Below are 214,624 nucleotides of genomic sequence, written 5' to 3'. Positions count from 1 at the left end.
TGGAAAAAAAAATTATTGCAATAAGTGGATTATTGAACACAGCATGAACCTTGTATGAATAGGTCATGAGAGACTGCAGATGCTGGAATCTGGAACAGCATCAATTGCCCCTTTTCTACTGGCACCTTGTCCCAGAAATTAATGGGGAATTAGTTGGTTAAGGGTCCAATGGAAAAGGAAAACAATTAGCACACCAGCATCAAATGACATCAAATCACGCCGGGAATTGGTGCCCTCCACCCCATCTCATATCCCCGATGTCGGCTGATGCAGGCGTGCCGATTAAACCAGTGAGAAAGGACAATTTCCACCCATTCCTTTTGAAGGTAGACACTCCGATCCCTGGGGATGAGCGTGTTCAGTGGAAAAGCAGTCAGTGTCTGGTTCAAGTGGAGACACCACAAAGGGTTTCCTATCCCGGGACACTGCACAGTCAATTAACTGGGATGCCAGTGGAAAAAAGGACTATTGGGAGAAAATTAATTTGAGTTTTGTTGAGGGTTCTGACCAGAAACCGTTCTTTTCCTTCCATTGATCCCACTGATTTTCTTGAGCAGATTGTGTTTTGAACTTGAAGGAACAGCACGGTTCTCAACCTTTTGTTTACCACTCACATACCACTTTAAGTAATCCCTTACCACCGAGCACCTACGGCATAGGATGGTTGGTAAGGGATTACCACATAAGGAGGTATGTGAGTGGAAAGAGAAAGTTTGAGAGCCACTGATGTGGCGGTTATTACAACACCATTACAGCACCCGCAACCCGGGTTCGAATCCGCCGCTGTCTGTAAGGAATTTGTACGTTCTCTCTGTGTCTGCGTGGGTTTCCTCCAGGTGCTCCTGTTTCCTCCCACCCTTCAAAACGTACGGGGGCTTTGGCGGCTCGGGCTTGTGTGCTGGAAGGGCTTAGTTTTTAAAATTTAAATTAACTCAATAAGTGAGCAAATTTGCATTGATATTTATGCTGTGAATTTTTAAAAGGGCTATTTCAGAATTAAGGGACAGAGTTGGGAGAAGATTTGGTGAATGAACTAAAAAAAAAATCAAGGATTGTCCTCATACAGCATGGAAACAGGCCCTTCAAACCAAATTGCCTATACCCTCCAAATGTCCCACCTGGCTGTGTTTGGCCACGTTCCTCCAAATCAGTGATTCTCAACCTTTTTCTTTCCACTCACATGCCACCTTAAATAATCCCTCACTAACCCGGTGAAGTGGTGAGTAAAGCATTACTTAAGGTGGTGTGAGGGTGGGGGGAAAAAAACCACTGCTCCAAACGCATCCTATCCATATTTGCATCCAGCTTTTTTTAAATCAAACGTGGCAATAGTACCTGCCTCAATCACCTCCTCTGGCAGCCCATTCCACACACCAACTATCTTCTGTCTGAAAACGTTACCCTTCTGGTTCCTACTCTGGTGAAGGAAAACTTGTTTTCCTAGCTCGAAGTCACCTGAATCGTACATTACAGATTTAATTGTACAGGCAATCCCTCAGGTAATGACGGTGTTTCACTCCTGCAAACTGTTTGTAAATTGAAAAAGAACAAAACCGGTGCGTCGGAGAGGATCACAGAACCAGCCTCTCTGACTCAGTGAGTGAGCCTGCTCAGTGCACCAGGTTACGCTCAGCTCGACCCAGCCCCCGAATATTGCTGTTTAGAGACAGGCATCAATGACGACCACCCTACGGTACTGACCTCCATCACTAGGAAATGCTTCAAGTGTCTGGAGATGGAATGCATCAAAACCACCTCCCAGAGATGCTGGATCCATTTCAATTCACCAGAGAAGAAACCATTCCACAGACGATGCTATAGCCTTGTTGCTTCACTCCATCGGGGAAGAGATCCAGGAGGATCAGAGCCAACACCGATAGGCTGAGGAACAGCTTCTTCCCACAGGCAGTGAGAATGCTGATCGTCGAAAGGAACTGCTCACACTGACCCTCCGAGGCTCTCATATGTACAAAACGTATTTATTTGGTCCTGCAAATGCATTATTTGCCTGTATGTGTGTTATGTCTGGTTGTGTATCTGCGTGTTTTTCCACTGAGGACAGGAGAATGCTGTTTTGTCAGATTATACTTATACAATCAGATGACAATAAACTTAAGTTGAAGGGGAATTAATTGGCATTATCCAGAGTTTGTCTGGTGTATGGTCTTTGTACAGAGGAGATGTGTACCTTGGTTTACCTGGAGGCAAAGACAGTAAAATCCCTGGCATCCGGCACCTATGGGGATTGGTAGATGCTGGATAAGAGAATTTTCCAGTTGCTTGAGATTGCATGTTGCGTGATTGGTGAACTAACAGTGAGGTGGGCAAATTTTAAACTTCTGTGTTTTTTGCTGATTTATTTTCTGTAGTTTATTTTGTCAGTTGCATGAGGCTGCCAGTTATTTGAATTCTGAATAACAGGGGTTATTAAGGTGTCTGGTGTTAAATATTGCTTTTCATTTTATTGAAAGTCATTTTTTTTTTAAATGTTTTTATTGAGTTTAACATATAAACTTGCCTACAAAATTTTTAAAGAAAACGCTCAACAAGTCATCTCATATACATACAAGTAAAAAAATAATAGATGAAACCACATTAGACAGCTCCTTAATCCACATGAGAAACAAGTTATTGAATTAATCGATGATAACTGTGTTGAACCCCGTATTTACCAAATTAATCCAAATTTAAAAAATTGATAAAAAGAAAAAAAAGGAAAACATACAAAAAAAACCTTAAAATTAATTCTAATTGTCCCCCTACTCTAATCAAGGTTACCTTTGTAAAAGAAAAGGGAAATTGTGGAAGTCATTTCTTTCCATGTTTTCCAATGATCCTTTAGATCACACATGTCAAACTCAGGCCCGCGGGCCAAATTTGGCCCGCGATATAATTCTATTTGGCCCGCAAAATCATATCAAATATGTATTAGAGCTGGCCCGCTAGCCGCCGCGCCAGTATAGCGCATGCACAGCTAAAACTACAAATCCCAGAATGCTTTGCAAATGCATTGGCGCCGGCCCGTCAGCCCGCTAATCGCCCCCCACCTCCTCTGTTTCGTTTCATTACCATCTGCGACCTGTCGCCCAACTCACACGTAATAAACGGGGGGGGGGGGGGGGGCAAACTCTGACCCCAGAGTTTGATGAACTTGTATCTAAGAAGAGATGCAAGTATCTGGTTTAGACCCAGGTGCGTCAGAGTAAATCACAGTGGAGCAAGCTAAGCTTGGATTCATATTTTCTTTGCTTAACTTGGACTGTTCATTGGAATGCCAATTAATTCCCCTTCAACTTAACTTTGGATTTTCATTGAAGCAAGTTGTTATTTTTTTGACTTGTTGGCTTGTGAAAAAAAATACATTTAAAAGGAGCTTAAAGGCTATAGAGAAATATTATTTATTGAATATTTTATTTCTCATTTGTTAATGCTGGAAAGAATTTAACCAAAACTATTATTAAACATTAATTTTAATAAGAAAATGTTTAACATTACATATGTTGAAAGAAGAGAAAACATGCAGATGTTGTTGAAAATTTTCAATAAATATTTAGTTTGGCCCACGACTTAGTCCAAGTTTTTAATTTTGGCCCTGTGTGAATTTGAGTTTGACCCCCCTGCTTTAGATGCTTGAATGGTGTGATTCAGCACATTGATTTTTGATAATTTATTCAAATATTAATTCAAAGTATGTTAATAATGAGGCTTGTTATTATTTCCAGAAACTATGTTATGTAATTTCAAGTGCATGTAATTACATACTTTGGGAAATATGCCACTCATTTATTGCAATAAAAACAGGAGATTCAGCAAACCCAGCAGCTCTGGGCAGTGACTATGGAAGGAGAAATCGAGTTAATGTTTCAGGGGCAGAGGATCCTTGACAGAACTGGGAAAGAAAATAAGTTTGAAATTGCAGTGAGGGTAGTGGAGGGACCGAGGGAGACAGAGGGAACAGCTCTGATGGGATGAGGGCAGGTTTCCATGAGAATAAGTGGCAGAAGTCATCTGGTTGATAGATTAATGAGGGCAGATCCAGGGAATGTACATGGACAGTGGAATGGAAAAGTGATCAAATACAGTTTGGTACGGCATGGTTAACATAGGGCGGCATGGTTAATGTAGCGGTTAGCAAAGCGCTGATGCAGCGCCAGCAAGCGGGACCGGCTTTTGAATCCCTCGCTCTGTGTAAGGAGTTTGCTCATTTCCCAGTGTTTGCATGGGTTTCCTCCAGGGGCTCTGATTTCCTTCCACACTTCAAATCATACGGGGCTTGCAGGTCAATTGGGTACAATTGGGCGGCATGGGCTCATGGGCCGAAATGGCCTGTTGTATGTATGTCTGTATGTGCTGTATGTCTACATTTAAATTTTAAATTAAAAATAGTTGGTTGGAGAGAAATGAAACAAAGGAATGTAAAAGCTGCAAAATGCAGAGTTGTAGGAAATGCCCAGCAGATCAGAGGTTTGCTGATAATGAGAAAAAAAGTGCCACCATGTTTTACTGATGAATGATTTAGCACAATCCTACTGTACCTAGTTGTGTCTGGTGTTGGATAATTAAAAAGGAGGCTCGGAGATCATGCCCATCCTCACTGAGAGGGGGAGGCTAGTGCCAAAGACAAAGATGAAATATTTGCAACGGTGTGCAGCCTGAAAAACTAAATTGGATGATTCATTTAATCTTCTTCCTATCCCCTCCATCAGAGAAGTGAATATTCAACCAAACTGGCTCATTCTACTGAATCAGTCAACCCTCAATAATCAGGAAATAGTTAAAATGTGAATTCAACAGTGCCCCAGAGCAGCAGTTATTTACCAGTAATCTGCTCGCGCAAACTGAACTTGGGTTTTACCTCAGCACTAACTTGGCCGAATTGTGGACTGGAGTGCTCATTACCGAAGAGAATACTCAAGCATAGGCTGCTGACAACCATTGCCTGGCACTCGCCTGTACACAATAGTATCTTGATTCGAAGAAATTCAAACCACCTTTCCTTGCCATTCACTGGCAGTGCTGTCACCATGTCCTCTGGCATTAACACCTTTGGAGTGACTGGTGAACAGAAATTCAGTTGGATTAGCCTCATTCTGAGATGACAAGCAGGCCAGGAGTTGATACTCTGAGGAGTAACTTCCCTACTGACTCACCGAAGACCTTCCACTACCTACAATGAACAAGTCATGAGTGTTTGGAATATACTCCTCTTGTTTTCCTTGGTTCACTATGTGGCAAACTTGTTACCCATGGTCGGGGTGTCTAGGACAAAAGGGCACAACTTCAGGATTGAAGGGCATCCATTTAGAACAGAGACGGAGAGGAATTTCTTTAGCCAGAGTGGTGAACCTGCTACCACGATCGGCTGTGGAGACCAGATTGTTGGGCGTATTTAAGGCAGGCATCTGAATAGTCACGGTATCAAAGGTTATGGGGAGAAGTCTGGGGAGTGGACTAAGTGGAAGAATCGATCAGCTTATGATGGAATGGAGGAGCAGATTTGATGGGTCAAATGGCACACTTCAGTTCCTATATCTCATGGAAGGAAGAATAAAAGTAGAAATTGAATTGACGGGGCCTTGTTGCTATAATTTGCGTTTGACACTGGTGAATAAAAATGTTTGTCATGGCGAGCCTGTGGTTTAGTGAGGGGAGATTTCTGCTGGAGGCAGCTTCGTCTGAAGTGAGCAGATCATTGCTGCAAACCATAGACTTTGCTGGAGAATGGAAGAGAATTCATTCTGTGGGGGTGTAGAATCATCCCTGCCTCACCAGCTCACTGAGCCATCTTCCACTGTGGCTCATGTGCACACAAATTTGATGATGACCTGTTTTGTATCATACTACTTGCATATTAGGGCTTGGAAGTCCTAAGTTGTGGAATAAAATGAAGCTAATGCATGAGGACAGTTAAGCGAACTTGCTTTTCTGTGACCTGATCTGCAGTATAAAGGCAGCCATTGAAATGGAATCTGGGTGATTTTACTGTTGGCTGCTTTTCAATCTCACAAACCTAATGAAAGAAAGAATTGTAAAATGTTTCATTATTTGTCCAAATGCCTCCAAGCATCTCACATACGCTGAATTTCTATGAGAAGGAGAGGAGACGACTCCAGGGACGGTGACCACGGTGGCGAACCAGTGAGGGTTTCTGCTGCTGAAGAACACACAGGCGGCGGGCTATTGGCGACTTGAGGCGAGGAACTCACACAGGCTGGGGGCTTCTGGTTACTGCGGGCAAAGTATTCGCATCAGGCTGCATACTGTGGAGACTGTTTCGTGACATGGTGAAGGGGTACCAGGTATCGGAACTGGGAAAAGAGAGGGTGCTGAGGGCATTAAAGACATACTAATCATGTCAGATCTTCGGATCTGGAGCTTGGGTTGCAGATGGTTTGAAAAGGAGTCTGTGCGGCTGCAGAAGCTGGGAGGGCTGGTGAATCCACGAACACTTGGTGACTCTGGGGTGGACCCTTTCTTCTCTTTCTCTTAATGTAATAGGTGCCTGGCAATTTCTTCTAATTGTGAATCAACTGCCTTACAGCAGACTATCAGAAATTTTGTGTAATATTACACTGTTTTTATTGCACGGCAGAGCTACAAGAAAGGTGACATGGTGAGGTGGGGGGGGGTGGGGTGGGTGGTGGCTAACAGAAATGGCGGTTATATATCTTCCTATGGATGCTGCGAGACCTGCTGAGTTCCTCCAGTATTTCTGCATTTGCATCCTGTGTACAAGCAAAAAGTGATGAAATTTTGTTATTTCAAATTCTGTTTAATGTTTTTAACTTCAGCAGAGAAGATATACAAAAGCCCATGAAGTTCAAGTGTAGTGAAAGAAGAAAGTCGGCAGATGCTGGGATCAAGTGCTAAAGAAACTCTGCAGGTCATGCAGCAATAAATAGGAAATAAGGGGTAGCCAATGCTTTGGCCCTGAGGATATAAGGAAAAACAGGTGGACGTCTGAATAAAAAGATGTGGGGAGGGTGGGGGGAAAGGAGGGAGGGAGAGGGAGGAGCATAGGCTAACAGGTCATAAGTGAATGCAGGTGGGAGGGTAGAAGAAAGAAGCCGAGGTGATAGTGGGTGAGAGGACTGAGGACTAAGAAAGGTAGCTGTCTCGTAGGAGAAGGAAGGGAAAGGGTGGGAAGCTGGAGGAAAGGAGGCAAAGAGATAGCGAAAGAGAGAGGGGCTTAACTGAAATTGGAGAAGTCAATAATTCTGCCTTCTGGTTGGAGACTGCCTGGAAGGAATATAAAGGTTTGTTGCTCCAATTTACAGGTGACCTCGATTTAGCAGTACGTGGCATGTCGGCATAGGAGGGGGGAGTGGAATTAAACGTGGGTACTTATGGCTGAGAAACAGGCTATTCAGCCTAACCAGCGCTGATTTCTGTTCTCCACAATGGCCCCTCTTCACAAACTTCACCAACAATGTTTTCTTTAATACAGATACCAGAATTGTTTAAATTGGGAAATATAGCAGATGTAAGACCTAAAATGAGGCTGTCGAAACACCAATTAGAATTTGTAAAGATCACATTGGCATTGGCCAGCAAGTGTATCGCGGTTACCTGTAAATCTGATTCCCATCTCGATATGACTCACTGGAAAGCGGAAATATATGCTTGTATTCCCCTAGAGGAAATTACTTATAACCTTAGGAAAAAATGCAATGTTTTTCTAAAAATCCATATCTTCAACATATAGGTGCAGATCCTTAATATTGCCCCCCCCCCCCAACTCCGTCCTCAGCCCCCTGCATCCGGGAACCAGTTGGGATTCCTGGTAAGTCAGGATATTTGTCCCTTGGCAGGAGGTTGATGAACCCAATGAAACATTTTTCTTCTTTTTTAATCTATTTTTTCCTCTCTTCAATTCTATGGACTATTTATCTCCTTTTTTCCCATGGGAGGGGGGAGGGTTAGGGCTTATTCTTTTTTTTTCATACTCAAAATCATCATCGAATGATAAGATTATCTTCTTTTATGTAACTGATGAATTTCACATTGATTTGAAAATACAAATAAAACAATAAAATAAACCTATGTTTTCTTTGGTTCCTTTCACCTTTCAGGATTATTTAGCTTTGTTTTAAATGTATCTTTATTAGTATCTCAACTTTTCACTTTGGCACCCAGTTCCACATTCCAAATCGGGGGTGTAGGTTAATGGGGTGTAAATTGGGTGGCACGGGCTTGTGAGCTGAAAGCGCCTGTTACGGTGCTGTATGTCTAAATTTTTAAAAATCTCAACGTTAAAGTGTTCAAGTTAAGGAAGTTGGATTCGTGCACAGCATTATTAAACTTTTGTTTGTAAATGAGTAGGAAACATCCCCATGTTCACCCTATCATACCCATTGTATTCTAAAAAGCCTTTTATTGTTCACCATTAGTAGTGGGCAAAATGATGGAATCCATTATTAAGGATGTAATAGCGGAGCATATGACTAGCAGAGAAGGGATCGGACAGAGTCAACATGGATTTACAAAAGGTAAATCGTGCTTGACAAATCTATTGGAATTCTTTGAGATGGTGACAGGTAAAATAGATGGGGGAGTGTGGTGTACCTGGACTTCCAAAAGGCCTTCGATAAGGTCCCGCATAAACGACTGGCTTCCAAAATCAAGGCTCATGGGATTGGGGGCAAAGTATTTTTTTTTTAAATTTTTTATTTTTCACACTATAAACCACATTGATCAAGATACATACATTTTCCCTCTTGAACATATACAGTGTCGTTTTCTCCCCCCGCTCCCTCCCTCCCTACCTCCCCTCCCATTCATTTAAAGTTCAGACAATAGGATACATTAAACCCGTCAAACAATGTTGTCACTCAATAAAAATAAACAAGAAATTCCACTGAGTCAATTCTTTTCATTCTCTTCTCCTTCTGTCATTTTAAGTGGTAGATGTCCCCGGTAGGTTTTCTCTATTATGTTTCATGTATGGCTCCCATATTTGTTCAAATATTGTAATGTTATTTCTTAAATTATATGTTATTTTTTCTAATGGAATACATTTATTCATTTCTATATACCATTGTTGTATTCTCAAGTTATCTTCTAATTTCCAGGCTGACATAATACATTTTTTTGCTACGGCTAGGGCTATCCTAACAAATCTTTTTTGTGCACCATCCAAACCGAGTCCAAATTCTTTGTTTGTTATGTTACTTAGGAGGAAGATCTCTGGGTTTTTTGGTATATTGCTTTTTGTGATTTTATTTAATATCTGGTTTAGATCTTCCCAAAATTTTTTCACTTTCTCACATGTCCATATTGGATGAATTGTTGATCCCATTTCCTTTTTACAGCAAAAACATCTGTCAGATACTGTTGGGTCCCATTTATTTAACTTTTGAGGTGTAATGTATAGCCTGTTTATCCAGTTATATTGAATCATACATAACCTCGTATTTATTGTATTTCTCATAGTTCCTGAGCGTAACTTCTCCCATGTTTCCTTCTTTATCTTTATGTTTAGATCTTGTTCCCATTTTTGTTTAGTTTTACCATTTGTTTCCTCATTCTCCTTTTCTTGTAGTTTAATATACATGTTTGTTACAAATTTTTTTGATTATCATTGTGTCTGTAATCACATATTCAAAATTACTTCCCTCTGGCAACCTCAGACTGTTTCCCAATTTGTCCTTCAAGTAGGATTTCAGTTGGTAATATGCCAACACTGTATCGTGAGTTATATTATATTTATCCTTCATTTGTTCAAAGGATAATAATTTATTTCCCGAAAAGCAATTTTCTATTCTTTTAATCCCTTTTTTCTCCAATTCTCTAAAGGAAAGGTTATCTATTGTAAAAGGGATTAGCTGATTTTGCGTCAGTATTAGTTTTGGTAATTGGTAATTTGTTTTATTCCTTTCTACATGAATCTTCTTCCAAATATTGAGCAGATGATGTAATACTGGAGAATTCCTACGTTGTACCAATTTTTCATCCCATTTATATAATATATGTTCAGGTATCTTCTCCCCTATTTTATCTAGTTCTAATCTAGTCCAATCTGGCTTTTCCCTTGTTTGATAAAAATCTGATAGTTATCTTAATTGTGCAGCTCTATAATAATTTGGGGGTAAAGTATTGATGTGGATTGAGAACTGGCTGGCAGGTAGAAGACAGAGAGTTGGGATAAATGGCTCGTTTTCTGAGTGGCAGGCGGTGACCAGTGGGGTGCCACAGGGATCTGTACTGGGACCCCAGCTGTTCACAATTTACATCAATGATCTGGATGAGGGGATTGGATGGAATATCTCCAAATTTGCAGATGACACTAAGCTAGGAGGGGTTGTGTGCACGGAAGAGGGGGTCAGGAAGCTCCAGTGTGATTTGGATAAATTGAGGGACTGGGCAGATCCATGGCAAATGCACTACAATGTGGATAAATGTGAGGTTATCCACTTTGGTAATACAAACCGGAGGGCAGATTACTATTTGAATGGCAATAGATTAAGAGATGGGGAAGTGCAGAGAGACCTAGGGGTACTTGTACACCAGTCTCTGAAGGCGAGCATGCAGGTACAGCAGACGGTTAAAAAGGCAAATGGTATGTTGGCCTTCATATCAAGAGGGTTTGAGTCTAGGAACAAGGATACCTTACTGCAGCTGTACAGGGCCTTGGTGAGACCCCACCTGGAGTATTGTGTGCAGTTTTGGTCACCTTATCTAAGAAAGGATGTTCTTGCAATGGAGGGAGTGCAGAGGCGATTCACCAGGTTGATACCTGGAATGGCAGGAATGACTTATGAGGAAAGATTGCGCAAATTGGGATTGTACTCGCTGGAGTTTAGAAGATTGAGAGGGGATCTCATAGAGACCTATAAAATTCTGGCAGGACTGGACAGAATGGATGCAGATGGGATGTTTCCAAGGATGGGAAAATCCAGAACCCGGGGCCATGGTTTGAGGATAATAGGCAAACCATTTAGGACCGAGATGAGGAGGAATTCCTTGACCCAGAGGGTGGTGAATCTGTGGAATTCATTGCCACAGAGGGCAGTAGAGGCAGGTTCATTAAATCTATTTAAGAGGGAATTAGATCTATTTCTTCAGTATAAGGGTATTAAAGGTTACGGAGAGAAGGCGGGGACGGGGTACTGAACTTTAAGATCAGCCATGATCTCGTTGAATGGCGGAGCAGGCTCGAAGGGTCGAATGACCTACTCCTGCTCCTATCTTCTATGTTTCTATGTTTCACCATTTTATTTCTGATGTACTCCAGGCTGTTCATCTTCCTCCACAACCATGCTTTTAAATTCAGTATCCTCGTTGAACGTGTTTGTACTTCTTCCAAAGTTTCTGTATTTGTTTTATTGTAGGGAGCCTTCTCAAGAATATCCACAGTGTTACATGTGGAGAAGTTGGTCAGAAAGTTTTGTTATTGAAATGTTTAAGATTAATTTAAACTTTAAAAAAATTTAAAACATGGTTGTTCTCACATCATGAACAGACCATAGGCTTAAAACAAGAACTCGATTTGTATGGGGAGAGGGCAATGACAAGAGAAGTGAAGAGACCAGGAGTTATTGTTGCCCAGATACCTCAGATCATTGTAGGGACCTAGAAACCCCATACATAAATGTAGATAATGCACCATGATAATGGGCCATTTCAGTCTATGAGTCCATGCCTTCCAATTTACACCCAATTAACCTACACCCCTGATACGTTCCGAACGGTGGGAGGAAACCGGAGCCCCTGGGGAAAACCCACGCAGACGCGGGTAGTATGTACAAACTCCATACAGTCGGCGTGGAATTTGAATCTTGATCCTTATCACTGGCGCTGTAAAGGTGTCACATTAACCATTATATCACTCCTCATACCTTACATCTTGTATAGCTTCACCTTCTATGGACACTGTGAGACCTGCTGAGTTCCTTCAGCACTTCTGTGTTTTCACAACTTAATATGTACAGTTGAGATGTTGGATAGAGTATCTTCAAATGAGTAAAGTTGTGTCAAACTTGAGTACAAATGTCTCTCTTTTTTTTTCACACCATAAACCACATTGATCAAGATACATACATTTTCCTTTTCAAATATATACAGTGTCATTTTCTCCTCCCTCCTTCCTCCCTCCCTACCTCCCCTCCCATTCATTTAAAGTACAGAATCTAAGATGCATTAAACCCGTCAAACAATGTTGTCACTCAATAAAAATAAACAAGAAATTCCACTAAGTCAATTCTTTTCATTCCCTTCTCCTTCTGTCATTTTAGGTGGTAGATGTCCCCGGTAGGTTTTCTCTATTGTGTTTCATGTATGGCTCCCATATTTGTTCAAATATTGCAATATTATTTCTTAAATTATATGTTATTTTTTCTAATGGAATACATTTATTAATTTCTATATACCATTGTTGTATTCTCAAGTTATCTTCTAATTTCCAGGCTGACATAATACATTTTTTTGCTACGGCTAGGGCTATCCTAACAAATCTTTTTTGTGCACCATCCAAATCGAGTCCAAATTCTTTGTTTTTTATGTTACTTAGGAGGAAGATCTCTGGGTTTTTTGGTATATTGCCTTCTGTAATTTTATTTAATATCTGGTTACAAATGTCTCTCTCCAAGTTGTACGTTATCTGCGTTTGTTCCTATTTCAGATGTTAATCATCAGCTTAGGGAATGCAGAAAAGAGCCTGTGTGCAGTGAAGCTGCTCATCGCTGCCATTTCATTCTGACCTTTGGTGCAGAATTTGAACATTCTCCCTGTGACCATGTGGGGTTTCTCTTGTCCTCCAACTTCATCCCAAAGATATACTCTGAGTTGAAAATTGCCCCTTCCATAAGTGACTGAGGGAGAATCAGAGAAGAGTTCATGGTGAGTGAGAATAGGGGAATTGGATGAAAAGGATTTACATTCAAATTTCAGCATACAGTCCAGTTGGTAACAGGCCCTTCTGGCACACAAGCCCATGCAGTCCCAATACCTCTATTAACCTACAGCTCCAAAATGTTTTGAAGGGTAGGTGGAAACCCACGCAGGCATAGGGTGAGCATCCAAACTCTTTGCAGACAGCGAGAAATTTAAACTGGATCTCTGGCACTGTAATAGCATTGCACTAACCACTACGCTAACATGCCACTCGATTGTTCTGAAAACTGGCATAGATTTGATGGGCTGAATGGATTCCTTCCAGGTCATAAAGTAATGTAGTATGAAAGCCATTTCGTCTTCCTCCCCTGCCCAAAATGCCATGGTTCTCACCCACCTTCAAGGAACATACATCTCTCAAAAACTTGGGAGATGCTGCTGAGGAAGAGAAGGGCGATAGATATCCAGAGTCTTCAACCCCTTGTGACCGCTGCCAATTATCTTGGCCGTAGACACCACAGTGCGGAACTTTTAAATAAAACCACCGTCGCCTCCATTTACAGTCTGTTAAAAGCCTGCATGGAGCTGATGGCAGTTGGACTGGGCGGTTGGATCCCGTGGGAGCGCTGTGACTCCACTCTCTGCTCTCCACAGCGCTGCCATCTTCTACTGAATATTATATGTTCATGATTGTCCACAAATGCTAAAAGTCCATAGCTAACAGCACTGCAGGAGCATCTTCACTAGACAGAATGCTGCAGTTCAAACAGACAGCACCCCGGCATCTTATCAAGGGCGATTAAACTGACATTCACTGCATCGTAGGAATGAACCATGTATAAAAACCACATAGAGCAGTGGGATGATGCCACAAATGACCCTGTCTGCTGTGGGAAGAAATTGTGAGATATTAAGATAAAAGGTGGCTGAGAAGCTGAGGGAACTATAAAAAAGAAAATAGTACAATAATTAGCAATCATTTTTCATTCCACAAAAATTGAATTTGCATTTGGAAATGTTTTATTGGAGGTTGAGAATAATGAGTATATTAAAAGGGCAACTTTCCCTAAATAGCTGATTAGAACTGATCGTTTAAACTTTGAGTAATTTTTTGTAGTATGGTATTTAACCAGTCATCATTTCAACCATGATTTGTGAATTGAGATGCCAGTGACTTAAAATGAGTACACAGTGTATGTTGAGTCTTTCACATCCTTGGGAAATATCCAAGCAATTTTTAATACACGGAAACAGCATTGAAAATCTCGAATTTTTTTTCCCTCATACTCCACGAGCAACATAGAACTCTTAACATTTCCCTCTCCACAAAAGATAAGTTGCAATAGGGGAAAATTCTTCAAAAACCATAATTAATGAAGTTCCTTCCCCTATTATCCCATCATTAGATGTGTGGAGATTCCTCCCCAAAGTCAATGTACTTGAGTCATTCAGCACAGAAAAGATTGTTTGGGTCAACTTATCAATGCTATCTATTCTGAGCTCGTCCCATTTGCCTGCATTGGTCCATATTCTTCTGAGCCCTTCCAATCCATAATCTATCCAAATACCATTTAAATGTGGCAATTGCTTCTTATGGGATCTCACTTCAGAGTAAAAATGTTGCCCCTCTGTAATCTCTCCCTTCAAACTTTGAACCTGCACCCCCTCATTCTAGAATCACCCACCTTGAAATAGACTGTTTCTACTTTATTTATGTCCCTCGTGAGTTTATAAGCCTCGACGAGGTCACCCCTTAGCCTTCTACTATCCGGGGAATAAAGGCCGAGCCTCTCCAACCTCTCCCTCATACGATACTTGGATTGTTCTCCTTGATGGACAGTGATCAGTTTTTGTTCCACAAGCTTTCAAAAATGTTATTGTGGCAAATGCACAGAGTATACAACAGAGATGAATGCTGTTTTACCCACTCAGTCCAATGCTATCTATGAGCCTGTTATAATCTTTCCTAAAAATAAGCCAGACACAATTCATCGTCTGTTCTCCCTCAAGTGCTTTTGCAACTTCCCTTCAATGACTAATGGGCGACTTCCTGGGGTTAACTGTTTGGGGTGAAGATTTTTTTTAACCTGAACGCCCCTGTTTGGTGATTTACATAGTTTGAGTTGAACACTTCCTCTTAAATGGAAACACTGAATTGAAATCTTGAATAATTTTTAAGACCTCTCATCAGTCACTGCTCAGCTTTCAGATGTGTCAACTGGACCATTTTATCGCTCTATGTAAATCCTCACAATTCTGATGAGAACCTGAGTTTCTGACCCAAACTTGATGGGTCCCTCACAGTGTGTCAGGTTGTGTTAATCTGCCTATTTCACTGAAACACTTGAGTCAGACCATATTGTGCTTTGCGAGCCAAGCTTGGTGCTTTATCCAGGCAAGCTTGTGACGATGCAGTACTTTTTCAGTTCCGGTCTTGGAATGTCGACCTGCATTTTGTTCTCCTCTGTGGTGGCTGCAGAGATTGGGCAAGAATCTAAATTCTACCTCTGGTGGTTAACAAATCTTGTAAGGAAGTTTGCTCTCACCATCATTTTCATCAAACAAATTTCCACGTTGATTTATAAACCAATTTGAAATGTTTGTCCTGAAGAGAAGGGTGAAAGTTTTGAAAAGTTACCAAGCTGCTTGCTAGATGTTCAAAGCTAGAAGTATTAAATAGACATTTGTTCAAAAGCATTTTGCATTGGGCAGGTTTTTGCATTTGTGACCAGTGATGTCATGGTTTTAATTTGGATACTTTACTGCATGCAGGTGAGGGTGGGTTAACTTGTTGAGAAGCTGCGTACACCTTGCAGTGTTATCAGCAGACATCTTTCTGAGTTGATGTTATTGAGTGAATCCTGCAGAGAGATCCTGGGGCTCAGATGATAAGTATTCTGCAGAGAAATTATTGTAAAAATTCTTCATGTATAATGTTTACTCCTTCCAATTTTTTTTTCATTTTTTTTCCTGCAGGGACTGAATAATTCCATGGATGTCGGTCATCCTACGGTAGTTCATCCAAGTGGCCATTCGTCATGTGTAAGCCTGGATGGTGAGTTTTGGGAGATGATTTCCTGGGTTTAATCTCATGCTGTTTTTAATTCAGAAGGAATGGCATATCCAACAATATGAGGCAAATGAGATTAACCCTGATCTCCAATGTGGAGTGAATCCCAGCTTACGAATGATGTTGGGCCCAAATGCTGCCTCTCTCCTGAAATTTTGATTTGCAGAGTTTTGGGTCAAACATTGTTTTATTGAATGAACACAAGGTTTGATTTTTCCCAACATGTAGTTTAATTTTTTTTAAAAGTTTGCCAAGATGACAAGAGCTAAAGAAGAAAGTCTGCAGTCGCTGGGCTGAGTGCAATACACAAACATGCTGGAGAAACTCGGCAGGTCACTCAACATCCACAGGAAATGTCGAAGGTCCAAGCCCGAAACGGTTGGTTACCCTTTACTTCCGATGGATGCTGTGTGACCTGCTGACTTTCTCCAGCATATTTGTGTGTGACAAGGTGTGCTTTGCTCACATTCCTTTATTTCACTTTTGGGACCTGGTGTTGCTCATAAGACCAACATTTATTACCCATCTCTTATTCCCCTTGAGAGCGCATTGTTGAGCTGCTTTCCTCTACAGCTGCGGTACTTCTGGTGAAGGGACATCTAACAGTGCTGTTGCAGAGGAAGTTCCAGGATTTATATCCAGCGCTGAAGAAGGTTTACCAAGTACTTCCATGCCAAGATGTTGTGCAGCTTGGAGGAGCACTTGCAGTTGATGGCATTCCCGAGTACTTGCTGCTCTGGTCCATCTTGGTGGTCGAGGTGACTGTTTTGGAGATGCTGTCAGAGTAGCCTGGGCAGAGAACGGAACCATGCTTTGTCGATGGCACACACTGCGGCCACCAAGGTGAAGGAAATTAATATTTCAGGAAGTTGAGCAGGCTGCTTTGTTCTTGTTATCAGCTTTTTGAAAGTTTTTTTAAGCTGCAACTTGGAGAACAGTGGAGACTGTTCCATTCTGATCTGTGCCATGTTGATGGTGAATAAGTCAAGTTCAAGTTTATTATCATCTGACTATAGAGATACAACCTGATGAAATAGCATTTCTCTAGCTATGGTGCACACACAAAGCACAGTACAAATAACGCTTCCACCAGCGTTGTCTCCGCTCCATCCTCAACATCCATTGGAGCGCTTACACCCCTAACGTCGAAGTACTCGAGATGGCAGAGGTCGACAGCATCGAGTCCACGCTGCTGAAGATCCAGCTGCGCTGGATGGGTCACGTCTCCAGAATGGAGGACCATCGCCTTCCCAAGATCGTGTTATATGGCGAGCTCTCCACTGGCCACCGTGACAGAGGTGCACCAAAGAAAAGGTACAAGGACTGCCTAAAGAAATCTCTTGGTGCCTGCCACATTGACCACCGCCAGTGGGCTGATAACGCCTCAAACCGTGCATCTTGGCGCCTCACAGTTTGGCGGGCAGCAACCTCCTTTGAAGAAGACCGCAGAGCCCACCTCACTGACAAAAGGCAAAGGAGGAAAAACCCAACACCCAACCCCAGCCAACCAATTTTCCCTTGCAACCGCTGCAATCGTGTCTGCCTGTCCCGCATCGGACTTGTCAGCCACAAACGAGCCTGCAGCTGACGTGGACTTTTTACCCCCTCCATAAATCTTCGTCCGCGAAGCCAAGCCAAAGACATACAGATATAATTTCAAATAAATATATATGCTTATTTTGGGATGATTTACTTAGTCACAATCTTTGATCAATCTTTCATCAATCTCACAGCCTGCAGGATGATGCTATTTCCTATTTTGATGCCCCTGTGGCACCTCCTGGTGGGAGAGGGTCAGAAATGCCATGTGATGGATGGTAGGGATCCTCAATAATTCTCTGAGTTCTATTTAATCAACACTCCCAGTGAATGTCATCAATAGAGGGAAGGGAGACACAGCTGTTTTGATGATCCTCTGCAATAACTTCCAGTCCGATGCTTTGCAGCTACCATCCCACACAACGCAACTGTGCTCCTAGAGAAGGTTGTGAGGATGGGGGGGGCCAATAACCTTGCTCCTCAAACTCCTGAGGAAGTGTAGGCGCTGCTGTGCCTACCTGATGAATGAGGAAATGACATGGGTCCAGGATACATGTACACCAAGGAACTTTATGTTCTACACTCTCTCCACGGCGAATCATTGATGTATAGAAGAAAATGGTTAGCCTTCATCCTCTTGATGTCCACCATCTTCTTTGTCTTGTCCATGTGTTGCAGGTGTCATGCAAGTATCTGTGGATTCTCTGTGGTTACTCACACTTTTTCTTCCTCATTGCATGGAAGAGTTCAGCCCTTGCTGATCTTAATGCCATCTTGTCACCAGACCTGAAGGCAGCATCATGAGCTCTGAGCATTGCCCGAACCTCTGTGTTTAGGCATGGTTCCAGATTTTCCCTGGCTGTGTCACATTTGATCACCATAACATCCTCAATGCTTTTGCCTATATAGCTGGTCACTGAGCTCATGTTGATGAGGTGCTCATAGTCAGCTGACTCCCTGAATCCACTGGAGTCCATGCTTTTGGAACAGTATGACAAAGTTGCTGAGGCTTCCTCTGGCCAGGTCCTGCTCTCCCTGTGAACTGGTTTCACTCATTTTTTCAGTGGTCTGTGTGCAGGGATTAGCAAAACACTGTAGATGTATGGTCAGAGTATTCAAGGTGGAGGTGAGGAAAGGGGGGGGGGGGGTGGTGGTGGAGGTGGGGCAGCCTTTTACATTCCAGGGATATTTGTGTGAACCAGATCTAAGATATTTTTTCCCTTGATTGCAAAGTTGACAGGTTGTTGGAATTTCGGCAGGACTGTTTTTAAGTTGATGAGATTGAAGTCACCAAGATCAATCATGCAACTATTAGGGTGAGTTGCCTGAACTTCCTAGAAAGGTCTCTCAGTGCTTCTCCAGCATTCGCAGAAGAAGGAATATAAACTGCTGTGAATTCCCTAGGTAAGTCGAAAGGCCGGCACTTCACCATTAAAATTCTATCTCTGGTGAGCAGTGGGCCTTTACTGCAGAGACGCATGTTGATGTAGAAGCACAGTCCCCCTCCATGAGTCTTAACAGAGGCAGCCACATTTCTGTCTGCACGAAAGGAGGTAAGTCCTCCTATGCTGGATGGCTGAATCCGGAGTGTAGTCCTGGATCCATGTTTCTATAATTACCAGAGTGCAACAGTCCTTCATTTCCCTCTGGCTCAGATGCAGCTGTGTTGAGGAATATAGCACAGAAACAGTCCCTTTTCAAGATTCAGTTCGTTCTTGTGTAATAAAAGCAGTATTATATTACACAAAATTGCTTTGTGTGCTGTGAGGCAGACAGATTTGCCATCGGCAGAAATTGCCTGAAGTGCCTCTTACAGAGAATGAGAAGCAAGAGAGAGTTCCCCCCAGAGACACCAAGTGTAGCGCCCTTGCAGCCTCTGCAGGCACACAGAAACCATTGGGATAACCTGAGCTCAAAATCTGAACTACCGATACAATTAGGAACCCTCCTCATGGCACCCTTGGCACCCTCTCGCATCCCAGTTCCGATACATGATAGCCCATTAGCCAGTTTCAAGCCCGTCTCTAGCAGTCCACAGCCCAGTATGCCACCAAGTCCATACTGACCGTCAATGACTCCATTTACGTTAATTTCATTTTATTCTCATCAGCTCTCCCCAGATTCCACCACTAACATATATACTGAGGCAAATTTACAGCAGGCAATTAATCGACCAACCATATGTTTTTGGGATATAGGAGGAACCCAGATTTCCTGGGGAAAACCCATGTGGGTATGAGAAGAATGGGCAGACCCCACAATGGCACAGGCACCTAGGGTGTGAAACATGAAAGTCTGCAGACGCTGTGATTGTAGTAAAAACACAGGAACACAGCAGGTCCCACAGTGTCCATGGGAGGTAAAACTAGATTATCAACATTTCAGCATGATCCCAACATCAAGGTTCAAGTAAAAAAAGCTGGCAGGCACCTGAATTAAAAGAAATGGCAGGGGGATGAGTGCAGGTATTAATTGGATATGGAGAGAAGGCCAGGAGAGAGCAAAGGAGAGAATTGGTGGTGGGGGGGTGGGGGGGGTTCGTGGTTTGGCTCTGTGAATGCAGAGCTGGGATAAAGGGGAAGAGAAAAGAGTGAGGGGAATTTGGTCATTGGGAAAGACGTGGTGGATTCGGAAGGGGGGCAATGGCTAACGGAAGAGGGGGGGCAGTGGCTAACGGAAGGGGGGGCAGTGGCTAATGGAAGCCAGCGAAGTTGATGCCATCTGGTTGGAGGGTGCCCAGATGGAGTGAGTTGTTCCTCCAATTTGCAAGTGCCACTTTGCCATCCTTAGCCAAACCGAGAGGTCTTGGGGAGTCACTGACCACAAAGTATTGTACAGCCACCTGAGTTTTTGGTTAGTGATGTGCCTGAGAATATTGATGTTCAGGGTAGTCGCTAGACTTTCCCTTGTGGGCAGTAGTTGGTGGCATGAATATTACTTGGCACATATCCGTCCATGCCTGAATGACAACTTGTTGCATGCTGGGAAGGACCAGTTGATTTGCAGAGTTACTGTGAACATGTTGCAATCACTAGCAGACATCCTCTTCTCTGACCTTAAGAAGAATGTTACTGATAAGGCAGCTGAAGAAGGTGGGACTGAGTACATTGTTCTCAGGAATTCCTGGAGGCATGTCCTAGGGCTGGGGTGATTGACCAACCACCACTGTCATCCTTCCTTAATGGAACGTTTACCTTTGATGCCTACTGACATCAGCTTTACCAGCGCTGCTTGATGTCATGTTCAGCTAAATCCTACTTTGATAACGAGGGCAGTCATTCTCAGCTCTTTGGCACACTCGTCGCTCTACAGTGTTCGACCTGCTGTGACCAGTGTTGTGTTTTTACTGCAATAACAGTGTCTGCAGACTTTCGTGTTTTATTCCTCTCACCTCTGGTCCTTGTTTGGACTAAACTTAACTGGATAAAATACAAAGTCAGTCAGAATTTGTGAAAAGAGAAACAATTAACATTTCAGGTTGAAGGCATGATTTTAATTTATGAAATAAAGTTCTTGGAGTTCAGATTGAGAACCTGCAAAATATTTATTTTTGCCCATTATATATTTTAGGCACTTACATTAAATGTTTAATACATTTCAAAAACAATTTTAGCCGGTTTTTCCTCCTTCCTCCAGTTGAAAAATTTCCCATTTTTTCCAGCCCAAACCAGTGTTCAAACCTGACTTGTGTGTAAACTGGATGTGAAAAGCGAGTTGACCATAGAAGCTACGTCAACTTGCTGGTTCTCATGGTGTTCCTTGTATGGTTTTTCACTGCTGGAAGAAGTTTGAATTCCCTTTTCACCAGCTCCTTTTCTGGGAGTATCGAGAATAGTTATTGACTTTCCCAGATTTATCCTGTGGTTAGATTAGTTAATTTCATATTCATGCAGCCTGCTCATCAAGTGACCTGTTTCCCAGGGCAAGGGCGTTTAGAGGCACAGACTTAAGGTGAGGGGTAAGTTTTTCCACATACCAGGTAATAAATATTTGGAATGAGCTGCCAGAGGGGTCATGGAAGCGGATACAATCAGAATCAGATTTATTGTTTTGAATGTGTGTCACAAAATTTGTCGTTTTGCGGCAGCAGTATTAAATTTTAAATTTCGACACACAGCACAATAATGGGCCCTTTAGGCCCATGAGCCCAGGCCACTCAATTACACCCATTTGACTTACAACCCCCATCCCCCGGTATGGGATGAAATTGGAGCACCCAGAGGAAACTCCCACAGACACAAGGAAAATGTACAAACTCCTTTCATCAGTGTGGGATTCAAGCCCCGGTCGCTGGCGCTGTAATAGCATTATCACTAACCGCTCTGGTAACTGTGTCACCTTTTGACAGTTGACAATTATAAAGGTGTTTGGAAGTGTTCTTGGATAGGAAAGTAGAGAGATTTAGGCTTAACATAGGCAAATGGAATGATGGGCATCTAATCATCATGTCAGAAGTGGATTAAATGTTTCAGTGTTGTATTTTTCTATTATATTGGGGTCAGATGCCAAGGGATATCAAAGTGTATTTTTTCATCTCTTATGAACTCAGTAAACGGATTGTACTGACAATCAATTGTACAGAAAATAGAGGTGTATTTGGTGTGCTTTGGAGGTGGTTACACTGGACTTATTGGATGAAATGCACTTGATACAAAGGCAATTGTTTTCACCTCACCTCTGGAATAAGACTTCATTCCGTATTTTAAAAGCAATTCCATAGCACCATGAAGACTGAGTAATTTAGCGACTAAATTCTTTTTTTAATATTTTATTTACAATTTTAAATGATAACATATTGATACAAGCATTATGCCTCATCCACCCCATTAACACCCTCCCTCCTCCCCTACCCACCTACAAAGAAAGAAGTAAGAACAACACTAATCAGCTGTTCAGCTGCAGAGACCGAGACGTCCACCTGGACAGACCAGAAGATTACATTTTAATACCAAGAGTTTTTAAATATGGGCTCCATATTTTACAAAAATATGATATTTATCCCTCAAATTGGACATTAGCTTTTCTAAAGGAATACAGAGTTTCATTTCAGTATGCCATCTTTGCATTCCTAAAACTAAATGAAGTAATAGCCAAACATTTTTTAGAAATAGCCAAAGCGAAACGTAAAAATTCAATTTGGTACATAGTCAATCTCAATCCTAAAGCAATCGACTTAATGTCCCCTAATAAAAATAACATTGGTTCAAACGGTAAACCTTGATCCAATTCTGAATCCAATTTCATAAAGTCAGGGTGGTCCATTTTTTAAAATTAGATTGTTCCTCTCTGCCATTCCGGCAGTACAGGATTCAGAAAAAGTTGAATGCATCAAGTTCATCATGAGTTTCTGTACAACCTGCCAAACTTTACTTGACTATAGTAGATCTGGTATCTGGCTTCCAGGGATCCACAACTTTTTAGACCATCGACCCCTTCATGGAATACTTGATCCCTCATGGACCCCCAGGGATAGAATTCTGAGGAGGGGGTGTGGTGGCCATGGTGGGGGTGGTGGCACTACCAAAGGTACAAAGAAGACATACATCTTTCTTCTACATTCTGTTTATCCTCCTGTTCTCTCTCAACTTATTCAAAGGCTGAAGCCGAATACAACACAGTGGCTAACAAGGCCCACTATCACACGAGGTTGGCCACCATTGCCATTGGCATTATTTTCTATTGATATGCCCCTGCTTTTCACTGCAAAAGTTCAATTGACCCCCCCCCCCGGAGTTTATCGACCCCCTGGTCCCATCAACCACTTTGGGGACCTCTGACATAGACCGATGAATTAAATGTTTTGTCAGCCACAATTGTTTCATCATTCCTTAGTACAAGAAAGTACACTAAGGTTCAAAGTTATTTATAACTACATCTCTAAAATATCTACATCTAATAGCCAAAGGAAAATTAGGCTTACTTTGGTCATTAACAATGATTTATTGTAAAAAATCCCTTCTTAAGTATCTTTTTAAATAAAAGAATCTACCTTGGCCTTATTTAAATTGTATCTTTTCCCCATTATTTTCAATTCTGTTAATTCTGGATAGTTTTTAGAGAAGCTGTTGCCTTGGTTTTACTTCCAATCCTTCTTTGAAAACCTTTATTTTACCTAGGATATTTTAAACATTTTATCTCTACAGTCATTTCAGTGTTTCTATTGAAAGATGTATCTATATCTTTGCTTGTAGACCATCTTCAAGTGGAAACTGGAGATGCAATTATGATGAAAGGTATAAACATTGTGAAAATGGGGAGGAATTCCTTTTCGAAATAGCCTTGTAACTTTTATGAAGGAAAATGGACTTGCAACATTCTACTGTACGTGCCGTGGAGAGCATTCTGACCGGTTGCATCACTATCTGGTACAAAGGATCCAATTCACAGGAGAGGAAAAGGCCACAGAGAGTTGTCAACTTAGCCAATACCATTATGGGCATCAATCTTCACTCTATTAAGGACATCTTTAAAAGGTAGTCACAAGAAAGCAGCCTTTAGCATGGGGATAAAAAGTAAAAACAATGCTGGAAAAACTCAGTAGGTCAAACAGTTTTGTCAGTGGGCATCCGAACTAAAAGGTAAGGAGGGGGAGATCTTTTGGCAGCCGTCCAAACTAAAAGGTAAGGGGGGGAGGGGGGGTGGGGAAGGTATTGTTGGCAGGTGTCCAAGTACTGGGAAATCGCTTTACTAAACACCTTCACTCTGTCTGCACCAGTGACAGGGATCTCCCAGTGTCCATCTACTTCAATCTGTGTCCTACTTCCATACTCACATGTCTGTCCATGGCCTCATGTACTATCCCACCAAGACCACATGTAAATTAGAGGAGGAACACTTAATTTTTCATCTGGGCACTCTCCAACCTGATGGCATTAACACTGACTTTTCCAGTTTCTGCTAAATTGCTCTCCTTTCTCTCTCCCTTCCCTTCCCCTTGTCTTCTTTCCCTCAGCTCCTTCACCCCAGCCATCCTTCCTCTCCTGCTTGGCACAAGCTCTTCCTCCATTCTGCACCTATTACCTCCTGCCTTTGGGACCATGCTCCCCCCCCCCCCCCCACCCACCGCACCCACCTCCCCCCTTTTTGTTCAGATGCCTACCAACATTTTTCCTTGATGAAGGGCTCAATCCCAAAACATAAGTTATGTATCTTTATCTTTGCTATTTCAAAGACACTGACCTGCTGAGTGACTCCAGCAATGGTGTTTGAACTATAGACTTTTGTGATTGACTTTACCTCTATCATCAAGGATCTTCACCACGTCGGCCATGCCTTTTTCTCACTGCTGCAGGTACAGGAGCTTGAGGACAAATACCTAATGTTTCAAGAACAGCGTCTTCCCCTCCACCATCAGATTTCTGAACAGACAATGATCTGTAGATGCAACCTAACTTTTTTTTTTCATCTTTGCACGCTATTCATCCATCTATCTATTTATTTATTTATTTATTTTTAAAATTCAGACATACAGCACGGTAACAGGCCATTTCGGCCCACGAGTCCGTACCGCTACAACCCCTGATTTCAAATGGTGAGAGGAAACCAGAACACCCGGAGGAAACCCACGCAGAGATGGGGAGAACATACAAACTCCTTACAGACAGTGCCGGATTCGAACCCTGGTTCTGATCGCTGGTGCTTTAAAGGCATTGCACTAACCTCTAAGCCAATCGTGCCAGGCATTTATGGAACTGTAACTTATAGCTATTTGCACCTGTAATGCACCATACTGCCACTGCAAAACAAATTTTGTGACATGTTCATGACAATAACCTGATTCTGGCCCCACTAAAGTGGCCAACCATTTCAATTCAATGCCCCACTCCCACACCAACATGTCTGTCTAAGGCCTCATGCACTTTCAAACCAAGGCCACCTTTAAATTGGAGGAGCAACACCTAATTTTCTGTCTGGACACTCTCCAACTGGATGGCATTGACATCGACTTCTCTGGTTTCTGCTAGACCACTCCCCATTCTTCTCTTCCCCATACTTCTGTCTCCTTTCCTCCAACTCTCCATCCCCATCTCACTCCATTCACAGAGCCATCCCCCTTCTCCCTGCTTGCTGTTATGCCCTCCCTCCCTTATCCATTTATTACCTCTTGCCTGTGAGCCTGTCTTCTCTTCCTCCCTTCCCCACTATTTTGTTCAGGCGTCTGCCTACATTTTGTTCATACCTCGATGAAGGGCTCAAGCCCGATATATTGGTTGTGTATCTTCTCTTTGCTATATAAAGTACACGGTTTGATCTGCTGAATTTCTCCAGTGTTGTTTTTTGACTTCAATCACGGTGTCTACAGGCTTTCGTGTTTTACTCTGACCTGATCCAAAATGTTGTCTGACCATTTCTACTCATGTTTGCAACCTGAGAGTTCCCCCAGCAGTTCATTGTTTGTTTCATATTAACACTGTTGGATTCCTCTTTAAAAGATCCCTGATTTACTTCTCTCAGGATAATTAAAATGACTGAATCTTAGCTGCTAATCTGCTTTATCTTTTCAATAATTCCATGTTAATTTCCTGTTTTCCTGGTTCTGCATGCTGACTCCTTGCATTTAATTTCCTTCCTGGTGCAAAGGATTTCTATCTAAATTGTCTTTCCTCATGCCAAATAAGATTTACTTTGGATAATCTTCTGATACCACTGAGCCTTTGTCTTTTCTACAAAACTAACATTCTTTTTCTAAATGGTTTAAATGCAACTTTGCCCAAGACAAATACTTTGCTTCTCATTTTGCCCAAAGTTCTGTGGCACATTATTGTAGTTTTAAACTGGAGCGCTGCGCCTTCCCGAATAGTCAGTGCCCCTTAACATACTTAACACTAGCCCTATTCACACTGGCACTTTAACCCAGTAATTAACCGCCAATCTACTGGCTAACGAGCCATTGTGAATGCACGTGAACCGGTACGCAGGCATCAGATTGCCCCAGGGATAAACCGCCTCGGGAGGGTGTATCATCACCGATTTGTTTTGAATCGGCGTGCCAGTTAGCCCAGTGTGAATGGGATGGGGGTATGCAGGGCATCACCGCTGAGGACAGGCACCCCTTTGCTCTGGGATGCCGGGTGGTGAGTGTGAAAGGAGGCAGGGAACCGGTTAACATTGGTCTAGTGTGAATGACAAAAACGCTATTTTGAAGCAGTTCATTGAACCGCCAATGTAAAAAGGGCTATTGATGGAGATGATGTCCAGGGTGGGCACACAGAGACTTGGCCATGATGTGTCCCTGAGCAATCCAAGCATTACTGGTGGCACATTATATCAATGTCCTTGAATGGATTGTATTGCTAATTCTTTTTAAATTTATATATTTTTTAAAATTTACATTTTATTTATAGCACGGTAGAAGCCAATTCCAGCCATGCTGCCCAATTACTCCCAAATTAACCTACAACCCCCGTATGTTTTGAAGGGTGGGGAGAACCCGGGGAAAACCCACGCAGACATGGGGAGAACGTACTAACTCATTACAGACAGTGCTCTGAGTTCATACACTCATTTCCCTGAATAATTTGGGTGTTGGTATGATGAACCCGTGTTTCAAACAATTGCCAGGTATTTTGTTGGAATTGGGATTCCCTTCTCTCTTTTTTTGCCAATCATACCCACCTCTGACATTGAAGTTGCCCAGAATGAAAAGTTTCTCATTGGTCGTCTGGCTATTGAATGCTTCAGGTTGGAGTAGAGCTCATTTGTTTTGCCCAACGTATATGGTGATGATCTCGGCCAGCTGGTTCCATTTCAGAGTATGCCAGAAGGCCAGGAAGTGATTGATTATCCTATCGAGGAGTCGATAAAATGCCAGACCAGCTCCTTGATGGTGAAAAACATTTCCTGGAGATGATGTTTCATTTTTATCCTCCAGAAGAAGTGCACCAGCCTTTCGTTCTTTGATTTGCTGGTCATCTGCCTGTTATCTATTTCGGGGCAAGTTTTCAGGCAATGATAGCAAGAAAATGTGTCATGTTTGGGGTTTTTCTTGAGGCCCCTTAATGCTTACTGCCACAGGAAAATCAACATTGGAGACCCCACAAAGAAAGATTTACGCAGTCAACACCCTAAAGCCATCCTGATGACTCCTGGCAAACAGGTGAATTACAGTTACCACAGTAGCTTGTCTGTCTTGTGACAGATTATAGATATGTTTTAAAGGAGATAAATTGGGGCAGGTTTTTTAGTGTAGGTCACATTATAAACACTTCAAAACAGATCTCATTGAAAATACTTGAGCTCTGCTCAGGCTAGACAGGCCGGCTCCAAGACCCTTTGCAAAAGCTTTGGAGAGTGCCCAAGAGACTTCACTAATGGATTGTTGTTTTGAAAAGCAACAGATGAAAGAACTTGGAGGAGTAGGTTTGAACCCGCAGGCTGTCAGGAGTGCTGCTTGCTGTTCTAAGAAGGTCATGTGGTTTTTGCAAGCAGAGAGGGAGTCAAACAGAGAGAGAGAGAGAGAGAGAGAAAGAAAGATCAGTTCTTCAGTTTTACAGTCAGCAGCAACAGCTGGGACTGGAACAGGACAAGCTGGCAAGCTTGTGGAAAAACCCCATTTTGAAGATGGGTTGTGAGTGCTTAGTTCAGCCTGGTCAAAGCCCTTGTGGTCCATACAAGAGAAGAGGACTGGCTGCTAATGTTTCACTTGAAATGAGAGAAACAAAAAGGAACTCTGTGGTGACCTGAAAGAAAGAGGTTATCATCTGAGGGGGCAAGTTTCTTCAGCAAGACACTGAAGTGGCTGATTAAAAGGGATTCAGTTGTGAGTGTCCAGTGTACAACAAATCTCTCTCTGAAAATCGACAAGAACCTTCCTGAGTGGTAACCATGTACCTTTCAAGCACCAAAGCCTGGTGAACTTCATAAATGTTAAATACTGTGTACAGTATGAGAATTGCCTGCAATCAGTAAACTTGAAGGAATGAGAAGTGAGATTGGACTGTGAATCAAAGAACTTTTCTGAACTTACACACACATTACATAAATGTGCGCTTAGAATGAGAAGGGGGTTAAGTTAGGTTAGTTAATAGTAATAAGTTAAAGTTTGATTCTGTTTTCATGTTTAAAGATAATTAAAAGCAACTTTTGTTTAAGTAACCATTTGTCTTGGTGAATATCTATTGCTGCTGGGTTTTGAGGTCCTCTGGGCTCGTAACAGTCTAAACTCTGCCTTAATTATCACCATTGAAAATGACCAAGATATCTAAGAGCAAGTGAATTATTAATTCACTATGTTCTTGAATGACAAATGTGAACAGATAAGCAGGCATCTGATGGCTGAGTTTCATCACAGGACTGCAAGTTGCAGAGGAGATCCACCAACTTGCTATTAACCATGTTTTGCTTGGGGATCTTTCAAAATCAGCTCATGTCTGAGAATCACAAATGGAAGAGAATGCCATTTTGGTCCGCATGGGTGAGTTGGCCCAAAGAGCCTGATTCCTGCAGTATGACACCGAGAGCTTACTAATGCGCATTGGAAGGACTTTGATCACCTCGTCAGGATTGTCTTTGATTCTTGACTCTCCCCCAAACACACTGTCTGCCATAATCTCAGTGCAGCCCCAACCTTCCAGGAAGTTAAATTGAAAGGCAGCAAGGGCTCTAAATCAAGCAACGAACCCATTGAACAACTAATACATGCCATAGAAGTACTTTTGGTGCTAAATCACAATTTCATGTTCCTCATTTCAGAGAGGAGGAACAATAGATGCCCTAGAGTTTAAAAAGCCAAATGGACGCGCTTTTTCCCAGGGATGCATCCAAAATGTCAGCATGGTTAGTGTAGTGGTTGGCACACAATTGTAGCACCAGCAACCTCACTGCTGTACGGAAGGAATTTTTATGTCTATGTCGGTTTCCTTGGGTGCTAATATTGAAAGTATAGAGAAGATCTACAAGGATGTGGCCAGGACTTCAGGAACTGAGGGTAGGGGAGTTGCAAACCAGAGGACATGGGTTAAGAGTGAAAGGGGAAAAGTTTAGGGGAACATGAAGGAAAACTTCTATACAAACTAAATTATCAGCCATTAATGAAGAAATTACAAGACGACATAGAACATTGGAAAGACTTATAACTAACACTGACAGGAAGGGTAAATTGCATTAAAATGAATATCTTACCAAGGATACAATACCTATTTCAATTGTTACCAATTCACCTAACAGAGAAATTCTTTGCTTAATCATTGGGTTGCAGAAGGAGTCAGAGCCGAGTGTCATCAGCATAGCAGTGGAAGGAGATGCTGTGTTTTTGGGTGATAAGGCCGAGGGGAAACATGTATAAGAAGAGAATGGGGCCCAGAACTGACCCTTGTGGGACCCTGCAGGAAAGGGTAGTAGACGAGGATGAAAATTTGCCCATATTGATTGAGAAAGTCCTATCACTGAGATAAGATTTAAACCAGTTCAGGGCTGTGCCGTCAACAATAACCCTCTGCCGGAGGCGATCTATTTTAAATAAATGTGATCCGCAGTATCGAAAGCTGCACTAAGGTCCAGGAGGATTAGAATGGTGGAGCTTCCTAAGTCAATGGCAAGGATCAGGTCATTGTATACTCTTAGTGAAGGCCGTCTCTTTGCTGTGTTGGCCTTCATAACCTGACTGGAATTTTTTGGATGTGATGTTTTGATGTAGGTAGGGCAACAATGTAAGTTGGACTAAGAACAACTTTTTCGAGGACCTTTGACAGGAATGGAAATTTAGAAATAGGTCTGTAATTTTTGGGTGTGAAGGGGTCTAGTTTGGGTTTTTTCAGGAGGGGCTGGACCACAGTGCACTTGAAGCAAATTGGAACTGACCCAGTGGCTAAGGAACTGTTAATAATGCAGAGGATGCCAGGATCAGCTGCTTTGAAAACATCCCTCAAGAGAGGAGTGGGGATAATATCGAGGGGGAAGGTTGTTGGCTTCATGGTGAACACATCCTTTCTAAGGGTGGGCAGTGTGATTGGGCTGAAACAGTCCAGGTCGGATAAACAGAGCTGTGCTACAGATAGATTGCCGGGGGAGGTGGGAATGATGGTCCTGATGTTCTCGACTTTATTTATGAAGAATTTTTTAAATTCTTTTATAAAGTTATAAGTAATCTTCAATTGTAATTGTACAGTTAAATTTTATGATGAACCCGTGATATCATAGTCAATGCTGAATTTATAAGTGCCATAAAAAATAAATGTTCGCTGGAATAGTTCATTTATAGTTAAGTGATTACAAGATAGAAGTGTACAATGTGCAATGGTGTGGAGCAAAAAAGATAATTGCCCGGACCTCAAGTTAATTAAAGTAGCACTAATAGAGATAAAGCAGATAAAGTATAGAGATTGACTGGGTTTTATTCATTCGTGGTGTGCCAAACTCCAGCCTGTGGAGTGGAGAACTGTTTGAAATAGTCTGGAGAACACTATCTCCCTCACTGTTCGCGTTAGCTATAGAACCCTTGGCAGAACTGATAAGAACAGAAAATAAAAGGGATAAAAATAAAAGAGAAGGAATATAAAATCAGTCTATTTTCAGATGACATCACAGTATACTTAACAGAACCAGAATTATCAATAAAAGAATTACATAAGAAATTTAAGGAATATGGAGAAGTATCGGGGTACAAGATCAACGCAAATAAAAGTGAATCGATGCCAATGAATAATGTGGATTACACAGAGTTTAAGAAAGAATCACCATTTAAATAGCAAACACAAGCAATCTGATACCTAGGTATTCAACTAGATAATAATCTAGGCCATCTATACAAATTAAATTATCAGCCATTAAGGAAGAAATTACTTAGAAAATCAGAGTGAAAAACTGTGTGTGGAACCTAGAGAAATGGGGGAGATATTGAACAGTTTCTTTTCTTCGGTATTCACTAAGGAGAAGGATATTGGGAGATGTGGGATAAAAAAAGCAAATTGGGTAAATATGGGGAATATAGAGATTACAAAAGGTGTAGTTTTAAGGCTTTTGAAGAATATAAAGGTGGATAAGTCTCCAGGACCAGACGGGATCTTCCCCAGGACATTGAGAGAAGTGAAGGAGGAAATAGCAGAGGCTCTGGCGGTAATTTTTCAAATGTCATTAGATATGGGGATAGTGCCGGAGGATTGGCGCATTGCGCATGTGGTTCCGTTATTTAAAAAGGGTTCAAGGAGGAAGCCTGGCAACTATCGGCCTGTAAGTTTGACGTCTGTGGTAGGTAAATTAATGGAGAAAATTCTTAGAGATAGTACTTATAAACATCTGGATAGACAGGGTCTGATCAGGAGCACTCAACATGGATTTGTGGGAGGAAGGTCATGTTTGACCAATCTGATTGAATTTTTTGAAGAGGTGACTAGGAATGTGGATGAGGGTAGCGCAGTGGATGTTGTATATATGGACTTCAGTAAGGCCTTCAATAAGGTACCACATGGAAGGTTAGTTAGGAAGGTGCAGTCTTTAGGTATAAATTTTGAGATAGTCAAATGGATTGAACATTGGCTGAAAGGGAGAGGCCAGAGAGTGGTAGTGGATAATTGTCTGTCAGGTTGGAGGCCGGTGACCAGTGGTGTGCCTCAAGGATCTGTATTGGGCCCATTGTTGTTCGTTATATACATTAATGATCTAGATGATGGGGTGGTGAATTGGATTAGTAAATATGCAGACGATACTAAGATAGGTGGAATAGTGGATAATGAAGAAGGTTTTCAAGGATTGCAGAGGGATTTGGGCTGCTTAGAAAAGTGGGCTGAAAAATGGCAGATGGAATTTAATGCTGATAAGTGTGAGGTGCTTCATTTTGGTAAGAAGAATCAGAATAGGACATATGTGGTAAATGGGAGAGCATTGAGGAATACAGAAGAGCAGAAAGATTTAGGAGTAACGGTACATCGTTCCCTGAAGGTAGAAACTCACGTGAATAGGGTGGTGAAGAAGGCTTTTAGTATGCTGGCCTTTATCAATCATTGCATGGAATATAGGAGTTGGGAGGTGATGTTGAGATTGTATAAGACGTTGGTGCGGCCTAATTTGGAGTTCTGTGTGCAGTTCTGGTCGCCTAATTATAGGAAGGATATAAACAGAGTGGAGAGAGTGCAGAGAAGGTTTACCAGAATGTTGCCTGGGTTTAAGCATCTGGAGTATGGGGAGAGATTGGACAGATTGGGTCTTTATTCTTTGGAGCGTAGAAGGTTGAGAGGGGATTTGATAGAAGTATTTAAGATTATGAAAGGGATAGACAGAATGGATGTGGATAGACTATTTCCGTTAAGAGGAGGAAAGTTTAAAACAAGAGGACATGAGTTAAGAATTAAGGGGCAGAGGTTTAGAGGTAACATGAGGGGGAACTTCTTTACTCAGAGAGTGGTAGCTGTGTGGAATGATCTTCTGGGAGAAATAGTGGCGGCGGAGTCAATTGTATTATTTAAGAAAAGGTTGGACAGGTATATGGATGAGAAGAGGATGGAGGGTTATGGGCATTGTGCAGGGAGGTGGGATTAGAAGGGGGTGTTTGGTTCGGTGCGGACTAGAAGGGCCTAATGGCCTGTTTCCGTGCTGTAATTGTTATGTTATGTTATGTTAAGACAACTTAGAACATTAGAAAGATTTACCACTAACACTGATAGGAAGGGTAAACTGCATTAAAATGATTTATCTTCCCAATACCTATTTCAATCGTTACCAGTTCACCTAACAGAGAAATTACTGATATGTTTCCTGTAGTTAGGTGACCAGATATGCACACAATTCTCCAAATTTAGCCTCACCAATGTCTTATACAATTTTGCTATAATATTCCAACTCCTCTACTCAATACTTTGATTTATGAAGGCCAATATGCCAAAAGCTCTCTTTACAATCCTATCAATGTTTATCATTGTTTATTTTGATTTCAATCATGGACTTCCTGTATTTTATCAGATTTTCCAGTGAGCATGATCGCGCACATTGCCTTTAAACATTCTACAATGAAATACAAAGATTGCTGGAAATGAGAGGGAAAAAAAGAAAAATGCTGGAAAAACTCATCAGGTCAGGCAGAAGGTGAAGGAAAAAGGGCATTAATGTTTCAATGAAGGATCTTTCATCTGAACTAAAGTGAGAAATGAATCAGGGTGTGCAAAAGGGAGAGAGGGAAGAAAATAACATAGGGCCAGGTTGGTGTGAGTTTGGAAGGTTGATTGATGAAATTGCATGATGAAATAGGTGGTAGAGAGAGAAGCAGATGGCATTGAGAAAGTCTGCATGGGAAAAGCAGAACTTGCAATTTCAAAAGAACAATCCTGTGGATGCAGGAAATCTGAAATGAAATGAAAACACTAAAAATGATCATTAACTGAATTTGTCAAACTCCCTGGAGCGTCTTGGGCATATTGTTCCTCAACTTTACCCAACGTAAGGTGGGGAGGAGGCGGGTGGCAGTGGGACCAATGCACCCTTTGGCATGCACTTATGTCAGCTGTGGTGGAGAGAGATACTCAGTTTAGGAAATGGAAGGCAGGGATCTAATAGCATAATTGGAATAGAGACAGATAATTGGAAGAAAGAATGGAGTGCTTCCAGGGTAGAAGGGTTTTCAAAGTATTCAATTGTACCTCACTTGCCATGGATTTAGCTGAATTTTCAACTCTCTGTATTCGAAATTGTTGTAGATTTTTTTTCAGTTTCAAAAAGATGCAAACTTCTTTCCAGTATAAATAACCAATGAATTTTCCAAGCTGATCTTTATTCTCTATTCCAGTTTTTAAAAGCAAATGCCAGGTTTGCAGGCTTAGCTGTACATGTGTGGTTGATAGATTAATTGCGACCTTCCCTGTGAAATAAAACTGTGACATTTCATGCTCCAGCAAATCCACCAGGAAAGCAAAGAAATCTGCACATCAAATTATGTCGCTGCATGCTTGGAAATTCTGCAAAGCACAGAGAAGATCTGATTGCCAGTCGGTGAGGTCTTTAAGGGAAGGAGAAATCTTGAGGTGCTACTTAAGAGGCACTGAGATGGACACTTAAAAAAGAACAGCATCGAAGAGTATGGTCCTCATATGGGAAAATAATATTCTTGTAGATGGAAAAAAGGATTGGGATTGGCGTGGTGGGCGAAAGAACCCACTTCTGTGCTGTACAACTCCATGACTTTGATGAAAAAGCAACTTAGAAAATGTCTCCAGTTGCTTTTGAGGTACAAAGTGCTCCCCTACTTACAATGGTCCGACATGATTTTTCAAAGTTACGATGTTACAATAACATGACTGTCATTCATTATTTACTTTCATGTAATACGTTAAGTTTAGGTCATCACAAGTATCGTTGATTTTTCCAATAAATGTTGATAATTCCTCTAAGGTGAATTCTTTGTAGCCTCCTTGGTCAATCACTTCTTTTAATTCAGTTGGAAAGCTTGCCGGGACTGGTACAGCATTGTCGGAAGAGAGCAGGGCAGTGGGATTAGAGTGGGGACTGGTGTTTTTCAAGGTACACCTGTTTTTTTTTTGACTTACAATGGGTTTGCCGGAATGTCACCCTATTGTAAGTTGAGGAGCACCTCTATACTGAGGCTAAAACACTGTATGTAGGTAAACGAGAAAATCTGCAGACACTGGGGTCTAGCGCAGGACATAAAAGTACTGGAGAAACTCACCAGGTCACGCAGAATCCATAGGAAGTAAAAGCCCATTGACGTTTCGGACCTGAGCCCTTCGTCAGGAATGTGGAAAGACGGAGATAACAATAAAAATATGGGGATGGTGGGGAATGGAGAGGAAAGAGGGAGGAAGGAAAGGCAAGGATCGCAGGCTTACAGGTAAGCAGTAATAGGTCAGTACAGGTGGGAGAGTAGAAGAGAAAGATGCTGAAGTGATGGGGAGAGGGGAAATTAGTATGTAGAAGAGCATCGAAAAAGAAATGGTTTCAAGAAAGTATTTTTCAGAAAAATGATGTGGAAACAATAGCATTTGGGAATAGAATTCCAAAGCTTGTGAGCTAGATACCCGAGAAAGTGCAGTAAACTCCCCATTAACCAAAATTCAGACAACCAGCAGCCTCAAGCAACCAGCAAAAAAAATCACAGAAAATAAATAGGTAAAAAATACAAAAGTTTAAAATTGGCGCCCCCTAGCAGTTAGTTTGCCAACACACAATCTCAGGCAACCAGCAAATTCACTTATCCAATCCTCATAGGTCCTGGATACTGTTTTTTTTTCACATACAAAAAACAATTAGAGTAAGCTTCTTTGACCCTTAAGCCTGGCCTGCTAGTCAACATGATAGTGGTTGATCTGCTCCAGTCTCAACGCCCCAGTCCTTAATTCTGCATTTTTTCCAAACATTTATCAATTTGCTTTTGAAATATCCTCCCCCCTCCTCCCCTAATGATCCAGCTTCATAACCCTCTGGGATTGAGAGCTGGAGATTTGGCGCCCTCTGCAGGAAAGGAAATTGGGGTCAAACATTATCCTGTAGCAGTAAATCATCCCAAAATATTTATATTTTTTAATTACTGTAAATATGTGTGTATAATGTGTTTCAAGTATAATGCGACCCCCCCCCCCCATTTTTATGGGGAAAAAAGAGAGAAAAATTTTACCCCGGTGTATAATATGACCCCCCTCCCCTCACCCGCCCAATTCGCGCTGCCGTCTCACCCCCTCGCCCGCCTGATATGTGCTGCTGTCTCTCTTTCCCCCTCGCCCGCCCGATCGCGCTGCCATAAATATGCATGTATAATGCGACCCCCCCCCCCTACTTTGAGCTTGAATTTTGCATTATATTCACATATTTACAGTAATCATTATGTATATATGCAGTTATTATGTCCTGTACGTCGTGCATGAATGTGTGTGCACGCTGGTCTGGAGAAACATGGGCTATATATGAGCAACTAAGATAGATAATAAACAAACGTGAAAGTATGATTGAGCAAGCTAAAGATGTAGAAGTTATGGATGGATTTAAACATCAATGAAAATTTTAAAATGAGTCCACTTCCTGATTAAGAGCCCTTGTTTATGAAACACACACGTGATGTGTAAAAGGGGCCTTGATATGGGTTAGAATGCAGTCAGGAGGTCCCTGTCTAAGATGAAGTTTGGAAGTGTGAAAGCAGAAAGCTGAACAGAAGCATACTAAAATCCTCAACTCTTAAAATAATTAAATGCTGAGTGCAATATTTTGGTGGCAGATGATTTAAGTAGGTGGGGACTGACTGAGATTGAATAATGATTTTAGAGAAGAAAAGCATATCAAACCATTTTGGAGAAAATCTGAATGTAAGACCAGCAATATCATAAAAATCATTTTATTCAGCTGCCTTCCCGTTTTGTGCTCATGCCTTAATGAAGGGCTCAAACCCGAAATATTGGTTATATATTTTTACCTTGGCTATGTAAAGTTATTGAAGCAACCGTGTCGCAGTGTAAAGTGAAGAGCGAGAAAATGATCAGACGTAGTCGAGTCGAAGTTCAGTAAAGTTGTTTACTCAAACAGTCACCTACAGCTTTTAAAACCCCGTGCGTTCCAAATGGCGCCATCGCATTGTGACGTTGTGATGTCCCTTGGAACCTCCCGAGCCGGTTCTATTAAGCCTCTGGTAAGCCACTACAGTGTGCTGTTTGCCCAGCTGAGTTACTGCAGCATTGTGTTTTTACTTCCGAAAAATCCATGACGATTAATGTATCGCATTTGAAGGAGGGTCTATTTCGGAGCCAGACCCTAGAAAAGGCAGGTGTTTGAAAGGGAATGAAAGTACAGTTGAAAAACGACTATGAATTATGCATAACAGGATCTGGCAAGAAAATACAGAGGTACTCATTTCCTCAGTGGGCCTTCTGAAGGGTATCCAAGGGGCCACAGATGTGATCTAAATGAGAGTTAAACCTTCGACAGTGGTGGGAGGATAAGATATGGCAGCAAATACTGGAGGATTTGGGTTTGAGATTTGTGGAGGTGCAAAGCCAGCAAAAATAAAACAAGCTAATGATGGAGGAGTGAAAGGAACAGTTTCTGGATGTATATCTGTAAATGGAAGCCGTGAAGTGTCGGTTATAGCTTGAAGTATGCAGGAAGCAGAGAGGGCATAGTATTTTGAAAGAAATTTAGATATAAATTCAAAAGATTCAAACTGATAGAAGTTGCTTGTTTGACTGATGAATGGAAGTCAAGATGCTGAGGGAAGGAGATGGATTCCCTTCATGGATCATTGCTGATCAATCTGCTCGTTTCAATAATAAAACACCACTGACTGGGCAAGATTCAAACATCATGTGCAGTATGTGCTTCCCCAAGGCGATGGAGATCTGGGAGCGGTTTGCTGATATTCTTTTCAAGATGAAGAAGAGGAGGTGTTGGGTGTGCTAGCAAACATTGAAGTGGTAAGTCCCCAGGGTCTGATGGAATCTATCTCAGATATTGAGGGAGGCAAAGAAAGAGCTTGCTGAAAGGGGTCTTTAAGTTCGTTTATTATTAGACAATTGTACAAGTACAACTGGATGAAAGAGTGTTCTTTGGTTCTCAGTGTAAAAACATGCAAAACATATATGTAGACATAGTATATATATTTACAAGCGATTTAATGCAGCACTTATATAGAAATAAAGAGATATTGTTAAATAGTAGAGTTTTGGAGGGTTTGTATGAGCAGTGACCCTTTCTCAGCCTGGTTCTGCTGGCTCAGATACTCCTGGACCTCTTTCCCGACGGGAGTAGCCACAGGTAAGGTCCCAGAATGCGGTAGAATCTGTTGTTGTTTCTTTGCTAAGCAAAGAAACCTGGATAATCCAGTAAATTATAAACTGGTGAGCCATGCATCAATGGTAAGGTGGTGAGCCATGCATCAACGGTCAGGAAACTACTGGAGAAGATTCTTAGGGACATGATTGACTTGGACTTGCAAAAGCAGGGACTTCCTGAGGACAGTCAATGTGGCTTTGTTCGAGGAGGCCCAATCTCGTAAATTTGAGTGAGTTTTTTTGAAGAAATTACAAAGATAATTGGTGATAGGACAATTTATGATGACTTTATGGAGTTCAGTAAAACATTTTATGAGGTCTCTCATTGTAGGAAGGTACAGAAGATTTAAGAAATATAGAATCCACAAAAAGTAGGTAAGTCGGATGGAAATTGGCTTGGTCATAGGAGCAGAGGGTAGAGGTGGAGAGATGGACTTGGTGGAGGGTTGGACGTCCAGAGGTATTTTGCAGAGATGAGTCCTGGGTCCTCTGGTTTGTGATGTAAGTAAATGATTTGGTTGAAAACGTATGTGGTCTAATTAACAAGTAAGCAGACAACAGGAATTAGTGGAGTTGTGAATAGTGAGGAATGTTGTCAAACGAAATATCAGTTAGATATTTGGATGGGGTAATGACAGATGGAGCTTAATCTGGCAAGTTAGGAGGTCATATACAAAAGAAAGGTATGTAGTAAGTGGCAGGACCCTTTGAGCATTGTTGTACAGACATAAGGAGGGCATATCATGCTTGCCTTCATTGGTCAGGGGAGTGAATATAAAAAAGAATAAATCATGAAAATTGGCAGACATTGTGGTTGAAGTAAAAGAAACACAATGCTGGAGAAGCTCAGCAGGTCATACAATATCCTTTATGTAGTTCGGGTAGAAGGCTTGAGCCCTTCATCAAGGTATGAGAAAATGAAAAATTCAGGAAAACACTTCGTTTTGCTTGCTATCCAGGCAAGTCATCTCATCCAGCAGCAGGCTTAAACAACAGTGCAGGGAGTACTGTTGCAATAGCAAATAGTGCAGGAAATGGAGAAAAGTACAACACATAGTGCAGGGTTCAGAGAAAATGTACAAGCACAAGGCATCATCATTTTGTTTGTGAGCAATCCCTTTTTTTTTAAATTTTTTATTTTTCACACCATAAATCACAATAGCCATGATATACACTTTTTCTTTTCCACACATTTACAGTGACTTTTTCTCCCTCCCCCCTCCCTCCTCCCAAGCCACCCCCCCACCCCCCCCCCCCCTCTCATCCATTTTAGGTATACAATCTAGGTTGCATTAATTCAGTTAGACAATGTTGTCATTCAACAAAAATACACCAGAAATTCTACTGAGTCCATTCTTTTCTTTTCTTCTCCTTCCATCAACTTAGGTAATGTTTGTTCCCGGTAGGTTTTCGCTATTGTATTTAATGTAAGGCTCCCATACTTGTTCGAATATTTCAATATTATTTCTTAAACTATATGTTATTTTTTCTAATGGAATACATTTATTCATTTCTATATACCATTGTTGTATTTTCAAATTATCTTCCATTTTCCAGGTTGACATAATACATTTTTTTGCTACGGCTAGGGCTATCTTGACAAATCTTTTTTGTGCATCTTCCAAGTCAATTCCAAATTCTTTATTTTTTATGTTACTTAGGAGAAAGATCTCTGGATTCTTTGGTATATTGTTTTCTGTTATTTTATTTAATATCTGATTGAGATCATCCCAAAATTTTTCTACTCTCTCACATGTCCAGATTGCATGAATTGTTGTTAGCAATCCCTTTTAGAGTCTAAACAGACTATCACTCTCTATATATTTACACACACAGTGATCGGTGTCTGGAATGAGCTGTCAGGGGAGATGGTGGAAGCAGATACATTAGCAATGTTTAAACATGAACAGGCAGGGCATAGAAGGAAAAGGGACCATTTTAGGGCTGAGGGGATTGATTTGGATTGACATCATGGTCGGTGCAGACACGGAGAGTTGAAGGGCCTGTTCCTGTGCTGGACGGTTCATGTACTATGTTCTAGGTGCAGCATGTTTTTTTTAATTGTTAATTATAAATTCTTATGAATTATAAATTGAGTGATGTAACAAAAGGATAATTTCCTGAGCCTGTCACTGACAGTGGATCAAATGATGCCATTTCAAGGCGCTGTTTTATTAAGACAGAGTCTCCAAACTGACCATTTGTTAAAGCAGTTGAAAGATTTGATAGTGAATTTATTTTCATTTAAATTGTACAATCTACATATACACCAAAATTTTTACTGCAGGTGAACAGGTACATAATAAAATGTATAAATTTAAATACATGTTTTATACATTTAGAATTACAGCACGGTAACAGGCATTTCGGCCCATGAGTCTGTGCCACCCAATTTATACCCAATTAACCTCCATCCTTGATACATTTTGAACGATGGGAGGAAACCGTAGCCATCGGGGAAAATCCATACGGACACGGGGAGGACATACAAACTCTTTACAGACAGTCGTGGCACTAACCGCCACATCATCTGTGCCACCCCTAGAATAATAAACAATTGAATTTTAAAAAGACAATAAATACATAAAATAGTATCTGTGGATGCTGGAAATCTGAAATAAAAAGGGCAAATTCTTGTCTTCATTGAGCCAAGTAGCCTTAGAACAGAAGAAAACAGTTATCATTTTGAGTCAATGAGCTCTGATGAACGTTAACTGTCTTTCTCTCTCCACAGATGCTTTCAGTCCTTCTGAGTAAATTCAGGGTTTTCTATTTGTTCTTGCCATTAATTAACCATGATTTGATAATGAATCAGAACGTGACAGATATGCTTTGTGATCCCCTGACTCCTCAGCTCTGCAACATCCCAGGTCTGCTCTAAGTGGAACCCAAACCCGGATGAAAGTCATGAAAATCAGCGGCATAGTTTAGCAAAGTGGTTAGTGCAACGCTGTCATGGTGCCAGCAACCCGGGTTCAAATCCCGCGCTGTCTGTAAGGAGTTTCTGCATGGGTTTCCTCCAGCTTCCTCCCATTCTTCAAAATGTACAGGGGCTGTAGTTCCATTGGGTGTAATTGGGCAGCGCGGGTTCAAGGGCCTGTTACTGTGCTGTACGTCTACATTTTAAAAAAAATAATTGGATGCAGGAGCAACTGTAAAGGTCAATGCCACATGATCCAGAATACCTTGATGACTGCAGTTGTCCAAGTAGAATTAAAAGGAGTGAGACACAAAAGTCTGCAGTCACTGTAATGGTGGTTAAAACACAGAAATGCTGGAAGAACTCAGCAGGTTACACATGTATCTTGAAGAAGGGCTCAGGCCCAAAACATCAGTTATACATCTTTACCTCTTATTGACGCTGTGAGACCTGCTGAGTTCCTCCAGCATTTTTGTGGTTTTACTTGTCTGACTTAAAAGTTGTTTCGTGTCATTTCTGCAACTCTCTTGCAACGTCTAGATTTTAGTAAACACTTTCACGAGCCACAAGCTTCTTGCGCACTAATGCACAGTGGATAGGACCTTAAACCAAATTTGGAGGTTCTGGATTGACTTTCAACAAACTGTACAAATGAGCAGAGACAGGATTTCTGGTTGGATATCTAATGGGGTGTTCAAATTGTTGAGAATGAGGAAATTTCCTCATCGATGGTGCAGTGGAAACTTGTTGAAGTGTCCTGCATGACAATGGAGTACAGAAGGAGGTCAGAACTCCATTGTGCATTTCAGAAAGCTATTCCGTTTAACACCATTCACCTTTACTTTCCCCACTTTGTCATGTCTTCTATGATGCTCCACTGGAACTGTGCACCAATTGGAGCAAGGACAAAATGAACATGGCAACGGGATTCCCCATGTTGAACAAGCAGCCAATCCCTGCAGAGCTCATTTGTCTGAGATTTGGCTTGATTCCAAACATCATTTTAATGGTTTTTATTTTGAGTGTTCCCCTTTCCTTTCTCCTTGATTTGATGGGTAGAGACAAAGTTGTCTCATTTTTCAGAAGTGAAAATGAGGAATTAAGTTGTGTTTTGTGGAGCAAGTGCAGTTAGAAAGGGAATTGTACCTGTTGATTCATCGGGTATTGCAACACTTTGAGTGTACTTACTGTGCAAGTCATCCAAGTTCAGGCATGGAACTCTCAAACGATTTTTGGATATTGAACAATGCATTGTGAGCACCGAGAAGGAAAAGAATAATTCAACGGTACAAAACCAGCTTCTTCCCCTTCTGCACCTGATTTCTGAATGGACCATCAACCATTAGTCACAGCCTCACTTTTTTTCTCTTCTTTTGAACTAATTTATTTTTAAAAATTGTGTATTTATGTAAATGTAATTTATAGCAATTTTTGCACCTGTAATGCTGTGTAAAACGACAAATGTTGTGATAGGTTTACGACGATGAATTCTGATTCACCAGCCTAATGGTTTTTTTGAATATTTTATCAACAAACAATACCAAATTATCATCGCAGATAAATAATTAAATGTGACTCATTAATACATGTTCCAAATATGACCCCTATCCCCCTCCCCCAAACAAAACCCCTAATGAAGAAGGAAACAGAAAAAAGAGGAGTGATCTAGATCTGAAATCCAATTCAACGAAGAGGCCCAATTATTTTTATCTAAATTTCAATAAAAGGAAGAAAATTAGAGGGAAGAAAAATAAACAGAATAAGTATCTTATTTATTAAGTATTCAACCCTACATTTTGTAAGTAAGGTTAAGTTGTATTTATTCCTTAAGTTGTAAGTCATTTTTTCCAGGGGAACAATCATTTCAATCTTTTGTTACTTTCAATTAAGAGCTTTTCTTAGGTCCAACTATGACATTACCAGAGTGCAGTGAAATTGAGATTCTAATTCAAAAGAAGTTCATATCAGTGATGTATTCTTTAATCCAATGGGGTACTCCTAAACGGGAGTTACATAGATCAAAACAAAGATGGGAATCAGACTTGACTATTAGTATTGGTGATGAGTCCTGGTCAAACTTATGCTATGACTGTATGACCAACACAATTAATGCAAGATTTTGACGGGTGCAATATAATTTTTCATCAGCTATATCTTTTACCCCACAAAAAATACATAAATTAAATCCTAATTTTTCTGATAGGTTTTAGATGTGGGGAAGAAACAGGTACTTTTTTACATTCCACCTGGTCATGTTCCAAATTGAAACTTTTTGGGGGAAACTTTAGAGCTTTATTAAATCAAATTATTGGGAAACGATTGCCTCTAAGTCCAGAATTGTTTCTTTAAGGAAATATTACTGATGTAAGACCAAAAATGAGGCTGTTCAAATATCAATTAGGGTTTCTTAAAATTGCATTGGAAATGTATTGCAGTTACCGGGATGTTTGATTCTCTCTTGGAAATAGCCCGTTGGAATATTGAAATTCATAGTTGTGTTCATCAACCTAATGGTTGTCTGCTCCAACTGTACGCACTTCACACCACCATTCTCCTGTTTGTCCATCCCTCCCTGCTCTGCTTTACATAAGAATTAAATCAGCATGCCAACCCTGGAACAGTATCCTATAAGATGTGTGTGGCCTTTTCTTAACCTGCTGCAATCTACCTGAGTTTGATGTACCTTTGGAGTAGTCGTTTTCCTTCTCGGTGTCCATAATGCATTAGACTGAGACTTCAAATGCAATTAAGGCAGCAGATGGAAGAACTGCATCCCATTAATCAAGGTTTGATTGTTTTCCAATTGAGAAACGAAAATGTCAGAGAAACACATTTCACCAGACTCTTCCTTGTTTTTCTTCACTGAATCACTCTGTCTCATTCCCTTGCTCTTTTATATTGTGCTGCTATGTTGAACTGGTGTTGCTGAGAGGGATATCCTCCACAATCAGAAGTGAGGCCTCACAGAGGATTTTGGAACCTAGTCAGAAGACAATCAAGGTCAAGCCCTGCCCACAGGTCAGTGACCCCTTTCATCACCTATCGAGAGCTGGCCCAGATTCTCCAGCTGATGGCACTATAATGCCCACCACGTGTGAGCCATATAACCATATAACCAGCACAGAACAGGCCAGTTCGGCCCTACTAGTCCATGCCGTAACAAATCCCCACCCTCCTAGTCCCACTGACCAGCACCCGGTCCATACCCCTCCAGTCCTCTCTTATCCGTGTAATTATCCAGTCTTTCCTTAAATGTAACCAATGATCCCGCCTCGACCACGTCTGCCGGAAGCTCATTCCACATCCCTACCACCCTTTGCGTAAAGAAATTTCCCCTCATGTTCCCCTTATAATTTTCCCCCTTCAATCTTAAACCATGTCCTCTAGTTTGAATCTCCCCCACTCTTAATTGAAAAAGCCTATCCACGTTAACTCTGTCTGTCCCTTTTAAAATCTTAAACACCTCTATCAAGTCTCCTCTCAATCTTCTACACTCCAGAGTAAAAAGCCCCAGTCTGCACAACCTTTCCCTGGAACTCAAACCTTAAAATCCTGTCAACATTTGTCTCTTTCCATTCTGGGATGAACCCTAACTCTACTCCAGGTTGGGGACCATGGGTGATGCTGGAGGGTCATTGGTAAGGTGTACGCAGGCAAAGAGTTTGGAGCAGTAGTATTGGGTGTCTAGAAATTACTGACCCTAGTTTAGTTTAGATAAGAGCCGTACCTGCTAGAGACATCAAGGGGTGGCGTGTATCACGTGTTGTAACTTGATTTTATAGCTTTCTACTCGCAAGTGGTTGCGAGTGTTGTTTAATCCAGAGAATGTGTGTATGTGTGTGTGTCTTTTACCCCTGTGGCAACTCCCCTACGTGCGTAAATAAAAACTACTGTTCAACTTCCCCGTGTTCAGATTCGTTGCCCTCGGGACCCGGTTTGGAACCAGTTTTGCACACACAACAGGGTGCCAATGCGATCTCCTTTGGCATGACTAATGATTGTTCTATGGGAAGGGTCACTGAAAGTGTGACCAGAAGTGATGAGGAGGAGGAAGACTGAGGCTGAGCAGCTATTTGAGGAAGAAGCTGAACAGAGAGTTGGAAAGGAAGCATTTGGTGGATGTCAGGAATGGACACTGGCCAAAAAATGTGCAAAATCTTCAAGTCTTCCAAATCCTGACACAGAAGGCACTAGAGAATGTCAACATTTTGAAGTTTCTCTCTACATCAGGCACCATCTTTATTTGGAAGTACTTTGATGTTCTTTCATAGAAATTGGTTGTAAATTCTAGTTCTCCCCACCTAATGCTTCAGTGGAGGTATCTTCACCACACAGACTTCAGTGGAGGTACCTTCACCACACAGACTTCAGTGGAGGTACCTTCACCACACAGACTTCAGTGGAGGTACCTTCACCACACAGCCTTCAGTGGAGGTACCTTCGCCGCACAGACTTCAATGGAGGTACCTTCACCACACAGACTTCAGTGGAGGTACCTTCACCACACAGACTTCAGTGGAGATACCTTCACCACACAGACTTAAGCAGTCCATTTTCTCAAGGGCACTTAGGAACACGCAAATGATTTCAGATTTATTGTCAGAGTACATACATGATATCACATACAATCCTAAGATTCTTTTACTTGTAGGCAAGGCAGAATCACGACTAATCGGTAGCAAATAAAACTGTGCACAATGTGCAAATATAAACAACTGTGTAAAACAGAGAGGGGGGAAAAAATCAATAATATGTCCAAGTGAGAGTCCTTAAATAAGTCCCTGATTGAGTTTGTTGTTGAGGAGTCTGATGGTGGAGGGGGAGCAGCTGTTCCTGAACCTGGGGGGAGCAATAAATGCTAGCTTTGCCAATAATGGAACTGTAGGGACACCCTGCACTGACTATATAGAAACCTGTTGAAAATATTACATACAAATATGTTTTCCCTATGTACATCCTTTATTCTGAGGCTGAATCTCTGGTTCTAGACATCTCAGCCAGACGAAATGCCATTCCTCTCTCTACCTACTGTGTTCAACCCCAAAAGAATTTTGAATTTTCAGTGAGGTTTATTCTTGTTCTTTTAAACTGAAGAGCATAGTCACTCCACACTGGTCAACCTCACTTGTCCATCTCAGGACTGCTTTATTAGAAATCTACCCTTCCTTGGGTAAGGAGACCAGACCAGTGCACCTTATTCCATGTGTAGTCTTATTTATATTACAGTAAAAGCCCTGGTATTCAGCATCCATGGGGATTGGTAGATGCTGGATAAGTGAATTTTCCGGTTGCTTGAGATTGCATTTTGTGTGGTTTGGCGAACTAACGGTGAGGCACACCAATTTTAAACTTAAGTATTTTTTACCTATTTATTTTTCACTATTTTTTTTGCCAGTGCTTGAGGATGCCAGTTGCTTGAATTCCAGGTTACTGTGATTGCATTAAGATGTTTTATTCTTGAACACAAATCCATTTGTGATAAATCTCAGTGTATTGTTAGTCTTTCTCATTGTTAGCTGTTTCTGCATGTTAACATCTCATGATTTGCGTACAAGAAGTTCCAAGTACCTATGAGCATCAAGAGGCCTTCTTAGACTGCAAAGCCACAGTATCTCCATAGACATGACCTGACCACAAAAAGCCGGCTCCATGAGATATTTCACACTGCAAGCCAGCTTCCCGAAGCAAAGGAGGTGGGGTGTTTATCGCATCAACGTCGGCGACAACTGTGACGTAAAACATATGGGCCCAGAAGTGTCACTGCTTTGCACTCAAAATGAATTTGAATTTACCACACTTTTGTCGCGGGCTGAAGACGTCATCACGACATCATCGGCCCTTCCCGGTTCGACCCGGCAAGACGGGTGTACAATTTTAAATTGGCCGCAGAGCACTACGCTCCACGGGTGAGTTTGGATCCCCATTCCACCTTTGATTTTGTTTTTTTTTACACAGAGCTCGAAGGCAGAGAAAATCCGGCTTTCAATCTCTGTGTAAAAGGCCTTTCAATCAAAATGCTCGATTCTTCTATTTATCAAGGATGACCACTCATTTATCCCACATTATATTTCTTTTTTCACGCCCTTACCAATTTCCTAAACAGTCCACACCTCCTTGACGAATCCCCACAGTTCAACAGGACATAACATCTGCCAAACAGTTATATGGTTATGGTTAAGTCCTTGCGCATTCCCCATACCTGTCCATATTGCCTTTAAAGCCTCTTTGCATCTGCAAGCCCACACTGCCACCTAGCTTTGCATCATTGATATCCTCAGTCTTAACTCACCCTGCCACCTAGAGGAAAATAAAAAGTGCATTACTTACATTGCTCCCTTGCTATTTTTCTTGATATTGTCTCTGTCCTGGTTGCCTCAGTCTTTATTTTGCTCCTATTTCCATATTCTGTATTAAACACTTCTTTGAAATTTGTATTGTAACTTCCATTATATTCATCCTCCCTTTGATGTCCCCTATTTGTTACAAAATTTAATTGAAATGTGTATAATTTATTTCACTGAGAACTGGAACAAGCTTTTTGCACAGAATGAAGGAGAAGCAGAAGGAATGACACCACAGGACAGTGATCTTGGGAGTGGAGGGGTTCAGCGGCTGAGGGATTCACACAGGCTGCGGGCTGCTGGAGACCAGCTCACGGGAACCGAGTATTGGAGCCAGAATTCGAGTGGGTGCTGAGGGCAAGAAAGTCTCCTGAAAGGCCTCAGGTGCTGAAGGCTTCGTGATCATGTCAGAGGTTTTGATTTGGAGCTGCGGTGGCTGATGGATCGAACAGGAGTCTGTGCGGCTGCAGAGGCTGTGCAAGCACTGGAGGCGAATCCTCACGGCAGACAAAAGAGAATTTTGTGTATTTTACTATTACATGACAATAAAAGAATCTTGAATTTTGTTAATTAATGAACACAATAACATTGTATCGCAATCCCCAAGTCTGGATGTTTTGCAGCGGTTCACTTAGAAAATGTTTGTACGTTGACCAAAAATGTATTGTCAACTAAGAGGTGTCAACATATAACCAAATTCTTGAGTTCACTGCTGCAGTGTTTGTCATAGATTTTAGAAATTTGGGAATTGTGACAAAGTTATCTTGTTTATCCTGTAAACCGAGTGTCTGGATTTGTCAATGAAAAGGGGAGAAAAATCACAAATTGGCAATTGAATAGGAGCAGCAAGCATTTTCTCTTTTGCTCGCACTTTCATTTCATCCAATGTATTTTGTTATACTATAACTTGAATTTGCTTCTTGATAATGAGTTTGTCATATACATTCTACATGTGCACCAAAATTCTTGCATGCTGCAAGCCAAATAGCCAATTTAACCAACTACAATGGGACTGAATTAAAAAGAGATAAAAAGTAGGTAATAACTATTGGTAGTAATCCATGTGCCAAAAGATGTCTTTGCCATCGTGCAGACTGTCCTTTTGTGGTGTCGGAGCAGTCCATGGTTAGTGTAACAAAAGGCAGTTCAGGAGCCTGATAGCTGTTGGAATGAGTCTGTTCTTGAACCTGGAGATGCTGGTCCTCAGGCTTCTGTACCTTCTGCCTTCTGCAGTCAGAAGAGGTTATGATCAGGGGCGATGGGGCTCTTTGATAATGTTAGCTGTCTTCTTGAGGCCTCACATAGATGTCTTCAATGAAAGGGAGTTCAGAACCTGTGTCAGACCTGGCCTCCTGTGTTACTGGATATTCGAATTGCCAAACAGGCTGTGATGCAACCAGCCAGTGTACTTTCCCAGAGTACCTGAGAATTTTGACAAATCTCCTCAGACTCCTTTGGAAGTAGACATTTGTATGACTTCTTCACAGTTTCCTTCATATGCTCACCCCAGGAGAGGCCTTAAAGAAATGTGAACTTGAAGGTTCGAAACCTCTCCAACTCAGTCCCATCAATGAAAACATGTTCTTTGTATGAAAATGTACCGTAGTTGTTTTGAGTGTCCACATATACATTGCCATCACCTTTTAGTTGTACAATTTAATCTGCTGGTAAATTTTAAGTAAAAAGAAAATAATGAATCTTTTGCTTTACTGGCATTAATATGAATTCACGTCTGTGGCATTTTCTGATGATGCCATTCATTTTTATTGGCAGTGTTTTAAACAAAACTGACCAGAATTGCTTTTCTGTAATAAATGGACTCAGCTGGAGACACAGCAGACGCCTACATTTACCTTTGGTTGTTGTTAACGTAAGATGCATGCTGTCAGGTATATACCCCGCCTTTTTGAGGGAGCAAACGCTGAAGCAATTCTAATGATTCTGTCTGATTATTTCCTTGTTCCACTTCATTGTTGGCTCCCGCCAGGACAGGAGAGATTGAGAAAGCGTTATGAATGTAGCAGATGGCAGTCGGCCACTTAACGTAATTTCTTATTTCTGTAAACAAGCACTGAAATCCTGCGTGAGTATTGATTTTCTTTGTGTACTAAAAATTAGGTGATTATCTCTGACTTCCTCAAACTTCAGCATCAGCTGTGGAATATAAATAGAATTCCTGAATAACAAGTTTACTGTTAATTTCATGGGTAGTATTGGAATTGGTTCTAAATTACATATAATGAGAAACACACCTATTTTTTTTTCTTTCAACTGAAGTTGGAATCCCAGTGTAATTGTCAACATTTTCTGTGTGTTACTGTCGTTTAATTCTTTTAAAAAGTCTTGTTATAATTTGTATTTAATGTTTACATGAAGGCTGTCAATTAATTGCATTTTAAATGAGTGATAAATAGAAGACAAATTAAGACTTGAATTTTGACAAAAAACAAGTGAGAACTTTTGGTGTGGTTGCAATGAGCGACCTGTGCTCACCAATGTGCTGTGTATAATATCATGTGAATCCCCTGGCAGAAATCTCCCCCCCCCCCCCCCCCCCCACCACCCCAACCACAATGCCCCCACTGCCATTCCCCATACAAGATACTAACAGCAATGTTCTATTGACGTCACTCCCATTGAGGGGTGGTGTTAGGTGGTAAGAAGAGGGTTGTGACCAACCATACCTGAAAACTGTTCCAAAATCTGTGAAAGTCAAATAGGCCTACCTGCTGCTAGAGGTTCTTTCAAACTTGTAAATACCAATGTTTCAGAATGATTGAGAAGCAATCAAAAACTATCAAATGAGAACAAGTCATTGAAAATACAGAAACAGTAAATTAAGGTACAACTTTTAATCAATTACTTATTTTTAAAAATTACTTTATGCTTGAAACTACTGACTTTGTTCCATTGGAGACAATGAACCAACTTCTTAAATTAGCTCAGGAAGGCTAAAGAAGCAAGCTCACTCAACATTCAGTGGTTTTTAATAACCAAATCATGGCTAAAGCATCGGTTTCAATACTACTTTAATGCCATCTAAACTTACTTGTATTTAATTGTAAGATTTATTTAAAAATTAACCACATCAACACAGCATTGAAATTCAAAAATATTGATAGTGTAAACTCGATGTGTTATGGTTTTGAAATTAAAAGACCACGTTTTAAACAACATTCAGTTTTTAATCTATTTAGTGCTGCAATGTTCTCTTGCCTTGAGGTAGAAGGATGTACGTCATTATTAAACTGTGACTTTGGTCACTAGCCAGATGGTTAAATGACTCATGTTGAGCACAAAATGTTCACAGCAAGTTTGAAGTATACTGGTTTTGGAATTAAAACTACTAAGTTGCCACATTCTTGGCATAAAACAAACTGGCAAAAGCTGAGCCCTCATTTGTGTATCGGGCAGCATGGAGTCCTCAGGATAGCTTGTATCTAAACTTTTTGTTTGGGCACCTGCCCACATTTATTCCTACCCTTGGTGATGTACTTTTATCTTTGCTACATAAAGTCCACTGTTTGGCCTGCTGAGTTTCTCCAGCATTGTGTTTTTACTTCAATCGCAGCATCTGTAGATTTTTGTGTTTTAAACAAATGTACAAAGTTATTTTTTTGTGGCATATAGTCTGATTGACAGTGAAACTCTCCTCACATGACCTGCATCTTATCCAGGGATTGGCCGTATCAGCCTCTTTGGGCATGTATCCTCTTTAGATGACTGACAAAATTATGAATGCTCTTCATTTTTCTCCCTTGTGTTTCCCACAGCCAGGAGAAATCTAATGAACATTTAAAGCACACTTCATTTTTATCACAAATTGAAATACATAAACTACAGTCAGAGAAGTTTATAATGATTATGATCTAGATGAGGTGAAATATTAAAGACTGCTATTCATCTTATAGCCTTTCCCCCATCTCTGTCTGTCTGTCTCTCTCTCTTCCCTTTGTCTCCTTTCCCAGAGCCAAAATCAATTCTCACCTTTCCTCTTACCATATCCAATTAACACCTTTTGTCTGTGGATCTGGACTCCTCCCCCTCCCATTATTCCCCTTGCCTTTAATTCAGACCCTTGACTTTTTTCACTCACAGCTTGAGGAAGGGCTCAGGCCCGAAATGTCAGTGACATATATTTACCTCCTCTGAACACTGCGAGGCCGGCTGAGTCCTCCAGCGTTTCTGTGTTTATATATATCTGCCATGTGAAAGAAATTTCTTGTTTTGCTATTCACAGTTTTGAGAAGTATTTGAATCCGTTTCCTTGGTTTGTTGTCAGGTGGATCCATATTTCCATCATCCTCAGTTTTCAGTTGACTCCCAGTGGTTGTAATTTTTACCTCAGCCATCACTGATAATTCTGAGGCTTCATTAAAGTTTAACAAAAAGTGTACATTTGTTATCAGTTGACATGAACCATAAAAAAATTACAAAAATATCCTTTACTGGTATTTGATGACAAGGATAATTTTTCTTCTCAACAGGTTTGCAGGGCCACAGGTTTGGAAAATACGAGGAGGAAGTAAGAGGACTGTTTTGCAACATGGAAGGTCTTGGGCCTGAAGGAGAAAATGAAAAAGCTCTGGTAACTTTGTTTTCAGAGGTTTAACTGAATGGAGTATTACTGTGGAAATAAGCAACTTTCAGAGATCTTTTCAATGTCTTGCAGATGTAATATTGAAATCAATTTGTATTGAATTGACAAATACAAGATATCTGTTCATCATATTTTTCAAGTACCGTATATACTCGTTTAATTGTTGGAATGGTCCCCTTCCCCCTTCATGGCCCAAAAATCAGGTGTTTTTGGAGGACCTGTGTAAAAGTGGATCCCCCCTTCTTTTGGCCCTGACCGTCCGCCCATCCAAGCCCCTGACTCCCACCCATCTGAGCTCCCAACTGCGGAACCTGACGCCGGCTGCCCGCCCTTTCCAAATCCTGACCACCCACCCATCCGAACTCCCGAGGCCCTGGCTGCCTACCTATCTGTACTCCCAGCGCCCCGAATGCAGAATTACCACCAGTCCCATCCATCTGAGCTCCTGACGCCTTGAACAGGCATTTACCGAGGTCAAAAGTTTGACCCATGTAAAAGTAAAACCCCCCACCCCCCCACACTTTTTTTGGCTTGAAGAATTGGTCCAAAAAATTTGACAATTACACAGGTATATATGGTAATTTTGTTGGCAGTATCCAAGATTGGATAAAATAATTGTATTCAATCAGGGCAGATCAATGATTTCGGTGTTTTGATGGAGTTACACATCTGAAAACTTATTATACTTGCTCCATTGAGTTCAGCTCAACAACGTCATAAAGATGTTTCATTTCACAAGAGTTTATGGACTAGTTCGCTTTTCCCCATGTTGCACTACTTGGCGACAAAGTATAAATTGCTGTTTTTTTAATATATTTAAAGCTACCCCTGTATGCACGCGCGCACACACATACTTGAAAGCAGCAGCTGGTCTCATTGCATTGAATATCTACAATGTAATTTGTAAGTGGTGCACACTACGACTGATGTGTGCTGATTGGAAATTGATTGGGTGCCAGTGCAGAAGGTTACTTTTTCCTGGATGTTGATTTTCTTGAGAGTTTCTGGCACAGCACTGATCTGGGGAAGTGGAGAGTATTCCAACGCACTTCTAACTTGTGCTTTGCAGACGCTGCAAAGACATTTTGGGGAGTTTAAGGGGGAGATTGATAGGTAGCTAATTAGGTTATAAAGGGATATGGGGAAAAGGCTGGAATTTGGAACTAGATGTGAGAACAGTTTAGCTCAGGGTGGAGTTGTGGACTAGACTTGATCTTGTGATCTCGTATCAGTAGATGAGTCACTTGTCACAGGATACCCAATCTCTGAACAGCTCTTGTAGCAAAAGTATTTATGTGCTTGGTCTAGTTTAAATTTTGGTCATTGCAACCCCCATGTTCCCTAAACGTATTGATGCTGGTAGACCTGCTAGTGGTAATGGCATTGAATGTCATGAGTAAGTGATTCTGTTATGCCTCCACACGTTGCTCTTGCCATCACTCTGATACAGGTCAATTTTATTCTCATCTGCCCACACGCATATTTTGCAGAATTCTGCAGGCTCTTTCAAATACTTCTTGGCAAACTGTAATCATGCCATCCTGTTTCAGTTGCTAACTCATGGTTTGCATCTTGCAGTGCAGCTTCTGTATTTCTGTTCATGTCTTCTGCAGACAGTAGTCATGGACACATTCACACCTGCCTCCTGAAGAGTGTTTGGGGATTGTTCTTCATTATGCTGAGAATACTTCTGTCATCTGCAATGGGGGTCTTCCTTGGCCTATCATTCCCATCACGATTACTGAGCTCACCAGTATATTCTTTCTCCTTAATGCTATTCCAAACTGTTGATTTTGATAATCCTAAGGTTTGAGCAATGTCTCTTACTGTTTTATTCTTGTTTGTCAGCCTCAAAATTGCTTCTTTGACTTCCATTGGCACTTTATATTTGGTCCTACAGACTCCAAAGATGTCAAAAGCTTAGAAGCAAGCTCACCTCTCTTATGCCAGCACCAATAAAGCAATTAAACATACCTGAGTACTCACAAACACCTTTGAAGCCAAATTTCCCAAACATGGTGGCCTGAAATAGGGGAACGATGTACAGGTAGTCCCCAGATCAAAAATGAACGATTTACAAACAGCCCATTGTTACGAACCACCAGCTGGCCAGAAGGAGAATGACGTCTACTTCTGGTTCAAGCGGAGATAGCTTTCCATTGGTTCACTGCCCCGTTGATCATCAAGTGGCCAGTGATGCATATCCGCTGTCAGGCTATGCTACACATGGCCTGGGCAAAGCAGTGGGGCGGGGGGGGGTGGGGAGGGGGTGGGGGGGGGGAGGGGGTGCAGGTAAGGGACTGGAGGCTCCAGGACAGATTCTCGGAGATGTTGACACCCAGGAATTTGAAGTTCTTGACCCTCTCCACTGCTAAGCCTTCTGTGAAAACTGGGTTGTGTTCCCTTGACTTCCTCCTGAAGTCCACAATCATTTCCTTGATTTTGCTGACATTGAGCACAAGGTTGTTGTTGTTGTTACAATATTCAACGAACTGATTTATCTCTCTCCTGTATGCTTCCTCATGGCCATTTGTGATTCTGCCGACAACTGTGGTATCATCGGCAGACTGGTAGAGGGCATTGGAATTGTGCCTGGCCACACAGTCGTGGGTGTATAAAGAGTAGAGCAGTGGTGTCCTGTCATCCACTAACTCATCCTTGGGGTGCGCCTGTGTTGATGATCAGTGAGGAGATGTTGTTTCCAATTCGTACTGACTATAGTCTTCCGATGAGAAAGTCAAGGATTCAATTGCAGAGGGTGGTACAGAGACCTAGTGTTTATTGCTTCTTGACCAGCACTGAGGGAATAACGGTGTTGAAGGCTGAGCTGCAGTTGATGAAGGGCAGCCATATGTATGAATTGCAGTTTTCGAGCTGGTCAAGAGCTGAGTGGAGAACCAGCGATAATTGTATCTACTGTGGAGGATTGTGACGATAGGCAAATTGCTGTGGGTCTAGATCTTTACTTAGGAATGTATTCATTCTGGCCATGACCTGCCTCTCAAAGCATTTCATCACAGTCGAAGTTCGTGCTACTGGGCGGCAGTCTCATGGTCTTATTTATTCTTGTGCTATCTCTGTGTTGTTTTTAAAACAAGCTATCTCTTCATTGGTCAAGAAACATGACAAGTAAAAGCAAATGATTGGCGGCTACAAGACGATAGTTAAACTTCAGGAATGACAGTGGCATGTAAATTCTCTCTTCTAATTTTTCTGAAGTCATCAGAAGGAGTTGATTGAACAGTGGCCATAATTGTTCCAAGATCTTTCCTGTCCATTCACAGATTTTACAGTAAATAGAACAGTTTGAAGCTTTCCCACAGGAGAACAGTTACTTCACTTCAAAGACGGTTGTGAAAATTTCTTTAGAAATGTAAATCTTCTGTATGTTGTGTAGTTGTCGAAAGAGAGAACGGGTAACATTTAACAGCAGTGGCACTACGCTAGGAATCTGACTTTGTGGCTCACTTTTAATGAATCTGGCTGTCAGATCAGAAAGAGTAATTGTAGATTCTGTTTTCCTTTACCTTGGAACAATTTGATCAAATTGCCAAGACCAAGGTGCTAAAAACCATCTGCAGTGAAAAGTCTAATTTGTTTGTAATTACGCTCCTCTGATTAATCCATTTTAGAGCATTTGATTTGATGTCTAATTTTAAAAGATTGAATCTATTGCCATTAGACCACATAGGGGCAGAAGTTCAATCCTGAAGTTGTGCCCTCTTGTCCTAGACTTCCCTACTATTTGTGTTCTAACAGGTCATTTTCCCTGTTGGTCGTTCATTGTAAACAGTTTCCGACATCCATGAAACACAGTCCTTTGCTGATGAAGTTTCACACAAAAATCAGGCATTAGTTCGTGGTGGATCCTTCACAATTCAGGAAACGTGAGCAGACAATATCGGAAAAAAGCTTGAAATCCCAAAGAAGTGAGAGATGAGTTCTAAATATGTACAAGAATGGCCATCAAGCCCCCACACCACAACAATTGCTTAAATCGAAACCAGAAATTCAGAAAAATGCTTTGGGTGTGGTGTGGAGATTGGAACCTTTATCCACTCCTCCTGGCCGTGGACGAAGGTCAGATCCTTCTTGTGGGACCTGGGGATAATCTGGAAAAAAAATTACAAAAGTGGATTTTCCACAGGACCCAGAGTTGTACCTTTTGGGGAAACATTATGGACGTGAGTTTTAAACTGTCCAGATACCAAATTCAGTGTGTGAAGGTTGCCTTGTCGGTAGCCAGAAAGTGTACAACAGCCCCAACTACACAATAGAATTTGGAACTGCAGAGTTGTACTGCCCTGGAGAAAATCACGTACAATTTAAGGTGGAAATATGACACATTGTCTAGGGTGTGGCCACCTTTTATCTGCCACACATTGGTGTGCATTCCACCTCTTCTGAATAAAGGAAATGCAACAACCCGTGTCAGTAGTGAAACGATCGAGATCAGTGAAGTGGGTCCTGGCGCAGAGGATGGGCTCTTGTATTTTGTTCCTTATCTTTTTTATTTTAGGTTTCTTTGGGTTTTAGCGATATTTGATTCTTTGTATTTGCTTGACTTGTATAATCTTTTCTTTGCTGTATTTGGGTTTGGGAGGGAGGAGAGAGGGGTGGGGAAAAGTAGACTCTGTATGTTATAGACTATTGTTGAAAGAGATTGGGTTGTTTGGATTTGTGTGAGTCTTAGAAAATCAAAAAATTAAATATTAAAAAAAGAATGGCTATCAAGCTAAAAAGAAATATCACGAGCATGTTATTTAAAAATCCACTTTTTAAATGTTAGTTACACTCTACACGTTGTGAGAGTAAGATACCAAATGTTAAGCAAAGATTTCTGTAACAAATCCCCACTTTTAGACATGTCTATCAATTCAGATTTCAGATTTATTATCAGAAATCACATACAACCCTAATCTTCTTTTTCCTGCAGGCACGGCAGAATTACCACTTACTGGTCGTGCAAAAAAAACTGTGCACAATGTACACATGTAAACAAATAAAGAACTGTAAACAGGTAACAAATGTAAACAAACTGACTGTGCAATATAGAGAGAATTTTTAAAAAATCAATAAAGTGTTCAAGTAAGAGTCCTTAAATGATTCCCTGATTGAGTTTGTTGTTGAGAACTTGGGGGTGCGAGTTTTGTGGCACCGATACCTCTTTCCTGATGGCAGCAGTGAGAATAGAGCGTGTGCTGGGTGGTGTGGATCCTTGATGATCGCTGCTGCTCTCTGACCCCAGTGTTCCCTGTTGATGTTCTCGATGGTGGAGAGGATTTTTCCTGTGATGTCCTGGGCTGTGCCCACTATCTTTTGGAGAGCATTGGTGTCCCCATACCAGACTGTGATCCAGGCGGTTAGCACACTTTCCACCACACATTTGCAGAAATTTCCCAGGGTTTCCGATGTTATACCAAACCTCCACAGGCTCCTGAGGAAGTAGAGGTGGTGACGTGCTTTCTTCATGATGCCATTTGTGTGTTGGGTCCAGGAAAGATCCTGCAAGATCCCAAGAACTTAAATTTGCTTACTCTCTCCACTTCTGATTCCCCCAGTGATCACTGGATCCTACACCTGTGGCTTCACAACAGCAAAGCTGTCATGCCAAATGTATTTGAAGCAAACGATGTTCACATTAATCTCATAATGGAAAGCCTATCGTTCCCAAAAATTGTGCACACAGTAAATTTATTTTATTTTAGGGATTCAAAATTTGTTCTATACTTCCTGATTGTAGCAATGAGAAGAGGGCATGGCCTGGGTGGGGGGGGGGGGGGGGGGGGAGGGGGGGGGTGGGGGGTCCTTGAGGACAGAGGCTGATTTCTTGAGCCACCACCTCTTGTAGATCTCCATGATGGACTGAAGACTGATGCCTGTGATGGAGTTGGCCAAGTTCACAACTCTTCATATCCTTTTTCTGTGCTGTGCTTTGGCACCTCCATGCCAGACGGTGATGCAACCAGTCAGAATGCTCTCCACGGTGCGCCTGTAGAAACTTGCAAGAGTCTTTACTAATATACCAAATCTCCTCAAACTCTTCACAAAGTATAGCCACTGGCGACCCTTCTTCACGATGGCATCGACACAGAGGCCCCAGGATAGATTTTCGGAGATGTTGACACCCAGGAATTTGAAGATGATTGCCAAGGTCATCATGATGATGACCAAAAATGCTGAGTTTTGCACTGATTTTGAGATTTTTCAAACCCTTGCTGCTTGTTAAATGCTCTGCTCAGTATGTACTCTTGTCTATGGAGTTCAGAGACTTAATAGCTTCAGGAATCAAATTGACAGATGAGTTTGAATATCTCTTTTGACATTTTAAAGAAGTTGAAATATTATCTTCTAAATTAAAGGAATATGACACAAAAGGGCTGTGAGGAAAAAGTTAAGTTATAATCTCTTCATAGTTTATTAAAGTCACAGCGCATCTTGGAATTTAAGGCAAAAAAATTTAATTGTATAAAATAGATTTGGCTTTACAAATCTAACGATGCTGAGATGACAATGAATGTAAGCAGAATTCTTATGGCGTAGACATTTTGCCATTCTAGGTATTGTCCTTGAGAGTTGTTTATCAATGTTTCTCTCTTTCTATTTTCTTGTCTTTCTGGTTTGTCAGTTTGTGAACAGACATATACTGATTATCATCTTAATGCTGTTGTACCTACGTTAAATTGTTGGTATGCCATTATAAACATTCAATCTTGGAAAGTCATTTCAGATGGACGATTTTTTTCTTTCAGATGAAATAATGTGGGAATTTGCGATGTTTTTCTGTTGTCAGCAGTGCTTCTTGCAATTAAACCCATTAATTGCAAGAGGCACTTTGCTACTTCATTTCCTCTCAAGTTCAGCCAGCAGTGAGTACGTTCTACGAAGGGGTGTGCATTTTTTTGGAGGAAGTGCATATCAGACAAGTCAGCTGCATGTGCTCTCATTGACCTTGTGACCGCTGTTTATCAGTAGAACCTTGAAATTCGGGGTTGGAAGAGAGGATTGGAATAAGGAGAAAAATAAGTTAGAGAGCTAAAGCAGATTTTCTTGTTGGAGATCAAAAGAAGATCATTTATTTTCTTTCCTGACAGAAGAAAATGGCTTCACACTTTGCTGTGGAAAGTATGTGTTATCACTTCACTTCTAAATCATTTGTATAATTGTAAAACAGGCTTGTGGTTTGATGTGCAAATATGGTTTGACTTTGAGTTGACATGCGTTGTTTATTTCTGAGGATTGGAACTGAGCAATGTTATAGCACTAGGGTGTAAGCAATATAACTGTTGTCTATGTTTTGAGTCGTGAACATGAGGGCTTTGAATTGAGAATGCAATTTTGTTTTTTTAGCAATTTCAAATTACAAGAGATAAAAGAGAAAGTGGGGTGATTTTTAAAAATTTCCTGCTTACATTCTTTGTCATCTTAGCATCGTTAGATTTGTAAAGCCAAATCTATTTTATACAATTAATTTTTTTTGCCTTAAATTCCAAGATGTGCTGTGACTTTAATAAACTATGAAGAGATTATAAATTAACTTTTTCCTCACAGCCCTTTTGTGTCATATTCCTTTTAATTTAAAAGATAATATTTCAACTTCTTTAAAATGTCAAAAGAGATGATTGGAAAATATATCTTATGAGGCAATAGAGGTCGACAAAATTAAGAGAGGCGTAGATAAGGTGACATTCCCAGGCCAGGAGTAGCAAACATGTGCAAAATGAAGGGAGGAAGGTTTAGAGGAGACATCAGGGGTAAGTTTATTTTACACAGAGAATTGTAGGTGTCTGGAACAGATTGCCTAGGGGAGAGGTGGTGGAGGCTGGAACAATAGGAGCACTTAGACAGGTACATGGATGAAAGAAAACTGGATGGTTATGAGGTAGGGAGGGTTTAGATTTTTTGGGATAGGTACAACATTAAGGGCCAAAAGGCCTTTACTGTGCTGTAATATTATACTGTATGATCTACGATCATAAATATCCTGCAATTTGCTGATTTTGTGGCACAGTTTTCTCAGATTTCACACATCGAGGGAGTGGGTTTTTTTTTCCTCAATCACATTTATTCCCTTTATTGTGACTATTTTAAAGTGCTGAAGGTGAGAAACGTTTATTGGGTATATACACAGTTATTGAAGGAGGCAAGTGAAGAGATTGCTGGGGCTTTGACAAAGATCTGTGCATCCTCACGAGTGTCAGGGGAGGCCGTCATGACGAGAGTCCCCAGTCTTGTACCCCATGTTCAAAAAGGGACAGAAGGATAATCCAGGAAATTGTAGGCCAGTCAGCCTCACATCAGTGGTAGGAAAACTATTGGAAAGGATCCTGAGAGAAAAGTGATAGTCAGATTAGGGAATAGTCAGATTATGTCTTACCACTTTGAGCTTTTTAAAGATGTGATGAAGGTGCTTTTGTGTGTCAGGCAGTGGATGTCGTATGCATAGACTTTAGTAAAGTGTGGACAATATCCTACATGGCAGGTGGATTCAGATGGTGCAGATGCATGGGATCCATCGTGAGTCATAATTTGGATATAGAATTGGCTGACAGAGGGTAGTGCAATACCCAAACATGCTGGACATTCTGAGCAGATCATCCAGCATCCATAGGGCGACCACCAGTTCGGCCTTTCAACAAGGTATGGGTTACCCTTTACTTCCTACGGATGCTGTATGACTTGCTGAGTTTCTCCAGCATGTTTGTGTATTTCACTCGACTCCAGCATTTGCAAACTTTCTTGTTTAACTCCATGCAGAGGAGAGTGGTAGAAGGCTCCAGGCCCGTGACCAGTGGTGTTGTGCAGGGAAAAGTAAAAACATGACACTGGAGAAACTCAGCAGGTCAAACTGCACTTTATGGAGCAAAGATAAAGGTACAGAACCAACGTTTCGGGCTTGAGGTCTTCATCAAGGTATGCAAAAATGTTGGCAGACACCTGAACAAAAGGGTGGTGGGGGAACACAGTCCCAAATGCAGGTAATAGGTGGATAAGGGAGGGAGGGAACACCAGCAAGTCGGGGAGAAGGATGGCTCTGTTCTGCAGAGATCAGTATTGGGAGCCTGTTGTTTGTGATCTACATAAATTACTTGAATGCAGATTAGTCAATTTGTAGACGATACAAAGATTGGCAAAGTTTTGTATCGTGCAGAGGCTGTCAAAGAATACATCAGGTTTAACTTGGAAAAATGTGAGGAGTTGCACTTTGGGAGGACATATGTAAGGGGAATGTATTCCATTAATAATGGGGTTCTTAAAAGTATTGATGTGCAGGGGATCTGGGGGACGAGGTCAATAACTCATTGCAAGTGGCCACACAAATAGATCGTCTTTTTTCCCAGGAGTTGTAGGAGACTAAGGGGAGAGAGGTGTATAAAATCCTAAGGGGCAGAGATATGGTAAACAGTTGACAGATTTTTTTCCCAGAGCAGGGAAATCTAAAACTAGAGGTCATAGATTTAAACTGAGAGGGAAAAGATTTAAAAAGGACCTGATGGGCACCTTTTGAGCACAGGGTGGAACAAGCTGCCAGAGGTAGTGGTAGAAACAGGCAGAATTGTAACATTCAAAAGACATTTTAATGGGGTTGTGGTGAGAAAAGATTTAGAGGGATATGGGCTGAATACTAGGACTAGTTTGGTTGGCATGGAGAATTTGAGCCGATTGTCCTGTTTCTGTTTTGTCGAACTCTAACTACTCCTTGATAAACTGAAATTATAAAAACACAGCAGGAAAGGGAAATTGTTTTTGTGGTATCTTCATGCGGTCTTTTCAGTTAAGTTGTTGATCATACAACATGGGGCTGGAAGAAACCAGTGGTTAATCTGTTTCTATGTAGTGAGGTGTTATACATCAGAACTGATGGTATAAATGGAAAACAATGTCGACAATAAATGTGAGAACAGGAAAAGACAATTGGGTGCTTGACTGAGGGCAGGAACCAAAACGTAAGGAGATAATAAAAGTTTGTACTTCAATTACATGAGCTGAAAATGTCCAAATAATATTTTATGTCAGAATGAAAACTGATAAGATGTTGTGCAAAGTTTAATAATTGGAAATATAATTATCTAACAAATTGCAAAGCTTAGACAAAGGTTAAAGTGGAACATAACAGGAACGTGTAACAGGCATTGAGTTTGAGAGAAATATATAGCAGCAAAGTTTAAATTGCATTTCTGAAGAGAGTAATGTAATATAATGGATATAAATTAGAAGTGTTGTGTCGAGCTTTTATTTAGACATACAGCACAGTAACAGGCCCTTTTGGCCCACAAGCCCATGCCACCCAATTAAACCCAATTAACCTACAGCCCCCGTATGTTTTGAAGGGTGGGAGGAAACCGGTCCCCAAAAAAAACCCATGCAGACACGGGGGGAGCATACAGACAACGCGGGATTCGAACCGCATCCCAATCACTGGTGCTGTCACAATGTTGCACAAACCATGCTGCCCTGTGGATTTTAAAGAAAATTTATGTTTAAAGTTTAGATTTATTGTCAGAGTACATATTTGACATCACATACAACCCTGACATTCTTTTTCTTGTAGGCCAGGCAAAATTTCTACTCAAAACTATTCAGAATTTCTGCTGAAAATTCGAGACAAGAAAAGATATCTTATGCAAAACAGAGTCCTTAAGTGAGTCTCTCTAAATAACACTGGCAAACCAGTAGATTGGCTGTCCTCTGAACTGGTTAAGGAAGCTGTTTTTGCCTTTTGCACTGGACCACTGTTCACTGCTTCTCTGTGATCCTTCACACTCACCGCTAAGCTTCCCAGATAGGGGATTCTATCCTCCACCATTAATATCTGAGTGATGCATCAAGTGATGGTGGACCTGCCCTAAATCCTGATCAGTATTATGATCTTGTATTTAAATAAAATTAATCATGCCTAATTATAACATAATTAAGCATAATATACAGCACAGTATGAGCCCTTCAGTCCCTGTTGTTGTGCCGACCTATATAAACCTTTATCATTTTATAAAATACTGTGGGAAAGCATAGGCACACAATTTATAAACACCGTGGGAAAGTCCTAGCAGCGATCATGAGATCATGGCAATAGCACACAATTTAAAAATACCTTGGGAAAGAGTGATGGCGGACCTGCCCTCTCAGAATTCCGTGCAGCAGGGAAAGGGCTGTAGAGCACTCATGGAGGGGTTTCTCTGTTGCACGGAATTCGAGGAGGGTAGGTCCACCATCTCTCTCTCTCCTGCTGTGACTTTCCCACGATCCTTTAGACATTTATAACGGTTTATATAAGTCAGTAAAGTTTACACCTTTTTTTAAATCTTTTGTTTTCTTCACGTTCCTGCACACGCAAAAACATAATCAACATGTCACTACTTTATCCCAGAATACTCTATGTCCTATTCACACTAGGAAAGGGGCTTCTGCTTCTGATTGAGTTTGTTGTTGAGGAGTCTGATGGTGGGGCGGGGGGGGGGCAGTTGTTCCTGAACCTGGTGATAAGAGTGTTGTGGCACCTTGACCTCTTTCATAAGAAACAGGAGCAAAAGTCAGCTATCCAGCCATTCAATAAGATCATGGCTGATCAGATCATTGACTGAACTCCATCTCCCTGCCTTTTCCCCATATCCCTTAATTCCTTTTCTATGTAAAAATCTATCTAACCGAACCTTAAATATGTTTAATGAAGTCACCTCAACCGCTTCCCTGGGCAGAGAATTCCACAGATTCACGACTCTGGGAAAAACAGTTTTTCCTCATCTCTGTCTTAAATCTACTCCCCTGAATCTTGAGTCTGTGTCCCCTAGTTCTGGTCTCACCTCCCAGTAAAAACAATTTTCGTGCCTCTATCTCTCCTGATGACACCAGCAAGAACAGAGCACGTATTGGGAGGTGTGGATCTTCGATGATTGGCAGAGTTTTGCCTGTGATGTACTAGGCTATGGCCACTTCCTTTACCTTAACTGGTGTCGAAAACTTAATGTTGAGCTTGTATAAGAGATTACTCATTGTTTCTTGAAACCATTTGGGAAGTTTGGCATTTTTGAGATGGTGGAGAAGTGGCAGATGGAGTTCAATCCAGAAAAATGTGTACTTTTGAATATCAAACTTGAAGGTGGAGTACAAGGTTACAGCACAAATTCTTCCCAATGTGGAGGAACTTGGGGTCCAAGTCCATAGATCCATCAAAGATGCTGCACAAGTTGATAGATAGGGTGGTTAAGAGAAAGGGTGGGATGTGCTGGGTTTCATTCATCAAGGGGTTGAGCCAAAGTGCCATGAGGTAATGTTGCAGCTCAATAAAACTCTGGCTAGACGACCCTTAGAGTGTTGCATTCTGTTGTGGTCACCTCATTATAGGAAGGATGTGGAAGCTTTAAAAAGCGTACAGTGAAAATTTACCAGAATGCTGCCCTGACTAAAGAGCATGTCATATGAGGAAAGGTTGAGCGAGTTGGGGCTTCTCTCTTTGTAGCGATGGAGGATGAGAGGCAACTTAGAAGATTATGAGAGGCAGAAATAGGATGGACAGCCAGGATCCTTTCTGAAGGCAGCAATGGCAAATGCCAGAGGACATCCGTTAAGACCATAAGAGTTATGAGCAGAATTAGGCCATTAGGCTCATCAAGCCTGCTCCATCATTCAAATCAATCCTTTTAACCCCATTCTCCTGCCTTTTCCCAATAACTTCGACACCCTGACTAATCAAGGTCTTACTGATTAAAACTACCCAATGACTAGGCCTCCACAGCCATCTGTGGCAACGAATTCCACAGATTCACCACCTGCTCACTGAAGAAATCGCTCCTCATCTCTGTTCTGTAGGGACATCCTTTTATTCTGAGGCTGTGCCATCTGGTCCCAGACTCTCCCACAATTGGAAACTTATTCTCCACATCCACTCTATGCAACTCTTTCAATATTTGGTATGTTCCAATGAGACCTTCCCACCACCCCATCCTTCTAAATTCTAGCAAATTTTTCTTTCTTTGGCTTGGCTTCGCGGACGAAGATTTATGGAAGGATAATGTCCACGTCAGCTGCAGGCTCGTTGGTGACTGACAAGTCCGATGCGGGACAGGCAGACACGGTTGCAGCGATTGCAGGGGAAAATTGGTGGGTTGGGGTTGGGTATTGGGTTTTTCCTCCTTTATCTTTTGTCAGTGAGGTGGGCTCTGCGGTCTTCTTCAAAGGAGGTTGCTGCCCGCCGAACTGTGAGGCGCCAAGAAGCACGGTTTGAGGCGATATCAGCCCACTGGCGGTGGTCAATATGGCAGGCACCAAGAGATTTCTTTAGGCAGTCCTTGTACCTCTTCTTTGGTGCACCTCTGTCTCAGTGGCCAGTGGAGAGCTCTCCATATAACACGATCTTGGGAAGACGATGGTCCTCCATTCTGGAGACGTGACCTACCCAGCGTAGTTGGATCTTCAGCAGCGTGGATTCGATGCTGTCGGCCTCTGAATACTGGCCACATAAAACCCCTTGTCCGCATAATCATTCCCATTAAAGGTGAATGGAGGAAAGTTTAAAGGAGATGTTGAGGTGGGTATTCTACACAGAATGGTGGGTCCCTGGAGCGGTCTGCCAGAGTAGAGGTAGTGGCTGATATATTAGGGACATTGAAAAGACTCTTAGATAAGTATATGCTTTGAAGAAAAATGGAGGATTATGAGTTTGAGTGAGGGAAGGATTAGACTGATGCGAAGTAGGTTTACATAGGTCAGCACAATATCGTGGGCTGAAGGGCCCATTTTGTGCTGTATTTTATGCTTTTAAGTTTGAAAGACATTGGGGAAGGTAAAGCACTTATTTGGTAGAACACAAATGTATTTGTGTAGATACTGAAAATCTTAAATAAATATGGAAAATTCAAAAATAATCATTGGGAAATGACTTGTGTTTCTAAAAACTGAAGGACTGGAGGAAATTGATCTTGTTTATTCAAAGCAAATTATGCAAGAATAGAGATCAGATTTCAGTTGAAAAGCACTGTGAGAGATGATAAGGAAGGGTGAGAAATGTCAGACAGAGGGGGAGATCATTTGGCGCCATTGTTTGCATCAGTCAATAGGCCATTTTATGACAGGCTTCCGCCTGGAGATCGGCTACATGAGCGGATCGAAAACTTAAAACTTACCTTTCAGGTAGGAGCCCTAAAAGGCTGCTCCAGCGTCTCATTTATGTCGAGAGGCGCCTCGTAGCACCCTCCAGAGCCGATGCAGGGGGGGCAACTGGTGCCGTATTGTCATCTGTCATAAATATGTGGCTGAGCAATGGGTGTCTTCCCTACCCATAATCCCCCACGCAAATGGAACCGCTCTGTGGTTTCCAGAACAGTTCCAGCTGTGTGAGGAATTATGGGTAGGGAAGACGGCCATTGCTCTGCCACGTTTTGAGCTGCAGAGAGCAGGCTGGTGAGGCTGTCACAGCCTGCACCAGCTGCCCCCTAATGGCTCCGGCTGTCTCCCGCTGCCCCGACAGCCCCCACCGGCCCGAAGGCTTCCGCTGCCTCTCACTGCTCTGAGAGCCCCTGCTGATGGCCCCCACTGCCTAGCCACCCCCCACTGTCCTGCTGGCTCCCGCTGACCTGCCGACCTCCGCTGCCCCGATGGCTCCCGCCCACCTCTCCTGCTTTGAGAGGGTCATGGAGGGAGAGGGGTGAGTGGGAAGATGAGTCGCGGGCTGAAGGCATCATCAGCCAGCCCCTAACCAGTCGCTTGCAGCAACTGTAAATTCAGGTCAGGCAGTGGAGCGTTGTGCTCCGCCGATTATCCTTCCCCGAGAAGGGTTGGAATCAGCACCTTGGAGCTGGCCATGGCGCATTCAGAAAGTATGTCCTTAGCCGCAAAGGCGAAGAACTTCTGCCTTGACAGACGGGTGTTTTCCCTGCTTGAACGTGGCTAAAAATGAACCTATTTTGGATCACATAAGACAAAGAGGCAGAAATATACTATTCAGCCCATCTGTCTGCACCGCCATTCAATCATGAGCTGATCCATTTTCCCACTCAGCCCCTCCTCCCCATAACCTTTGAGGCCCTAGCTAATTAAGAATCAATGTTCTCAGGCAAATGGGGCTAGCTCATATAGGCAACTTCATCAGCATGAACAAATTGAGGTGAAGGATTGTTTCCATGCTGAATGGATTTGTGATTCTACAGTAAAGCCGCTGGTGTCTGGAATTCAAGCAATCAGCTGCTTCAAACAACCAGCAAAAGCAAATTGAAGAAAATAAATAAAAATTAAAATATATAAGAATGAAATAACAGGTAAAAAGTACACAAATTTAAAATTGGTGCATCTCGTTGTTAGTTTGCCCATCCACCACTCGAATGCCAGACAACTCTTCCCCAGTTCCTGGATATTTGACTTGTCTGATGAACAGAAATCACCAGATCATGGACAGCGAATACTTTTTAGTTAGACATTATAAGAATAAATATCAAGCAGTCGAAAAATACACTTATCTGTCATCTACCGATCCCCGTAGGGGCTGTATACCAGGGGTTTTACCGTATATCTCTGTTCAGTCCTCTTATTTCTTGTTGTTTTTCTTTTCACCCTTTTGATAGAGTTTATTATTTTCCTCCTGCTACTTACAGACAGGTCTATATGAGGATCTTTTGTCTCACTCTTCTTAAGTATAATTAATTGGTGCTACAACTTTTGCCATTGAACTATTTATTATTTATTGTGATACCTCAGCTATCTCTTCCATATATTCTTTTATGGATGCATTCCATCTGGATAGGGGGGGTGGTGGGACAAGGGAACCCCCTGTTCTGCTCACTTTATACCTACAACTGAGTGGCTTGGTACGACAGCAATACCATTTACAAATTTGCTGACGATACAATGGTTATACAAAAAAAGGGGCGATGAATCAGATTGAAAACTTGGGTATACTAACAACAACCTCACACTTAATATCATCAAAATTAAGGAGCTGAATTTAGACTTTAGGAAGGGAAAATCAGAAATGTACGATCCAGTGATCATTGGGAAATCAGAGGTTGAGAGGGTGAGGAAATTTAAATTCCTGGGAGTCACCATCTTGGAGGACATTTCCTGAACCCAACATACTAAGGTCATCGTGAAGAAAAATGTTCGCCCCTCTACTTCCTCAGGAGTTTTCAGAGATCTGGTATGATTTTGGAAACTTTGGCAAACTTCTGCAGATGTGTGGTGAAAAGTTGTTAATCGGCCGGTATGGCCTCTGACCTGAAAGTGCTACGAAGGCTAGTGGACATAGCCTAGTGGATCACAGGCAAATTTCTCTCCACCATCATGAAAATCTACAGGGAATGCTGCCGTCAGAGAGCAGCAGCCATCATCAAAGAGCCACACCACCCAGCACACGCTCTGTCCTCGCTGCTGCCATCAGGAAAGAGGTCTGGGTGCCACCAGGTTCAGGAACAGCTGCTCCCCCTCCACCATCAGACTCCTCAACAACAAACTCAATCAGGGTCTCACTTAAGGACTCTGACTTGTGCACATTATTGACAACTGAATTTTTTTCTGTGCATTGCACAGTTTGATGACTTTTCTTTCTTAGTTTACATTTTTTTTCTTTTGTGGTAATTCTGCCTGGCCCACAGGAAAAAAAATCTCAGGATTGTATGGTATGTCATGTATATGTAGTCTGACAATAAATTTAAACTTTGAACTTTTAATGAATTTAAATCTGTTTTCTAGTTATCAAACTCCTTGTCCAGAATTCTCATAAATTTAATCTGATGGGGGTTTTCAGTTTTTGTGACATTCCTGTCCTTACACTTCTTGCTTCAGAATATGAAAGATTATTAATTGTTCCTTTATAATCACCTTATCCACTTGACCGTGAAGGATTCATAGCCATGCACTTCAAAACCCATCTGCACATCTGCTCTTCTTAGCGTTATGGCATTTATTATTATTCCCATGGCTCATTATATCGTCTCCAAATTCATGACATCACATTTGCCCAAAGTGAACTCTCTTTTCAATTTCGTGCTCATCTTATAAGTGCAATGGAATTTCCCCACACTCTCTTTCTTTTTCAATATTTTTATTGAAACATGGAAATTTCACATCCAAAAATACAATGTACCTACAAATTCAAAAAGATACAACACACAGAAATCATATAATTTACCCACATTTTAATCAAACAGATTATATTGTTAAAGTCTTCATTTTTATGATGACCAAATATTACAGTTATGAGAAAAAGCACCTCTGATTTTGTTTTTATTAAATACAGAATTCCCTCGCTAAAACCCGTTAGGAAAAACCACATGCTCACTGAGCTTTTTCTCCAGCCAAGCTGAATTTACATTTTAATTAACTATTCAAAGCCACTTCCTAAATGAATTGTTCAACAAGCTCACAAGAGTTTAGAGCGATCTGACAGAACCTGTTTCATTTTGATTAATGGCATAACGATCTATTAAGATTACTGATAAACTATATCCTTATCTGAAATTGAGCAAATGTTTCCTTTCTATTGAGTTTGATTCAATAATTTCCTCAGACTGATAAATTTACATGTTAATTAAAGTTTAAATCTAAGGTATATAAAATGTGGATGTTCCCAGACAGCAGCTCATTTGTATATAAGAAATGAAATCTTGAGTTGACTTGTTCATGTGAATACTTGTTTGCTGTCAATCATTTCCATTTCTAAAGAAAGTACACCCTGAGATATGTTAAGCTCAAACAAGTTCAAAGGGATATGCTTATCAATTTGTAAGCAATTGACTGTTAAAAATTGCCTTAAATATTGTATCTTCCCTGTAAAATTCAAATGAGGTTCTTGCATTAGCCAAGTGATACTGCCTACCCGACATTAATGCTACTCATTCCCGCTGGCGTGCCTTGAATAAAATCTGTGTTTTGAATAATGTGGTTCTGGTGTGTATTTCAGTTCCCTCACAAGCGGCATGTTTATTACAATATTGTGTCAGTATTTTATTTTTAAAAAAGGAAAATCTAAACCAGTGGTTCTCAACCTTTTTCTTTCCACTCACATACCACTTTAAGTAATCCCTATAGCCCCTTTCAGGTGGCCACAATCCCCGACTGTAAAGCCACCTATTGTACTCCAATGTAGCTGTCAGGTGGCCACCTGAAAGTGGAGAACCCGGCCAGGGAGAGCACTTACCTAACCCTCCTCCTGTAGGTATAATATCCAGCTCCGAGATCCCCCGTTGCACCTAAAAGCAGCAGTGGGACTGTGGCCACAGTCCACAGGAGCCGGCGTTCGCTCGGACACAGCTTATGAACTATTTTAAATTATAGGAGAGAGTAAAGAAGAGGTAAAGAAGAGGTATTAACCAATTTGACAATTACATTCCAAGTTTCTTCAGGAATTAAAAGCTGTAAGTCAGTGGTTCTCAACCTTTTTCTTTTCTCTCACATGCCACCTTAAGTAATCCCGATGCCATCGGTGCTCTGTGATTAGTAAGGGATTGCTTAAGGTGGGATGTGAGTGGGAAGGGAAGGTTGAGAACCACTATTTTAAAGGATGGTATAGATTGGGCATTAAATGTTTTAAAGATTTATTTCTTGAAGAGAGTATTGCTTCCTTTGAACAACTTTCAGTTAAATTCAGTCTACCAAATGCTCATTTTTTTCGTTAAATACAGATTAGAGATTTTTTACGATCTCAATTGCATACATTTCCTAAGAGGACTGATAAGAATTTAATTGATGTGATTCAATTTCTAACATTTATGATATGTTGTTGGGAATAACAGAGACTTCCTCAAATAAAATTAATAAAGCCTGGGAACAGGACATACAGGAGTTGGTTCTCAACCGTTTTCTTTCTACTCACATCCCACTTTAGGTATTCCCTATGCTGTAGGTGCTCTGTGATTAGTAAGGGATTGCTTAAAGTGGTCTGTGGGTGGAAAGAAAAAGTTTGAAAACCATTGTTTTAATCGTCCCTAATTGACTCATTATGTGCACGGTTTCAGAACTCCAAAGGAAATGGGCCAATGACCATTTTTCTCAAGCAAATTATTTCAGTAACAATTGGGTCTCGAGCAATGATTCTCAATCTTCCCTTCCCACTCACATCCCACCTTAAGCAATCCCTTACTAATCACAGAGCACCGATGGCATCGGGATTACTTAAGGTGGCATGAGAGAGAAAAGAAAAAGGCTGAGAACCACTGACTTACAGCTTTTAATTCCTGAAGAAACTTGGAATGTAATTTTCAAATTGGTTAATACCTCTTCTTTATGTGCCACCACTCTCTCCTATAATTTAAAATAGTTCATAAGGTTCACGTGTACAAACTGTTTTGTTTTTATGTGGATGTATCTCCTCGTTGTGTTAAATGCAACAAAGGAAGATGCTTCATTTATTCAAATGTTTTGGACATGTCAGAGTCGAGAAATATTGGAATGAAGTATTTCAAACTTTCTCTGCACTTTTTAAAGTTAATTTTAAATCAAATCCCCTATCTGCTTTATTTGGTATCGGAGAGAGTGACATAACTTTAATGACATCTGAGCTGCAGTAATTAGTTTTTATTTCTCCTATGGCTAACCATCCCTTCCCACTCAAATGCCTCTTTAAACAATCCCTTACCAATCACAGAGCAGGGATGGCATAGGGATTACTTAAAGTGGTCTGTGAGTGGAAAGAAAAAGGTTGAGAACCACTGCTCTAGGAAGATCCAAGAAGAGAGATGAGAGAAAATTTTGTAACTAAATTAGATTCCAGTGAGATCCATATTGGACAGTCTTTACGGTTGTTATAATATAACCAAAGCAAATATTGTCTGCCCAATAATAAAACCTAAAGTTTAGTAAGGCTAAACATTCATTCTTTTTAAGTTTTTGTAGATAGACTTTATTCTCTTGATCTTAAATTTAAATTTTTAAAATTTAAATTATTTTTAAAAAAAATTAACTTTCGACATAACAGGCCATTTCTGCCCACGAGTCCGAGCCACCCAATACACTGACAACCCCCGGTGCGTTTTGAAGGGTGGGAGGAAACTGGAGCCCCCAGAGGAAACCCACACAGACATGGGGAGAATGTACAAACTCCTTACAGACAGCACGAGACTCGAACCTATGTCGCTGCCCTTTGTCTTTCTCACTATCCACGTAGTTGCTCATTGTAGTACAGGTACACAATCCTTTATCCAGACATCAAAAATCCAGAAAGCTCCAAAATTCGGCGAGTGGGGAGAGAGACGGCAGTACGAGTTTGGCGGGTATGGGGAAGAGACCAGCAGTGCAAGTCGGGCGGGCGAGAGACCGGTAGTGCAAGTCGGGCGGGCGAAAGATTGGCAGCACGAGTTGGGTGGGTGAGGGAGGGTGGGAGACGGCAGCGTGACTGGAAGGAAGTGGGGGAGGATACAGCAGCACAATTCAGGTGGGTTTAAATCTGGCTTTCCGATATCCGGAAAAATCCGAAATTCAGAAGACTTTGTCCCCCAAGGGTTCCAGTTAAAGGATTGTGTACCTGTATCATAAATTGTAGAATCACAAATCCTACGGGCCTCATGAAAAGCAGATAAATTAGCACTGAGAATAAAAAAATTCTGAAGATGCTGGAAATCTGAAAGCCTTTTGGCAGAAGGTACAGAAGCCTGAAGACCAGATTCAAGAACGGTTTGTTTCCAACATCCATCAGATCTTGAACCTCCCCTTGTTACATTGATTGGGGACTGCTCTGACCCCACAGAAAGACCTTCTGCACTATTGCAAATCATTCGGTTTGCACTTGGATAAATGTGAATATTTATTATCTATCTATCTTTTGTATTTTTGTCTCCTTTTAATGCAATGATGTATACTATTGTCGTTGTTTTCTTTTACAGTTCAGCTGCAGCATGCAAGATAATTCAGTGCAGATGTACATTTTACATTGTGTATGACAATAAACCTATTCTCAAAAATGAAAAATTCTGAAGACACTCAGAGATGGAAATATTTCTGGTCAAAGACCTTTAGTCAGCCCTACAAAACCCCATTCAACACTGGTCTGTTGTTTTTTTTTTAATTTTTTTATTTTTCACACTATAAACCATATAGATCAAGATACATACATTTTCCTTTTCAAATATATACAGTGTCATTTTCTCCCCCCCTTCCCTCCTCCCCTACCTCCCTTCCCATCTATTTAAAGTTCAGAAAATAAGATACATTAAACCCGTCAAACAATGTTGTCACTCAATAAAAATAAACAAGAAATTCCACTGAGTTAGTTCTTTTCATTCTCTTCTCCTTCTGTCATTTTAGGTGGTAGATGTCCACGGTAGGTTTTCTCTATTATGTTTCATGTATGACTCCCATATTTGTTCAAATATTGTAATGTTATTTCTTAAATTATAGGTTATTTTTTCTAATGGAATACATTTATTCATTTCTATATACCATTGTTGTATTCTCAAGTTATCTTCTAATTTCCAGGCTGACATAATACATTTTTTTGCTACGGCTAGGGCTATCCTAACAAATCTTTTTTGTGCACCATCCAAATCGAGTCCAAATTCTTTGTTTTTTATGTTACTTAGGAGGAAGATCTCTGGGTTTTTTGGTATATTGCTTTTTGTGATTTTATTTAATATCTGGTTTAGATCTTCCCAAAATTTTTTCACTTTCTCACATGTCCAAATTGCATGAATTGTTGTTCCCATTTCCTTTTTACAGCGAAAACATCTGTCAGATACTATTGGGTCCCATTTATTTAACTTTTGAGGTGTAATGTATAGCCTGTGTATCCAGTTATGTTGTATCATACATAACCTCGTATTTATTGTATTTCTCATAGTTCCTGAGCGTAACTTCTCCCATGTTTCCTTCTTTATCTTTATGTTTAGATCTTGTTCCCATTTTTGTTTAGTTTTACCATTTGTTTCCTCATTCTCCTTTTCTTGTAGTTTAATATACATGTTTGTTACAAATTTTTTGATTATCATTGTGTCTGTAATCACATATTCAAAATTACTTCCCTCTGGCAACCTCAGACTGCTTCCCAATTTGTCCTTCAAGTAGGATTTCAGTTGGTAGTATGCCAACACTGTATCGTGAGTTATATTATATTTATCCTTCATTTGTTCAAAGGATAGTAATTTATTTCCTGAAAAACAAGTTTCTATTCTTTTGATCCCTTTTTTCTCCATTCTCTAAAGGAAAGGTTATCGATTATAAAAGGGATTAGCTGATTTTGCATCAGTATTAGTTTTGGTAGTTGGTAATTTGTTTTATTCCTTTCTACATGAATCTTCTTCCAAATTTTGAGCAGATGATGTAATACTGGAGAATTCCTACGTTGTACCAATTTTTCATCCCATTTATATAATATATGTTCAGGTATCTTCTCCCCTATTTTATCTAGTTCTAATCTAGTCCAATCTGGCTTTTCCCTTGTTTGATAAAAATCTGATAGGTATCTTAATTGTGCGGCTCTATAATAATTTTTAAAGTTTGGCAGTTGTAAGCCTCCTTGTTTATACCATTCTGTTAATTTATCTAGTGCTAACCTCGGTTTCCCCCCTTTCCATAAAAATTTCCTTATTATTTTCTTTAACTCCTTGAAGAATTTCTCTGTCAAGTGTATTGGCAATGCCTGAAATAGGTATTGTATCCTTGGGAAAATGTTCATTTTAATACAGTTTATCCTTCCTATTAGTGTTAGTGGTAAGTCTTTCCAATGCTCTAAGTTGTCTTGTAATTTTTTCATTAGTGGATAATAATTGAGTTTATATAGATGGCCGAGGTTTTTATTTATTTGTATACCTAGGTATCGCATTGCTTGCATTTGCCATCTGAATGGTGATTCTTTCTTAAATTTTGAGAAATCCGCATTATTCATTGGCATTGCTTCACTTTTATTTGCGTTAATCTTGTACCCCGACACTTCTCCATATTCCTTCAATTTCTTATGTAATTTTTTTATTGATATTTCTGGTTCTGCTAAGTATACTATAACGTCATCTGCAAATAAACTGATTTTATATTCCTTTTATTTTTATCTCTTTTATTTTATTTTCTGTTCTTATCAGTTCTGCTAGTGGTTCTATGGCTAACGCGAACAATAAGGGCGATAGTGGGCATCCCTGCCTTGTTGATCTGCTTAAGTTAAATTGTTTTGATATATATCCATTTTCAGTCACTTTCGCCAATGGCCCCTTATATAATGCTTTAATCCAATTAATATATTTCTCTGGTAAGCTGAATTTTTGTGGTACTTTGAATAAATAATTCCATTCTACTCTTTCAAAGGCCTTCTCTACGTCTAAAGCAACCGCTACTGTTGGAGCTTTATTTCCTTCTACTGCATGAATTAAGTTAATAAATTTACAAATATTGTCTGTTGTTCGTCTTTTTTTAATAAATCCAGTTTGGTCTAGATTTACTATTTTTGGTACATAGTCGGCTAATCTGTTTGCTAATAGTTTAGCTATTATCTTATAATCTGTGTTAAGTAAAGATATTGGTCTATATGACGCTGGTGCGAGTGGATCTTTCCCTGTCTTTGGTATTACTGTAATTATTGCTGTTTTGCATGAATCTGGTAAGCTTTGTGTTTTATCAATCTGGTTGGTTACTTCCAGGAGGGGAGGAATTAATAAATCTTTAAATGTTTTATAGAATTCTATTGGGAATCCATCCTCTCCTGGTGTTTTATTATTCGGTAGTTTTTTTATTATCTCTTCTATTTCTACTATTTCAAATGGTTCTGTTAATTTATTTTGTTCCTCTGTTTGTAATTTTGTTAGTTCAATTTTAGTTAAAAATTCATCTATTTTGTCTTCTTTCCCTTCGTTTTCAGTTTGATATAATTGTTCGTAGAATTCTCTGAAGTTTTCATTAATCTCCATTGGATTGTTTGTGATTTGTTTGTCTTTTTTCCTTGATGCCAATACCATTCTCTTAGTTTGTTCTGTCTTAAGCTGCCATGCTAGAATTTTGTGCGTTTTTTCTCCTAGTTCATAATATTTCTGTTTTGTCTTCATTATGTTCTTCTCCACCTTATATGTTTGTAGTGTTTCATATTTAATTTTTTTATCTGCCAATTCTCTTCTTTTAGTTGTGTCTTCCTTCATTGCTAATTCTTTTTCTATATTTGCTATTTCCCTTTCCAACTGCTCTGTTTCCTGATTGTAGTCCTTCTTCATCTTGGTTACATAACTTATTATTTGCCCTCTGATGAACACTTCCATTGCGTCCCATAGTATAAACTTACCTTTCACTGATTCCGTATTTATTTCAAAGTACATTTTAATTTGTCGTTCAATTAATTCTCTAAAATCCTGCCTTTTAAGTAGCATGGATTTAATCTCCATCTATACATTCTTGGAGGGATGTCCTCTAACTCTATTGTCAATATCAGGGGTGAGTGGTCCGATAATATTCTAGCTTTATATTCTGTTTTTCTAACTCTGTCTTGCATGCGAGCTGATAACAGGAATAGGTCTATTCTTGAGTATGTTTTATGTCTACCCGAATAATATGAATATTCCTCTTCCTTTGGGTGTTGTTTCCTCCATATATCCAAAAGTTGCATTTCTTGCATCGATTTAATTATAAATTTGGTTACTTTCTTCTTTCTGTTAATTTTTTTCCCAGTTTTATCCATGTTTGAATCCAAATTAAGGTTGAAATCCCCTCCTATTAGTATGTTCCCTTGCATGTCTGCTATCTTCAAAAAAATATCTTGCATAAATTTTTTGATCTTCTTCGTTAGGTGAATATACATTGAGTAAATTCCAAAACTCTGAATATATCTGACATTTTATCATTAACACTGGCCTGTTGTTAAAGCACAGAGGCCTTCCTTTGCTGTCTTACTCCGCGCTCATTTTTAATCCAGTCTTAGATTCGAAGAGAATCAACAGATATGGAGTTAGTTCAGGAAAGTGGCGTTGAGATGACTAGCCACGATTTTATTGAATTTTAGATCTGACATGGGGACCAAATTGCCTACTCTTCTGACCATTCTTTTGTTCAAGTTTCCATATCACTTAATCTTGTATTCTGCGGGAATTTAATTTCCTGTTTGATCTGTTATTTACAATGTTCGATCTTCAGAGTAAATTGTGCTCTGAGTGTTCATTTCATAACTTGGCGGATACTGCACCATTAGAAAATTGCTCGGGCAGCTTTATACCAAATTTAAAAAAGCTTAGCATTCCATCTTTAGTAAGTGCTAAATTGATTGAACCTTGTCCGGTCATGATGTTCAATTTGTTTTGAATAATTTATTCCTGTTATGAAGAAGTTCACTCACAATTCTGGAACCGTGGGATCAGCAAGGTAATGAGAGGGAGCTGTGGAGTTCCACTTCATCCCTGGATTTATTCTTCATAGGCTCTTTGCAAAAGAAGTGGGAATCAGTCCAATCATAGGACATGATTTAGGATCCATGGGGCTAACTCCTCCTCTTCCTCTTTCTTTTGCTTCTGTCAAACAATATAAAATATTTTGCAATAATTTTAATATTGTTTTCCATCAGGACCATGATAAGTGATAAACATTGTTAATTCAATGAAAACTAATTGCTCAAACCTCCTACTTGATTAAAAATCGTGCTTAATTTAACCTCGTTTAAAAACGGTTAGGTAGCAGTCAGTGCGACGCTGTTACAGCGTCACGACCCAGGTTCGAATCTGACGCTGTCTGTCAGGAGTTGTGCATTCTCCCCATGTCTGTGTGGGTTTCCTGGTTTCCTCCCACCCTTCAAAATGTTCCGTAGGTTAATTGGAGTATTTGGGCGGCATGGGATCGTGGGGAGGAAGGGAGCATTACCAGCCTGTATGTTCAATTTTTTTAAAATCTAATTTTAAAATATTTATTACATAAGAATAAGGAAATGCTGGTCAATTGAGTGTTTCCATGTCTCCTTTAATTGATAACTAATTATTTTTAACCCATCAAAGAATATTCTGAAATTGCTTGCTTTGAAAGATAATTCCTTTATTATGATTGCTCCCCCAATTCTGCGTTTTGCTGACCTTTTAGATGAGGCTAAAAAAGCAAGTGACAGATTTCCAGTGCAATAAACCAAGTGCTGAGGTGAGGAGATTGATGATGTTGAATGGTACTTAGTCTCTGTATTGCTATTGATCAGGTCTGGAAATTGTAAGATGACGGTTCCTTGTAACCTGATGTAAACCGAGGTCAGTTGACGAGCTGGTGAAGCATCTGAGGGCTGAAGAGGAAGCTTTAGCCTTTTGAATAGTTGCTACTGACATTGCAAATAATACTTCAAAAATAGTTGTAAATGGGCCAAATAATGTTAATGCAGAGCTCATTTTGAAGGAGTAATGGAACATAACACTGGTAAGCAGAAGTTATTGAAAATTGTAGTAATTCTTAGCTTGCCATTAATGTGCAACGATAAAGCTCTTTTTTTATGGTATTGTTGATCATTGCACATCTTGCGGGTCAATGAGTTTACAACCTCAGAAATGTGTTTAATTTTAGTTTTGTACATGTTAGCTATCTCACCTCACTGGCAACTAATCAATTAGTGCTGTCAGGACCTTTGTCTCCCTCTCTCTCTCTGTACACTTAATTCGTCTTCTCAGACCCTGTCCACAATAATTTCCTTCACTGCTTTCTCTGTCCTCAATCCAAGGTAACTCGAAGAAGGCTGTAATTTTGCTCTTCCTCCACGCCAGCTCCGATAAGTCAGCAGAACAGAAATAAATAATTGTACCTGGGGTAATATTAAGACAATGAAATAAACCTTATGAATCCTGGTGATGTCCTGAGATTTGATATTTTAGAATCGGAGTGCATGACATTATTAAAATCAGGTTTGTTGTCATGAACGTGTCATGCTATTTGGCAGCAGAATCATGCATTGTAGTTGCAAAATTGATCTAAATTAGGGTTCTGTAATCACAATATTTAAAAATAAATAATTAATGCAGGAAAAAGAAGAAAGTGAGGTATTGTCTATGGGTTCATTGTCCGTTCAGGAATCTGATGGCGGAGGGGAAGAAGCTGCTTTTGTGCCATCTTCAGCTCCTGTACCTCCTTCCTTATGGTAGCAGTGAGAAGAGGGCATGGCCTGGGTGGTGGGGGTTCTTGCCTCTTATAGATGTCCTCAGTTGAATGGAGGCTTATTGCCAACGATGGTGCTGGTTGAGTTTCCAACTCTCTGTCACCTTTTCCAGGCTTGTGAATTGGCACCTCTATTCCAGACAGTGATGCAATCAGTTGGAGGCTCTCCACGAAATTTCTAAGAGTCTTTGGTGACGTACTGAATCGCCTCAAACTCCTCATGAAATATAGCCAATGGCAAGCCTTCTCCATTTTTGCATCAACATGGTGGCCCCAGGAAAGATCTTTGAACATCTGGGAATTTGAAATTCATTATCCTTTCCACTGCTAACCCTTCAATGAGAACTGGTTTATGTTCTCTTAGTTTCCCCTTCCCAAAGTCCAGAATCAGTTCCTTGGTTTTGCTAACGTTGAGTGCAAGGTTGTTGTGGTGGCAACATTCAACTAGCTGATGGAACTCGTTCCTGCACGTTACCTCATTGCTGCCTGTGATTCTGCCAGCGACTGTGGTGTCATCGGCAAATGGTAGATGGCATTTGATTTGTTCCTAGCCACACAGTCATGGGTGTAGAGAGAGTAGAGCAATGGACTAAGCACACATCCTTGAGGTGTGCCTACGTTGATTGTCAGCGAGGAGGAGATGTTACTGTAAGTTACTAACCCCATGTAACTGAAGGGCAATATTAGGCAGAGGGATGGAGTCAGAAGAAGAAAAGGCAGTCAAATGCTTGCAGGGAGGATGGAAACGCTCAGGACAGGAAAATACTCCAGAAGGTTGTTAACTCACCTACAGCATCATGGGCACATCTTCACTCCATCGAGGACATCTACATGAGGCGGTGTCTTAAGAAAGCAGCCTCTATCCTCAATGACCCCCACCAATCAGGCCATGCCCTCTTCACTCTGCTGCCATCGGGAAAAAGGTACAGGAGCCTGAAGATGAGCACTTGGCGGCACAAGGACAGCTTCTTCCCCTCCGCCATCAGACTCCTGAATGATCAATGAACGACGGAGACTGCCTTACTGTGACTTTTTCAAAACAAAATTTGTAAGGTGTGAAGGTGACTGCGCAACATTCATGACAATAAATTCTGATTCCCATTCATGTATTGAAAAAGGGGGTTTTTGGTATGAGAGGGAGAGGTTGAAAGAATAGGAATTTGGTGAATTGGTAAAGAATTACCATTGGGGCTTAGGGTGGATCCAAGGCACAAGCCGGAGGAATGCATGCAGAGTGATGGATGAAGCTCTTCGTACAGAGGACAAAAATTTTGAAATCCACTTGCTCAGGTGCATTAAGCCATTGTTTGGAGCAATATGACATCTGCATGTCTTTTGATTTATAGTTTACTGAGGCGCAGAAAACTCCGTTTGAAAACTTTGAAAAAGTGATTTTAGATTTGATGTTGGTAGGGGCAAAGTAAAGGGCCTATCTTTTTCAGGGTAAATGAAGAAGGAGTTGAGATCACTGTGGTTAGCTGTGTCTAGAGGTGCCACACTCGGGCATCACTGCTGGAAAAATACATGCTCTTGACAATGACGAGTACCTCTTTAGAACTCCCAGCCAGCTGGAACGAGTCGGTCGTCCTTTTGATCAAGTGCAGGAACTGGTGTTCAGTGCCACCTGACAACAGAAGAGAAGAAGCTGGCTTTCATTTGTGTGAGGTTCCATTCTGCCCTTAGCCCTTGCGCCCTTCCAAGACTACATCAAGTCCAAGTGATCCAGATCTCCTTCTAACTTGTCCATCTCCTCGATTCCAGCATTTAGACCAATTTCTACATTGTACTGAGATGGAAGTTTAGATTAAATCCCACCCCTGCCCCCAAACAATTAAATGTATTTGTATCATTCAGCCCTTCGAGCCTGAATCACCATTCAGTTCGATCATGGCTGATCATATGACCTCAGTACCCTATTCCTGCTTTCCCTCCATATGTTTTGATCCCTCAGCCAATAGTGCCATATCCATCTCCTTTTTGAATCTATCTAATGAACTGGCCTCAATAATTTACTGTTCCAGGGAATTCCACAAGTTAACTCTGAGTTAAGAGGTTTTTCCTAATTTCAGTCCGAAATGGCTTTCCCCTTCTCCCTCTCCTTAGACTCCTGCCCTAAAATTGATCAACATTGCAGTTCTCCATGAGATCCTCTCTCATTCTTCTGAATTCCAATGAGTATAACCTTAGTCTATCCAGTCTTCCTTCATCCATCAGTACTGCCATCCCAGGAATCAGTCTAGTGAACCTTCAGTGTACCCCCTCAATACCCAGAATGTCCTTCCTCAGATTGGGAGACCAAAACTGTACACAGTACTCAAGGTGTGACTGCTCCAAGGCCCTGTATGACAGCAGTAACACCTCCATGCTTCTTCATTGTAAACCTGTTGTGATAAAGCCCTACATTCCATTTTCTTCTCCACCTGTGGTACCTGCATTCTGTCCTTCAATGGCTGATGCACCATCACCCCCAGGTCTTGGGCACCTCCCCTTTTCCTCATTCCTCACCATTCTGCCCTTTTAAAGTACACCTGGAACTGACAGGAAGCCAGTTATCTGGTATTATCAAATATGGAGAAATAGCAGGTCAAACAGTGTCCTTTATATAGCAGAGATAAAGGACCAATGTTTCAGGCTTGAGCACATCTTCAAGGCATGAGCAAAAAGTAGCAAAAAGGTGCATGAATAAAATGATGGGGGGAGGAGCAGGGACAAGAGCACAGGTGGGAGGTAATAGGGGAATAAGGGAGGGAGGACACTCCAGCAAGCAGGGGGAGGGGGTGGAGAGCTGGAGGAAAGAAGACAGAGTTTTTATTGCAGTTGTTCAACAAACTGGTTAGAGATCTGGGGAAATCCCTCTCCCCCCGTTTGTTGGTGTGCCCTCCCTCCCTTATCCACCTATTACCTCCTGCCTGTGGAGCTCTGCTCTTACCCCGCCCCTCCCCCCCCCCACCATTTTATTTAGGAGCCTGCCTACATTTTGCTTATACCTTGGTGACGGGCTCAAGCCCGAAAGATTGGTTCTGTATCTTTATCTTGCTCCATAAAGGACACTGTTTTGACCTGCTGAGTTTCTCCAGCGTCATGTTTTTACATCAATCATGGGGTCTGCAGACGCTCGTGCTTTTACTTCTATTTTTAATGGCTATTGTGACTTCCACTAAATACGTTTTGATTTTCAAGACATCTAGTTCTCTCAGATATGCCAACTTTATTCTTCAAAGCTTGATGAGGTTTTGTGCACCTCCATATTATTGGAACTTCTTCAAGGCCTGAGTTAAGGCCTTTGTGTTTTCTTATTCCAATCTGGTCCAGTGTAGCTTTATTTCTCACTTCTCTATTCTATTAGCAATATAGCCTTAAAAGATCTTTCAGTCTTCCTGTAGAACTCAATACTTTAGAACCAAGAGTCATACAACAAGGAATTAGCCTCGTCTCCACCAAATCTGATTGAACCTATATTGATCCCACTTTACTTTTCCCACTTCACTTTTTCCACATTCCCTTAAATTCTAATCCTCTCCCACCACCCTCCCCTCCCCACTAAGGTTCTGCCACACCTGGGCCAATTAACCTCCCAATGCAGGATATAGATGCCACAAGACTCGCACCCCCAGGTTCAGGAACAGCTGTTACCCCTCCACCATCAGACTCCTCAACAACAAAGGATTCTTACATTACACATTATTTATTATAGAATATTTATTTTCTGATGAGCGCAGTTTGTTTGCACTCCCTTTTTGTTTACATGTATCTCCTTTGTCTGAGATTCTTTTCTGGAGTACAGATTTTTTTTGCTCTACCGATCAGTAGAAATTCTGTCTGGCCCACAGACAAAAAATCTCAGGGTTGTATGTGATGTCAGGTATGTCCTTTAACAATAAATCTGAACTTTGAATCTGAAGGTCAGGATCGAATCTGAGTACTATGCCTTTGTGTGACTAATGCGTTTTGCTGTTCTTCCAAATCATTTGAAAAGATGCCCATTTTTTAGTGCCCCTCCAATATCTGGTTAGCAGTGACTGTCAAAATTCAATCATGTTAAATTTCCCTTTTGTTCCTTTAAATTTAGTTTCTTCTGCAGTCGACTTTTTACAAAGATTGTTGCAAGTTTAAGATCCTGTGCACTGTATTAGTTTAATGGAGGAATTATTTTTCACATTATATATGCACCTGTGATGCTGCCTCAGTGCAACAAATTACGTGACACGTTCATGACAATAAATTCTGATTCTGACCGATGATACAAAATAATTTATTGTCCTGGCTTAAAAATTCCCTACCTATAAAAACATGGATTTTAAAAGGCTGTATGCTCGATTTTTGTCTAATTTCAGTGTAGCTTTTGTGTGCTCACCAAATTAGATTCTCAGTGGTACTTACCACATGAATGCTGCGGTATTTTAGACTGCAGTTAAGGGAAGGGAGCAGTTTTATTCTTGTCACCTCGTGGTTTGCTAGTGACTCAGTCTGGATCTGGGGCTCCATTATGCAGCCCAGGTTTAATTTTAGAAGAAACATTCGTATTTAATTCATTATCTGTCTCATGCATTTGGCGCAGATTTACTGGCAGCTGCACTGAGGTTTTGATATGTGGAATGAACTTGATGTGATCCTGATTCTACAGCGGGTTATAGAAAACCGATCATGGTTATCGATGCATTTACTTTCTCACACTGTAGAAGCGCTTTTGTAGAAATGTAACTGTTTCACTTTGGTGCTTGTGGAGGAGATGATACCCAAAATGCAATTGAAGACCAACAGTTGTGGGGAGTGTTGTGCAAATTAAAATTCTATCTGCATTTGAATATTCTCCTTAATTATATAAAATGAGGTTCTACTTTCAAGAATTTTGCTTTCCTTCCAAACAACTAATTTTGTGCAGTTACTGAAATAAAGAAAACATTATCAAACTACCACGTTTCAGGTGCAAGTGATCATTAGTCATGGCCCAGAAAAGTCTCCCCTGGATGATGGATTTGAACCCCTCCTTGAGAGACTCATTTTGTACCCAGCTGCTTCCAGCTTTAGGGATTAATGAGGGTGGGTGAGCAATGATTACCTCTCGTCGGGGTTTCTGCAATTATCCCCTGCAGGTACAAACTCTGAATTTAAGTTCGGTCTTCCAATCCGCAGGGTAAAATGCACATGAAGAATTTTTATTTCTGTGTTCACTTCAGCTATCTGAAAGACTGCAGTTTTTGGGTCAGACCTTTCATAAGCTGCTGCTACAGATTTCCTGTGGCTTTTTTTTTCTTCTTCTCCTGCTTTGATCGTCAGCCACTGTTTGCAACTGTTTGAAAGGAGAGGCTGGGATCTGCACTGTATGGAAGAATAAACCAAAATGGTCAGCGAACAACTGAATCCTGCACAGCGCATCAAACTTAATAGGATAAGTTGAAGGGGCAAAGGGTAAATGTAAATGGAGATATTGAAGTAATTCAACAAGAATAATTGATGGAGGGGTGTGCTTTAATTGCATGGGTTTCAACAAGAAAATCTGTAGATGCTGGGATCGAGTGCAATGCACAAATGTTATGCAGAAACTCAGCAGGTCACGCAACATCCAGAGGACATTAAGGGTAATGAGACATCGGTCCAGTAGGTGACAATGTGTGGAGAATTCTGGTAAGCCAACAAATTTATCCCCTGTAAAGAAGTTCTATGGTATTTGTACAGGGTTGAAATGCAAAGAGAAAGATAATAAATGCTATTTTAATTCAGATACACGAGACTGATGACGCAGTAGCAGAACACACACTGCTGGAAGAACCCAGTGAGTCGAGCAGCATCTGTAGAGGGAAAGGGATAGTTGATGGTTTGCGTTGAGACCCTGCGTCGGGACAATTTTAATTCACTTTGAGTTCACATGTAAATTATCGTTTTGCAAAAGCAAAAATGTGGTTGGTGTTGAGAATCTGAAAAAAAAAATCTGAAAATGCATGAAATGTACAGCAGGCCAGGCAGCATCTGTGGAAATGTTTTTGCCTCAGTCAGTTGTATCAGCCAGCATGTCCCAACCGTGGCTTTATGCCTGATAAATGTCTCAATTCAGCTATGGCTCATGCAGTTGATTTTAAATCTCCTGTCTCTACATCTGTCTTGTCGAGCTTGGAATCTAGACATGCAGAAGATGCAATGAAAAGCTGTTGTATTGGAGCAGTATCTCTTGTTGATAGGGGCACCACATAAGATATATCAGCTTTAATGCACCTTTTTTTCTGGGGGGGAGGGGTTTAATCAGGGGAAAGGATCCATTTTCTGCAAACAAATTCTATCTAAGAATCAGAATTTATTCTCTTGAACTTTTCACAAAATTTGTTGTTGTTTTGTGGCAGTGTCACTGTCCAAATATTGCTATAATTTACATTTCAAAAGTAAATAAATAGTGCAGGAAAATAGAAGAAGGAGGTGGTGATTGTCCATTCAGAAATCTGATGGCGGAAGAGAAGAGCCTGTCCTTGTGCCACTGGGTGTTCACCTTTCTTTTAGACATACAGCACAGTAACAGGTCCTTTCAGTCCACGAACCCGTGCCGCCCAATTACACCCAATTGTACGTTTCAAACAGTGGGAAAGTGAGTCCTCAGGGGAAACCCAAGCAGACACGGGGAGAACATGCAAGCTCCTTACAGACAGCGTGAGGTTTGAACCCCAGTCCCAGTCGCTGGTGCTGTAACAGCATTGCGCTAACCACTACATTAACCGCCTCTTTGAGCTTCTTTACCTCCTTCCTGATGGTAGCAGGTGTGAAGAGGGCTTGGCCTGGGTGGTGAGCATATCTGAATCTTTGGATATGCCTCCACTCAGCAGCACTGGCTTTGAATTGTGAGTTGAAGTAGATTCTGCTCTTGTTATCACCAACTACTCCCAAATGTTGCAAAAAGCGATATCTGTTGGATTAAGAAAGATTTAAGAACTGTTTAAGATGCTTTGCAATTGAATCATGAGCAGGGATAAAATAGGTTATTCATACCTTGGAACTTGAAATTTGTTTCCTCACAGATGCAGTGTAAGGATTTGCCATTGCCTTTCATCAGCTCTGGAAGCTCCAAAGTGTTTCACAGCAGTTGAAATAGAATCAAATGCCACAGGATAGAAAAATTCACAAGCTACAGAAATATAATCAGATTTTGCTATTTTTGTTGACAGATAAGTGGTTGAGAGATGATAATAGATCTCCCTTTTATGCAAAACAAACTTGCTGTATATCTGACTTTACTGTTCATTTTAGGAGGATCTTTTGTACACTCAAATCTGATTGCACAGGGGGGATTTGAGAAATAGAATGCACGATTGTGGGATGTTGTCTCAGGGCTGTGTGTGCATTCTTTGTTCATCGTGTTAAGTCCCAGTTTGATCACTGAATTGGTTGTACGATTCTGCTCATCATCTGAAAGTTTATGCATGCTAAAAGACCTGGAAGCTTGTGTAATATCTTGTCTGTTTATAAATTTGATATTGAGGATGGAATTTCTTGTCCAAGGTCGTAAACAGGAAGTTTCCCCCAAAGTTATCCGCCTCTGTTTGCCCCATTTGGCTGTTTATTTACAAAGAAATTTCCTGCCAAAAGATTAACGTGCAACAATTGTTGGAATTTTAAATTTAAATTTAGACATACAGCACGGTTACAGGCCATTTCAGCCCCATGAGTCCGTGCCGCCCAATTTACGTCCAATTGTTCTACACCCCTGGTACATTTCAAATAAGATTGCTTCAAAGAAGAGTGCTGAACTGAAGTATGAAAATTAATGATCAAGTTATCTAGGTACTCACGCATATTTGACACGGTATGATAAAGAACATCCAACCGTGAAAGCTCTTGAATTTTTAAGATGATGTGTATTGAATATAAAAATATATTTGAAGACTTAGAAAATACAAGGAAGACTTCTTAGAATAAATCGGAAAGATAATTAAGTCTCACTAAAGTACCACAAAAAAAGTGATAACTTCTATAATTATTACTTGACTATTTATCTGTTCAAATCTTTATCTCAGCCACTAAAGAGAGTGCAAATGTATTTTTGGAGCGGGGTCAACTGCTGGCACAAAGAGAACAGGAAATGTTAGCCATGATACAGTCGCACAGGTGGCACACTTGCATCCACATTACAGCAGCCTTAAAACTTTTTAGTGAACTGTTGGCACATGCCAAGGTGTGTAAGTGCACAGAAAGTGCCATTCTCCCCCACCACCCCACCCCTTATTCTTGAGTCTAATGAGAGAGTTCCAGGCAATTTGCTGTCAGAGCAAAATTGCTCCCAATATTCCTTAGCTAGCGATCCTCTGAGGTCATGAGCTCCTCGTTTCTCCTCCAGCATCCTGAGTAGAGGAAGATGTTTGTGTGTGAATTTTTATGACATGGGTCGGCCATTGCAACCAGCTGCTGAACACTCTTGACCAAATGAAGTCTTGGTCCAGATCTGATGTTTAGTTGGATGCAAATTCATTTCAGTAATTTTGTTTGGTTATTTCCAAATCTCCCTCTCAGTGCATTAGATGGACATTTATGTTCATTTTCCCTATCTCCCGAAGGATTTGGCTCCCAGGACAAATGTCTTAGAGGAACAGAGTTAGCAGTGTTTGAAAGAGCAGCTTTTAAGTAGCGCTAATGCATATTGATTGGTCAGAGAAAATTTCCACAAAATCTTTTGTACTTCGAATGACATTGGGTGAATGAGGAAAGACTTGCACTTTGTTTCGTTTGTAGTCAGATTTGCATCTTCCATAGTTGTTAAATAATGCAAAACTGAGATGAGCACTTAATCAATTACAGCTGCTCTTTGTGTCTGTGCCACGTTCAATTCGGATTCAGAAAGACCAACTCCTGGTATCGATACCAATTCCAGCTCTCCTCTTTGTCTTCCTGACACCTGATCAGAAACTGATTTTCATCATAAAATTTTAAGTATTTACACCAGGAGAGGATGGACTCCCAATAGAATTCTACAAAACATTTAAAGACCTAATAATACCGCCCCTCCTGGATGTAATCAACCAGATTGATGAGACACAAAACTTACCAGATTCATGTAAAACAGCAATAATTACAGTGATACTAAAACAAGGGAAAGATCCACTCTCACCAGCGTCATATAGACCAATATCTCTGCTAAACACAGATTATAAGATAATAGCTAAACTATTAGCGAACAGATTAGCAGAACAGGTACCGAAAATGGTAAATTTAGACCAAACTGGATTTATCAAAAAAAGACGCACAACAGACAATATTTGTAAATTTATTAACTTAATTCATGCAGTAGAAGGAAATAAAGCACCGGCAGTAGCAGTTGCTTTAGACGCAGAGAAGGCCTTCGACAGAGTAGAATGGAATTACTTGTTCAAAGTATTGCAAAAATTCAGTTTACCGGAGAAGTATATTAATTGGATTAAAGCATTATATAAGGGACCGTTAGCGAAAGTGACAGTAAATGGACATGTATCAAAGCAATTTAACTTAAGCAGGTCAACGCGGCAGGGATGCCCACTATCACCATTATTGTTTGCGCTAGCTATAGAACCACTAGCAGAATCGATAAGAAGAGATAATAATATAAAAGGAATAAAAATAAAAGACAGGGAATATAAAATCAGTCTGTTTGCGGATGATGTGATAGTGTACTTAACAGAACCAGAACTATCAATAAAAGAACTATATAAGAAATTGAAGGAATATGGAGAAGTGTCGGGATACAAGATAAACGTAAATAAAAGTGAAGCAATGCCTATGAATAACGCGGATTTCTCAAAATTTAAGGAGGAATCCCCATACAGATGGCAAACGCAGGCAATAAGATACCTAGGTGTGCAAATAAACAAAAATCTAGGCCAATTATATAAACTCAATTACAATCCACTAATGAAAAAATTACAGGACGATTTAGAGCATTGGAAAGAGCTACCACTAACACTGATAGGAAGGATAAACTGTATTAAAATGAACATTTTTCCAAGGATACTATACTTATTTCAGGCATTGCCAATACAACTGACAGAAAAATTCTTCAAAGAGTTAAAGAAAATAATAAGGAGATTTTTATGGAGAGGGGGGAAACCGAGGATAGCACTAGATAAATTAACAGAATGGTATAAACAAGGAGGCTTACAATTGCCAAACTTCAAAAATTATTATAGAGCCGCACAATTAAGGTACCTATCAGATTTTTATCAAACAAGGGAAAAACCAGACTGGACGAGACTAGAATTAGATAAAATAGGGGAAAAGATACCTGAACACATATTATATAAATGGGACGAAAAATTGGTACAACATAGAACTTCTCCAGTATTACACCATCTCCTCAATATATGGAAGAAGATTCATGTAGAAAGAAATAAAATAAATTACCAAATACCAAAACTAATATTGACGCAAAATAAGCTACTCCCTTTTACAATAGACAACCTTGCCTTTAGAAAATGGGAAAAAAAAGGGATTAAAAGAATAGAAAATTGTTTTTCAGGAAGTAGATTCTTATCCTTTGAACAAATGAGAGATAAGTACAATATAACTGGAGATACAGCGCTGGCATATTACCAACTGAGATCCTACTTGAAAGATAAATTAGGAAGCAACTTGAGTTTACCAGAGGGAAGTAACCTTGAATATGTGATTACAGATACAATGTTAATCAAAAGATTTATAAAAAATATGTATATTAAACTGCAAGAAAAGGAGAATGAGGAAACAAATGGTAAAACTAAACAAAAATGGGAACAAGATTTAAATATAAAGATAAAAAAGGAAACATGGGAGAAGTTATGCTCTGGAACGATGAGAAATACAATAAATACGAGGCTGCGTATGATACAATATAATTGGTTACACAGACTATACATTACACCGCAAAAGTTAAATAAATGGGACCCAACAGTATCTGATAGATGTTTTCGATGTAAAAAAGAAAGGGGAACAACAATTCATGCAATCTGGACATGTGAGAGAGTAGAAAAATTTTGGGATGATCTCAATCAGATATTAAATAAAATAACAGAAAACAATATACCAAAGAATCCAGAGATCTTTCTCCTAAGTAACATAAAAAATAAAGAATTTGGAATTGACTTGGAAGATGCACAAAAAAGATTTGTCAAGATAGCCCTAGCCGTAGCAAAAAAATGTATTATGTCAACCTGGAAATTGGAAGATAATTTGAAAATACAACAATGGTATATAGAAATGAATAAATGTATTCCATTAGAAAAAATAACATATAGTTTAAGAAATAATATTGAAACATTCGAACAAGTATGGGAGCCTTACATTAAATACAATAGCGAAAACCTACCGGGAACAAACATTACCTAAGTTGATGGAAGGAGAAGAAAAGAAAAGAATGGACTCAGTAGAATTTCTGGTGTATTTTTGTTGAATGACAACATTGTCTAACTGAATTAATGCAACCTAGATTGTATACCTAAAATGGATGAGAGGGGGGGGGGGTGGGGGGGTGGCTTGGGAGGGGGGAGGGAGAAAAAGTCACTGTAAATGTGTGGAAAAGAAAAAGTGTATATCATGGCTATTGTGATTTATGGTGTGAAAAATAAAAAAATTTAAAAAAAAATAAAATAAAATTTTAAGTATTTGACTTAATAAATCAGAACTTTTTAATTTTATTTAATTTTTTTTGAAAAATTTAGACATACAGCACGGTAACAGGCCTTTCTGGCCCACGAGCCCGTGCCTCCCATATACCCTAATTGACTACAACCCCTGAAAGTTCTGAAGGGTGAGAGGGAACTGAAGCACCTGGAGGAAACCCACGCAGACACAGGGAGAACATACAAGCTCCTTAGAGTCAACGCCAGATTTGAACCTGGGTCACTGGTGCTATAACAGTGTTTCACTGACCGTGCCTCCTCTACAAAATAGCAAACTAAATTGCCTTAAGTGTGTTATGCGTTCCATATTTTGCATGACTGTTCTAACTCATTTTACTTTGTTGTCTCCCCCCTTCCATGTTTCCAACTTACCTTCTGGTGGACCACAGCATCACGGTGAAATCAGAGACTTACAAGGATTATCAAGTAAGGGTCTTTCATTCAGTAAAACTTCTGCTGAGTTTTTTTTTGAGGTGCAGGTTTCTAAGAGATTTATTTTTTATAACTAATAAAAGGCGGTGAAATATGAACAATATCTCTTGAATTTTTTACTGAAATATATTGAAAAATTACACGATGCAATGCTTCAAGTTCAAATGTTAATATATTTGTCACATTATTGCCCAGTACAGTGAGAAAGGTTCTTCTCTGAACAGTCTAATAGGTTATCGCTAACATTCAAACAGCCGTGTAAAGAGCACAATTTGCAGAGTGTAATATCTCTGGTTTCTGTTAAAACCACCACCCACCCCCCCCCCCAACCATCTCAGCTTCCCTCCCAGTCCCCTTTCCTCTAGTTCAGTGTTTCTCTCTCTTCCCTTTTCTCCCTGTCTCCTTTCACAGAGCTAAAATCAATTCTCACCTTTCCTCTTATCATATCCCATTAACACCTTTTGTTTGTTCGTCTGGACTCCTCCCCCTCTCAATCTTCCACCCTTCTCTCCCAGTCTTTATTGAGACGCCTGCCTGCTTTTTGCTTGCACCTTGAAGAAGAGCTCAGGCCGGAAACATCAGTAATATATTTTTACCTCCAACGGAGACTGTTTTCAATGGAAAGGAAGATCCATCAGCGCGAAACAAGGGCAGCAGGAGAGCTCCTTGGTGGGGGTAGATGGCTGTGGGGAAGAAATGGTCTTTGAGCCTGTTGGTGCACGTGTTCACCTTTTCCCCATGAGAAGAAAGAGAAGAATATGCATGTCTGAGGTGTGATGGGTCTATCTATATTTTGGCTGCCTTCCCCATGCAGCAGGAGACGTAGATCGAGCCCACGGAGCAGTGGAAAAATTCCATTATGTTCTGAGATGCATTCACTGCTTTCTGCCTCTTCTGACCATGAGCAGAGCAGCTCCCGCTCCATGCTGGGATGGACCCAGCGAGTTTGCTCTCGATTAAGTATTTGTAGAGCCATTTGCGAATTTGAAGATGGAGTTGGAATGGTACTTCACTGTGCAGTCGTGGTTACAGAAGGAATATAAGTAGGGGGACTGAACACATCCTTGAGGAGTGCCAGTGTGATTGTAATGGAGTTGTGGTTACCCATCTTTTGCTGAACCTTAAAAAAAAGTGTTGATCATGTTTTAATAAAGGACAGAAATGTGTAAATCTGTATTTGCAATGTCCTTTGGAATATTTTTAGGGTTCTAATGGAGTTTAGCTAGCTAATACCTCTGGGCATTCCTACCTCAGACAGATAACCGTGGCTTAAATTTTTAATATCTTTATATTTCTTCAACTCAATAATACAAGATTGTGATTTTACGGTTGCACGTCACAGATGAAATTCTTGGAAACAGTTGATAACAGTGAAACATGAATATCTGCAAACACTTCTTGTAGTAAAAACACATAAATACTGGAGGTATTTTATACTTTTACTACACTATCAGCGTCTCACAGCATCCATAGGAGGTAAAGATATATTACTGACATTTCGGGCCTGAGCCCTCTCTCTCTCGAGGAACATCGGCAATCATCTTTACCTCCCATAGATGCTACAAGACCTTCAGCAATTGAAGGTGGCTTCCTCTTCACTGCTTGTCCTTCCGTAAAACAGAATGTTTCAACATACTGTTGGCTTTATGTTTAGCATTTTTAAATTCTGTGAAGGCCATTGTTAAATAGCCTTCCCCTTCAAGGTACACGTGTGGATCTCTGAATTTGTTTAACACATGAGAAAACATGCTTTACATTTTTGTTAGATGCTGGCAGGCTTGTAATTATTCTGTCTTTATCACAAACATTGATGCTTGCAATATCTATCCTGCCTTCTCAATCCCTGCTCTTAACCAGATAAGCCTGTGAAAAATTATTTTTAATGTCCTTTAAATCAGCCATGCTTGCTGAGGTACAAGGCGGAAAGGAATGGTTCGGGTTGTAATGATTGTGTTTCTGTTTATGTAGCCCAGAATCTGGCAAAGGAGGTCCAGAAGATCTTGTTATCAAGGACGAAACCATTTGGGAAAGAGCTATGCTCAAGTCTGTGGCCTTGAGTTTGAGCATTTTGCAATAATAATCAAGTTCAAATTTATTGTCATCTGATTGTACAAGTACAACCCGACAAAACAGCGTTCTCCTGTCCTTGGTGCAAAACACACAGACACACAACCAGACAGAACACACACACACACACACACACACACACACACACACACACACACACACACACAAACAATTCATTTGCAGGACAAATATTTGTATATACAAATAAATATATTAAAAAAAAATATACAGCAAGGTAACAGGCTCTTTCAGCCCATCAGCCAGTGCCACCCATTGACACCTGGTACATTTTGAAGGGTGGGAGGAAACCATGCGCTCAGAGGAACCCCACGCGGACACGAGGAGGATGTACAAACTTCTTACAGATGGCACAGGATCCGAACTAAGGTCATTAGTGCTGTAACAGTGTCGCGCTAACCATGCAGCCCGAAATAAATATTGTTTCGTGAATTTGAGAGTCTTGGTTGGTGTGAGCAGTTCCTTTGGTTATTAAGCATGCAGCATTTCAACGGCCTGTGGGAAGAAGCTGTTCCTCAGCCTGGTGGGGCTGGCTCTGATCCTCCTCCATCTCTTCCCCAACGGGAGCAGCTGAAAGATGCCCTGTGCGGGGTAGAGAGGGTCCTCAACGATTTTGCACACCCTCTTCAGACAATGATCCTGGCAGATCACATCGAAGGGAGGGGGTGGGTTAGGGAGACTTCAGTGAGCCTCTCTGACACTCTTTTGGTCCCATGGATTAACATCCAATCCATTTCTCTGCAGCAACTGTATTAGATCTATTCTCGCGTGAATTTCCCTTTCCTCTAGTGAGCTGAGTACATTAGTCCAGAAATGTTGTGGGTTGTCTGGGAAATAAGAATCTTACAGAAATGACTTGAAGGAAATGAAATCAGAAAATGTCGGAAATGTTAACCATGCGGAGAGAGACTCTGGGAAGATTATTCCTCCTGGGTTGGTGTAGAGTAGAGTGATGTTGGGGAACAGAGATGTCTACTAATACTGAAGGATACATTTTAAATTTAAATTTTTAACTTAAGACATACAGTACGATAACAGGGCCTTTCAGCCCATGAGCCTGTGCTGTCCAACTACATCCAATTCACCTACAAATCCCCCCCCCCCCCCCCCCGGTACGTTTTGGAGGGTGGGAGGAAATCGTAGACCCCTGGAGGAAACCCACGCAGACACAGGGAGAACATACAAACTCCTCATAGACAGTGCCGGCTTCCAAGCTGGGTGGCTGGAGCTGCCACAACATTGTGCTAACCACTACGGTAATCGTGCCACAGTTATAATGGTTAGAGATGCCAGTGTGTCAGTGGTCACGAATGCCAGAGAATTTTACTTAGAGAGTGCTGCTTGGGGAAGACAAAGCAATCAGGGGACAAAGAGAACTAATAAATGGGATTAAATTTTCCTGTGGTGAAGGCCCAATGTGCTTGAACAAAGATTTTAAAAGGTGGGTAGGATAAAAATAGAGGAGTTGCTTGAACCTGGTGTCAGTGCCAGAATTATGATGGGAGAGAACAAGATATGACTCGGTATCAGTACCATACTGCTGCACAGGTTTAAGCAGGGAAAATAGTGTCAGATAGCCAAGCAGTTGGCTTAAGTTAGAGAAAAGGTAACAACATCTGTTAATTTGGTTCAAAGCCAGGAACTTCCATCCACACCGTGAGAGGGTACTATCAATTTTTAAAATAGTTCAGATATTTAATGAATACTTTACTAAGAGAAGATACTAAAAAGGTGACTGGTACTGAAGAGCAAAGTGAATGTAATTATTAGAGGAAATGCTTAAATCAAGTAGTTAAGTGAAGGGAAGAGAAATCATGAGACCCTATAGTACTTTAACAGGGTGCAATGCAAAGAATTCCCAGAAAAGGAAGAGGGGCATGGAATTTGTGGAAAGAATATCCTGCTGGATTTAAAACTGGTAAGTGATAGTAAACGGAAATAGATTTAAAAACAGCTTTCATGACGTGAGGAGTAATAGAATGGCCGACATATGGAGCCGTAGCCCTTTACCGTTAAGCGTCTGAAGTCTCCTGTGTGACTTCATTCTTGTTCACTGGGCATATCAATCATTTGAATAAGAGCTAAAGGGGATTAACAGTAACATTGACAAATGAAAACAAAATAGGAACTACAGCTGAACCATTTTAAAATGGCACCGTTGGTATTACAGTTAAGCACGACACTATTACAACGCCAGTGAATTGGGTTCGGATCCAGCACTGTCTGTGAGGAGTTTGTGCATTCTCCCTGTGTCTGTGTGAATTTCCTCCGGGTGCTCCAATTTCCTCCCACGTTGCAAAAATGTACAGGGTCAGTAGGTTAATTGGGTGGCAGATTAAAGGAATCTGAAGATTTATTGAAGGGGTAAAAAAGCTATGTTTAAAAAGTGGCAGATGGATTTGTGTCAGTGGATAAGCTTTTTGTTTTGAAGACTTCATTCTGGAATTATGGTTGATACCGTGTAATAGTCAACTGCCACCCCCCCTCCTCCACGTTTTTTGGCCCAAAAATCACATTTTCTTCTGACAAATGTAAAAGTTGACCCCTTTTTTTGGCCTCCCTGACCGCAGACCCTCGCCCTGGCCACCTGTGTGCAGCTCAATAGCTTGTCTTAATGAAGAATTTGGGCCTGAAATACTGACCGTTCTTTTTCTGCTTGACCTGCTGAGTTCCTCCAGCAGGTTGAATTTGCTTTTAAACTGCTTACATTAAGATGTAGAAAGACGATTGAAAAGGAGAGTGATACGAATTGCAAGCCCCTTGACTTTGTACCGTCTCTCATTGTGGATATAAAGCATAGAAGCACACCCTTTGGCTCAACAGCTCCATTTCTGTGTTCATGCTCTATCCATCTTTCCAAATATTTTATAATTCTCCAGTCCTTTCAGTCTTCAAATGCATGTCCATCTTCCCCTTGGTGAGTTCCACAGTCTCACTATTCTCTGGGTAGAGGAAGGTCTTCTGAATTTCTGGTATTCATTGAGATCATGGCGAATTTTGTCATTTGATTTATTTTCTTGAACAATCTCTAAATCTCTCAATTTCTTGTCATGGGGGGTAGAGTCTCCCTCCTTCCCTCCCATCGGCGTTATCTGCCGGGATTGTTGGCTGAAGAGGGTGTGCAAAATCATTGAGGACCCCTTCCACCCCGCACTCAGCATCTTTCAGCTGCTCCCATCGGGGAAGAGCTAAGGGAGGATCAGAGCCAGGACCACCAGGCTGAGGAACGGCTTCTTCCCACAGGCCATGAGAATGCTGAACAATTGTCTGTCTGTATGTGTGTTCTGTCTGGTTGTGCGTCTGCATGTTTTGCACCGAGGACCGGAGAACACTGTTTCGTCGAGTTATACTTGCACAATTAGATGACAATAAACTTGACTTCTTTTGTGACCAAATATATGTCCTCTGAGTATTGCCACATTCTGGGGCAGAGGACTGCACAAATTCACAACTTTATGGTCCTTATGTGGGGAAGTGGAATTCATGTCAGTGGACATAATGGTTAGCCTGTTTCTGTGCTGTACAACTCGATGACCAATGAAAAATGTTCTCTTTATCTGGATTGTATTTCGCCAACCATTTATTCTGCAGTTATTTCCCCCAAATGCTGGATTCTCAAGCCAGGGGAAGTAGCCTCCTAACATCTACTTTGTTTAGTAACCCAAGAATGTTGTCTGCATCATTAATATCATCTCTCATTCCTTCAAACTCTATTAATTATAAGGCCAGTTACTCGATCCCTCCTTAAGGCACAGTCCTTTCGTCCCAGGAATCAAACTAATAATTTTTTTGTGTGGCTCATTCAGTACAAGCCTCGCCTTCCTTGGGTAGAGGCAAAACTGAGTGCTATTTTTCCAATTTTGTTTTTCATTGGAATCTTATGAAGTTGTGGGAAGACTCCCTTGCAATTCCTATTCTAAACCTCCAGCAATAAAGTCCATAAGACAGGAGCAGGAACAGGCTATTCGGCCCATCAAATCTGCCCTGCCATTTAATTATGAGTTGATCTACTTTGACACTCAGCCCCCCTATGGCCTTCTCCCCATAAGGATACTATTTATTGGCTATACTGAATGCCTCTGTACCTGCATGTTCACCTTCTGTGACTTGTGTCAAAGGTCATGGTTGACCCTTTGTATATTTGTGAGCCTGAACTTGCTCCCATCAGTGAGTTGCCCAAGCCTGCTGCTGTCCTACAGGAGAGATACCATAGAAGCATAGAACACTACAGCACAAAAAACAGGCCATTCGGCCATTCTAATTTGTGCCAAAACATCATTCTGCTAGTCCCACTAACCAACATCCAACCAATGATCTTTCCTTTGGCAGAGATTCTGCAGTTGAACAGCAGACTGCAGGCACTGGAATCTGGAGCTAAACACAACCTGCTGGAGGAACTCAGTAGGTTGAGCAGCATCAGTGGGAGAAAAAGAACGGTCGACATTTCGGACCAGAGCCCTTCCAAATCTTGGTCAAGGGTTCTGGCCCAAAACGTTGACTATTCTTTTTCTCCCACTGATGCTGCTCAGACCTGCTACATCTTCCAGACAGACTTTCTGATGTAATTTTGCTTCAAGAAACCATCCCTCCACTTAATGGGTGGAGGTTTATGTTGCAACAGGATCTTGTGTAACATGATACTCTCAGGTTATGCCCATGAAGCAGCTGACATGTCAGTCCCAGAGTTAGCATGCTCTCAAACGTGTTTTTTTAATTCAAAAGCATTCAAAATAATCCAAAAATTATTGAATAATTTTCTTAAGAAAAATTATTTAAAATTCAATATCTAACTACAGTAAAAATTCCAAAAATCCGAAATCTGGACCACCCGATGAAAACTCTCGGCTTTTGCATGTGTGCATGTGTTATGTGCATTCATTGTGCGTGCGTGCGTGTGTGCACACGCGCGCGCATTGCATAAGTTTCACGGGCGTCTTGCCTGAGAATCCAGAAAATTCCAGACTGACCCATTCCCCAAGCTGTCTGGATTTTAGGACTTTTACCGGATTGATTTCTTAAAAATGTTCACTTATATTTTGTCCAACTATATCTATTTCTCTGTCTCCCCTTTCAAAATCTGTAGCCTGCATCCTGTTTGCAGCTCACTTTTGCAAAAATCATACTGTAACTCATGCACATAAGCCCGTAGTTATGAGAAATTGAACATGTCTTGACAACTAATAGACGTCTGGATTGGAGAACTTGTCTAATGAGGCAAGGTTAGCAGACTTCTCCCTTTGGAGTGTAGGATGAGAGGTGACTTAATAGAGGACTACAAGGTTATGAGAGGCAGAGATAGGGTGGACGGCCAGCACCTGTTTCCCAGGGCAGGATCAGCAAACACCAGAGAACATCTGTACAAAGTGAGGGGAGGAAAGATTAGGGGACTCGTCGGGGTAAGTTTTTTTTTACACAGAGAATAGTGGAATGCATTGCCTGGGGTGGTGGGGACATTTAAATTACTCTTTTACAGGCACACAGATGAAATAAAATTAGAGGGTTATGAGGTAGGGAAGGTTCGATTTTTTGAGTCGGTTTCTGGAGGTCGCCATAACATAGTGGGCTGAAGGGCCTTTAATGTGCCATGTTCTATGTTCTAAATCAATGGCATCAAAATTAAACCTTAAAAGGTAACATTTTGCACAATTACTCTAGGGTCATTAAAAAGGAAGTGGAATATGACGCACATCAGATTCGATGTTTATATAGTGTTTATATTTAATTTCATTTGTTTATGAAGTCTAAATTTAATTTGGTCACCTAAATAATGCAAGCCTGGTAATTCCGGAGCTCAAAGTTATTAAATTGAGTTACATCTGTGTGCCTCTTCACTCGATTTCCAAAAGGTGCAAATTTGTTTTTCATTCAAGTGGGATGAGCCTTGCCGATATTTAATTGCCTGTCTCTAATTGCCCATGAGAAGGTGGTGGGGAGCTGCCTTCTTGAACCGCTACAGACGTTGAGGTGTTAGGGAGGGAGTTCCAGGGGTTTGGACCTCGCCGCAGTGCAGGAACGGCAATATAACCCCGTCAGAATGGTGTGCTGCCTTCAGGGTAGATGCTGGGGAACTGGTGCAGCACATAAAAGTGCTGGTGGAAGGTCAGCAGGACACGCAGCATCCATGGAAAACAATAGGTGGTCTACGTTAAAAGCTCAAGTTCTTCGAAAATCAGGGAGACTCCTGAATGTGTGTGGGGAGCGGGGTGGAGGGGCAAAGGGGGAGGAGCAGATGCCAGCAGCTGAAAGGTGGATATAGGTGTGGGAGTTGAGAGGTGATCGGAGAAAGGAAGTGAAGCAACCGGCATGCTGGAGGGATGAGGGAAAGGGAGAGAATGGGGGGAGGGGTGTATTTAGAAATTGGAGATCGATATTGATGTCGTCTTAATGGAGACTCCTGAAACTAATACATGTTCCTCCAATTTGTGTGTGGCCTTCGGTAACCCTCCCTCCTGTGAACAGTCCTAAATAAGGCTGAATAGATTCGATTCCTTTATTGTCATGTCATGAAAACAATATAATATTGCACAAAATTGCCATAAGGCAGGCAGATTCACCATTGGGCGCCTCTTACAGTCAGAGACAGAGGAGCAAAAGAGTTTGCCCACCACCCCCATGGAGAGTCCATGGATCCGCCTCCAGCGTTCCCGCAGCTTCCGCAGCCTCAGTTCAAGTAGTTAGGAGCCCAAGCTCCAGATCTGAACCTCCGACTCGATTAGGAACCCTTCAGCGCCCTTGGCACCCTCTCGCATCCCGGTTCTGATACCCGGTACCCCTTCAGCCAGTCTCCAGCAGTCCACGGTCTGATGTGAATCCCTTGACTGCAGTCTCCAGCAGCCCATAAGTCTGCGTGGGTTCCTTGCCTCGAGTTGCCAACAAGTCAGCGTATTCCTCAGCTGCAGAACTCCTCACTAGTTACCACCCTGGGGGGAGGGGGTGGTCTCCCTGTTTCAGTTCCCTGCAGTTCCCTGCTTCCCCAGAGTCTTCAACCCCTTGTGACAGCTTCCGATCATAGGTGCCGCCGTTTTGAATCCAGATGCGGCAATCCTAGGATTTCAAATACAATCACTGCCAGCTTCTTTAACAGGCTGCTTGAAATATGTAGAGAGCCGACAGCAGTTGGGCTGAGCGGTTAGACCCCCCACTCCTGGGGAAGCGCTGTGTCTCCAGTCCCACTCTCCACAGGGCCCCACCAGCGGCAGTGCTGCCATTACAGCAGCTCCAGCAGGGCTGCACTTTTGCTCTCTTGTCAATCGGTTTCATGAATGCATGTTTGCTGCAAGATTATGAACCAGAGGTTGTTACCAACAGCCACATATTCACTACAATCTCACGGACACAGTTTAGGTTTTGTGGATCCCTAATGTTGACTGGATTGGAATTTCTGGGTGAAAGGTTCATTGCACCGAGGACCGGAGAATGCCATTTTGTTGGGTTGTACTTGTGCAATCCGATGACAATAAACTTGGACTTGACTTGAAAATGGCAGGCCCTTGCTTGCATCAGGAACTTGTACATTCATTATCTGTAACATATATGCAAGGATGTTGTTGAGCTTTGCAGAATTTATGAGCCTGAACACGCTGCATTATTGAGATGCCCATGCTTTCACCAGACCCACATTATCTCTTTTAAAATGCTTCAATCGCGGTGTCTGCAGACTTCAGTATTTTGCTACAAGATCTCTTCTCGGTTTCAGAAAGCCCTCCAATTTCACGGAACTCTCATGGAGAAAGTTTGGTCCAGAACGAGCCCATGATGTGGCTGAACCTAACTTTGATGATTGCTCTTTCAACATTCAAAAATGTTAAAAAATTTTGTTCAATGTTCTTCAATGTCTATGAGATTCAGATAAATTAAGCAAATGGAACATTCATTTGGTTGAGCAATACACAAACATGCTGGAGAAATTCAGCAGGTCATGCATCATCTATAGGAAGCAAAGGGTAACCAATGTTTGGGGCCTGGGCCCTTTGAAAAAATATGAGCAAAAATCTGACCTGAATTAAAAAGGGGTGGGGGAGAAGGAGGAGAGCAGTGCAGGCTAACAGGGAAGAGATTATCGGTTGATATGGATGGGAGGGGAGGAAAGACAAAGGCTAAGAAGTGATAGGGTGGAGGGGGGGGTAGCTCTCTGAATGGAGAGGGAAGGAAGTGGGGAGCTGCAGGGCACTCTGTCGAAAGGCTCAGACCCGAAACGTTGGTTGCCCTTTACGACCTATAGATGCTGCGTGACCTGCTGAGTTTCTCCAGCACTTTAGGGGTGGCACAGTTAGCAGAGCAGTTAATGCCATGCTGTCAGCAGCGGCAATCGGGAGCAGAGTTCGAATCCCACTCTGTCTGTTAGGAGTTTGTAATTTCTCCCTGAGTCTGTGTGGGTTTTCCCTGGGTGCTCTGTTTTCTCCCACCTTTCAAAACGCACGGGGGTTGTAGGTCAATCGAGTGTGATTGGGCAGCACGGGATCGTTGTCTGAAAGGACATGTTACCGTGCTGTATGTCTAAATTTTAAAAATTTAACTTTTGTGTCTTGCACTGCCATCACAGCATCTGCAGACTTTACTGTTTAATTAATTAAATTGTTTGAACACTTTTAAACAAGTAATAGTTATGCTTGAATTTTTTAAAGTAAAAAAAATACAGTAAACCCCCCCCCCCAGGGATGAGTGGATACTGGATAAGTCCATTTTCCGGTTGATTGAGAATGCGTGTTGTGTGATTGGTGAACTGATCATAGGGGGTGCCAATTTTAGACTTTTTTTTAACCTACATTTATTTTCCACTTTTTTTGCCCTTGCTTGAATTCTGGATAACGGCAATTTTACTGGACATTATTTCCTAATTGCCATTCTCCTGAACAACTGTTCCCATCCATGCAAATAAATTGGCTCACTGGTTCTTCAACACATCACTGAGTAGGTTTCTCAGTCTAACTTTTGGGGAATTAATTCGGACCATGAGGAAACTAAAATTGGGTGCAGTTGATCAATGCCAGAGAAACATTGCTGGCAAGTTCCTCTGGCGTTGTCTAGCACACGCTCAGTCTTCCTGCTGCCATCAGGAAAGAGGTGTTGCTGTCACAAGACTCACCCCACCAGGTTCAGGAAGACCCGCTCCCCCTCCACCATCAGACTCCTCAACCACAAACTCAATCAGGGACTTATTTGTTAATTTTATTGATTTTTGTCAAAGTTATCTCTGTATTGCACAGTCAGTTTGTTTACATTTCTTTATTTGTTTACATATATACATTTAGTCAGTTTTTTTGGCACTGCCAATAAGTAGTAATTCTGCCACGCCTGCAGGAAAAAGAATCTCAGACTTAAATGTAATGTCATGTATGTTCTCCGACAATAAAGTTAGAATCAGAATTTATTGTCATGAACAAGTCACAAAGTTCATTGTTTTCCGGAAGCATCACAGTACAAACATTTATATAACCACCTTTCAAAAATAATTAAGTAAAAAATAATGCCCGTAAAGGGTCTTTGATTCATTGATTATTCAGGAAGCCGATGGCGGAGGGGAAGAAGCCGTCCTTGAGCCGCAGAGTGCTCATCTTCAGGCTCCTGTACCTTTTCCCCGATGGTAGCAGAGTGAAGGGGGCATGTCCTGGGCGGTGGGAGTCCTTGAGGATAGAGGCTGCTTTCTTAAGGCACTGCCCGCCTCTTGTAGATGTCCTCGATAGAGCGAAGACTGATGAAATCTTCATCTCAAGTTCACACCTGGACTTTCTCAAATGTGTGGAGGTTTTGGGGGAATAAATGCTGGTAGTTTAGGTTGGTTTTGTGCCAGCATTTCCAAAGAATTTCTGGCCTTTTTGAATTTTGTTTTGGAGCAGGCTGACAGCTCAATCTGCAGTTTCCTAAAGAAGCAACAGGTGGCGATGATGCCGAAACTGCACGTGTTTCGTTTTTCCTTTGAGATATATGTAAAAACAAAACCTGACAAAGGCTTGTCAGCCCACAATGTCGGCATTGAGGCAAACATTGAGAAATGCGACTGACAGACCAAGAAGATCTGAGTTTTAACATCCTGTCTGTTTCATTGTTGATTGCAGAGCTGGTGGGTGTTGGAAACTTGATCATTATTACATTTTGGTACATTTAAATCATTTTAGAACCGATCAGAAATTTGGACAGCAGGGAAAATTTAAACACTAAAGAGTTGTGAGTTTTTCATGAATGCTCTGGTTCGAAGTTTGACGAGGTTAACATATTGACGTGAAAGAAGCTATTTTGATCATTTAATACTGTGTAAATTAGATTTAAGTCAACACTATTCAATGAATAACTGATTCATAATCTTGAATTGCACTCGAAATTGTAGTGTGAACCTTTCCACAGCGTGTGAGGAAAGATAATTCTCAGTTCTGACCACGTGTTGTTCCCACGCTGGAAAAATGCATTACAATTTACCCTTCTGGATCATTTATTTCATCTTGGTAATGTATTAACTAATTCTATTTGATTTGTTTTGCTTTGTTTGCTCGTCATTGTAAAGTAGCAACTGGGTACTCGTTTTGCAAGAGATGTTCCACTGAAATTTCCTTCCCTCTCTCCTGATGGAAGTTTTATCTGTGGAAAAGAAAATAAAGAATATTTGTTGCCTTGGCAGCTGCAGTAATGCCCAGCGATGAACCGCAGCCTGTGACTCCAGGGAAAATGAGTCTCCGCCCGGGAAAGGAAGCATTTTATTCCCAAACGAAAGAGTCAGCCCACTTGACAGTCAGCCCAGGGGTCAGCAACAATCACGGTAAGATTCGCTGTACATTTAAGCAGTTTGCCAATGGTCTCATTACTGAGCTCATTTTGATCGCTTTATGAAATGCTCACCCACTGGTTTATCGTGGAGTGAAGGACCTTATATTAAAAAGTATGTCTAGCTTCTCTGCAGGTGTCAGTTGGCATCACTGTTTCCTATCTTACCTTGCACACTGCTGATATGTTTTCCTTCAAACTCTCCTGTGAAAAAATATGATTGGTTCTGTGAAAATTTGCTGCAGTGACTACAGTTGAAAACTTCTTGGTGATAAAAGTCTTTGAAATGCTTGAAATGGGGAAAGGTGCTCGATAAGTGAGAGCTTTCTTTAAACTGCTGTTGAAAGACATTGTTTTACTTTTGAAGAAAGGGATTAGCAGATGTTAAAAATAGTGTTGGTCACAGACAAGTTTTACTGAACTTGCATCACTGGAGATTATATCAAAATGTTAATAGGATTTAAAATATCCAGCAACATGAATTTGTGGGATTTAAGGTAAACAATGATTTCAAAGGGAAAAAAAATAAGTCTTTTCATATTTGGAAAGGGATTAATGCCAGAAGCTGCAAAGAAGCTTGAGAAGCTCAGACTGTTCTCATTCAAAATAGAAAATGGTAACAGCTGATCTCAAAGAGGTGTTAAAAATTCATAGCAGAAATGAAGAGAACTTGAACGAGATTTGTAACCAGAGGAAAGATTGCAGAAAATTGGTAAAGAAACCAGGGCCAATTTGAAGTTTTGTTTCGGAACAATTTATGGTCTGGACTGCACAGTGTGAAAAGATCGTTGAAGCAATTTCAATAACAACTTTCACAAGGGAGTTGTAACAAGAGGAATTCACTCATTCAAAAAAGACATGCAGAGCTTTGGGGGGCAAAGAAGTCAAGATCTCTACAAATGTGCAGCGTGTTGACCAGCTGAATTACAGCCTGGTAGGGGGCACCAATACCCCTGAACGGAAAGCCCTGCAAAAAGTAGTGAACGCAGCACAGGACATCAAAGGCAAAACCGTCCTCATTACTAAGTACTTCTACAGGGAACGCTGCTGTCGGAGAGCAACAGCAATCATCAAGGACACTCACCACCCACCACACGCTCTATTCTCACTGCTGCCATGAGGAAAGAGGTATCAGTGCCACAAGACTCGCACCCCCAGGTTCAGGAACAGCTGCTCCCGCTCCACCATCAGACCCCTACTTTGCTCATTATATATTACTGAATATTTATATTTCTGTATTTCCACAGTTAATTTATTTACATTTGTTTTGTTTACATTGTTTCTTTCTTTGAGTGCAGTTTGTAGTTACTAGTAATTAGAAATTCTGCCTGGCCCGCAAAAAGGAGAATCTCAAGGTTGTATGTGATGCCATGTGTGTATTCTGACAATAACTTTTAACATTGAAGACTAATTAAAGAGATCACTGGAGAGCTGACCTCATGATGATGAGAATTTATTGTCAATGTGCACAGATGCAATGAAATTCTTGCTCGCTGCAGCTACTCACATATGTAAAGCACATTATCAAACAATATTAATAAATTAAATTAATACGATGCGCTACAAGAAAAAAAATAAATATAAAGGAAGATAATATTCACAATTGCAGTAGAGCATTAAAAATAGTGCAGACAGATCTTTGTTGGTTCTGGAGTCGGGTCATTCAGGGGATTCAAGAGCCTGATAACAGTCAGGAATAAAGACTGTTCTTGAATCTAGGAGTGCTGGACTTAAGGCTTCTGCACTGTCTGCCGAAAGGTAACAGAAGAAGAGTGTGACCAGGGATCCTCCATGACATTGGCTGCTTTCTAAGGTAGTACCTCACTGAGGCATAGTTGCCACATTCATCTGCTAATTGATGTCCAGCAAATTCAGCTCAGCTGCAAATGTCATCGCACCCTTGGTTCAATTATGATCCAGCGAACTGAATCGCAGGGGTGAGATGAGCTTAATTGTCTTTTGACATCAAGACAGGATGTGACCAAATAGGAGAACCAAAAACAATAGGCATTAAGGGGAAGGAAAATATTTGATGGATTTGTGGTTGTTGGAGATTAATCTTCCCAGCCCAGGAGACTACTGAAGGTGATTCTCAGGGCAGTGTCCCAGGCCTAAGTACATTTATCTGTCTTCCGTGGTAAGGTAAGAAATGTAGATATTGGCCCGTTTTTGTACAATGCAAAATTTAATTTTCAGCTTCTCAGAAATTGAAGCTGTCCATGCTTTCAAGGAGCAAGCCTGAGATAGGTCAGACCAGAAAGTGGAAAGTCAGTGATCACCTCCAACAAGATCACTGGAGTCGCCATTTCCTCCCCCTCCCACCCCCCCACATCCACATAATCTACCAGGATCGTTGTCTGAAGAGGGCGCGCAAAATCATTGAGGGTCCCTTCCACCCCACACTCGGCATCGTTCAGCTGTGCCTTCAGGTGGTGCTGGTTCTGATACTCCTAGGAACATCATAGGAAGTAGGAACAGGAGTAGGCCAAAAATGGCCCATCGAGCCTTCTCCGCCATTCAATACGATCATGGCTGATCTAATTTATGACCTAACTCCACCTACCTGCCTTCTCCCCATATCCCTAATTCCTCTATCATGTAAAAATTTATCTAACCGAATTTTAAATATGTCTAATGAGGCAGCCTCAACCACTTCCTTGGTTAGAGAATTCCAAACATTCACTACTCTCTGGGAAAAACTATTTTTCCTCATCTCTGTCCTAAATCTACTCCCCCGAATCTTGAGACTGTGTCCTCTCATTTTAGTTTCCCCGGCCAGCTCAAAAAACCTTCCTCCATCTATCCTATCCATACCCTTCATAATCCTATATGTTTCTATAAGATCTCCTCTCATTCTTCTGAACTCGAGCAAATACAATCCTAGATGATTTAATCTTTCATCATCCCAGGGATCAACCTAGTAAACCTCCTCTGGACCGTCTCCAAAGCCAGTATATCCATCCTCAAATATGGAGACCAGAACTGGACACAGTACTCCAGGTGCGGTCTCACCAGTACCTTATACAGTTACAACATTACCTCCCTACTCCTGAATTCAATTCCTCTAGCGATGAAGGCCAACATTCCATTTGCCTTCTTAATGACCTGCTGCACCTGCAACCTAACCTTTTGCGATTCATGCACAAGCCCTCCCAAGTCCCTCTGCACAACAGCATGCTGTAGTTTTTCACCCTTTAAATAATATTCAGCTCTTTTATTTTTCTTGCCAAAGTGGATAACCTCACACTTACTAACATTGTACTCCATCTGCCAGACCTTTGCCCACTCATCCAGCTTAACTATATCCCTCTGCAGACTCTCCACATCCTCATTACAATTTGCTCTTCCACTCAATTTGGTGTCATCCGCAAACTTGGTTACACTACATTTTGTCCCCTCCTCCAAGTCATCAATGTAAATGATGAACAGTTGTGGGCCTAACACTGACCCCTGCGGCACCCCACTTACCACTCTCTGCCAACCTGAAAAACTCCCATTTATCCCGACTCTCTGCCTCCTATCAGACAACCAATTTTCAATTCAGGCCAATAGACTTCCCCGGACTCCACTTTCCTGTAACTTACTGAGAAGTCTCTTGTGCGGCACCTTATCAAACGCTTTCTAGAAATCCAAATATACAACATCAACCTGTTCCCCTCTATCCACCGCACCCATTATATCCTCAAAGAATCCTAACAAGTTTGTCAAACAAGATCTTCCTTTTATAAAACCATGCTGCGTCTGCCTGATTGAACTCTTACGTTCCAAAAGTTTCACCATTTCATCTTTAATGACGGCTTCAAGCATTTTTCCAACTACAGATGTCAAGCTAATTGGCCAATAATTTCCAGTCTTCTGCCTACATCCCTTCTTAAAAAGTGGCGTGACATTTGCTGTCTTCCAGTCTGCCAGGACCTGCCCAGAATCCAAGGAATTTTGGTCTATGACCACCAATGCATCAACTATAACTTCTGCCATTTCCTTCAGAACCCTTGGATGCATATCATCAGGACCAGGTGATTTGTCTGGCTTTAGTCCCATTAGTTTCTCCATCACTACTTCCTTTGTAACAACTATTTTATCAAGGCCCTCCCCAACATACGCATCCTTAACTCCGCACTTGGGCATGCTGGACGTGTCTTCCACCGTGAAGACTGACACAAAATATTTGTTTAATGCCTCGGCCATTTCCTCATTTTTTGCTACCAGTTTTCCTTTCTCATCCTCCAAGGGTCCTATGTTAACTCTGGCCATCCTCTTCCGTTTTATATATTTATAAAATTTTTTGCTTTCTGTTTTTATATTTTGTGCCAATTTACTTTCATAATCCTTTTTCCCATTTCTTATTACCCACTTTGTAACCCCTTGTTGTCTCTTAAAGTTTTCCCAATCATCCAGTTTCCCACTGCTCTTTGCAGCTTTGTACACCTGCGCCTTCAATTTTATGCTCTCCTTTTTCTTCTTCTTTGGCTTGGCTTCACGGACGAAGATGTATGGAGGGGATAAATTTCCACGTCAGCTGCAGGCTCGTTTGTGGCTGACAAGTCCGATGCGGGACAGGCAGACACGGTTGCAGCGGTTGCAGGGGAAAATTGGTTGGTTGGGGTTGGGTGTTGGGTTTTTCCTCCTTTGTCTTTTGTCAGTGAGGTGGGCTCTGCGGTTTTCTTCAAAGGAGATTGCTTTTCCCTCCCTTGCTCCCCTTTTTCCTGACCGAAATATATTTTTGTTGAGCATTACAAAATATTTCTTTGAAAATCTTCCACTGTTCCTCAACTGTTTCATCAATGAGCCTGTGCTCCCAGTCCACTCTGCCCAATTCCTCCCTCATCCTATGGTAGTCACCCCTGTTGAAGCATAATATATTAGTTTTAGATCTAACTATTTCCCCTTCCATCTGAATGAGAAATTCAATCATACTATGATCGCTATTTCCCAGATGGTCTCTGACTATTACATCATTTACTCTACCTATCTCATTGCACAACACGAGATCCAGGAGAGCATTTTCTCTTGTGGGTTCCTTCACATGCTGCTCAAGAAAGCTATCGCGGATGCATTCTGTGAAGTCCTCTTCCAGACTCCCACGACCAACTTGATTTTCCCAATCTATGTGGAAGTTAAAGTCCCCCATGACGACTGCCGTATCATTATTACATGCCTCACTTATCTCTCTGTTTATTTCCTGTGCCACTAAACTATTGTTATTTGGTGGGTGATAGATAACACCCACCAATAATTTTTTTCCCTTTGTTATTCTTTATCTCTACCCAAATGGACTCAACATTATGCTCTTTAGATCTTATATCATTCCTCACTACTGCCTGGAGCTCATCTTTGATTAAGAGTGCAACTCCACCTCCTTTACCATCCTGTATCTCTTTTCTTCAGGATGGTTGGGGGGGGGAGGGTAGGGGGAGGAGCACAGGGCCACAAGCAAGTATTCATAGGTGGATATGGGCAGGAGGGCACAAGAGAGAAAGAAAAGCTGGGGTGATGGGGGAGGGGATGGCTCTCTGAATGGAGAGGGAAGTTGCTGTCAAGTTGAAAATTACTCATAAGGGAGGCTTCAGTTACAAACTATAAAAAGACTTTTGGTTTTTGATATATAGAAACAAACCTATTTTCACCTGAGTGAATAAGAGTTTATTGTCATATAGATAAGTATTCTTACCTGCTGCAGCCAAACAGGTTCGTACGATGTATCAATAGTATAAATTAAATTACTACAATATGCCAAGACATTACAAAAAAAATAAGAGATAAATATTCACAGTTGCAGTTAGTACAGGAAAAAAAAGTTTATTCTTTGAATGTGCTATTGATAATAAGTACTGCACAGAGCAGCAGAATGGTTTTACAACAGGGAAAGTAAACATGGACCCCAGAGTACTTCGAGCACTGGTCTTGTAAGCCAGAGGTTGTGAATTCGTTCCTCGCTGGGGCCTCCTTTACATTCTAAATGTAGTGTTACATGACAATAATGGAATCTTTACCTTTTACCTAAAGTCAGAAGCAGGATATATAATGGTCAGAAAATTGTGATAAACATTAATTATATTTCTCATTAGATCACCCATGCCCATAACACTCGTATGTTCTTTGTGCTGCTAATGTGAATATCTCTACAATTTCTCAACATTATTTATCCAACCCCAAATTACAGATCACAATGTTATTGACCTTGGAGAAAGGGTGCATAACCTATTGTTGTTTTCAAAATTTAAAACAATAATTTTATTTTATTAATTTAGAAATACACCACGTTTACAGGCCCATCCGGCCTATGAGCCCGTCCTGCCCAATTACTCCCAATTAACCTACAACCCCCTAGGTTTTGAAGGGCAGGAGGAAACCCACGCAGACACAGGGAGAACATACTAACTCCTTACAGACGGTACCGGATTCTAACCCAGGTCGCTAGTGCTGTAATAACATTGCACTAACCGCCATAATAACCTTGCCAAAACCCTTTCAGTTCTCTTTCAATTTGAAATCTGATGCACGATCAATTACACCAAGACTGAAATTGCCGAAACAGAAGGATTTTATTTACAAAAGACGGACAGCAGCCCTGCGTTGGTCGCTCACACTGGCCTGGACTTGAACTGGGGGCAGGCTTGTGGAATGAGAGCCTTTATGGGGAAGAAAGGGGAGGAGTCACGAGCCGGCCAGTGAGAGCAAGTGTCATCCAGGAAAGGTTATGTTATTTACACATGACAAGTACGTACAATAGTGGTTTCTCCGCAAAATCTAATTCGCTCATTCCTTGTCACATTGTGCATTTGGAGTCAGCTGCCAAGAGTACATCAGGAGACAAAGCAAAGATTTGTGAGGTGGGGAAAGAGATGAAGGCTGGAGAGATGAATGTCAGATGTTACAGTGCAGGGCTGGGAGTTGGCAATGAATCGGTTTGAGGTAAGGGTAGAAGGAGAAGGGATAATAAAGGGGAAATGAGTAAAGATCATGAAGCAAGGGCAAAGAAAAGCAGAGAGAGATGAAAATGGGGAAGTTTGTAACAAAGATAGGTTGAAAGAGGAGGGGGTAGATGGGTCTGTTGAGAAGACAAGAGGAAAGCAAGAAAATGGCTGTGAGGGAAATATGAATATAGCAGATTTGTCCAGGGGCTCAGAACAGGAGAGAAAAGAAATGAAGATAAAGAGAGAGGGCGGGCAGTAACAGCAGTTTAATATGATCCTTGCTTTGCATTGGTGATAACGTACTGCAAAGATCAAATAGTCTGCTAGATGGCAGCATTGATCACTTTTTCATTTCAAGAACCAAACTTTGCTGGTGATACTTTGACATGGGGAAAAAATATTGAAACTCCTGGTTTACTTTTTTTCTTTCCAATCTTTCATTTCTCTTGTCCTGACAGTGGCTGCATTTACTGGAAATTGGTGGGGAGAATGGTGTTGGCAGTCAAGGGACAAAAAATGTGGTCAAGTTTTGCACACTCTCACTTCTGTAAACCCCCCCCCCCCCCACCATTTTGCTTCTCCATTCCCCTAATCTGCAACTCTATGCTTCCCTCCTGCGCTCTCTCTCTCTCTTTGAGGTGCTAATTTGTTTACCTCATCTTTCTGTGGCCATTCCTTCAAGATGACGATCGACCTGCATGCAAGTCAGACAGAATTCTTGATGGGATGGGTGAATGAATGGATGTAAGGTGTATTCCTTCTGCCTCGTACATGGGGGTTTAGTGTGTATCTCAAGCCCTTGAGGTCTGGATATCTTCATGAGTGCTCTTTTCCATGTCGAGCAGCTGTGGGCCAGGGAATCCTGGGGATTTGAAGAAACGGGGCTATTTTACAATGTGGGTTTAAGCCAAGCCTTGAATCAATTCCTCTATCGGTCACTACATGCAAACAGCACATTCCAGTTGCATAACATTTCACTTAACTGAAGTGAAGCAACACACCCCGTCACTGCAATGCAAACACCGGAGACACTGCAGAGCAGACACCCCCTTCACTAATGTCTCAGCGAAACACTCCTTCAATAGAGCATCTCTTCATAACCTGTCTGGTTCTGATTTCTGCATCCTCCTTTTAACGGTAATTTGTCATTGACACCGAGTTTTCTGAATGGAGCTATAATCATCATCTTTTTGTTAAATCATGACTAATTTACAAATTGCTTTTTCTCCCACATGAAATGAGTTGTTAACTCAGTGGAAGGTATTGCATAGACTGCTGCTATGGTAACAGCTCAGATGAGTCAAGACTGAAATAACGCCTGCTAAAATTTGGACATATCCATTGTAATTGAAGCTATCATTTTCAGATTACATATCCTTAGTTTGTGCAAGGTTGTACTAACATCCGCCGTTCCTCAGCATCCTCCAGCATGGAGCCTGAAAAATTCTTGTGTGCATCTAAAAATAAGCTCATCAGTTGCAGTAGATCCAGTGATTTGAGGAGCAGGTGCCTTTCAGATGCATTGATTACTCTTGTTCCATTGCAACAGAGATTTCTATCAGACACATTGATTACTCTTGTCTCGTTGGGGTCATTGTAGTCTCACAGAGGAAAGGGCAGCAGGAGAGGGGATGCATTGCACCACAGAACTGTCATGTAACAGTAATCAATGCAGCAAATGAATTAGTCACTGATCTCACAGGGTGGGAGTGAACTGGAGAGTCCAGAACTTTCAGGCCATGAGGCCCAGAGCAAATGAAATTAACACCAAAATGAACCAAAATCGCACACCCTAAGAGTGTTTTGATAATGAAATTTCCACGCTCCCTCGTCCTTTTCATCCTCTAACAGTGATCTAAATATTTAATGAATATGTCCAGGATGTAGCTTTTTACATAACAAATTGTTGCCCCGTCACTGGTCATTTTTTGCCACCTCTCAGCCATTGATCAAGCTGGTACATAAAAGTACTGGAGAAACTCTGCAGGTCACACAGCATCCAAAGGAAGTAAAGGACTCCCTCCAGTGTCAAAAATCTCCCCCTATTCAGGCTTCAGCCTGATTTTCAGCACTCCTGGAGAAGAGTTCAGGCCCGAAAAGTCAACCACCTTTCACACTCTATAGATGCTGCAGATTATTTTTGATTTAGAGATACTGCACAGTAACAGGTCCTTCTGGCCCACGAAGCTGAGCTGCCCAAATGTTTCTTTTGGAGGGTGGGAGGAAACCGGAGCCCCCGGAGGAAACCCACGCGGTCATGGAGAGAAGGTACAGACTCCTTCCAGACAGTGCCTGATTCGAACCCATGTTGTCGTCGCCGTAACAGCGTGGCGCCAACCATGCTGCCCAGATCCTCCAGTACACTTTTGCATTCTGTGCAAGACCCCAGCATTGGCGGAATTTTTTGGTTGACTTTTATTGATCAAGCTACATGTTTTGCTGTATGTTGGTGATTTTCTTTTCTCCTTTACCTTCCCGAATTCTCTTGCGTTTCTTCGTGGGCACTATAACAACAGCGAAAATGTCTGAATGATCGAGCAACTTGTGTTTCTCTACTCAGTGTCCAACCCCTTTCCACAGCTTTTTCTGCTGCTCTTCTCAAAACTGTTGTTGTGATTGGATTTGGAAGCAATGCATCACAGGGTAAATGCAGTTTATGTTATATTTGGCCGCCTTTGAGGGACTGAATTACTACATTTGTAACAGAGAGTGAGCTGAAATCTATTATTAAGGAAGTGATAATGAGAAATAATAAAAAAACATGGATTTATGAAAGCAGAATTATGTGTTAAACATTTGAACTTTCAAGGTTATTACAAACGGAGTAGATGAGGGTGAACCAGTTGTGGTAGAGCAATTTGGGCTTCAGAAAGCATTCGATTAGGTGTCAAATGAATCAAATTATAGCCCACAGAATTGAGGATAAGTATGTAGAATGAGAATTGGCTAATTGTCAGTAAAGCAAGTGCACGAATTAGCACAATGTCTCCAGATGGTGGGCTGTAGCAAAGTGGATTGCATTCGGGGCTCCAGCAGTTCAATAATTTGGATGACAGCACCAAGTGTACATTAAAACCCCAGGTATCCAGCACCTATGGGGATTGGCCGATGCCAAGATTGTGTGGTTGCGTGGATTGGTGCGCCAATTTTGAATTTGCATTTTTTTTACCGATTCATTTTCCTCTCATTTTTTGCCATTTGCTTGAATTACGAATACCAGGGGTTTTACTGATGATGCCAAGCCAGGTGATGGTGTGGACTTTAAGAATGATGCAGAGACTTTGAAGACAGGTTAATAGTATATATAGTGTGGAAAACTCTGATGTCATCCATTTTGGTAGAGAAACTAGAAATCAAACTTTTTATTTTAATTTGTAAAAGATTGAAAGGGTCAATGAATCTCCTTGTACATGATTCAATGAGAGTAAACCTCCAGGTATGATGTGAAATTCAGAAGGGAGATGGTTTGTTGTCCTTTGTTGCAAGAGGATTTAAGCACCAAAGTAGAGGGGTCTTGCTCCATTTGTTTGAGGATGGACTAAACATTACAGCTTTAATGTACATATCATTGCTATGTTCCACATATTATGGTGCCCTGAAATGAGGGGACGATGTATAAAAAGTGCTGTAATTTCGACATGGTCAAACCAAAATGTGCACAAATACCCTGGAATAAAGTCTGGAATGTGCACTTTAATCACATGTGAATGGTTTGATTACATATTTAAAACTGTGAAGGAAAAAGATCTCTTTGTCCCAAACATTATGGAGGACAGTGTAAGCCATGTTCTTATTGAATGACAGAAGAGGCAGGAAGGGTTAAATGGCCCGACTCCTACTATTTTCTCGTGTTCTTAAATTTGAAATTGTCAAAATTGGGGTATTTTAGATGAATACACATGGTTGGATTTAAAATTAGACCTACCGGTTCGGTAATTGGTCATGTAGTTGTGTCCCACATCAAATCATCATTTTGCTTTATTAGCCACATCATAGTTACCTAAAGTAAGTTTTTATTTCACATTTTAGTATATTCTTTTATATCTTGACATTACCTATGTCCATAGCAACTCATGCAACAGTGTTTTAATGATAATTGAGAGAAGACTGCATTATTTTTATTCCTAACACGAAATTTGCAGATGTTCACATGAGGTGCTGTGCTTTCAATTAACTGTTGCATGTAATATTTGATCTCATGCCTAATAGATTGGTTGATGAGTGAATATTACCTTGTTGATCATGTTCTACTCCTGAGATTCGATCATCTTCTACTCTGAAACCAGGAGGGCTTTAGCCGGCCAGGAAACAATGAGACTGAAAATGTTGAGATTGTTAGGCAAATCATATTTATTTGTAAGCTTTTAAAATTTACGCAAAATTTCAGAGTTTGGTCATTTTTTTTCCTGTTTTTCCCCCACTATTTCACTGACTTTCAAGAACTCCAGAGCTCTATTTCTGTTTTAATTTTACAAATCTAGTTTTCTCTGCTTGCAGATATTGTTTGTTTTTATTTTGGATATTTGCCTTTTCTTTCTTTTTTCTTTGGCTTGGCTTCGCGGACGAAGATTTATGGAGGGGGTAAAAAGTCCACGTCAGCTGCAGGCCCGTTTGTGGCTGACAAGTCCGATGCAGGACAGGCAGACACGATTGCAGTGGTTGCAAGGGAAAATTGGTTGGTTGGGGTTGGGTGTTGGGTTTTTCCTCCTTTGCCTTTTGTCAGTGAGGTGGGCTCTGCGGTCTTCTTCAAAGGAGGTTGCTGCCCGCCAAACTGTGAGGCGCCAAGATGCACGGTTTGAGGCGTTATCAGCCCACTGGCGGTGGTCAATGTGGCAGGCACCAAGAGATTTCTTTAGGCAGTCCTTGTACCTCTTCTTTGGTGCACCTCTGTCACGGTGGCCAGTGGAGAGCTCGCCATATAATACGATCTTGGGAAGGCGATGGTCCTCCATTCTGGAGACGTGACCCATCCAGCGCAGCTGGATCTTCAGCAGCGTGGACTCGATGCTGTCGACCTCTGCCATCTCGAGTACCTCGACGTTAGGGGTGTGAGCGCTCCAATGGATGTTGAGGATGGAGCGGAGACAACGCTGGTGGAAGCGTTCTAGGAGCCGTAGGTGGTGCCGGTAGAGGACCCATGATTCGGAGCCGAACAGGAGTGTGGGTATGACAACGGCTCTGTATACGCTTATCTTTGTGAGGTTTTTCAGTTGGTTGTTTTTCCAGACTCTTTTGTGTAGTCTTCCAAAGGCGCTATTTGCCTTGGCGAGTCTGTTATCTATCTCATTGTCGATCCTTGCATCTGATGAAATGGTGCAGCCGAGATAGGTAAACTGGTTGACCTTTTAACATTGACTGAACTTGAGATACAATTTATTGTATCTAAAATATTTTATGATACCACTGAGAATTTAAATGTCTTTACTTCATTATTTTTCTAATTGCTCTTATATTTTCTCTATCTTGTCGCATAATTCCATTGAAGTTCTGCCATTCTGTGTTACATCCTCTTAGATACTCTTGGGAATCCCAGAGCAATTCCATCTATCCCTTCCCCTGCAGCCTCGACAACAAGATACAAGAGCAGAAGTAAGCCAATTGGCCCATCGAGTCTGCTCTGCCATTTAATCATGAGCCGATCCTTATCATCGGCCCTGCTCCCCAGTCTTCTCCCTGTAGCCCTTGACGCCCTGACTAATCAAATACCTTTCAATTTCTGTCTTAAATAAACTCAACGACCCCGCTTCTACTGTCGCCTGTTGCAACAAGTTCCACAGACTCACGACCCTCTGGCAAAAGTAATTGCCCCGCATTTCTGCTTTAAATTTATTCTGAAATTGTAGCCTCTTGTCCTAGACTCCCCTACTATGGGAAACTCTCACATCCATCACATCTGTTCTTCCATCTGTTCTTCCATCTGTCTGTCCTCAGAAAAATTTATAATAGCCATTTAATTTAGGAACCAGACATCTTCAGAGGAAACTTGAGTATCCCAGGAGAATCATGGATAACATGCAAATTCCATGCAGTATCAGAGGGACACAGGGGTCCAGCTCGGGTCACTGGAGCTGGAAGGAGGCACTATTAGTGGTGTGCGACTCTGTTACCCAAAATCTATCTTCCTCTGCGTGTATCATTCGTGCTAAGGTCTGTTCACCCTCAGGTTTAGCCTTGATTTCAAAATGAAGGTGATTAAGTTTGAGTGGGTGATTGTGTGGTAATTTAGCAGTCTGCATTTTTTATAGGGAAATCATATGAAACAATTTGCAAAAATCTTTGTTTTGGTGTATATTGTCACAAGGACCAAAGATGGTTGTGAGCATGTCAGTTAGACATTTCAGACAAGCAAGAAATACGACAAAAAGTGCAGAGATACAGAGAGATCAGTTGGTTGTGAGCAAAGGCAACAGAATTTTACCATTTTGAGGTTCATTCAGGAGTCTTAATCACGGTGGGAAAGAAACAGTCCTTGAATCTTGGGGGGTGTGACATCTCATACTCATCTTCTACAGGATGGGGGATTGGGTGGGAGCAAGGTGAAGAGAGTATGGTCAGGATGGGTCGATTATTTTAATATGTTAGCTGCTTTTCCAAGGCTGAGGAGGTTGTAGATGAAGTCAATGGAAGGGAGGGTGATATATGTTGTTACAAGAAAATCTGCAGACGGTGTGATAGTAGTTTGCACATAAATGCTGGAAAAACTCAGCAGGTCACACAGCATTCTTTATAGAGCAAAGAGAAAGATACCTAACCAACGTTTCGGGCCTGAGCGCTTTATCAAGGTATGAGCAACATGTAGACAGGAAATTGAATAAAATGGTGGGGGAAGGGGCAGGAGGAGAAACACAGGCCCACAGGAAAGTGGTCATGGGTGGACTTGGTTTGGCGGGCAGAAGAGAATGAAGTTAAGAAATGATCTGGGGAAGGGGTTGGTGAAGAGAGGGAAAACGGGGAGTGGTCTAGCAGAAACTGGAGAAGTCAATGCTAATGCCATCCGGTTAGAGAGAGCCCAGACGGAATATTAGGTGTTGGTCCTTCGATTTATGGGTAATGTGGGTTTGACGGGGCCTGGGGCCATGGACAGACATGTCAGCACGGGAATGGAGTGGAGAATGGAAAGGGTTAGTCATTGTGCGATATGGGGATATATATGATGGCTTGAGCCACGTGCACAACCCCCTGCGATCTTGGGTGGAGCAGTTCTGTAACCCAGTTGGTGCTCGGTTATCTGAGTATCTTAGTGTGCGGATTTTCGATGTTGGGATTGGGGAGATGGGTGGACAGGCAGTTAACCCTGATGGACCATGCTAATGTGCAGCAGGGAACATCAAGCTTGTTCAAATTAAATGATTCCATATCTTTTCAGGAAATAGGATTCCCATGGATTTAATAATATTACCAATCCAGAATCTTGGACTACAAAAGCAAAGTCCTTTTAAAAATGGCTATAAAGTTGTTGGATTGTAATGAAAGTCTAACTGATTTGTGGTTCCTCAGGAAAAGAAAGCTGCTATTTATCAGACTGATCTGTACGAGACTGAAATTCTATGCCAAACCCATCGACTTTTAGCTGAGTTCTAAACAAGGATTAGAAGGCAGTAATTGGGGTAGCCCATGACCTGAGAATAAAAATTGAGATTAAATGTGAAAAGAAAATATTCCTATTTTAAAAAAATCCTTTTACATTTTTTTACACTCGAAGGGTTTGCTTGCTTGTCAAAGCTGGTTAAGCAGCCATCCAGATGGTAGAACCACAATCTGCTGTCGATGATTTTGTTTACAGGTCTATCAGCAATCCTGAAGAGCTGATTTCAATATTTTAGAGAGAAAATATTTATCTTCCACATTAACAAAAAAGCTGCCTGTGCAATTGTGGATGGTCATAATTGGGGAGATGGGTGGACAGGCAGTTAACCCCTTAAGAAGCATACTGTCATGCAACAGATAACAACAAGCTTGTCAAAATGAAATTATTTCCTATTTTTGTACAAGCCTATTTTGTAGGCCTACATTAACAGAAATAACATGCTGTGAAGACTGACGGAATGAAAGGCTCCTTGGGATTGCCAGCTGTCCAGTTTGTGGCCAAAGACCCTTTGATAATTGTGTGAATACTGATCGTTGGGCCATGACTTCCGAATGCGTTGTAAAGAACTGTGCGATTTTTGTTGGTGCAGGTTCTTTGTCCATAGGTTTAACTGGAGAGCAACAGAGTGTTTTTATGCTCCTTAGCCCAGAGTGTTTTTTTATCACCAGTGACTGGGAGTTACCATGATTTCCAGGAGAGCTCACCAGTGCTCAGAATCTCTTAAGAGCTGCTCTGTTTCTTTTCAAGTTACTTGCTGACTTTTCAGGAAAATTAATTAGGCTGTTAAGTCACATTTGAGTTTCTTGAGAAGATATGGGATGGGTGGCAGCCACGGTGGCAGACCAGTGGGGGGGGGTCTGTGGCTGAAGATCACAAAAGCGGCAGGCTGTTGGTGACCCGAGGCAAGGAACCCACGCAGGCTGCAAGTGAATGCAGTCAAAGGACTCACAGCAGGCTATGGACTGCTGGAGACTGGCTCAAAACTGGCTGAAGGGGCACCAGGTATCAGAACCAGAATGCAAGCAGGTGCCAAAGACGCTAAAGGATTCTTAATTGTGTCGGAGGTTTGGAACTGGAGCTCGGGTTGCCAGTGGTTTGGACTGGACCCTGTGTGGCTTTGAGGCTAAAGGAGAGCTGGAGGTGAATCTGTGACTCTGGGGGGGGCGGGGGGGGGGAGGGGGCGGAATCAGGGGACGGACTCTCTTTTGCTTCTCTTCCTTTGACCATAAGGGGCACCGGGCAATTCCTGCTCATTGCAAATCTTTGTCTGCCTTACAACAGACCAAAGTCAATTTTGTGTAATATGACACCTATTTTATTACATGACAATAAAGGAATCTTAATCTTGAAAATATGAGGGAGGTGAATTTGGTGCAAGAAATGGTCAGTCAACACATTGGGTTGAGCCTTATCAAATGAAGTAAAATGGTTTAGAAGATTGCTGGTAGTGGGATTCTACAGTGCTTGCTACTGACTCCAAGTTACTCAAACTTAAATATTGTCTGCGGATGGTACAGGAGTTGGTCTGTGGTCAACAAATGATGAGCAAAGTTTTGACAGTGGGACAATGGTCAGTTGAGTGGAAAAGTGGCAAATGGAATTCAATCCTGAGAGGTATTGGCTAATACATTTGAGGAGATACAATGGAACATACAAAAGAACTCCCAGGATACTGAAAGAAGTAGGGGGATGTCATTGAGTGTATTTAAGGGAGAGATTGACAGATTCTTGATTTGCCAGGGCATCAAAGGTTATGGGGAGAAGCACAGGCAGTGGGGCTGAGTGGAAAATGGATCAGATTATGGATAAGAGGGTCCTTGGACTCTTCAATGCACAGATCCCTAAATCTAATAGGACAGGGTCAATATGGTGATTTAATGAGTCCATTGAAAGTTTTCCTTTATTTGCTGAGACAAGAATTTAATGCTGGAGCTACACCCGATGGTAATTAATTCCACATTTAATGCCATCAACACCTTTGTTCAAAAGATTGCAGGAAAGATGTGACTAGGTTGAAGTAGCAGTGAGGAAAGACTGGATCCACTGTGATATTATTTGGAAAGGACAAGGAGACTTTGAAATAAATGGGAAGGACCTATTTTTCTTACCAAAAGAATCAAAAAAACAAGGGGAAGCAGTGAATGATAAGGAAATCACTTTTCTTCTCCATCCAAAGGAAGTTAGATGCCCCATGAAAATATTCACATGCCTTTTTAGTTTGAATTCAGCTTGAAACATTGGTTTCAAAAGGAGGAGGTGCTATTATTTGTTTCACACAAGTTATTTCATGACTTCACAAGTACAGATACTTATCGTCGCCAGGGGAACCCTGCAATCTGCCAATCTCGTACCTCTGTCCTCCTTGCTCTTCCCAGCATTGGTCATGATCTCGTGTGAGGTTGGAGATAACACAGCAATTCTCTATTTTGCTTGCTCATTCTCCTTGGCAATCTTCCCATTGCTTTACTTATTCTCCAATTGCAGTTGTGTTCGTCACATTCTGCACCTGGCATCCAGTCCCATCAAATCTTGTCAACCTGCAACTTTTAACTTTGTTTCACACAAAAACTATTAACTCTTGGTGTATACCAGAACTCATTGCCAGGAATGGTGAAACATTGAATCGTCACATTTAAAATATACTGGATGCATGCTTTAAGAGCCCAGATCTACAAAGCTAGAAGAAAGGATGAGGCTAGGTAGCTGTAACTCGACCAGCACGGATATATGGGACAAATGGCCTCCTGTGTCATACACTTTCTCCAGTTGTTGTCATAATAGCAGCTTTGATTAATTGGACGTCAGCTTCAGTTTTGGACACTATGCAACACTAAACCCAAAACCAATAAAGTAACCAAATTGATACATGACACATGGAACCAGTAATCAAGCGTTGGCTGCATCCATTTGAAGCTGCCACATTATCGCCCGGGTCAGGGACCGAGTCAAAGGGGATCACAAGCCCACTGCTGTGGCAACCAGGACTGTTTAGTTAAATGCTTTGCATGCTTGACTGCCATCTCCAGCTGTGCAGTGCTGATATTTGGAGTTCTGTTGTGAGGTGTCCTGCATACACAAAAACAGGGACAGCATTTTTCCTCAGTCTGTTGTTCCACCATGAGGTTGTGACTGTCTCCTGCTTCATTATCAGACCTAATTCCACAAGCCTCCAAACACTTACCTTACCTGTAAATCACTATCTTTACCATTTCCTAGCTTCTTGTAACCTTTTCAAATCAAATCAAGTTTACTGTCATCTGATTGTACAAGTACAACCTGACGAAACTGCGTTCTCCGGTCCTCGGTGCAAAAGAAAACCCAGACATAACACACATACAGGCAAACAATACATATGCATGATAAATATTCATCCATTCAAATAAATAAATAAATATGGTTTTGTGAATATGAGGGTCTTGGTGAATGTGAGCAGTTTGTGGAAAGAAACTGTTTCTCGGCCTACTGGCTTTGATAGTCCAATGGAAGCATTTGAAAGATGTGTGTAGGGTGGAAGGGGTCCTCAATGATTTGGTGAGCCCACTTCAGACAATGATCCCAGAAGATCATGTTGATAGGATGGGGTGGGTGGGGGGTGTGTGGAGGGAAACTCCAGCGATCCTCTCGGCCACTCTTATGGTCCTGCTGTTTAATTTATGCATCCTTCACAGATGAATCTGTTCTTTTTGTTGATTTTCTTGAGGGGGGTTGGTTTTGACTTAACTGTACACGCTCTGTTCTTGCTGCTGCCATCAGAAAAGAGGTATCGGTGCCACCAGACTCGCACCCCCAGGTTCAGGAACAGCTGCTCCCCCTCCACTGTCAGACTCCTCAACGATAAACTCAACCAGGGACTCATTTAGTGGAAGTAGATTAAAAAGACAGATGGGATGCTGAAATTTTCTTTTTACCATTTTTCTGTTTGTCACTTTAATTGTTTTAGTTGTTGTTTAATATTCAAAGTTCTGAGAAGAGGGAAGGAAATTACAAGTAAGCTGACATCGTGTTTGTATCTGAGAAGTGAACTGTACTAAAAGATAGTGTAAATATGTTAAAACAGATTGGTTTTTTTCAGATGTGATAAGTATGTTTTGGAAAAATTAAAGTTTCAAAAAAAATCAAGGATTCGTTTAAGGAATCTTGACTTTTGCATTTTATTGATTTTTTAAAATGATCTCTCTATATTGCACAGTCTGTTTGTTTACATTTGTTATCTGTTTAGAGTTCTTTATTCAATTATCTGTGTACATTGTGCACAGTTTTTTTGATTTTAGATTTATTGTCAGGGGACATACACCCCTGAGATTCTTTATCTGCGAGCAAGACAGAAGGACCACTTATTGGCAGGAAAAAGAATCTCAGGGGTGTATGTCCCTTGACAATAAATCTGAAATTGGAATCTGAATCTGAAACATCCATCCATTTTTCCCCGCTGTTTTACATACCCTCAAATGAAATCTCAGGTTTGACTTCAGGCTTTCCGTTGATTTTGAAAGTGAGATGGAAATAGAAACATAGAAAATAGGAGCTGAACACGCCCTTCAAACTTCATGGAAGGCACTCATAGATTCAAAGAAATTGTCACAGAATCATATGATTGCAGTTGCCTAAGTTTAGAGCAGAGTTTGGTTTGAGAAGACACTGCTATGGAAGAGCTCGGGGCGAGTATGATAAGTATGATTTGAACTTATAGAAGAGGTCTCAGTGAAGTGACTCCCTTCCTTTCAGCTACTTGAAGGATGTATTTTGTCTTTATTTAATTGTAATTGTAGCATATGACCAAACTTCCGGCAAACACGCCAGCATTTGCAGCTTCGTTTTTTTTCCCAGATTGTTGGGAAGGGAGGGCATGGTGTAATCATGGTTAGACCAAATTTCAGGCATTCGATTTTCTATGTCACTAAAAATTTAAAAATAAAGGCTGGGAAGGATCCAGCCTTCATGTTTGACTGTGGGTTTGGAATTTATATTCCTGGCCTTGCATTTTCAAAATTGGACTGCCTAGTTCTTGTAATGTAAATTTTTTAAAAATCAGCAGATGCTTTAAAGTTTTAAAAAATGCAAAAAACATTCAATGGGTTTAGTTGGAATCCGTGGAAAGAGAAACAGCGCTAGTTGGGAATTCTGCAGGAGGACTTTCACTTGAAATGTTTAAATCTGACTCCCTCTCCACAGGCGCTGCCCAATCTGTGATGCATTTCCACAGTTTCCTGTTATACTGTCTAGTTCCATGCTTGAATTTTTGAGGCTGAATTCTCTAAACTAGATTGGAGCTTCTCCTCACTACATTTTACAGGGGATGCATTGAGAATGTCCTATGTAACTGCATCACTGCCTGGTTCGGAACTGCACCCTATCAGAACGCAAGTCCCTGCAGTGTTTAATAAAGACTGCTGGGGGGATTAAGGGGTCTCTCTCCCTGCCATGATAGACATTTATAACGGCCGATGTTTACGGAAAGCCAAAAACATTGTGAAGGACTCCACACACCCCTCCCGCAATCTGTTCTCCCTCCTGCCATCCGGGAAGAGGAACCAAAGCGTTCAGGCCCTCATGACCAGAATGTGAAACATTTCTCCCCCCAAGCCATGAGGCTTCTGAATTCCGGGGACACAGGGTATGTAACATGACATTTATAAGTGATACGGTATTTATAAAAAAGTTTCTGTTGTAATTTAGCCATGTAAATAACCAGCTCCACAGTCCAGAGAAACACTATCTCGTTTTCACTGAACACTGCAATGGTTATGGTATAAACGACAAATAAATGCAACTTGACTTGATTTGAGTGCACTCATTTTGTATCATATGACTGAGATCCTTGCAGGTGATATTTGTAATTGAGATAAAATTACATTTAAAAATTGGGTCATTAGACTTTCAGTAGTTGGTTTATATTCTTTCTTTGCTTGTACCTTAATGTTTTTGCAGGATTGAACTCATTGCACATCACCATCAAATAGACTGATCTCGTGGTGTGTATGTACACACCACAGAGGGATATTTATTTATGGCATGAAGTTTGATTGAAAAGACAGATGTTCTAAGGGAAGAAAATGCCAGGGATGGTTTCCGTTATAAAAGGAGAGATGTTCAATTAGCTGTGCAGAAAACCAATTACCTTGTATAAACTCACAAAGGTGAAAGAATCTTTAAATGAGATGTTACTAAGTTATTTTCTTTCTTGATTTTCATAATAATTATTTGGTGAGATGATCTGTGACCCCAGAGAATAAAAATTCTAATTCGAAGATCTCTAATTTGTGTTTCACATTCTGCATCTAAACTCGCATTCTTGCAGCACTCTCCACTAGTTATCCATTCCCCAGGATTGACTTCAAAAATCTGTTACCTCCTTTGCCGATTTCCAATGGAGTTGAATTGCAGTACATCCTCACCTGTTTCCTGGTTCTTGGCCTTCATGTCTCCAGCTCCAACCTGGAGTGCACCATTCCACGGCCAGATCCCACATTAGTAACATTTACAGTTAATATTGGCTGCACCCGCCACACCTTCTCCTTGCTTGTCAAAGCTCCTCTATATCAATCATTGCTGTAATTACCTGTCTGAGCTTCTTTATTCCTGCTTGATGTCCATTTTCTCTCTCCCTCTTTGTTTAAATGAAGCCCTTAATCACATTGTTGAAAGTGTACAATTACCAAAGTAAAAAAGCTCTATGAATTATCAGAAATGAACCAAATTAAGGATTCTCCTTCAATAGAATGAGAATTGTTTTAAGTAAAACATGGGTATTGGCTGGGCACATAAACTAAAAATAGTCAAAAATTTAATATTTTTCTATGGTTCTATGTCTTAATGGCCGCATAATAAACATTAAATGTTTAATCTTAAAAGTTAATGCTTTAATACTGAACATTAAGATTTACATTAAAAATATAATGGATGTGATCTGAACAAGAGGTTTAGAGCAGTTTTATCTTAAACCACAGATCATAACCATTGGTGATTGAATTAACACTAACCCAGGCACTGAGGCTTGAAACACAGCCTCATGATTCATTTCCCCACCACTTCAAACACTATTTTAAAAATAAGAAACAGGATTTCAAGTAAGAATAATTTCACGGAATATTTCTTATTTGAATCATAGAATCATCCGTCATCAATACAAGACTACTGAATTGATGCCAGTCATCAAGCAACCATTCACATAAATTCCATCCTGTTCTCCCCTATTTCCATCAGTTCTGGCTAAGTTTCTATGCACTGGAGACAGTGCAGCTATGGTGGGAAGTCCAGGCAGACAGACCAGAGGTCAGGATTGAACCATGATTGCAATGCAGAGACATGCTGGAGAAATTCAGCAGGTCATGCAGCATCTGTAGGAAAAAAAGCGTTATGAGCCTGAGTGCTTTGATAAGGTATTAGCAAAAAAAACAGGCAGGTGAGAGGAGAGAAGGGAGGGGGAAGAGTTCAGGCAAACGGGTAGGGGGTCATAGGTGGACACAGTGGGAAGGTGGCAGAGAAAAAGCTGATAAATGGGAAGAGGGTAGCTCTCTGAAAGAGAGGGTTGGGTAGCTGGAGGAAAGGAAACAGAGCTAGGGAAAGAGATAGACGGGGGAGGGGTTTAATGGAAGTTGGGGGTTGATGTTAATGCCATCTGGTTGGAGGGTGCCCAGACAGAATATAAGGTGTTCCTCCAATTTGTGGGTAGTCTCGATTTGGCAGTGCGTGAGGCCATGGATAGACATGATGGTGTGGGAATGAGGTATGGAGTTAAAATGGTTGGCCACTTGAGGGTCCCTGCTATTGCAGTGAACAACACAATGGTGCTCAACGAAACGATCTTCCAGTCTGCACCCAGTCTCTCCTAGGTAGAGGAGACCACAACAAGAGCACCAGATGCAGTAGATGACCCCTGCAGGTTCACAAGTGAAGTGTAGCTTCACTTGGAAGGACCGTTTGGGTGCCCAAATGTTGGTGAGAGAGGAGGCGTGGGTGCAAATGTAACAATTCTTGTGGTTTCAGGGGTAGGTACTGTGGGGGCGATTAGTGGGAAGGGATAAGGGAGGTCAGAGGGAGCGGTCCCTGAGGAACGTGGAGAGGGGAAGAAGATGGGAAGATGTGTTTGGTGGTGAGATCACATAGGTTGCGGAAATGGTGGAGAATAAGATTTTGAATGCAGAGGTTGGTGGGAAGGTAGGTGAGGGCAAGGGGAATCCTATCTTTGCATCTTGGAGAGGAGAGGGCCAGGGAAGATATGCAGGAAATTGAAGAGATGTGGGTAGGGAGTTGATGGCAGTAGAGGGGAAGCCATTTTATTTGAAGAAAGAGGCCATCTCGAATATTCTGGAATGGAAGACCATCCTGCAAGCAGATGCGATGGAGTCGGAGCAATTGAGAGAAAGGAACAGAATGTCTACGGGAGACAAGGTGTGAAGAGGCGTAGTCGAGGTAACTGTGAAAGTAGGTGGGCTTGTAGAAAATATCTGCAGGGAGTTTCTCTCCAAAGACAGACAATTTGAGAAAGAGGAGAGGAGATGGATTGAGTGAATTTGAGGTCGGGGTGAAAATTAGCAGTAGAGTAGATAAATTTGACGAGCTCATCGTGGATGCTTAAGGCTGTCAAAGTAGTGGAGGGATTTGAGGTATTTGCCTGCTCAACAAAAAGGCAGGCATAGTTTGTACCCACGGCTACCCCCTTTGACCTGGAAAAGTGAGACGAGTCGCAGGAGAAGTTATTGAGGGTGAGAGCAAGTACCTGGATTGCAGGAGCTACATTGAAACAGCTCTACTGGCTGCACTGCCTGTCACTCCCCTCTGCCGTGGTTCCACTCCACATTATTTTGCCAGAAGTGTTTAAAGTTACTGAGTAACCTAATTAAAAGTATCTTTACTGCATCCTAGTGTTTCGAATGGAGAACTGAGTCAATGCTCTTTAGTTGAAAGGTATTGTGCATTTGCTCTTATTTCCTTTGCTAAATAATTTACAACATCATTTCAACAGTCGTATATTAAATGTCACTTGGAAGTTATTGTTTTGTTATTTGTACAAAAACTGTCATTTCTACGATCGACATGACAGAAGAGACAGAGTATTTAAGTGCAAATGTTTCTATCCCTTGGACCTAGCCATTTCTATCTCTCTCTCTCTCACAGCTCTCTATCACACACCTCTCTTTCAGCTTTTTCACACATCTTGCTCTCTCTTACAGCTCTCTCTCTCTCACACAAGCACACACACACACACACACACACACACACACACCTCTCACACACACTCAGCTCTCGCTCTCTCTCGCTCTCTCACAGCTCTCTATCACACACCTCTCTCAGCTCTCAGCTTTTTCACACATCTTGCTCTCTCTTGCAGCTCTCTCTCTCTCTCACACACAAACACACACACACCTCTCTCTCTCTCACATACACACAGCTCTCGCTCTTCTCATGCACAGCTCTCTATATAACTGGCTCAAATGTATTCTGCAAAGGGTGAGACTAGAATTACTTCAGCTATGAATTCAACATCACTTTGCACAGTTGGAGAAAATGTTCCATATTCTCTTGCCTTTGCAATGAAGGCAAGCAAACATCAGTCTTTCCAGTCAAAGCTGGTTAAACAGTCATCCGTTTTGGTGAAGCCGCAATCCGTTGTGGATGATTTTGTTTGTAGGTCTATCAGCCATCCTGAAGAGCTGATTTCATTATTTCAGAGAGAAACTCTTTTATCTTGCACATAAAACGATGTTTCTTTAAACTGCTGATAATAGAAATCAGAAACTAAAATGAAAACTGACGTTCGTACTGTTAGGTCTGCTTTGTTCATGAATGAGTGAGACAAACACCAGGCTGAGTCGAAATCAGGGTTCTTTGTTCTTTATTACCGGATTGTAACACTTGCGACTAAACATGTTAGTCGGAGAATGCATTCTGCCGTTATCAGCAAAATGGTGATTTTTTATACCCTTGGATACGTGCTTAGAACATCATCATATCATTACTTGTCCAATGACTAAAACTGTTGCTATCCTTTCCCTGCTAGCTTCCTGCCTCTCAATCCATCAATGTCTCTCTTATCTTGTAAGTACAAGGATGCATTCACATCTTGTTACAGCCCTGTACAGGGTAACTCCTTACACATTCCCATCTCATGATGTTTTACCTTACAGTTCTCAGCAGGTCCATGCAACATCTGTGAAGAGAGAAAGAATGTTTCAGGTTGGTGTGTCAGACTGGCGATCTTTCATCAGATTGCCTTTTAGGGACAGCACTTCATTAGTAAACTGGAACCTACAGTCTACTGATTGCTTTGAGAAGGTGTCACTGTTGCTTGGATGAGGTAAATTTCCCTCCTTCTGTGCTGTTTCATTCTGTGATTCAAGCTGACCCTTGGTTTTCACAATTTCTAACACAGCTAGAATATGCTTGTGTTAAATTATACTGTTGCAGATGCTCATCAGTTTGACACAATTTTTATCATTTTTAATTAGGGCAATAGGAAAAATGTGCATTCATCTTACCAATTAATTGTGAAATATTGTCTGCCGTGTTCAGTATGCTACCACATCATGGAATTCCATTAGTACTTGTGCTGAAGTCTGTCCTGGCTGTAAGTTTTCCATGGTGGAACTTAACCCATCATATCTTGGTCCGGAGCCAAGAGTACAATTGGAAAACCAAAATGGCACCTTTGGAGGAAAAGGAATGCAACTATGGACCCACACAGGCTGCGGGCTGCTCGAGGCTAGCTCATGGGGACCAGGTATCAGAACCGGGATTCAAGAGGGTGCTGAGGGCAAGAAGGGATCCTGAAGGGCCTTAGGTGCTGAAGGCTTCCTGAACGTGTCGGAAGTTTGGATCTGGAGCTCAGGCGGCCGATGGATCAAGCAGGAGCCCGTGTGGCTGCAGAGGCTGCGGGAGCGCTGGAGGCCAATCCACAGACACGCAATGACTCTCTTATTGTGAGGAACTCCAGGTAATGCTCATGGCAGCAATTTGTTTGCCATCCGACAGGGTAAAGTTGAAGTACATCATGTAGGTTACATTTTTATGCATTCATTTATCCAGTCAATAAAAGGAACCTTGAAAATATAGTTGCCGTCTTAGTGAACACATTTTGTTTACAGTTGAGTTGTTATTGGTTTTACTGTTGACTACTATTTTCTTTGGATTTTTCGTCATTAATGATGTTTTTGCAGGAATCTTTATTCTGATGTGAGAATGAAGGATCTGTTTTGCCTGCAAATTTTTTTTAGCAGTTGCTAGGTTACATCAATTGCAATAAACTATTCCATCCAAGTGGCTCCAATGCTGAATGAAGTGAGGCAGTCGATTCCCTTGTACAATTTAATAAAAGCAACTCATTAATTTTTCAAGCTTTTAATAATGAATATATTATTTTCTGTTTCTAGATCCTTTACATTGTACATTAGTTTCTCTTTGTTCTGTGAAACATTTGTTGTTTAAAGTGTTTTGTGAGCAGTCAGAAAGGATTTTATTCATTTGGATTATTTGCATTTTGCTCTGGGCATGGTAAACCATGAAGAAAAGTTTCTTGTAAAAGCACAGAGGAAGTCAGCTGCTCTCGCAGGGTCCAAAGAAGGTAAAGATATATAACCGATGTTTCGAGCCTGAGCCCTACTTTAAGCTATAAGCAAAAAGCAAGCAGGTGTCTGGTTTTTTTAAAGATTGGAGAAAGAGTGGAAGGAGCGGGGAGAGTCCAGACCAACAGACAAAAGGTGTTAATTGGATGTGATAAGAGGAAAGGGTAAGAATTGATTTTGGCTCTGTGAAAGGAGACAGGGAAAAGGGAAGAGAGAGAGAAAAAGAGAGCTAGAGAAAAGGAGGCAATGGGAAGATGGATGGGGTAGGGGTGGGGGGTGTTTTACGGATACCGGAGTGGTCAGTGTTAATGCCATCCGGTTGGAGGGTGCCCAGACGGAAGATGAGGTGTTGTTCCTCCAATTTGTAGGTGGTCTCAGTCTGGCAGTGCATGAGAACACAGGCAGCTATCTCTGCAAGGGAAGGTCGGTTATATCTCTTTACCTCTTATGGACACTGCGAAACCGGCCGAGTTCATCCAGCATTTCTGAGTTTTTACTACGAACACAGCATAACCATATAACCATATAACCGTTGACAGCATGGAACAGGCCATGTCGGCCCTTCAAGTCCGTACCGGTTCACTTGAACAACTCCACTAGCTCCTCCGCAAACTCCTGAGGAAGTAGAGGCTTTCATGATCTGCAGACTTTCTGGTTCATTGAGATATGGAAGAGAATAGAAAGACTGTAACTTTAAAAATGAGTGTCAAGCAGAATAAAGAGTCTTAATGTGTTTAAATTCTCTTCCAATCTCAATTGCATGAATTGAATTAACATCTTTTTCTTGTCATTATTATTAAAGTCGATACCCTGTTCAAGCCACTGAGTGACACAGTTCTTGGAAAAGATGGCTGTGTGCAGTCAATTAGAATGAGCTAGATTCATTCCTGACCTTTGGTAGCCTATAAAATATTACTGCATGTCTGCCACAAGATTAGTAACCCAGGTGGACAGTCATCCTCGTGGCAACAAGCCAGTGTCAGTTGGTAGCAGTGGAGATGGCCATTTATTTTAGCCTATTATTGTCGGGCAGTTAGAGGTTGAAGGAATGGGTAGCAAGGATAATATGGTATGAAAAATATATAGAACTTGCACATCAAATACAGTGTATCCCAGCGCCACAGAGGGGTTGCTTTGCTCGAACACCATCTATGTCATGCCTTCTGTAACTAGAACCCTTTTTCCCCTATTTGAATCCCATGTTGTAAGTGGAGATTTGTTCCCACAGGAAAGTTTCTCTCAACAGTCATACACCCACTGACAAACAGTCCATGGACAAGTGAATTCCAACTGCACTGTAGGCAGTTACAGCACAGTACAGGCCCTTCGGCCCCAATGTTGTGTTGACTGATAGAACCCTACTCAACAAACTAAACCTTTATTACACCCGCAACCCTCTATTGCTATTGCCTGGAGAGTTTTATAAATATCCCTATTGTTCCATCCTCTACCACCACCCCCGGCAACACATTCCAGGTACCCACTGCTCTCTGTGTAAAAATGCGTACCCCTGACGTCACCTCTAAATTTTCCTCCCTTCACCTTGCCCAGATATCTTCTGTTCTTTGTTACACTTTCCCCAGGACAGAAGTACTGGCTGGCCACCCTATCTATGCCTTTCATAATCTGTCTTCTTTCTTTGGCTTGGCTTCGCGGACGAAGATTTATGGAGGGGGTAAAAAGTCCACGTCAGCTGCAGGCTCGTTTGTGGCTGACCAGTCCGATGCGGGACAGGCAGACACGATTGCAGCGGTTGCAAGGGAAAATTGGTTGGTTGGGGTTGGGTGTTGGGTTTTTCCTCCTTTGCCTTTTGTCAGTGAGGTGGGCTCTGCGGTCTTCTTCAAAGGAGGCTGCTGCCCGCCAAACTGTGAGGCGCCAAGATGCACGGTTTGAGGCGTTATCAGCCCACTGGCGGTGGTCAATGTGGCAGGCACCAAGAGATTTCTTTAGGCAGTCCTTGTACCTTTTCTTTGGTGCACCTCTGTCACGGTGGCCAGTGGAGGGCTCGCCATATAATACGATCTTGGGAAAGCGATGGTCTTCCATTCTGGAGACGTGACCCATCCAGCGCAGCTGGATCTTCAGCAGCGTGGACTCGATGCTGTCGACCTCTGCCATCTCGAGTACCTCGACGTTAGGGGTGTGAGCGCTCCAATGGATGTTGAGGATGGAGCGGAGACAACGCTGGTGGAAGCGTTCTAGGAGCCGTAGGTGGTGCCGGTAGAGGACCCATGATTCGGAGCCGAACAGGAGTGTGGGTATGACAACGGCTCTGTATACGCTTATCTTTGTGAGGTTTTTCAGTTGGTTGTTTTTCCAGACTCTTTTGTGTAGTCTTCCAAAGGCGCTATTTGCCTTGGCGAGTCTGTTGTCTATCTCATTGTCGATCCTTGCATCTGATGAAATGGTGCAGCCGAGATAGGTAAACTGTGTAGACCTATATTAAATCACCTCTCATCCTTCTTCACTCCAAAGATAAAAGCCATTGGCCTGCTAACCTTGCCCCAGAAGATAAGAGGAAAGGTGAGAATTAATTTTGGCTCTGTGGAAGGAGGGGGAGACAGGAAGAGAGAGAGAGAGAGAGAGAGAGAGAGTGCATGCTAGAGGAAAGAAGGCAGGGGAAGAAGATGGGGGGTTGGGGGAAGATATATACAGAAGCTGAAGTTGATGTTAATGCCATTTGCCATCCTGTCTCCTTTCCTGTACCTTTCTCTCTCTTTCTCTCCCTTTTCCCCTCTGTTTCCTTTCACAGAGCCAACGTAAATTCTCATCTTTCCTCTTGTTATAATCCAATTAACACCTTTTGTCTGTTGATCTGGACTCCTCCCCTCCCATTCTTCCCTCACCCTTTAATTCAGACACCTGACATTTTTCACTCGTACCTTGAGGAAGAGTTCAGCCTCAAAACGTCTTTATCTCCTATGGATGGTGCAAGACCTGCTGAGTTCCTCCAGTATTTTTGTGTTTTGAAAATATAAATTCTGCCCAGTTGACATTCATTCCTGGCATTGAATTTTATCAGTGAAAAATATATTAAAATTCTGCTTATCATTTTAAGGATATCTTTTTGTAGTCTTTCTGTGTTAAACCTGAAATATTCAATTAAGCACCAAGGATCTTTTGATTTCTACAGGAATAGACGACAAAACTGCATACAGGCAATTATAATGGCGCTTTCCAGGTGTTCTGGTTTCCTCCCACCTTCCAAAAAGTACAGGGTTTGTAGATTAATTGGTGTGTTTGGGCAGTACAGGATCGTGGGCGGAAGGGCCTGTTACCATGCTGTAACTTGAAATTAAAATTTTTAAAACAATTAAGAGCAAGGAAACTATGGATCAGTAGCAGCTTGTGTATTCTCTGTTGTGGGCATGCATTAAGATGCTGTCTAGCCCCACTGCAATTGTAGAGGAAATTTACCGGAATGGTCTCAGGGAGAAAATACTGGGATTCCTCATTGGAGCAGAGAAAATTAAAGTATTTTAAGCATTGGGCCATTTTTATCATGACACATTAAAGAAATAGAAGCTGGAATTTTCCATTTGGCCCCTCATGCCTTGCTCTGCCATTCAATAAAATCAAGACTTACCTTCGACCTCAGCACCTCTTTCTTGGTCTCATCCCATATCCTTTAATGGAATCTACCTTGACTGTGCTCAGTAATTGACCCTCCAGAGCCTTCTAGGCGAGAGGTTTCTGAAGATTCAGAATCTAGATTTTAAAAAACTTCCTTATCCCTTTATTTTGAGACAACCTTCGAGGTAGAGTCTGTATCTACCTCTGAAGCTCCATTAAAATGTTGTTTGTTAACGAGACAACTCATTCTGCTAAACCTTTGTGAGCTTAATCTCCCCTCTGATTTGAAAAAGATTTCTCTTGCCTTCAAATCAGATTACAATAAGGGCCCCCATGCTTTCACTAATTCTTATATCAAGTCAAGGTCTCTCTCCACCCATAGCATCTTTAGGGGTCTCGCCATCTTAACAAAATGAACTCCACTTTTCTATATTTTCAATTTTCCACAGGGTATTTCATCGTTCATATACTTGTTCATTCACTTGCCTTGTTCATGTTCCTTTGACATCTCTCCACACCTTTCTCACAAGCCCATCTAGCTTAGTATTCTTCTTTGGCTTGGCTTCGCGGACGAAGATTTATGGAGGGGGTAAATGTCCACGTCAGCTGCAGGCTCGTTTGTGGCTAACAAGTCCGATGCGGGACAGGCAGACACGGTTGCAGCGGCTGCAGGGGAAAGTTGGTTGGTTGGGGATGGGTGTTGGGTTTTTCCTCCTTTGCCTTTTGTCAGTGAGGTGGGCTCTGCGGTCTTCTTCAAAGGAGGTTGCTGCCCGCCAAACTGTGAGGCGCCAAGATGCACGGTTTGAGGCGATATCAGCCCACTGGCGGTGGTCAATGTGGCAGGCACCAAGAGATTAAGAGTATTAACCCCGTGCTATCAACTGCTGAATTTGGATTTTGCCTCATCTGGAGTATCGATTGTGAGTAGCTGAGGTTCCAGCCCCAATCCCAGTATCACAGCCTCTCAACCTGAAATCGATCTGCTTCTTTCTACCAGTTCTCACTTTTCCTCTTATCCCATCCAATTAATACCTTTTGTCTGTTGGTCTGTTCTCCTCCCCTCCCATTCTTCCCTATTCACCAACCTTTTAATACAGGCCGCTGCCTCCTTTTGGTAATACCTTAAGGAAGGACTCAGGCCCGAAGCATTGGTAATGCATTGTATGTCTTTACCTCCTATGGACGCTGCGAGACCAACTGAGTTGCTCCAGCGTTTCTGATAATCTGCACCTACACCAGTATGTTACTTCCCACTCATGTGCTGTAGCATCGTTTAATAATCTCCTGTATGACAGTTTATCCAAGATCTTCTGAAAATGCCAATTAAAACCTGATTGACAAATGTCCAATAACAATATTAAAATGGAAATCGGATGAAGGCTTAAAATGAATGAAAATTAAATGATGGGTGTTCGTCAAAATTGCGAAGAATGCTCAAAGAACCGCCAAGGCCGGAAGCAGCTGGGCCAAACGACCTCATTGATCTGTTGACTGCATTGCCTTATTTTTTGTTTTAATCTGGATTCCATTGCTCTCAATTCACCTGTATTTTGAGTCGTGACAGGTATAGTTGTCTGCATTGGGAATGGTTCAGACTAAACGTTGAAATAAATGTCCTTGCACATTAACGGATAAGATAAATAATATCTTGTCAGATTAGTGATGAGCAGCGCAAAGCTTGCAATTTGAAAAGCAGGTCAAATCTGACCTACTTCCACTCCAGACTAATGCTGATGGGATTAAAGGGAGTTGCTTATTGATGAAAGAAAGAATGAGTGTCGACAGCAGCTGATACTTGAACTGGAGGCTCTGCTTCATTTTAGCAGGATGGATTTTTTTTCATTGCCCTAGACTCTGGTAGTTATGTTGTGTGCAAACTACTTTTAAACCCTGTTACCTTTGAGAAAAGACTGGATTATTTCGGTTTTTCCGGGCTGCTGGTTAGGTAGGTCGACACCGGTTTGTTTTCTATGCAGAAAATCAATGGGCTAAATTTCAGTGGAAAAGACAAGTGACCGCTGCTAAGTGTGAATACAGGTCAGTTTCTATTAATTGAAATGGGGCTGTTCTTTTGAAAGATTTGGCGTGTTTAAACAGCGGGAATTTCTTATCAAGGCAAGTGCATGTTTTGGTCAAAAGTGCAAATAGCTAACTGTACAGTATTGCCCAGAAAGGGCTGAGGTTTATTTTAAGTAATATTTTCAATGGTACTTTTAATCTGATTCCGAACCAAGCTTCAGCAAAATGTTGTTTGGGGACTGCAGTCTAAAATAAAAATGTGGATCAGCGCTCATAATGCCTTGGTGTTACTCGACCGTGTTGAAAAGGTGCCAAAGATCTTTAGCGAAGATAAGCAAGTATGATGGGTAAAGCTACAGTTAAATACCAGTAGTATTTTGCTTTTTTTTTGGGAGTAGGATAGAGTGGTGGTAAATTAGTGCAGAACGTTGTTCAGATTGGTCTTGGAGCACTGTTTGCTCTTTTGTATAAACAGCACATTAACACCAGGGTGTGTTCCGTTACATTCACTTGGATGTAAAGCTGTGACTATGGGGAGAGAAAACTGATGCAGATCAGCCAAGAAGGAGACTCGAGGAGAATTACACTGAGTTCTGATGCAATGAATGAGGACATGTTATGGTTTCCTCACTGAAATATCAAATGCAAAGAATACGAATTTAATATACTGGGAGAGCAAGAGAAAGGGTTTTGGAAAATATTTTTTTCTTTGCGGCAGGATATTGGAGTAAGAAATAAGGGGCAGCGCAGTTAGTGTGGCAGTTAGTGCAACATTATTACAGCGACCAGGGTTCGAATCCAGCGCTGTCTATAAGGAGCTTGTACATTCTCCTCATATCTGTGTGGGTTTTCCCCGGAACCTCCAGTTTCTTCCCACCTTTCAAAATGTACCAGAGGTTGTAGGTCAATTGGGCAGCACCGGCTCGTGGGCCAATAGGGCCTGTTACCGTGTTGCATGTTTAAATTTAAATGGGTATTTAAAAAAGGGAAATTTGGATAAAATGTTGAAGTTGCAACAGGATGCTTTGGGCTTTGATTGACTTCTCCACCTGTGGGCAATAATGAGTGGAATGGTCTCTCTTTGTGCAGCGAAGTTCATTTGGATGATGCCAAATGGTTGTGTAAATTAAACCCAAGTTGCCCTGTCGGGTCCACATGTTAAATATACCAGAATGTTGTCTGCTGCACTGCGTATGTGTTAGAATGTCCCATTTTCCTGATGACTTGTGTAAAAGCTTTACAAAATCCTCCCCACCCCCAGATATTCAGTGCTATGATGTTCCACTCGTCATGGATCGTCCAGGTCTTGGGAGACCTCGTGCAAAATTCCTTCAAGGTTTATGTGCATGTCGATTGGGTGGTAAGAAAGGCCATATGCAATCCTCACATTCATTTCAAGAGAGACAGAATATAAAACCAGGGAAAGAATGTTCAGGCTTTACAAGGGACTTAGGGTATGGCCAACCATTTTGGGCGCCTTACTTGAGGAAGGCTGTGTTGGCATTGGAAAGGCCAGATCCACCAGCATCTTATTGATGGTTGTCTCCTGCTTCCGTTTCTTCTCTTCTCATGGGTAGTAAGTCATCCATGATGGACTGGTGGGGTGGGCCGAATGGCCTGATTCCATTCCTGTGTCATGCTCTTAGTCTGAACTCCACCTCTCTACTAATTCTGTTGACCCATTGGCTGACTCTGGTTCTCAAACGCTGGGAAAACAAGGAAGACACTGCACCCACAGGCACGGACGGGGTCTCTCCGCCAGCTGGTTCATACTTCTCAACATCTGATTTGACTTTCAGCTTGGCTTTTACCCTATATTTTCTCCTTTATCAAGAAAAGCTACTTCCACTACATCAATCCTCCTCAGCTGTCACCTAACTTCCCATCTTGTAACCTCTAGACGTGACTTTTCCAATGAAATCCTGGCTCAGTTTCTAAATTCCACCCTCCTTGCAATTAAGCCATCTTGATTACTGTGCCCCAGCTACCACTTTTGCTAATTGAATTACTTTATGCTTTATTGGGTGCCCTGCTTGACTTTGATACCAATTTCCACAGATATGACAGGACTACATAGTAATCCTTGCTGATGTTTCTCTCTGTAGCTCTCAGATGTATAGGCAAAGTATTCTTGTCCCAATTTTAAGCATGCACCTTCCCATAAAGCTTTGAACACTTTATTGGAGAATTGTACGAGAACTCTGGTTTCTTGTCTGAGGGATTGTTACTGATACGAGAAGATTGAATTTCAGATGTTGGTCACAATGGGCTCTTGTGCCAGGCCCAGTCCAATCCTCATGGGATATTTGGGTATCTGCTTACAGTAGGTTCATTTTAAATTTACACATACAGCACAGTAACCACTTTTTCAGCCCACGAGACTATGCTGCAAATTAACCTACAACCCCCCCAGTACAGGGGTTAAATGGGGATTCTATATAGAAGAGTTATGTGGTTTCTGTTTGGAAAAACATATTTCTGAATCAGATAACAACTGTTTTTGCTGCAACAGAATCCCTCAAGTGACCTATTTCAACAAAAGGGAAACTGTTCAATGATTGAAGTTGCAAGTATTTGGGACATTTTTTCGTTGAAATCAAGTTGAGGGAACTGTGTGAGGGAAATGCATGTTGTACTTTCTGTATAACAGCTGTAGATCTACCCATTCCTTCTCATTTTGGATGATATTTAAAATTAAAGGGAATAAAAGTGAGAAAAATTATGAAGTTGCGACTCAATGGAAAAATTTATTTAAATTTAGACATGCAGCATGGTCACAGGCCATTTCAGTCTATGAGTCCTTGCCACCCAATTTACACCCAATTAACCTACACCCTGGTGCATTTTAAACAGTGGGAGGAAACCGGAGCCCCTGGGGAAAACCTACGCAGATATAGGGAGAACGTACAAACTCCTTACAGACAGCACAGGATTTGAACCCCGGTCCTGATCGCTGGCGCTGTAAAGGCATTGCACTGACCACTATGTCAACCGTGCCCCCCAAATGATCTGGAATCCCAAATATTTTAGAGGCATTTATAAAAGGATCTCAGATAAATGATAAGATCATGACATAGGAGCAGAAATAGGCTTTTCAGCCCATCAAGCCTGCCCCACCATTTAATAATGATCTGATTATGGGTGGCATGGTTAGCCTAGCAGTTCGCACAATGCTGTTACAGCGCCAGCGATCGGGACCTGGGCTCAAATCTTACACTGTCTGTATGTTCTCCCCGTGTCTTTATGGGTTTCCTCCATGGCTCTAGTTTTCTCCCGCCATTTAAAACATCCCAGGGATTGTAGGTCAATTGGGTATCAGAGGCTCGTGGGCCAAAAGGGCCTGTTACCATGCTGTACATCTAAAAAAAATTTAAAAATGCATTTGCCCACACAGCTCCACTGCCCAGCCTTCTCCCCATGACCTTTGATGACCTTTGAAAGACTGGATGTGAACAGCAATGTTTGGGATATTATCATAAGCTAAGAAATTCTGGAGGGATTCGTGGAGACCAATGTTCAGTCAATGATTCGGGTCGAGATCCTTTATGAGCAGTGAGGTGGGAAGGGGAGAATTCAAGAATAAAAAGAGACATTACTCCGCCAATTATCCTCTTCCACCTGTGACTCCTCTTACTCCCACCTTCTTTTCAGATTCAGATCAGATTTCAGATTGATTGTCAGGACATCATACATAACCCTGAGATTCTTTTTCTGTCGGCCAGGCATAATTACCACTTATTGGTAATGCACACAGCGTAAACAAATAAAGATCTGTAAACAGATCATGAATCCAGTATCCTATCAGCATTTTGCTCCTTCCCTCTTTTTATCCTTGCTATCTCACCTTCCCACGTGAGTCCTGACCCGAAACATTGACTGACCGTTTCTCTCCATAGATGCTTCCTGACTTGCTCAATCCTACCTGCTTTCTCTTCATTCAACGTTCCTGTATCTTGCACTTCTTTGCAATGTTATGACTTGGAGTCCAGTGTCGCCAATGCTTTGGGTTTGAGTATTTAAAGCTCATGAAAAAAGAAAGTAAGTGTGCTCTCAATTCACAGGATAAATAAGGAGGTGCTTGAGTTTGTGGCTGCAAATTTGCCATCGCTTTGTAGTCCACTTGTTGGGAGCAATGTACAATGGCTCGTCTTATTCACTGAGACCAGCAGCACTTTCCTTCAGTTGCTCAGAGTGCAGTCGCAACAGCTTCCACCTGAACAGCACGCTGATTTCAGTTTATGGGTAAACCAGTGACTCAAACAGAGCATCCACAACATGAAGGAAGAAGATCTAGTGTGCCGCAGGTTTTCCTTGTGTGCTGGCCTGCCAAGCATGCTCTCATCCCGTTTTGATGGACGAAAACTCATCAGGAATGCTTCTTTTGGTGGCTACAATGAGCTTGCTCCAATATTATCAGGTTTGTAGCATCTTTTTTTTCCTTCCTCACAAATAGATTGCAATTTGTTGATCAATTGTTTCGTTTGGAGGGCTGCAGCTTATTATGGATACGTAATCTGGAGGACATAAACTAAACCGTAACACCATTGTGCCAGTTTAAATTCAAATGCTCATCACTTGTTTTATTTGTCAAATTAATTAATGCCTTACTTTGGGAAACCTGGCATATTTGCAGCACTTGCTATTGATTGAAAATGAGAGAAGCATTTAAGGAAATAGTCATTAGTTGTGAAAGATCTATTTCCTTGCAAGTGGACTAAATAATTCAATGATCTGAAAGCATTGGGTCTAATTTAGCTTGAAAGAGGCACTTTTATATTGTATTGTGTAAAGTTATGACCTCTGCTTCAATTTTCAATTCCACTCGGAGTGGGCAGAAGTGGAGCCCCTCTTTCAGTAACCAAATGAGTCTTTGCTGCTTTCAGATTGAAAATAAATTACAATTTTGCCAACAGCTAACGGTAAGGAAACAGTATTAAATGTCAGATGGAGTTTTATAATACAAAAACAAGCTGGCAGTGGTTTCTGGGTGATTTTAAGCAATCTGAGTTTATGCAGATTTCTTAAAATACTCAAGTAACCTCAAGCAGTGTACAACTTTATCATTTGCATTAAGAGAGAGAAGGATTTTACTGTTGACCTAACAAAGAAAATAGTCGTTCCACATTGCAGATTTTGACAGAATTTCCAAAATTGCTCTTAGTTTTTGGAGGTATGCTAGCATTGAATGTTCAAGCGATTTAACATTACTGTTCCAATTTTATTTGTCTCTGTAAATGAAAACTTGCAATGAGGACTGACCAATCAAATTGCAGTTTCAGAATAATTGAAACCCCCTTGCATTGGTATAGTGCCTCCAATTTGCAGATCAAAATTTGCTGAAAATGTTGGGGCCTGTAGAGCGTAAATCGAGTGCAATCCAACAAGAAAAGTTTTTTTTTGGTCGGCAAGAAGAAAGATTGTAAGGGAAACTCAATTGTATGGACAGCAGGTCGGGGGACTGAGGGTTGTGGAGAGGAGGTTGATGTAACTGTTGTTAAATTTCCAAAGGGCAGGTTGTACATCTTTGTTCACCCAGGAGGTGAACACCCTTGTTCACCCAGGAGGCCTTGCATTGCTCTGGGTGTTCAGGAGTCCTCAAGGCAAAGGGATTAACAAAATATGACTATCTTATCAAAAAGGGCCAAGTGAGGGAAATACGTTGCATGGTTAGTTGTTCATTTCAAAATGTTTATACTTTAAATTACACAGAAACACGGCTCGCTGGACCTGGAGTCGGAATTCTGGAATGTGGATTCAGTCATCAATTCAATTCATGGCAGATGGAGAATTTAAATTTTAGTTGATGAATAAAACTGAAATTTAAAAAGGAAGAGCTCAGTAATGACAAAATTAACATATTTATGTTAAAACCTCTCTAATGTATTCATGTATCCTTCTGGGAAGGAGACTTCCTGTTCTCTCTTTCCCAGATCCAGCCATATCCTGAGTGGACTTGCTTTCCAATTCATTTTGGTGGCTACCAGGGATGGACAATCAATGCCCTCGTGTTGCTAGCATTATCCACAAGCCATCGACAAATGAAGTAAAAATCGGAGATTTCTCCGTGCCATGAGTTTTGAATTGCAGAGCATTACAGTCTGTGGTGACAATGAATTTCTGCTTCCTTGGCAACAGCTAAATGAAAGTTTAGGTATCAATATATCGATGAAGCAAAATCATTGCGAATTAACAAGATCATAGATTGGAGGATGGGTTTTACGAGAAGCAGGGTTACCATCTCATTTATTAACCATGTCCCCTGTTTATAATAAACCTGGAGGCATTTATCTTAGGGGTTGGTGTTGAAGTAATGTGTGGTGGTTGATAATAATATAGTTGACAGTGATGTGCATCCATGAAATTGTTAATATGAGCGTCGAGCTTTTATGTTGCAGATATTAGGTTGGAAATCTAAATCGTCCTATTGTAAGTGCTTTAGGATAGCAGTGAACATCCACTATCCCACTGACTCCATCAGTCGGGGCTCTTTCAATACTGCGGATGGTCAGGCAATCACAGCAACGTGACCAATACAGTGGTACTTTGAAATTCTGAAATTCCAGGACTGCGGAGCAAATCAGTCAAATGTTGTGCCTCCTTCCCCTTCGTGCCACAGGCCTTTCTCCTCTACCTCACAAGCTTGTAAAGGTCCAGTCCATGTGCAGTGCCCAGGCACAATAATTCGGAATGCATCTTTAAATTCCGCCTTTTTGGAAATAAGTGAATGTTTATTTTCTTGGGTTCTTAACATTCAAAACAATGGGGGAGAGAAAACCCTAAGGCCTAAAGTCGTGCTTTGTATACAGTAACATTATTTTGTAGCGATATCTATCATTAATCTTACTACAAAAGATTGCAGGTTTGAGAAGACAAACATTTGTATGGATTTTTTTTAATATCAAGGCTGCCATTTTTCAGTTTATAAATATCTTTTTCAGCTTCCCCGCATTCATCTTTGTTTATTGGAGCTGCTTTGGAATTATTATTTTTTTTAATTGTTGATCTGTTCTGAAAGAATAAAAGCATTGCTAAAAATCTGATTTACTCAGGTCTATGTGTCAGACTACATTCATGGTATTGCAACTGGGAGCTCATTTTATGACTTCATGTTTGACCTACACTGCTCATCCTTGGAAGAATCTTTATGTTGAGACATTGAAAAAGATATTTGGCTCTAAAATCTCTAATATATTCAGATTTTAATAAGCAAGTAATGCTTTAATGTACAAATAACACTTGGTAAATGTACTAAAATGGATGGTTGGTTTTCGTGTTCAATTTCATTTTTTTAATGGTGGCCAAAAGCTGGGTATATCCAAATTCTGATTCTTTGTTAGTTCGTGAGCTTTGGAAACTTGAACAGGTGAAGGACATGCCAGGTGAACCAAACACTAATGACCTGCAGTCAGGGGACAAAATGCAAACCAATTGTGGGATCTTGAGAGCCAGGCATGTGCATGGAATTTGGGGCAGCTCGCTACGGTTTGAATACAATGACAAGGCTGGTTCCAGTGGATGAGTGGCCTACTCTTGTGTGTACACCAAATGCAGCTAAGCTTCAGAGAGCAACTTTTAGTAGTCCCCAAATCTTACATTTTTAAATTTAGACATACGACACGGTAACAGGCCCTGCTGCCCAAATACCCCAATTAACCTACCGCCCCGATGCGCTTTGAAGGGTGGGAGAAAACCAGAGCACCCTGAGGAAACCCACGCGGTCACAGGGAGAATGTACAAACACCTTGCAGACAGCGAGAGATTGGAACCCAGGTCACTGGCTCTATAATATTATTCATGGTGCCACAGCATAGCAACTCTTCGAATGGCACAGGAAAATAAACTTTACACTGTATCTTGATGAACCTAATCATGATTCATCAAGAAAGTAGGTTTTTCACACAGAGAGATGGGTGCTTGGAACACATTGTCAGGGGTGGTGGTGGAGGCTGGTACAATGGGAGCATTTAAAAGACACTTAGACGGGCACATGAATGTAATAAAAATTGAGGGTTATGGGTGTGAGGTGGGAAGAGTTGGATTGTTGCGGAGTAGGTTTATACAGGTCAGCACAACATCATGGGCCAAAGAGCCCCTACTGTGGTGCGATGTGATGTTCTGTGTTAAGTAAATTTTGCATGCTCCTCCATCACTTAGTGAAGGTTAGGAAGGTGTGAACTAACACTGATCAGTCAGGAAGGTTTCTGCGCTGAGACCAAATGGTAAGAATGTCATCTCTTAAAAAGATACAGAATGGATTTCAGAACCTCAGAATATTTACAAAGCATTTAATTTCCCGTTGGTTGGATGTCAGAATCTTAGCAAGTTGTGGGTGTAGGAGGTCCTGAGAATCATGTGAAAAGAATGAACTTTCCTGATAAACAAGTCACCTTTACCGAAATTACACCAAAATCATATTTGCATCTTTGCCGTGCCCATGTTATACACAGTGAAACACGAAAATCTGCAGACGCTGTCATTGTAGCGAAAACACAGAAGCGCTGGAGGATCTCAGCCAGACTCGAAGGGTTCATAGGAGGTAAAGATATATAACCTGCGTTTCGGGCCTGAGCCCTTCTTCATGTTGTACACCAGTCAATCAGATTGAATTGAATTGTGTAGAAAACATATTTTTCAGTTCCTTTGAGAGCAAAATTATTGTCCATTAACATATCGGCTTCAGTTTCTGTCTTCAGAGAGAATTGGAACTGAAACTCATCTCTGTTCATATGCCTCTGGTCTTGCTATACATAGAATCACCTGCGCGTATACGTCAGTGCAATGGAAGGATCTCAGTGCAATTGTATATGACAGTATTCTCTCCTGCTGTATTGTTGGTATTTTCTCTGGTTTCCCATTTCAAGCAATTATTCCAAAACATTCTCATTATTAGATTGAAAAAAATACATCTTCTGGTCACTATTGAAATGTTATACATCGTATTTCAGTGTAAAACATCAACTATGTTTGAAACTGTCATATTTCCCTGCTTAGAAATACACGTTTGTGTAAATTGGATAGATTTTTGAATCCATATGATCTATATTCTGGTTTTCACAATAACTGATTTCAAACCCGAGTTCTCATCCCTTTGGAAATGAATGAAAGCACAGTGCATAGACGATGTTAAGGACAGGACACCACGCGGAAAGAAAATGCTGAACGTTTATTTGCATATCTATTTTTAGCAAACATTATTCTGCGTTTTGTCTGTTTAGGTCAAACAGAAATTACTGCAAATATTCAGATTTACAGAGTCTGCAGTAATGTGTTATAGATCTTGTCTTTTGCTATGAATCTTCTTCAGGATTAAAGACCGTGGGTACACTTTTAAAGTGACGTGTTTCTGCATGTGATTTATTACCTATCACAGCAACTGCTGCCCTATTAAAATAATATTATGCCTCAGTGTTCATTCACTTTTTTTTCTTTTAGGCTTGGACAGAGGCAGAGATGATGTGTCCTTATCAAAGGATGACTCTCCTCACACAATATCAAAAAGCAAGGTACAATATATTCCATGTTTTTTTGTGTGTCCTAACAACCCTTGTGGGTCAAATTCAGTTTGACAATTGGAATGAAGTTTACAATGAATTCCGTTGAATTGAAATGACATTTGTTGCAGTGGGAAACTTGAGAAGATAAGCCATGAGCAGCTGATTGATCTAAAGCTCCGACATGCTTTTGTGAGCACGTGTAACTGTGATAGGATGGAGCAAATTAATTTTTGTCAGATCAGACATCTCAATCCGTAAAGCTCCAAAGACTTGGAGAACCACTGTCCTAATGCAATGCCAAAATGGTTTTCCGATTATTATCACACATTCACCGATATGAATAAACTTCAGTGTTCCGAATGGTTGAAGGGCCCCTTTTTGAAATGAGCAAAGGGAAGGCTTCCAATTCAAGACCAAAAGACAAACTGCTGCAGGAACTCAGCAGGTCAATCAGTGTCTGTGGGGGGAGAAATATCATTCTGTTGCCAGGGTCAACAGGTCCTATCCCCCAAGATGCTGTTTGTTCCACTGAGTTCCTCCAGCATTTCGTTTCTTGCTGCATCTTGTGTGCCTTTCTTGCCATTCAAGACATCCTCAGGACATTGTAAGGCACTTCAGGCTTGAGAAACCACCTCACCTTCAGGTGACAGAGCACTAAGATTAAGACCATTGTGAATTTGTGTGCTGCCTTGTTTGACTTGACTTCGAAACCTTCCAACTTTTCATCAGTTGCATTTAGAAGGGCTTCCCCTTTTCAGCATGGTAGCATGAGGCTTCAAGGTGAAAGAAAAATCATTCCGACCCCTCTGGAAGGTGCAGGTGCCGAAAATGATCATTGGGTGAGAGACTGGATCATTGCTAATCCTATGTTCTCCCAGCAGAAGCCACCAGCTTCAGAAGTGTGGTGAGACCATACTTAGAGTGATATGTGCCATTCTGGTCACCCAGCAATGGAAAAAATGTCTTTAAGCTGGAAAGAGGCCAGAAAAGACACTCAAGAATGTCATGGGGACTGGTGGGCTTCAGTTGTATGTACTTCAACCAGTATAAACTCAGTTCCCCCTTCACTGCAATGGGTGAAAATGAATAAAGAAACAAAATATTATTTAAAAAACCATTAACAAAAAACAGCTGAGGAGGAGTTTATCCTGAGGGTTACATTTATTTGTAATTTTTGGTTCCTACTGTAAATCAAAGAAAGAAAGGTAAAACTATATCTCATCTGGAAGATGCCTTTCTCTTCTACCCTCCCACCTGTGTCCACCTATTACCTCTTACCTGTTAGCCTGTGCTCCTCCCCCTGTGCCCCTTCACACTCCTCTCCTCTCCTCTTTCCCTCGCCTTTTTATTCAGGCATCTGTCTGTTTTTCCTTATTCCTGACAAAGGGCTCAGGCTCGAAACATCGGTTGCTCTTTCTTCCTCTGAATGCAGTGCGGCCTGCTGAGTTTCTCCAGCGCATTTGTGTACTGTCATTAGTCCACCACTGTCTTTAAGTAGAGGATTATATTTGGTGGTTCAAGTGTGGCCATTCTCCACAGGGGCCACAGCACATTTAAGAGGGGGAGGGGGGGCTACCGACTGTTTTTTGGTAATGTCACCCCCACCATCCTCCCCCTTCATTGTACATCCTTCCCCATTGTAACACGAGAAATTGTAACACAAGAAGTCTGTCGATGTCATCAGCCGGCAAGCCAGTTGGAAGGCTCCCCGCACAACCAGTCACTTCTCCCACCTGTCGAGCGGTGCGGCGGATGGGCGAGCGCCTGTGATTTCCTGTCGGAGTGACGGGCATGGCAGGCTGCGCACAGCCCCCGGGCAGCGCAAGCCCTGCGTGACTGGCACCGGACGGCCCTTCCACAGCACGAGCGCACTTCTCCCGGTCGCCACGGCCTTCAGCGCTTGCAACCGCGCGGACCCCAGGGACGGCTGGTTCGGCCCTGCACGTGAAGAGAGAGATGGTGGCTGTCCACAAAGGCTGATCGGCAGCGCGCTGGGCCTGAGTGGGTGGGTAAGCAGGGGTGGGCAGAGGGTGTAGGTGAGGAGTAATGGGCAGGGGAAGTTATGGTGGTGCGAGGGGCAGTTAGAGGGAGGGATGAGTAGAAGGAGGGGTGGATAGGGAAGAGGTAAAAGGGGAGGGGCAGGGTGAGTAGGGGAGGGGTGATTAGAGGGTGAGAGATGTGTAGAGGGAAGAACAGGTTGAGGGGAGAGGCAGTAGAGGGGTGTGTATAGGATGGGGTGGGTAGCGGCAGAGCGAGTGGAGTGAGGGGTGAGTAGAGGTTGGGTAAAGGACTGGTCAGGTAGAGGGATGGTGGGTCGAGGGTGAATAGAGGCCTAGAGCCTGAGGAGTGAGCAGGAAATGCTGAGTCCTGATGCAGGCCAAAATGGACACAGCCTGTGAATGCTGACTACATCTCCACAGGGACCAAATAGGTTTCCCTCAGGTCAAGCAAAGGGTGAACTTGAGCTACCTACTCCTGACCTGTAACATTATCCTCCTAAAGTTATATCCTAAAGTTTAACATTACATATGTTGAAAGAAGAGAAAACATGCAGATGTTGTTGAAAATTTTCAATAAATATTTAATTCGGCCCTCGACTTAGTCCAAGTTTTTAATTTTGGCCCTCCGTGAATTTGAGTTTGACACCCCTGATCTAGAGTGTAAAGCATGAAAATGATTGAGTGATGAGATCAAGATTCTGATTTCGCTGAAGTGACATGAAAAACTGGCGCTGACCATCTCTTTCACACCTTCCATTTACCCATAGAATTTTATATGAAATAAAATTCAGGTTGTGCTCTGTTACTTTGAAGTGTGGACTGCAAGTGCGTGATGTAGTGAATCCGTGCTCCGCAGCAATTGAGTATACGGCGCTGAGACAGGAACAACAACGCGTCCAGCATTTCTTGCAGAGGTTTACCACGGATCTCACGGTGACAGGACAATGACTCTCAATGGAGATTAATGTATATTTCCTCACATGTACCTTAACATATCCCTTTGAACCTGAAGTCTGCAGCACAATTTGTTTTACATCTGTGTAGTTAATTTCCTTTAATTTTCCAATGCCTTGGATGCATACATTTTAATAAAATATTGTGTCAACATTTTAATGTGACCTTGAGTCGACAGCTTTGACGGATGGGCGTTTGGTGGATAACATAGGTTTATGCCCTTGCACCATGCATCCTCTATATGAATCATTTGAATTTTAGCATTTCAATAAAGATTGATCCAGGTTCAGCGGCACACTGGCTCAGCAGTTAGTACAGCTGCCACCCTGAATTTGATCCTGACCTTGGGCAGTGTGTGTGTGTAGCTTGAATCCCATTTTCCATGTGAAGATGCAGGTTTCTCTTCATGCTCCAGTTTTCCCCTATGTCCCTGTTAAGTACCCATTGTGTAGGTGTGTGGCAGAAGAACTGGGGGAGTTCATAGGAATGTGCAAGAGAATAGATTACAGGGAAGTAAGGGAGTGGCAGTGAAGAGAACCAGATGTTGTGATTTCAGTAAAACCTCAGAGATGTTGGAGGAACCCAGTAGATCTCGCAGCGTCCACAGGAGGTAAAGTTTTATTACTGACGTTTCGGGCCTGAGCCCTTCGTCACAGTGCATGCAAACAGCAGGTAGATGCCTGAATAAAAAGGCTGGGGAGGAGCACAAGCCATCAGACAAAATGTGCTTGTGGGGCATAGATAGGAGGACAGGAGAGAGGAAAGGTGAGCATTGATCAGGGAAGGGGGTGGCTCTGTCAATTCAGAGCAGGAGAAAAGGAGATGGAGGGAAAAGGAATGAGAGGAACAGAGCAAGAGAAAAAGAGACATAATGATAAGGGAAGGGAAGGGGCGGGAATTGGCTAACAGAAGCTGGAGAAGTTGATATTCATGCTGTCCAGTTGGCGGGTGCCCAAATGGAATATAAGGTGTTGTTCCTCCAATTTGCGGGTCTCAGTCTGGCAGTGCACAAGACCATAGACAGACATGTCAACATGCGAATTCCCCGTCCTGAAACGTTGATTATATATCTTTACCTCCTTTGGACCCTGTGAGACCTGCTGAGTTCCTCCAGCATTTCTGTGTTTTCACTGATTGGAATGCTCTGGCCAAGTGGCATGAAGTATGGAAATATAAGAATTTATAGTGGGTCTGCTCAAGCTGAATATTCACGGTTGTTGAGGTCAGCAAGCTATGCCTTTCCTCTACAAAACTTAAATTCTGTTTGTATTTTGCATGTCTACAGTCAGAGTCCAAGCTTTACAATGGAATGGAAAAGGATCTTGTCTCACCTGGGAGTAAACTCACAAAGAAGGAGTCTCTTAAGGCAAGTTATATTATGCTCGTGCTAAAATAGTTTATGCCTTAAATGTTTACAACTTGATCTTCATCGCAGAAAATGTTGAACTCAAGAGTATTTATTAATAATTATATGCACATGTAGGAATAATCCTCAGTTTATGTATCCTTCTCTTCCTGTGTTCAAATGTATGTGCACTGATGTTCAGGGGAACAGCCGACCGCTATTAAATCTGTGTCCCCCTACCCACAATGGACAGTCCTAAAAGAGAAGCCTCTGCAGCTTCATTGCAGCGTTTGCTTTACCACTTGATAGAAATTGCTTTTGCCCTCAGCAAAGACTTAAAACTTCTATTTCATCAGTTTGAGCTGGATGAAGTAAAGAAAAAAAAGTGTCAAATTTCCCATTTACTGCAAAGCTAGTCTTTCACGTGTGGGGATAGTTCTGTGCAGCACAAGGACTGTTTCCATTAAATGACATGATCCCTTTTGCTGCATGGTATGGCCCTTGTGTACGAGGCAGCAAAAAGCAAACAGAATTCTTCTTGCTTGTTAACCCTAGTTAAGTTGTAAACAATTTTAAGCCTTGTTGAAGTGTTTATTTTTAATTTTTATTTATTTTGCAATATGGTAGAACCCAATTCTGGCCCTTTAAACCCTTGCCATTGAAAGGTGGGAGAAAACCCAGGCAGACACGAGGAGAATGTGTCCATGCAGCACCAAATTTGAACCCCAGTCACTGGCGCTGTAATATCATCTGTGCTGCCCATGCAGCAGACCTTGTTGTGAGCTTTATTGCAGACTTTCATTAAACATTGTAATTCCAGGTTCAAAAGAAAAATTACAGGGAAGAGAAGAAAAGAGCCACGAAAGAGCTGCTCAGTAGCATTACTGATCCATCTGTCATCGTAATGGCTGATTGGCTGAAGGTGCGTGAGTAGCTGTCTGCTCGAGATAGCATTCTTGTTAGTTTGGCCAAGGCTGCTTTCAGTTAATGCAAGTTCACAGTTGCTATTTAGTCCCCAAGATATTACTGGTGTGATCAAGCTGTTTCAAAGACCTCATCCCATGCACACAAATCAAACTTTCCAATAATTATTAATTAAAAGAAGAACAGCTAACTGAAATGTAGTTTTTGATTTTGTATCATACAGTTCATTGACTGCAGCACAAATCAAGATTAAGATTGCATTATTTACATAAAAATGCACAAACATTTTCCTTAGTTTGCCCTGTTAATAGCAGAGGTGCTATTAATACAGTGCGGCTGTCAAGACGTGAAAGAGAAGCAAAAGAGAGTCCCGTCAGAGTAATCGAGAGTCCGTAGATCCCGCTGCTTCCTTCTGTTCTGCAGTTTAGTTTGCTCACAAATAGTTGGTGTGGTTTTCATAAATGCATGGCATCTCTCGCCCTCTTGAGGAATACTTGCTGGGAAATGGGGTTTGTACAGATGACTATATGATGGACGTCAGGGCATTGTGAGCTTAGGGCCAGTTTCTGTGCTGAGTCTGTCTAAGACTCTACGTGGTAGACTTGCAGCGAGGGGTTCAGCGGCTAAGGGACCCTCACAGGCTGCAGGCGACTCATGGTCGGTGGACCCGCGTGGTCTGTGGGCTGCTGGAGACTGGCTTACGGGAACCAGATATCAGAGCCGGGATTTGAGTGGGAGCTGTGGGCAAGATGGGCTCCCAAAGGGCTTCAGATATTGAAGGCTTTCTGATTGTGTCGGAGGTTCGGATCTGGAGCTCGGGTTGCCGATGGATTGAATATGAGTCTGTGCAGCTGCAGAGGCTCGGGAGCGCTGGAGGAAAATCCGCAGATATTCAGTGACTCTTTTGCTTCTCTTTCTCTCTTACTGTAAGGGACACCAGGCGACACTAAATGATGATTCGTTGTCTTCCTTATGGCAGGCAGAAGGCAATTTCGTGTCATTTTTCATGTTCTGTCCTATAACATGACAATAAAGAAATCTTGAAGTTTACAATTCCTCTTCAATTCTTCCAACAGGTTGTTGAATGACGGATAATATTTGTGAAAATGTAGTAAACTAGTAAATGCGTTTGTGTTGGGTACATTGTATTAATAATTAATGAACTGATGCAAAATTACCCTTATTTCTTAAAACGCATCTTGTAGATACTTTTGCAGAAGTTTGAAGTGCATAGTGCTCTGTCCATGACTTCAAACACTTCAAAGAAATTGTGTTTCCCAATGTCTAGTGGACAGACGGTGAGGTCATGACATTCTGCTCATTTCCCCCATCAGCCCAATCCAGTTTCTCCCGAGGGATGTGGCTGGATAATTTACAAATAATATTATGAATTGTGATCATTTTGATAGGAAAACAATGAATGATACATTTATCAAAGCTTTGACTGAGATTGGAAACTTGGCCGTATGGTGCACCAACAATAACCTCGCACATGATGTCACCAAACCAAAGAGCTGATTGTTGACTTCAGGAAGGGAAAACCAGATGTGTAGATTCAATGATCACTGGGGGATCAGAGATGGAGAGGATGAGTAAATTTAAGTTCCTGGCAGTCACTATCTCCTGGAGCCAGCACATAACGTGAAGAAAACACGTCAGTGTCTCTAATTCCTCAGGAGTTTGCAGAACTTTGGTATGACATCAGAAGCTTTGGCAGATGTGTGGTGGAAAGTGTGCTGACCAGCTGCATCACAGTCTGGTATGGGGACCCAATACTGCTGAATATAAAGCCCTCCAAAAGATAGTGGACACAGCCAGGAACATCACAGGCAAATCCCTTCCCACCATCAAAAACATCGATGGGGATCACTGCCGTCGGAGAGCAGCAGCAATCATCAAGGACCCACACCACCCAGAACACGCTCTGTTCTCGCTGCTGCCATCAGGAAAGAGGTGTCGGTGCCACAAGACTCGCACCCCCAGGTTCAGGAATAGCTGCTCCCCCTCCACCATCAGACTCCTCAACAATAAACTCAATCGGGGACTCATTTAAGGATTCGTACTTTTGCACTTTATTGGTTTTTTTCTTCTCCCTCTATATTGCACGGACACTTGTTTACAGAGCCTTATTTATTTGCATGTGTACACTGTGTACAGTTTTTTTGCATTACCAATAAGTAGTAATTCTGCCTGGCCTGCAGAGAAAAGAATCTCAGGGTTGTATGTGATGTCATGTATGTACTCTGACAATAAATCAATAAGTCTGAAATCTAAATCAAGGAAAGAATGTTTGCATGTTTTCATCATTAGGGGAAGTTATTTCCATAAAAATTAGTATCCATCTTTCTGATACGATAATGGTGAAAATACATGTACTCATATTTCTTTGGGAAATTTTTGATCTTTCTTGAGAAACAAAAAAATTTACTTCTTCTTTTGTCAGATTCGTGGAACGTTGAAGAGTTGGACGAAACTGTGGTGCGTCCTGAAGCCCGGAGTATTACTAATCTACAAAACTCCAAAGAATGGCCAGTGGGTGGGAACAGTGCTTTTGAATGCCTGTGAACTTATTGAAAGACCATCAAAAAAGGATGGTTTCTGTTTTAAAGTCTTCCATCCTTTGGAACAATCCATTTGGGCCGTGAAGGTTTGTTGAAGCATCTTTTACCTGTCTGATAGTTCATAACAGTTAAGCGGGAGGCTTGGATGTGGAACAGTGTGTGTATAGGCTCTGATAGACAATTGAATGTGCAAAATTTGTTCTTGAGATTCTACAGCTTTCCATGCCGTTTCAGAAAATGAGCTGTTAATAAGTGCACCGTTCATAAATCAAACATTTGTTATTCCCTGAGTTTGAGCTCCCTGTTTAGTTTTAAGATTCAAAGCTCACCAAACCTTGTACACTTGAATCTTAAAAAAAACTTGCTCTGAGGAAGTGTGTGGACCTTTAACACTTCCAACCCTTTCAAGTAATTCTGAACCCCCCATAATGATTTCTTTGAAGATTGACACAGAAACCAGCCTGAAATCTTATAATAATATTAGCCATGTACTTTTGAAGCCAAATCTTGTTTTCAAAAGCTTCTCGCCCGTCCTTTGTTCTTCCCTGTTTCTGCTATTTTAACCTGTTAGAACGGCTCGTGTCCCTCTTATCTAAATTTAAATTTCCCTATCTCAAATTGGAATTGGTTCTCCAAACTTCAGAGTTCACCCTCCTCTTGATCAGCACCACTGCCCTAAAAGGAGAGGTTCTGACTGGCAGGTCCCTGAACCTCCCCTGCGATATAAAGCAGGCTCTTTTGTTGTCGGGAGGTTTAAAACTGAAGCTAGTAACTGCACTCTTCCAATAAAAATAACTTCATTGATTGGGATCGTGCCGGCAGATCGAAGGGCCTGATCTGTGCTGTGTTATTCTGAGGCTCTGTGATCAATTAGCCCAGGCGCTCCATCCCCCAGGCCCGGAAAGCCTCCCTGGGGATCAGCATCAACTGTGGGTTTGTGTCAGGGATCGATGGCGGGCGGCAGCTTTGCAGACAGTTTTCTTTTGTAAGAGTTAAACATTATTTTAATGCTTAAGAAACCTTCCCTTTTTTTGTTGTTATTTAAATATTGATACAAATGATTTGCTGTTGCAATTGGGCTGTTTTTAAAAAAATGACTAATTCTACGAGAAAAAACATTTATCCGACATAAGCCCAGTCCCGACCATTTTGGAAATCGGAGTTGTACTGTACATATTTAAAGTGAACGATGTTCAAAGCAACTGATGGAAATTTATTTTGTAGGGTCCAAAAGGTGAAGCTGTTGGGTCTATAACTCAGCCACTGCCCAGTAGTTACCTGATATTTCGAGCTGCTTCAGAATCCGATGGTAAGAATTTAGTGGAATATTTTCTTGGAGCATTGTGAAAACTGTAGAAGTTAAATTAAGTCACTAAATACATAGGTGTTCAAAATTATAAAATATTCATATTACATGATACTTCATTTGAAGAAACCTCTCATCGTAGAATTATTTTTTTCTTCAGGGATTTTTTTTAAAAAGGTTAAAAGCATTGTTCTGTCAGTAAAAGTAATCGTGCAAGCTAATCTCTTTAACCGAAGGGGTGCAGACCTGAAACATTGATGATTTCTCTTTGCACCGAGGTTACCTGCTGAGTTTTTCCAGCGTTTTCAAGATGTCTTTATTGTCATGTAATAGAACGGAACATGTAATATTAATCAAAATTCTCTCTGGCTGCTGTCAGGCAGACAGAGTCGCTGTTAGTATTGCCCGGTGCTGCTTATAATGAGAGAAAGAGAGTCCCTTCAGAAACATGGAGCAGCTGTTGATTCACCTCCACAGACTGTTCAATCCAAAATGATCAGGAAACCTTCAGAGCCTTTTTCTGTTTTCTGTATTTATTTCAGATTTCTAGAACCTGCAGTTTTTTTTGTTATTTTCGAATCTTTTGTTTTTCTTGCATCTTTGCCTCCCTCAATCATGCATCTGGTTGCAGTCAAATCTTGGTGTTGGATGACGGTGAATTGCCGTAGTGTTGGTTAGTTCTCTGGGAAAATAAGTCACTTTTGAAATGCTCTGACTCATTTTATGACCTTGTTCTGATTTGGGGGAGTTGTTTTTTTCTGATTTCTGTATCTTACCAAGTCTTACCAAGCAATGCACAGCACAGACAGGTTGGAGCTTCACACTAACTCCAGCGCTTTCTTTAACATGGAATATTACAGCACAGTACAGGCCCTTTGGCCCTCAATGTTGTGCTGACCTATTTATTTGTACAAAAAAAAATCTAAACCTTGCCTACCTCATCTAAGAGTCCCTTAGATGCCCTGAATATTTCAGCCTCCACCACCACCCCTGGAAAGGCATTTCAGGCCCCCACAACTCTTTGTGTAAAACACTTATCCCTAATGTCTCCCCTAAACTTCATTTTGTACATAGGTCCTTTGGTGTTTGCTGTTCCTGCCCTGGCTGCCCACCCTATCTAATGCCTCTCATAATCTTGTGGACCTCGATTAAGTCTCCTTTCATCCTTCTTTGCTCCAAAGAGAAAAGTTCCAGCTCTGCTAACCTTGCCTCATAAGACATTGTACACAACATCCTGGTAAATCTCTTCTGTACCCTCTCCATAGCTTCCACATACTTCCTGCAGTGAGAGGACCAGAACTGAACACAATACTCTAAGGCACACATGTCAAACTCTGGCCCGCGGGCCAAATTTGGCCCACGATATAATTATATTTGGCCCGCAAGATCATATCAAAAATGTATTACTGCGCATGCACAGTAACCGCTGTGTCCCAGGGTGAGAGAGAGAGAGAGAAAAATCCTGGTCCTTGAAAAGTAGTGGTGGGTGGTTTTATAAACACGCTGTCGTGTCCCCCCGCCCACCCCCCCCACCGCAGCACAGCCTGGCCGGTGACAGGGGAAGCCAAGGCCGCTTCCCAGCGCCCGGAACCCCAGTGGCACAGCGTTTCTTGGAGCTGCAGATGGAGTCGGGACGCCGGAGGGTAGATTGGGGCTCCCCGCCGGGCAATTGGTGGTGCCGGCCGCCGGCCGCCCTGTGCCTTCCCACCGGACCAGCGGCGGGTGCCCGGAGTACACGTGGAGAGCGAGGCTGGTTGGGCAGGTAGGGTGGAAACCCCCGCCAATCTCGGGAGTGGCATGGGGTGGATCGGGATTAGCCGCGCTCACCTGCTCCTCCACCGCTGACCGGGATCCCAGCGCGGTCCTGAGCCCGGAGACTGCCCTGGAAACATCCTGGGACACCGGCACGGAAAGAAGAGCAGGGTCCGTAGAACATTACAGATCAGAAACAGGCCCTTCGGCCCTTTGACTCTACCTCGTGAAAACCCAACACTGGAGAAACTCAGCGGGTTAAACCGTGTCCTTTATCCAGCAGAGAGGTACCTGACAATGTTTGGCCCTTGATCCCCCTCATCAATGTATGAGCGAAAGTCTGTGGTTCTCGTAAAAACACCAGAAGGGAGAAACTCAGCAGGTCAAAGGGGGTCCGGGAGAAACTCAGCAGGTCAAAGGGGGATCCGGGAGAAACTCAGCAGGTCAAAGGGGGGTCCAAGAGAAACTCAGCAGGTCAAGGAGGAGGGGTCCGGGAGAAAGAAGGTTAAGGGGAGGGGGTCCGGGAGAAACTCAGCAGGTCAAGGGGGGTCCGGGAGAAACTCAGCAGGTCAAGGGGGGTCCGGGAGAAACTCAGCAGGTCAAGGGGGGTCCGGGAGAAACTCAGCAGGTCAAGGGGGGTCCGGCAGAAACTCAGCAGGTCAAGGGGGGTCCGGGAGAAACTCAGCAGGTCAAGGGGGGTCCGGCAGAAACTCAGGGGGGGCCTGACCTCGCCAGGACCGTTGCCCACTCCCCCTCCCTGCCGCAGGCCGACCCGCAACTCACAGTGACGGGGCCACTGATCCACCGAGATGCCACCCTGCAGCGAGAGCCGATGCCCCCGCACTGTTGTTGTCCAACCCGATCGCCCGCAAACCCCGCCCTCTTGCACACAGGCCTGAGTAAGTATTATGAACTTTAATCTCAGGATAAAACGATCTTCCAATAGTTTCATGTCACAGTGATAAATATATTCCTGGTTAAAAATGGTCCTGCACCTGGATACAAGCTCATTAGGCATAAAACTTGAAAAGTGTGTAAATCAAAGGATATCTGTACCAATGGAAAAAGGGCATGGCAAATAACCCTGCTAGAATTCATGCCCACAAACAGTCACCCATTTGATTGTTTCAGGAATCATGTTATTCTCCCACATTCTCAATAGCCCTCAGATTTTACTATTCGACAGCACACTAGCAACATTTGACAAATCCTCTATAGAGAAATATTATTTATTGAATATTTTATTTCTCATTTGTTAATGCTTCTGGAAAGAGTTTATCCAAAACTATTATTAAACATTTATTTTAATAAGAAAAAGTTTAACATTACATATGTTGAAAGAAGAGAAAACATCCAGATGTGTTGAAAATTTTCAATAAATATTTAGTTCGGCCCTCGACTTAGTCCAAGTTTTTAATTTTGGCCCTCCGTGAATTTGAGTTTGACACCCCTGCTCTAAGGGATTTGTAGAATTGCCACATGACCTCACTACTCTTGAACTCAATCCCTCTATTAATGAAGCCCAGCTCCCATAGGTCTTTTTTTCACACTGTGAACCATATCAATCAAAAAACATATAAACATTTCCCTCTTAAATATACACAGTGGCATTTTCTCCCCTTTTCTCCCCCCTCCCTTCCCTCCCCCCTTCCCACCCCCCTCCAAACCCATTAAACATTCAACATATACAATACATTAAACCCATTAAACAATGTCATCACACAATGAAAATAAACAAGAAAATTGTGTCATCTACTTTTGCACACTGGATCAAGTCATTTTGTCTTCTTATCATTTTAGGGGATGGAGGTTCGAGGCAAGCCCTCTCTGTTATGCTCCATGTACAGTTCCCAAATTTGTTCAAATAATGTGTCTTTATTTTTTAAATTATATGTTATTTTTTTCCAATGGAATACATTTATTCATTTCTATGTACCATTGCTGTACTCTCAGGCTCTCTTTTGATTTCCAAGTTGACATTATACATTTTTTTGCTACACCTAAGGCTGTCATAATAACCATAGACCTTCTTAACTATCCTATCAACCTATATGGGATCCTTGAGAGATTTTTGCATTTGGACCCCAACATCCCTTTGTTCCTCCACAGTTAAGTATCTGACCATTAACCCTGTTCTCAGCCTTCTGGTTTGACCTTCCAAAATCTATCACCTCACACTTATCCAGATTGAACTCCATCTGCCCTTTTTCTGTCCAACTCTGCATCCTGTCTATATCCTTTTTTTTTTTAACCTACAACAACCTTCAGCATTATCCACAACTCCTCCAACACATTACATCATGTGTTGTCCTTTTGGTGCAGGTCAGACCTTCCCTAGAAGTAGCAAGTACGCTCTGAGTCTGATAGTATGGGTTTCCCCTGGATGTACCAGTGTGCTACCACAACCCAAGGATATGCTATACAGTGGATTAATTGGCCACTGGAACTTGCATTTTGTGTTGTGGTATTGGAGAATTTTTTTTTTGTTTACAGCATGGTAGAATTTGATTCTGGCCATTTAAAGCCATGCTGCCAAATTACAACAAAATTAACCTACAACCCCATACGTTTTGGAGAGTGGGAGGAAGCTGGAGCCCCCGGGGAAAACCCATGCAGACACAGGGAGAACGAACAAACTCCTTACAGACAGTGTCAGGTTTGAACCTGGGTTTCTTGACAAGGTAACAGCATCGAGATAACCACGACTCTAACTCAGCAAATGAGAGAGAATAGGTTACACGAAATATGTGAGGGAATAAGAACAATGGGATTGCTCTGAGAGGTAGCACAGATGAACTTGATGAATGAAAGAGCTCCTCCCACTGTCACGAGGAAAATTATAAATGTGAATTTATTTATCTGTGGGTAGAGAAACAAGAGTTTTCAGTTCCAGACAGTGGCTGTCTATTATATTTAAATTTAGACATGCAGCCCATACCGCCAAATTACACCCAATTGACGTACAACCCCTGGTACGGTACGATTTGAATGGTGGGAGGAAACTGTAGCACCCAGAGGATACCCACACAGACACAAGAACATACAAACTCCTTCCAGACAATGCCAGATTTGAACACCGGTCGCTGGCGCTGAAACAACGTTGTGCTAACCGCGCCGCCCCAAATGTTAATAATGCGCTCCTTTCAAACTCTGTTGTAGGCCGATGTTGGATGGACGCTTTGGAACTTGCTCTGAAGTGCTCCAGTCTCCTCAAGCGAACCACGATTCGAGAAGGCAAAGAATATGATCTCAACTCCTCTGAGGGCTGTCATGTGGCGCTTTTTGGACTTCTGCGGGCAAATGCTCTGCAAAGTCCAGAGCACGACCAGTAAGTTGATCATTTGTCTCATGATTTTGGCTGCTGTTGAGATATTTGTGTTTGGTTGTTTGAATTACACAAGATGAGTTGAATTTAATATCAAAATGCCGTCATATAGGATGACTCTGGGTAGGAAGACTCCTGGAATTTCCACCCAAATGCTGGTTTTGAGCGATACTCTATGTATAATCTGGCACTTACCTCTGACCAGCATAACATCACAATATTTTAATTCCAAATTACCATGTAAGGTTTTCAATGTTATTTGGGTATTTTAAAATAAACTACTGTCAGCTCCTGTATCAGGCCGTTTAAGCCTATTTAGAGCCGACGGTAGTCAGACCAGGTGGATGGACCCCGTGGAGGAGCGCTAAGACTTCACAGATAGCTAACAGGGTATGCCCGAGATTACTTTGGGAAGACTTCATGGCATTGCGGTTAGCACAACGCTGTGGCATCACCAGAGATTGGAACCGGGGTTTGAACCCCACGCAGTCTGTAAGGAGTTGTAATGCTCTCCCCACGTCTATGTGGGTATTCCCCAGGGGCTCCAGTTTCCTCCCACTAAATCTTCTTCTGGCTATCCATCCCATAGGATGATAATGGTTTCTTTCAGTCTCTTTGTGAAGTTTGATATGAAGATACCCCACTCCTCAGAAAGGAACAGTGTGAATGGATTTAGATGAGCAGGGGTTGCACAGGTCCAGACCCACCCTCTTGTCAACACCTCCCAGATCCAGCAACATGGTGAGGTCCAAGATGGCTGGCGGATGTTCTGTTGCAGTGAATGGCCAGACCAAGCTTCGATTCAAGGGATGCTCAAGGCCCGTGCTTGCTAGACAGCCATTGACCCTACAAAAGCATTCATCTGCCCTTTGACAGGTCTTGTTTTTCATCTTGCAGGGTATCTAGCCACCACCCTGTGCACCAGGTCAGCCTGGTGGGGGAGCTGGTTTAGTCACTGACTACCTGGCCATACAACAGGTAGTACTGGGTTACATGGTACCAGTAGCACTCAGATGAGTGACCTGACCCCCCACCAGTATGGGGATTGTAGATCAATTGTATGTAATTGAGTGGCACGGGCACATGGACTAAAATGGCCTGTTACTGTGCTGTGGGTCCAAATTTTAAAAAATTTAAAACATAAAGGTACAGATTTTAGACCCAGCACATTGGACAGCCCCTGATTTTATAAGTCTGGATCATCCTATACGATGCCATATATGGTATACTTGTGGAAGAACCCAGCAGGAGAAAGATCGATCTTTATCCTCACAATGAGGTAAACCATTAATCAAATAAATGTTCTTAGGTTTAATGAAAGTGAGATAGAACAGCAGTACTTCAGAGACCATGACCTGTACTCAGATAAATCAGACCGGGAGAATGAGCCTGACCACGAGGAATCCGATAACGATCCCCTGGAGAAAAGTGGGAAAAGTGAGGAAAGTGACTCGGACACCTCGGAAAAGCAGGATGTTCTGCACACGGACCTTGAGCCAATAGACATAGTGAAGGAAACCACTTACATAGAGGAAGCTCATGAAGAACTGGGAGAGGTAAGAGAGTCTCATATCACGATATGGTCAGACAAAATTAAACTGAAAGATGATGCTCCTGCCATTGCTTTCAAAGGCAGGACTGAAAAATGGAATATTTATGACGTGCATGTCGTGCCAGTGTAGAGCAGAGAAACACCACATGCTGGAATCTTGAGCAAGCAACGAGCTGCTAGAGTGAGTGACACACGATGGGCTGCAGACTCTGTGACTAAAGTAAAAGCACATGAAATGTTGGAGGAACTCAGCCGGTCTTGCAGCGTCCATAGGAGACAAAGATCTATTGCTGAAGTTTTGGGCCTGAGCCCTTCTTCAAGCAATAAGCAAAGAATAAGCAAAAAACAAAAAATCTGCATGTAGAGACAGTGCTGGCCGGGGGGGGGGGGGGGGGGGGGGGAGAGTCCAGATCAACAAAAGGTGTTAATTGGATACAGTAAGGGGGAGAGGTGAGAGTTAATTATGTCTGTGTGAAAGGAGACAGGGAAAGGGGAGAGACAGAACTGGGGGAAAGGTGATGGGGGATAAAGTGAGGAGGGGGAAGTTTTAACGAAAGGCAGAGAAGTTGATGTTAATGCCATCTGTTTGGAGGGGGCCCAGACAGAGAATGAGGTGTTGTTCCTCCAATTTGCGGGTGGTCTCAGTCTGGCAGTGCATGAGACCATGGACAGACATGTCAGCAAGGGAACGGGATAGGGAATTGAAATGGGTGGCCACTGGGAGATCCCCGCTATTTTAACGGACAGAGTCGAGGTGCTCAACAAAGCAATTCCCAGTCTGCGCCCAGTTTCTCCAAAGTAGAGGAGACCACAGTGGGAGTACCGGATGCAGTAGATGACCCCTGCAGATTCAGAAGTGAAATGTTGCTTCACTTGGAAGAACTATTTTGGGCCCTGAATAGTGGTAAGGGAGGAGGTGTGGACACAATGGAGCATCTCCTATGGTCACAGGGATAGGTGCCAAGGGGACAATTGGTGGGGAAGGAAGAGTGGAGAAGGCAGTCACAGAGTGAGCAGTTCCTGCAGAAGGCGGAGAGGGGAAGATGTGGCTAGTGGTGGGATCACGTAGTAGATGGCAGAAGTGGCGGAGGAGGATGTGTTGGATGTGGAGGCTGATGGGGTGGTAGGTGAGGACAGAAGAAACCTGTCCTTGTTGTGCATGGGGGCAGAGGGGGCCAGGGCAGATGTGCAAGTAATGGAGGATAATGTGGGTGAGGGCCGAGTTGAGGGTGGTAGAGGGAAAGCCACTGCTGGAGATGCTCAGTGGGTTAATTAGCATCCATGGGGAGAGATGGTCAAACAACGTTTCCAGTCAGGACCCTTTGTCGAGGCCAAAGTTGGAAGGCGTGATATCAAGGGGGAAAGATTAAGGAGGGGATGAATAAGCTGAGAAGGGGTTAAGAAGTGATTGAACGGAAAGAGGGAGAGACCACTGAGTGGGAGGGAAAGTTCGAGAGAAGAATGAGTGTGGGAGTAGATGAAAACAGTGGAAGGAGATAGAGATGAACAACAACAAATTGTATTCCTCCTGAATAGCCTTAAACCCAATGAGATGCATATTGTTTTTTCAGGTAATCCTCACCTCCATCTTATCCCACTGTTTCCATCTCTACCTACTCGCATTCTTTTCTCTAATCCTCCTCCCATTACCCGTGGTTGTTCTTTCTACCTGTCCCACCTATCAGCTAGCAGCCTCTTTCCCTTCGCAACTCCTCCTTCTCGTAGGCCCATGTACTGTCAACTTCTCTCCTTCCCTCTCGACCCAAAACATTGCCTTGCCCCTTTTACCTTTACTGAAGTTGCTCGACCTGCTGAGTTCTTCCAGCATTCTGTTTTCTGTTCCACTCTCCAGCGACTGTAGTTTATCCTCATGGCATAGAGTAGCCGGGGGCCACGGCACAATCAAGTAAAAGCCTTGTGTCCTTTTCACTTCACGCAACATAAATATTTTAATTTTTTTTAATGTAGTCGGGAGGAGAGAAGTTCAGCAGAAATCAAAGCTCGTCTGCTTCATGGGGAAGGGGGCCCAGAAACTTTGAACAGAGTCCTTAGGGGGCCATAGCCAAAAAAAGATGTGGAAAATGTTTGCATGAAATCATGCCTCTTCACACAGTTGTATGCAATTAAATAGAAAAACCTGAGAGCTTTGGTTGTCATTCTTTCTCTTTTAACCACCTCCTTCTAATGCCGACCCTCATTCTTTTCTATCACTAAATGTTTAGACAGGCGAGGATTCTCAGACAGAAATCGTGTCTGAAGAGAACAAAAGTCTGATTTGGACTCTACTGAAGCAAGTTCGCCCAGGAATGGACCTCTCGAAAGTTGTTCTCCCGACATTTATCTTGGAGCCTCGATCATTCTTGGACAAGCTGTCGGACTACTACTATCACGCGGACTTCCTGTCGGAGTGAGTGCACTTCACTCAGAACGTTGTCGTTGTACACAGACACACACATACTCCTCCCCCACTCCCACACCCTCGGTGGTCACCCTTGGTTGATTACCCTTTATTGTCAATAACCCTCTGGTATTGGTTGATCGTCCTACACAGACAGCAGCAAAGCAGAGGAGTATATTTTAGGGGGGGGGGTGCAAGGGGAAATCACAATGCTTGGGTAGAGAGGGTGATCTGGGTAAACTGGATCATCACTGATTTTATTCATTCGTGGAGTAGATTCCACTGCTAGAGCCTTTCCCTGCTCTTACCAAGTTTTTAAAAGGTGCATCTTTTAAATTGAGATTTGGGTTTACAGGAGGGTCTCTGGAAGTTTGCTTGTAATTTCTCTTCCCCCATTCCAGCTACTCTGTCCAACCCAGTCCCCAATCATTGCAGCTCGGAGAGGGGAAAAGGCAGGTGCAAGTGCCCTGTCCCATCCAGCAGAAGATGTTTGGACTGGAACAAACACACCGTGACTCAATCCCGGTGCAAGTTCTCGGTACTTTGGAGAATGTTAAAATTTATACAGTGCCAGTTCCAGAGCTTGATTTTTTAAGTCCTTACATTTTCCTTCATATACTCTGTCGACAACCAAAATCAGTTATGGTGCACAGGAAGTCAAAGTTGTTTCCCATGGGAGGGGAGTCTAGGACAAGAGGCCACAATTTCAGGATAAAAGGGTGTCAATTTAAAACAGAAATGCTGAGAAATTTCTTGAGTCGGAAGGTTGTGAGTCTGGGAACCCATTGCCACAGGTGGCTGTGGAAGCAGGGTAATTGGGTTTATTTAAGTCAGGAATTGACAGGTATTTAATTAGTCAGGGCATCAAGGGTTACGGGGAAAAAGCTGAGGAGTGGGGCTGAGTGATAAGGATCAGGTCGTGATCAAATAGCTGAGCAGACCTGACAGGCCGATTGGACCACTTCTGCCCTTATACCTTGTGTTCTTGTGAAGTCCCTAGTTTACAGCAGGGTTCAATTCCTGAGAACTGTCTGTAACCCAAAATGTTCTTGTTAGAAATGAAGAAAAGCAATGAGTGGGAGAGGATCAGCGAACTGGCTGTGATAGGACCAGGCAGAGTCGCCATAAGTAGCCTCATTGAGTGAGCTGCTCAGCTTGGCGCTTCCAGCTACTCCATCCGACCCAGTCCCCAATCATTGGAGCTTGGGGAGGGGAAAAGGCAGGTGCAAGTGCCCTGTCCCCAGCCGGCAGAAGATGCCTGCAGCATCTAGCAAATCCATCCCCTCCGTCCCACCAATCTCCCAAGCACCCGCTTGTCTGCATGGAGCATCCATAACCCGAGGAAGACCTTCCCCCGTATTCAGTTCTACTGTCGTTGTTTGAGAACTGTTTTGATTCTTTCAGCGCTGCTGCAGAGGAAAATCCATACAGACGCTTGAAGAAAGTGGTGAGGTGGTACTTGTCCGGCTTCTACAAAAAACCAAAGGTTGGTCTTGCCCAGCAAAATCCCTTCATTATTAAATAAGAGCTCCCTCTTGCATTCTTAGTCTCACTTGTAATTCAAGAACGAGAACCGTATGAGCTGATAAACAATTTGTATTGAAGTAAAGTAAAAGTGTACATTGATCTATCACCTTTCAGATCTTTATTAATGTAAATACTTTGGGTTTAGATTCGTAAATAGACCGTTCTGGCAGGTCATTTGCACACTGTGAAACCCCTGAAATTATGTAGTTCTCCATTCATCTGATTTCTCAGGTTGGTGGTAGGTAGAGGAAGATTGTTTAGGTAAGGTTTCCTTGAATGAGAAAAGTTCTTTTAGGTCCACCATTAAGTCTCTTTCTTTCCTTTACCAGGGTCTGAAGAAGCCTTACAATCCAATTATCGGTGAAACCTTCCGTTGTATGTGGATCCATCCAAAGGCCAACAGCAGAACCTTTTACATTGCAGAACAGGTATCGGGAAAGATTCATTTCCCAAACAGCAATGTTGACCATATGATCTATAATACAATACATTTTAAGTTGTCCTTTTTCGCCATAATTAGTTAATGTTACAGATATAATTCTAGAATAAGAAGCTTTCATTCACAATTTGTTCATTCAAAACATCCCCCAGCTGCTTCCGAGTATATCCACAACATCAGACGTTGATTTGAGCTCAGGTAATTTTGCTATTTACTGAATTACCTTCTTCTTCACAGGTATCCCATCATCCTCCTGTCTCTGCATTCTATGTAAGTAATAGAAAAGATGGATTCTGCATCTGTGGTAGCATCCTGGCCAAATCAAAATTTTACGGTGAGTTTTTCCTTGTGTGTACATTTAATGCAGAAACTTAAAATGTGTGTTTTGCATCAAGATTATGGAGTCTGCCATGCTTTACAATGCTGGAAGCTAGCGTTAGGAACACCTTAGTTTCAATCCTAGCTTAGACTGATAATTGAGATTAAAGAGTAAATTGACAGTTTGTTATGTGCAAATGAGACAAAACTGGTCATTGAGAAATTGCGTTCAGCGTAACTGGCGCACACTTCCAAAACGGCTTGCTGAGTTGCTTTTTCATTGAATATGTGTGCAAAGTGGCAGTGAGGGAGAGTTGCCAATGAGGTGGGGGAGAAATCAGGTTTTTGTTTATGAATTAAAACTGCAGAAAGACACGAACCTAAATACAGGTCGAAACAAATACTTTCTCATTTCTGATTGGTTGATTTCAGTTCTTGACCTCGTATTTTTCGGCATTATATTTAAGTCACAGTATGGTCTCCAGTGGTGTCCCTGAACAGACAACTCAGTGACTCTGGGCGGACTCTCTTTTGCTTCCCTCTCTCTGACTGTGAGGGGTGCCGGGCAATTTCAGCTGATGGCAATTCTTTGTCTGTCTTAGGGCAGACTAAAGTCAATTTTGTGTAATATTACATCTGTTTTTTTACATGGCAATAAAAGAATCTTGAATAATCATGTGAAAGTTACAGCACACTAAGGGTTAAATCACCTACGACAGCTCTGTGAGGAAAATATATAAGCAGAGTTCGCAGAGACCTGCTGTTGCAATGGTTGGTTGTGCGAGAAGAGAGGCAGAAATATGACATTGAGAGTCACAGACTGCCCTCTGTAACGGATGTTGGCCACAGTCACAAGACTGACCAATCAGTGCATACTGCAATAAAACTGAGGTGTAACTGGCCATCTTAATCAGATGGCACGCAAATAAATGATTGAATAACTTGCAATTACAATTGGTCACGCAGGCCTGTTAGCTATACCGCAACATTCTATGAAGCTCCTACCGAGAAAAGCTTGTATAAAAATTACATAACAATCAGCTTGGAATTCTTCAGAGCAGCTCAGAGATAGCATCTCTGCTGCTTTCCTTGAGCACAAGTAAAATAAAGTGTGATTGGGAAAGAGTGTCACAGAGTTTTGTTGTCCAGTGGCCATACTCAGGTGACCCACCATAGCATACTTTGTAAGACAACTGTATGGAGGTAAATAGTGACAGGGCAGGAGTTGAATCACCTGTTGTTAAATGGGGAGGTGTCATAAGACTGGGTGAAGTGGGGGCAATAACCTGGACCAGGAGTCGCTAAGGGAGCAATCTCTTGGAAGGGCAGGCACTGCAATCTTATGGGTGAAGTCAGTGATTGCGAAGAATGAACTATTGGGTCGCTGATGGGAACCTGAAGGATTCTGTTCCTGCTCCGTCCAGGAGGAAAAGGCATCAGGAAATGGAAGAGATGCAGTCAAATCCTCTGTCCACTATGGCAGAAGGATGTCATTGTTCAGGAAGATACTGCAGAGACACCTGTGTGCAAAGTGACAGAGAGGGAACGTCTCATTTCCTCCAAATCCATTGCATTTGCTCCACTTGTGGATTCTGCACAGATGCTCCGAAAATTCTCTGTGGGACTGTATCCGGGCATGGAATCAAAGGCTTGGTGAGGGATGGTGTTAGGCAGGAAATAGCCAGAATGCAGGGTCGGGGTTGCAGGGGTGTGGGGTAATATGGTGTACAATGGGGTTATAAAGGAGAGTAAAACAGCCATGATGAAATGGCAGGGTGGATTCGGTGGACAAAACAGCCTATTCTCCTGTCTCATGGGTGATCAGTGATAGAAAACGCAGGTCTCTTGAGCCAAACACTCATATGTATTACAATAAAAATAATGGGGACACTCTGACCCAACAATACCCTTTGCCTTGTTTCAGGAAATTCGCTGTCAGCAATATTGGATGGTGAAGCAAGACTGTCTTTTCTTAGCCGAGGAGAGGATTATGTAATGAACATGCCCTATGCTCATTGCAAAGGTAACATTTCTGGTTTCCTATGTTAAAGCGATTCCTGGAATTTAATAATAATTGTGTGGCACCACTTGCTCGGTTAGTCCTCGATGAGGACCTGCTAGAGCTTTTAAATTTTGACAAATGTTTTGTTCATTAACTCCATTCATTCTCCCCATCCAGTGCCAAAGTCTTAAAAGCAAAAGGCAGAGAGTATCATCAGTCCCTGATGGGTAATTCAGCAACAATTCAAGTTATCATCTCTATTTTTGCTCACACCACTTAATTAATAAATTGTGTCCCATGGTGGTGAACTCAGGGGTCCAACAACTCAGATACTTCCTTGGATAAAGGCTCCAAATTATATGTTAAGTGAATCAATGCAGTCATCCCTGATCTGAAATTGTGATGAGCAGCCATTTCCACCTTTTCTTTTTGGCTATGACCCTCTTAGGACTCCGCTCAAAGTTTATGGGCCTCCTTCCCTGTGAAGCAGTCAACTTTAGTTGGTTTCTTCTGTACTTCTCTCCTAGTGACTACATACAAAAAACATTTAAAATGTTTTATGATTTCAGTCCATGGCCTCCTTTAAATATGCTTTGGCCCACGGGTTGGGGGGAGGGAGAGGTTGCATGGCCCCTATTGGGAATGGCTGCTCTCGGGCATTCTAGGCTGTCTTCAAATCCCTCCAACCTTTGAAAAATCTCACATTGCTTGGCAACTCTACAGCAAAGCCTAACAGCAAAGTCCTTTCCTTCCCCCAAAAAATGTTTAATTCATTCATATTCCATGCCCCTGATATACCTGGGTCTTCCTTTATGAAGGATTTCAGTCCGTGACCCCCCCACCACATAAATGTGCTATGGCACCCAAGGTGACCATATGAACCCCATTGAGAATAGCTGGTGTAGATTTTCCTTTTCCATATATGAGATGCGTTTGGGCCTCAACCCTTGGAGATCTCCTGAGCAAGCTAATAGTGGTGTTATCAGGCAGACAGAACAGCTGATCTTCGAGACTGCTCATCTTTTAAGGCACTAATTCATAACCCACACTTCAAATAATTTGGATGGCAAATGAAGATTGAGGTATACATGAAGTTAAGGTCGAAACTAAAACTTCGATAACAAGTGCTTTTACAATGAAAAAGTGGGATTTTCAATTTGTCCGTGAGAATGATAAACATGCATTTATGGAATTAGATTTTGAGGCCCAGACGAATTGTTAAATGGTGATTAAGCATGTAGAAACCAGTCTAATTCAGAAAGACATTTTCTCTTCGCAGCAAAAGTAAATGGTTTATGTCTGCATCAGTTCACTGATTCTACAGGAGAAGGACATAACTGTGCCTCCTGTTGAGAAGCAAAGCATCACAGGCACTAGTTTGCAGATTTCCAACCATTTGCAATCAAACAAGTTAATCTCAGTTTAGGGACCTTAAAGCTAGTTTAAATGATGTCTTGAGGATGCAAAATACTTCACAGGGAATAGACTTGTGTGGTTAAGAATGAAATGCTAATGGGCGGAAACATTTTTCACATTCCTGCAGTTACCACAATATATTACTGTTAAATTTATTACTGTATTAAGTACAGAATATATTACTGTTAAATGTGTGTATGCACTTTGTGATTCATGTGGACTGTCCGTATGCAGTCATTGTTAATACATTTATGTTAACTTATTTCTTTTTCCACAGATGCTGTCTGACCTGCTGATTATTTTCTATTTTTATTTCAGATTCCAGGATTTGTATATTTTGCTTTTCTCTTATTTTCAATATTTTTATTAACTTTGATTTCAAATCCAAAAATTCAAGAAGATACATTACACTTAAATCATATCATTACATTCAAGGTTCCCCACATTTTAATCAAACAGATTATATTGTACTGATATATTATTATATAAAAAAAGGAAAATCTAAACCCACTACCAAGAAAGAAGGTGTTTGACCAAAAAAAAAGACAGAATTCTTATCGGAGGGATAAATTACCTCATTCATCAACTCTTCTACCTTCATAACAAATCAAAGATTATAAAAGTAATTCAAAAAAGGTCCCCACAGTGGTTGAAAATTTACATTCAAATCGTAAATTGAGCATCTGATCTTCTCTAAGTTTAAACATGACATGACGTCACGTAGCCAGTGAGCATGATTAGTCGGGGTAACGTCCCTCCATCTGAGCAATACCATAAGAGAAATAGAAGCTAATACATGCAGCTCAGATGTTGTTAAAGTTATGTCACTTTCCCCAACAATACCAAATAAAGCAATTAAAGGATTTGGATTAAAATTAACTTTAAAAAAAGTGCAGATAAAGTTTGAAATACTTCATTCCAATATTTCTCAAGGCTCTGGTATGTCCAAAATATATGAATTCATGAAGCATCTCCTTTGTTGCATTTATCACAACGAGAAGATACATCCACATAAAACTGAGATAGTTTGACTTTGGACATGTGAGCCCTATGTAGGAGAGAGTTGTGGGCACATAAAGAAGAGGTATTAACCAATTTGAAAATTACATTCCAAGTTTCTTCAGGAATTAAAAGTTGTACGTCCTGTTCCTAGACTTTTTAAATTTTATCTGAAGGAGCCTCTCTTATTCCCAACAACATATCATAATGTTAGATATTGAACCATTATAGAAAGGTTGTGGATTAAAAATTACATAAATTAAATTCTTATCAGTTCTCTTAGGAAATGTATGTAATTAAGATGGTAAAAAAAATCTCTAAATTGGTAGATAACGGAAAAAAATGAGTATGTGGTGAACCTTATTTAATTGAAAGTCTGTTTACATTTTTTAAATTTGTTTATATGTATACTTTGAGTCCGCCTTTTTTTTGTGCTACTAATAAATGGTAATTGCCTGGTCCGCAGGAAAAGAATCTCAGGGTTGTATGGGATGCCATAAATGGACTACGACATTAAATTTGAAATCATCTTCAATTGCACTGTTTGACCAATCTGGATTGTTTAATAATTGAACTTTATTGTTTTGACTTAATACCATTATGAACAGGTTTCCCGCAGACACAGATCCTCCAAATACATGTCTACTTTCTAGCCTATTATGTTCCTTTCAGAATCCAGTATATTTATTTTTATTTATTTTATTCTTTTCGTGCTCATCTTCCAGAGACTGCATTACAATTTTAAACTAACTCAAAAATATTTTTTATTTTGACCTTTCCATCTCGTCATAACTATAAAGCTGGATTTTTCAATTGCACTGCTATCGAAGTAGTCATCCTTCCCCATTATTGTACCCTGAGACCTTCCTAGTATCTATTAAATCAAATGAAGGCACAGAAATGCTGAAGAAGCTCGACTGGTCTCGCAGCGTCCATAGGAGGTAAAGATATTTTACTGACATTTTAGGCCTGATCTCTTTTTCAGGGTACCCCAAGGAAAGACTCAGGCCCAAAACATCGGTTATAGATCTTTACCTCCTATGGACGCTGCGAGACCTGCTGAGGTCCTGCAGATTTTCATGTTTCACTCTTTTAAATTGAATTATTCATTGTCATGGGAATATAGTGGAGAGCTTTGTTTTATATGCAGTCCAGCCAAGTCAACCCAAGAGCAGCAGGTCATGCAATAATAAAACAAAAGTGCTTGGTGTCGTGCTACCATAAGCCAAAGAGCGCAGCATGCAGTGTTGCAAAGACAAAGTGCAAAGTGTGTAGAGAAAGGTCTGATTAAAACACAGTGCAAGGGCATGATATTTTTGCCAATGAGAGGTTCATTTAAGAGTCTGATAGCATCAGGAAAGAAACTGTCCTTGAATCTGGAGGTTTGTGTTTTCAAGCGTATATCTTCTACCCTCCAGAGGGGAGATGAAGTGACCAGGGTGGTTCGATTCCATTAATGTCTTGGCTGCTCTCCGAGGCAGCGGGAGGAGAAGGCTGTTGATAGAGGGGAGGGAGGATGTGTTGTGTGATGGCCTGAGCTGTGTTCACCACTCTCTACAGTCTTGTAGTCTTGTGCAGAGCAGTTCCCAAACCAATCTGCAACGTATGCAAACAGGATACTCATAGTGCAATTGGTAAACAACCTCAAGGGCATGTAGAATTTCCTTCGGCTTCTGAGAAGGTTGTTGGTGGACTTCCCTGGTCATAGCATCTAGATCTAGATCGAGGTCATAGCATACCTAGATCTGCACATATGCAGTTAAGTGAGGAAATTCAGCAGGGAATTCAGTGTAATCTTCAGAAATCAGAGAATTGACGTAACTCCTACTGTAAGAGATAAAGAAAATGTTGGAATCTGTTAAATGATATTCGAAGCAACAATTTTCACTGAGGCAATTTTATGTCCAAAAATAATCTTTGTCCCTTTTTCCTTCCTGAGTGGAGACACAGGAGACGGTTGATGCTAGAATCTGAAGCTAAATACAATCTGCTGGAGGAATTCAACGGCGTCAGGGAGCATCAGTGGTGGGGATGATAGGAGGAAGTGGGGGGGGGGGACGGGAATAATGAATGGTGAACTCGATGAAAGGTTTTGGATAAAAATGATGACCATTCTTTTTTGTCCCACTGATGCTGCCGGAACTGCTGAGTTAATCCTGCAAGTACGTGGCTTGATTTTGAAACTATCCACTAAATTCAACAAACCGTGCAGCAGTGAAATCATGTTCTTGTTAAATTAATAAAACAAGGAAGCATCGGAAATACTGGCCCAGGTAGCAAGCAAATGGGGTGAGAGAAATAGTTGTAAATATTTCTGGTGGATGACTTCACACCATTGGATGTCAGGCTTACCAGCAATTCAAAATCTCTGAGTGACGTTTACCCATCAACTTTTGACCTCGACCTTAAAGTCAATTCTCACCAATCCACTTGTGGAATTCATAACTTTGGAGCTGCTTTTAGGTATTTTAATTTTGGGGTAATCAAAGTACAAGAAGTCCCTGACTTATGACCCCATATGAACGAAAAAAAAAGATTGTATACATTTTTTAAAAATGAAGAAAATGTATATGTAAATGTAAAAATTACACTTTTGGGGTGTAAGTAGGGGCCTATTTATGGAAAATGGCGCCGATACCAGAGCTGGCCTTGGTAGCCGCCAGGATGTGTTTGACGAATGATAAAATGGATACAGTGAATTTCCGACGCGTCCATTTTTCGAGATACGACTGATCCGTCAGGTAATTTGAGGATGACCTGTAATGCAGATTTATGACTCCAGTTCAAGGATGTGCTGACATTGAAGAGGGTTCAAAGGAGGTTCACTAGGATGATTCCGGGAATGAAAGAGTTATCATATGAGGAATGTTTGACAGCTCTTGGTCTGTACTCGTTGGAATTTAGGAGAATGAGGGGGATCTCAATATTAAAAAGCGTGGATAGAGTAGATGGAGAAAGGTGTAATAGTACAGATTCTATCACCAATGTGTCTATGTACAGATGGTAGTGTAGGATGACTGTGATTGGCTGAGAGTGTAGCCACACCTACTGGCAGGTCTTAAAGGATTGCTCCTAGCTAGACCAGGTCATTCTGGACTGGTCGACCTACTTGTGATATGTTCCAGTCTTTTAGTTAATAAAAGCCTTGGTTTGGATCAACAAGTCTTTGGTTCTTTCGACCCGCTCTACAGGTTGTTTCCCACTGGGAGAGTCTAGAACAAGAGGGCACAATTTCACGACTGAAGGGCATCTGCTCAGAACAGAAATGCAGAGGAATTTCTTCAGCCAGTGAGGGGTAAATTGGTAGAATTTGTTGCCACAGATGGTTGTGGAGGCCAGGTCATTGGGTGTATTTAAGACAGAGATCGATAGGTTCTTGGTTAGCCAGGGCATCAGAGGTGATGGGGAGAAGGCCGGACAGTGGGACTGCGTGGGAAAATGGATCAGCTCATGATTAAATTGTGAGGCAGACTCAATGGACTGAATGGGCTATTTCTGCTCCTATATCTTACGGTGCTATGGTTAACAAAGCATGAAATCTGGGGTCTATTGGAATGTTTTTGAGGCAAGAGGCTTAAAGGCGTCTAACCTACTTAAAACTTTTCCATAAATTATTACTAGGAATTGTTTATGGTCCAATGACTCTCGAACTTGGAGGTCTCATTAACATCGCGTGTGAAAAGACTGGATACAGTGCAATAATCGAGTTCAAGTTGAAGGTTAGTTGACTGTTGATTCACTCTAAGCATTGACTTTGGCGATTACCTTGGAATTTAACATCAATCAGTAAACTAATTTTACGTTTGGCGATGAATGAAAAAACTCTTGTTTATGACTTCCATTTGGAGGGCAGTTATCCAGAAGCATCAAAGTTGATATTGTAAGCAGACTTTGAAACTATGATTCCAGTTGAGTAAATTAGCCTTGCAATGCTTAATTATCCCGAAGAACTATTGGAATATGGTATTGCATAGTCAATTTCCAATTACAATTTTCACCTTATTAAACCATCTCTGTTTAAAGTACACTCAGTAAAATTTGAGATCTTAAATTTTCCTTGATCTATCTTGGATAATTTTTGGTCTCAATTGTCTGGAAGTGCATCCCTGGACAATAGTGCTAAATGTTCTTGTCGAGCAGTAAAAAGAGTTTCAAAACCAAAGCACCTTGCAGAGATGCGACGAGATTGCTTTGCACTTCTGACTGAGAGTAAATTTCCAGGCAAGCATTTAAGGCATTAGATGAGAACACAAATGCAAGACTTTTAGTTTCAGAATCATGGTCAAGAAACACATGGAGGTTCAGAAGGATTCGCTGATCCTTCCCTGTGACCTGCATGAAGCCAAAAAAAAAAATCGGTTGCTTCTAATGTTATGTCAACTTAAACTTAAGACTGTCAGCACACTATTATGGATTGTTTCAAAATGTTTAATAATTATATTGTCTCCAGCCATTTTTAGGAAACAACAACAATGTTAACCAGATATTTGGAAAAATCAAGCTGGGATCAGAGGTTTTAGCCAATTTGGAAGGGCATTGGGTAAGTCATGAGATCGAGAGAGAGCATTGCTAAAATAGAATTTTAATTTAGAGATACAGCATGGTAACATGCCCTCCCTGCTCACGAGCCTGCGCTGCCCAATTTACACCCAATTAACCTACCAACTTTGTAAATCTTTGGAATGTGGGAGGAAAATTGAGCACCTGGCACAGAGATGGGGAGAACGTACAAACTCCTTACAGACAGTGCCGGATTTGAACCCTGGTCACTGGCGCTGTAATAGTGTCGTGCTAAGTCTGCCATCTAAATCTCTACTGCCTACGTCTGATAACGTACCTGTCTTATCTTTGAGCATATTCATTGTAAAGATATGAATTATGTATAATATTTGGCAAGGATTATGTGACTCAACAAAAGATAAATATTCTAGAAAATGTGATTATTTGAGAATGCAAACAAATCTAAGCTTGCTGAAATGTGTTAGATTTTTGTGAGCATGCTTTGGAGATGATTCATTTTCATTTTCTTTAACAATCTATAGGACAGTGAAGTGGTAATCCATGACAAAAAGACAGGTGTATCAGAAATATTCTGGAATCCCACATCTGAAATCCGACAACAGAGACTGATGAGGTGCACGGTGCTCTTCGATGAACAGGAGAGTATAGAATCAGAAAAGTGAGGACACTTCTTCAACCACTTCACTGATTTATAAATCTCCCTCTAAAATTTTGAAGTATCTTACATTACTTCTGGTGGGGTTATTGTGCATAGCAATGTACCCGTGAACTCATTCTCAACGTCACACACACAGAACCGAGGCGTTGCGTGCAAACTCCTTAAAGACAGCATGGGATTTGAGCGCGGGTTGCTGGCACTACAACAGTGTTGCGTTCACTACCATGTTCACTGTGCTGCCTCTACGTTATACCCTGTACAATGATTCTGTGGGTTGAACTCATCTCTAGACAGCAAGTTTAATGAAGTATCGAGCAGTTCTTGGAGGGTGAGTTTAATTTTAATTACTGTGTTCCTCTTCTTTGTGACCGTCTTCTTAGACTCTGGCAGCACGTAACACGTGCCATCCAAAACAAGGACCAGCATGAAGCCACCAGAGAAAAGTTCATCCTGGAAGAAGCTCAACGTCAGGCTGCAAAGCAGCGGAAGGCCAAGGAAGAAGAATGGATCCCTCGCTTATTTGAACATGATCAGATCACAGGAGTGTGGCAATATAATTATGCAGAGTAAGTCTTCCAAACATTTCTCCTCCGTCCCTCCTTATACAATGGGTTAAAGAATGGAATGGGTTTCTGCTCTCCAATAAAAGTGAACTCCAACAGGCCTTTCCTAATCTATGCACAGAGAAATGCTGGCAGGTGTTTTCTATGGCTGAATTCCATTTCATTTTTAATATCTTCCAAATTCAATCGTTTATTTTCTCATTTCCCTTCACTATTTAATCTTCTTCTGGAGAAACTCAGCAGGTGACGCAGCATCCATAGTAAGTGAAAGGGTGACCAACATTTCAACATTTATAAACAGCACGGTAACAGGCCCTTTTGGCCCACAAGCCCCTGCCGCCCTATTAACCTACAACTTCAGTAGGTTTGGAAGGGTGGGAGGAAACCGAGCACCTGGAGGAAGCCCACGCAGTCAGAGCGGGAACAATCAAACTCCTTACAGGCACCATCAGATTTGAACGCCACTCCCTGGTGCTGTAACAGCGTTGTGCTAACTGCCTCGCTAACCGTGCCACCTGTTAGGAACAGTATAAAAAAGGGAGGGGAGAAAAGGAGAGGAGTAAGGGTGGGGAAGGGGGAGGAGCACGGGCAAACAGTAAGAGGTAATCACTGTTCATAAAGCATTTCTGGATATGTGGTCAAATGTAGTACATGCAAGCCCAACTCAGTCTTAATTTTGTTGCCTCTCTCACCTTGGTTTCAGTAATGAAGGCGTGGATTGTACTGCAGTATTGCCACCAGTGTTTTCATGTGATCTGTGCATTGTAAATCGAGGAAGTATTGTGCCTGAAACTAATGATGTGGTGTATTTCATTGCCTGCAGCACCAGGCCCTGGGACCCCCTAAATGACCTCATTCAGTATGAAAAAGAAGGTGTCATCCAATCGAAAGTTTGGCACCGCACTCCAATGGTACGTTCTGCCAGTATAATTAGTCTCAGTAACCAAGGGGGAAGGAAAGAAAGTTACAAGCGTCAGGTAGGTTTTAAGGTTGCATCATGTCAAATGTATTGTTACTGGTGCTGAGCTACATCTCAAGCTGTTATTTTATATTCCCCCTCCCCCCCCCCCACCCCATTCCCATTCCAACAGGTCAACTGAACTTTTCCTGTCTTGTGCCATTGTTTCTTTCCTTGCTCTGCAATGCCCAAAAGAATTGAGCCTAAAAGATGCTTTTCTTTTAAAGAATGAATAACTACGGTGGGCTTTTGCTTCCTGAATGTTGTCCATCCCAAGTTTTATTCCAGATTTGTGAAATGGGTGCAAACTCACGGAAATGGATGAATACCTTCCCTTCCTTTCTAGGAATGCCATTGAAGTCTGGCAGCACTTTTGCAAATTGCAGCCCTTCCCTCGGCCTCCCTCACAACTCCACCATCTCCCCAACCTCTTTCCTCCTCCCTTTTTTAGGCCCAAGGTGAAGGGGCAGCATTATTCCATAATGGGGATCCGAACTATTCACAGCATGTGGTCCGTGGGTGATCAATCACGAGGAGTGCATATATTTCAGTACATGGTGATGTTTCATTTGTAACATTTTACAAAAACATTCTATAATGTGACTAATAACTCGTGAAGATGGTGGATCATGAGGGGGGGGGGGTGGGGGGGTGGCTTGGGAGGAGGGAGGGGGGAGGGAGAAAAAGTCACTGTAAATGTGTGGAAAAGAAAAAGTGTATATCATGGCTATTGTGATTTATGGTGTGAAAAATAAAAAATTTAAAAAAAAAAAAAAAAGATGGTGGATCATGCAGTTGGATACTTTCCTAAATGCTAAAACATCTTAATTCTAAGAGTGCGTACATCATTTTGTATTGACGGTTTCTAGATCTTGGGAACATGGCAGTGAATTCAGCTGCTGCATTCCGTGTGGGGTAAGTGGTCCCACAGTACTGTTCAGTGGGTCATTCCAGTGTTTAGATGGTGCTCCAGTGAAACATTGGCCAGTGTATGTCCAAGTTGAGATGTCATGTGCTTTGGAGGTGGAGATGTTTTTGTGGAAATTCTGTCCTTGGCTTTCCAGATTTTTCAAAAATACTGAGCAGAGGAGTTTTGGCCAATAGCCAATTTGGACCCCCGTCTAAGTTAGTGCACAGGAAACTATTGAGAAAGCAAGGGGCAAACTTTTCCCAATCTGTAAACTTGTTACTGAACTATGAAGCAAGAGATGGTTGAAAATTAAATTTCTTTGGGCAACCATTCATTATAAACAATACTTCTTCGAACGGGTGTGACTCAGAGAGCACCATTGCCAATCTTGATGAATAAGTCCTGTGGTATAGCGACTGGATTTTATGCAGCGGATGTTGAGAATTTAATGTCCTCTTTAAAGAAATCACATCTCACACAAATAGGCGGCCATCTGATTTTGCAGCTGTTAGTAAGTCAGTTTATGGCAATGGAACACCACTTTGGAGAACTTAGGAAAGATGTAATGTTTTGGGAAAAAGTAGATGTAACGATCTTATAGAGGTTCACAAATTCATGATGTTCACAAATTTATGATGGGTAGGTTGTCACAATCTTTTATCCCAGGGCAAGGATTCTGGTTAGAGGCGAGAGGGGAGAAATTTAAAGGAGATGTGGGGGGCCTGTTTTTCACTTCGGGAGTGTAGAATATATGGAACAAACTGCTGGAGAAGGTGCTGGATGCATATACAATTGCATTGTTTAAAAGGTACGTGGATATGAAAGGAGTAGAAGGATGCAGGTCTAATGTGGGCAAATGGGATTCTTGTAGGTCAGAATTAGATAGTTTCTATGCTTCATGAATGCTGCATGTTTGTATGTTTCTAGGCATGTTAATCAATAAAGGACGGGGCTTATTTTGTGTTCCATGTCTTTGTTGTAGGTCTCTGCACCAAAACGAACTCGGAGTAAACAGCATAGTCCTGAGAGTGGCTGCTCCAGCCCAGAACTAGACCAGCAGGACTCCTCGGAGAGTGAAAGTGTGTATGGGCTATTTTAGCTTTTCTTTCCAATGCACCAATTTTTTTTCATCTCTTTCCCACTACCCACATCACCTGATCATGGTATACATCTTGTCTAGTTCTATTTCAACAAGGGCTCATTTTACTTTGGCATCAGAAAACATCGCACCAGCAGTAACCTGTGGCCAAGATGTGCACTGCCAATGCACCACCATTATGAGACCACCCGCAAATTGGAAGGACAACACCTCATCTTCCATCTGGGCATTAACGTCAACTTCTCTGGTTTCCATTAAACTCCTTCGCTCATCTTCATTCCCCTGTCAACTTTCTCTCTCTCTTCCCTTTTCCCTCTGTCTCCTTTCATAGATCCATAATTAATTCTCACCTTTCCTCTCAACATATCCAATAACACCTGGAGTCCTCCCCTTCCCGTTCTTCCCCCTTAATCTCTAGTCTTTAATTAAGATGCCTGTCTGATTTTTGCTTATACCTTGAAGAAGGCCTCAGGTCCAAAATATTACCTCCTACGGACATTGCGTGACCTGCAGAGTTCCTCCAACACTTCTGTGTGTTTTAACCACCAATACGCCCCTCAGTGCTATTAACATTGGATAGGATCAACTGGGCAAATGTTTCCTCAAACTATTTAACTTTAACATTCAAAGGCAAAGGTAGCTGGGACTATTTTTACTGAAAAATGCATAAGACAAGAGAACTGAAATCAAAGCTCAGCAATTTAGGCAGCCGGCTGTGGAGGAAGGAACACAGTTAATATTTCAAGTTAGTGACCTTGTTTTAGAAATATATGATGCCTGTAACATAGTAAAATGCCTTGAGGACCATTCTGATTTTTTTAAAAAAGATAATTGATCTGAGAAATGCACAAGAGCCTGCAGATGCTGAAATCTGGAGTGTGAAATCTGATGGTCGAGCCACGTCTGTGGGTGAGAAAGGATGTTCGACAGTTCAAGCCACAATCCTTCACCAAGACTGTTGACCTTTCTTTTTCTCCCACTGATGCTGCTTGCCCAGCTGACTTCCTCCAGCAGGACTTATTCCTCTTCGATCTGAGACCTCCTTTCTCTCTCCGCAGATCCTGTCTGATGCATGAGTAGTTCCAGCATTTTCATCTGCTTTTCTTTTCTGGCACTGGATTTTTTGACTCTTGTCCTCGTGCCCAGAGGCCAGGTTAGTCTGAGGAGGAGCCTTTCTCCAAATGACTAACCAGCTCTGATGGAGAAGTACAAGTACAGATAGAGTCCAAGCCAGTGGTGCTCAACCTTTTTCCCACTCGCATACCACCTTAAATAATCCCTCACTGATCACAGAGCATTTATAGCATCCTATCCCATATGGTGCTCTGTAGTTAATAAGGGATTACTTAAGGTGGTATGTGAGTGGGAAAAAAAAAGTTGAGAACCATGGGTCCAAGAGTAGTTTCTTTCACATGCTAAAGGTTGCGAAATGGTGGTTAAAACTCACAGAAATGGTGGAGGAACTCAGGAGGTCACGCAGGTGGCCTAGCCTAAAGTTACCTAAACTTTCCTGCCTGAATGGACAGTTTCAGATTGGCATCTGACCCAACCTGCGATCTTCTGCGTTTGAGTAAGTGTCCCTCCCATCAACCTCAGGGTATCTTTTGCCGTTCCTTAGTAATAATCAGCCAGCGGTTTGTGCGGTAAGTCAGTAAAATACCAATGAGTGGAATTTAATTTTTAAAAAAATTTACAACACAGTAGAAGCCAATTCCAGCAATTGAAACCCATGCCACCAAATTACACTCAATGAATGTCCCATTCCTAAATTTTTGGAGTGGGGGAGGAAAGTGGCAAGCCATCGCCGGTCACAGAGAGAACGTACAAATTCCTTACAGGCAGCACCCATATTGGAAACCGGATCTCTGCCGCTGTAGTAGTGTTGCGCTAACTGTGCCAACCAGAATGTTCATTTCCATTTCAAAAGATATCAACATACAAGTTCTCTTTGAGAGATGGAAGCTATTGAAAGGTGCCCTGTCCATCTGTTTGCACAGAAATGTGGTGGTGATGAAGATTTTCAGAGCCCAGGATCTATAATTCATTGCTGTGGTAAAGAAAATGCCCAAATGTTTACCAACTGAAAACTGCCCCCTGCTGGTGTTACTTCTCTTTATCTTTCCAGCTCTCCATTGTGCTCTGAAGTCCTCTCACTGCGGCCTGTTCTGCACTCTCACTGTATCGCCTCAATACGGTGGCCGTGTCTCAGGCCACCGAAGCTCTGAGCTTCGAGATTCCCCCCTCGAAGATCTCCTTTTGAAATGTTTCCTTAACGTGTTTGTATAAAATCCTTGGGGCGTTTAAACAATGGTATGGACATCACGAGAGATTGATGCTTTTGCCGTAATGTGTAGCCGTTTATTTCCTTCTCTGACGTATCCTCTCATAAAACTCTGTGCATTTCTTGCAGAACAAAAGTCGGGGAAGCACAGCACACGACTGAGGAAGAAAGCAAATGACCTCAGTGAATTACTTGGTGCCATAGATTCAATAAAGCATACACAAGAGGAGATTAATAGGTATGAAGCGGGGTGCTAAATTTAAACCACACCAGGTAGTGTTGGATTCTTGTCTTTTTCTACAGGTAAATCGTCTAATCTCATTCAGGCTGGTAATCTCTTAAAATTGACTTTGATGCCATCTTTTGATAGGTCAAAGCTCCAAAGACCGAGCAAATGAGCCTTACGTTCCAGTGCTGCTTGTTTGACTTGTATAATGAGTATGGGGCTCCTAATGTGTGTGATGTATTGATTCATCGGAACCAGAATTTATTGTCGTAATCAATTAGTTTCATGAGGAATTCCAAGTCTGAAGAGAATTGAATTAACGATTAGGTTTTCAGGAAGATATTCTCTGATAATAAAAGCCACACAGATTTATTTGACCAGTTCTTATATTTGACGACTTCTAACTTTGCGACTGGCCTGTGTTCCAGTCTGGCTCCTGGAAGAAGCACTCATGCTCCCTCCCTTGTGTTCAAATGGAGGGAGGGCATATGGAACCACAGGCTTAGCCATATCTTTTCTTTATGTGCCACGAATCCTTTCACTTGAAATGGTGATGAACGTACAGTAAAAACTCCTGTTATCCAGAATTCAAGCAACCAGCAAAAATGCAGAAAATAAATAGGTTTAAAAAAAAAGAACTTTAAAATTAGCACACCTCACCGTCAGTTCACTAATCACTCAATATGCAATCTCAAACAACCAGAAAATTCACCTATCTACCATCTACCAATCCCCATAGCTGCCAGATACCAGGGGTTTTACTGTACCATTTAAAGCATGGGCCCGCTCTCACAATTCAGAAGGTGCTGAGCCATCATTGTCAAATGGCACATGCCCACAGTTCAGCCGTATGATGTTGCTCACTGATGAAAGTGAAGAATGTGAGCAGCTGCCACAAGGTGCCAGACTAGTCAGGAGGAAAACAGCCGACTTCTCCGTGGCCCCACCTCCTCCACACAGGACCACCAACACACAGAGCTTCAGGCCACATTGCACCACTATGTGAGCCACACTGCACTCACCAAGATCGTTTATTGTCCCATGTATCAAAAACTGCAGTGACAGAGGTTGTTTTGTGAGCAGACCAGTAAACATCTCATACATAGAACAAGTAAGACACGGTACAAAGGTGCAGAGTTACAGGAGGAGATCAGTCGGTAAGGAGTAAAGGCACCATCATTTTGCTATTTTGGGGTTAATTCAAGAGTCTGATAATGGTGGGAAAGAATCTGGACGTTAGAAGCAGATGTAGGCCATTCAGCCCCTCGAGTCACCCTGGCCATTCCACATGGCTGATCTATCCCAACTCCTCTTCCAAACTATTTCCCATAGTCCTAAATACCTTGATCTTCCACAGTGCAACAACCTCCTCAAAATACCTTCAGTGATCCTACTTCCACAACCCTCCAGGGCAGATATTGACCAGCCTGAACACTACAAACCCAGGCCCAACTTTTCCAATGCCACTCTGATTGCCCAACAGCGCAACTAAATGATCGAAGGGTGCCACCATGGACCAGCTAACTAATGGGGACCTGCCTGTATCAACGCTCTAATGTCACCTATTGTGGCAGAACTGACCACTGCATGGATTGATACAGTAAAATTGAATACAGTAAAATTCCCATAATCCAGAATTCAAGCCACTGGCAAAGAAAAAATACGGAAAAGAAAAGCCATATATGCCAGTGTATAGGACGATCCCAAAACTTTAAAAATGTCACTTCAAAATGAGGGGCCGTCTTAAACACCAAGTCTAAAATCTGAACCTTGACAACACAGCTGCCATCTTCCCACTGGCTCCAACGCAATCTTGAGTGTGTCCTGTTAGTTACCAGCAAAGACCCAGCGCACCCCCGCAAGGTCTGTTTGCCCAGACCGATGGCCATTGGCTCTGTACAGGCTTTAAACAGCTTGTAACAGGAGCCAACGGCGGTTTATTTTAAAATATGCTAATAAAATTAAAACTTTTATGGGGTGATTTGGTATTAAAGAATTAAAGATTATCGCTCAAAACCTATATTCCAGGTCCTGTACAATGGCATATCCAGTAGGTATAAAATATGAAGATTAATATTGGCTCCCCCAGCAGTCAGTTCTCCGATACACGCAACACACAATCTCAAGCACCAGCAAATACACTTACCCGGTATCCACCAAAGCCCATAGCTGCCAGATACCAGGGGGTTTTACTGTATTTATTCATCTCCTTCTTTTCCCTATTTTTATTCCTCAATAGATTTTGAAGCTTCAATAACATTCCAAGCTTCCTGCCCTGAAAGGGGTATTAAATCCTTTGAAACAATGATCAATGTGGCACCCTCTATTCGTACATTTTGAAAATGGTTTAATTTGATTTATTCACCCTTCTCGACTACCTGGGTCTGTGGGTTATCTACGTGGGTCTCTGGGTTATCTAATTCTGCTGAGAAGGAAATCGTTTGGAGATGTGGAAGGGTGGCTGCGAGCTTTCACATTTGCACTGTTTGTAAGATGTGCCACTGCAAACAATTCAACTAGTTTGAGATCAGTCCATTAACATCACGGCGGATGGAATTTAACTCAAGCAAAGAATGAGGTGCTGCATTTGGGTAAGTTAATCTAAGGCAGGACTTGCACAATAAATTTTAGGGCCCTGGGGAGAGCAGTGGAACAGAGAGATCAAAGGGTGAATGTGGTGACCTAGATGGAAAAGGTGGTGAAGAAGGCATTTAACACGCTTGCTTTCATTGGTCAAGGAACCAAATACAGGAGCTTGGATGTTATGTTGCCACTGTACAAGGTCAGTGAGACCGGTGGAATCTGGTCATCTACCAATGGTAAGAATGTCACCAAGTTGGAAAGGGTGCAGAAAAAATTCACAAAGGTGTTACCAGAACTGGAAGGCTTGAGTTATGTAGAAAAGTACTGACAGAAATATTCATTGTTTCCTAAACCTGGTGCCATGGCCATGATCTCATTGAATGGCGGAACAGACTTGACAGGCCAGATGGCCAACACCTGCTCCTATGTTCTTAATGTACATTTCTTGAACTAAATGGTTTTTGAATTCTTTGTTTAGAAGTTTGGCAGCTCTACGAAGTCGAACAGCAGCAAACCAGTCCAATTCCAACAACCACTTTTTGCAGCAGAGAGATTATGTGATCATCCTCTTCCTTACCCTGCTTCAAATAGCTATCAACTACATCTTCAATTGACCATGACCTGACCAAACGAAGCCATGAATTGAAGCAGCCAGGATCAACGTCCTGAGTGGGACTTCCTTCAGTACATGTGGATTTCTGACTCACGGCACTAGCTGTGGCACTGGACTAAATCTGCTTCAGGTTTGACAACAAAGTGCTTTCACAACGTTTCATTGTGTGCACAGAACACTCACATGCCTATTCACTCATCTCGCAATGAACCATGACGCTCGAAAGATGCTCCGTGTGTGCTGATGCTCCACACTCGTCCAAGAATCAGCTCCTTTAGTAAGGCCAGTTTTAGCATAAGCCATATATTAAATTGTATTAGAATACCAGTTACAACAGAAATACTCACTCAATACATCACTGTACATTTTAAGCTATTTCTAAATACTGTTTCTTGTATTCCCTTTTGTAACCAGTGGTTTTGTTCATTGGGTGTTACAGTCCCTTACGTAATCGTAGCATCATTGTTCAGATCAGATGGACTACTTTCAGCAAGAGTCCAAAGTATATTTGTATGGACCAAGCATTCTCGAGGGCCAGGATGTTGGAGGGATGCAGAGCAGTGCCTTCCGGGTGACTTCGCACCAATGTTCAGGATCTGCTATTAACGTGTTAGGGCTGTGCCATAGGTGGAAATAAGAAGCCTTATAACATTCCAGAGTTAGTCTTTACGTTTATTTTAATGTCTCCAGTTGTTGTGATATAATACTGCCATTAATACCAATGTAGTATCTTATAAAACCAGATCCGATTCTGACATGTACTGTCAAAAATGGTCCAAATGAGTTGAGTTTATTTTTTACTTTGCACCATTTGTTGTCTTGCTGTTGGTAACTTTAGTTTGTCTGTCCCAAATTATGGCTCATCACAACTGGACTGTAATTTTGATTTCTGGATAGACTCTCCAAAAGTGATTTGTGCACATCTAATACATATTTAAATGAGAATCTTAGTACATGTTATTATTGCAGTAACCTGTGGTGAGGATAAAAAAACAGATTATGCTTCAGAGGACAGTATTGTGCATTTTTTTTTACATGTTGAAAGTTGAATGCCTGATTAAAGATGACCATTGATGGGATCATGTAAATGTTTTACTAATGGACCCAAGTATCAATTCATGATACAAACATTTGTTAGGTAAGATTTATCACCATTCTTCATTTTCTCAAATTTTTTCATAATGTTGACCTAACCAATAAATATCTGAAGAGGTGATTGCAGTTCTGCAGCACTCCCTCTTACTCCCCGACTGAGGTGTCCGTTACTTTGAAGAATTATTTGTAAAGGCAGTATCGTCACGGCAATGGAAATGGTGGCAAATGAGGGGCACAATGTGGAATGCCGGGTTTTACTCTATAACCCTTGTAAAAGCACAGTCACTTGTAATATGCTATTTATGATCACTTATTTAATAAAGATCTGTGATCCCTACTGCAGCCACCTGGAATGTGATTGTGTCTCTGTTGAGATATTCCCATCATTTCTTCAACAAACAAGTCTGTGAAGTTGTTCTTGGTTGTACATGGTTACATAATAAACTTCATCTTCAACCACAGATCATTTCTACAGGCATTGAACATTGAACATTGCTGCATGCCCAATGGTTGGCCTCCTTCCCACAATGACTGACACACTGGTGAGTTTTATTCGTGATTTGTGTTCTCTGTTATACTACCTATACTCCTGATTCTCTCTCTCTCTCTCTCTCTCTCTCTCTCTCTCGTATTCACAGACACACAAAGATCCTCACACACACACACACTCTCACTACACACACACTCACTACACACATGCACGCACACTCTCACTACACACACGCGTGCGTACACATACACACACGCTCTCACTGCGCACACACTCTCACTACGCACACACACTCACTACACACATGCACGCACACTCTCACTACACATGCGCGCACACACACTCACACTCTCACTGCACACGCACATGCAGTATCCATGCTGGAGAAACTCGACAGTCATACTGTACATCTTGACAAAACAGTGTCCTCTGGTCCTCGGTGCAAAACACACAGACCCACAGCCAGACATAACACACATACAGACAAACAATATATGGGCAGGCCAGGTATTTCACCTATATAAATAAATAAATAAATCTTGTTTTGTGAATTTGAGAGTCTCGGGGGGGGTGGGGTGGGGTGAGTGTGAGCAGTTCCTTTGGTCGTTCAGCATTCTCATTGCCCGGGGGACAAAGCTTTTCCTCAGCCTGTGTCTCTGAAAGATGCTGTGTGCCTGGTGGAAGGGGTCCTCAGTGATTTTGCGCACCCTATTCAGATAGCAATCCTGATAGATCATATCGATGGGGAGGAGTTGGGGGGAAGGGGGGGTGAGGGAGGGGAGATCCCAGTGATCATCTCTGCCCCTCTTTTGGTCCTGTGGATTGACCTCTGATACATTTCTCTGCAGCAATCATACCACACTGATACAGCCGGCCAGGATGCTCTCACTAGAACTCTTGTAGAAGGTTGGCATAAGGTGGCTGGTAGCCTTGCCCACTTCAGTCATCACAGGAAGTGTGTTATATATATGATGGTAAAGGAATCTTGAATCCTCCAGAAGTTTGTTTTTGCTCCACATTCTGGTCTCTGTTGTCTCTTAAAGATTTACTACCTCTCTCAGTCACAAACAATCATACTCATCTCCCCAATCTTGCCTCACATGTTTGACTTAATTCAGCATGACCACTTGTTATCTGTAATGCTGAAGGGCAGACAGAGTCTCGAAGCCTATCCCAAGAGAAGTGGAATACAACTTTCACCACACGGTGGCAGAGGCTTCACACTCTGAATCACCCAAAGACATCCTGCCCTGGTCTGATCCCAATGTTCCCACCCACTAACGTGCAGGGAACTTGCTCTGAGGGGTTCTGGTGTCCAAGGTTTTCTGAACAGTAAGGTCTCGCACTCCACTCAGGGAAGGCTGAGTGAATCTAGTTTTAAATTTTTATTCTCAACATGGTAGAAGCTGATTGACAGCCGTGCCACCCAAATTATCCGACAACAACGAACCACAGACACTGCCCTGCTTTGACTTTTTCTTGCACTATTTTTTATTTATTTTATAAGGTTTATATAAATGTTGCACTTTGATCCTGACGCAAAACAACAAATTTCGTGACATGTTCATGACAATAAATTCTGATTCTGAACCCCCCTGTACATTTTTGGAATGTGAGAGGAAACCAGAGCACCGGAAGAAGCCCACACAGGTCACGGGGAGAACGTACAAACTCCTCACCGTCAGCACCAGATTCGAACCCACGCAGCTGCCACTGTAATAACATTGCACTAACTCTTCTGGCATTACCTCAGTGGCTTTACATTAGAACCAAGCACAAGGTTCTCATCCAAACTTTTTATTACCCCTCGATTTCCCCTGCACACCTCCCACCTGCCACTCTCATAGACCTGAGTTCATCCAATCCTCTGTGGCCTGTCACCACAGTGATCCATTCACCCATCATCTCCAGCAATCAAACAAGGCTTCCCCCTCCACCAACACTGTGTGCACTTCCCACTATCTTCCAGGAGAGATACCAACATGCTAAAAGACCCATCACACTCCTCCACAAACCCCCACCCCCCCCGCCAGGAAAAAATGCACCAGTTTGAAGACGCGCATCACCAGGTTCAAGGGAAATGACCCTGCTGTTATCAGACTTAAGTCTGCAAAGACTGACAGTTCACAGGCATGTGTTGAGCCTACTGATATGAATAATGGAAGGTTGCCATTAACAGGACCTCGGTACAGGAGCACTTCTGAACAGAAAGCATTTGAAGGAGTGACAGATCATCCTGCTGCACTGAAACAGCATCTGGTATCAATCATTTCTGGGCAAAGTTTTGCGATGCCATTTTATCTTTTCAGTGAGATTTCTCGTTCCTGGACATTAGCATCTTACCCAACCCCACCCCTGAATTATTCCAAAACAACACCACATCCCATTGTTCCTGGAATTCAGTGCAAGAAAGTGATATTAAATGAACACGGCCACAATCTTTACCCAGCTCTTGACATAAGCCATTATTAATGCTGAAATATTGATGGCAAAAGGATGGTTTTAAATCCCAGCACAATTCAGCTGACAGCTGATTATTGGAAAAATGTGGCTCTCATGTACAGAAAAGTTTCAGCAGAAAGGGTGAGTGGGAAGGGGATATCAACCCCAGGAATTGGACACTCTTGGTTTATCTGCTCCCTCCATCTCCCCTAGTCATGCAGAAAAATCACACCAGCATTTTAGAAGTAAAGCATGAAAGTCTGCAGACATCATGGTTTTTTTTTTGTTTTTTTTTTTACTTTTGAAAATATTGTTTAATTTTAATAAAGAGCTTACAATACTAACACAATATAATGAAATTATGTGGAGAGTTACACATAATTAATAAAACAATCAGTATATCAAAAGCAAACGTCAATTGTAAAACATTTCAATTAATTAGTCCAGATAATATCAAGTCAAGTCCCCTTTGTATATTGTTCATACCCTGCTCGCACGGTAAAGACAAGATAGCATTTCTCCAGGATCACGGAGCAGATTTACAAAAATAGAAATTAGAAGTTAAACATTAAAATATTAAGACATATAGAGTATAAGTCCATGGTCCCCCATCCACACATGTTCTGGGAATTCAGGAGCCTGATGGCCTGGGGGAATAAACTATTGCCCGATTTGGACGTAAGGGCCCGACGCTCCGGTACCTCCTACCAGATGGGAGAAGGGAGAACAGTTTACGTGAGGGGTGTGTGGAGTCCTTCACAATGTTTATTGCCTTTCACCTGCGTCGAGTGTTGTAGACGTCCTTCATGGTAGGAAGAGAGCCCCCAGTGATCTTTTCCACTGACTTCACTATCCTCTGCAGGGTCTTGCGATCCGAGGAGGTACACCTTCCAAACCAGGCGGTGATGCAGTTGCACAGGATGCTCTCGGTACATCCTCTGTAGAATATAGTGAGGATGGAGGGTGGGAGATGAAATTTCCTCAGCCTTCACAGGAAGTAGAAGTGCTGCTCGGCTTTCTTGGCTATGTTGAGGGACCAGGTGAGATTCTCCACCAAGTGCACTCCAAGGAACTTGATACTCTTTTTTTTTTCACACCATAAATCACACTAGCCATGATATACACCACTTCTTTTTGGAACTAGATACTCTTTTTTTTTTTTTTTTTTTTAATTTTTTTTATTTTTCACACCATAAATCACATTAGCCATGATATACACTATTTCTTTTCACACATATACAGTGACTTTTTCTCCCCCCCCCCCCCTTTCCTCCCAAACCACCCCCCCACCCCCCCCTCTCATCCATTTTAGGTATACAATCTAGGTTGCATTAAGCCAGTCAGACAATGTTGTCATTCAACAAAATTACACCAGAAATTCTACTGAGTCCATTCTTTTCTTTCCTTCTCCTTCCATCAACTTAGGTAATGTTTGTCCCCGGTAGGTTTTCGCTATTGTATTTAATGTAAGGCTCCTATACTTGTTCGAATATTTCAATATTATTTCTTAACCAATATGTTATTTTTTCTAATGGAATACATTTATTCATTTAAATTTGGTAGTTTCTTCCTTTTAATTTGGTTATGTATTCCATTAATATTTAAAGACATATAGTTCAGCGTAGCCCTTTTATATTTTGTTTATCTTCTCTTTCCGTTTTTCCATCATTACCTTTCCTCCTTTTCCATTTCTGTTTTCTTATTTTCAACTCTTTATAAGACAACATTCCTACAACATCTAACATTTTCCTTATTCTCCTATTTCTATCTTATTTATCCCCAATCTCCCCTTCACCTCCTGAGTTGTCCTTTATCCCTTGTCGGACAACCACATCTCCCCTCTCCATTTGGATTTGCGAATCCACTCGCAAGCGTCAACTGATTTTGCAGACATCATGGTTGAAGTAAAAACACGACGCTGGAGAAACTCAGCAGGTCAAACAGCAAAGATAAAGATACAGTTTCGGGCTCCTTGGATTTAAACAGCATTGAAGCTTTTTTTTAACCCCTTTAGGTCAATAATGAAAATAATCCATTCTAGACTGGAAGCTGTGTTTGTTCTGTATGAGGCGTGGTTGAAAATTTAATTTCTTCAAGACATTTTATTAGTATTTCAAGAGCAGGAATGTGGCCAGAGAAAGAGTAAAACACGAAGATTTGCAGACACTGTGGTTGAAGTAAAAACACGACGCTGGAGAAACTCAGCAGTTCAAACCGTGTCCTTTACATAGCAAATATAAAGATACAGAACCAATGTTTTGGGCTAGAGCCCTTCATCAAGGCAAGAGCAAAATGTAGGCAGGCGCCTGAACAAAATATTAGTGGGGGGAGGGGCAGGAGGAGGAGCACAGTCTCACAGGCAGGAGGTAATAAGGGATAAGGGAGGGAAGGCACACCAGCAAACAAGACAGATAGTTCTGTGAATAGAGAGAGAGAGGGGTGGAGAGCTAAGGGAAAGAAGGAGAAAGGGAAGGGAAGGAGAATGGAGAGTAGGTTAGCAGAAACTGGAGAAAGACGATGTTAATCCCATCCAGTGGGAGAGGGCCCAGATGGAAAATCGTGTTGTTCCTCCAATTTATGGATGGTCTTGGTGGGATTGTACATGAAGCCATGGACCGACATGGGATTGGGGGACCAAGCTGAGAACTTAATAAAATGACATAAGAAGCAGGTGGGAAGAGGCCATTCAGCCCCTCATCCCTGGTCAAACTCTCAATGTTAATTAAGTTTTAAAATCTAGATATACAGCACAATAACAAGCTCTTCTGGCCCATGAGCCCATGCCACCCAATTACACCTGACTGACCTACAACCCCCCTACATTATGAATAGAGGAGACCAGAGCCCCTGGGGAAAGCCCATGCAGACACAGGGAGAACATACAGGATTCGAACCCCTGTCCCGATCGCTGATGCTGTAACAGCATTGCATTAACCACTACACTAACGAGGTTAATCTTTCATCTCTGCATTAAATTTTTCAACTCACCCCATATCCCTTGATTCCCATAATTACCTTAAGAAGGCGACTACCATCACCTTGTCACAACCTCTTCTCACTGCTCCCTTTGGGCAGAAGGTCCAGAAGCCTAAGGAAACTACAATACTAAAGTGCAGTGAGGTTCCTACCCAATATTGGTCAAATAATGGAAAGGCCAGTGAAGATGCTGCCTTGTCTCCCTGGGATTAGACCACGTGAAGGCAGACAGGAGGAAGTCAGGGGCAGCGAGCTGGAGTCTGAGGTAAACTGGATGCTCGGAGAAAGGTGGGAAAGGGTTTGCCATGGGGATTGATGCCATTCTCAGAAAGTCAAGATGCTCAGGAATTTGGAGCTATGGTTACTGACTCAAAGGAGGTGGTGCTGGCAAGGAGATGCTGAAAAGTGGAAGAAGACGTAGACTGTGAGAGATAGGAAAAAATTGAGCCCTTCAGCCCATTGAGTCTTCTCTCCCACTTCAATCATAGCTGATGTACATTTTCTCTATCTCAGTTCCCCTGCTGTATCCCCATTACCTTTCCTCATGAAGAACCGATCAATGTCCACTTTCAATCGACCCAATAATTTGGACTCCACGCCCACTTGTAGTCATGAATTCCACAGGTTCACCACCCTCTGGCTAAAGAAATTTCTTCTCATCTCTGTTCTAAAGGGCCATCCTTTTATTCTGAGACTGTGCCCCTGGACCTGGACCCTCCCACTACTGGAAACAACACCAGTCCATTCTATCTCAATGTTTGGTGGGTTTCGATGAGATACCCCCCACCCTCGAACTCCATCGATACCAGGCCCAGAGTCATCTAATGCTCCTCATATGTTAACCCTCTCATTCGTGGTTTCATTCTTATAAACGTCCTCTGGACCCTCTCCAGCAACACATCCTTCCTTCCATACAGAGCCCAAAAACTGATCATGTGTGGGGCATGGAGACTACCACAGAGCAGAAGGTTGGACTGGTGTCAGCTGTACATTTGGTTTAAGCAGACTGGCCAACAATCAGTGTGCGAGCTGAGATCCATACCTTACTGTTAAATCCCAGCAACACTTTGAAACAGTATCTTAGCTGTTGGTGGATGATTCGATTTCCCTCTCAGCAGTAATTAGTACCATAGGAAATTATTAACTACATCAATTTATGTTCTGTACCTTGTCTTTTTTTAAGTTGGGATGTGTAATTTACAGTTTTATTCTTTCTATGACAGCTAAATATTTATTGAGATTAATGAATCCTCACTATAGCAGCCCATTATTCTCTTCTCATTTGTACTTAATATTAATTAAGTCTTTGTTAAACTCTGGTGATGCTTTAAAACACAAATGTGCAATCCATAAGACAAGTGGCAATTTGTCGAATACTTCGTCAAAAGATTTCAAGCTGCTTTCCACATTGGATTGCCTTGGTTGAGTTCTACGTCTCTCTGTTCTCTGAGGGCTCTCGATCACCCTTCCTGGAGCAGATTGATTCTGCATACACATGCCCCCACCTCACGTCATTCCTCCAATTCCTCTGGTGAAATTCCCAGTGGCCACCCATTTCAACTCCCCGCCCCAATCGACGGGACAATAAGGTCAATCGACAGGAGAATAAGAGTGGCAGAGAGTATCCCTCCCCCTATCGCCGTGATCTACCAGGATCAGTGTCTGAAGAGGGCTCACAAAGTCATCGCGGATCTCCACCAACCCGCACACAGCATCCTTCAGCTGCTCCCGTCAGGGAAGAGATACAGGAGGATCAGAGCCAGCACCACCAGGCTGAGGAACAGCTTCTTCCCACGGGCAGTGAGAACGCTGAACGACCAAAGGAACGGCTCACACTGACCCTCCGAGACTCTCATATTCATGAAACAATATTTATTTATTTGTACAGATGACTCCAATGCCTCTACAACTTGGTGTCAGCAGTGGAACAGAGCGCTCCGCCATGCACCATAAATGTACTGCCGGTGCAAGCGGCTGGCTAGAGGCAGGCTGATGACGCGGTCAGCCCGCGACCCAGGACCTAACAAAGCTATTTAGTGAATCTGCGCTAAACAGTTCGTGTCAGGCAGAGCCCTGAGTAATTCCTGCAGACATTTGTCCAATGAGCGTCTCCTGAGGTAGTTGCTCCCACGCCTGCCTGTGCTAGTTCTTTCCCCTCGCCTCCCCCCCTACCCCTCTGCGCAAGGGGGAGGTCGCCTCCTCTCGGGGATGCATGGCTGGACGCCAGTTTTGTGCTGATTTCGTGCCACAGTCCTGGTCTCTAATGATCCCCCTCCCCCTTATTCTCTCCCTCCCTCACCAGTCACTCCAAGAGAGAACTCTGCAGTCGAGGGGTCAGAGGAGGAAATGGAAGGCAAGCCTAAGGAGGCGCACCCTGTCAGCTTCACATGCTGGAGAGGTGGTGCAGAGAGGGTGCGCAGGACACAGGGTGGAGCTGGCACACTTCCCCAGGGACAACAGGCACTCCGCTCTCCTGCTCCGGCTGGCTGGTGGTAGATGAACTATGAACCTGCTCCCCCCCCCACCCCACCTCCAACCAACCAACCAACCTAAATCGTGTGGTCAGGATTCATCACCCCCATTTCACTTGTCGGCTGGGGTGCAGTAGGAGATAGGAGAGGTACAGTAAATGGTCTTCCCTCACGCTCATGGACACATCTGCTTTCCCACCCCCCAAACCAACCAGCCTAAATCTTGTTCAGGGTACCTCCTTCTCTCCTCCACCAGTCCACCCTGTCGGGTCGGTGAGAGGGTGCACAAGTTTGCTAGTTCTCCTCTCCTGTGGTCCTGGTCTCTAAGAATGATCAATGGCCAACCATTAACCATAATCACCCATGCAGCTGGAACTGCTCTGCATTTCCCAGAGTGGTTCCAGCTGTGTGGGGGGATTATGGGTAATGAAGACAGCCATCCCCACCACATATTTATGTCATCATGTTGACAGGCTTCGCCCGCCTACAGTGGCTCCAGAGGATGTACCACTCCGCATATAAGCGACACTGGAGCAGCCTTTTAGGGCTGCTCTATAAATTCAGATTTTTCTCCACGGATGGGGGCGGCCTCGAAGGTAAGGTGTATTAAAATGATCCACAAATAGTAAAGAACAGCTATTCTCGAAGGGCGCTACAGCACATTGAAGTAAAAGCCCTGTTTTCATTTCACCTCATGTGACATAAATTTTTTTAATGATTTTTCATGTAGTCGGTAGGAGTGAAGTATGGAAGAAACAAACTCCACTTGACTGCTTCACAGGGAAGGGGGCCCATAAACTTTGAACAGAGTCCTGGGGGGACATAGCTGAGAAAAGGTCGAGAATGGCAGCTACAGAGTCATACTTTGCCCTCTGGCCACCATTCATGCATCCAGTAATCATCCAGGTGGACAAACCGCATTTAGCAACTCGTGATCCAATGCCTTTAGTTCCTGGGTGATTCAGGTGCTCACTTTGACATTCATTAAATGCAGCAGGAGAATTTTTTTTCTTCTATTGCAAAAGCAACGAGGAAAGGTCAGACCTTAAACTACACCGCTGCTTCCAACAGAGATTACTCTGTGGAAGAAAAGCCTAGTTCTTTAAATACTCCAGCGTTGGTAAATAGGAAGCCTTAGTTGCCTAGAAACAGTGCTGGTGGTAACAGAAGCATAGCAACTGCTGTCCCATTCTATACTTACAGTGACCTGTGCAGAAACAATCCTTGAAGAGATTTGTCACTAAACGTAATGTCTAATCCATGGCAAGGGTATGAAATAAAAGATTATGCTGGTGTTGTTATTGACTTGCATGGTTAACCGACCTCTGTTACATTCTAATTCTGGAATACAGGTATCCAGGGTCACTTCACTAAGGGAGAGTTTTTAAATTGTCTTTTCACAAAGCAGTCGCTGTTACTGCCAAGACTTGTCTTTTATTTTGCCAACTCCCGCCTGTTCACTTTAGAGCACGGGTGACCAAACTGCAACCCCTAGGCCAACTGTAGTTCATTGCCCATTTATAAATGGCCCACGGTGAATTTTTAAAATAAAATGAAACGTGGCCTTTTAGAGCATTGTCTTTTAGGCAATGTACCCTTCTTAGTTTCAACACTAGATGTGGCTGCCATTTTGAACAACTACTAGACTGACCGTTGAAATGTTACTCTTTGATGAAAACTTTTACCTCAATTAAAAAATAACGTTGACCTCAGTTAAAAATAAATGTTTAGCTCAGTTGATGAAACATGGTGGAATCAAAAAAATACAGAATAGCAAGGGAGTACTGAAAATTTCAGACCCGGTGGGAAAAAAAATGTTTTCCCAGGAGTCAAGGGGAAGGGTGATTGTTTGAATTACGAGAAATATGATAACTTTAATTGCATCATCATCATTAAGGTGGACACTTGGGCCATGAGGAAGGATGTACTGGCCTTGGAGGCAGTCCAGAGGAGGTTCACCAGGTTGATCCCGGAGATGAGGAGGTTGACCTATGAGGAGAGACTAAATCGTCTGGGATTAGACTCACTCGAATTCAGAAGAATGAGAGGAGATCTCATAGAAACATATAAAATTATGAAACGGATGGATAAGGTAGAGGCAGGAAAATTGTTCTCACTGGGAGGTGAGACCAAAACTAGGGGACACAGCCTCAAGATTCAGGGGAATAGATTTAAGACAGAGATGAGGAAAAACTGTTTTTCCCAGGGGGATGTGAATCTGTGGAATTCTCTGCCCAGGGAAGCAGTTGAGGCTACTTCATTAAACATATTTAAGGTTCAATTAAAAAAAGAATTAAGGGATATGGAGTTGAGTCAATGATCAGCTCAGCCATGATCTTATTGAATGGCGGAGCAGGGCTCGACGGGCCGGACGGCCGACTCCTGCTCCTATTTCTTATGTTCTTATGAACTGTATTCACTGAGAGTTGTGGAGAAGATGTTGGAGATGTCCTTGCCCCTTTTTTCCTGTTCTTATTTTGCACCCAACTTTTTATTTTGCACTGCTTTTTGAATGAGAGTTTTAAAGAAGTTTAATTGTATTCGTTTAAATTAAATTTATGAGCAGCAGATACAGAAATGTCGACTGTAATATGAGAGTACGACAATAAACTACTGTAAAGTCAACAGTTAAACTGTTAAATAATGTCATATAGATATTGACAGCAAATTAATTTTCAACGGCACAGGCGTTTCTAGTCCAAAGCCACCATTTTACTTGCAGTGTAACTGGTTGAAAACCGCTGGGCTTAATATTGTTTGGTCTGTGATTCCTGATATTTTTCTGTAGGTGGCCCACAACTTTGGGCCCAATACTTTGGGCCCAATACTTTGGCCATCCCTGCTTTAGAGGGCATTTCAGAGGGCAGTTGACAGTCATCCATGTGGGTGACATTTGTTACCTGGGTCTCTATGGCTCTTTGCACTGCCAAACAGAGGCCACCTGTAAATTGGAGGAGCAACAAAGTAATTAATATTCAGTCTGGACACTCTCCAACTAGTTGGGATTAACATCGCCTTCTCCGGTTTCTGCTAGACCACTCCCCGTTCTCCCTCTCTTCCCTATCCCTTTTCTTTCCTCCAGCTCTCCTCCTCTTCCCTCTCCATTCAAAGAGACATCTCCCTCCCCTCCCCATGTTTGCAGGTGTGCCCTCCCTTCCTTATCCACCTATGACCTCCTGCCTGTGGGACTGTGCTCCTCCCCCTGCCCCTTCCCTCACCATTTTGTTCGGGTGCCTGCCTCCATTCTGCTCGTACCTTGATGACGGGCTCAGCCTGAAACGTTGGTTCTGTATCTCCATAAAGTCCACTGTGTGACCTGCTGAGTTTCTCCAGTATCTTGTTTTTACTTCAACCATGGCGCCTGCAGACTTTCGTGTTTTACTCTTTATTATGTGGGAGACCATGTAAGGACCTCAGGTGAACAATCCGGTAGTTTTGTTGTCACCAAATCACTTGTGTTCATTGCCACAGAGGTTAAACAATGGATCCGCCTGCTCTTTCAGGTAGATGCACACTGTCACGTCTGTGGAGAAGAGCAGGAGAGTTCTCTGTGGTGCTTGGCCCACATTTATCCCTCAGTTAATGAGCCGAACCAGATGATCTGGTCATTATCACCCTGCACCTCGAGAACTTAGTGTGCATGAGTTTTCCACATTCCTACATTTCCCAAATAACTACCTTATTGGCAGTAAGAACCTTTGATATGTCTTGGAAGGGATAGGTAAGGTCTAAGGTTCAAGGTTCCTTTGACTGTCATGAAATAATACATAAAATTGTAATATAAATGATATATTTTGCCTGCTGAAAGGCAAACAAAGAGCTGCTATGAGCATTGCCAGGTGCCCCTAACGGTAAGATAAAGAGAGGTAAAAGAGACACTGAGCGTCCGTCGATTTGCCTCCAGTAGCCTCTGCATCTGCATGTACACCGGTGTGATCTAAATGGGATCTTCACCTTGAAATGTTGATAAGAGAGAGAGAGAAAGAGAGAGAGAGAGAGAGAGAGAGAGAGAGAGAGCGAGAGAGAGAGAGCGTGTACTGTGTGCATTGAGACATTCAAGAAATGCAAATTACAGATGGTGCCATATTAACAGAGAAACATGGGACCAGGAAGCCAATCTATTCTCACGTCCCATCATTCGATGAGGTCATGTATGATATGGGATCCAACTCAAATTGAAACCGAACAGGCTGTTTCATTAAATATATATAAGACACACTTAGATCGACGTTTGGCTCGTTGGGACAAATTAGGGTTTGGGGGACAGGCATCGTGATCTTATTGAATGGTGGAGCAGGGTTGCCGGGCAGATGGCCGACTCCTGATCCTGTTCTGAATGTATGATTGTCTGCAGTAGAAATGTCTGAAAGGAAATAGTTCCTTTCACACTTTCTGAAATTCTTTCCAGCCACTAAAATTACACACACCCACTGCCAACCATACTGCCGTGATAACAATCAGATATATTAACTGCTGTCAGTATTGACTGAGGGATAAGTAAACATACTGAAATGCTGGAGGAACTCAGCCCATCTATTCAGTGTCTATAGGAGAGGAAGATATGTCGCCGACGTTTCGGGCCCGAGCCCTTCTTAAAGGAAAAATCAGAAAAGGCTGAAGCAGAATATATAGAGAAGCTCAGAATTCAAACAATGGGGGAGGAATCCAGACCAACAAAATTGGATGTGATAAGGGACTCAGTAGAATTGATCATGTCTGTGCAAAAGGAGACAGGGAAAGGAGAGACAATGGGGAAGCCGGGGCAGGGGTGGGGGCGGGGGGGGGGGGGGTGTTGTTTTTTAACAAAAGCCAGAGAAGTCGATATTAATGCCATCTGGTTGGAGGATCCCCAGTCAGAAGAAGAGGTGTTGTTCCTCCAATTTATGGGTGGTCTCTGTCTGGAAGTACATGAGACCATGGACAGTCATGTCAGCAGGGGAATGGGATGGAGAATTGAAATGAGTGGCCACTGGGAGATCCACACTATTGTGGCGGACAGAGCTGAGGTGCTCAATGAAACTTTCCCTACCTCACACCCAGAACCCTCTATTTTTCTTACATTCATTTGCCCATTGAAGGGTCTACTGAATATCACTATTGTACCAGCCTCCATCACCAGCCTGGCCATGTATTCCAGGCATCCACCACTCTCTGAGTAAAAAACCTACCTCTGACATCTCCCCTCAACTTTCCTCCATTCACCTCAGCCCCAGCAAAATGTGCTGGCTGTCCCATCTCTTGAAGCCCCACATAACCTCTACTAAGTCACCTCTCATCCTTCAACACTCCAAAGAGAAAAGTCCTGGCTCTGACAACCTTACTTAATGTGACATGTCCTGCACTTTCAAAGATCTTTGTACTTATACACTCAAATTCTTGTACTCAGTTAGAAATTTTCCCTTTAGTTTATGTTCTGTCCATTGTACTTCCTACCAAAACACTTTTTTATTTGCTAAATTTCAAAGAGCTCGAGTGCTCGTCTCCACCTCTTTTAAGATCCTCCTTAACATTTCCATTTGGGGCTCGGACTAGTCTTGTCTGACAGTGAAACTGCAGGGACTTGACATCATCTTGAAGGTGCTTTATAATTGGTTTTGTTAATGAGTTTGAAACGCGGCTACCACTGAGCTGACGTTGAACAATGGGAGCCCATCACTGCTGGAACAGAGTGTGGTAAACCACTATAGGTATATATTTATCTGTTTTGGCACACCATTGGCCGACTGTACCTGTGGCTCCTCCCACAGGCTCCACTGCCCTCTCTTCAGTGCAGAACAGTCAAGCAGCATAGATGTGCCTCGTTCTAAAGCTGATAAAAGCCTATCAGTTTGTTCAACTTCAGTCTTTTGGAGTCATTGATGGTGCATCACTGACACTCGGGCAGTTATCACCAACCTTGTCAGAGGGAGTCACCACCTGAGAAAAAAAATGGTTGAAAGGCCTGAATGACCTTTGTCTTGTGTTCCTGAGATCAAATCAGCTCTGTGGTGACGTAACAAGGAGCTATCAAGAGTAGTCAAAACACAGAAATGCTGGAGAAACTCAAATGGACTTGCAGTGACCATAGGAAGTAAAGCCTTTAATTCAGATGCTTGTCTATTTTCACTCATACCTTGAAGAAGGGCTCAAGCCCAAAACGTCAGTTATATATCTTTTCCTCTTATGGATACTGCGAGACCAGCTGAGTTTCTCCAGTTACCACAAAGCCTGCACTTTTGTGTTTCCTGCCATCAAGGCAATCCTGTCCAGATGCATCACTGCGTGTGTTGGGAACAATTCTGCCCAAGACCACAAGGAACTGCAGAGGGCTGAGAATAACTGTCATAAAGTAAGCCTGGGATCAGGCCTTTCGGCACAACCTGCCCCTGCTGACCGAGCTGATTCCATTTGCTTCGTTCAGCCCATATTCCTCTAAACCATAGAGCAATTGTAGAGCTCGTCAAAAGAATCAAAGACTTGTTGATCCAAACCAAGGCTTTTATTAGCAAAAGACAGGAGCTCTTCACAGGCGGCCGACCAGTCCGGAATGATCCGTCCTGGCTAGGGACACAACCCTTTAAGGCCCAGACAGTAGGCGTGGCTTAGCTCTCAGCCAATCGCTGTAAGAAGTCTAGATACTGTAACTATATACACTATATACATTGGTGATAGATCTGTACTATCACAGCAATACAGCACAGAAACAGGCCCTTCTAATCTGTGCCAAACTATTATTCTCCTTCGTCCCACTGACCTGTACCCAGTCCAGATCCCTCCATACCCCTCCCATCCATGTACCTGTCTAAATTCTTCCTAAAATTTTAAATTGAGGCCGCATTTATCACTTCAACAGGCAGCTCGTTCCACCCTCCCACCACTCCCTGTGTGAAGAAGTTCCCCCTCATGTTTCCCCTAAACTTTTCCCCTTTCATCCTTGTCCCATGACCTCTCACCTACCCTCAGTTGAAAAAGCCGACCTACATTTACTCTGCCTATCCCCTCATAATTTTAAATACATTGATATCTTAATTTTCTCAAGACTCATATAGAACATTATTACCTGCACCTTATAAATAGGATTTTAAAATTACAGAGTCTCATATGATTGGCAAAATCTCCCCCACAATTGCTATCATAAAAAAAACAATTGTCGAAAAGGGAAGGGGTGTTTAATTCCTCCATATCTTCAGGAATGCAACACTATTAACCTAACTATATTATTTAAACCTTTTCGGGGAAGTTAATTATATCCTTAAGCCAGTAGGATTCAAATAAAGTTGCCATATTTTAACAAACACATCATATTTCTTTCTAAGATTATTACCTTTTCCAAGGGGGCAACAACTTTGCATGTCCATATTCCAGCGAGTAATAAGTCGGGGGAGTCAAACTTCCATGTAACTGTGATACATCTCCTGGCCAATCCTCATGAAATGGATTCGATATTTTAATAGTTTTGTGGCAAAAAAACATAATTTGTTCAATAAATACAGTTCTGGTTGCAATGGAAAATCCACTTCTATCATTTTTTTTTTCAAAATTTCTGCCAAGTCATACCAAAAGGATCTTAATTTCAAGCATAGCCAGGTTGAATATATAAATGTTCCAACCTCTAAACCACACCTAAAACACAAGTCCAGAATTTCATATTTTAAACCGTGTAATTTTTGTGGTGCAGGGTATAATTGGTGCATAAAATTATTTTGTACCCATCTATATCTGACATTAATAAATGAAGTCATATTATCAGAGCACAAATTCCACCGATATTATTCTTGAATCCTTTTCACAATACTTCAAATTTGGCCACACTAAAGGCTGAAACAACTTTACCATAACATTCTAACTCCTGTACTCAATACTGATTTATGAAGGCCAATATGCTAAAAGCTCTCTTTACAACCCTATCGATCTGTGACACCACAGAAATTATATATCTGTATTCTCAGATCTCTCTGTTCTTTCCCATCCAGGTACATGACTACATGACATTTGAACGTTACCATTGTCCCCACCTCCGCCACTTCCTCGGCAGCTCATTTCCAGTTTCCAGCATCTTGTGTATCTCCTACTTCATATGAGGTAGGTGCCCCTCAGGTCCTTTTAAATTCTCCCCCCCCCCCATCTTAAATCTATGCCATCTGGCTTTAGATTCCCCTGACCTGTTGCAAAACAGGAGATGGTGATTAGATTGGTGGCTGGCTGAGGATGGACACTGTGACCACCATCAGGAGAGGGTGGGTCAGGAAATTAAGGTGCTGGTGTTCAAGGTGCAGAGGTAAAGAAGGGACTTGTTAATAGGGGTTCAGTTCAAGATTTGGGAGGACTTAGCTCTCCTGGGAGTGAACAAAATTAACCACAACTCAGTCAGTGGTTCCCTTCAAAGCATCTTCCGGAGAGTTCCAGGGGTGAGGAGGTAGGAAGTGCGGACTGATCACATCTTGAATCTCCTGATGCAAGAATTGCATCTAAAATGCAACTGAGTCAAACAGCTGGAGTGATGCAACATTAATGATGTGTCTGTCCATGGTCTCATGAATCTCCAGACTGAGTCCACCTACATAATGGAGGAACACCTCATCTTCCATCTCAGCTCCCTCCAACCAGAGGGCATTAACCTCAACTTCTCTGGTTTCCATTAGTTTGACCCCCCCACCCCACCCCAATCTACCCCTATGTTTTCTTTCCTCTATCTCTGACTCTCTTTTTCCCTTTTGTCTGTTGGCCTGTGTTCCTCCCCCTGCCCTTTCTTCCCTCCTCTCCAGCCTTGTTATTAAGGTGCCTGCCTGCTTTTTACTCTTACCTTGAAGGGGCTCAGGCCCAAAAAATCAGTAATGTATCTTTACCTCCAATGGAGCCTGCGAGCCCGGCTGAGTTCCTCCAGCATCTCTGTGTTTTTACTACAATCACAGTGTTTGCAGGATAAGAAAAAACTCCAGAGGGTGGTGAAGTCGGGCCAGCAAAATCACAGGCATCAGTTTCCACTCCGGCAAGGATATTTACAAAAGGCAGTGTCTTAAGAAAGCAGCCACTATCCTCAAGGACCCCCACCACCCAGGCCATGCCCTCTTCTCACTGCTCCCATCAGGAAGGAGGTACAGGAGCCTCGAAACAAACTCCCCATGATAGAAAAACAGCTTCTCCTCCTCCGCCATCAGATTCTGAATGGAAAATGAACCACAGATGTTTTGCCCTTATTTATTTATTTTGGAATGTAATTTATAGCGATATTTACCATTTGATGCTTCTGCAAAACAACAAATTTTGTGACATGTACATGACAATAAATTGTGATTCTAATTCTGTTTCATGTTCATTTTCATTTGTATGATAAAAATGTCTCTCTATGGTGAAATTTCAGTTGTTCCCGAAGTTGCCCCAGTGGCAGGGCTGTGATTCTGATGACGGACGAGGGAGCCAGACTCTGACCTCTTCATATTTGCTTCATTTGCAGGTTATCATTGGTGATAATGAGACTCCTGTCCTGTAACAAACCTGCAAATGCTGCGTATTTACTAATGCTGCCCTGTTGAAAGGCATTGTTCACAGATTAGGCAAGGACTTGGAGGTATTTCTTTCACAAACAATTGTCGGATTATCTGTGGACAGTGTTTGCTTTCCTCGGTGTGCCATTGAGGTCTCTGCCACTGGATTCTGGTTTCACACTGCAGCCTGTAGTTTTGTGGAGAGGTGACAAATTCCAAGAACCCTGAACATAAATCTTGAGTTTTATCCTTCCTTTGGGAAATTTGGTCCACCTTCAGTGTGAGAACTGGCAATTAGATTCATGCAGTTGGACAGCACAGAAACAGGCCCTTCAGCCACTCTCGTCTATGTCAACCAAGCTGCTGATCCCATTTAGAACAAAGAACATTATAACACAGTATAGGCCCTTTGGCCCATGATTTTGTGCCTACCATGTAAAGCTACTCCACAACAATCTGATCCTTCCCCACCTCACACCCATAACCCTCTGTTTTTCTTCCATCCATATGCCTGTCTAAGAGTCTTTTAACTGTCCCTATTATACCATCCTCCACCACCACCCTCAGCCACACATTCCAGGCACCCACTACTCTCTGATTCAAATAACCTGCCTCTGCCATCTCCCCTAAACTTTCCTCACCTTCAACAGATGTCCTCTGGTATTTGCTTCAATCACTCCAGATGTCTGTCCATCCAATCTAAACCCCTCATAATTTTATATCCCTCTATATTTGCCTCCGATCAACCCATATCTCTCCAAACCTTTCCTATCCATATAACAGTCTAAATATCTTTTAAGTGTTCTAGTTGTACCCTCCCCCCATTACACTCTACATCTTCTTTTGGCAACTTGATCCACCAAACAACTTGTCACCTGGGTCCCCTATAAATCTTTCACCTTTCACCTTAAACCAATGCCCTCTAGTTTTAGACACCCCTACCTTGAGAAAAAGACTGTCATTCATTTTATCTATGGCCCTCAAAATTTTTGATACATCTTTGTAGGAAAGTCCTCAGCCACCTACACTCCAGTGAAAAATTCCCAGCCCATCTATCAGGAATTATCCCAGAGCATTTGCAGACAGTGGCTCTCATGCTAACTGACCCTCCAACAGTGTTGCTGTCTAACAGGAGTTTACTGATGGAGCAAAAAACTCGATACACAACCTGTTCAAAGAACTAAACACAAAATGGAGCAGGATAGGTCCTTCCATGAGAGTTGGGGAGCGAGTGTCCTGGCCGCATCATAGTGTGGAATGGTAGCTGCAAGCATCAGATCGGAGGGTGACTGAAACAGCTGAGAAGATCACTGGAATCTCCCTTCCCTCTATTGATGAAATCTACAGGGTGCAGTGATTAAAGAGGGCTCAGGGAATCATTAAGGACCCTTACCATCCAGCCAGCAGTATCTCTGAGACATGACCTTCAAGGAAGAGGTACAGGAGCATAAAAACCAGGACTGTCAGGCTGGGAAACAACTTTTTCCTGCAGGCGGTGAGACTGTTGTACAATCCTAGAAACAGGCTAATTATTCTTATATATATTTACTTTGGATTGCTATGTATATATGTTGTTTGTGTGTAGGGCATACAGTCTGTGTGGATGCACTTTGGTCTGGAAACGCTGTTTTGTTCAGTTGTATATGTATATGACAACGAGATAGACAACAGACTCACCAAGGCAAATAGCACCTTTGGAAGACTACACAAAAGAGTATGGAAAAACAACCCACTGACAAACCTCACAAAGATTAGCGTATACAGAGCCATTGTCATACCCACACTCCTGTTCATCTCCGAATCATGGGTCCTCTACCGGCATCACCTACGGCTTCTAGAACGCTTCCACCAGCGTTGTCTCCGCTCCATCCTCAACATTCATTGGAGCGACTTCATCACCAACATCGAAGTACTTGAGATGGCAGAGGCCGACAGCATCGAATCCACGCTACTGAAGATCAAACTGCGCTGGGTAGGTCACGTCTCCAGAATGGAGGACCATCGCCTTCCCAAGATCGTGTTCTATGGCGAGCTCTCCACTGGCCACTGAGACAGAGGTGCATCAAAGAAGAGGTACAAGGACTGCCTAAAGAAATCTCTTGGTGCCTGCCACATTGACCACCGCCAGTGGGCTGATATCGCCTCAAACCGTGCATCTTGGCGCCTCACAGTTTGGTGGGCAGCAACCTCCTTTGAAGAAGACCGTAGAGCCCACCTCACTGACAAAAGACAAAGGAGGAAAAACCAAACACCCAACCCCAACCAACCAATTTTCCCTTGCAACCGCTGCAACCGTGTCTGCCTGTCCCGTATCAGACTTGTCAGCCACAAACGAGCCTGCAGCAGACGTGGACATACCCCTCCATAAATCTTCGTCCGCGAAGCCAAGCCAAAGAAAGAAATATGTATATGTACAATCAGGTGACAATAAACCTGAATTTGAACTAGTGTTTGAGATGCCTGTCTACAGACTCTAAACTAGTTACACTTTGTCACACTGTAATCTAGAAAGAAGACAAGGTGTTTATTTTGTGCCATCCCAGTAGTGGGATGTTCGAAAGTTCCTGACAGTCGAACTGCAGGAAACATGAACACCGATGAGTGCCCAAAAACTCTCACAAACTGCAGTATAATAGTATAGAGCTCTGGCATGACCTAACCACTCTCACAGGAACCATCCAGTCTTCCCTCCAAGCAGTGCCCCAGCATCCTCTATGACCAACCAAGTATCTCATCTGAGTGACGGTACCTCCAGCACATTAGCAGTCCCTCCTCACTGTGCTGTGACATTTCACCTCAGTGTGAGGTCCCTGAACCCACAATCTGATTCTGATGCAAGAATGCCACCAGCTCTACTTGCTTCACTGGTATATTCCAGGCTGCAGGAGTAGGTGCTGTGGGACGCACTGAGGCTTGGCACAGCCAATGCGATGGCACTGTGGGGAAGGACCGCAGTCTAGAGTCCTCCTAATACGGGGCACTAAGAGGATGAGACCAAATGTAAGTTCCTCAACCAACAGAGGGGGGATTAATGACAAGTAGCCACAGCAGTGGTAATGGTTTAAACAGAAATAAATGGAACAGTGAACAGTGATGAGCAGTGATGTGATCTTCAGCCTTTTTAAGACACTTGTGAGACCTCACTTGGAATATTGTGAGCAGTTTAGGTTCTTCATTTAAGAAAGGATGGGCTGACATTGGAGAAGGCTCAGAGGAAGTTCAAAAGGATGATTCCAGGAATGAAAGAGTTATCACATGAGGAGTGTTTGACAGCTCTTGGCCTGTATTCATTGGAATTTAGGAGAATGAGGTAGGATCTCATTAAAACATTTCAAATGTTGAAAGGCATAGACAGAATAAGATGAAGAAATGTTGTTTCCCATGGTGGGAGAGGCCAGGACAAGAGGGCACAACTTCAGGATTGAAGGGCATCTTCTTAGAACAGGGATGTGGAGGAATTTCTTAAACCTGAGGGTGGTAAGTCTGTGAAATTTGTTGCCACAGACAGATGTGAAGGCCAAGTCATTGGGTGTATTTAAGGCAGAGATTGATAGGTTCTCAATTAACCTGGGTATCAAAGGTTATGGGGAGAAGGCTGGGCAGTGGGGCTGAGTGGGGAAATGGATCAGCTCATGATTGAATGGCAGGGCAGACTCGATGGGCTGAATAGCCTATTTCTGCTCCTATGTCTTAAATATATGGATACAAATCTAAGGGTGGCAAGAGATGTTGAATGGTTTTCCTTTTGTAAATAATTTATCGTGAATAAAGTCTATTTTTTGTTAAAAACCATATCATAAACCATAGGATACTTTACACTTCCAATATGATGCAACTGATATCACAGTTCTGGATCTCTCAACTTTATTTGCAGATGAACAAGAGACAAAATAATGAAGGGGAGCATTTTATGCTGTGTTTCTTCATTTCAATTTGTCTGATCAGCAACAATAACCCAGGAAGGGGTCATTCATGGCAGAACCATGGACCATGAATATTCCATTTCCTGAATTATTTTGTTGAACTAAAGCCTCTTGAGCTCAGGTTTAAAATGAACAATCAGACACAACACCCGCTGTGTGCAGAAATGTTTCAGAGTTCCACATGTGAGAGGCCAGGCTCTGAGGCCAACCCCGTGGACATGAAAGGTTTAGGAGGGCCAAGGCATTGTAATGTCATTGTGTTTGTAGCTCAAGGGAAAAGAGCTCATGAAGCAGTTTTATTTCCAGGGGATTAAAAAAGTGTGTCAGCTTTTAAAAAGAATAACTGAACCTAAAGATTTGGTGTCTTTTGACAGAGGATAAAGGGATAACCAGAAGAAAAGGCACTAAGATAAAAAATCAGCATATGAAACAGATCCCATCTCCGCAGCAGGATCTGTATCTGGAGGATTTTTTTTCCTGAAAACAGTATAGAAAGCAAAATCAAACCAGTAACCACTTCATTTCTGTAATGTGGATTGTGGAGGGTCATGTGATCTCTCCGCCTGGAACCTAGTCGGAAGTTGCGTCACTTCCCAATCAAGGTTGGACTCTGCCCACCCATTAGTGCACACCTGACCATTAGCTCCTTTATTCACTTCATGATTACCTGGGCCAGATCCTCCAGCTGACTGTACTATAAAGTTCACCACTCGTCCTCTTTTGCTTTTCGGTCCTGAAATGAACCCTGCTCCACTTCAGGTCACGAATTGTGGACAATGCTGGAGGATTCATTGGCAAGGTGTGAACTACACAGGGATCTGGGGCATTAGATGGCATTGGAGCCATGCCCAAGTTGGACAAGGAATGGCGGGTAGTGTATTGTAATCCTTGTTTGTGAGAAGTCTGTACACAGTTGCTAGTATTGGCAGTGTTATGTATCAGTAGTGTGATGGTATAAGTATAAACAGTTGCTAGTATTATTAGTGTTGTGTCCAATGTGTCTGGGTTGTACTGTGTATGAGTGTAAGCAGTTGCCAGTATTGACAGTGACTGACGTCCAATGTAACGGATTATATTGGGATTGAAAGTATTAACGTGTGTTATCCCTGTTGCGATCCCCTTACGTGTGTTTTAATAAAGATCCTTTCTGTGTTCAGCCTGTGTCCAGGCTCATTGCTCTTTGAACCGACTTAACTTTTCCCTTCCCACACAACAGTTTCAAAGCTCACAGAGGTGCTGGAGAAACTCAGCAGGTCACGTAGCATCCATAGGCAGTTGACATTTCGGGCCTGAGCCCCTCGTCAGAAGCTCATTACCTGCTGGGTTTTGCACTCGGCCCCAGATCTGCAGGATTTTCTTCCTCAAATCTAATAGCTGTTGCCATTTTAATCTTTTATTTCCCTTCCTTTGCTTCACTGAGCATTCATCGACTCTGAGTCAGTTGAGCAGCTGCTGGGCACTTTCAGTGGGCACTACTGGAAGGACAATGAATGTGTTGGCCTCCCAGCTTAGTGAGGTGTCAGTGAGGAAATGTTGCTGCCAGGCACTTTCCAGCCTGCAGGATTTAGATTTCAGATTTATATATGACATCATATACAACTCTGAGATTCTTTTTCCTGCAGGCAAGATAGAATTACCACTTATTGGTAGATCAAAAAAATTGTACTCAACGTATACTTGTAAACAAATTTAAAAATATAAACAAACTGACTGTGCAATACAGAGAGAAAAAAATCAATAAATTGCAAAAGTAAGAGATTGAGGAGTCTGACGTTGGAGGGGCAGCAGATGTTCCTGATCCTGGTGGGGCGATTCTTGTGGCACTTCTACCTCTTTCCTGATGGCAGTAGCGAGAACAGAGTGTGTGCTGGGTGGTGTGGATCCTGGATGATTGCTGCCACTCTCCAATGGCTGCGTTCCCCGTAAATGTTCTCGATGGTAGGGAGCATTTTACCTGTGATGTCCTGGGCTGTGTCCACTACCTTTTGCAGTGCCTTACGTACTGGGGTAGTGGTGTTCCCGAACCAAGCTATGATGCAATGAGTCAGCACACATTTTCTGCAAAGGAATATGGTTTCCAATGTCATACCAAACTTCCGCAAACTCCTGAGGAAGTAGAAGTGCTGATGTGCTTTCTCCAATGGCATCAGGAAAGGTCCTCTGAGATAAGAACTTAAATATGCTCACCCTCTCCATCTCTGAATCCCCCAATGATCACGGAGGACGTGCTGAGAGATGCCCAGAGGTTTGACGCAGCCAACACAAGAGCACTGTGGGGGAAGGACCACAATCTTGAGATCTCTTGCTACTAGAGACCAGCAAGGAAGACTCTACAACATAGGAAGGGTGTATCAACATTGGTGCTATAAACAATAATGACTAGTTAACACTGCAATGTACAGAATGGGAATGTATAGGCTAAGTGTCAATGTAAATCTATAGTGTGTATAACACGAAGAACATGAAAACACTTGGTCTGTTCCCTTTGTTTACATGATTAAGCAAGTTTATTTTTCAAATTAAAAAAGAAAACTCTTTTGTGGTCACGTCTCCAAATGGAAAAGCATGTGATACAACCCTACAAGGACAGTGACCATGGCAGCGGGCCAGCAAGGGGCTCAGTGGATGAAGGACCCACACAGGCTGCAGACTGCTGGAGACTGGCTCATGGGAACCAAGTATAAGGATAAGGATTTGAGAGAAGGTGTTGAGGGCAAGAAGGGCTCCCAAAGGGCCTCGGGTGCTGAAGACCTCCTGATCTTGTCGGAGGTTTGCATCTGGCCTCAAACAGGAGTCCGTGCGGCTGCAGAGGCTGCGGGAGATGCTGGAGGAAAATCCACGGACACTCAGTGTCTCTGAAGGGATTCCCTTTTGCTTCCCTTTCTCTTATTTTTCGGGGTGCTGGGCAATGCCCATGGTGACTTTGTTTGCCTTGTGCAGAAAATTTTGTAGTATATCATATATATTAAATTTTTAATGTATTATTATGTGAAAATAAAAGGAATGTTGAACAGGGACCAAATGTAATAATTTCTGACTCAGACATTAGTGGAGCCAGGGCAGATATACTGGAGATAAGAGGAGAAACAGGATAGGGCTGAATTAATGGCAGTTGTTACAGAATTATGCTATTATTAATCTTTAGTCTATAAATATATTAGTAATTTTGTGGGTTTGGAAACAGGGGAAAAACACATACAAAAACACATCACACATTTATGTTAGCAGATAAGAAAGGTCTTCCAGAGACAAAGTGTCTGCTAATTCAAAGTCAAGAAGCCATAAAAAACCTTTACGAATGTTCAATTGAAAGTTTGAAAACAATGAATGTTTGCTAAAGAGATGCCTGGTCCAACAAGCAGCCATTCGCTTCATGAACGGTGTAGACAAGTCGGAGACCACCTGGCATCAGTCGTGTATTTAGAAAAGAGGCAGTGATGAGCAAAGCAAGTCATGTGATTAAAGACATTTGTTCTTTGGCTTGGCTTCACGGACGAAGATTTATGGAGGGGGTAAAGAGTCCACGTCAGCTGCAGGCTCGTTTGTGGCTGACAAGTCCGATGCGGGACAGGCAGACACGATTGCAGCGGTTGCAGGGGAAAATTGGTGGGTTGGGGTTGGGTGTTGGGTTTTTCCTCCTTTGCCTTTTGTCAGTGAGGTAGGCTCTGCGGTCTTCTTCAAAGGAGGTTGCTGCCCGCCAAACTGTGAGGCGCCAAGATGCACGGTTTGAGGCGATATCAGCCCACTGGCGGTGGTCAATGTGGCAGGCACCAAGAGATTTCTTTAGGCAGTCCTTGTACCTTTTCTTTGGTGCACCTCTGTCACGGTGGCCAGTGGAGAGCTCGCCATATAACACGATTTGTAAAGCTAAGTATTCAAGTATTCAACCAGATTCATCTGAAGTCAGAAATGCAGTAACATTCAGTGGCATGGATCCTGTTGTTGCTTCTCCTTGTCCAGGGAGAGAGATGATGCTATGGCTATTGTAATAGCGACCTGTGACTGACCCAATTCTGGGTAAAAGAAAGCAAGATCATTCTTGTTTTTGGATCATAACCCTTTTGATTGTTATTTTGTCTGACTCGTGCCTGAGTCTGTGAAAGCATTTTGTAAATTACAACTTCCATAACTTCCATGCAAGAGAAGGGAATTGTGAAAAAGCATTTCATACAAAGAAAGTTCTCGGAAAGAACTCTACAAGAATTCATGAGAATTCTGATGTCTCAGTGTTGCAACTACATAATTACTTTTGAACAACATTTTAAAGACTGAGTTTCAAGACTAAAGATTTCTAAGACTGAACTTTAAATTTGAATCATCTCTTCAGAATTGTGCTTAAACTGAAATGGTTTGGGATCTGCCACAAACACACATTTGCACATAGTGGGGTTAAGTTTATAGTTAAGTAAGTGATTTTCTATTGCTGCTGGTCTAGGTCGTAACACAGTAAACTGGTCTCATTTTAATTTCTCTTTTCTGTAACCTTCACTCAGCTGAACTGAGTGTGATACCATGATGTTAGCCATTGAGTTTCTTTGTAACAAGAGCTGTGTGAGAATCAGAGAAGGATTTGGAAAGAACAGCGTGTGTTGCAGTAAACACTGAGTACTTGGAAAAACAGAACATGAGAAAATTATCTTCAAAGTCTCCAGATAAAAGCAGGGCTGTTCCTCCAACAAAACACAGTGCGGAGAGGACAGTGACATTTGTGCAAAATCAATTTCAATCACAAGGAGCAGAATTGGTCCTGGACCTGATTGACAAGGCAATTACCCATTCATCTTCATTTACTCAATTATATGTGGTCTTTCTAAATATAGCATTGACAGAAACAATCTGAATTAAACTAGTTTATTTGTCCTTTTCTGAATTTCCAGTATGCATCAAGGTATACCCAAGTGAATAAAAGTGAAAAAGATTTGTTTCTCGTGCTATCCTGGGAAGTCAACTAATACTTACTGTATAAATGGCATCAGTCGAATTCAGTGGACCAATTTTTAGGGTAAAATTACACGCTTACTACCTGCATCATTCAAGGTATTTGGAGCTCAGATGGCCACAGTACACCTGTAGAAATTTCCACTTGGAGTATTGTGTGCTGCTCTGGTGCCACAGTACACCTGTAGAAATGTCCACTTGGAGTATTGTGTGCTGCTCTGGTGCCACAGTACACCTGTAGAAATGTCCACTTGGAGTATTGTGTGCTGCTCTGGTGCCACAGTACACCTGTAGAAATGTCCACTTGGAGTATTGTGTGCTGCTCTGGTACCACAGTACACCTGTAGAGATGTCCTCTTGGAGTATTGTGTGCTGCCGATCTAGTACTGAACAAGTGGTCAGCACAACACTGTTACAGTGCCAGTGATCCAGGGTTCAAATCCCACACTGCCTGTAAGGACTTTGTACATTTTCCCTGTGTCTGCGTGGGTTTCTTCTGGGTGCTCCAGTTTCCTCCCACCCTTCAAAACATACAGAGGTTGCAGGTCATTTGGGTGTCATTAGATAGCACGGGCTCATGGGCTGAAAGGGCCTGTTACTGTGCTGTATTTAAATTATTTTAAGAATAAAATTTAATGAGCATCCCCAACTTCCTACAATCTATATAAATAAATTGGATGCCAAGACCAAAAATATAAATGTAAATTTTCTGATGTTACAAAAATAAGTCAGAGAGCTGTGAGAAGGGCATAAGGAGGTGACAAAGTTCAATGTGAGTTTATTGTCATGTGAGTTTATTGTCATATATATAAGTACAATCCTTGCTTGCTGCAGCCACACAGAGATAGGGAAGATACAACTACAATAGTGAAAATTCAAATGACCAACAATGCAGGTCAGAAAAATGCATAGCTAATATCAAAGGATAAGTAACTAATTATTTAAATGGTTATATATTTGTTAAGTTGGTGGGCAAGGATCGATATCGAGACCAAGTTTATTGTCTCATGCACCAAAGTACAGTGAGAAAGTTCGTTCTGTGATCAGTCCAGCTGGTCAACTCACACAAAGTACATCAGTAAAAATACAGCACCAAGTTCAGGGTGACAGAGAGAAATACATCTCTGAAATGGGCCAGCCTTTCATTTTGAGAGGGTGTCCTCAAGTTCCATAAGAGGGAAACACTATCCCTTTCAAGCCCTGTTGGAAGTTTGTATGTTTAGAGAGTTCAGACCCAGTCTCCATACTCTCTCTTCATAGAATGATTCCCCACTGCTGAAATCATTTTGGTGAGACTTTGTTACATCCCCTCTACTGCAGACAATAAGAACATAAGAAATAGGAGCAGGACTAGGCTGCTGGCCTGTTGAACCTGCTCCACCATTCAGTGAGATCATGGCTGATCTGATGATGGGCTCATCTCCACCGACCTGCCTTTTCCCCATATCCTTTAATTTCCCTTCTATGTAAAAATTCATCCAACCTTGTGGTTTACTGCGGTTGCCTTCACTACTTCAATGGGCAGCGAATTCCATAGTTTAACCACCTTCTGGGAAAAGCATTTCCTCCTCATGTCTGTGCTAAATCAACTACCCTAAATCTTGAGGCTATGTCCTCTCGTTCTAGTCTCCCCATCACTGGAAATGACTTATTTACCTATATAAAATTAGTCTAATTGAATGGAGGGTCCATATGGCATCTTAGCTTCAATTATTATTTTATTGAATCCTGTATGTCTAAATTTAACATTTAAAAAATTATTATATCCCTCATTTTTAAATCCTAAATACATTTCTACCTCAGGGTTCCCCAGCTGACACTGTGTAAAAACAACACTGTGTGAAAGGAATTCTTCTTTTAAATTCCCCTCTCATTATTTGGACATAATCCTGAGATTAGGTTCTTTGTTACCAATTCACCAAACAGCAGAAATCTCTCTCCAATGTCGAACCTTCCCAAAGAGAAAAAGAGTTAACATTTCCGGATGAAGATCTGTGATCAACATCAGCAGTTTCTGTTTCTCTTCATAGTTCCAGCATTTACAGATGCTTTGTGCTTATTGACTTGTTCTTCCCAATTTGCAACTTTACCAGTAGTTTTTGTGCAAAGAAATTTGTCATTTTGTTCTTCTGACAGGCAGAGGTTGTCTGAGGGATTTACAGACTGTGGGGGATATCAATTGTTGGCTCTGTGTCAGAAAGAAATGAGTTACTGTCTAGAGAGTGGAAGAAGTCAAGAGGGTTCGTGTGCAAAAATAGGAGTTAGTTGTGATGCAGATCTGTGGATCTGGCATTGTGTGTCCTTTCTTTGCAAAGAAATGCCATGCGCAGCTAAGGATTAAATGACAAAGCTTTGCTAATATAGGCACATCCCGCAGGTTTTAGACAGAGCCATTCGCAAGGTGTCAGCTCTTTGTTGTGGGTGTCAGTTTGCTTTGAAGCTGATTCAGCATTTGGTGGCTTCCAAAGTTGAAGCCATGTGAGAATGGGTGACATCAGAGGCACTCTAGCCCAGCCTTCAAGACCCACTCCAGAGATAGAACATAGAACGTTACAGCAAAGTACAGGTCCTTCG

The 214,624-nt window shown here is 42.0% G+C and overlaps 1 protein-coding gene across 7 annotated transcripts; it reads left to right on the top strand.

The window, feature by feature from the left end:
* Positions 1 to 6,811: 6,811 nt before the first annotated feature.
* On the top strand, positions 6,812 to 185,692 carry osbpl8 (oxysterol binding protein-like 8). 7 transcript variants are annotated; one of them, XM_069904341.1, is made up of 25 exons: positions 6,812 to 6,883; positions 15,808 to 15,886; positions 51,882 to 51,982; positions 90,987 to 91,023; positions 103,727 to 103,864; positions 144,960 to 145,030; positions 149,261 to 149,341; positions 150,141 to 150,242; positions 152,688 to 152,891; positions 154,030 to 154,114; positions 159,023 to 159,191; positions 160,498 to 160,744; positions 162,963 to 163,147; positions 164,543 to 164,624; positions 164,995 to 165,093; positions 165,342 to 165,438; positions 167,347 to 167,445; positions 173,461 to 173,558; positions 174,290 to 174,379; positions 174,882 to 175,018; positions 175,399 to 175,584; positions 176,405 to 176,492; positions 178,432 to 178,528; positions 180,959 to 181,067; positions 184,117 to 185,692. In XM_069904341.1, exons 1-25 carry the CDS (start codon positions 6,851 to 6,853, stop codon positions 184,250 to 184,252), a joined length of 2,850 nt encoding a protein of 949 aa, XP_069760442.1. In that variant the 5' UTR covers positions 6,812 to 6,850; the 3' UTR covers positions 184,253 to 185,692. The 7 variants fall into 7 exon arrangements, with proteins under 7 accessions (XP_069760442.1, XP_069760440.1, XP_069760441.1 ...); XM_069904339.1 differs by having other exon boundaries at positions 6,813 to 6,883; positions 176,405 to 176,558; XM_069904340.1 differs by lacking the exon at positions 6,812 to 6,883 and adding an exon at positions 12,612 to 12,837 and having other exon boundaries at positions 176,405 to 176,558.
* The last annotated feature ends 28,932 nt before the right edge of the window (positions 185,693 to 214,624 follow it).

This window comes from Narcine bancroftii, chromosome 11 (assembly GCF_036971445.1).
Source record: "Narcine bancroftii isolate sNarBan1 chromosome 11, sNarBan1.hap1, whole genome shotgun sequence".
Taxonomy (NCBI): Eukaryota; Metazoa; Chordata; class Chondrichthyes; order Torpediniformes; family Narcinidae; genus Narcine; species Narcine bancroftii.
This window is presented reverse-complemented; position numbering and strand designations above follow the sequence as displayed.

Excerpts from the sequence above, each read along its gene's own strand:
- osbpl8 (XM_069904339.1), top strand. The coding sequence starts at position 6,851 with ATGCTGGGATCAAGTGCTAAAGAAACTCTGCAG. Across the intron at positions 6,884-15,807 it reads GTGCTAAAGAAACTCTGCAG|GGACTGAATAATTCCATGGA; the intron begins GTCATGCAGCAA and ends TTTTTCCTGCAG. Across the intron at positions 91,024-103,726 it reads AGACTTACAAGGATTATCAA|CTGCAGTAATGCCCAGCGAT; the intron begins GTAAGGGTCTTT and ends TTGCCTTGGCAG.